At 53.4% G+C, this 258,751-nt stretch overlaps 17 protein-coding genes and 1 long non-coding RNA gene across 34 annotated transcripts; 14 read left to right on the top strand and 4 right to left on the bottom strand.

Moving 5' to 3' along the window:
• Positions 1–665: 665 nt before the first annotated feature.
• TBL2 (transducin beta like 2) lies at positions 666–6,415 on the top strand. Of its 2 annotated transcripts, none has more exons than XM_061470630.1 (7): positions 666–841; positions 936–1,066; positions 1,160–1,344; positions 2,351–2,502; positions 4,552–4,678; positions 5,385–5,537; positions 5,864–6,415. In XM_061470630.1, the coding sequence occupies exons 1-7, from the start codon at positions 715–717 to the stop codon at positions 6,318–6,320; spliced, it is 1,332 nt and encodes a 443-aa protein (XP_061326614.1). In that variant the 5' UTR covers positions 666–714; the 3' UTR covers positions 6,321–6,415. The 2 variants fall into 2 exon arrangements, with proteins under 2 accessions (XP_061326614.1, XP_061326613.1); XM_061470629.1 differs by having other exon boundaries at positions 669–841; positions 1,198–1,344.
• Positions 6,416–6,888: 473 nt separating this feature from the next.
• BCL7B (BAF chromatin remodeling complex subunit BCL7B) lies at positions 6,889–10,578 on the top strand. 3 transcript variants are annotated; one of them, XM_061470592.1, is made up of 6 exons: positions 6,889–7,045; positions 7,428–7,503; positions 8,131–8,227; positions 8,896–9,066; positions 9,263–9,342; positions 9,786–10,578. In XM_061470592.1, exons 1-6 carry the CDS (start codon positions 6,954–6,956, stop codon positions 9,876–9,878), a joined length of 609 nt encoding a protein of 202 aa, XP_061326576.1. In that variant the 5' UTR covers positions 6,889–6,953; the 3' UTR covers positions 9,879–10,578. The 3 variants fall into 3 exon arrangements, with proteins under 3 accessions (XP_061326576.1, XP_061326574.1, XP_061326577.1); XM_061470590.1 differs by having other exon boundaries at positions 8,881–9,066; XM_061470593.1 differs by having other exon boundaries at positions 6,982–7,045; positions 8,817–9,066.
• Positions 10,579–16,505: 5,927 nt separating this feature from the next.
• On the top strand, positions 16,506–27,962 carry MKS1 (MKS transition zone complex subunit 1). 4 transcript variants are annotated; one of them, XR_009746455.1, is made up of 18 exons: positions 16,506–16,606; positions 16,682–16,931; positions 17,387–17,542; positions 17,956–18,053; positions 18,250–18,378; positions 18,696–18,800; positions 19,239–19,347; positions 20,648–20,704; positions 21,572–21,614; positions 22,127–22,189; positions 22,980–23,050; positions 23,916–23,985; positions 25,128–25,235; positions 25,790–25,923; positions 26,634–26,716; positions 26,794–26,891; positions 27,349–27,626; positions 27,715–27,962. XR_009746455.1 is itself a non-coding variant. In XM_061470589.1 (18 exons), the coding sequence occupies exons 1-18, from the start codon at positions 16,509–16,511 to the stop codon at positions 27,453–27,455; spliced, it is 1,707 nt and encodes a 568-aa protein (XP_061326573.1). In that variant the 5' UTR covers positions 16,506–16,508; the 3' UTR covers positions 27,456–27,962. The 4 variants fall into 4 exon arrangements, 2 of the variants coding, with proteins under 2 accessions (XP_061326573.1, XP_061326572.1); XM_061470589.1 differs by having other exon boundaries at positions 16,682–16,785; positions 16,858–16,931; positions 27,349–27,962; XM_061470588.1 differs by having other exon boundaries at positions 27,349–27,962.
• A 6,523-nt stretch (positions 27,963–34,485) lies between these two features.
• STX1A (syntaxin 1A) lies at positions 34,486–90,078 on the top strand. 2 transcript variants are annotated; one of them, XR_009746453.1, is made up of 10 exons: positions 34,486–34,593; positions 46,822–46,899; positions 48,089–48,188; positions 71,653–71,727; positions 75,230–75,303; positions 81,839–81,947; positions 87,108–87,181; positions 87,387–87,524; positions 89,059–89,272; positions 89,867–90,078. XR_009746453.1 is itself a non-coding variant. In XM_061470585.1 (10 exons), exons 1-10 carry the CDS (start codon positions 34,564–34,566, stop codon positions 89,942–89,944), a joined length of 867 nt encoding a protein of 288 aa, XP_061326569.1. In that variant the 5' UTR covers positions 34,486–34,563; the 3' UTR covers positions 89,945–90,078. The 2 variants fall into 2 exon arrangements, 1 of the variants encoding a protein (XP_061326569.1); XM_061470585.1 differs by having other exon boundaries at positions 89,162–89,272.
• A 3,246-nt stretch (positions 90,079–93,324) lies between these two features.
• BUD23 (BUD23 rRNA methyltransferase and ribosome maturation factor) lies at positions 93,325–98,129 on the bottom strand. Of its 2 annotated transcripts, XM_061470586.1 has the most exons (12): positions 98,041–98,129; positions 97,871–97,908; positions 97,594–97,689; positions 97,312–97,394; positions 97,139–97,235; positions 96,789–96,885; positions 96,403–96,453; positions 95,726–95,811; positions 95,358–95,403; positions 94,998–95,059; positions 93,843–93,932; positions 93,325–93,706 (listed from the first exon to the last, which is right to left on the bottom strand). In XM_061470586.1, the coding sequence occupies exons 1-12, from the start codon at positions 98,086–98,088 to the stop codon at positions 93,652–93,654; spliced, it is 849 nt and encodes a 282-aa protein (XP_061326570.1). In that variant the 5' UTR covers positions 98,089–98,129; the 3' UTR covers positions 93,325–93,651. The 2 variants fall into 2 exon arrangements, 1 of the variants encoding a protein (XP_061326570.1); XR_009746454.1 differs by lacking the exon at positions 95,358–95,403.
• A 52-nt stretch (positions 98,130–98,181) lies between these two features.
• DNAJC30 (DnaJ heat shock protein family (Hsp40) member C30) lies at positions 98,182–99,405 on the top strand. The gene has a single exon (XM_061470587.1). The coding sequence runs from the start codon at positions 98,196–98,198 to the stop codon at positions 98,829–98,831; it is 636 nt and encodes a 211-aa protein (XP_061326571.1). The 5' UTR covers positions 98,182–98,195; the 3' UTR covers positions 98,832–99,405.
• A 3,420-nt stretch (positions 99,406–102,825) lies between these two features.
• VPS37D (VPS37D subunit of ESCRT-I) lies at positions 102,826–105,286 on the bottom strand. 3 transcript variants are annotated; one of them, XM_061470581.1, is made up of 4 exons: positions 105,075–105,286; positions 104,162–104,333; positions 103,795–103,898; positions 102,826–103,624 (listed from the first exon to the last, which is right to left on the bottom strand). In XM_061470581.1, exons 1-4 carry the CDS (start codon positions 105,207–105,209, stop codon positions 103,145–103,147), a joined length of 891 nt encoding a protein of 296 aa, XP_061326565.1. In that variant the 5' UTR covers positions 105,210–105,286; the 3' UTR covers positions 102,826–103,144. The 3 variants fall into 3 exon arrangements, with proteins under 3 accessions (XP_061326565.1, XP_061326564.1, XP_061326566.1); XM_061470580.1 differs by having other exon boundaries at positions 103,795–103,910; positions 105,075–105,285; XM_061470582.1 differs by having other exon boundaries at positions 103,795–103,877; positions 105,075–105,282.
• A 1,907-nt stretch (positions 105,287–107,193) lies between these two features.
• On the bottom strand, positions 107,194–112,357 carry LOC133278110 (fibrinogen-like protein 1-like protein). The gene is made up of 4 exons (XM_061470583.1): positions 112,204–112,357; positions 110,611–110,754; positions 109,175–109,237; positions 107,194–108,059 (listed from the first exon to the last, which is right to left on the bottom strand). Exons 1-4 carry the CDS (start codon positions 112,205–112,207, stop codon positions 107,431–107,433), a joined length of 840 nt encoding a protein of 279 aa, XP_061326567.1. The 5' UTR covers positions 112,208–112,357; the 3' UTR covers positions 107,194–107,430.
• Positions 112,358–115,814: 3,457 nt separating this feature from the next.
• LOC133278107 (fibrinogen-like protein 1-like protein) lies at positions 115,815–119,087 on the top strand. The gene is made up of 3 exons (XM_061470579.1): positions 115,815–115,970; positions 116,880–116,999; positions 118,039–119,087. Exons 1-3 carry the CDS (start codon positions 115,967–115,969, stop codon positions 118,671–118,673), a joined length of 759 nt encoding a protein of 252 aa, XP_061326563.1. The 5' UTR covers positions 115,815–115,966; the 3' UTR covers positions 118,674–119,087.
• Positions 119,088–120,434: 1,347 nt separating this feature from the next.
• On the bottom strand, positions 120,435–123,346 carry LOC133278106 (fibrinogen-like protein 1-like protein). Of its 2 annotated transcripts, XM_061470577.1 has the most exons (3): positions 123,049–123,342; positions 122,418–122,549; positions 120,435–121,496 (listed from the first exon to the last, which is right to left on the bottom strand). In XM_061470577.1, exons 1-3 carry the CDS (start codon positions 123,050–123,052, stop codon positions 120,868–120,870), a joined length of 765 nt encoding a protein of 254 aa, XP_061326561.1. In that variant the 5' UTR covers positions 123,053–123,342; the 3' UTR covers positions 120,435–120,867. The 2 variants fall into 2 exon arrangements, with proteins under 2 accessions (XP_061326561.1, XP_061326562.1); XM_061470578.1 differs by lacking the exon at positions 122,418–122,549 and having other exon boundaries at positions 123,049–123,346.
• Positions 123,347–125,468: 2,122 nt separating this feature from the next.
• LOC133277768 (uncharacterized) lies at positions 125,469–127,444 on the top strand. The gene is made up of 2 exons (XR_009746327.1): positions 125,469–125,968; positions 127,267–127,444. It is a non-coding gene; the product is annotated as an uncharacterized LOC133277768 (long non-coding RNA).
• Positions 127,445–136,658: 9,214 nt separating this feature from the next.
• Positions 136,659–185,121, top strand: LOC133278105 (S-adenosyl-L-methionine-dependent tRNA 4-demethylwyosine synthase TYW1-like). 6 transcript variants are annotated; one of them, XM_061470576.1, is made up of 16 exons: positions 137,671–137,811; positions 138,512–138,652; positions 139,266–139,367; positions 140,114–140,308; positions 141,435–141,716; positions 142,515–142,517; positions 142,954–143,073; positions 156,379–156,505; positions 161,901–161,953; positions 163,436–163,554; positions 166,631–166,740; positions 170,570–170,747; positions 173,281–173,416; positions 176,390–176,500; positions 181,809–181,976; positions 183,265–184,657. In XM_061470576.1, the coding sequence occupies exons 1-16, from the start codon at positions 137,677–137,679 to the stop codon at positions 183,484–183,486; spliced, it is 2,202 nt and encodes a 733-aa protein (XP_061326560.1). In that variant the 5' UTR covers positions 137,671–137,676; the 3' UTR covers positions 183,487–184,657. The 6 variants fall into 6 exon arrangements, 5 of the variants coding, with proteins under 5 accessions (XP_061326557.1, XP_061326556.1, XP_061326560.1 ...); XR_009746451.1 differs by lacking the exons at positions 137,671–137,811; positions 138,512–138,652; positions 139,266–139,367; positions 140,114–140,308; positions 141,435–141,716 and adding an exon at positions 184,694–185,121 and having other exon boundaries at positions 142,517–143,073; positions 183,265–184,543; XM_061470573.1 differs by lacking the exons at positions 138,512–138,652; positions 139,266–139,367; positions 140,114–140,308; ... (2 more) ...; positions 142,954–143,073; positions 156,379–156,505 and adding an exon at positions 136,659–136,737 and having other exon boundaries at positions 137,663–137,811; positions 183,265–184,656.
• An 11,027-nt stretch (positions 185,122–196,148) lies between these two features.
• Positions 196,149–200,362, top strand: LOC133278188 (coiled-coil domain-containing protein 183-like). The gene is made up of 12 exons (XM_061470715.1): positions 196,149–196,253; positions 196,628–196,789; positions 196,913–197,017; positions 197,197–197,319; positions 197,705–197,833; positions 197,974–198,034; positions 198,115–198,215; positions 198,502–198,731; positions 199,053–199,212; positions 199,353–199,472; positions 199,721–199,817; positions 200,253–200,362. The coding sequence occupies exons 1-12, from the start codon at positions 196,149–196,151 to the stop codon at positions 200,360–200,362; spliced, it is 1,503 nt and encodes a 500-aa protein (XP_061326699.1).
• A 5,360-nt stretch (positions 200,363–205,722) lies between these two features.
• On the top strand, positions 205,723–209,936 carry LOC133278187 (coiled-coil domain-containing protein 183-like). Its single transcript, XM_061470714.1, has 12 exons — positions 205,723–205,827; positions 206,202–206,363; positions 206,487–206,591; positions 206,771–206,893; positions 207,279–207,407; positions 207,548–207,608; positions 207,689–207,789; positions 208,076–208,305; positions 208,627–208,786; positions 208,927–209,046; positions 209,295–209,391; positions 209,827–209,936. Exons 1-12 carry the CDS (start codon positions 205,723–205,725, stop codon positions 209,934–209,936), a joined length of 1,503 nt encoding a protein of 500 aa, XP_061326698.1.
• A 5,355-nt stretch (positions 209,937–215,291) lies between these two features.
• Positions 215,292–219,505, top strand: LOC133278186 (coiled-coil domain-containing protein 183-like). Its single transcript, XM_061470713.1, has 12 exons — positions 215,292–215,396; positions 215,771–215,932; positions 216,056–216,160; positions 216,340–216,462; positions 216,848–216,976; positions 217,117–217,177; positions 217,258–217,358; positions 217,645–217,874; positions 218,196–218,355; positions 218,496–218,615; positions 218,864–218,960; positions 219,396–219,505. Exons 1-12 carry the CDS (start codon positions 215,292–215,294, stop codon positions 219,503–219,505), a joined length of 1,503 nt encoding a protein of 500 aa, XP_061326697.1.
• A 5,360-nt stretch (positions 219,506–224,865) lies between these two features.
• LOC133278185 (coiled-coil domain-containing protein 183-like) lies at positions 224,866–229,079 on the top strand. Its single transcript, XM_061470712.1, has 12 exons — positions 224,866–224,970; positions 225,345–225,506; positions 225,630–225,734; positions 225,914–226,036; positions 226,422–226,550; positions 226,691–226,751; positions 226,832–226,932; positions 227,219–227,448; positions 227,770–227,929; positions 228,070–228,189; positions 228,438–228,534; positions 228,970–229,079. Exons 1-12 carry the CDS (start codon positions 224,866–224,868, stop codon positions 229,077–229,079), a joined length of 1,503 nt encoding a protein of 500 aa, XP_061326696.1.
• Positions 229,080–234,434: 5,355 nt separating this feature from the next.
• On the top strand, positions 234,435–238,648 carry LOC133278184 (coiled-coil domain-containing protein 183-like). Its single transcript, XM_061470711.1, has 12 exons — positions 234,435–234,539; positions 234,914–235,075; positions 235,199–235,303; positions 235,483–235,605; positions 235,991–236,119; positions 236,260–236,320; positions 236,401–236,501; positions 236,788–237,017; positions 237,339–237,498; positions 237,639–237,758; positions 238,007–238,103; positions 238,539–238,648. The coding sequence occupies exons 1-12, from the start codon at positions 234,435–234,437 to the stop codon at positions 238,646–238,648; spliced, it is 1,503 nt and encodes a 500-aa protein (XP_061326695.1).
• A 14,935-nt stretch (positions 238,649–253,583) lies between these two features.
• Positions 253,584–257,797, top strand: LOC133278183 (coiled-coil domain-containing protein 183-like). Its single transcript, XM_061470710.1, has 12 exons — positions 253,584–253,688; positions 254,063–254,224; positions 254,348–254,452; positions 254,632–254,754; positions 255,140–255,268; positions 255,409–255,469; positions 255,550–255,650; positions 255,937–256,166; positions 256,488–256,647; positions 256,788–256,907; positions 257,156–257,252; positions 257,688–257,797. The coding sequence occupies exons 1-12, from the start codon at positions 253,584–253,586 to the stop codon at positions 257,795–257,797; spliced, it is 1,503 nt and encodes a 500-aa protein (XP_061326694.1).
• The last annotated feature ends 954 nt before the right edge of the window (positions 257,798–258,751 follow it).

The following is a 258,751-nucleotide window of genomic DNA, read 5'->3' as shown; positions in this document are numbered from 1 at the left end:
GGCTGAGCACGGGCAGGGGCAGGGGCACGGGCAGGGGCAGGGGCACGGGCAGAGGCACGGACAGGGGCAGGGGCAGGGGCTGAGCACGGGCAGAGGCACGGGCAGAGGCACGGGCAGGGGCAGGGGCTGAGCACGGGCAGGGGCACGGGCAGGGGCAGGGGCACGGGCAGGGGCAGGGGCACGGGCAGAGGCAGGGGCACGGGCAGAGGCACGGGCAGGGGCTGAGCACGGGCAGAGGCACGGGCAGAGGCAGGGGCAGGGGCAGGGGCACGGGCAGAGGCACGGGCAGGGGCAGGGGCAGGGGCTGAGCACGGGCAGAGGCACGGGCAGGGGCTGAGCACGGGCAGAGGCACGGGCAGGGGCAGGGGCAGGGGCTGAGCACGGGCAGGGGCACGGGCAGAGGCAGGGGCACGGGCAGAGGCACGGGCAGGGGCTGAGCACGGGCAGAGGCACGGGCAGAGGCAGGGGCAGGGGCAGGGGCACGGGCAGAGGCACGGGCAGGGGCAGGGGCAGGGGCTGAGCACGGGCAGAGGCACGGGCAGGGGCAGGGGCAGGGGCTGAGCACGGGCAGGGGCTGAGCACGGGCAGGGGCGGGGGCTGGTCCGGAGCGGGACGTTCCCACGCAGCCACCGCCAGGGGTCGCTCGCAGGGAGGGCGTGGCGCTGTGCGCATGCGCGTAGTGTCCCACCCCGCTGAGGTGGCGGTGGCGGGAAGATGGAGGCGGTGGCTGGGGGTGTGTTGGGGCTGCCCGGTGCTCTCGCTCTGCTCCTCATCCTCATCCCGCTCGCGGCCGTGCTGCGCCGCGCCGGCCCGCGGGGGCTGCCCGCCGCGTCCCCCCTCGGTGAGTACCGCAGGGACGGCGGGGGAAGCGGGGCTGGGCTGGCCGGGCCGGGCGGCGCTGACCCGGGCCCCGCCGGACCCTCTGCGCCCCACAGATTCCAAAGCGAACGGCGCGGCCGCCGCCCGGGCTGGGGAGCACCGGAAGGCGAAGCCGGCGGCGCGGGCCCGGCGGGACAAAGCACAGCAGCACAGTTTCACCCACCGGCTGCTGGTCGCCGCCCTCAAGGTACCGTGTATGCCCGGTGCCGGTGCCCCGCCGGGCCCGGCGCCTCCTGCCCCGCAGGGCCTCTGCCCTGCGGTCACTGAGCCTTCTCTGTAGGGCCACAGTGGCAATGTTTCCTGCCTGGACTTCAGCAGCAACGGGAAGTACCTGGCGTCGTGCGCCGATGACCGCACGGTCCGGCTGTGGAGCACCCGCGACTTTGCGGCGCGTGAGCACCACTGCCTGCGTGCCAACATGGGGCTGGACCACGCCGAGCTCGTCCGCTTCAGCCCCGACTCACGGTATGGCCACACCTCATCCAGCCCTGGCACAGCAACCTCCTGGGGCATAGCGGCACCGGGACGTTATGGAATCGTAGCATAGGCACAGACTGGTTTGGGTTGGAAGGGACCTTAAAGCTCATCCAGTCCCAACCCCCTGCCACAGGCAGGGACACCTTCCACTAGAGCAGCTTGCTCCAAGCCCCTGTGTCCAACCTGGCCTTGAACACTGCCAGGGATGGGGCAGCCACAGCTTCTCTGGGCACCTTGTGCCAGCGCCTCAGCACCCTCACAGGGAAGAGCTTCTGCCTAAGAGCTCATCTCAGTCTCCCCTCTGGCAGGTTAAAGCCATTCCCCTTGGCATGTCCAAAGGTCCTCTCCTGCTTTCTTGTTGGTCTCTTTTGGTAATGGTAAGACGCTCTTAAGGTCTCCCTGGAGCTATGGCCATATCCTGTGTCTCCATGTCCTGTGGACAGAGGTGCCAGTCAGACAGCACAAACCTTGCTTACCATCAGTGATGTGTCCTCTGGGCTGCATGGAAGTGACCTCCCTCACAAGGACTCAGTGGTACTGCTGATTCGTGGCCCTCTCATGAAAGCAGCTATCACTTTAATGTTGTTCTCCAGGCAAATATCCTAGTGCCCAGCTTGCTGCACCCATGGAAGGGGCTTGTCAAAGTCCTTTCCAGCATCCTGCAGCTGGGCTAGGCTGCTGAGCCTCGCTTGGGCTCAGGAGAGAGCTGACTGGGATCACCAGTGGAAAAGCATACCTTGGCATTTTGCAAGTGGCATTTCTTAGAGGAAGAGATCTCATTTCCAGATGTGGAGTAACAAGTCCTATTTTCCATTTAGTGTTGTAGTTTTGCTCACACAGAGAGAGAACTTGGTGCCCTTGTGAAGCACACAGCCTTTTATCTGCCAGTGCATCCTTTTCCTCAGGTGCCAGTGAGTGATCTGGTAGCTTCCCTGCTGTAGCCAAGGTGAACTGAGGCATCTCTAAATGGTTCAGAGTGTCTGTCCTTCCACAGGGCATTTGTCGTCTGGCTGGCGAGCAACGAGACAATTCGTGTCTATAAAATGACCAAGAAGGATGACGGCAACTTCACCTTCACTGCAGCTGCTGGGGACTTCCCAAAGAAGCACAAAGCTCCCATCATCAACATAGGAGTTGCAGAGACAGGTACAGGAATGATCTGCTCACTTTTGGGGCTTGAGGTAGTATCATAAAACCATAGAATAGTTAGGGTTGGAAAGGACCTTAAGACCATCTAGTTCCACACCCCCTGCCATGGGCAGGGACACCTCACACTAAACCAGGGCACCCAAGGCTCTGTCCAACCTGGCCTTGAACACTGACAGGGATGGAGCATTCACAACCTCCCTGGGCAACCCATTCCAGTGCCTCACCACCCTAACAGGAAAGAATTTCCTCCTTATATGCAGTCTAAACTTCCCCTGTTTAAGTTTGAACCCATTACCCCTTGTCCTATCACTGCAGTCCCTAATGAAGAGTTCCTCCCCAGCATCCTTATAGGCCCCCTTCAGAGACTGGAAGGCTGCTATGAGGTCTCCATGCAGCCTTCTGCAGGCTGAGCAGCCCCAACTTCCTCAGCCTGTCTTCATACGGGAGGTGCTCCAGTCCCCTGATCATCCTTGTGGTCCTCCTCTGGACTTGTTCCAACAGTTCCATGTCCTTTTTATGTTGAGGACACCAGAACTGCACACAATGCTCCAGGTCCACAAGAGCAGAGCAGAGGGGCAGGATCACCTCCTTCGACCTGCGGGTCACGCTCCTTTTGATGCAGCCCAGGATACGGTTGCTTTCTGGGCTGCAAGCGCACACTGAAGCTGGCTCATGTTCATTTTCTCATCAGCCAACACCCCCAAGTCCTTCTCCACAGGGCTGCTCTGAATCTCTTCTCTGCCCAACCTGTAGCTGTGCCTGGGATTGCTCTGACCCAGGTGTAGGACCTTGCACTTGTCATGGTTAATCTTCATGAGGCTGGCATCAGCCCACTTCAGAGGCGTGTCAAGGTCCCTCTGGATGGCATTCCTTCCCTCCAGCGTATCAACCGAACCACACAGCTCAGTGTCATTGTCAAACTTGGTGAGGGTGCACTCAATCCCACTGTCCACGTCAGCGACAAAGATGTTGAACAAGACCAGTCCCAATACCGATCCCTGAGCAACACCACTTGTTACTGGTCTCCAGCTGGACATTGAGCCATTGACCATAACTCAGCTTTTATGTCTCATGTACAGCAAGAGGTGTTGGGTTGGAAGTGTTGGAGTTTTTGGCATTCTCAAGGCTCATTTCTTCACCAGTACTTCATTCTCTGCAGTCTCTTAGGTGTCACTTTTTAGCCTTTATTTACTACCAGTTGACCTGAAAGATGTCCTTCTTGGACAAATTGTATTCCTGGAAGCACAAAACTACTCCAGTTTGCCCAGTCTCCTCATTTGCATTTTCAGGCACGCTGTTGCAGAGAGGTCTGGTCTCACTATTGAGAGGCTCACTGTTCTCTGGCCCACCAGTCTGTCTTTAACCAGTCAAAAAGCTCTCTAGTGAGTTCGTATGGTCTATGTGAAACTTTTGGGATCTTCTAGAATGGGGTGGGAGGGAGTATGTGTTAATGGTGAGGGCTTGATGAGACAGTGGACAGTTGGAAGTGGATGGATGTGAGTTCACCTCTGTAATAGCAGAGCAGAGAACAGGTTAACTGAGACCTTTGTTCAGCTGTGACAGTGAAAACTGCATCTGCAAAAATAGCTGAAAGGTGAATCGGCAGCTCCCCCTCCGGGAGAGGGAAAAGTGGAGGCAAACAGAGGTCTAACTGCTGACCTGGCCAGTAAATTTGGACAAAGCAGTGTGGTTGTAGTCACCTACCTGCTGCAACCCACAACTTGAAAGTTGCATTTTAGCCACCTGGGGAAGACCAAGCAGCACGTTCCTGCTGCGGAACCAGTGAAGTGCCAAGCCCTGTGGGTGCAGGGTGAGGAGCATGCAGGGTCTCTGCATGCTCAAGGTGCTCCAAGGCATGACTGGGAGCCAAGGCTCTTTGCCTTGGCCTAGGGGATTGCCACTCCTTGACTTTTGGTGCTGATTTTGGTTTTCTTGACTGGGTGCAGGGAGGGGTCGCCCTGCTTGGGGACTGTCCTGAGCCTTTGGTGAGTCTGTGGTAGCATCACAGCTGGGAGCTCTCCTGATGTTTGCCTTTTCTTCCCCCAGGAAAGTTCATCATGACAGCTTCCAATGACACTACCATCATGATCTGGAGCCCAAAGGGTGAAGTCCTGGCCAGCATTAACACTAACCAGATGAGCAATGCTTACGCTGCAGTGTCACCCTGTGGGAGGTGAGGGGCAGGAGGTGTTCCAGGGTGGGAACAGGAGGATGCGTGTTCAGCTCATTGGCACTTGGCTGCTATTTTAGTGTGATTTTCTGAGGGCTCCATATTTTTCAAAGGGATTCCAGCCCCTGGTAGCAGCCCTGCCGGAGCGCTGCCTCTCACCTGCCTAGCTCAGATGCTCAGTTGCCATTGTGCTTTGGTACTGCTGTCCTGCTGACGATCTCCTGGGGAGCCAGGAGAGCAGCACTCTCCTCAGAGAGTGGAGGTGGGACAACGCAAATGGCGTGCACAAAGCAAACAGCATTTCCAACTTGTGTTTGTAACCTTTTAAAGGTTAATTATAAAATTAAGATTTTTATTACTGGGAGATGTGTTTACTGGGAAGATCTTGTTCTTCACTCTGCCTCTAACTTGGTGCTGCAGGAGGACTTGTGTTCTGAGCTCAGTGCATTTGGAGATCAGAACCATTTAGGTTTTTTAATTTGGCCTAATTCTGAAGTTGCTCTGGTTCCTGGGGGCATTCCCTTTCCCAGCCTGCTGTCACTGGGAAGCGTAAGCGTTTTTAGCTGATTCAAGCCATGTTTTGACTGTGGGCTCTTGATGGTTTTGCCTCCATGGAGCCTCGACTGCTCACCTTGATGCAGGGCCTACCCCTCAAGCCTGCGTTGCCTGGTAATGGATCCTCTGTGTCTCCACTTGTTTGTTCATGCAGGTTTGTGGCCTCCTGCGGCTTTACCCCTGACGTGAAGGTGTGGGAGGTGTGTTTTAGTAAGAACGGAGACTTCCGGGAGGTTGCCAGGGCTTTTGAGCTCAAAGGCCATGCTGCTGGCATACATTCCTTCTCCTTCTCCAATGACTCAAGGAGGTAAGGGCCTGTCACTGCTGCCTGAAGCAGCACGCTCTGCCCTTGGGACACATGAGCTCGCTGCTTCCACAACCTGTTAAGGGGGAGCAAGGCCCTGGGCACAGAGCCCCATAGGGCTTGTGCTGTCTGCCTCTTCCCCATGGATTTTCTCCTGGACATGTCTGCTCTCTCTGCTCTGGACAGAGGGCGAGAGCTGTGTGTCTGCACAGACTCACACTTCCCAAAAGAGCCCTCTCTCCACCGAGGATTCCTGCTGGGCAGGCATGGCTGGTGCAGGGATGCTGCCAGACTTCCTGGTGCTCACTGCATTCCTCTCCTGGCTGCAGGATGGCAACTCTTTCCAAGGATGGGACGTGGAAGTTCTGGGACACAGATGTGGAATATAAGAAGCAACAGGATCCCTACCTGCTGCTGACAGGGAAGTGTGAAGTGGCAGAGCCCTGCCGCATTGCCCTGTCCCCCAATGCTCATGTTGTCGCCATCTCCAGTGGCGCAGACATCGTGGTGTATAACACACGGAGAGGTGAGGAGGAGGAGCGCTTCACCGGTGTGCACGGGCAGTGCATCACAGACTTGGCTTTTGACACCAGCAGCCGCTACCTGGTGTCGTGCGGGGACCGGGCCATCCGTGTCTTCCACAACACAGCTGGGCACAGAGCAGTGGTGGAAGAGATGGAGGCAATCCTGAAAAAAACTGGGAACAAAGCCACGCGGGAGCGCCTGGAGCAGCAGATCTCCAGTGCCCGACAGGCCCTGGCTGCCATCTATGGCAGGAAGCACTGAAAGCGTGCCCATGGGCATCTGGCACTGCGTGCTGCCTGCGGGGACTGGGGTTTTTGATAACGCTGAACAGGCTGTAATAAAGGAGTTTGGTCAGAGCCGGTTTGCCCCTCGCCTGCTTCCTTGCTGTACTGACGGGATGGGGAGCGAGGGCGAGGACCTTGGGGTGCCGCGTGTGCTCCCTCTGCCACAGGCTTCTCCCGGTGCACCGCAGTGAGGGGTCAGAGGGGGCCGGGGGGGTTCTGGGCTTAGAAAAGAGGGTTTGGAGTTTATTTTGCTGCCCAAGCTCAAACGCTGATGCTAGCAGGGGGTTTCTGCTGCTGCCTGCATGCAGGCAGGGCTCCTGCAGCCGCGCCCTGCTGGGGGGATGCCCGGCCCCGGTACCCCCGGTCCCGGTACCCCCGGTCCCGCGCTGGGCGGGACGCGCCGCAAACGGAGCCACCGGCACAGGCTCAGCCCGCAAAGGGGTGGGGCGAACCGCGCATGCGCGCCTTACGTCACCGCGGTCCCTCCCCACCCGTCCTCGGGGCGTGGCGAGCGCGGTGACGCAGCACGCACGGTGCGGGGCGGGATCGCGCATGCGCGGCTGTCGGCGGCGGGCGCGGCGGAGCCGGGGCTGCCGGGGCTGCGGGCGCCATGTCGGGCCGGTCGGTGCGCGCCGAGACCCGCAGCCGCGCCAAGGATGACATCAAGAAAGTGATGGCGGCCATCGAGCGCGTCCGCAGATGGTGAGAGGCGGGGCCGTGGGGGTGGGGCCTTCCCCGCGCGCAGCCAATCACCGCGCCACACGGCTGCCGGCGGAGGCGCCCCGGCAGCAAGTGTCCAATCTCCGTGCTGCGTGGGTGAGCGGGCGGGGATAGCGAGGCGGCAGCCAATTAGTTCGCCCGGTTTGCTCGGGAGCTGGGGGGGGACCGGAAGCGCCGGTGATGGACGGGCAGCAGGGCCAATCACAACGTGGTGTGGGGGGGAAAGGGGGGCGGGGGCGGTACTGCTCTGGATTGGCGTTCCCCTGGGCCAATCGGAGAGCGGTGAGGGGGGGCGTGGGAGGGGCTAGTGAGAGCTTGTGGCCGGGCGCCGCGGAGCCGCTGCCATTGCCGGCTTGTCCCGCAGGGAGAAGAAGTGGGTGACGGTGGGAGATACCTCGCTGCGGATATTCAAGTGGGTGCCGGTGGCGGACAGCAAGGAGGTGGGTACCGCGGGACCTCCTCTGGGGAGACCTCAGAGCAGCCCCGGTGCCTGAAGGGGCTGCAGGAAACCTGGAGAGGGGCTTGGGGCAAGGGCCTGTAGGGACAGGCCAAGGGGAATGGCTTTAACCTGCCCGAGGGGAGACTGAGACGAGCTCTTAGGCAGAAGCTCTTCCCTGGGAGGGTGCTGAGGCGCTGGCACAGGGTGCCCAGAGAAGCTGTGGCTGCCCCATCCCTGGCAGTGCTCAAGGCCAGGTTGGACACAGGGGCTTGGAGCAAGCTGCTCCAGTGGAAGGTGTCCCTGCCCGTGGCAGGGGTTGGAGGTGAATGAGCTTTAAGGTCCCTTCCAACCTAAACCATTCCACGGTTCTATGACTTATTTTCATTCAGCAGTACTCTTGTGTCAGCTTCTTCTTTCGTTACTGACTGTGAACCTTCATAGCTGCAGTTTTGCTGCTCAGTTACGAAAGTGTGTAAAACGGAATAGCTTGCACAGGCACATCCCTGCAGGTTGCTGGGAGAGAGATGGGGAAGCAGCCTCTTCGGAGCAGTTTATGCACCTCTGCATCCTCCTGCCAGCAATGGGCTCCTCTAACTTTGTGTTTCTACTTTTCTTCTTTCTTCTCAAGAAAGAGAAATCCAAGTCAAGTAGCAGCAATGCCCGAGAACCCAATGGCTTCCCAGCTGACACCTCTGCCAACTCCTCTCTTCTCCTGGAGTTCCAAGGTGAGTGTGGCAGTGCCCCACTGCAGCTGGGGACAGAGTTTAAGGCCTTGGAGAAGCTGAGGTTGTGCTGATCCCCTTCTGTCCCTGCTGAGAAACTGTTAATTTTTGTTGTAAGAGGAAACTTTAACCAGCCTAGCCTTGCCCTCAGCAGTTCATGTGACCAAGGAGAACTGCAGAGTGTGTTGGCACTTCCATTACATGGGCTGAGGGGGTTGGTGCTGGAGGTCTGCAGTTTGAGAACACTTGGCCTGGCAAAGGTGTGTGCCAGGACTGCCTGCCTGCCTGCTGGGAGGTGGGCGCTGCACATTGCTCCTGGCCTTAGTTTGCACCTTGCAGACAGAAGTGGTACAAAGCCCTGGTGGGTAGGCAAGGGTTTCCTGCCATCAACTGCCTGAGGCCCTCGCAAGCTGCAGGTGTGAGATTGGGCAGTGCCCCTGGCAGAGGCAATCCCTGTGCCATTGGTTTGTTGTGTATCTGGTGCCGGCTGTGTCCTGGTGAGAGTCCTATGCTAGGCAGTTCTTCAGTGCTGGGTTGCAGCGAATCCTCTGTGTTCAAACTGCCTCTGACCGTGCCCTTCCTTCTCCCCAAGACCCGGCTCTCGGTGCCATCCTCAGCTGCCTGTGTCCCTGGGTCAAGGTGCTCTTCTTCACTAGGTGCTGTTTCTGCAGATGAGAACAGCAACCAGAGCTCGCTGTCAGATGTCTACCAGCTCAAGGTGGATAGCAGCCCCAACTCCAGCCCCAGCCCCCAGCAGAGCGAGTCCATGAGTCCTGCCCACACGTCCGACTTCCGCACGGATGACTCACAGCCACCTACACTGGGGCAGGAGACGCTGGAAGGTGGGTGCTGGCCTGGGAAAGGGGAAGAAAGGCAGCTGGGCCCTATCCTGCAGGAGCCATTGCTTGTCCAGTGGGCAGCTGAGACGTGGCTGGATGTGGGCAGGAAAATGGGGACGGAGGTCTCCTCTCCTGGCTTATTACATAGCTGGATCTGCTGTGCTCCTGGGCAATGGCATTAACCCCCTGTTTTCTCCAGAGCCCTCCCTGCCTTCCTCGGAAGTTGCAGATGAGCCCCCCACTCTCACAAAGGAAGAGCCGGTCCCTCTTGAGACTCAGGTAAGGAAAGGGGCATTGTAGCCATGTCTGAATACACACAGACCTGGTTTTGCCCTTTCACTGTCATGAGCAGAAACATCTCGATGGATTTGCTCTGCAGTGTCCAGTGTCCTATGGGAGCTCCCCAAATCTCGTGGTGTTCTGAGCCATCTCCTGGCTTGGGTCATAGAATCCTAGAATGGTTTGGTTTGGAAAGGAACTTAAAGCTCACCCAGTTTCAACCCCCTGCCATGGGCAGCAGCACCTTCCACTAGAGCAGGTTGGGTCAGGTGATAAAGCATGAAGAAAGGATGCAGTGGGGATGGTAAAACACTGGCTCCAGGGCTGAAGTGGGTTCACACTCCTGGTGTCCAAAAGCTTCCTGATGGATGAGTCTGGGGTGTCCCCGCCGCATGATGCAGCACGATGGGCAGCCGAGCCCCTGTGACCTCTGTCTCTTGCAGGTAACTGAAGAGGAGGAGGATTCCGGTGCGCCGCCCTTGAAGAGATTTTGTGCTGATCAGAACTCTGTGTGCCACACGGCCTCGGAGAGCTAGCCTGCCTGGCCGGGAGAGCGCCTTCGCCAGCCCCTCGCAGAGCCGCCCGGCCCCGCCTGCCCTGCCCTCGCCTGCGCTCCCGGGGCCCTGCCAGCACCCGCAGATTTGCCTCTATTTATTGGCTCCCTCTCCCTGCACCGAGCTGCCCCGGAGCCGGGGGGCCTCGGCGGGTGGCTGCATGCAGGGCTGTCCTGGGGCTCCCCGCAGCCCTGCCGCACCGGTGGGTGCTCTTTACCTGCTTGTGCCTCCCCCCTGCCCGCCCTCCCCGGGGACGGGGGAGCCACCTCCCACCCACCCGGAGCGATCTGGGGGGCCGGCCCCGCTGGGACGCTGTGCAATAACCCGCTCGTTTAAGCCATTGGTGTCAGGGGAGGCGGGGGCGCTCCCCCCCATGGGGTAGGGACAGGGATGTTGCCACTCTGCCCTGCCCCCGTGGGACCACCTCTCCCCGGTGGGGCCTCCAGCCGCTCTCTGGTGCCCAGGGGACCCCGGTCCCGGTATTCACGTCCCGGGCGACGAAGGATGCCCAAGGTGCCCCGTGCCCCCGCCACCTCCTGTCCGTCCCCCCCTCCTGCCGCCACTGCATGTCCCGCCGAGTCTGTGATCGAGCCTGGCGAAGCCGAAGCGCGGCTGCGCGCGGAGTGAAACTTATTTTAGCACTGAATAGAATATTTTTAAAATTAAACTATTTGAAATAACAGTGCCCGGTGTCGGGGGGGGCAGGGCCTGGGGGGCCGTGCTGAGCTGATGTGTTCCCTCCAGGAGGGCAGCGCTGAGCACGGTGCTGTTGTCCCACTGGGCACGGCCGAGAGCCCTGCACAGGGCAGAGGTGGTTCTGCAGGTCTCAGCAGGCGCCCATCGTTAAATCAGCAGCAGGCACGAAGGCAGGATCACATCACAGAACCAGGGAGGGAAGTGGGTTCCCATCCCACGCTGCCAGTGCCTGTGATATCTTGTTTTCTGCTGCCGGTATCTTTGTGAGCACTGTGGTGCTCTTACGGCTCTGGAGGTGGTAGCGGGAGTCTGAGAGATGAGACAAACTGTAACCCAAATGAGCGGCCACTTCTCTTGCTGCTGGGAACACGGAGCCCAGCTTGCTCTTCAACACTTCACCTGCAATGCCCAGTGTTTCCACTGCAGTTGTGCGTGCAAGGCCTGGATTCCCTCCTTCTTCCCCTTGGTCACCTTTCCTTCTCCAGCCTTTCCCCTCTCCTGTCCCATTTTGATTTTTGATTCTTTTTGTGCATGTCATGGAATCACAGAATCCCAGCCTGGTTTGGGTTGGAAGGGACCTTAAAGCTCATCCAGCCCCAACCCCTGCCACGGGCAGGGACACCTTCCACTAGAGCAGCTTGCTCCAAGCCCCTGTGTCCAACTTGGCCTTGAACACTGCCAGGGATGGGGCAGCCACAGCTTCTCTGGGCACCCTGTGCCAGCGCCTCAGCACCCTCACAGGGAAGAGCTTCTGCCTAAGAGTTCATCTCAGTCTCCCCTCTGGCAGGTTAAAGCCATTCCCCTTGGCCTGTCCCTACAGGCCCTTGTCCAAGCCCCTCTCCAGCTTTCCTGCAGCCCCTTTAGGCACTGGAGCTGCTCTCAGGTCTCCCCTTGAGGAGCCTTCTCCTGTCCACGCTGACCCAGCCCAGCTCTCTCAGCCTGGCTCCAGAGCAGAGCTGCTCCAGCATTTTGCATGATGGGCTTCAATAGTTATCTAATGATAACTATTAAATGAAAACAACATGCAAAAAATCCAAATAAATCAGCTGAATTAAGATGACTTTTGTGGGTGTCTGCAGCAGTCCCAATTGCTTGTGTGTTGTAGATGATTTTTATGTTCTGGTTGGTTAAATTGAGCATGGAAGCCTCAGCACGAGGTGTTTTGGTTTTCTTTCTCACACTGCCATGTGTAATGGTAAAGTGTTTCTAATCATGTATTGATTGCTTCAGGATCATGATGCACAGGTGAGAAGGGCAAGTGAGAGTTAATCTGAACACAAACTGGTCTGAGGTGGTGGTAGATAGTGGGAAAATAGTTTTAGGAGAGAGATCTGGAAAAAAGATCTCTTGTGATGCAGAAAAGATAACAAAAGATGCTACTTTTGTGTTTTTTCAAGAGGGACAAACTGATGGGTGGGAAGGTCCTGGATTTCAAAGAGACAATACATATTGAAGTTAAGAACTCTGCAAGGAATATCAGTCATCATAGAATCAAAGACTGGTTTGAGATGAAAGGGACCTTAAATTTCATCTAGGTTCACTTCCCTGCAATGGGCAGGGACACCTTCCACTAGAGCAGGTTGCTCCAAGTCCCGTCCAACCTGGCCTTGAAATAAGTCTAAGTAGTCTAACCAAAGAGTTATTATTAGTCAAGATCTAGTTAGTACAAGTAAAGAACAAGACACAGAATGAACACCACTGTGAAAAATTGATGAGCATCATACCAGTTACTTGCACATTCCTTGTATCCCCACCAGTCAGGGTCCTGCTGTTTGGTGGCTCCACATCACGGTTAAGCACTGAACCCAGGACGCTCCAGTCTGCTGGGGGTTGTTAGGGCGAGTCATCAGCCTCCCTGACTCTTTTCTTGGCAGTACGTAGCTGGCCCCTGCAGGGCTACACACTGAGGATGCGTGTGTCAGAGTCTGACCGGCGCATTGATCTCCCCCAGGAAGTTAATGCTTGCACCCTGCTCAGGATGATGGGAGCTTCAGGCTGGGACATGGGACAAAGGGAAGTTCAGCCCTGGCTGTGCAGGAGGGGAGAGCCTGGCCTGGAGGTTATGGTTAGGTGGAAGACTTCGGTCCTTTCAGAACCTCTTGAGCTGTGAAAGCCACAATGGTTGCTGAACAACAGATACTCCCACCTGCGAGACCAGGGAACAGCAGCAGCCAAGGGCAGTGGGAATCCTACAGTGTTCCTGTGGAGCTGGGCTGTGGCTGTAGGTCAAGCTCTGGCACACATGGGAGAGACATGGAATTCCAGGTCCCTGTACAGTACCAGGACCACTCCCATCTGTAGCAAACAGATGGTTTCTTATTAAACACAGCCCATGGATTATTTGTTTCCAAGTTCTGTCTTATGGGTGTCTGTGGGAATTGCTGATTTTTCTGTTTATTTTTATAATTTTGCTCTCTTTTCACATGTGTTTTCAGGGTCACCCCGAGATGATGGATTTCCTGATCGTGTTTGGTGCAGGATATCTGACTGCTTGATGAGAATGTAGTTTTCAAAAGGAAGGCTGTGGCACAGTCACTGTAAGAGATGCACTAGGGTTTGTGTGTGTGTTGGGCATGGGCAGAGCTGTCATCTGAAACTGCACATTTGAGAGATGATTTGTGTTAATTTTTTTAATTGCTGTTATTTGTTATTTTGGAGCAGCACCAGGTTTAGCTTTGGGATGAGGTGTTATCCCACACATAGGCATCTATACATCACAAGACTGATGATGCTCCTAGGTGCCTTTTCCCTTGCTATATACACTGTGCTTTACCAGTCAGGGGTGTAGGAGATGCTGCAAGTGGGCTTCTCCATCTGGTCCAACCACTGGTCTCCCATTGCGGCAGCAACATACCTGTCATAGGAACACATAAATAATGAGCTTGTACCCAGTTCCCAGAGAATTCCATCCTCTTTACATACAGCACAAGCCCTGCCCATTTTGCATGTTTGCAAAGTATATAACAAATGCACAATAATCATCTCATGAAAGTTGTTAATATTGAAGGTACCACTGAGCTGAGCTCAGGACCAGATCCAGCATTCACTGTCTGCAGTGAGACTCCCACGGTCAGTGACTGCTGGATTGTGTTAGACCTTCAAGAGACAATGGCCTTAGTTTATCAGTCTATTAGGGCTGGTGCTGACGCCAAAACTACCCACCAGCCTTTCTCTGTTGCTGCCTCAGTATTGCGTGCACTGAGCCTGATGCAATCTGTGCTGGGAACCAGACCTTGGACTGGGGCCATCGAGACGAGGAGAACAGAAGCTAACATTTTTGGGGTAGAGGATTTCAGGCAGAGCAGATCTCCAGCCCTGCTCCTGCCATATTCCCGCTTGTGTCAGCATGCAAGAGTCAGCCAGCCACCACAGGGACAGGGCACCTTGCATGGGGGAATCACAGCCCAGCACAGCACCCACGGAGCAGGTCCTGGCTGTGGCAGGCAGATGGACTGGCAGAAGTGCTGCTCACTGGGGAGAAAAGGGAACCTGTCCTTCCCATGGGAGATCAGCCCCTTCCCTGGTGGCAGGACACCCCTGGGAACCTTGTGAGGGTGTCCCCTGCATAAGAAGGGTGGGTCTGAGTCTCCTCTTAGGCTAGAGCCTCCTCCAAAGGGTGGCGGGGGCTGCGCAGCAATGCCTGTGCCCAGCCAGTCATCGGAATCGATGGTTCCGCCAGGAAATCCTACAGCTGCACTGAGATAGGGGGGCTTGCAGGTTTAGCCAGTAGGCAGCAACGGCCTCCAAGCAAGAAACAGAGAAACAGAAGGCAGCCAAACAGATCTGTCTGCTCACATCTTCTTTTTATTTCCCATGTGCTTTCGGGGGGGCTGCTTTGGGTTGGTGGTTTGGTTCAGACATGGGAGCTGCCGGTCTGTGACACGTGCTGCTTCTAAAGTGGGAGCTTCCCAGAAGTGAAACACTGGGGTTGAGGAAACTCAGAATTTTCACCCTGAACAAAACTGGCCCTGTTGTGCCTGGAGCGAGTCAGGAGAACTGGAGCATGTCCTGGGTCTTCCTGCGTTTCCTCCAGTCCACTCACCCGAAGGATTGTAGTCTCAAGTTTTCAGAACCAAACCCTCAGGAAGTGTTGACCAGCATGGTCTGTGATGCCGAGCAAATAGAGGATGTCATATTCTATCTAATGGAGAAAATCCTCAGAGAGCATCGCACAGGTCACCTGTGAGGTGCTGGAAGAGTTTGAACAGGCTGAGTGTGCCCATTCCGTGTCAGATAACTGCATGATAAAAGAAGCTACAGGAACACTTGCAATGGCAGAGTACCTGACCAGGCAGTACAACAGCTACATCGAGCAAAGCACTGATGTCTGCGCAGCACAAAGCAGGCATCCCGGGTGTTGGAACTGGGGCTAAAGAGACAAGCAAGGAGAGGTTGGTTATAGTGTAATGGAGAAAACATCATTGCTCTTGACAGCATCCGATGCACAAGTGCTAGTGCTGGCATGAGGGCTGGCAGGAATGTGCTTCCCACACAGAGACAGTGTGGGATTTCAGAGTGGCTGGAGGTCATCTCATCCAACCCCTGCCCAGGCTGTCCAGGACCATGTCCAGTTGGCTTTGGAATATCTCCATGGGTGGAGACCCCACAACCTCCCTGGGCAATCCATGCCAGTGCTCGGTCACCCTCACAGGAAAATCTGCTTCCACGTGCTGAGGGAACCTCCTGTGTTTCAGTTGTGCCCATTGCCTCTGGTCCTGCACTGGGGACCACTGGAAAGAGCCTGTCTCCATTCTCTTCGCATGCCTCTTTTGGGTATTGATACACACCAGTCAGGCCCCCCTGTGCCTTCTCCATGCTGAGCAGTCCCAGTGTTCTCAGCCTTTCCTTATAGGACAGATGCTCCAGTCCCTTCATCTTCATAGCCCTTTGATGGACTCTCTAGTACGTCTTGTCTGTCTTGTACTGTGGAGCCCAGAACTGGTTGGTGGTCACCAGTGCTGAGTGCAGAGGAATGAGCACCTCCCTTCACCTGCTGGCAATGCTCCTCTTAATGCAGCCCATGATGTCGGTAGTCTTCTTTGCTGCAAGGGCACATGGTTGGTTCAAGTTCACCTTGGTGTCCACTCGGTTGCTGCATAGCAGATACTGGTGCCTGGGGCTGTTCCTCCCCAGGGGCAGGACTTTGCAGTTTTCCTTTTGGAACTTCCTGATGTGCCTGGCAACCCATTTCTCCATCCTGTCCAGGTCCCTTATTGATGCCTCTCACCTGTGCTCCTCTTTTTTGGTAGCTGTTCCCATTTGTATCCACTCAAGCTGTGGGTCAGTGACATTTTCTCACTCTAACTGGGACTATTGAAGTCAACAAACTGCTGCAATAGTGTGTGTGCGACAGCCCGATCCTTACTGTCGTGTCAAATTTGACATAAGCAGTATGGGCTGTTCAAGCTCTGATTGTGCAAAAACCCTGATGAGAACGTACCGCATAATTACACCTTTTCTTTCTGTCTCAGATGCCAGAGGTGTGCCACATTTGTCTAATAACATAGGTCCCATTACCACTTACTGATACTACAGTTTAGAACTGAACAGTGCTGTTATGCTGTTGTACTTGCCCAGGAGATACAGATGCAGATGTTTCTGTGTGACTGTTGTACAGCTGTGTCAGCTCCCTGCCTTTCTGTCAGAAACGGCTTTTCCCGTCTTTGGGATCTCCAGTGGTGGCAGCTGATGCTCGGACCTGGGCATGCCTCGCGATACCGCCCGGGGAATGCCCACCGTACCGACTGAGATCTGACCCGCAGGGTTTGTACCGCGGCTCTCGCGTGCCAGGTTAAGGCTGCCCCAGCACCCACCGTCAGCTTGCCTCCCGCAGCGTTCCAACCGGAACGGACCGTAACGCCCCCGGGGGAGCGGCGGGGAGGCCGTTCCTCCGGACCGCAGGGGGGCGCCGTCTCCATGGCGAGGCGGCGGCTCCGGGCCATGGCGGCGGTGTCGAGCGGCGCGGGCGGGGCCGTGTATCGGTCCCGCGACCCCGTGCGCAACCTGCGCCTCCGGTGAGCGGCCGTTCCCGGCCCCACGCCGGCCCCGGGCCCGCATCGGTCTCCGCCACCCTCCCTCCTTCCCCGCAGGGTCCGCCTCTGGCGGGGCACCGCGTCCGGGCCCTTCCTGCCGCAGGCCCCGCCGCCGCTCGCCGGCCCCGCGCTTCCGGGCCTGGCCGACCGCGCCGCGACCGGTACGTGGGGCCCGAACAGGGGACGGGGAGGAAGGGGGAGCGGGCGGGCGGTAACCGAGCCGTGTTCCGCAGGTGCCCGGCGGCCCCCGCAGGAGGAGGAGGAGGAGGAGGCCGAGGTGCGGTGGCAGGAGAAACTCTTCAGCAAGGTGGGCCTGCGGCTGACGCGGGCGGTGCTCCTGTGATGGCCCCCCGGGGTCCTGCTGCGGGGGGCTCCTGCTGCGGGGGGTCCTGTGCTGCGGGGGAGTCCTGTGCTGCGGGGGGCTCCTGCTGCGGGGGGTCCTGTGCTGCGGGGGGCTCCTGCTGCGGGGGGTCCTGCTGCGAGGAGTCCTGCTGCGAGGAGTCCTGCTGCGAGGAGTCCTGCTGCGGGGGGGTCCTGCTGCGGGGGGGTCCTGCTGCGGGGGGCTCCTGCTGCGGGGTGACCCGCGATGCCCAAGCGCTCCAGGTGGGCATCCGGACAATGCCGGAGCTGGTCCTCGGGCTGCCTGCCGGTATTCCCAAAGGATCTTGTGCAGTGGGTTTGGGAATCTCGGCTGGAAAGTGTGGCTGTGCTGTGCTGTGCTGCTGAAGGGCAGCGTTGGTGCTCAACCTGCTGTGCTCTCAGTTTGAGGTGGATCTGTACCAGGATGAGTCTGCCTGCCAGACACCCCTGGACCGGCAGTACTGGGAGGAGATCCTCAAACTGGAGAGGGCCGGAGGCCGGAAAAACTGTCGCATCTTCACCTACACGGATCACGACCGGTTCACCAACCTGGAGGAGGTACCGGTCTGAGTTACACATAATTTATACAGCAGGGTCTGTCAGAATCACTGGACCTGCCACAGAGGGAACATTTGTCAGGTCCTGGCCATGCAGCAGCAAGCCAGATTTCCTGTATGCAGGAGAGCATACTGCTTCTGCAGAGCAGCTTCACATAGTGCCTCAAACCTGGGATGAGATCTTCCTATTTCAGAATGATAGTCCCTCAGCTTGGAGGGACTTGGCTTCGTAACATTGCTTTGTAGGTAACTTGCTGGGTGGAGTTAAGCTGTAGTTTACTATAAAAACAGCAAATAAAATCTTCTAGCAGTTTGTCTTGGCATGTGGGTATGCTGTTCTCTCCTCCAGAAGCGAAGCTGTGGGAAGGATGCCTGTTACAATGAAGCTACTGCCCATCTGTTTCTCTCCTCCAGCACTGCCAGAAGGTAACCGACTCAGAACATGAGGTGCCATCCTATCTGGCAGAGAGGATGGCCAATGTGAGGAGGAGAAGACAAGACTGCAGGCCAATGTGAGTCCAGACAGGGGCTTGGAGCTTGCTAATGCAGGTTTCCTGGAGCTGGTGCCCCATCTACAGAGCAGCCTGGTCTTTGAAAGTTGAGCTGTGTCAAACTTGGAATCCAGCAGTTCCTTGTTATGGGGGAGTGGTGCTGCTTGTGCCAGGTTGCTGAAGTGAGCTGTGACTGGTGCTGTTCTGTTGTTGACAGAGAAGCAAGTTCTCTGAAGTCGAAAATCATCACCTGGGAACCCTCAGATGAATTTATAAGGAACAATCATGTGATTAACACTCCTGTCCAGACCATGTACATCATGGGGGACTTGGGACCTTATGGGAAGTAAGTAAAATCCTGAAGTGACCTTAATTCCCCAGAAGAAAAACTTGTCTTCCCTCCTTACTCAAATCCTTGTTTCTTTCATTAGTTAAGGGGAGAGAATTCGAAGAGTTCGGTAACTCTGACTGCTATGTCTTTCTGCCTCTTCCCTCATTTGGGAGGTAACTGAGTGTATCCCTCCAAAAGGCTTTTTAAGCTAATATAGGAAAGTATGGGTGTGTTTGTTTTTTTCTGTACCCCCATGGGCCTTTACCAGCTTGCTGTTCCAGAGCAAGAGAGTAGACTCTCTTTAGACTGTGTTTCCTGATGTCTTCCATTAGGCTTGGTCGCAGGGAGTATGAACATGTTCTTTGCACAATCAAGGTGGACGACAATGGAGTGATCACAGTGAAGCCGGACTTTACTGGCACCAAAGGAGCCTACCAGTGAGTGGGGCAGGGCTGGTACCTCCATGGGCTGATAGAGAGGGCTGAAATGGCTGTTTCCTGGTCCTGCTTCAGGCAATAGATCACACTTAAATTGAGGGATGTTTTTAAACTTTATTCTGTGTTATTTAACTTTATTATTAACTTATTCTAAGACAAGATTATTCTGTACTAGTGCTTGGCGTCACTGCATGTGGGATGTGTGGGTCTTTGGTGCCAGTCCCTAGGGATGGAGTTTATGCATATGCTGGACACAGGCAAGTCTCCCTTTTTGAGTCATTGATGCTAGCAGGCACTTGGGAATGAGGAGAGGGCCATTAGTGCCCTTGGTTGCTACACGGGCCTGGTGGAGGGAGGTCTGCTGGCACAGTTGATGCTGTTGCTGCCTATTCTCTGCTTAATGGGGGAATTTTGCCCATGTGTTTTGGGGCTCTGCAGGATTGAGGTGGATGGAGAGAAGCGGGAGGTGTGGAAATACACCATTGAGAATGCATCTGTCCAAATGCAGCCAGAGGAGGAGGAACGTGAGCAGCGTGTGTTCAGAGACGTAAGGACCAGCCTCCACTGATCGTACTGACTAGTCCTCCTGATTTGACAACGGGAGATGTAATTGTGCTGTGACCCTTATAGAGATGTAGTTGTGCTGTAGACACCTAAAGGTGACAAAACGAGTATCACCCACAGACAGCCCCAGCAACTTGAAAACTCCAGCAAATATTCCAACTTCTTCATTCCTTACTGTACGTAGAGGCCTTGCCTGATATTAGTTGTGTTGGCCTCTGCAGTGATGCAGTGAGAAGTGATGCAGAAAACCACCTGAATTCGTGCCTTTCTCCTGTCAGCTGCCAGTGGTTTTCCTTTGCTTTTGAGCAGCTGGCAGACACTTTCCTCAGTCTCCTTCTTTCTTCCTATATACTCATTGAATGATTTCTTGTTATCCGGAATGTCCCCGGATATTTGGATCTCATGTACTGATCTTTCTGAATTGCCTTTTTGGCTGTGGCAGTTCATAAGGGTACTTAGAATCATCGAATGGTTAGGTTTGGAAAAGACCTAACTTTTGCTTCAAGCCCCCTGCCATGGGCAGGGACACCACACATTAGACCATTGTCACGCAAGGCTCTGTCCACCCTGGCCTTGAACACTGCCAGGGATGGAGCATTAACAGCTTCCATGGGCAACCCATTCCAGTGCCTCACCACCCTCGCAGTAAAGAACTTCCTCCTTATATCCAGCCTGAACTTCCCCTGTTTCAGTTTGAACCCATCACCCCTTGTCCCATCCCTGTAGTCCCCAGTGAAGAGTCCCTCCCCACCATCCTTGTAGCCCCCTTCAGACACTAGAAGCTGCTCTGATGTCTCCACGCAGCCTTCTCCAGGCTGAACAGCCCCAACTTTCTCAGCCTGTCTTCATACGGGAGGTGCTCCAGCCCCTGTGACCTCCTCTGGACGTGCTCCAACAGCTCCGTGTCCTTCTTAAGTTGAGGACACCAGAACTGCACACAGTGCTGCAAGTGGGGTCTCATGAGAGCAGAGTAGAGGGGCAGGATCACCTTTGACTGCTGGTCACGCTGCTTTTGATGCAGCTCAGCACATGGATGGCTTCTTTTTCCCTTAGAGTGAGCTTTGGTGAAGTGTTCTCTGAAGCTGAAGTTCCCAGCAGTGTTAGCAGTTACCTGTCTATTCTTGTAGATTCCTATTTCCCTACTTCTGCTATAACAGTTAAACCCCCTGTATTCTAAGCCTGTTGACAACTTAGATTGGGGTTAAGTTACATCCATTACAAACTTTGCAATAGGTAAAAATGTAATCAGACACTTTTCTGATGCGTTTGTTCTGTGGTTGCAGCTGTACAGGCGGTACAAGGAATACCTCAGTGGTCTTGTAGGTTCAGAGTTTGAAATGGTGAGTACCTGAAGCCCTCATGCCTTTGCAGACTCTTGACCTGGTTAGCATGGCTGCTGTTTGTACCACAGTCTCCAAAGACTGTTTCATTCTAGGGTGTTGGCAGCCTTTACCTTGCAGTAAAGGTCAAAAGGGATGGGTTACAATGGATATGAGCCCTGCAGAGATCCAGCCTGTGTGTGTCAGGCCAGCAGCAGCACGTGCTGAGCACTGCAGTCTTTGTGAGACCACATGCTTGTGTGAAGGCCTTTGACTGTAACACTTCAAGAGGAAAAGATGTATATCTCTTGGGGTAGTGATTAACTTCTTGAATGTCAAACATGTCCTTGTGCCACTTTGTTAAGTGAACAGCCCTTCCCACCCCCAAACTCTTTTAGTTTCCCTTCTCACTGAATTACCCAGACTACAGTCTTTTTTTTTTTTCCCCTCAAATCTTGTTTGTCAAAATGTGAAAGTTCTACTTTCTTGTACTTCAGTAGAGTGTCTCAGCTTGTCCTGTGCCTTCTCCTGCTTCCCCCACTTTGGGCAAGTGCAGGAACACCTCAGGAGAAACAGGACTATGATTTCTGCAGGTGGCTTCTCAGTACATTTTATATCCGTTTTGAAGTCTGTAAGAGACTGATTTACAGAACAGTAAACTCCTGCAGCCAAGGAATTTGGTCTCTCTAAAGAGCCTCTCTCCAGAGGTACTGTTCACTTCCGGAAAGTGATATAAGAAGCCATGACTCCTGCCTGGCCAGCAGTCTGGATCATTCATGTACAAACATCTGTGACATACCTGTATGAGGACCTGCTGGGAGGGGATTGTTTGAGGTTCCACCAGTGGTCACTGAGCATTTTATCTTGTTTGTCTGCTCATTCTTACAGACCCTTCCTGGTACACTGCGGCTGTTTGTGAATGGAGAAATAGGTGAGTCTTTATTCTAAACTGTAACTACAGGGCCAGATGTGGATCTGCTGGGATGGCTGAGGCTTTGAAGGGTCCAAGGATTCTTGGATCACAGGCTGGTCCAGAGAAGGTGATTCTAGCCCTAGAATCCTTTACTTCTCCTTCTCTGCTGTTTTTGCAGACTAAGGCCGTGAGTGGCATTTCCAGACTGGAGGTTACAAATACTGCAGCTGTTCTAGGAAGACAGATCTGAAAAAAGAGAGCAAATTGGGACGTTAATAGAGATCATAGCAAAGAAAGCAATTAAGTGTGTGACGTCCCTAATCTGATTAGTGATATGAGGACAGGACTAGTGTAGAGAAGTCTTCTCTGAGGGTCATATTTTGTTACTTTGAAGGCCCTGGCTTTGCCCAGCTTCCAGCAGTAACTAAGGAAACCTGAGGTTATTGGTGCTGGCTCTCCCAAAAGTCTGCTGTGAGTTCTGGAGGAGTTTGTGTGCAAGTGAGCAGCTGACATTCATTCTCTCTTCTCAGTTTCAGCTCAAGGCTATGAGTATGACAACCTTTATGTTCATTTCTTCGTGGAGCTGCCAAATCGTAAGTGTTTGCATTTCCAGCCATATCACAGCAGTTTAAGGAATGAAATGTGCTTCCGCTGGTCCCTCCGATCAGCTCTGCTAAAAGTCAGTAAAAGTTAATGTTTGGGCTGGGATCTAGTCAGAGGTCTTCAGAGCTAAAATTGCATAACTTAAAAACTTTGGACTAAATTCATGTTTGGGAGAAAGTAGCATCTTCCTCTCTCATCTCTTCCAAATTAGGCTGGGACATAGAGGTCCATTGGCTTCTCAACCAGTGGTGATGGTGTCCAGCAGCCTGCCCAAAGTTCATTCCTTATCCTGCAGAGAATAGTCTTACTATCTTCTCCATCTCAGCAGTGACCTCGCCTGATTTCAGTGCTTGCTGTCATGTTCCATGTTTTGTGCTGACGCACAAAATTGACTGATAAATAAGAATTTTGGCTTACAAATAAAGCTTCAGCACTAACAGGCACATCCTGCTGCATGTTTAATTTCCCTGGCTCTGGCTTCCCTCTCTGTTTATACCCTGTCATTTGTCCAGAGAGGTACTACTTTTGCTACTCAGTGCATTTAGAGAAGGTTGTACTTTTTTCTTAAGAAAGGGTTGGTGCTTTTCATCAACTGTTCCAGGAGGCTGTGGGGAGCAGCCATTGCCTGGAACAGGACAGGGCAGGACACAGCAAGGGGATGTTCAGTGTGGGCGATGTTATCTGTTAGCTGGGGCTGACATTCTCCTTTGAGCTGCTCTGGTTCGTGAGTCCTCCCTGTCACCCAAAGTGTTCACTGCTGTGCTCATGTTCTCCTCCCAGAGTGGTCGAGCCCAGCGTCCCAGCAGCTATCGGGAGTGACGCAGACCTGTGCCACCAAGGCATTGGGCTGGGTAAGGACACTTTCAGACGTGCAGAGCAGTTTGAACAGGCAGTCTTTGAAGTGGAACAGGTGTAACAAGTTACAAATATATTTAGCAAAGGTCTTGACTTGAGAACTCCTTTCAAGGGCCAAGCATGTTTGGGATTCTCCTCATTATAGTTCTATTTGCCATTTTTTATAGTGCCACTGGTTCCAAATAAAGCTAGATCAAATGAAACTGCTTCAGAGCAGTTTCTGGAACCTCACTTTTTTCTTCCTTCTAGCTGATCGATTGCCTTTGGAGCTTTGATTTTTGTGCTTCAGATTTGGAGTTTTGATTTTGTGTCTCAAATGTTCAGTTAACAAAGCATTGTTTTGGCTGGCCTGGGGCAGGAATGCACAAAGTCAAAACTGATTTCTCAAAATGAACCTCTCCTTCTGTGTGGGAAGTTACTTCCATTGCTGTCTCCAGCTCTTCTCTTAGAATATTTGAATTTTATCAACTTCTAAACTGCTTTTATGTGAGCTAGTTTGCATATTACAAAAAATAATTACCACATTTCTATCGTACATTGTTTGAAGTATTTTGCTTGGCTCATGGAAAGATTGTGGCACTGTAGTACTTCCACAGTTGGCTGAATTGTCATTTGTGGGTGCTACTCTTTCCTCTTTTTCATTTTTTTTAACAGCCCATTCCATCCTCGTGGCACTCAGGAGTGTACTCAGTAGGTGCACTGTGCAATCTGGTGTTTGTTAGTGTGATGTAACTGATACTGTTTGGACATCATTACCTGTTTTATACCAGTAGTTTTTTTCTCTCTTCTCTCTGTGCGCCCTGCAGTGCTGGTGGTGTATTCTCTTGTCCAGGCACTTGATCTGTTTTATTCCCTCTCTAGGAGAATGTGGCATACTTCAGCTACCCCTTCACTTTGGAGATGTTTTTCACCCAAGGAGCTGAATCAGAAGGTGGGTTTTTCGGTTTTGCTCATTTCCACATGAATTTCCTCATTGCTCTGACATGTAAAACTGAAATCTTTGGATGCAGTGTAGACCTGGTGCTGTCTGGCACTTTGCTGGCCCCTCACCAAGATGAAAGGACAGATTTAAATAGAGGGAGTTGTTGATTTTCAGCAATTGTTTACCCTGTCACCACGCAGCCTCTGGACACATACTGTATTTGCCCTGCCCAGCAGTGCATTAGCATTTGTATGTATGCATTGATGTTACTCTGCTTCCAGGCTGTAGTCAGCTATGTCCAGTTGAAAAACATCTTGGATCCCTTTTCTGTTTCGGGATACCTGGCATGCTGGGCAGTATTGCCATGCCCCACATACTGCACAGAGCCCTGGCAGAAAAAACAGGCAGATTTTTTGTGCACGACTGAAGCTCTGTGCTAAGCCTTACATTTGTAGACACACTCAGTGACCTGTGTAATCTTTGTGTAGTTTATGTCACTCTGAAACTTCCAGCTCTGTTAAGCTGGGCTTTGCTGCCTGTTCCTGCTGCTTCACTGCGCAGCTGCTGCTTCCTCACCAACCCCAGTTGCTCTTTGGATTGCAATTGCTAGGGGCAGCTGTATGGCATGCCTTGCCACTTGAATCCAGCGCACATGTTGGATTTGTGTCTTCAAGCAGCACTAATGAATTTTCAGCCTAGTTATTGTATGAGTTGTTTCACTGTGGAAAAAAACAAATGCTTGGAGACCCATAGGAGAATCCAACATACTAATCCCCTGATAATGGTGGGAAGGGTCAGAGATAAAGTTTTCTCTGTTTGGCATCAGATCAGTTACAAATTTTGTCTTGTCTGCTCAAAGATAACCGAGGAACCAGCTTGGACTTGCTGTCAGAGCAAAGGATGTTCCCAAATTTGGAACATCAGTAAATCTGTTTTCATCTGCTGTTGTAGTTTAAATGCCAAAAGCAGGACATCCTCAAGCCTGAGGGTTCAACTTTTCTGGGGGAAAATAATGACCAACATGTCTCAGCTAGTGGTTGTAGAAGAAATAAGGATGTCCTGGTGGTGGAGTTTGGCATTTAGTCTTTTGTCTTTTTTTCTCTATGATAGTTTTCCCTCACAAAGCTGTGATCTGCTTCCCTTCCTTGCAGAGAGTCTCCCTCAGTGGCCTGTTCTCTACTTTGAGGTCCTGTCCCTGGATTTCTGGCAGAGATACCGTGTGGAAGGGTATGGTTCTTTGGTGCTGCCAGCATTTCCAGGTAAAACATACTTGGGCAGAATGAATCTAGAAGAGGGGCAGAATGAGGGCAGAAGAGTGGCTCTCTTGGGGATGGATTCAGCTGGTCCTGGGGAGGCTTTGCAGGGTATAGTTAGCTGTCTGTGGGGCAGCAAAGAAGGATTTGTTGCATCCTGCACCATTCTGCCTCGTGGAGACACATCAGGTGTTGATGTTCTTGCTACTTTGGTGGTTCTGTCACCAAACCTTTTGTGATAAAGCTCCTGGGTGGTGCTGCATATCCATATTTACCACAGCAGTAGAACTCTCTGTCCCATATGGAGTCTGAAGGTTGCAACTGGTTTGACACCCATGTGTAGTACGGAGATGCTCTTCATGGGCAGGCGGTTCTTTCCACGCTACTGTGTGACTGATGGGGCTGACTCATTGGGAAAATGTTCTAGAGATACAGTGGTGTTTCTATTTTCAGCCTCCTGTGGTTTGAGTCAGCAGGTATCCATCTACCATGGTGCCCTTAGTGACTCTGTGTAGGCTGCTGGTCATAGCTGCTAAGGCTGTCCTGTTGTCCTGGGTTAGGTGTCCATAACTTCACCATCCCTACCTGGCGCCCTGTGGAGCTGGGAACAGTTGCTGAGCTGAGGAGATTTTTCATTGGAGGATCTCCTGAGCTGGAGGATATAACCTACGTCAGGACACCGTCAACCTTCAAGGTGGGCTCAGTTGCCAGGGCATTGCTCTGTCTTGGAGATGATAGTTTATGCTCTCGGCTTCAAGTGTCTGTGGCTGTCCAGACAGCCTAGATTGGGTTTAAACAAGGATGAGGTGGTGGCCCAGTCCTGAGTAAAGAAATGTCTCCTCTGTGGGACTTGTGGCCATGAACAGAGGATTGGGCAAATGCTGAGGCAGAGCCTTCTGCCTTCTCAGGTGTGTACAGCTTAGAGAAGTGGGTGAACATGGACCAAAGCCTTGACTTACCCTGCCTGTGCTGGCCCTGTCTGAAAAGTGTCTTGTCAGGTCAGCATTTGTTACCAGCTATAGACTTCTTCCTGTGTTTTGGTAAGGAATCTGAGCTGTATTGTGCCTGGAAGAGTTTCCTGAAGCAAGCCACTGATGGGTGTACAGCAGGCAGAGATCTCATGTTCTTAAGAAAGCTGCAGAAGTGCTTGCTGGTGTAATGAGCAAGTTGGCCTTGGCAGCTTTGTATGGAACAAACCCTGGTGCAGTTGTTGAAACCTTCCTCCACTACACTTGTGTTTAGGACCTGCCCCAGCACAGCCCTTCTTTCTAGCCTCTCTCTCCATGTGCAGCAGGGAAAGGGGAGACTGTCCCCACAGGAGTGCATGCTGCTGGTGGGCAGTGCTCCTGGGCTCAGCCTGCTGCTGCAGGCTGCAGTTTCTCTTAACTTGTGCTGCCTTTGCAGGGAGAGCGTCTGAGCCGCTTTGGTTTTCGCACAGAGACAACCGGGAGCGTCACATTCCGGCTTTACTGCCTGCAGCAGTCTAAGTAAGTGCAGCAGGGTACCAGCTCCATCTTGTGTGCTGTATTTTGGAAGCCCTGACCTAACCTGTACCTCTGTGCAGGGCCTTTCTGGAAACCAGTGCCAAGAGGCAGCGCATGCAGAGTGTTCTGGACCAACTTGGAGGCTTCAGCCAGCAGAGCTCTGTCTACAGTGTTTTGGGTAGGGCTTTCAGTGTCATTCTCCCTGGTGAGCCTTTGGTTCACATTTGCCCCTTTTTTACAGAGAGGGTAGGATGTTTTAGGAGACTCTGTTACTGTGAGGATAATTGGTCCCTGCATCGTGAGCTCTCTGTCTCCATAGCAGAAATTAAATCTGAGCTGGAAACTGCAGGAGGCATGAGGGATAACCACTCTGTGAGGACAGAGCCTAGGCTGGGCACTGAGCATAGCTTGTAGCACAGATGCAAAGGCTCTGCCTCCGATTCCATTATGCATGGAGCAAAGACAGTGCTAGAAATAAGTGAAGAGGGCTGCCAGGGCCAGGTGCTTTTTGGTAGCACCTAGAAATAGGAAGTGAGGCTCCAGGGACAGGAGAGATGATGTTCACTAGAGAGAGTCACCCTTCACCCTGGGACTGTCTGATGCATTCTGGCTTGCTGTTACCTGCTGTGTTATAGAGGCTTTCCAGAGAGCACGACGCCGGATGCAGGAAGCACGTGAGAGCCTTCCTCAGGACCTCATCAGCACCTCTGCCTCCACTGTGCACCAGTCGCAGGAACCTTGATCGACCACCTCTGCTGCAGGGGGGTGTTTAACATCGCTCCAACACAAGCTCCCTTTGTTCAGCAGGAGTCACAGTGCTGGTGCTGGGAAGCTTCTGAAGCCCTTCCTTTGTCATTTTCCCTGGGCGAGGGTAGGAGTCTGTAGCAGATCCTGAATAGCTGCACTTCCACAGGTAGCTATGGAATGAGCTCCATTTTCTCAAGGCATTTTGTTCTCAGGCCCTAACAATACAGCCAATTGTTCACTTTTCTGCTGAGCAGGCTAAAATAATGACATGGGACCTGTGAAGCCTTGAATGCCTTTTCAGGAATTAAGTAGTAAATGATAAGAATCAAGTCTGCATGATGTGGTATATTTATTTTTCTTCTTCAAGAAGAGAAAGTGTTGAAGGTCAGGGTGTAAATGCTGCTTGAGAGTTATTGAAATGAGGAGAGAACTTCAGAAGTTCTGATAATTGTTGTCAGTATTTGTAGCTATAAGTCAGTCAATAGTAAAATGAGTATGTCCACTTGTGCCTTAAGATTGATTCATTCCTCTAGAGAGCTTTCTGACACATGTAATATATGAAATCAAACTAAAGGAATTATGTTTGGCAGATGGAGAACTGCCACAGAGGCTTACATTCAGTGGTTCCTTGTATGTGCACGTTTCTGACTCTGCAGTGATGATCAGGAGGATTCTTTCTGTTCAAAAATCCAGCTGAAAACATGCATTCCCATTAGTTCCCAGTAGAACTCTGGCTGGGTTGGACGGGTTGCAGATAAGAGCAGATTCGAACATTTGCACAGCAGCTGAACTTTGAACTGTTGGCGCTGTTCATTTGAGTTGTGGTTCATTGTTCCATCTCTGGTTGCAGGATGCTGCATTGCTTCCTGGGAAGCATGTGTGTACCCAGTCTCTACCCACTTTCTTCTTTTCTCAGACTGGTTTCCCCCTGCTGCCATTTTTGTTCCTGTCTCAAGGCTACCTGCAGACTGACAGTGCTGTGTTGATCTGTGCACAAGTCACAATTCCATGTGTTCTCTGCTCCCAACACAAAGGATAGGAAGAAAAACCTCAGGCTGAGACTATGCAGGTCTGAATGTTTCTGTTAAGTTAGAATTCACAGGCAGAATATAGAATAGGAATTGGCCTTCCTCCTTGTGCTCTGCATGTTCTTCCTTTGCAGGGAACATGAAGGTCATGGTTGCAGCTGTGTGCGACTGTTAAAGCATTCTGTTCCCTGGTACCCTGTTGTCTTCTGTCTTCCTTGCTCCCTTCTTGCTGTTTTGATCTTGTCCTAGCCTTCACTGGGAAAACCAGACTCCTGGGTTTGTTCCTCCTTGACCTTTGTTGTAAGTTCCACATCTGTCAGCTTGGAGGTCTGGCAATTTCAATTACAACAGGGTTTTTGCACTCCCTGCTCGCCTGCTGCCCCTCCGTTTTGATGGCAGAGGCTGCCAGCATGTATTAGATAGCATGGCCTGTTAAGGAGAGCACAGTCTCCTTGGCCTCGAGCTGGATGATGTGTCTTGCGCATGAGTCAGGCCTCCACTTTTGATGTGGTGGTTGTGAAGGCACATGCCCAGTTTGGAGGAGCAGAATTGAGGTGTGTGCTCATGATGGTCTTGAACAGTCACATTTTGCAGAGCTTGACCCACTCAGTGCCCAGGGGTGAAGCACTCAGGGAGAATGCAGCACTTGCTGTCTCTTGTTTTTTGATCCTCATTCATGTCATGGCCCTGTGTGTTTATTGCAGGCTATCTAAGCAATACTTGATTTCCCTCTGGTTGTTTCTGTTGTGCTTATATAGCTTATAAAAATAATTCAGCTTATAATAGCTGAATTGCACATCTCAGAGACCCTTTTCAGGACTGAGTTACAAGGTTAAGAGAATATTCTTTTTATCAATAATGTAACAGAACACCTTTCTGACGGAGATCATGCCAACGGCATAGCCTCTCACAGAGTGGACTGTACTGTTAGAAGGTCATGTTCCTGACACATGCTTGTTGCTCAGTGCTTTTATGAGGCAGGATTTGGTGTATTGAGTGTATTAGCTGTTAAGGTCACACAGAGATGCAGTAAGGTTTACATCATGGTAGGACTTTTGCCAGTTAAATAGTTAATTTTACACTTAAGAGTGTGAAATCTTACAGGAACTCAGGAGAGCAAAATTTAACCAAACAGGCAATTCTTCCAAAGTAAAGCATTGTTAGCAGATTTTCACCTTCATACTTGCAGCCTCCTTGACCTGACAGAACAAAAGGGTGCTCATAAATGATGTTTTGGAGAAATCCTCCAGCAAATATTGTTTGAATATGCTTTTTCATAAATATAAACAGCAGGTACATATACATGTGTGGAAATGTCACTGATCTTTAAGTCAAAGCTGGTTTTTGGTGCAGGGCTTGTGCTTTGAGCTTGCCAAAGAGCCCAGCCAACTGGAACGGGCTGTGCATCCACCAGGTAATGCACAGGTGAAGTAAGAGATGGCCCATGGGGGCAGCAGAGGCCTGTGACCTCCCTTACAGCCCTGACAATTTTCCCTGTACAGAGCCTTTGCAGTGAAACTCAATGGGAGAAGGGAGAGGAAGAGACAGTTTTGGGTGCACCAGACCTTGGGACAGGAGAGCACTAGTTGATAGGATGGGAGCCTGGCAGGCTGGGGGATGCCGTGAACTGAGGCTGGATCCTGCAGCCTTAACCCCTGGTGTGGTCTGCATGGGGGCAGGAACCAGCTCAGTCCCTAGGGACCTTCTGGGCATCTCATTAAATAAACTGAGGAAACAAAGGGTAATGTTGGCAGAAATGGTGGCTTGGTGGACGAAAAGGCTGTGGGCAGTTGGCAGGGCTTGTGCCATGTAGATCAGCAGCTATTAGAAGTTCCAGTGTAAATGTAACAAGTAGGAAATGGAGAAATGAGTCGTTGAGGTGACGGAGGAGTCGCTTTCCACTGATGAAGGCAGACCAAAGGAATGGTGTTTGCTCTCAGCTAAGGAAGAATTGGGCTATGATAACTTCAGACTACAGCCTTGCCAGCAAACCTCAGCCACTCCTTTGGCTTGGTCCCATCCCAGGGCTTGTGAGGGCCCCGGCCACAGTACTCCTCCCCTTATGGGACTGCCCTGGGGCAGAAGGAGCTGCAGCAGGCATGTGTCCTGCAGAGATTCATTGCTGTGTAGCATATGGGGAGGGAGAGGAGTGCTTCATCTGCACTGTGGGCTTTCAGTGCTTGTTATTAAACAATTACTGGTGCCTGCTTGTTGTCTCAGTGTGTTTTAACCTTAGCCCCTGGGTTGGAGTGTCAGAGGAGAGCTCCCTGCAGGCGCTCTCCTGGCAGTGAAGGACTGGATTGCTTTGCCTTTCACCCCCAGCTGCCTTTTTATTACGCTTACTGTCTTCTCAGGGTGCAGCCTGTGTTCCTGAAGCTGATGTCAGTATTTCAGTGCAAGGCAGAGTACAACTGACCCGAGCAAAATCACACTCCATTGAATCAGTCAAAGAATAAAGTGTCTGTGGGGCCTTTTTCCTGCACCAGAATGATTGCTTTAGTTTGATTGAATTTTCCTCACTGCTTTGGTTTGCGCAGGTTTTGAAAGTGAACCCTAGTGCTGTGTAGACTGGAGGTGATTCCCTTTCTCATCAGTTCTAGAGTAATGCAAAATCAGAAAGAACTGATGGAACCCGGCTTCTCTGTAATTTATTCACAAGTTCTTAAAAAAAATCTGACTTTCAAAACAGTTGCTGGAATGTGTGAGAGAAAAACTTGTCTTGGAGATGTGATTCCAGGTTGTTTCAAGCTTTCCAGATCTGAGAAGGAGAGGACTGGTCCTTTGGGCAGGTGTGAACGGTGGCCTTCCTGCGACTTCACTTGCCCTTGGAAAACCTCAAAAGCCAAGCTCGATACCAAGATCTAGTCCACTGCTTTCCTTCAGGCAACATAAGCTTGATTTAAAGCCCAAGAGATGTTTGTTCAACCTGTTCTTTACATGAAGATGGAGACTACAGATCACCCCTTCCAGATGGGGTTTGGTTTGTTTTTTATATAGCAAATTTTCTTGTACGGAGCAATTGACAGTGGCAGCTTGTGCCTGAGCTGAGCAAAGCCTGTGCTTGGGCTGCTGCTGGAGGCGTGAAGAGGAGGGAGTGTGTGATTCCTGCCAGGTGGTTATTGTTCCTCTGGGGGTTTCCCATCCCACGCTGCCAGTGCCTGTGATATCTTGTTTTCTGCTGCCGGTATCTTTGTGAGCACTGTGGTGCTCTTACGGCTCTGGAGGTGGTATCGGGAGTCTGAGAGATCAGACAAACTGTAACCCAAATGAGCGGCCACTTCTCTTGCTGCTGGGAACACGGAGCCCAGCTTGCTCTTCAACACTTCACCTGCAATGCCCAGTGTTTCCACTGCAGTTGTGCGTGCAAGGCCTGGATTCCCTCCTTCTTCCCCTTGGTCACCTTTCCTTCTCCAGCCTTTCCCCTCTCCTGTCCCATTTTGATTTTTGATTCTTTTTGTGCATGTCATGGAATCATAGAATCCCAGCCTGGTTTGGGTTGGAAGGGACCTTAAAGCTCATCCAGCCCCAACCCCTGCCACAGGTAGGGACACCTTCCACTAGAGCAGCTTGCTCCAAGCCCCTGTGTCCAACCTGGCCTTGAACACTGCCAGGGATGGGGCAGCCACAGCTTCTCTGGGCACCCTGTGCCAGCGCCTCAGCACCCTCACAGGGAAGAGCTTCTGCCTAAAAGCTCATATAACAGTCTCTGTCAGTTTAAAGCCATTCCCCTTGTCCTGTCCTTTCACACACAGACCTCTGTATATGTATAGATCTATCTGTTCCTTTCTGTAGTTTGATCCTGGATGCAGTTTTGGCCCTGCTTTTGCTATGCTACTCACTCCTCTCTTAGCACCCAAAGCCCCGGTGTGCCTCTGCAGCTCTTCACCCCATGGCAGCAGAGCTGAGCTGTGATACTGTGGCACCCGCCTGTGCCATCACCACCTTCCCAGGGTTCCCGGAACCCAGGGCTGAGCAAAACCACTTTGAGAATGGTACAAGGTGTGCAGGACAGGATGGGCTGGAAGTGGTAGGACACACCAATGTGGGCCATCCAAAACTGCAGCCAGCGGAGAGGCCCCCCGTGCACAGGGCACAGTGCTTCCCTTTTCCCACAGCAGTCAGGTGCCTTTCTGGTTGCATTGCCTCAAGCACTAGCATGCTGGACATGGGCAGTGTGGAGACAGGAGTCCTGTCCTTGGAAAAGCAATGGTGAAGCATCCTCTTGTTGTTTGGGCAGGTGAGATTGTAGATAATACTGGCTTTTCAAGGCAACTTTTTAATGACTGCTGACAGGGAGAGAAGCATTTGAATTTATGTCTGTTGGCATCATCTCTGCTCCCTGAGCATGGGGAGGAGGAACATGCGGCTTGTGACTGTCAGACATGCCACAGTCCTCCCCTTGCCAGCGTCTCCTGATGGGCATGGGCAGCATGGGCCATGAGTGCTGCGCTGAGGCTCCCGCACAGGGAGCTGGGGCAGAGGAGCCCATCTTAACCAGCTCATCCCTGCCTTGCCTCCAAGATCCTGCCTCTCTCATGGCACAGGACTTAGCCTGTGTTCTTGGCACTGAGGAAGGCTCCCTCAGCACTGCTGCACTCATTGCCTCCAGTCTTGGCTTTCCAGTCTATTCCTTGACATACTACTTCTGACAGCTGCTTCAGGATCTCTGTCCTATGCTTCCAAAGGGAACAGTATCCCTGAAGTGGCAGCAGTGGATGCAGAATGAATTAACAACTCCAGGTGGTTTCTGAGCTGCAGCTAAGCTGCAGGTCTTGCTGCTCCACTCCCATGTCATGGGGAGCCTGGCCAAGCTCTGGGTTTCAGTTGTGTCCATGCTGTCAGCCTTGCTCAGGGCCAAGGGCTTGCTTTTCTCTGCATTGCTGGTGAGGATTAATGCTGGATCTCCTCACTGTGCATTGCTTGAGCTCTCCCAGCAGCAGTTGCTGTCCAGTCTCTCCTGATGGAGGCAAGCCCTCAGGAACAGCAGGGCTGATCTTAGACCAGCCGCAGCACCCACCAGCATCCTGCAACCTCTGCTCAAAATCCCGTGGTAATCTTTCCTGTGTAAGTGGAGCACGTGCGACTCCTCCGGCTGCTCTGCTGCATTTGTGGTTGCTGTCAGCTCTTCACTCACCTGAAAGCTCGGCAGAACATCAGGTGCTGCAGGCACAGGCGCTGCTCAAACCAGGTATGCCTCTGAGTTTTGTTTCTTTGCAGTCCCTGCGGCTTACAGCAAGAAGGAAGAGCAGCCTGAGCCTCCTCCGCTTGGTCCCTCCATCTCCAGGGCTTGTCCGGGGCTGTTCTCCCAAGAGCCCCGGAGATGCCCATGTCTCAGTTCTTAGGATCAGAGGCGGCTCTGCCCATTGTGTCAGCTCTTGCCATACTTGCAGTCTCTTGCCGTTTTCATTCTCTAAGATGTCAGGGCCCCAGGCATCCTGGCTTTCCCACAGAGACATTTAAACCCGCTTAGGGTTTGCTGAGGCCGTTTCTCATTGAGATACAGGCTTCTGGTTCCAGGGATTATGTTCACAGAGGACCATGGGAAGAGGTCTTTCTGAAGGCACTTGTGTTTGGATGGCTGGATGTTTTGCAGAGAGCATGAGTAAGGTTTTCCTGGGACATCCCTGGCAGTGTTCAAGGCCAGGTTGGACACAGGGACTTGGAGCAAGCTGCTCTAGTGGAAGGTGTCCCTGCCCGTGGCAGGGGTTGGGGCTGGATGAGCTTTAAGGTCCCTTCCAACCCAACCCAGTCTGATCCTACGCTGCCATTTCTGCTTGATTCTCACCTGGTTTAGGACACAAGGGCTGCTCCTGTGCAAATCCACCCCCTCAACTGCTGGCTGCGGAGCCTGTGCCAGGAGCGTTGGGAGGAGGACGAGGCCCGACTCCCGCACCGGGAGCACCCCAGCAGCGGCCACCCCGTTGATGCTGGGCCCATCCAGGGCTCGCTCTCAGCGGCGGCCCAGGGGAGGCCCGGGTGGATTCTCCTCCCCCGCCCCGGTCCCGGTGGCGGCCCCGGCTCCGCGCACGCGCGGCTCCCGCCCCTCCCTCGCGCACGGCCGGGCGCAGCGGCAGCATGAAGGACCGGACCGGGGAGCTGCGCGCCGTGAGTGGGGGGGCGCGGGCCGCGGGGGGGACCGGGGCCGGGGCTGGGGCTGGCACCCCTGAGCCTCGCGGCGACGTCGGGGCCAGAGCGGGGTTTCCCCGGGCATCCCCCGGGCTCCTCCCGCTCCGGTTCTCCCCCGGGGCCGGGCGGCTCGGGCGGCAGGCGCTGGCCCGGGGGCACCGGGGGGCTGAGGGCCATACCCGGGATGTTTATGATTGCAGGCGGCGGGAGGGCGGCGCCCGGCGGGGGGGTGCGGGGCTGCGGCGGGAGCTCCCGCGGGCAGCGGGGCCGAGCAGTGCCGGAGGCCCCCGATACCCCCCTTTAGCCCCCGTTACCCCCCGGGGCCGCTTCACGCCCCGGCCGCCTCCGTTTGCTTTTTCATTCTCCGGGCTCCGCTGATGTCATCCGGGCTGGGCAGAGCCGGGGCCGCGGCGCCCCCGGGGGGGCACCCGCCTCGCTCGGATCGCCCTCCGCAGCCCCCCGCTGCCGGCGTCCGCTCGGCTCCCGGTGCGGTGCCCGCGGGGTGCGCTGGGAGGCTGCCGCGCGTCCCGGGGGAGCGCCGGGTCCCGGTGTAACCGCGCAGTGTCCCGGGGGCGCGGGGCCGAGCGCTGCAGCGTGTGCGGGCAGCGGGGATGCGCGGGGGGGGGGGGGGGGGGGGGTGGCCGAGCTCGGAGGGCCAGGGCGCTGCTCCAGCATCCCCCCGCCCGGTGCCATCGCCCCGCGCTCACTCTGCTGCTTTCCGTGGTTGGTTTGGATGACTTCACGGTCTGCCCGGGGAGGAAGCAGGGTCTGCCATCGCCGGGGGGGTGTCCGTGTCGAGCCACGGGTGGGGAGATATCGATGGATGCCCGGGTCGGTCCCCACAGAGACCCTCATCAGGGAGTTGCTTCAGCCGGGAATTTGGCTCCATCTGGAAAACCCCAGGAGGATGGAGCTGGGATGATGCCAGCACAGGGCTCAGCGGTGGCTGTTGGGGTGAGGGGTGGTTGTTGGTGCTGAGGGATGGCTGTCGGGGCTGGGGAAGGAAGGGGCTATATAAAGAACTGCAACCCCCCCCCCCCCCGCTCAGCCTGGAAAGCATCCAGACAGGGGGCTCTTTCTCCACCAACAGCACAGGCTGTGTAATAGGATTGGAAAATAGGCTTTTTAATAATAATAATAGTAAAGATGAGCCCCACGAATGTCCTCTTGGCAGCCAGCGCTGGCTGGGAAGTGATGCTGTGGGGTATTCTAAAATCTCTTCATTCCTTTAAATACATCTTGAGAAAAATAAGACACGTTCTTGCCTCACTCCTGCTGCTGATCCGTATTCGTCAGCCTAATGCTGGAGGGTGCAGCATCCTCCTGAGGGCTCCCTGCTGCATCCGGGGGCTCCTGGGGATGAATGGGTGGAGTCCAGTTTGGAGCATCCGGATGCCCCAGAGCTGAGCGGGTGCCCATGCTGGGGCAAAGCCTGTGGGAAACGTGGGTTTCCAGCCTTGGTGGTGGCAGTCAGCTGAGAAGAGCCGGATGCTGCAGTGGACAGAGTATGGGGCATATTGGGGCAGGTTTGGTTCATGCTGCCAGCAGCCAGCCTCACCCACAGGCTGGGCCAGTTTCTTCCTGTTTTAATACAGCTTCTAAAATATGGCAGGAATGATCAAAAGCAGATTAAAGCCATTGCTGGAGCTGAGGAGGGGGCGCAGGGTCTCACTGATGTGCAGAGCAAGAGCTAATGGGATGTTTAAAATGGTACTTGAAATTCAAAGCTCTCATCCTGTGTCTTTTCTGAACCTTGGGGCTCTGGTTGTGTTCAAACTCGCTTAAGCTTATCTCGTGCCCTGTGGGGATGAGGGTTGTGGTAGTGCCCCCAGCCCTGCACCAAGCTGGGGACAGGAAATTCAGCTTATGGCTGAAAACCGTGCTCCTCATGTGGAGGCAGCACAGCAATGCCTGGCTGGGGAGGGTGCCTGGAAGGAGAGCAGCAGAGCTTCGATGTCAGCTGCATGTGGGTAGGTGCCACAGCTTTGGCCATGGGTGGTGGTTTCTGCCCATCTGGAGTGGGGCTGGAGCTGGTCCCCTTCCCTGGAACCCGCAAAAGCAGCCCTGCTGCTGCAGGTGTTGGTGGCAGAGCAGGGATGGGACAAAAATTACCCGTAAAAGAGTTCATTTTACTTTTGGGACAGTCTCTAAGCTGCTTGTCCCTGTGCTCTGGGCACCTGAAATGTCTTTATTTAGGCTCTGCTTGTGTTATGTGCTTGGAAGCTTGAGGAGTGTGGTGCTGAGGCTGCTGCATGTAAAAAGCTGTCAGCAGCTGCAGATGGGGGAAGATCCAGAGCTCTGCTGCCTGGGCTCAGACGGGCATCCCAGCTGGGTGCTTCAGGGCTGTGAGTGGCCTGTGCAGCTCCATCCTGCCTGGGCAGTGTCAGAACAGTCTGGGTGAGATGTCAGGATTTCAGGGTGTGAGACGGGTCCAACTGGTGAAATAACGATGAATTATGTTTTGAGAGAGAGTGGGAGGAGGTGACATGTGCGAGTGTCATAGGATCACAGAGTGGTTTGTGTTGGAAGGGACCTAAAAGCTCACCCAGCTCCAACCTCCTGCCACAGGCAGGGACACCTTACACTGGAGAAGGTTGCTCCAAGCCCCTGTGTCCAAGCTGGCCTTGAACACTGCCAGGGATGGGGCAGCCACAGCTTCTCTGGGCACCCTGTGCCAGTGCCTCAGCACCCTCATGGTACCACATTTCTCCCCTATGTCCAACCTCCCGCCACCCTTGTCCAGTTTAAGCCCATCGCCCCTTGTCCTGTCCCTGCAGGCCCTGCTCAAAAGTCTCCATCTTTCCTCTAAGCCCCCTTGAAGTCCTGAGCAGCCACAGGAAGGTCTCCCTGGAGCCGTCTCTTCCCTGGGCTGCACAGCCCCAACTCCCTCCCCTTTCTCCACAGCAGAGCTGTCCCAGCCCTCGGGCCGTTTTGGAGGCTCCTCTGGACCCACCAGGTCCATGCATGTCTTGTGCTGGACGCAGAGCTCCAGGGGGTCTCAGGAGAGCAGAGCAGAGGAGGAGCATCCCCTGCCTCGACCTGCTGGTCACGCTTGTGGTGATGAGCCCAGGAGACACTTGGCTTTCTGGGCTGCAAGCGCACACTGCTGGACCATGTCCTGGTTGTCACCCAACAGTATCCCTGAGTCCTTCACAGGGCTTCTCTCCATCCAACCAACCATCCATGCATCCATCCATGCATCCATCCATGCATCCATGCATCCATGCATCCATGCATGCATCCATCCATCCATCCATCCACCCACCCACCCACCCACCCACCCATCCACCCACCCACCCATCCACCCATCCACCCATCCACCCATCCATCCATCCATCCATCCATCCATCCATCCATCCATCCATCCATCCATCCATCCTTCCCTGCAGTCTGTGCTGGTACTGGGGATTGCCCTGACCCAGGCACTGGACCTTGCCCTTGGCCTGGTTGAACTTCATGAGGGTCACACAGACCCACTCCTCCACCAGCCTGCCCAGGTCCCTCTCATGCCACGCTTCCCTCCAGCCCATCGACTGCACCACTGCGCAAGGGCCGGCTGCAAAGGTGCTGAGGGTGCTCCTTATCTTTCTCTGTCAGTGCTGAAGGTGTCAGGCCGGCTGTGGAAGTGGCATTTGGCAGTTGTTGGTTCCAGAGTGCCCTGTTTCCAGCAACACTCAACTCCTTGTGCTTGCTCCGCAGTGCTGAAGGGAGAGGATGCCAAAGTGTTGCAGGCTGCTGCGAGATGCCTGCTTGGGCCAGGACCGGGGGTTTCGAGGGGACACAGGAGCTGCAGGGTTATGGGGCTCGGTGGCTGGGTGGACCTGGATGGTTTGGGTCAGGGTTGCTGTCGCTCGGGGAGCTCCACACACTTGGTGTTGCTGGTTGTTAGAAACACGTGGCTGGTGATTTCGGGAGAATGGACTCTGCTGTCAGCAGTTCACACAGCCAGTGAGCAGAATTACCAATAGTTCTCCAGTTCTGCTGACTGCAGCAGTCACTGGGCTCTACTTGGGTGGGGAAAGACCATTTATCAGCTGGCAGATCCTCTCCCCATTCTCTACCAGACAGTGCTCACCTGATGTTTTATCTTGCAATTGCATGGTGGAAGTGTTCCTGGAGATGGACACTGCCCACATCATGGGTTTGGGTGCTGCAGGGAGAGGTTTGGCAAGGCCAGTGTCCAGGCCTGGTGGGTTTCAGTGGTGGTGGAAGCTCCCCCAGCGTGAGAATGACCTTCCCCACAGAGGTGACAGGAGAACAAGGACAGTTTGGCCTGGAGGCCCCCCTTGGGTCCCCAGCACAGACCTTGTGTGATGGGACCAGTCGTCTGCCTAAGACTGGATGGCTGCAGAAGTATTTGTAGGACTGAAGCCTTAGCAGTTGCTTGCCACAAAGCAAGCGTAGCAAGTGATGGGCACATTCCTGGTCACCGTCCAGTTGGGTCTGAGGACTTGCCTTGCTCAAATGAGTGTTGACTGAGAACAATGCCTCTGGGATTTGAAGAGTTGCTCTTTATTTCATGTCTACCTTCTGTTTCTCATCATACCTAGCTTTTGAGTAGGGAGGTGGTTCCCTGCCCACGCCAACAGGAGAGGCATGAGCACAAACCCAGACCCACTGTTGCACGTCTCCAGCTTCCGAATGATTTCCTGGGCCCCTTTCCTCCTGCGCCCGTTCTCCTCTCTGCTGGCCGTTTCCAAGGGCCTCTCTCCAGCAGCGTCCATGTCCGTGTGCTGTGCTGTTCTGCCCAGTGACTGACCCCATCCCCACTCCTGCCTCCACGTTCCAGATTCAAGCACTGCCTCCTGCCCACGGGAGCCGTGGGGAGGTGTGTGTTAAAAACAGGAGGGTGCAGGAAGCAAGGTTGGCTCCGGGTCCAGTTCTGTGGATCCCCGCTCTTCCCTCCTGCAGAAGCTGAGATCTGCAGCGCGGGCATTGAGGACTTGCAGCCGGAGCTTGCTCCATCCCCTGCTGTCAATAATCCTCGCTGATGATGCCTCTCTTGGGGGCACAGATGTGAAGTGGAGCACGGTTGCTGTTCGCAGCAGGAGTCGAGTCTCCTTGGTCTCCATCTGGGCAGTGGGGCTTTGCCAGAGCCACCCTCCGGTGCACAAGTCCCTGCTGACCTCCAGAGACAGATACATTTGCGTATTTAGCTGCTGTCTTCTTTCCTCTTTTAACCCTCTTGGTTTCCTGGTGTGTTCTCAAGCTCTTCTGTTCAACTAAAAGGGTCACATAAGTTGTTCAGCTGGTGCGTGGTGGCCGGTGGCTCCGTGTCGTGTGTCTGCAGCCCGCACAGCCGCCCGGACCAGCTCTGCCTTGACATCACTATGATGCCGAAGAGCTGATTTTCTGGGGGCTGAAAAGAACAAAGCTGCTGGGGAAGGCTCTGACCACTGAACCGAGCCTGGCCCGACCGTGTCTGTGCCATGAGCATGCTTCTCTGGGACAGGGGAGCCGCTTCACTGGCTCCCATATGCTCATGGATAGCGGGATGGGGTGAGGTACAGTGAGACCTTGCTCCTGGGGTCTGTAGGGCCTGTCAGCTGGGCATGGATGAGGGACCTGGGGGGTTCAGTCTGGAGAAGAGAAGGCTCAGGGGGGACCTGATGGCTGCCTACAACTGCCTGACAGGAGGATGGAGCCAGGAGGGGCTGGGCTCTGCTCCCAAGGAACAAGGGATGGGACAAGCGGAAACGGCCTCAGGCTGCCCCAGGGCAGGTTTAGATGGAGCTGAGGAACAATTCCTGCCCCAGAGGGTGCTCAGGCATTGGAACAGGCTGCCCAGGGCAGGGCTGCAGTCACCGTCCCTGCAAGTGCTCACACACCATGGAGATGAGGCCTCAGTGCCATGGGTTAGTGGTGGCCTTGCCAGGGCTGTGATAAAGGTTGGATTGATGAGCTTGAAAGTCTTTTCCAGCCTGGCTGATTCCATGATCCTGTGGTGGGAGGTTACAGAGGTGATGTGCAGTGAGTCTGCAACAGCTGCCTTGATGCTTTTTGTCTGAGATGCTTCTCTGCTCCCCAGCAGTTGTGGGGTCCCCGGTGTCTGCTGGGGAGCAGCTCCAGGTCTAGTGTGGGTGGGGCTTGGTGCTCACACTGAAGTCAACCTGACTGCAGAAACACTCCTTGCCTCCCGAAACCTGGTGCCGTGCTGGGGATGCCAGAGAGTAATTGAGAGGTTGGGTTCACAAGCCATGTGTTTTGGCTGGGCGCTGGCTGTCTGAAAGCGCTCGAGCCAAAGGGGTTCAGGCCAGTGCCCGTTGGTTTAATTGCAGGTGTCTTTGTGCAGGCTGCTCGGGAGCTGTACAAATGTTTGTTTTGCTGTTTATCTCCCCGTTAACAAGATTTCTCAGGAAATATGCAAAGCGATCACTACAGGCAGAACATGTACAGTCAGGCTCATTAGGCTAAGTACTGTGATAAATTACTACTTCCAGAAAATTACGTGGATTAGCAAAGAGGAGGAGAGTGAGCCCGAGTGGAAGATCCGGGAGGATGGAGTGTGCAGCAGTGTCCTGGCTCCAGGCGGCCGCGGGGTGACCTGAACAAACTTGCAGCAGGGGATGGCTGGATGTCCTTGGACCGCAGCACCTGCGGGGTTATCCTTGGAGGAGATCGTGGACGGGGAGGCAGGCAGGAAAGGACGCTGCAGGAAACCGGTGCTGTGTCAGGAGCAGAGCAGGCACAGAGCCAGCGGGACCGTCGGGGCGAAATTTAAAAGGAGGCAACTTTGGAAGCACAGGGAGCAGAAAGTTTTGCTGAGCTGGAAGGCAGGGGAAGAGGGCAGGCCTGGTGTGCCACAGGGCTGTGCCTCTGCCTTTGGGGGCTAATGGCAGGGCTGGTGTCTGAAATAAGGGTGCTGCCTTGGCCCCCAAATGGGGGAGCAGATGATGGGTGTGAACAGAGGATAGGCTGTGGCATGTGGTGTGTCAGGGGCTCAAAGGATGGTTTGTGTTGGAAGGAACCTTCAAAGATGACCAGTTCCACCTCCTGCCACGGGCAGGGACACCTTCCACTAGAGCAGCTTGCTCCAAGCCCTTGTGTCCAGCCTGGCCTTGAGCACTGCCAGGGATGGGGCAGCCACAGCTTCTCTGGGCACCCTGTGCCAGCGCCTCAGCACCCTCATGGTACCACATTTCTCCCCTATGTCCAACCTCATCCCACCCTTGTCCAGTTTAAACCCATCGCCCCTTGTCCTGTCCCTGCAGGCCCTGCTCAAAAGTCTCCCTCTTTCCTCTAAGCTCCCTTGAAGTCCTGAGTGGCCACAGGAAGGTCTCCATATGCAGTACTTCTGCTGTGATGTTTACTGCGGATTTTCTTGTTTTAAGTGTTCCTTTTTACCTGCCATTGCTATCAGGTTTTCCATCAAGTCCCGTCAGACTTTCAGTTTGTGAATGACTGTTCATTTCGTTTTTCTAGCAGATGTGCCTTCTGGGAGGATTGGTATCTCACCTGATGGTGCTGAGGTTCCTTTCTATGGCCTAGGCAAGAGCACCAGGGAAATGTCATTCCCACTGAAGCATACATAGCCATTTGAGCAGCTTGGTCTAGTGGAAGATGTCCCTGCCGATGGCAGGAGGGTTGAAATGGTGGATCTCTGCAGATCCCTTCAAAGCCAACACGTCCCGTAAGTGTCTGTGTGCAGTGCAGCCTGGTTTGAAGGAGAACCGTTTTGTGAACTATGATTTTCATGTGTTGATCCTCTCCTGGTGACAAGGGCCGTGTGATCTCTGGTGCCCCCTGTGCTGCCTCCTCTGCCCAGGGCTTCCCTTCTCCTTTTGCCAGCAGCTTGCAGTTAGTGGGAAGTATGGTACGGACATCGTGGTCACCGCTGGGCATCATCGGGGCTTGACAGTCAATTATAGCGTGCTTGGTAGATACAAAAGCATGGTGGTGATCGTGGCAAAAACCTCTCTTGAGTGCTGACCCTTGTGAATACGTGACAGAGGGGAGAGGAGAGTGTTGTGGCTGCCACTGCTCCTGCTGCCCACGTGGAGCTCTGCTCTGCGCAGAAGCCGTGACAGGGATGGTGCCACTGTCAGAAGGGTGTTGGGGTGAGTTTCAGGTGAGTTAAAAGCCTGTGTGCTGGTGTTCACCCCGATTGTCCTTTAGCCACGGTTGCAAATCTGTAAAGTGTTGGCTGTAAAGTAATGGTGTCTTTCTGGTAGATCATAGTCCGTGTTCTAGAGCTATGGGAGGAGGTCAGTGAGCTCAGCCTTGCCCTCTGCAGGGCTGGTGGCGCGTCTTTCACCTCTGTCATTTGTTCTTAATAGTTCAGTGGAATTTTACCTGCCTGCTTCTGAAACTGAGCTTAGGAGTTGACCATGGCTCTGACAAAAGGCTTGGGCTTCGAGCCAGAGGGCGGGAACGTAATTCTGCAGCAGTGAAAGCCAACACCTAAGGACAAAACTCTTGGAAATCTTGCTCTCCCTTGCACTGCTGGTGTTGGGAATTGGAAATGCCTGCTGGCTCATGCAGGTGTTGCTGAATGCTAAAGTCATTTGTGCCTTGAACTTCCATTCATCAGGAAGTTGTTAGTGGGAGGTATGGGCTGCTTTGGTGACTATTAGGATCATAGAATCATAGAATTATTCAGTTTGGAAAAGACCTTTAGGATCATAGAGTCCAGCTGCTAACCCAGCACTGCCAAGTCCACAGAATTGCTGCTCAGTGGCTGAGCCCATTGCTCCTCTGCCCTGGTGCAGCTCTGCTGTCTGCACCCGCTCCGCAGGTGGGTCTGGACACGGTCACATTCATCTGCAGCGCTGACAGAAGAGGGCAGGAGCTAAAGCCTGCACAGCCATTGCTGAGCTAACAGAGAGCTCACTGCGCCCTGCTGCAGCTCGCCCTGCCTGTCGCCTCCTGCTTTTTGGAAGAGAGCAGGCTCTGAGTCTGTTCAGTTGGTTTGTGTTCTCTGCTGTCTTCCTGAAAGCGCCTGCAGAGGGAACAGGGCTGTTTGAACCAGAGGGATGGAATCTGCTCAATAAGTAATTTATTAGCAGTGTGCTTGTTACAAAACCCACAGGAAACCCCTGCACCATCTTCCCATTCACTGGCCTGTTCTGCAGGGCGGGTAGAGGAGGGTACGGCACTTCTGCTCAGCCTCCTCTTGGGGTTTCAGCCCTTGTGGAAGAACACCTTTAACCCCGCGAGGCCCTGGCAGAGGCTGGAGCAGCTCTGGCTGACCTGCCCTCCCCATCCTGCTCCCTGTGCTCTGCAGCACCGGGGGCACCAGGGAGGCAGTGGCTCCCCGAGCCTGGCGTGCTGCCTGTGCTGCCTGCTGCTGCCTGGCCCCTGCGGCCTCGAGAAGTAAACCCTGCAAAAGAAGGGTTATCCTCACCTACGCTGTGTGGGGGGTGAAAGCCCAGAGACCCTGAGTCCCTGGTGCTGGCTGAGAGTGCCTGAGGCAGGAGTGGGTGTCATAGAATCACAGCCTAGTTTGGGCTGGAAGGCACCTTAAAGCTCATCCAGTTCCAAACCCCTGCCACGGGCAGGGACACCTTCCACTAGGGCAGGGTTGCTTTGGGCCCTGTTGATCAAACCCCTCTTGCTCTTCTGCACTGGACATGCTGGTGGCAGAGCACCCGTCCCCAGTACCAGTGAAGTGGGGGTGATCAGCACTGCCATGCGGTACCTATATCAAAGTGGGCAACACCAGTGACCCACCAGAGCTGCAGGGCTTGTTACCTGCTGTAAGCTGGTTTTAGAGGCAGGCTCTAGAAAGGTGCTTAGACTTGCAGCTTTTTGCTGTGGCTGTTTCCTCTCTCCCTTTAAGGAGTCTTGGTGCAGCCTTTGCTGCCTGAGGTTGCAGCGTGTGTGCCTGGTGGATGCAGAGATGGGGTATGCAGAGATGGAGGATGGCCATTTCGGCAGCTGGGAGCACTGGGAGTATGATGCGCTTTGTTTGCTTATGTGGCATTGGGACTGCATGCTGCTTGCCTGTCACTGGCAAGCAAGCCCAGGCTTTTGAAGGCTGTGAATTATTTGCTGTTTGTGTTAAGCAGCACCAGAGGGTAGCTTTGACCTAGATCGGAGCTTTCCATGTGGCTTTGAAAACCTGGGATGCTCACAGCTGGGATGCAGGAAGCCAAAACGCTGTCGGCTGAGTGGACATTTTAGGTGTCCTTAGGAAGGGTATTTTGGTTTTGTTTCTGCTTTGGCAGCAGTGTTTGTGAAAACACTTCAAGCCAGGGTGAGAATGCCTGTGAGGGCTGGCAGTGTGCCTGGGCTGAGCTGCGGGATGGACAGAGATGCTGGGAGCATCCTTCAGTGCCTGCAGCCTGGTGGCATCTCCTCCCCCTCGAGTCCTGCTCAGCCCCTCAGCCAGTGCTGCTGCTCTCCTGCGCAGGGTATGGTGTCGGGGGTGGTGGAGCCCCACGACCAGCCTGACGCTGTGTGTTGGAGGCGGCCGTGGCAGGGAGGGTGTTCCCAGTGAGGTGGGTTGGACAGATGGTGCCCGGAGTGACACGTGCCCTCCAAAGCAGCCGGCTCCATCTCTGTCATTTCCTCTTTGCAGGGCTCCCAGCTGGGCTTTTGTGCTCCTCGTGCTGTGCACTGTGGGGCAGTGCCACGTCCTGCCCTACATAGCCGTCGCCCCACCGGTGCATCAGCACGCTGCTGTGCCCCAGGGGCCAGCTGCCTTCACATGAGCAGAGCGCTTAGACAAGGTGTGCTGTCATCCTGGCAATGCCAGAGATGGACAACTCGCTGCCGTGTCTTGGGGTTTGGCCCATGCCTACAGGGCCCTGCTCTGTGAGGAGCAGGAGAAAGATGTCTGTGGATCTGATGGCAAAGCAACAGACAACACAGCTACTCAAACCCCGACAACAGGCACTGCAGCCACTCCAACCACAGTGAAAGACACTGCAGCTGCTCCAACCCCAGTGACAGACACTGTGGGTGTCCTTCACTCAGTTGAAATTGTCTTTCACTCAAGACCTCAGGTTAATGTTGCTGAGGTCCATCAAAATCTAAATGCACCAACCCTTTTCTGGGCTGGTGGCTTCTGCTGTGTCCCTGCTGTACTGGGCAGGCAGCTCCTGCCTGCTGACCCCGGTGCGGGGGCCTGGTTGTGGTCAAAATGGACAAACTCTGGACTCCTGGTTTCTTTGTGTTCACAGAGCGGTGGGGTGAGGACAGCACCGCTCCTGCTAATGCTTGTCAGGGTGAAGTTTTCACTGGAATCATGGTAGCTCTCCAGTCTTGGTATCTTTGGTTAAGTATTTCACTTAGTGGTTACCAAAGGGTGCCATGAGCAGTGGTAAGGCCGAAAGCTGAGGTCTCCCCTGGGTGACTCCCCAGATCAGTCACCCTAAGTTGAAACGACAATTTAAGGGGGAAGGATAGATATTTCATCTGACTTATCTCAAGGTGAGCGCCATCTCTCTGGAGACCACACTGACAAGCTCTCTGCAAAGTGTGGAGGGGCTACAGGGTGACGTGTAACCAGCTGCAAAACGTGGTACGGTTACGAGATGAGCAGAGACAGTTCTCTCTTAAATCCTCTCCATTCCACTGGTTCCTTCTCCAGTGAAGGTGGAGTAAAGGGAAACTTTTCCACCCCATTAATTTTCCCCTTTCTCTCCATTATGTATCTGTTTTGGATAATACTCTTTTAAATGTCACCTTATACAGAGGACTGTAATTTTTCTTTCTCCTGTGATCTTGTGTCCTCTGCCTTGCTGGGACAGGAGGTGTTTTCATTTCTGGTGACAATGACACACATGCTTCAGCAGACAACCCCTCATTTGCCTGCTGTGGCTTTACTAGTTCTGTTGTGTTCTCTGTTCTCTCCCACCTCTTCTGCACTCTGCAGCATCCCTTGTGCTTTCTCCTTGCAGCATCCTTCACATTCTTCCATTGCAGCGTTCCTTGTGTTTCCCAGCATTGCTGTTTGCAGAGGCCTTGTGCTCACGCACAGCCGAGGATAGCTCATAATGTTACCCAGCTGTGTAAACACATGGGTGTCACTAGCAGTGGTGTTTTGCATTGTGCCTTTATTGATGGAGCTGGCTGTCCGCTGCTCTCTTGGTGTCTGTAAGTGCTCTGGTGCCTGAGGTGTCCCATGCCGTGGCTGGCATTTGCCCCAGCTCCTGGGAGCAAGGGAGCAGAGGAGAAGGGGAAGGTGCCCCTGAGGGGCTCCTGAAGTGGAGTTGCAAACTTGGCAGGAAGCACTTGTTGATGCCTCTCTTCGTGTCGTTGCAGGCGAAGGACAGTGATGATGATGATGAAGTCACCGTCAGCGTGGACCGGGACCGCTTCATGGACGAGTTCTTCGAGCAGGTGAGAGGGTTTATTTTTTCTCCAGTGTAGCTCTAAAGTGAGCTCAGATCTTTCTGTTAGCACTGGAGGAGGCTGTGGGGCTGTGGTCCAGGCTCCCACTGCCAGCAGGGAGCAGCAGTAGAGGTGGGGAGGGGTCCCTGCCCTGGCTGATGCTGCTCAGCTGATGCTGGTGGTCCTTGGGGGTTGCACTCAGTGTGCCAGTTAGCAGGAACCAGGCTTCCGCGCAGACCTGAGGCTGTCTTGGGCTTACCTGGCCCTATGGATGCTTTGCTGCTCTGTGTGCTCTTCCAGACACCAGTGGGGCAGTGGAGCCCAGGTGCCTTGAGCTGCCCAGCCTCCAGCCTGCTGCTAAAGCTGACCAGCTCCCAGACTGCTCCTGGAGGCATCTCTGCAGAGTAGCAGTGTCTGCATGGGATTGGGTTAATTTTGTACTCTCGTTACCAAACAAGAGGTTGTCTTCTGGCATGTGGGTGGCTGTAAGATCTGCATGCGGATTTTTAGCACGCCCTTAGCATGGCATGTGTGTAGGGGGTGTTAAAATGTATCTGTGCAGGCAATGAAGTGGGGAATGAAAAATCTCATATGCAGATGGAGGAAAATGAGCAAAGTTGTGGTGTGAGTCGAAGGAGAAGACAGAGCTGGAAGGTGGGCAGCCCAGCAGGCAGAGGGCACAAGTAGATGTTCCCCTTTCAGCAATACGGGCATGTCTCCTGGTTGAGAAGTGCAGGGAAGATGCCGGCATGGATTTGCTGGCAGTCGTGGCCTCCCTGGCCTGTGGGATGAGGGTCAAACTGGGCTTCTCAACCCCTGGAGCAGAGAGCCATGGGGGACTGAGCCTGTCTTGTGCAGCCTCAGTAGTGCTCTCCATGCAGAGGTGCAGTGTCTGGGCATCCGTAGTTCTGATGCTAATTTAAACAAACCCTGAATGTTTCTCACTGCATCACAAAGAATATAGGACACAGCCTGTATGACATTGTTGTGACTGCAGAGCTGCTGCTGTGATGTGGAAGGGCTGTTTTCACAGTGGTCCTACAGTTTGAGAATCCAACTGGAAAATACTTGTTCAGGAGGATGTTTGCTGTGGTTCAGATGTGTCATGGTTGCTTTGGGATAGAGGTTAATAATCCCTCCCCTTCCCAAAGGCGCTGGTATCTCACAGGAGACCTCTCTGGTTTTCCCATCTCCACAGGTGGAAGAAATTCGAGGGTTCATTGATAAGATTTCAGAGAATGTGGAGGAAGTGAAGAGGAAGCACAGTGCCATCCTTGCCTCGCCTAACCCCGATGAGAGTGAGTGAGCTGTGAGCTCTGTGTCCCCGTGGGCACATGGCTGCATGGGGATGGGCCACTTGTGGGGTGGATGGAGTCAGGCAGAAGTCCTCGTCTTCAGTGGCCATAGCTGGAAAGCCACCAGCTGCCAAGGTGGCTGATGGCCGGGGTGGGGAAGGGCTCGGACCTGTGTGGGGAGTTGGAGGGATGGCTGGTGACTCTGGTGTTGAGAGGTGGTGAGGGTCCGGAGAGGCTGCTGGAGGGAATTCCTGAAGGGTGGAGGATGAAAAGAGCAAACGGCTGGTTTTGTGCTGTTGGCCATTGTCTTGCCCCAGGTTGCCTGGGGAGGGGATGGGGAAGAGGCAGCAGTTAGGGAACAGGCTGAGCATTGCCTGCTTGGCCCAGGAATGGTGCAGCTCACCTTTGAGTGTGCGCTTGTGACCCGACCTTCCTTGTCTTGAAGGACATTTTGCTACTGGCTGGCCAGAGTCTGTCCCTTCCAGGGCACTTGTCTCTAACTGTGAGTTGTTTCTGAAGCTCCCAGGAGGTTGCTGTGCACACATTTTCTTGTGTCCAGCCCTGGGACAAATCAATAGATATTGAAAATTGCTTGGAAGAACTCGGTGCTTGCAAAATTGTCTCATCCTCCCCTCTCCTGGCAGCTGCTCCTCAGCTAAAATGTACTTGGCCAAGCCTGGAAATGAGGGATCTTCTCAAGGAAATTCACGTGTCTCAGACTGCTGACAGTGATCCTTCAGGCTCTGTTAAACTGCACTCGCACTGTAAGGTTTTGCAGTGTCTGTTTGGGTGTTTTCAGAGAAGAGCTGTCACTGCTTTGCCTCTGGCTGTTGGGCTCATACGGCGTGCACTGGCATAGGGACTGCTCAGGGCTGAGCCCCAGCTCAGGCTGCAAAGGGCATTTGTGGCCTAAAAGCATAATAATCTATTTAAAAGTCTGAGATCTGCAGTGAACAGGATACAGTGACATTGGCATGACTTGCAGAAGCATCCAGGACGTTGGAAGTCCTCATGGTTTTGTTTTATGGTGTTACCTTGCCTTGATATCATAGAAAATTAAGTTTATAATGCCAAAACCTGTTTGGGCAGTGAAATAAGAGCCCACACCTTGTTTAAAAATGAGTGTTTTGTACTATTGTGGTGTGTCCAGGAGGTGCTGGGTCTGATGTATCAGGTGGGTCTGATCAGGTGCTCAGTGGTAGGTACGCTTGTGGAACTGCAAAAACACAGCACTGCACCAGCTACTAAGAAGGAGAAAAGTAACTGTTAGAGCTGAACCCAGCGCGTAAGTGGATGATACCTGTGATGACAGTCAAGGCAAGACATTGCTCTCTGCAGGGGGAAGGTTTGTGCAGGATTTGGGGTGCTGCTTCTCCCCCCTGGAGCACCTCAGATACTTATTAGTGATCTTTGTGCACTGTAGCGTCATGTGAAACTTTCACTACAAGATGATGGCTAGTCACCCTCCAGGGTATCAAAAGAAAGGCACAGACTTCTCATTCTTGTCTGGAAGCAGATGTGCTCTGTGTGGTGCAGCTGAGTTTGGTGTGAGGTTGTAGCTTCTCCTTAAGCACCACTGGCAAGTCCCTGCTGCAGCTGGAGGACCTTGGAGTGGGGCTTCAGAAGATCAGGGCAGAGCTGGGCTGGTAATTTGAGAAGCAGATAAACAGTGGTTGGAGTTGCTCTTGGCGCACTGAGTGGAGAGAGGGAGGGAGGGAAGAAGGGAGGGAGAAGGGGGAGGAGAGAAGGATGTACAATGTCTGCTGGCTGAATTCATTGCTGCTTTTTCAGGGTCACTGCTAGGCTGCAGAGGTACAATCCTCCTGGAATCTGTTTCTTAAATGCTAAGGCAGATGTAAGCTCTTGATGCTCTCCTGCACGTGTTCTTGCATAAGAAGGTGAGGTCCAGGTGTCTGTGTGAGGCCACCCTGTGTCTACCTACCTGCCTGACACAGGGTGAAGGTGCTGGGCTGGATCCATGTCACACAGAGAGCTCATCCCTCCTCTCCCATCCCCTCCCTTCCTGCTGATCCCTGTTGTGGCTGCACAGACTGTTCCTGGATCCATGCTGCCACTGCTGCCTAGGCTTATTTTGGTGCCTGGTGGGTGGGCAGCTGACTGGCTTTGCCATCATGCCGGTGAGGTGACAGCCCCTGCCTGCCTGCCTGTGCTTGCAGCTCCAAGTTGGGCAGCATCATGTCAGGACTTGGATGGGCTCAGAGTGGCCAAGGGGCTGTATTCCTCCTTGGCTGCTGCTACTTCTGAGTTGTATTCTTGGTAAACCTGTTCCTAAAGTCCTTCCTGGTGAGCTGCTGCATCTGTTGTTGCTCCTGGCACTTGCGGCAGGCTGTTCATCCTCAGTCCTTCGTCTGAGCCACTTCCCAGGGGAGGTGGCTTTGAGTGGCAAGTCACCAGCTGGAGAGGAATGAAGTAATGGTTTTGTTGGGGTGTTTTTCTGGGGTGGTTGGGAAGGACTTCTCTGCCATTTGCCTCCTCTCTGTGTTGCATCCTCCCTGTGCCCTCGTCGCTGTGTTACGTGATGGATGCTGTTCGCTGAATAAATTGCCCCTGGGAATGTAAATCTTCAAATCAAAGTCGTGTCTTTCAGCCTGTCAGCTCAGCCCATCTCCACAGGCTTCAGAAGACCCAATAAATATTTCAGATCTGGAAGCAGTCCTATTATGGCTCTGCACCAGGATGGATGGGGGGCTCAGTTCCACGTACACTTGACCTCCGGTTTCGTATTTTAAGCTGTGCAGACTGAAGGTGGTGGCTTTAGGCCCAGGTCCTGGGTGACTTTGTTCAGGCTCTCCATCTGCTGGAGAAGGTTTGAGTTATTTAGAGAGTGGTTTCTGTAATTCCTAGCAGAGAGATGTGCCCTCACCTTGGGGCTGGTACACCATGAGAGACTGGGGGTGCTGCTTGCACAGGCAGGAGAAGAGTATCTTGAAACTGGTCTTGTCATCATAAAACCTCTCTCCCAGCACTGGATACCCTGGCTGCCAGCCCTCTTCCACTTTCTCCTCCACATCTTTATCAGCTGGGGTACATCGTTCTCAAATGTGGACACCCAGACTGGCTGCAGCACTCAAATCTGTTCGCTCCAGAGGACAATATGGCAGAACCTGGAATTCTCCATTCTGACCTGCTCCCGGGGGTGCAGCACGATGCTTTCCAGCAGACCTCATGCAATCCCAGCTTTGCAGCTAGATCTCAGCCTTCTCGTGCTAAATCTCCATTGTCTCGGTGTTGATGCGGGGGGATAATCTGTTATTTGCAGAAATGAGTTTAGGAGGGCTGATATGAGCAAGCCATAAATCCTGTTACTGTGCTTTGCAGGATTACTTTGGCACTGCTGCATGCTGTGGCATGGGGAAGGCTTTCTAGGGATGCCAAGAGCAGGGGAACAGCCAGGAGAGAAGGGCCGGGATGCAGGCAGGACGTAGAGGAGGGTGACCAGGGGTCCTGTCATTTCCTGGGTCCCCAGCATCATTCTGAGGGCACTGCTATAACAGGGGGCTCCTGCTGTGGTGGGGGAGGAGTGTCCAGATCTATAGCTAACTTACTGGTAGTTGAAGATGTCAGGGGTGGTGTGCACAGCTGTGTTCCAGGTGGAAGGAAGGGGAGGAGAAGGATTTGATTAAAGTGCAGATTTTAGGCAAGTGGTGGGAGCAAGCAGGAGGATGCAGCAGGAAATCCAAGTGCTGAAGGACCCTGGGAGGTTTTACAGTGTGGAGAAACAGGAGCACAGCAAGAAGTGAGGTGAGCTGGGTCTGCTGGAGGAGGAAGGAGAGGTGCCTGGCATGGGTGCTGTTGACAGGGCTTGTTTGGTAAGCAGTCACGGGCCGAGGAGTAGAGGCTGTGGCTTCAGCACAGGAGACTTTATGCTAGACCAGGCTGGAGTTTGTTAGAAGTGGCTGCTCTTACCCATTGGGTTGTGTCATGTCCAGGCTGTGATAGTCGGAAACGCAGAGTCCCTGGTTCTGCTCTGTTGTCCTCTGGAGTGAACAGATGCTAGTGCTGCGGTCAGTTGGGGTGTCCACAGTTTGAGAATGATGTGCCTCAACTGATAAAGACGTGGAGGAGAACCTGGATGAGCGACTGAAGGGCTGACGGCCAGGGTACCCAGTGCTGGGAGAGCAGGTGCAGGGAGCAAAGCCCTGATGGTGTCAGCAGCACCAGGCTGGGCAAGCCCAGCAGGAGAGTGGGTTTGATGTCAGTGTAGGTGGCTCGCCGCTGGGATGGGGTGCCTGTTGCATCCCTGACAACTTCAGTGGAGTCACCGTCCATGGAAGTGTTCACAAACTGTGCAGATGCCCTCAGTGCCATGGGTTAGTGGTAGACTTGGCAGTGCTGGGGAACAGTTGGACTGGATGAGCTTAAAGGGCTTTTCCAACCTGGCTGATTCTGTGATTCTATGACAGTGTGGCTGGAAGTCTGTGAGATACCTACAAACTTTTTACTTCTGCATAATGACCAAATAAAGACACCTAGAATCAGACTGTAGGATAGTGCAGGCCAGTTGTGCTGGCCCAGTGCACAGCAGTGGGTCTGTGGGGCTTGTGTGTTTGCACCGAGAGGGGCAGAAACCACTACGCTCAAAGAGTGGCAGATCAAGGAGAATGCTGAAAGTAGAGAGAATCTCCACTCTTGGCTTAGAGACCCAAACTGATATCTTACCCTGTACTCAAAAATAGTGTACAGGAGCGTGGCCTAATATTGCAATGCAGTAAGGCAAAAAATATTCTTGGGGGAAGGTTTGGAACAGAATCCTGCTCCTTTTTTAAAAGGCAGTTAGCAGCGTGCTGCTGTACATTTAGATTGCTGCAATAATCAAGTGTTTGAATCATAGAATGCTGCTCCAAAACTTCTCAACGCTCGTTTTAGGAGAAAATACTCAGACGGAAAGTATCTCCTGTTTTCCTGCAAGCTCCCCCCCCAAAATCCCAGTGTTTTATGCCTCACAACACCGCCCACCATCACCATGTAGCTCCTGCCTACTCTCCTGACAGGACACGTCGTGCCAGCCCCCTCTGCCTGGTCCCTGCCCACCACACTCCTACTGCTCCCCTGGTTTGCTCCCAGGGGCTGCTGCCCGCCTGCCTGCCCCTCGGCACTGCATGTCCTGCTCGGTGCGTGGGTGCAGCACCAGCTGCATGCGGGTAGATGCCAATAGCGGTTTCTCCGCAGCCAGGGAGATGATGGATCCCCGCAGGGGGTGCTGCTGCCCATTTGCCCTTACCTGGGAGCCCCGCAGAGAGCGGGGTGGCCGGGGTCTGCCTCCTAGCAAGTGCCTGGGAGCTGCCAGCTCCAGCCTGTGCAGGCAGAGCCGCGCTGCCTGCCCAGAGCTGGCTGCCTGCCTGGCAAGGGCTGATCAGCTCCATTGGCAGTCATGAGGAACACAAACATATATACTTCACCAAATACACTTTGACAAAAACATATACTTTGTTATGTCTCTCAGTCATGAGAGAGAATCAACTGTCAGCTAGGTTCCCATCCGTTACACTCAGTCCTTTGATTCCTGATCGTGACAGAGACACGCGAGACACGATGTCTCATGGTTGGACCATAGACAGCAGTTCCATATTGTTAATAAAATAGTAACTGTTATGCACATTGAGGGATGCTAGAGTTTTATTCTCACTACTACTACTCATGTTGTATACATTCTCAGTGCAATTAGCACACAGATTATAAGCACTAAAAGGGTTACATTTGATAGCAGTAGTAGCATTGGCTATAGTTACTACATCTTATTCCATTTGACAGACAATCGTTTATAGCTTTTTCCTGACAAACTGGTTGTCCACAGATGTACTCCTGGGGAAAACGTTGAATTAACTATGAAGGCAAGGTTCATTCAGTTCCTTCATGTCTCAGGTGTAGTTATCTTGTCTGCAAGGTCTGGTGCTGCTTTTCCACCGGCAGCGCACAGGCAAGATGTCAGTCCTTTTCAGATACCTTCCTGGGGTAATGGCATCACCCAAAGTGGCCATAAGACATATGAGGATGGCTAGGATCTGTAGTGTCTGAAAAACACAAAACTAAAGCATAATAATAGCATTCTCTCAAATAGCATTTATTTGCAGGGACATAGTCCCATTTTTCTTGTCTGGATTTAATCACTGATACTGCATTGTCTTTTCCAGTGGCAACAGTTTCAGCCACTTAGGGTGGGCTGTTGGGTGTTTGGACCCAAACTTTAGCTCCACTATTCAATTGGTCAGTGGATCCAAATCCACAGTTCCCTTGAGCCATACTTTTCTGTGGGGCTTCCCCCTTGCTCACTTGCGTTTTCAACGCAGGCAAAATCGACATTTGGGCAACATGGTTTCATGGCTGCATGAAGATATCTTGATCTCCACTAGTCAATAAAATCACTTTGATCTCCCCTTGATAATCTGAATCGGTGATGCCCCCAAGTATCTGAATACCTTTGATGGCTAAAGCGGACTTTGGGGCTATCAAACCAAAGTAACCTGATGGAATATATACTCCCATACTAGTATCAATTACACAGATGCCTCAGGTATTCAGTCTATGCATTTGTAAAACTTGCAAATCTCATCTGGAGTTGCTTAATAAGGTGCCAAAGCTCTCTCCTTTATTTTCCAGTATGTGAAGGTCTCTGCTGCTGTTAATGGCTTTATTTGTAAATTAGGAGTAGTGACCCTCATTCAAGGGTTTCCATTTCCCCAGTGGGTCTGTTGTTCAATATATGTAGAGCTTCACACAAATGGTCTCTCCACGTGTTTGATTTGCCTCCCCCCTGTAGCAGCTTGGCTTTCGCCACAGAATCATGGACTCACAGAGTGGTTTGGGTTGGAAAGGACCTTCAGAGATCATCCAGTCCAGACCCCTGCCATGGGGGCAGGTTACTCAAAGCCCTGTCCAACATTACACTGAACACTTCCAGTGATGGGGATCCAGTGAGTGGGAGCCAGATGTGTGGGACCAACAGGGGCTTCAGTTTGATGTTGAAATCATCCCCTATATGGTCCTGGGTGTTGAAATTATGCTTCTCACAGGAGTCCCCATTAGAATCTGGGGGGTGCTGGAAGTATTGGCTTCATGCCCCACTTCCTGAGTGGGCTCATGGTGCTCGCTATTCAATGAGGACTTTGGGTACATTGTGAGATCTCTTTGCCAATGATTTTGTCCCCAGGAGAGGGGTGCTGGATGGCAGTGCTCCAGGAGAGCAGGGGGTGACGGCAGGTGCATTTGGGATGGAAGCGTGGCTGTACCGTGTGAGGAAAGCTGTCATGTGTCCAGGGCTCACCCTGTGTAGGGCTTGGCTGGGGGCTTGACTGGAAGCTTCTCTTCAAGCAACTGCAGAACCTGCAAGCATGTGAAGGGACTGCTGTGGCAGATGGTGATGGCCAGATGACGTCCCCATCTCTTTTGGCTCTTATTTCTTACAATCCCAGTGTTAGGAGGTCAGACCATGGGTTCTCCCAGCACAGCCTCGAATTAAGCATAAATGAGAATTTCTCTGACAAAAGAGGGGTTTCAGAGTGTCTGCAAGTACCAGTGGAGTTAAACAGCAGTGGAGAACCTCCACATTGCTTATGAATGCTGATGGGAAGCAAAGTGGTGACGAGCTACAGTGTTGCAGCAGAAACACCCTAACCTGAGACCTTTGGGGTTTGAGAGGTTTTTAGTTTGCATTTGGCTGTGGGAATGGGGAGAACTATTGTGGTTTCAGGCAGGATGGCTGCAGAGGCTCCAGCCGGGCAGCGCTGGGTTTGGAGGCTTTCAGAGGAGAGTACACGGCCCTGGTGCTTCCCTTGTGGTGATATTTCTGTACCCATGGCCTTGCTGACCTGCCCACTGGTCCTGCTTCAGTTCCTGTGGGTCCACTGGGGAGAAATGCCATCTGGTGACAGGCAGCGTACACCTTGAGCTTGCTTTGAATGCCATCAGAGCCTGCTTAATAGGTTTAAGCTTCTTGCAGTCTCTTAGCACTGTTACTGAGCTCCCAGGCCCCACAGAGGTGGAGCATAACTGTATTTCCCTAACTGAGTTATCAGATTATTAGCAAAAAAATGCAAATAGAATAGTTGCTTTGATTGCAAGTAAGAAAACATGTGTCTGGGGAAGCATTCTGCTGTGAGCACCATGGGAAGCATTCTGCTGTGAGCACCCTGTGGCAGAAAATGAAGGGGCAGGCAAGGCCAAATAATTGTCAGGGAAAGAAGATAAAATGCAGCTGGGATGTGGCCTCCTCTGATTTCTGGCCTGGGGCTCTCCCGTGAATGATTTTTCTTCTTAATCGTGTGAAGTTGTAGCTGTTAGAAGCATTCACTGAGTCACTTCATGAGGGTACCTTCTTGTAGAAGAGCTCACAGTTAATGGATGATTAATTAGTTTTAAGGTAAATAATTAATAACTGGTGTAGGATCTAACTTGGCTTCTGATCTGTAAATACTGATGTCTGCACAGCTGAAGCGTGTGGGTCTGGGTAACTGAAGACCATCTTGTGTAGATACTATTTATTACTTGCCTCCAGCTCTTTGCAAACCATTTCTTTTACAGTTCTAATAAGAAGAGTAATCCATCATTCCTGGCTCAGATAACTGCCAGAGGTTGTCATGGCTGGTAATAGCACTTAGCTAGTAGTGGTTTTGACCTGGAAATCTACCGTAACTCTGCATGGGAAGGGAAGTACAGCTCATGTGCCACATACAAGCTTGGCACTGAGGAACAGAGGAGATGAAGACCTTCCTGGTGTCCCCGTACTGGTGGCAGTGCCCAGGGGCAGGCTATGGAAATAGGAGCAAGATGTGTGTGGTGCTGATGGTTGAACACTTGGTCATCAGCAAGAGAAGTCGTACAGCACAGAGGGGAGATGCAAAATGGCACCGAGATGTTGCGCCTTGTGTTGGAAGGGGGGTAAGCATCTCTGCTCTTGTTTTTTGAGCTCTCTCATGCTCCTGTTAGTGGGGCTGAACGGGGTTGCTTGGTTCTGAGTACAGCCATGTTGTGACAATATGGATGAGAAGACTCTTCCCCAGGATGAGGTGAAACCATTTATCCATGCCAAAGTGAAACCTCATATCCTGGAAAAGGTGAAAGCTGCGAGGAGAAGCGTGGGATGAGTGAGAATTCTGCTCATTTGTTAACTAGCATTATTCCACTTTTTCTCTGTGGTGAGGGATCTCTGTACCAGGTTCACTCTCTGCCTTAGAGAAGAGCACTGGTATTCTGTCTCTGTGGTAAAGCATGGTGGTCCCTAATTCAAACAGCCTGCTTCTGGAGGGCTTTGTATGTACCCAGTTGTCCTTAGAGCCCTCCATAGAGCCCTCTGTTTTCTCCCCAGTTAGAGGTGGAGGCCGTTAGGAGAGATGCACTGACCTGATAATCCCCTATAGCAGTTGCTACCCAGACCCAGGTGGGTAGTGTCTCTTCTCTCTGCCACTAAGTGCACTGGTGAGTCAGAGAGCTAGAAGGTTGTCCCATGGTGGATCCCATGGCAGTGTTCTGGGCGGTTGTTGGCAATATGTGCTACTGTCCCCACATAGGGGACCCACCCTGTGGACACCCTACCCATTTCCTGATCCTGTGTGAGACTGGTCAGATCAGAGATGTTCGTTTCAATGCCCTTGATGTTGTTTTAGTCTTGTTTTGATGGAAGCTATCTCCAAAGCAGCTGTTGAGCGGGAGTCTGAGGGCATGCACAACACTTCCTACAGCAAGGCGTCTTTGCTGGCATTCTCATAGCTGTCACCTCCTTGCTCCCAGTCTGAGCCTGTGGGAAGCCTTTTCCTCTTGGGTCTGCTCAGAAGTGGTGGGTACAAGTGTTGAAACTTCTTCCTGTGTCCCTGGAAGCAGAGCCATGAACAGGAACAGCTCCTGAGGAAAGTTTTAGTGGGAAGTTATCAAACGCTGACATGCCCACGTGCAGAGCCTGTGTGATTTCCAGCCTTTCCCATGTGTCACGACATCACTCATTCCATGCCTGTGGTTGATGCTTTTAATATTGCTCAGCTTTTCCTGCAGAATTGAAAGGTTTAGAGCTGGTTTAGTTTTTAAGAATGCTACTGAGCAGTTGGTCTGCGGCACTGGATGGGTTGTGTTGGGGGTTTCACGTTCACTGGTTTTATCTCCAGGTCTTACTTCCCACTTCAAAAAATGACTGCTCTTTAATGTCTCAGACTAAGTGCTGCCTGAACAGGTGTAATCATGAAAAAACTCAGCAGAAAGACCTCTACCTTGGATAAAAAACACCTGGGCGCAAGAAGGAGCCGACCCCTGGAGTCTCTGGAGCCCTGAGCTGCCCCTGTCAGCTCAGTGCACATTAGTGCTTGTTTAGAGCCAAGCAGCAGAGCTGGGCAGACAGTGCAGTTTGTTTCTGTGGTTACTTCAATTAATCAGGGGATAGGAAACCACAAGTTTCTCCTAAGAAGTTTCTGGGTCAAAAGCAGAGCAGGGGCAGACATGCTGGAAGTATTTTTCTGTGCTCCCTTTGCCTTTGGCTCGTTGGAAGAGCTCTGATGCTGCCTTGCTCTTCCCAGCTGCAGGTGCTGCTCTTCCCAGGTGGCCATTCTCTTTGAGTATTTTCCATTGAAGAAGCAAGGTTCTTTTCTAGCAGAAAGGTTCTGGGGAGACGTGGCAATGGTGAGACTTTGGAGGCAGCCTTTTTTTAAAGGAGGAACAGTGGAGAGACCCCAACCCTGAATCTGCTCTCTGAATGCAGGCAGTAAAGCCCTTTCATTGTGTGCTGGAGAACATCTTCCCTGTTGTACCTCAGCTTGGAGGGAGCTCTGGAGTGTCTGTGTCAGTTCTTTTCACCCCATATACTGTTTTTTTTGAGGAAAGACAATTCAAACCTCATGCTGAGTCCTAAATTTTGCTTAGGCCCTCCTGAGCAAAAGCATGTGGTGATGGTAGGAGATGACACTATGTGTGTGGCATCCTAAGCTGAGGGGTACTCTTTGCAAAGTGTTTGGAAATGATGGGTGTAGTAATGTTTTGTCCATTGAGAGCTTAAAGGTTTTGAATAATGAAGAAAAACCTGTCATGTCTATGTCTTTGTAATGCCCTTTTTGCTAAGCAGGTTGGGTGTGTGACAGAGAAGTTGGGAATTTTCTGTACAGGTCAAGGCTTTTAGAAGAATGCAGCTGAGTGACTCATATGTGTTCAATCCAAGTCAAAAATCAGGACACTTTTATGCAAGGCATGTTAACTTCTGTTGCAAATGCTACAGCTATAAGAAGTGCCTTATTCTTGGCATCCATCTGGATTCTTGCAGAGATGGTGCTTAGAGTGGGTAATGTGTGGATTATCTATCTCACCATGACCAAAAGGAATCTGGAGCTCCCAATCTGGAAGATAATTCTGTGCCTTGACAGTACTGCAAGGGCTTTTAATAGCTTATGGTGCTACAGGAAGGCAGCCTGGTGGGAAAGTGATTTGAAGAATGTAAGCAGAACATCACCCACCTTATTTTCCTCTGAGTTTTAAGAATATCCTGTTTAGCAGTTCCACTTCTGCAGTGGTGGAGCCACATCAAATGCAGCAGCTCTCCAGAATTAGCTGTGAAAGGATGTGTAATTTTGTCCTGGGTTCAGCAGTAGCAGTCATTTTTCTCCTTCTTGGTAGCTGGTGCAGTGCTGTGGTTTTGACTTTCGGCCTGGTAGCAGCGCTGATAACACCGATGGTTTTAGTTACTGCTCAGTAATGTTTAATCTGACCAAGGACTTTCTGAGTCTCCTGCTTTGCCAGGGAGGAGGGGAAGCCAGGAGGAAGCAGAGGCAGGACACCTGACCCAAACTAGGCAAAGAGGTATTCCATACCACAGCATGTCATGCCCACTATAGAAACTGGGGGCAGCTACCCAGAAGGGTTAAATCACTGCTTGGCCAGGCTGTGTATTGGTTGACAGGTGGTGAGCAGTTGTATTCTCTTCCCTTGTTATTTCCCTTATCATTATTATTGTTGGAAAAAAGCCTACAGCACCTGGGATTCCCAGGCGGTCTCCCATCCCAATTTTTGCTCTTAATTGCAAATAAAATGATTCATAGAATTATGGGATCCCAGATTGGTTTGGGTTGGAAGGGACCTTAAAGCTCCTCCAGCCCCAACCCCTGCCACTGCCACAGCCAGGGACACCTTCCACTGGAGCAGCTTGCTCCAAGCCCCTGTGTCCAACCTGCCCTTGAACACTGCCAGGGATGGGGCAGCCACAGCTTCTCTGAGCACCCTGTGCCAGCGCCTCAGCACCCTCACAGGGAAGAGCTTCTGCCTAAGAGCTCATCTCAGTCTCACCTCTGGCAGGTTAAAGCCATTCCCCTTGGCTTGTTCCTACAGGCCCTTGTCCCTACAGGCCCTTGTCCCAAGCCCCTCTCCAGCTTTCCTGCAGCCCCTTCAGGCACTGGAGCTGCTCTAAGGTCTCCCCTTGAGGAGCCTTCTCTTGTCCAGGCTGACCCAGCCCAGCTCTCTCAGCCTGGCTCTAGAGCAGAGCTGCTCCTGCCCTTTGATGAAATACTGCTTTCGAGCCTCTGCTTCATTTAATTTTCTCTTGTACATCCCCATCTGGGAAATGTGGAAGTGCTGTTGGGACACAGAGTCAGTGCAGTGTTTGGAGGTGGAATCACAGCCCCCTTTTGTCTGCCCTGCCCATACTCAGCAAGGTGCTGTGTTGAGCTTAGGGAGGCAGTTGTCTGCCCGATTCTTGCTCAGATTTGCCTTTCCCAAGAAGAAAATGCCTTTGTTCCCTGCATGAACTGTCTGGCTGTCGACTGCTGCCTTACTTGCTAGCTGTCCTCCCAAGTGTGCAAGTGGATACAAGGACCTGGAGGTGTATTTGGCTGTTGGCTTATTGCTGTCCGTAGGAACCAGCTGAGATTTGTCCTTTTTCAGTATCTCTGTAGTTGCTTTTTAGGCTGGTTTTGTCATTAATCAAGTGTGCCTTTAAATCAGAGAGGTGAAGCAAGCACAGTTCTCTGTGCTGCCTCTGCAGGCTGGTGAATGGATTTCCCTCCAGCCTGCAAGCTCTTATTGAAACTACTGAATTGATGAGTGACCCCTGCATGAGACTCATTCATCCTTTTCCCCCAGTCTGACTCTGCTTCTTTAATCATCTGGTCCCTGTGTCCAGCTTGATGGCATGTGTGTGATACACCTGTACGTCCCTGCTTAATCCCTGCCTGCTCCATACTGCAGGCAATGCCAAGATACCCTCCTTGCTGCTTTTCCTTTATTGCACGTTTTGCTTTAGTTAAGACCTTCACCTCTCTTGACCCCAGCTTTACGTCGGAGCTGTGCTGGACCACCCCTCTGAAGCATGCTCAGCAGCAGTGCCCTTTGCACATCTGCAACAGCTGGAGTTTTCTGCTGTCTTTCCTGAGCCTCCCCTGCATTTGGTAAAGCTGGTGTACACTGAGAGTTAGAGTTAGGGTTTGGGCTTGGAGGGAAACACTGCTGTCCCTGCAAGAGCTGCAGTGGAACTGCAGTGTATGTTTTGATGCAAGTGCAGGACCTGTCTATGTGTTTGTGTGAAGCAGCCCCTGCCTGTGAATAATTTGGGTTCAGAGCCATGGGCCAGAAACGTAGGAAAGGATAACTTAGGAAGAAGGCAGTTAATGAGGAAAAGCCTCTGTTTATTAGGGTTTGGTGAGGAGGAGCAGGGTGCACCATGACTGTAGTGTACAGGGTGGGGGACACAGCTGTGTTTTGTGACCCAGCATACCCTGGCCATGGCCACAGACATTTAGAAGACACCCCAGTATGAGGTGTCTGTGCCCCTGTAACAGGGGAGACTGAGATGAGCTCTTAGGCAGAAGCTCTTCCCTGTGAGGGTGCTGAGGCGCTGGCACAGGGTGCCCAGAGAAGCTGTGGCTGCCCCATCCCTGGCAGTGTTCAAGGGCAGGTTGGACACAGGGGCTTGGAGCAAGCTGCTCCAGTGGAAGGTGTCCGTGCCCGTGGCAGTGGCAGGGGTTGGGGCTGGAGGAGCTTTAAGGTCCCTTCCAGCCCAAACCAATCTGTGAGTCTGTGATTTCCCTGAGGATTCCCCCTGGGAATATAAAACATGCTGTCTAAAAGGCAGAAATACCACCCTGCAGGGACAGGGATGTCTTTTCCTGGGCAAGCTGGGGAGGAGAAGGGCTCCTGTGGCCACATCGGGGTTGCTGAGGTCCCGGGGAGAATAAGTTCTGAGCTATGCTCTGGCATGAGGGCCTGCTCCTGCCAGTGGTGTGGCAGCAGGGACTGCCTGCGGATGCCTTCACTTGCACAGGAGTTAAATTTTAAAGAGGTTTTGTTTTAAGTATGCAAAGGGTTTGACAGGTAACAGTGCTTGGGCAGGGAGGTGCCGACAGCAGATGCTTGGGGCAAAGCATGTGAGCTGGCAGGGCGGAGCCCGCTGTCTTGCTGGGCAATTAGCTAAGAGCTAATAAGGGCAGTGCTGCGAATGCTGAAGGCAAATCCTGGCAAAGAAAGGAGTCTGGAGAGTGAAGTGGGAGGGGAGGGTGGAATCCAGCGTGGGGAGGGAGGGAACGTGCAAGGGAATCCGTAATTAAGTGAGACAGCCGAGGCCAGGGTAGTGAGGGGAGGCTGCAGAGATGAGGGGCCGGGAGGGAACGGGTGAGCTAAGGAGGAAATGTGCAGACCACTGCCAGACAGTGCACAGAACTGTCCCTATTTCCTGTGTGAGACCCGAGGAGGGTGAATGGGTACTTGGCAGTTGGTCCGTGCAATCCCAAACCTGCATCCATTCTATTTCCCCCTTCCTTTCTGAGCAGCCCGAATGCATCCTTGCGCTGTTTTGAGGTAATTTTGTAGGGTCTCTGTTGTTTTTTGTTCATTCAAACCGTGTCGTTTCATCTTTTTTGTTAAGTTGGTTTTCCTCCCTTCCTCCCACCGTTCCTAGTTTCTCAGGCTTTATTTCAAGCAGTCAGAGGTAACCTGCCCTTATCTGAGGAGCACGGAGCAAGGACAACGAGGGAAGGTGAGAGTGGTGAAGCAGGGAACAAGCACGGTTTGCTTTTAGGATTCCCTCTTCCTTCTCCATCAGAGGTTTCCCTCCAATGAATGAATGAGAGCCATGGAGAAGGCAGCTGGTGACAGGCGGGTGACGCCGTGCTGGGGAGGAGCGGGCGGCTGCAGTGAGCGTGCCGGGGAGCACGTCGGCACTGCCTGGCACGACGCAGCTCCCAGCCCTGAGCACGGCTCGGGCAGTGGGAGGCAGGAGGGGCTCACAGGCAGCGGTGCCTGCAGGGGCACAGGGGCCGTGGATGGGTTGGTGCTGGAGTGAGTGGGGTGGTGGTGGCAGGACGACTGGTCCCTTCCGACCCAAACCGTGCTGAGTCCGTGGCTCTATGAAAAGGATGCTTGAGAGAGCGCCCGTAGCTGTGAGGTGTTGTTTTCCCCTTTTTGACATTTTCCATACCTTTCCTGCTGCCCCTCCTGATGCTCTGTGACCTGGGCTGCTGCTAAAGCCTTCCAGTGACCAAAGCCCTTTGTTGATGAAATGCATTGTGATTACTGCTTGTGAGTTGCTGTTTACGGAGATGCAGCGGGCTGCTGTGCAGTGGGTAGCTCTTAGGGACCTTCCTGGTCTCCTTATGCCCAAAGGCATTTGCTCTGACACCTGACAGCTGCAGGTTGCAACAACTGCTTGACCTGGTCAGGGTGTTGCCCTGCCAAATCTTCTGGTGGAAGCTCCATCTGATGTTGGGAGCTATCAGGTGGCCACTGCCCTGCTCGGGGTCCAGGGTGAGGAGAATGGGGAAAGTCAGGGGTGAGGGGGACTGAGACCCACAACAGTGGAATAACCAGGCAGCCAGCCTGGGGATGGGCCGTGGGCAGCACATGTCATAGAACCATAGAATCCCCATTTTGTCTCAGCAGATAATGGGGAACTGAAGACAAGACAAAAAGTGAGAACCTTTGGTTCATGATGATCGAGATGACCATGACTTGCTCCTTTATATCATGTGTGCACACAATAAATTTAAAGCATTATATCCTCAATGCGTCCTTATGCATTTCTTACAACTTTTCTGTAACTCCTCCTTTTGGAGTTTTACTTGCCATTGGTATACATTCGTCTCCCGTTTTCCCATAGGTAGTGGGAAGGAAAAGAATATTTTCCCACTTTCTCCCAGTGGCACAGAAGCTAGAGATGGAAGTGGCAGGCAGCTGGAAAACCCAGCAAGCAGCAGCCCAAAGTATGGGCTGAATTGGTGTGAAACGCCTGCAAATGAAGGAGAATGGGAGAATAATGCAGAAAGGACAGAAACATAGGGGAAAGCACATGATGTATCTTATGATGGTTTAAATTCTTACATTCCAACAGTAATTCTGGTTGTTGCTAAACAGTCAGTACCAAAAATAGACACTGCTGGGTCCAGTCTGAAGTTATCAATCAGGAAGTTTTCCAAGAGCTGAGTAAGATGGTGCCTCAGTGTTCATTTCCAGCAAGTCTCCACATACTTTATGAGCATCAGGAGCTTGGGAGGTAGCACAGTGTTGGATTTTGAAAGGAGGAGATGGGGAATGAGCTGAGTAATTACTGATTAACCCAACGTTCCTTCTGGGGAAAATAATGGAGTATTTGAAGTGGAATTCAATTGAGAGAATGAAAGGAGGGTAATACAATTAATGCAGCCTGGTGGTGTAAAAATATCTTTACTTGGGACCTCTGCCTGCTGCGTGCCTGCAGGAGAGCCAGGTCAGCTTTGCTGCCTGTGAGCCCTGGCCCTGTCATCCCACTGCACCCTGCATCCCTCCTGCAGCTCCCCAGGGAGGTGCATGTGGCCCCAGGTGGGGTGGGAGCAGCCAGTTAAGGGGCAAGGTGTTGATGCAGGAAAGGTCCTGAGGGCATGGAGTGCCACCCTGGAGCTAACTGGGGTGGGTGGAGAGGCTTGAGGAGAGCCATGGGGGGGACAGGGAGGAAAGCAAGCTGTTCGCTCATCAGCCAGGTAAGTATTGCTCTTGGAGAGGTGGGGGCCCCGAAACCTTGTGAAAGATGCTGTGAGAGACCCGGGGCTGGAGGTCTCTGATGGAGATGGGCACATCTGCAGCGGGTGGGGACAGCCACTCAAAGCTGCTCATTCACGTACATTTTGAGGTCTCAGTTGGGTGCCCCTCGTGGAGGCAGCTCGCTGGTGGGCCATGGGGAGTTCCCAGGGCTGCTGGCTGCAGCCCAGCCGCTGCCCTCACCCACCCCACACCTACCAGGTCAGTTGTGTGGGAAGCTATGTGCCTTCATCAGGCCTATTGTTTGCTTTAAGCTGTGTTTTAGTAGGACCTTATTGCTGTGCAAAGAGAACTATGCTCTTCAGCTGGCGTTGTAAGTCAGGGTACATCATTATTGTTGAGAAATTAATTAAAAGGGATCCTCACCACCCCCCCCACCCCCCCCCCGCCCCGCTTTGAGCTATCACTGCTTGCTGTTTCCTGACAGCTTAGCAACCTCCTGCTGTAAGCTGGAGCACCAGCATGGCTGGGGATGCTGGAGGCAAGCTGCAGGTCCCACAAGGTTTGCTGCTGCATACGAACTGTTCCGTCTGTGGCTGTGATGGCAGGTGGTTCTGGGAGCCTGCTGCAGGCAGGACGGGCAGCAGATCTTGGGAGCTGTGTGGTTGCACAAGTTGGATTTGAGCTCACGTGAATGTGTCCAGGCAGGGTTACATGGCTCCCCTTCATCCCTAGCTCTTCCTGACCAACACTTGCTCTGAAAGGGAGGAACCGGGAGCAGGCACTGTGCTGCACCCTCTGTCTCCTCCGCCTTTTGCACAGGTTCATCACCAAAATGCTTTGTTACGAGTGAACTTTGATCCCCTCATTTGTGCCGATGTATGGCTGCAGGAGAAGCCGTTAGTGCACAGCACAGCTCTCCCTTCATCCTGAGGTTTGTTTCCCAGGAGGGTTTCTGGCTCTGGGGCCAGCCTGGAGCAGCAGGAGCAGCCAGAGGAGGACGGCTGTGGGATGAGAACACCCGAGGGGGAAGCTCAGCTGCTGCCCAGCTCAGCAACTGGCTGTGAAAGGGTTACTCCATTGCTGCAGAGCTCTCAGTGTCCAGCCACTGGACTTGTTCTCCATGTTTCTTGGTGACCACAGCAGCTCAGCACCTTTGCCCAACTGAACTGGCAGCTGTGAGGAGCACACTGGGTTCACAGGGTGTGTGAAACAGGATCCGTCACTGCTACTACAGAATGGTGTTTTGTAAGTGCAGTCCCACTGATGTTATCACCTTTTAATTACCTAAAAAGGTGTCACCTGCCTTCTTTAGGGACCTGAAAAGTCAAGAGGTACAATTTTAGTCTGATGCAAGTCACCTCCAAACGCAGCCGGGTGGTGCAGATGGTGTGTTTTAGTGAGCACTTTTAGTCCCAGAGGGTCTGTAAGAGCTTCTTAGACCCTTCCAGGCATCATCTCTGTTCTGCACCTGTGTAAAAACCTTGTAATGTCTTACGCTGGCATTGATCCCTGGCAGTGCCTCTCCTTGCTGCAGCTCCGGCAGGATTTGTCCCTCTTGCCACGCTGGAAGTTACAAATCCCAGGGCTGCTAGCACTCCATGATGGCATCGGATGTCTCTGTGCCCTCTCTTCTGGCAAAGGCAGATGGACAGCATCAGTGTGTCCTATTTCTGCAGCTCAGCAAGCAGCTGCAGCTCCTTGTGTTGCTTCTGTGTGGAAGAGACAATCCTGGCTCTGCTCATGGTTGCTCAGCTCTCTCCTGCCCACCCCTCTGTGTGCCCCCCTGTTCTGTCCCATTTTACCAAGCTTGAATAAATAAGTTGCAATGTCAGACTCTGAGCTCCATTTCCAGGAAGGTTCATCAGCCTTTGGGAACTGAAGGACTGCACAGAGGTCATTGATATCCCAAATCTGTTTTGGCAAATGGGACTTCAGCTGGAAAGTCCTCTGCAGGGCTGCTCTCCATCTATCCATCCGTCCCTCCCTTCGTCTCTCCTTTTGTCCCTCCCTCCGTCTATCCATCTGCTGATACGGGGGATTGTCCTGATCCAGGCGCAGGACCTTGCCCTTGGGCTGGTTGAACTTCACAAGGGTCACACAGACCCACTCCTCCAGCCTGCCCAGGTCCCTCTGATGCCACCCTTCCCTCCAGTGTCACCCACAGATTTGCTGAGGGTGCCCTCAGTTGTGCTGTCTGTGTTTTTGATGAAGATGCAAAATAGTATTGGTCAGAGTACGGACACCACTTGTTACTGGTTTTCACTTGCATATTGAGCCATTGACTGCAACAGTTTGGATGTGGCCATGCCACCAATTCCTTATCCATCTATAGATTATCCATGAAATCTGTATATCTCCAAATAAAAAGCAAGAGGATTGTGGAGGACCATATGAAGGGCCTTATAGAAGTCCAGGTAAATGGCATCAGTAGCTCTTCCCTTGTCCACTGTTGCAGTCACTCCATTATAGAAGAGCACCAGCTAAGGCATGACTTGCCCTTGGTGAAGTTATGTTGGCTGTCTCCCATCACCTCCCTGCCATCCATATATTTCAACATGTCTTCCAGGAGGAGATCATGCTCCATTATCTTACTGGGCTTGGAGGTGAGGCTGCCTGATCAGTAGTTCCCATCTTGGGGATGCAGCAGCCCTTCTAGCCAATCTCTTCCCTGATGATTTTAAGAAGAAGTTTGATTTTTAGTACTTTAAGGCCATAGAACACCATGGAAGATATTTCAATCCACACTGTATATTCCTAGGAAGGATTCCTTATGGTTTATTCCCAGAGACCAGATAGCTCGTGGGGCTGCCAGGTCTGTGCTTCCTCTTCGCATTCGCCTTCAGAAGGTAGCCTACATTGTGTAAACAGCCCCATCCATGGCAACCTGCGAGAGACGGAAGACAAGTTGTAAGGTTTATTTGTGTTACATTTCCTTTGAGGAGCTGTGGTCAGGACTTTCTTTCATTTTGAATTCAACGAGGTAACTTTGCCAAAAAGATCCCTCTTCCAGCTTTGCCAGGTAACTCAGTTATGAATGAGGTTGAAATAGTACTTCTCTGGAATATGTAGGTTGGTTGTTGGCAGTAAAGAATTGCAGGTCACGAATGGGTGGAAGTTCATTAATGTGAACAATAAGTGAGTGAGGAAGCTTTGACAGCCGAGAACTGTATTGAGCATGCAGAATCACTGTCACTGGGATGCTCAGACATGTTGCGGCAGGGGTGCATCTGTTGCTTCCCATTAACTGTGAAGGGTGAAGGTCTGATGCCTGCTGCTGCTGCCCTCCTGCTCTCTGCTGGGCAGTTTGGAGGCTTTTTCCTTCCTTCTTTATGGATAATGGTGAACATCAGTGATGAGCATTGGGCTGCAGGCGGGATTCTCCTCCCTGCCCTGAGGAGCATCCTGCATGGCAGCTCTGGGTGCCAGTTCCTTGTATTTGCCTCTTTTCTTGTTGCTTGAGAGAAACTTTTGGGAACTTGGAGAGATGTGGGAAGGTGACACAGGGGAGTTGGGTTTTCCTCCTTCCCAAGTAGCTGAGGCTGCGATGGAGCCGAGAGGTGTTACAAGCTTGGGCTGGGCGTTTGCAGGTGCCCATTTGCTGTTGGCGGGAGGAGGAGAAAGAGCTTCCACTGCTGCCTGTTCCCCTGTGTGCACCCCACCTCCCCTGTGCTTCCTGAGCTCCCCTCCAGGGCAGGTCACAGCCCAGGTCTCAGTCCCAGACCAAAACCTCCTCCCCACTCCCAGGAACCCCTGGGATGTGGCCACAGGCTCTGGTGACCATGGGAACATCCCTGCTCCTCTGCTGTGCTCGGTGCCAGCAGGAGTGGAGCAGACATCCCTTGTGGGCTGTGGGATATGGGGGCCTGGCCTCTTGACCATCACATCTTGCCCTTCAGCGCTGCTCTGCTCGCCGGGGTGACCGTAGCTGTGGTGATGTTGTGGTACTTGAGCTTCCTGTTGCTGAATGTTACTCGCCATGAACAGTTAAATAGATTTGAATGAGTCACTTAAACAGACGCTATGGAAGTGAAAATAATTGTCTGGGCAATCTGTGCTGCCAGGTCGCCAAGTAATCCTCGCACATCCCGTGACTCAAAGCCAGCCAGCAGTGTTTTCTCCTTGCTGCTCAGTTGGAAATATTTTGAGGAAAGGCAGCCGAGCTCCCTGTCCCGTGTCCCCTCCATCTGTCCACGTGGTCCTGTCCCCTTCCTGAGCAGCCAGCTTGGGGAGATTCTCACCTGTGCTCACCGCTTGCCCTGTGCATCCTCTGTGATGGTATCACTGAAGCAAATCCCTCAGCCCACATTGACAGGAAGAAGGGAAATGACATTGCAGTGAATTATGTGAAATTGTTTCTTAGGACCAAAGGTGGATATGGGTGGGAAGGGACCCTGGTGGTCCCTGGTCCAGTACCCTCCAGCAAGTCAGGTTACTCAGGCCTTCACCCCAGCCACATGCTAAGATGTCCCTAAGGATGGACAGCTCACATACTCCCTGGGTCCAGTATTTGACCTCGTTCATGATGACATTTTCTTTTCCTAACGTCTAATTTGAATTTTCCTTATCCCAGCTTGGCCCTTTGCTGGTTGTCCTGTCCCTATGCTCCTCCAGGCTTCGGCAAGGAGCTGAATCCTCCAAGGATTCCAGGAAGCTCCAGCTTCTCTCCATCCTCCTGCTGGGTAGTCATAGGCTGCAGTAGGAGCCCCTCTGGCTTTCCCCTTTGCCGGTGAACAAGCCTGGCTCTTGGCCTGACCCTGTGTTCATGGCAGCCTGTTGTCCCCCAGCACTCTTGGGTCTTTGCTTCCTTGTGAGCTGGCCCCAGCCTGTCTGGGTGCAGGCAGTTACTCAGCCTGGGCTGGTTTATTTCTTCATCAAACACAAGTTTTCCCAGGAATGGGGGGAAAAAATAAATAATTAGTCAAATGAGAACTCCAGCTGGGGATGAGCTCTTCCTTCCCTGCCTTTGTGCTTATTCTCTGGCTCATACGTAATTGTACCGCTTTCCCTGGAAAGGTGCTGTGTTGGCTTGCTCAGAATACCTGGAGCCTGGGGTGAAGGTATTGGCAGACGTGTTCCCTTTTTCCTTTTCACAATAGCATCGAAGCTCTTAGCTCTGAGTCAGAGATGAATGCAGCCATCCATCGGATGTGACCTTCACCCAGCACGTTCCCATCATCATGATTTTCTCATTATGCCTGTGACTGGCAGGTGGGAGTGTATGGCACAGAGCTACCACAGCCACTGGTATGACTCAGATAATGTGCCTAGAGTCTATTAAACAAAGTCTATTTAATTAAGTAAGTGTTGATCTCATCAAAATCAAGAGGGAGCATTGGGGTAGCAGCTTCTCTAGAAATCACATTTGAATGACAGGTGGTTTGTATGTTCTTTTGTATATGGATCTTGAGATATTGCAGCCTGCTGGTGTCAAGGTTGAGTTTTGGGATTAGCTGGTACCATGGTTGGGGCACAGTTACATCCCTGGCAGGCCAGTTACAAGCCCATGGGTGAGTGCAGGGCATTTGGTGCCACCACCCAGGCTTTCTGCAGTGCACAGCATCACAGGCTGCACAGGCAGGGCACAGTTTGGTACCAGTGTGCTGAGCCATCTTCCAGTAGAGCAGGTTGCTCCAAGCCCCTGTGTCCAAGCTGGCCTTGAACACTGCCAGGGATGGGGCAGCCACAGCTTCTCTGGGCACCCTGTGCCAGTGCCTCAGCACCCTCATGATACCACATTTCTCCCCTATGTCCAACCTCCCGCCACCCTTGTCCAGTTTAAGCCCATCGCCCCTTGTCCTGTCCCTGCAGGCCCTGCTCAAAAGTCTCCATCTTTCCTCTAAGCCCCCTTGAAGTCCTGAGCAGCCACAGGAAGGTCTCCCTGGAGCCGTCTCTTCTCTGGGCTGCACAACCCCAACTCCCTCCCCTTTCTCCACAGCAGAGCTGTCCCAGCCCTCGGGCCGTTTTGGAGGCTCCTCTGGACCCACCAGGTCCATGCATGTCTTGTGCTGGGGGCCCCTGAGCTGGATGCAGAGGAGGAGCATCCCCTGCCTCGACCTGCTGGTCATGCTGGTGGTGATGAGCCCAGGAGACACTTGGCTTTCTGGGCTGCAAGCGCACACTGCTGGACCATGTCCTGGTTGTCACCCAACAGTATCCCTGAGTCCTTCTCCACAGGGCAGAATGCCTCGCTGAGCAGAAGGTTTTTGGTCACTAGCAGTGGTTTTCATTTCACTGCAGGAACCATCACTGTGGGTTGTGTATCCATTCTCTTCCCCTTTCTGCAGCACACTGGGTACAGGGCAGGTTAGGGCTGTGCAGGCAGGTGGTCCTCCAGGAGGGCTTCCTGCCTCTCTCGTTGCCCAACCAGTCTGGTTATTTCCAGGCTCAGGACCATTAGGAGAGCCCAACAAGCGTGCTTGGGGTGGAAGTGCTCCCAGTCTGGAGCTGGGAGTGCTTGCAGTACTCGTCTCCAGATGTTAAGGGGCCAGGCAGCAGATTTTAGCAGTCTCCAAAACATCTGTGTTTCCTTTTTTCTCTTCAGAAACGAAGGAGGAGCTGGAAGAGCTGATGTCTGACATAAAGAAGACGGCAAACAAAGTACGCTCCAAGCTAAAGAGTGAGTATTTGTGACGCTGCTGTGGAGCTCTGCCCGCTGCCCTCCGCTGGGCAGGGGGTGCAGCAGGCAGGGAGCGCTGCTGCCCTGTGTCCTGCTCCATGCCTCCACTGCCCAGCACTCACCATTCATCCCCCGTGACCAGAAATGCCACGGGACCCTGGCTGTCATCTCAGCCCTGTACTAGCAGCACCTGGGGTGTGACACAGGTCAAGACCGTTTTGTGGTGGTTTGCTCTGGGTGGGAAAGGGCAGGTTACAGACCCACAGCCCTGCCCCATCTGTGTATTCTCTGGTGTCAGCTTGAGTTGGCGCTGGGAGCCGTTGCAGAGCGTGGGGAAGAGACATCTGCCATTACTTTGCCGGGATCTCCTGGGGATGGATGTCACTTTCTGTCCCCCTAGCATCCTCCAGCTGCTTTTATTTCCCTTTGTGATTTTGCCCCCTTGTGCCCCATTCACAAGATGGAGGTGAGGGAGTGGGGCTGTGAGCACTGGCAGGCGCTGGGCTCTTGCAGTGAGCAAACCCCCAGCATGGCCAAAGGTTGGTTTGCCAGGGCTGAGCTGTTGAAGAGGTGCCGCTGGAGAATGTGCAAGCCTCCCAGAAGAGCTGGCCCTTCCCTGGTGAGCCATGTTGGCACAGGCAGCCTAGGCAGGTGCAGCACCAAGGGGTCCTACGCAGAGAGCCATGGTCCCTCTTCCCGGTGCAGCTCTGGCCAGTGTGCTGGCATGGGGCATGCTGTCCTGATGCCTGGGATTCTCACTGCCCCCACCCTGCTTCCTCCAGACCAACGTGACTGTCAGGCTGCTGGCGGCTGGGGCTGTGCTGCAGCACTCGGCCGAGCCCAAAAGCTCAAGATTAGATCCCAGGGAATGCAGGTGGTCGGTGAGAATGGTAGCATCTTCATGTAGGAGGCAGGTCATCCCAGCATAGCTCAGATTTGCCTTGGACATCAGCATGGGATTTGGTTGAGACTGTTGTAGGAGACCTGGCTGTGTCTGAAGGATCAGAGAGGAGTTGGTACTTCCCCCATGGGAGCAACATTCTCCCTAATCCCAGGGTGTCATGGGAGCCCTGCCGTCATGAAGAACTTAGATATGGCTAGATCTGTTTGCTACGTTTGTCACCACTGGCTTGGCCATGTCCCATATATATGGCAGAAGGTGACTTGTACCTCCATTGTCCCCTTGCTACCCTCTGTCCTCCTGACACATGCTCTCACATAGACTCAGGAAGGAATGCTCAGGGTCAGCTTACCCATTTCATAGACCAGGGGACCCCTTCCCATGGCCCGCAGCTCCACCTATACTGGGATCTCTCCCTGGTGTCCAGATAGAGACAGGGTTTAGCCCATGCGAAACAAAAATCCTTTTCCGTAGGTGTCATCCCATAGGTGTTTGTTCCGTGTTTTTTAGGGTGCTTTGGCAGCCTGAAGGATTGCAGGACAGGCTCCAATTCCTGTTATCCTTCTTCCAGAAAAGATTCACTGGTACCATTTGTACCTGGAGCGACAGATATTAGTCCTTGTGCTTTGTCCCAGATCATGGCCAGCATGATCAATGAAAGAAAACAGTCAGAACTGATCAAAACCACCATCTGCTGACAACAAATGAACTTCTTTAGGACAGACGTTGCTCATGCAGTGGCTCATTCTAATTACCGGCTTCTTGGGAAAATGTGAATTTATTAATGATCATAAATGCACAATGTTTGCTAATACTGTTCCTTGGGAACAGGGAGCAGTTTGTGACAAACGCGGAGGGAGACCAGTTGCTGACGGAATATGTTGGGCAGGCAGCAGGCAGTGTGCTCACAGGCAGGAGCGTGCACAGAGAAGTTCTGTGGCCATCAGGCTGTGTGAGACAAGGCCTTTCACATAAGCTGGAGGTCAGATGCTAGTTCCAAGAGGGAATTAGGAGGGAGTGCAGAATTTGTGCTGATGTTCTCCAGCCCTTCCCCAGAGCAAGCTGTGCTGCTGGACACCCTCTTCCAGCACCACAAAGGGTTCCCCAGGCCCACAGTCCTCCTCACAGTGCTGATGCTCTCCACAGGGTGCTGCTGTGGGGCCACCCACGCTAACCGGCACACAGCAGAAACAGATGCCCGCCGTGTGGTGGTGTCCCAAGCTCTACCTTGCCACTCTGGGTGGTGATGGGGAGATACTGGGCAGCTCCAGGGAATGGGGAGTCCCTGCTTCAGGTGAAACCTGCCCCGTACTGGGCTCATGGGACCCTGCTCCAGGGTGGAAGGTGTTGGGGACAGAGGGCTGTGGGAACCTGTGTTGGGAAGGTGTCAGCAGCCAAACTCAAGGGACACCACCAGCTCACACCTGGTGGTCTACATGGCACCATGCATCTCTGCATGCTGGGCCAGCCTGCTGATGGGAGCTTGCTGACAGGCTTTTGAAGTCCCTGAATTTCAGTTTTTGAATGAGTGTGTCCCAAGCTGGCCTCAAGGAGCAGGTTGGCACTGCCTTGCTCTGTGCTGGACCTCCTGCCCTGCCTCCCCCACCCTCTCCCTGCCCAAACCATGATGGGATGCGGAGCAGGGCACTGCTGCTGCCTGCTGTCATTTATGGGTTTTGGACAAGAGAAGAATTCATCTCACTTAGTTGCATTACCGGGCATAAAAGGGCAAAGCTATGCTTTGCTGCAGAGGACTGCGCAGCAAGGTGAAGCACGTTCTCATCATCCTGCTAGGTCCTGCCTGTGCAGGAATGGGCAGCTGGGACATCTTTTTAGGGTCCTTGGAGAAGTCTTGAGCTTTGGTATTTTGCAGAGACATTTTAGCTGTGATTCCTCCTCACGCCTAGCAGGGGGAGAACAGCACTCTATGGAATCAGCCAGCTTGGAAAAGACCTTTAAGATCATCAATCCAACCTTTACCCCAGCACTGCCAAGGCCACCACTAACCTGTATCACTGAGTGCCTCGTCTCCACAGTGTGTGAACGCTTGCAGGGATGGTGACTCCAGCACTGCCCTGGGCAGCCTGTTCCAATGCCTGAGCGCCCTCTGGGGAGGAAATTTGTCCCAATCTCCAGTCTAAACCTGCCCTGGTGCAGCTTGAGGCCGGTTCCTCTTGTCCCATCCCTTGTTCCCTGGGAGCAGAGCCCAGCCCCCTCCTGGCTCTATCCTCCTGTCAGGCAGTTGTAGGCACCGATAAGGTCCCTCCAGTTGTTTGTATATTGTAAAGTGTGGAGATCAGACCCAAGCATTCCATCAGTTTTGCATTTAAATCCTCGCTTACCAGCCTGGGGGACGAAGGTGCTGCCCTCCACAGCACCAAGCCTCAGCTGGTGGCCAGGCACTGAGTGCTTTGCAGTAATGGAATGGGGCTTTGCTGCCAGTCCAGGCTAAATTGCTGGCTAGGGTCAGGAGCTGGGGACTGCTCAGTGCCAGGTGCTCCTTGGTTCACAGGTATCAGTCTTGTACAGTCCCTTTGCCAAACAATCCATTTTCCTTCTCCAAACAGCATGAAATAACCTATGCTCTTCTACCCTGACCAGGTATTGAGCAGAGCATTGAACAAGAGGAAGGACTGAACAGGTCATCTGCTGACTTGCGGATAAGGAAAACTCAGGTCAGTCTCTGCCCTGTGGCACTGGGATGGGGAGGACAGGAAGCGGCTGGAGGTAGTTGAGGGGTCTTCAATGTAAAAAACTTCTTTCCACTGAGGGTGGCAGAGCCCTGGAACAGGCTCCCCAGGAGGGGCTGGAGTCTCCCTCTCGAGACATTCAAACCCCACCTGGATCTGTTCCTGTGTGACCTGCTCTGGGTGGCAGGGGGGTTGGACCAGGTGATCTCAAGAGGTCCCTTCCAACCCTAACAGTTCTGGTATTCTGTGATCCCAGAGGTGATGGGAGAGGAGGGCTTGGCTTTAGAGCAGTCAAGTTATGGTGTGCAAATACTGGGCAAAGGAATGCAGCATGTTGCCAAACAGGTGAGTGCAAAAGCCAGCCTGAAGGACCTGTGACATAAGTATGCAGAAAGGCAGCTGCGGAGGGGAGAGCAGTGTGCTTTGTCCTTGTGTGCAAGTCTGGATGTCTGCGTGGATGAACACACGGGTGGACTTCTTCACATCCACATTAAGCATCTCACTGAAGGTGGTTTTGACTGGAGCACATACACCCTCTGAAGTTCCAGCTTTGGGGGGAGAATGTTTGCCCTCAGTGTGTTCAGAAACCTGAAGTGTCTGTGTTTCTGGAAGGATGCTTGAGCAGTTCTTAAGTGAGCCCAAGGCTCACTGGTGCAGCTGGGTAACTCACCAAAAATTTCACTCTAGCCTTAAAAGAGGGGTGGCCTTTCAGAGAGCACTGTGCAGGCCTGCTGGGCTGAAGTTTTGTCTTGTGCCTCACCATGGAGGGTTGATGTGTGTAGTTTTTACTGCGGGTTGGCCAACCTGCGGGTGATCCCTTGGTGAGAGAGCACCCAGCAAGACAAGAGAGACCTGGGAATTGCTCCATCAGTGGAATCTGGCTCTGCATCACTGCAGGGCAGGCTACAGTGTCTTGTCCTTGCTGGTTCTACTGGAGGATGTGGATGAAAGCAAGGTGTCTCAGAGCAGAGCAGCAAGTCATTGTTCTGCAGCAAAGTGTTTTAGCAAACCATTAAACTGCTAAAGGTGACAGGAGCTGCCAGTGTAGCTCTTCAGCACCCAGGGGTGCTGATCTGGGCATGGGGCTGCGCTCTCGCAGAGGGTTTGTGCACAAATAAAGCTCAGTAACAATCCTATCTTCTTCAGGCTCTCTGCAGTGAAGTCAGAGGGATTTTGGCTTTTCCCGTTTATCTCCTTTTCAGTGTGGGAAGCCACTTGTGTTACCTGCCCTGGGCTGCAGTAGGTGCTGGATCATTACCACAGTGATGGTAAATGCTCACCTCTGCAGAGGCAGCTTCCAGCTTGGAGCCCAGCATCTTCCTGGCCCTGCACCAGAGGCTGTCACAGCTGAGCCTAAGTCTGTGGAGAACCAGTCCTCAACCTGTGGGGCGAGAGAAAGGCTTGTCCCAAAAACAAATGGGAAGGAGAATTGCTGGGGCACAGCAAAAGCAAACCAAAGGATGGTGCAACAGCACACAGCGAAGCAGCATCTCTGCATCTACCACTCTGGAGACGCTGCGGTGTGCTGACAGCAGTGCTGTGAAACCCCCACTGGGCTTTCTGCTCTGCCGAGTTCTCCACTGTGCCCTTCAGGAGCTGTTTGCCATCTCAAATGAAGGTGTTGAATGGCAGTGGCAAGGAGGGGAGAGCAGGGAGGTGGCAGTGGACGGCGGCTGTCCCATGGTGTACCCATGTTTCCCAGGGAAAGGTGTTACTTCTGCAGTGTCCGAGGAAACCAGGGGTGGTCACAGACTGGTGCTGTGTAGCCTAGGGCCGTATTTGAGCAGGGTTTATACCTGCTCCATGTTGAAACGCTGCAGTTGGGACATCATCCTGGCACGTAGGAGAGTGGGGTTCAGGGCTCTGCTCCACAAAGAGTCCCAGAGTGGTTTGGGTTGGAAGGGACTTTCGGAGATGATCCAGTTCCAGCCCCCTGCCATAGTTTTAGGCAGGGACACCTTCCACTAGAGCAGCTTGCTCCAAGCTCCTGTGTCCAGCCTGGCCTTGAACGCTGCCGGGGATGGGGCAGCCACAGCTCCTCTGGGCATCCTCTGCCAGTGCCTCAGCCCCTCGTGGTACCACATTTCTTCCCTCTGTCCAACCTCAGTCAACCGTCATTCAGTTTAAAACCATCACCCCTTGTCTTGTCCCTGTAGGCCCTGGTCAGAAGTCTTTCTTCATCTTTCCTGTAAGCTGCCTATATATATGTATATATATTGAACAGCTGCAGTGAGGTCCCCCAGAGCTGTCTCTTCTGACAGATGAACAGCCCAAGCCATGCACTATTCAGTCAAGGAAGTGGGAGATTTTCTTGTAATTTGGCTATTTCTGAGCATTTCTTTAGGCTCTGCAGGTAATGAGGGAGAGGAGCTCCTCTGCGCAGCAGTGGGAGCCACTGTGTTGGGAGGCTGAGGTGGGTTATTGAGAAAAATGACTGCTACTGCTGAACCCAGGACAGTGATGAAGCACACTGCTCCGCTTTGGGGCTTTGGCTTCCAGCCTGGGTGGTTTGGCTCTGGGCTCCTGCAGCTGCTCGTTCTCTCAGGAATGCTGACCCCTTGCTGGGACCCCATGACCAGTGGTTTGTGTGCCTGGTTTGCACACTCGTGCGCGGGATGGGATGGAGGCTGATGCTGAGCTGGGCACAAGAGCCGTGTTGTCTCAGGGTTCTGTTGCTGGCTTTGCCTGTCACCGCGCAGCGTGGGTTAGAGGGGCTGACAGCACTGTTCTGTGGGTCACCTGGACCCATGCACCGGCTGTAGCAAAACAGTGTGGAGTGAGGGAAACAGGGAAACAGTGTGGAGTGAGTTTGCATTAAGAAACAGTATATGGTACTGAATTGCCAGAGGTCCTATCTACTTTTAGGCGTGGAACTTGTCCATCATTCCCCAAAGTACACCCAAACAGGTAGATAGTACTTGCTGTCCAGTTTCTGCCAGGGCACAGCAAGGGCTGGTTGTTATTATGTTCTTAATTCATTACATTTAAACTACTCTGTTTGTCCCCATTTCACAGCAGCAGTTTGAATAAAGCACCCTGTCTTGTTCAGCTCACCAGCAGCAAAAGCGGGGGGAGGCAGGGGCTTTGGGGACACAGCTCTCAAGGGCATCCCCAGCCCAGAAACATTGCCAATGACGCAGGTTCCCAGGCGTCTCAGCAGTATTTACCATGTTTCTAGAATTCTCAAATCTTGAGTTCATAACAGAGCAAATAGCAGGAGGTTGGGTCCTTGTTACTTAGAACAGCTTTTGCTCTAGCTGCTGTTGTGCTTGGTTTATCTGACTGGTGTGGGGCTCAACCCTGAAACAGACACAAGTGTGGGAGCTCAGCGGTAGGATCTCTGCTGCTGCTGTGACCCGCAGTGGGCTCAGGAGGGAGGCTGGCATCCCCCGGCACACCCACACGATGAGCACTTTAGAGATGTCTTTCTCTTCATTTGAAACCTTGAAGGCCAAGGTTCCGGGTTTCATTGGATGCTTTGTGGGGGTGTCAAAGCCCTGTGAGGGTATCCAGAGCTGTGTGAGCTCACTGGAAATCCAGCAATGGGCTGCTTTTCCCATGCTTGGGAAGTGAAGAGTTGCTGGACCCAGGTGCAACAACCCCATTTCCTAACTTCAGTTAACATTTTCTGTTTAGTGAGTTTCTTTCAAATGCAAGGTACGTTTTGGTATGCTTTTTATTTACCCTGACTATCCAGGTAGTTTTATTTAATGACTGAAAGCCATTTAAAATGCTTTTTCCTGCCCATTTTGCATGAAACTCTGTGTTCCTTCAGAAATCAAATGTATTTTTCAGACATGTGGGATGCCTGTGGGAGCATCAAATAACAATCTGACAAGAGAAACCCTAAATTAAATAACTTCTTAAGTAAAAGAGGCACGGTGGGGTATACTGATCAGCAGAAAGGGCTGTCATGTAACACCCAGGCTATATTTGGCTGCAGATAAACAATATGTTGATTCTCTTTAGCTTAATAAGAATGAACTGGATTTTAGGAAGACGATGTGGAGAAGGCAGAAGAAGAGTCGCTTGGGTGGCACCTCACGTGTTTGCTGGATTTCAAGCCATGATGCACAGGAGCTGTTTTAACCCTGCTTTGGGCCAGGCACCTCTTGAGCAGAGGCTGCCTGTGGAAGCTGGAGCTGCTGGGGGCTTTGTGTGAGGTTTGCCAGCATGGGAGCAATGCGATGAGCTGACTTTGAGTCTCTGCCGTAAAAACCAAGCTGCTGCTGGCTCAGAGTAACTGCAAAGCAAACACAAGGATATCTTCAAGAAGTCTCCAGTGCTGTCTCATGGAGAAGGGGCTGCTCTGGGTGTACTGACACCGGAATGCTCGTGTGCCCTGGGCATGTCTGGCGCTACAGAGATGCTGCACTGCACTGGTCTCCCTGATCCAGAGCTCTGCTGTGGAGAAAGGGGAGGGAGTTGGGGCTGTGCAGCCCAGAGAAGAGACGGCTCCAAGGAGACCTTCCTGTGGCTGCTCAGGACTTCAAGGGGGCTTAGAGGAAAGATGGAGACTTTTGAGCAGGGCCTACAGGGACAAGACAAGGGGCAATGGGTTTAAACTGTATGAGGGTGGGGTGAGGTTGGACACAGGGGAGAAACGTGGTACCATGAGGGTGCTGAGGCGCTGGCACAGGGTGCCCAGAGAAGCTGTGGCTGCCCCATCCCTGGCAGTGTTCAAGGCCAGCTTGGACACAGGGGCTTGGAGCAAGCTGCTCTAGTGGAAGGTGTCCCTGCCCGTGGCAGGGGGTTGGGACGGTCATCTCTGAAGGTCCCTTCCAATCCAAATGATTCTGTGAGTCCATGATCCTGTCATGAACACCCCTCATGCCCTGAGGAGCTGCTGCTTTGCAGCAGGAGAGCAGCCTGAGCCCTGTCTGTGCCCTGTGTGAGCTCACAGCTGCCGGTGAGGGCTGAGCTCTGCCATCTGTGCACTCACAGCTCTAATGAGCTGCACAGTGCCGGCATCCCCTTGGGTCATCACCCTCTCCACTCTCCCCCAGCAGTGGGAAGGGTCCACAGCCCGTTTCCAGCTACCATTACATGTTTTAGGATGACAGAACATCAGTGTCACAAAGGGTGGCTTTTGACACCCCCTTGCCAGCCCTTCCCGCTGGGACACCTGAGGGGACAGGAGCATGGTGCTTGGAATGCTGCTACCAGCAGCCATGGGGAGCAAGGAGCTTGGCATGATGTGAGGGCAGCCAGCACCAGCAGAGCTGCATGGCTGAGCCCCGTGTCCTACTGCTGGTGGTTCTTTGTGTTGTGCAAGTGTCATTGGTCAGAATGCAGCCCCCAGTGGTGGGATGGGTTTTTTTGCATCTTTGTAAACAGCCCAACCACTATCAAGAACAAGAAATGCATCCCTTTTTTGATTGCAAGGAAAACTACCTCCAAACAAAGCCTTCCACAGCCCTGAGGAGCAGTCCAAAGGCTTTAATGTTCCCACAAGCTGATCTAGTGGAAGATGCCCCTGCTTACTTGGGGGGAAGAGGGAACGTTGGACTGAATCTTTGAAGATCCCTTCCAACCTCAACTGTTCTGAGTCCATGGTACTGTGAAACTCAATTTCTGGCATATCAGGGAAAGGGCTAATTCAAGAGATGTGTTTGGATGAAGGATGCATGTGATGCTCTGTCCTGCCCTTCCTGACCATCCGCAGGGCTGTTTGTAGAGCTCATCCTGACAGCTGGGTCAGGCAGCAAGGTGGGCCCCAGCGTGGGTGCTCCCCAGGCGCAGCAGCCAGCTCGGGGGGGTGTCAGTGCTCAGCAGCACCCTGGTCAAGTGTAATTCTAAGGTTGTCTGGTGCATTTCCTGGAGAGGGAAAAGCAGCCTCCCGAGATGAGTGTGCTCTGCATGCAGGGCTGGCAGCTCACTCAGCCTGGGGCAGGCAGGCATCTCCTGTGTCCCTGTGGGGCTGGTGCCTGGGGGAGCCCTCCAGTGTGAGGAGGAAAAGTGGGACCACGCTTCCGGAGTGAGGACAGCTGCCCCTGGCCAAGCCCCAGCCCTGGGCTTCCCCCACCAGCCGCGTGCAGACAGGTCGGGGGTTTGATGCTCAGGGCACTGGGTTCCCCCAGCACCACAGAGTGACTGCTGCGTGCCCGTCCTGCGCCTGTGCCGGGTCCAGCACATCCTGGCAGTGTGGCAGGGCCAGCAGGGCTGGACCCAGGGCACCGCTGTGGCCTCAGCTCCGGGCTGCTTGGCCGCAAGCTGTGGTATGGGTGAGGAGGATGGTGCCAGCCATGACTCTCAGGTCTGCCGCCACCACAGGTTGTCTTCTGGGGGCTTGGATTGGGCTTGGGTGAGGAGTGCATCTGGTGCATGCCCCTGGGGCCTCATCACCTGCTGCCCCCTTGCACTTCATCACACTCCTTGGACCAGCTTTTGGGCTCCAAATGCTTTTTGGGCTGCTAGAGGTGCAGGGGTGCTCAGGGCTGAGCCTGCCCCAGCTCGGGGGTGGCAGGACTCTCCTCCTGCAGGACCCTCACCCCACTCTCCCTTCCTCTCCTCTCTGCAGCACTCAACGCTGTCACGCAAGTTCGTGGAGGTGATGTCCGAGTACAATGCCACGCAGACTGACTACCGGGAGCGCTGCAAGGGCAGGATCCAGAGGCAGCTGGAGATCAGTGAGTAAACCTGGAGGGGGAACGCAGCCAAGCTCTGGGGTCGTGTCGCTCCCACATATCCAAGCAGCTCCTGCCACTGTGCAGAGCTCCCCCTTGGAAACCACAGTGCACAGGGGCAGTGTTCTCACCCATGGGAGCAACCAGGACACAGCTCCTGCTGGAAGATATTCACAGAATCATAGAATGGTTTGGGTTGGAAGGGACCTTAAAAGGTCATCTATTTCAGCCCCCCTGCAATGAGCAGGGACTTCATGTGGCGGTATTTGCATTTCAATGTCAGACTGCATCCAGCAAAGCACAAAAAACCTCCCCTCAGGTTTTCCTGACTGCTGGGTAGAGAGCGCAAAGAGCACAGGGAGGATGATTTCTGCCTTGGTTACAGCTAATTTTGAATTCAGAGAAGCTGGCGGGGATTCCTGACTCCCATGTCTTGCCTTGCCTTTCCTCTGGGTGATTGTCATTGCCAGTGAACTGAACTAAACAGAAAACTAGAGAACAGACCTCTCGAAAAGGGGGCACTCAGTGCTCCCAGCACTTTCCCTTGCTGGACAAGGAGCACAAGCCTCAACGTCTGTTCCAGGCATCTCCCAGGACCCTGGTGGCTTCTGGCAGCAGTAATGGTGTCTTCCAGTGTCCAAAGGTGGATGCCAGGTGACACCTCCAAGGATGTCACCAGCATGCACTGAGATCAGAAGCCTGGTCCTCCCTGTCCACAAAACCTGCTGTCCTGGTGGTTCTCCGTGGCCATCAGTAACACTGAGTTCAGTTTTAATTATCTCCCAGCAAAGAAGAACCACATCACCGCTGTAATTAGGGGAATAAGCAAGGGAGAAGTCAGGGCATGCAGAGATTAAAAGAGATTTTTGCAAATAATCTCATTTTCAGATATGTTCATGGTTTTGGGGGCTCAAATGAAAGGGTCTGAATCCTAGTCCAGGGTTGGGTTTTTTCTCGCAAGCAAATGTGTGGTTTTCTTCCCTTTCACAGCTCACAGTGAATAATAAGGTAGGAGATTTTTGAGTCAGAATGGTGTCCTTGGTAGTCACCTGTGGGAATGTCCGTCAGGAGCTGCAGATGCCCAGGAATCTGCGTGCTCATAGTAGTTTCTTTGAAGGAGATTTGGTTTGGTTGTGCAAGCCTGTTAAGATTAGTCTTTATGAACTATAATAATAAGAGAAATGATTCACACTGGCTGAATGGAAAGTTTGGCTGACACAAAGCTCAGCAATGCCTTCATGTAAAGCAGGATGATGCGTGTGTCACTGGTCCAGCTGATCAGCTCACTCGTCAGCTAATGCCAGGCTGTCACCCCTCCAGTGAGAGGGATGGATGGCTTGGGATGGAAACAGGAATTGAGGTATCCCTGTACCTCCCTTCTAAGAGAGAAAGTTTGAAAGGGCTTAGTGAGGTCCTTATTGTCTGCAGACCTCAAAAAGCCTTCCTCTTGTTTTTCTGGATTTTGGAAGGACTCTGATGCTTTGCTTAAATAATGGAGCTATATTAAATGATCCCTTTCTTTGCTCTGTTTATCCTGTGGGGCTGTCAGTGCCTGGCAGAGTCTGAGGAGGTGCAAGGAAAAGGCTGTTCAGGACACACTATGGTGTAGTGACTGGGTGCAGAGGAGGTGTCCTAGTTAGTGATGATGAGGTACCAGCTTCCCCTTTGCGGGGAGGTGTGGAGCAGATGCAGAGGCAGGATGATGTTGTGAAGGTACACAGTCCTGTGCACAGTCCTTTGCAAGAGCTGGATTCCTCTGTCGGGACACTGGGAAATCCCTTCTGACAAAAAGGCTCCTCAAAAGCCAAAGATTATTGAGGTTTTATCAGGAGTGCTTCCTGGGCAGAGGGCTCTGTTTGTCCTGGTGTGTCCCAGTGGGGACCTTCAGTCCCTGCTGCTCTGGGGGCTCTTGAACATGTTATTTGGAATGGAGCTCAGCTGGAAAGTGATGACTGCAGGAAGCTCTATGAAATCCTCAGCTCTCTTTTCAGCTGATGAATCCAAAGATAGGAGCCAGGAGTTCTGACATTGAAGCCAGCAAATCACTCAGGCTTTGAAAGTGTGAGAGCAGGGACTTCTCAGCTGCCCAGGGGAGGCTTCCCCACACCTGGTGAGCTTCTCCAGCCTGCCGGGATCTGCTTCTTGCTTGGAATTAGGACAGTCACACAAGAAGGGGTGGTGCAGAGTCACTGCCCCAGGCCATAGCCACCCCCTGGGGCACCCCACAGCCCTCCCAGGCTCTGCCCTGAAGATGCCATGGGGGGATCCCAGGCTGTGCTGTGTCGCAGGTTGGTGATGGCAGCACAACAGCTCTCTGGCTGTCCTTTGCCTGGACCCTGCCTCTCTCAGTGGTGTCCCCACTGCGGTGTCTGCTGCTGGGAGCCGTGCTCTGCCAGCACAAGCCTCTGGGCTGCCTGTGGTGGGAAGTGTTGCTGCTTTGCTTTTTCCCTCACTGTTTTGTCCATTATGACAAATCTGATGAGGTGTTGCTCTGGGGAAACTGGATTTGAAGCTTAGAGGAGCTTTCTCTGGTGGGCATGGAGGTGCTGCGCAGACACTACTTGTTTTTATGAACAGTTTTCTTAAATGCGAGACCAAGGAGCCAAAAATAAGGCATCTGCTGTCGCCAAAGGCCCTGTGAGAATTAATGAGCCTCTGCCTCACTCTGCAAGACCAGGTTAACTGATGTGCAGAGAGGCAAGCTGTGCATGTATCCCCGGCTGCCCTTCAGCCAGGATGGTCTGGGGGCTGCTCTGGCCCTGGCAGCTCAGCAGGGCAGCTCACGTGGTGCCGAGATGGGCGATTTAGGATTCCTGTGACACTTTCCTTCAGGAATGACCAGTGTTTGTCTGGGCTGGAAGTGTCTCACTGGATGGAAATGCCAGCACAGCGCTGGAGTTGGCCCCTGCAGCCAACTGAGCAGGTGGGTCCGAAGAGGCAGGGAGGCTAGTGGCAGTCTGTGACAGGCTGGGCTGGTACAGATGAAGTCAGCTCATCCCAACCCCCCTGCAGGCAGTGTCAACCTGTCCAAGCTGCACTGGATAACACTGCCCCGGCCACCCATGCGTGTAGAGCTGCATCTTCTTACAGCTTTGGGGGCACTAACAGGTCTTCACTGTTTAGACCAGCATCACACAGGACATTCACCTCTGTCCATGGGTCCAAGAGCTGTATAAGATTAGGCTTGGGCCACCCAGCCCATATCTGAGCCATGCCGCAGAGGTATGTCTTCAGCCCTGACTCTTGCCTTGTTCCTGAGGTAGACTCAGGTCTGCGTTCAAGATAACTTGTTTCCAGCCCTTTCTACTGAGACTTTGGATCTTTGTTGTATTCATGTCATAGGATCATGGATTCACAGAGTGGTTTGGGTTGAAAAGGACCTTAAAACTCATCCAGCTCCAACCCCTGCCACAGGCAGGGACCCCTTCCACCAGAGCAGCTTGCTCCAAGCCCCTGTGTCCAACCTGGCCTTGAGCACTGCCAGGGATGGGGCAGCCACAGCTTCTCTGGGCACCCTGTGCCAGCGCCTCAGCACCCTCATGGTACCACATTTCTTCCCTATGTCCAACCTCACCCTACCCTTAATCAGTTTAAAACCATTGTCTTGTGCCAGGGACCCCTGAGCTGGATGCAGAGCTCCAGGGGGTCTCAGGAGAGCAGAGCAGAGGAGGAGCATCCCCTGCCTCGACCTGCTGGTCACGCTGGTGGTGATGAGCCCAGGAGACACTTGGCTTTCTGGGCTGCAAGCGCACACTGCTGGGCCATGTCCTGGTTGTCACCCAGCAGTATCCCTGAGTCCTTCACAGGGCTGCTCTCCATCCATCCATCCATCCATCCATCCATCCATCCATCCATCCATCCATCCATCCATCTATCCCTTTCTCTCTTCCTCCCTCCCTCCCTCCCTCCCTTCCTCTTTCTCTCCCCCAGTCTGTGCTGGTACTGGAGATTGCTCTGCCTCAGGTGCGGGACCTTGCATAGAAAGAGACATGTAGTGAAGTGTGAAGGTGTCCTTGTTTAAGGAACTCCCCATGCAAGGGGGCAGCGTGTGCCATGCCTGTGGGATGGCGGCCAGGCACAGCAGGGCAGGCAGGTCCCTCCACCGTGCTCCCTGGGTACTGACACATTTGTGGTGAAGGTTCGGACCAGGGTCAAGGTTTCTGGTGTCTCCCCGAGTCCCTGGTGCAGCAGCACTGGAAGCAGGAGCACTGTCCTGTGGGCTGTCCCTGCACTCTGCCACATCTCCTCCATCTCCCTTTCAGAGGTGCCCTGAACTCATCCTGGAGGATGACACCGCTGACAGAGCCTGCAGGCAGTGTGTTGCAGGGGACCTGCTCCTGCCTGTCTTCCCCCATCTGCTCCTCCTCACACCAGTGGGATGTCTCCTGCCCTCTCTGCTCACCCTTCCCACCCCACTGGGCAGCCCCAGCAGAAGCCTGCCCAGCGCTGGCATCTCTGCAGAGCACTGTGATTTCACAGGTCCTACCTGGCTGTTAGCCTGAAGAACGTGTTGAAATTCATGCTGGAGGATCAGTGTAACCCACAGAGCGAGTAATCTCCCTGTGCCCTGTAGGAGTGTGGAGTGTGTCCATGAGGAAGGGAAGGCAACAATGCACAATGGATGAATTGCTCCCAAAGGAGGAGGGCTGTGTTGCAGGGGGAAGGACAGAGCCTGGTTTCTGCAGCTGCAGCACTAAAACTCAGGCAGCCCAGCAATTGCAGCAGTACCCGCCCACCCAGCAAGCCCTGCTGAGCCCGGTGTCCTCCTCATCTTCAGCTAGCCCAGGATCTGCAACTTCCCTGCTCTTGGCTTGCTGCTCTCACTCCCTCCTTCTTCCCAGCCCCCCAACTGGGTCCTGGTGGCTACTGATCCATTGGCACCACTCCCTGCCCTGCAGGAACAGGTAGTGGCAGACGGGCTTTCTGGGTGAGCTGGGCCAAGCTGACTGCTTGGCCCCCCTAAAAAGAGGGTCTCAGGGCTGGTACAGAGCCAGGCTGTGGGATGGCAGCTCCCTGAACCACCTGGTGCACTCTCCAGGCTGGAAGCTTTGCTGCTCCCATGCCATGGGAGATGCCATGGAGACAGGAGCACCCTGCAGGAAGGCTGCAGGACTTGTGGCTGTATCAAGGGCTCATGGCTGACCTGTGTTGTGTCACTTGCAGCTGGGAGGACCACCACCAGCGAGGAGCTGGAGGACATGCTGGAGAGCGGCAACCCAGCCATCTTCTCCTCTGGGGTAAGCACTGGCTCGTCCTGGGGAGGGGCTGGGTGGATGTGCTGCCACAGTGGAGAGTTGAGCACACCCTGTGCAGCAGGGTTCTTGGGTCTTGCCTGAGGATGCTGTCTGAGGAGGGGCCAGAGGGTGGAGTGGGGTGCCCCTCTCTTGATGCCCAGCATCTGAGGGGCTAAGCACACTGCTCAGTGGCCCTGTCTTCTTGCAGATCATCATGGATTCAAACATCACCAAGCAGGCACTGAATGAGATTGAGACACGGCACAGTGAAATCATCAAACTGGAGAACAGCATCCGAGAGCTGCACGACATGTTCATGGACATGGCCATGCTGGTGGAGAGCCAGGTAGGGAGACACTGCGGCCCTGTGGCTGGCTCGCCTGGAGAGGTTGAAGGATGATGGGGCTGCCTGGGTGGGTGCTGAGAGGAAAAACTGCATCTGGGACTGGTGTGGGTACCACTGGGGCTGAGCTGGGCTCCTCAGGGCTGAGCCACCCAGAGTTGGGGGCTGCGGCATGCCCAGGGCGAGAGGTTCGGTGGTGGGCTCAGGAGGAGGGTAGCGGGTGACTGCCATGCAGATGGAGAGTCTCCATCTCCTCTGGAGCCCTGGGTCCTGCTGGGTGAGCTTGGGGTGCCGCCAGATGTGGTGGTCCTGCCAGGCTGCCCCTGCCCTGGCGCCGGCCTGCAGTGCTCAGCCCCTGAGCTGGGCACGTGTTCGGTGTCTCTGCTCACCCCACTTCTTGCCTGCCACGCTGCCATGGCCTGAGGAGACATCAGTGGCAGGTAAAGCCCCGCTGAGCCCCTGCCGGTGCTGCATGCTCTGCTGTGCATGGCCATGCCCTGCATGCCTGCGGCTCTCGTGTTTTGCTAGGGACTGCCTGTGGTGGGCAGGCAGGGGTGGTTGTGGTGAGGCGACGTTGGTGCCTGTTCTGTCTGCCCTGGGGGACAGATGGGGGGTTTGCAGTTCCCTGACCCGTTTGAAGGGCTACACTGTGCCAGCACCCTGCACTGCCCTGTGGGGAGGGAGGCTGGCACCAGGAGCAGAAGGGTGCTGGGCTGGCAGCGGGGCTGGCAGCTCCCTGCTCTGCTCAGGCATGGCACAGGTGGGAAGGAGAAGGAGCAGCTTTAGGCAAGGCAGGGAGGAGCAGAAGCCTGGTGGGGGTCAGTGCCTTGGGGGTAACACCCAATGCTCTCCTGCATTAGGCCAAGGAACGAGCATTGCAGAGCTGCTGGCCAGGACCTGCTGGCTCTGCAGCCCCTTTGTGCCATGCAGGAGGGCACTGGGCTTCAAGCCACACACCCCCTGTCAACCCTGTCAGTGACATGAACTGTCAGGCTCTGTCTCCAGCTGCCACAGGACCTGGCTGCTTCCCTGTGTATTCAGGATGGGGAGCTCACACCAGCCTGTGTCCCCATGTCCACAGCAGTCCGCATTCCCTGCCCAGCCCTGCAGCCGGTGGGGCAGAGCAGGGCAGGAGCTCTGGCAGGGCCCTGCAATCCTTGCCAGCCTCACTGCGGGGCCCTGCACTCTCAGCAGGGTGCTGGTGCAGGTGAGAGCAGTTGGTTGTCCCTGCATGTGCATGGTTTTGTGAGCATCCCACATGGCACTGCTGATGCGGTCCCTGCTCCCCTGCCGTGCCTCTGGTTTCAGCAGTGTGGTGTCAGTGTAGATCCTGTTGTGGTTTTGATGTCACCTGAGATACCGGATAGGGCAGCTACCAGGCCAAGACCTGGCTGGAGACCCTTGACCCTCACCCTTTCTTGCCTCCCTGCTAGGATGTGCACAGAGGTCCCAGCCCTTCTGGGACAGAGCCCACAGTCCAGGGCACCGTGGGGCACCCACTACCTGCTTCAACTGAGGGTCCCTCTCTCGCTCACAGGGCTGCTGGGCAGGGCAACGTGCACACGGTGCTGGGGAGCAGAGCAGGAAGGAGCTCACGTCTGCGTGCGTGTGGGCACGTGGGCTCTGTCCCCGTTCTGCAGGGCGAGATGATTGACCGCATCGAGTACAACGTGGAGCACTCAGTGGACTACGTGGAGCGAGCTGTGTCTGACACCAAAAAAGCAGTGAAGTACCAGAGCAAAGCCAGACGGGTGAGTCACGGCACTGGCTGGCTCCTGCCCCAGGACAGGCCCCTGCCTGCCCCACTGCCTGCCCTGAGGATTGGGCAGCATGGTATGGCTGCACAGGTGCCTGGACTCTGCTTTACCCAACACCACTGGGTGCAGCACAGGTCCCACGGGTGTCACCAACTGAGGCAGAGCTCCCTGGCACAAGCTGTGTGATCAATGCCAATGAGCCATGGGCAGAGGTGCTGTCTTGGGGGGGGAGGAAGGGGGACAGGGTGGATGGATCCTGTGGGCCAGGCCTGCTGTGAGAGCCACATCCCTTGACAAAAAATAGAGTGAACAGGCATGGTCCAGCTCTGACCCTGAGTGCAGAGGCAGCTGCCTGGGCCTGTATCAGCTCAGGGGCCTAGGAGCCAGCAGCTCAACTCTGCCACCTCAGGGCTGAAGGGAGAGCTGGGGTGCCCATCCCTGCCCCTCTGGCTCCCAGGGTGCTGCTCATAGCCTGCCACAAGGAAACAGGAATGGGGCAGAGCGCAGCCCTGAGCTCTCAGTTTGCAGACCCCCAAACTCACAGTCCCCTCTCCCTCTCTCCCTGCCGGTGCCGGGACACCTGAGCAGAAGAAGATCATGATCATTATCTGCTGCGTGATCCTGGGCATCGTCATCGCCTCCACCTTCGGTGGCATTTTCGGCTAGACTCACCCCGCGGGACTGTTTGTGTGTGATGGACGGAGCTGCTGTGCCGCGGGGCCGCAGCCGCACCGGAGCAAACCACGCAGCCCCGGAGCCTCCCAGCAGCATTTCAGTTTCTAATGCATGGTTGTTTGTGACGCTGTGTGTGCGGTGCGGTGCGTCTGTATGGAGGGAGCGCCAGCCCCGGGGCGTAGGCAGGGTGCAGGGGATGGTGATGGGCAGGAGGGGGACCCTGGGAGGGAACCCGAGTTCTCATCACTGCTCCAGCCTGCATGGCTGGCTGGGGACAGGGGTGCCCTTGGGCACTGCTGCTCCTCCTGTGCTGGGCAGTCTGCAGTAGTGACAACCAAGGATGCAGGGTGTCAGGGCTCCTCAGGAGCACAGTGCCCAGTCAGCCTCTCCCAGCTTCCCCATTACCTCCAGCCAGAGCTCTCATGTCAGCTGTGTCTGTGCTTACAAACACCTTTCCTTGGGCTGCTTCTCTCACGGGACCCTTCCCCAGGGGTGTGCTCAGACAGGCCCTGCCTGTTCCTGTCCCTGCCTGTCCTGTGGCCGTGCCTGGCTGCTGGGCTCTATCGCTCCTGCCCCTCCAAGGCAAGCCCTCACCCCAGTGTGGGTGCCAGGGGCTGGATGTTCCGCTGCTGACAGTGGGTGCCTGATGGAGCAGTGTAGGATAAGCGGCTGCTGCTTTGGGGCCACATGGGGACATGCTGCATGCTGGTGCTGGCCTGGTAGGTACTTGAAGGCCAGCACATTTTGCTGGTTGCTCTGCCTGCACCAAAGCTTCATTATTCTCTGTCAGCCGTGGCACACAGTGGCCCTAGCTCCTTCTGCCCGAGGGCTGGGCTCTGCTGGGGTTTGGGGCTGGCTCTGATGCTCACAGTCCCTGGCAGCACTTGCCTGGGATCAGGGTTGCATCCAGCCTCACTTCTCCACATAGGCACCTATAGCTGGGGCTGGAGGCAGCCAAGCTTTCTCCTGTTGTGGTCCCTGGAGCACCCCTTGTTGCATCCACACCCCTGCTAGCTAAGGAGCAGCCTTCCTCCTCCTTGGTCCTACCAGTTCCTGAGCAGGGCAGTGCCTGACTCCCCCTTCCATCTCTGCCAACTCTTGGCACCCGCCTGCTCCTTCCAGTCTTGGCACAAAGCCCTTGTGCCTGTTCATCCCCTGGGCCATCAGAGAGGACCCACACATGGAAGGATGCTGTGGAGGCACCTGGGTACCCTCTGCTGCACCCACTGTGTGGACACAGCCACTGTGGTGGCCTGAGCCTACCGGCAGCTCCGAAGAACCCTGTGATGCCACTGTCTGTTTTCCTCAGGCTGGGAGCAGGGCTCTGCCCTTACATTCCTCTGTAGATTCCAGGGCTGCAGCTGGCCCATGCACATGCCAAAGCACCACTGAGGAATCCAGAGCAGGGCAGGCACTTGGAGCCACACACTGGGACAGGGTCTGGATGTAAGCCCAGATGCTGGTAGCAGAAAAAGGGCAGCTGATGTCAATGAGTACTCCAGCTGCAGCTGCATTTCACCTCTCTGCTCCAACCAGGGTCCCTGTGCTCCTCCACCCTGGCTGGGTGCTGTAGCACAGGAGCTGGCCCTCTGCGTGGTGCCCATGGCTGTGGGGGCAATGAAGTGGGCTGTAGCCAAGACACAACGCTACCTTCCTCAGACACAGCCCTGCCCAGCAGCAACCCAGACGTGTCTCTTTCCCTGCCACTGTTACCCGAGGTCCCACTGTACAACCCCTGGTTGCATTCAGCTGCCCTTGGGAAGCGTGTCCAGCCCAGTCCTCTGCCGAGCACAGGGGTGCAACCATGGGAGCAGCCAACTCTGGAGTCCCCTTCTTTCACATTCCCACAACAACGGATGTGAGCTACAGCACTGCAGCCTGTGTGCACAAAAGGGCTTGGGGCACGGGGAGCCCCGCAAGAGGGAGCAGGCCAGCTCTGGAGCCCCTCCAGGGCAGGAGGCAGGCATGGTCAGGGTGCTTGATCTAAGGGAAGGGAGCTGGAAGTCATGTACGAGTACCTGCTGCTCCTGTCCCAGTACAGTTCCCTGTCACCATACTCTGCTGAGTTGAGCCACAAGAATGCTGGGCCCCCTCCTCTGGGAAGCAATAACACTGCTGGCAGGGCTGCTCCTGGGTGGGCAGGCAGAAAAGCTCCTCTCAGGCTCTCGCCCTGCAGCGATGCCCACTGCTAGCGCAAGGTGATCTTTTTATCTTCCAAGCAGCGGCTTTTGTGGCACAAGCTCACAAGACATCAGGGCTGTGGCCCACCCCCGTCAAGGCACAAGGCTAAGAACAGCACGAGGGGGCTCTGGCACTTGCTCCTTCCTTGTTGGTACCACCACCACCAGCAGCCCGCCAGCAGCAGGAGCTGGATGGGGCCACAGTCGGCAGCTCCGCCACTGGCACTTTGCTGGGATCCTGCAGGCAGTGGTGGTGCCAAGCTCCAGAACATGGGAGGCCGAGGAGCAGGCTGCCACTGCTGCCCCACAGGCAGGTTCACACTGTCCTCGCTGTGAGGGGAGGGTGTTTTGGTGCAATAATTACCCCTGCACTATGGGAAGCCCCACTCAGTTCCTTTTTACCTACCTGTTGTTGCATGTACAGACCAAATCACCAACAGTGTGGTTGTGCTTTGAGGAGACATTTCACTTTTTCTTTCCAGCCCCTGACCTCAGACTGCTTGTCCTTTGGGTTACCCCACCTCTGTTCCAAGTGCCACCTGCCCTCCCAGCACTGGGAGCGTGTCGATGCAGTATTCCACGAACAGTGTGGGGCACGCACAGCTTGCACTCGAACTGGGGATTATTTTGGGGTTTTTTTAGTAATTATATGTACTTGAAAGCTTTCCAAGTCCCCTCTCCCTGTGGAGTTGTACTGTTGCTGTACTGTGAGCTAAGTGTCCTTGTTTTCTATGTGGATCTTGACCCTGGCTTGCTCTGTCTCACTGGGCTGGATGACACTGTATGTTGCCTCTTTTCTCCTTCACCCTTTCCCTTCCTGCTAGCCTCCCCTTCTCCCAAAGCTTTGGGTGCAAACCAGCTTCCCATTTTGTGGAATTTTTATGTAGAATAAACATTTGTAACTGTAAAGCTGTGGCTGGCACCTCTGTTTCAGGGGAAGGGAGGAGATGATGGGGAACAAGGGCTGGAGTGCAGACAGCCCTGGGAGAACTAAAGCATACAAGCTGGGCCTGATGCAACGTGCTCACAGGACTTATTGCCACAGGAATAAAACTTCTGCCAGGAGGCAGACTTGCCCTCCTCGTAGGACACACCTTTATGGTGCCTGGGAAGCTGGCAAGGAACTAGGTGCTATGTTCGTACCCCAGGACTCCCCTGCAATGAGCACAAGATACAGGAGACCAGCGATAGTTCTGCCTCATTGACTGTTTAGTGGGGGGTGAGCATAATGTTCTGCCTCACCTGGAGCTGCAGATGGTTCAGTGCACTCTCAAGAACATAAACAATGGCATTGCAGACACCAAGGGGCCTGAGCACTGCCTGCCTTCACCAGGAAAACAGGGCTGGAAGTTTCACAGTCGGCTGCTGGACAGCACTGGAGCCAGTTTATACCTTCCAAGAGTCACAAAGATCTGTCCCAGCAAGTCCCAGGCCTGAAGTGTCTGCCTGTGCCATCCATGAGAGGCTTGCTGGAGACATCAACACACTATAATCCACGTCATCAGCGTCCAAAGGAATTCAGAAGCGAGGGCGGCGCTTTCGACCCGTGTATTTTGTGTCTGCTCGCACTTCCCTGGGGAGAAAATCAGAGAGCAGCTGAGCACAATCGTTCTGGGAGGGGAAGGAAAGCAGGTTTATGGCAGGAGTTTGACCAGGTGACAGCAGGCCAGACCAGCACAGTCAGCCTCAGCTGAAGCAGCTGAACTTACTTGCCCTGTCGTCGTCTACGTTCCTTCTTCTCAAGGATCCAGTCCCGGCTTTTTTTCACAGACTTGCCCCTGGCATTTCTGAACCGTGTCCTGCAGAGAGGGCACACAGCAGCTGGAGAGGAACTGACGTGCAGGGGCACAGTCTTCTGCTCTGGGAGATTGCCACCCAGAACTGGGCATGCCCTCTGCTTCATAAAACCAGCAAGTACCTCTCCTATGACCCTTGGGGTGAAGAGGGGTAGGTGATCAAACAGTCCAGCTCCAGACACACTGAGGAAGAGGCTGCTTCCAGCCCTGGCTCTGAACTGAGGGATACCCACCCTCCGTGGGCTGCACCAGGCCAGCACTCCCCTGTGCCATTTCTCACACATCAGCAATACGCTGGGCAGTGGGACCTTGAGGGAATACAGACTTAAGCACAAGCACCTTCCCCTTGTCTGCTCTACTCCAAAGAAAGCAGACAAAGCTCTGGCTTCCCAGCAAACTGCCAGTTCTGCTATTACCTTCCACCACGAGGTACCCTGTGGACTAAGCGAGCATAGAAGTGCAGTGTAAGAGGCAGGAAAACAAGCCAGCCACAAGCTCCTGGCAGCCATGACAACTTTCCTCTGTTTTCTGTTCTGTCTCTCCCACTGGCTGCAGGAGGAGCTTCTCCCTGCACCACTACCATGGGAGGAGACCTGCACAGCAGGAGAAACCCACCAGGCCACAGCTAAGCAGAGTTAAGCAAACAATTTGACATCAAAAGAAAGGCAACACCAGGCTTTAGGCACAGCAGGCTGCCTCCCCAACAGAAACCTCTATGCTTGCTATCAGCAGCACTGTAAATAGCCCCCCTCACATCACCACTGGCCTACACTACAGCACTGAGCTGGAGAGCCAAGAGATGGACAGAAAGCATCAACAACAGCAAAGCCCTCCAAACTAACCTGTTCTGTTCTTTGTGTCTGGACCCCTTCAAAAAGATAAAGTAGTGCCCACGTGGGTTGCCAAGGGTCTTCCCAGTTTCCTCTCTTCAGTCACTTCTCACACGGCAGCACTGTGGCCCTCAGTCAGCAAACCCCAGTCCTTATAAGCCACCCCACCTCTTCTTAGAAAACTCAGCCCTTATAAGCCCCCCCCTACTTGGGGAGAACTTCACCTCCTACACGATACCTCTCATTGGTGAACTTTGCCTGGTGCATCTCTTCTCCATCAGCACACTCAGTACCAAGGCCCTGAAAAGCAAATTTGGGAAGTTCTGCTCTCCTCCGGAACAAACAGAGCTAACAGTCGTGTCACCTAAACTCAGGGGAACCCAGGGCTCTCTAAGAGAAAGGACCAGAGGAGCAACAAACTGGTCTTCCAGAAACTGTGGCAAAGAAACCGTATTTCAGGGAGAGCAGGGGTTGGTGATACTGACAGCAAATGTATAAATGAAATCACACTGCATGTGCAGAGCTGCCTCGCTCCCATTCTTGCCCACATTACCCAGCACCCAGGAAGGCAACTCTGCTGTGCTGTGGAGCTGCTCACCTTTGGTAACGTGCCAGACACCCCAACAAAGAGACAAAGGAAGAACCTAAAAGAACAAGAATAAGGAGCATGAAGCTGGGATTCAGCATGCAATTCCCAGTCCCCAAGCAAGACAGATTTTTGTTTGTAACAGAGTCAGCTCTAATCTGTAACCTCTGTCCAGGACTATGACTGGAAGTGTTTAAGGCCAGGCTGGACACGACTTTGAGCAACCCTGCTGTGGCAGAGGCTTGGAACTGGATGAGCTTTAAGGTGTCTTCTAACTCCAACTGTTCTATGATTCTATGAATAGCTTGGGGAAAAGTAAATCACTGCTAAACCCAGGCCTCACCCCCAAACACCCACATACACAGATGCATAAGACTCACTTCTTAGCTTTGGTGCTGTTTGGGTAATCTACCACCATTCCCCCAGTAAAGCCAGCTCTCATGGCCTGGGCAGTAATGAGCTCCAGCTGGAAAAAGAAGCACATGCAAGAGTTATTTAGTAGTCATCCACCAGCAATGCCCAAGAGACCTCTTGGCTCGGCCACAGCTGTGTTTGCCAAAGATGGGTTGCTCCTGCTCCTGTTCAACTCTGCACCACACTCCCAGCTCTGCAGTACCATCAGGACACCAGTTCCACTGCCTTCGTTTGGTTCTCCCTGCTGCTCAGTCTAACCTGAGTTAATTGGCACAGCACACTTACTAGGAGAGGGATACTGGGCTGGATTTCCCAGCTCTAGGGAGTTATAGGACAGTGCTGATGACTGCAGGCCAGACTTCCATTCCAGTCACAGAGCAGAAAATCCAGGACAGCAGATTCAGATTCTGTCCTACCAATTTCTTTAATTTTAAGGCTCACCTCAAAACAACCTGTGAAGCGTGAAGCCACAGAAATGGCATTCTCCGTACAGGTTTCTTTTTAGGGCTCTTGAAGAGCTTTACAGAGGGTGGGAAGGACAGAGAAACAGATCTCATGTGGAGAAATTCAGAGCCCCAAAGAGCACACAGCTTCATTGCCTTGCTCTGCTTGTGCCTCCTTCCCACTGAGTGATGTCCTGTACCTGTTCTGAGTTCTCAGGGTACAACTGCAGGACAGCTCGGGATCCTCGCGCCTACAGGAAATAGTGTCAGTGAGTCAGTGCAGGCAACCCCTCTGGTCACTCAATTCCCAGCCTAGACATTAGCACTCTCCTCCCCAAAGCCTCCTGGAGAAGTCTCCCAGGAGAGCTGTTCAGACTGCAGAGCCTGCTCCTCCACAGCACAACAAGGCACAGGCTTAACAGCAGGGATCAGAGAAGCATGAGAGACCATACAGGCAGGCAAGCAGATAGGAAATGGGCACTCCTGCCAGTCCTCCAGAGCAGCATTTACTTAAATATCTTGCTAAAATGCACCAGTGAGGGTGTAAAAGTAGGCAGAGGCCTGACTGTGAAAGCAGCACACTTACCAAGGCAGTATAAAGAGTTGAGAAGAATCTATAAAGGCGTTTTGGAGGGCTGTGTGATTTCTTATCAGCATTACAAAGCCACTGCACTGCAGAAATACTGGGAAAGAAAACAAGACTCCTGGGACACTCAGCCACTGATTCTTTTGCAGAGCCTGTCACCTCCCTTAGTACTTCCAGCACTAATTCTCTCCATGTAGCTTTGCCTTCTGTTTTGCAGTTACACAAATCCCTCTGGAGACTCACTATGCCAAAACCCAGAAAGGTGCAGTAGTTATTCAAGCACAGAAGAATCGCCAAGCATCCTCTTTAGGCCAGGTATTCAAATAATTCACTCAAGTACACAAACTGACCTGATACAGCCGTCAAACATGCCAGGCCTGAAGGGAATGCCATCACCCATGTCTGCAAGGAGAAGGTCTCCTTCCACCTCCCTCTCCACGGCCACATCTGGACAGGACAGAGCACAGCTCAGGCAACCACCGTGAGGCAAGGCAAAGGTGGCAGGGGAGGAGAACCGGCTCACCGAGCATGGCAGGACTGATGTCCATGCCAATCCAGTAGTGGCCCTCCTCAGAGATGTAATCCCCGCTCAGCCCAGAGCCGCAGCTGAAGGGAGGAAGAGGGGCAGCGGGGCGGTTACGGGCCTGCTCTGAGGGCGATGCTGGCAGCCACACCGCTGCGGCAGCCCGGTTCTCTCCATCCCACAACCACAACCGACGGACGCCGGCGCCCTAGGGCCGGGGTGCCCCCACCCCGTGTCCAGGCCCAGCGCTGTCCCAGCCGCCCCACGTGCCGCCGCGCTCACCCGACGTCCAGGAGGAGGCACGGCCGGTCCTGCGGCAGTCCCAGCAGCTCCACGGCCCGCTCCGACATCTGCGACTGGATCTCCACCACCCGGGAGCTGTAAGGCACGGCCGAGGCGCGGGCAGCCGGGGGCAGCCGCCGCCTCCCCGCAGGGCTGCGCTCCCCAGCCGGGTCTCACGGCAGGACCCCCCCACCCCGGCGGGTCCCCCCACTGCCCCAAAGCAAGACACTGCCCCACGCTCCCCGCCACACGCTCCGCAGCCATCACCCCGCCGTACTTCTGCGTGTACTTCCGCGCCTCCGCCTCATCGTAGAACTGCAGGGAGAAAGAGACGGAGCCGATGAGAGCAGGCTCGGCCCGGCTCGGCAAGGCTCGGCTCGGCTCGGTTCGGCTCGGCTCGGTTCGGCCCGGCCCGCCCCCCCGCAGCCGGGTCTCCTCTCCGCTCACCAGCTCTGGGGGCCCCCGGTGCTCGGGCCGGCGCCCGCTGCCCGCCATGCTGCCGCGTGACGCCGCTGCCCTTGACGTCACTGCCCCGCGCCGGGCGCGGAGGGCGCCGTTCGGGCCGGGGTGGCGGCGGGCGGTGGCTGAGGCCGCTCTGCGGGATGGAGCCGGCAGCGCTCGGGCGCCTGCGGCTGCTGCTGCCCGCCGGCCCGGGAGTGCCGCGGCTCGGCCGCGGCCTGGCGCCGTCCCGCGGGGCGCAGGCGGGTGCCGGTGGATCTCCGCGGGCGCGCCACGACCTATACGAGGTGCTGGGAGTCCCGGCCACAGCGACGGCGGCTCAGATCAAGACGGCCTATTACGAACAGTCGTTCCGCTATCACCCCGACCGCAACGCCGGTAGCGCCGCCGCCGCCGCTCGCTTTGCCGCCGTCAGCGAGGCCTACCGGGTGCTGGGGAGCGCCACCCTGCGCCGCAAGTACGACCGCGGCCTTCTCAGCGCCGAGGACCTGCGCGGCGCCCCGCAGCCCTCGGGCCGCCCGACGGCAGCCCCAGCACCGCCGCCGCCCCGCGCCCCCGCCCGCCGCGGGCCCGTCCCGACGTCCTTCGACTTCGACGCCTTCTACCGGGCGCACTACGGGGAGCAGCTGGAGCGGGAGCGGGTGCTGCGGGCGCGGCGGGAGCAGCTGCGCCTCCGCCGGGAGGAGGTCGCTGCCCAAGGACGCTTTCGGCTCCTCTCTGACCTCTCAGTCGGACTCTTCTTACTTCTGGGTATTGCTCTCCTCTACGGCCTCAAGTGACAGCGGCGCCACGCCCGGCTGGATGGCTGCCAGGTGACACAGATTAGCTGGGGCATCCCCTGCGTTCTCACAATAGGCAGGCATCGTGTGCAGGGGCTGCTGCCCAGGCTGTGACACGTCCCCTCTGCTGGTGCAACCTTCAGACCCAGTACATGACCAGCAGGTTCCATGTGCAGGCCCTGCTCCATGCTCTGTGACCAGACCCCTCTGTCAGCCTGACCTTCAGACACAGCAGGCAACTGGCAGGCACAGTACACGCACGATGTGACCTCTGCAAGAGTGACCTGTCAATGGCATGTGACCACTGGATACCATCTGGGGGCTCTGCTCCACAGGCTGCAATGTGCCTCTGCTGGTAGCATGATCGTGCAGATGGGGTGTAGGGAACCAGCAGGCTGCAGTGTGCCCCCTCTGCTGATATGGCCTACACACAGTGCCTGACAAGTGAATGCGGTTCATGGACTCCGCTTTGTGGACTGTGATGTGTCCCCTCCACTGACACTGCTGTTTGACCTTGCTGGGAGCCACATGCCTTTCCTAAACCACAGCAGAGATTAAATGGCTGTTAGTGGTGTTTGCTTGTGGTGTGTGTTTATGGGGGTGCTCTCACTGGTGCTGATTTATGGCTTGCTGTGGTTCTGTTAATCCGAGAGTTAACTCTCTGTGCTGTCACACCTATACCTTTGGAGAATTTTAGGAGTGTTGGTTTCCACACTGCATCATTGCCCTTGTTTGTCCCTCTTCAGGGCTTGCCCTGAAAGGAAGTCTTGGTATTGGCAGCCTGGAAGAAGGAAAGCTGGGCTCGTGGCAGCTTGTGTCGTGGTCAGTGTGTGACATCACCTGGAGGTGCCGCTCAAAACACCTGTGTTCAGAAGAACCTGTCTTGTCTAGGGCTTGCCAGGAACTTTGCACAAACCCATCCCACATGGGCCTTTGTGGTTGGGAGCGGTACACTTCTGAGCACTGAGTGGCACTACTTGTGTTTTACATGTATCTAAGCATCATTTGCACACAAGAGTATTTACCTGTTTAAGTACTGGAGTGTTGTAAGAACTAAAGGTTTTGTCTCTCGGAGCTGCTGCCTTTCCTCGGGTGAAAGCTTCACCTGTGCTATGCTGGTACTACATGAAGTTAGTGAAGCTTCATGGTATTGAACTCCAAGTGTCCAAAGACTTCATCTGCATTACTTTGCACTGGATTTGCTGGGCCTGGCTAGCAGCAGTCTGCAGGAGCCAAGCCCTAGCCTGCCACCACAGTGCTCCTGGGTTATGTGTTCTCCCAACACAAAAATGTTAAAAGCAAATGCCCTGTGTTCTCCAGTTGCGGAGTTCTGTGGTGCGGAACTGAGCCTGCGGCAGTAGCATGACAGGGACTGTAATGTCTGATGGTACAGGGTATGGGCTGTACAGGAGAGCTTTCTGCCTTCTCTGGAAAGCATTGTACCACTTCCAGCTGCAGACTGTGGAGTCTGTTGTGTGTTTGGAGCAAATTCAGCCCAGGGAGAGAGTGGTTCCCAGGATCCTCTCTGGTTGTCAGAGCATTGGTTACAGAGTGAAGGTCTCCGGAGTTGTGGCTCTGTGTCACATGCTGGTGCATTTTCATGGTATAAACCAAGTCACTTGAAGGACCAGAGGCAGCTTCTCTGGTTGAGTTTGGCAGGAAACGTTCTTTTCCAGGCTGGATTGATCTTTCCTGAATCTGTGTAGTGCTGAAGCCTGGGGCTGTTCCTACAGGCAGAGTCTGAACCAGCTTCCTGGCAGAGAGAGGCTCTGGTATGGTACAGCGTGGAGCAGGAGGAGCAGGTTAGGTGATGTACTGCCTGAATTGTTCTGCCGCATTACACCAAGACAGAGAAGAGCTGCTCCAGTAAGCCAGCTGCATTGTGTCTGATGCTTGGGTCTGAAGTTGGGAGGTGAAGTACCAAGGCACCATGCTAATCCACGTGACTTTGGGAAGTTCATATTACTGGTTCTTCATTTCTCCATAAGTTCTCTTGAACATTAAAGATACCTAGCCATAAACTGGTGACAAAATGACGTATCTTTCTTTTGGTGGGCTTGGGTAATAAATATTCCTTGTACTTGCTGGAAAATCGGAGGGTATTGTTCAAGCTGGTGTTCCACATGGTGTCTGCAGCAGGCAGAGGAAGAGGGTGGGGAGAGGGGGTCCTGTTTCCCTGAGGTCATGCTGGGAGGGGTGGGTATGCTGCCTGCAGTCAGCAGTGAATGGGTAGGATGGCCTCCCTAAGCCACTGTGGACTTCAATCCTGCCTGCTGTAGCCCTGTTCTGTGCTGCCTCTGACACAGTACTTGTTGTGTACGTGTGATGTACCCTCTGGAGAGGATCCAGAGAAGGGCCACAAAAATGATTCAAGGGCTGAGCATGTGTGAGGAAAGCCTGAGAGAATGGGATTTGTTCAGCCTTGGAAGAGGGAAGGTCGGGGAGACCTTGTCATCATCTTCCATTATTTAAAGGGTAGCTACAAAGAAGGTGGAAACTCCTCCCTTTTTACAAGAGAAATGAAAAGATGAGAGGTAATGGGTACAGGTTACCCCTGGGAATATTCTGACTGGACACAAGAGGATGATTTTTCACAATAAAAACAACCAGCTGTTGGCATAATCTCCCCACGGAAGTGATGACTCCTGAGAGTTGGATGCTTACTTAAGATTGGGCTGGACAGGGTGCTGGGACATCTAGTCCGGGCCATGCGTTGCCTAGAAAGGTTGGACAGATGATCCTTGAGGTCCCTTCCAACCTGAGATTCTCTTGATTCTTTCCCCTCCATCTGGAGAAGCTGGGCTGCTCTTTGGAAAGGAAGGGGTTAAGCTGGGCTCCTGGCAGGTCTCTGTGGGTGCCAGGTGGACAGCGAGCTGCAGGCTGTGTGAGCAGGGTCCTGAGCAGCACTGGGGGGACAGTTCCCCCTCCTTTCCAAAGCATCCCCTGCAGGGACTTCTGTTAATGGAGTTAATGGTTAATAGAGTTTGTTAACTCTGGGTGCTGCCACAGCAGGGGCCCAGCCTGGGGGTTTACAGCCCTGGGGCTGTGGCTCAAAGGGTCTCCTGAGGCTGGCAGTGCTGGGACACCCCTTCTCCCCCAGGAGGCCTGTTCTTCCTGCGCTGGAGGCTGCTGCCAGGCCCAGCGAGGGGCTGGGGAGGCCAGGTCCCTGCTTGCCCTGCCCAGCCTCAGCTGTGCATTGGGGCTGAGCTGCCCCCAGGCTGCTGCCGGGGCTGTGCAGAAATGAATGCAGGTACACGCTTGAAGGCAACACTTCCTCCTCCTCGCCCAATGTGAGTGGAGGCACATTGACTCCTCTTGAGGTGGCCCTGCGGGACAGGCAGCACTTGGTGCAGGCAGGGAGAGCCACTGTACAAGCAAGGAGGGGCACAGGGGTCATCCTGTGCTGCTGCCAGCTCCTGCCTGTTATCCAGTGCTTCTGTCTGTGACTTGCAGAGCTTTGTCCACAGCCCAGGCCCTGATGAAGGGACTGTTGCTGCCATATGTAAGGTGCTGACTGCACACTCCAGGGATGAAGAGGCAGATGCCCGATGCTGCCAGGTTCCCCAGAGGCACTGGGTGCACTAATGCTGCACCTACACTCACTGCCAGGACCACTGCTCTGGGGCAGTACATGCTCCAAACTGGGTAAGGACCAACACCAGGGTTGGAGAAACTGTTTTCTAAGCAATCTACATACCAGTGCCAAGCTGCAGGGTGGGCAGGCATGTGGGAAATAGGAAAAAAATGCTACAACCAGATGGGCTGAAAGCATGAGAAGGACACAAAACCAAATCAGAAGCTAGAAACAGCATAAGGGACACTGCAGGGCATTGATGGCTGAGCCAAGTGCAGGTCCAGCACCTGGGGACTCCCCAGGCTGGAGGATCCTGCTAGATTTTCAGTCCCCTGCAAGCCTGGCAAGTGTCCCCCTGGAACCACTTCCCCCTGCCTGTCCCATCCCTCTGTTCATAGCCAGAGCCAGAGTAACACAGAGCATGGAAAAGAGCCTTTATTTAGAAAGCACATGGTGCCCAGTGCTCCTGGGTCCTCCTCCCTGCTACCTCCCACCTGACTGAGCCACTGACATCCCCACAAGCCACCAGCCCCCGCCTCCTGTCACTGCTCCTCTTGTGGATGTCGAGACCTCCCCCAGGCAGCTTCCCAAGTGCAGAACCCACTGCTCAGCCACAGCACCCACCCCATCCCACCCCCAGCCAAGCACTTCCATCCTTCTGTGAGCACCCACCCTGTGCCTGCCCAACAGGCTCCGCAGCCCCTCAGAACTGACAGGGACATCTCCCATCCCTGCCCCACTACCGGTGCGGAAGCTCCTGCTTCTGCTCTTGCTGTCTGCAGGAGGGCTGAGGGCTGAGCAGGGGGATGTGTCCGATGAGGTGCAGGGGTGAGCCAAGGCTGGGGCTTTTGGAGCAGGGAGATGCTGGCTGGTGTCCCAGGGCTGGGAGATGGTGTCTGGGAGGTGCAGTTGGCATGGCAAAGGGTACAGCGGCCTCCGAGGGGATGAGAAAAGTGGGGACAAAGCCGTAGGAGAGGTTGAAGGCTTTGGGGACTACTCCATTCTGCAATGGGGCTAGGCGGGCTGGCGCTAGGCTAGGTGGGGCCCCTCGGCACCCCGTGGGGCCCGCAGGGTCCCTGCCCACCCAGTCCTTCTGCAGCAGCTCCTGCAGTTTCTCCAGCTGCGTCCGGCAGATATGGGAGCGTGTGCGACTCTGGCAGAAGGACTCCAGGAAAGAATCAAGGGGCAGGTCCTGGGCCAGGAACTGCTCTACCTGTGCCTGTGGGACACCAAGCCAAGAGAGCTGTGGGACCACAGAAAGAGCCCAGATGACTGAGCACCCCCAGACTCTGGGCTCTTCTTCAGGGCCTGGCATGTTGGGAGGGCACAAAGAGTAACCAGGGCCCAGACAAGGAAGAGGCAGCAGCACAGGGGTCTTGCCTGACTCACCTCTGACTCTGCCTCGGAGGCATCGAGCTTGGCTTGGAGCTTGCCCAGGGCACTCTGCGGGCTCCAGTTCTCCAGGTATTCCTCTGTGTCAGGAAGAGATGGGGCTGCCAACAAACCTTCACCAGGACATCCCTATTTCTGGGGCTGAGGTCTTTCCCATCCCCAAGCGTCAGCTCCCTCCCCAAACTGAAATACCCCCAAACACATCCCTGGAGCCACCTGCATCCCACCATGGCATCCATCCCATTGCAAGCAGCATCACCCCCCACTGCTCCCAAGTAAGCTCTTTCCCTGGAGCAGGTTTGAGGATGCTGAGCCCACTCGGGCGGGATGCTCTGCCTCGTCCCATCAACTGCGCTCCACTCACCCAGGCGCTGCTGCTTGTCCCAACATGCCTCTCGTATCTCCTGCAGCTCCTGGTATTTGATGGCCAGGGCAGCCTTCCCGTCTTCCAGCTGCGGGCGCAGGGACAGGTTCACTTTGGCCTGGGTGCAGTTTGAAGCCAAACACATCTCCCGCTCCAACTGCAGGCTCTGGAACTGTGGGCATGGAAGCAGGGGTTGTGTGTCAGCATCGGGAGAAACGGGCAGGACCAGTGAGAGCCGCAGCCTGTGTCCGGGGGGATGCACGGCACCGGGCAGCTTGCCATGAATGGGGCAAACCACATGGCTGGCTACCGAGGACGTTAGGAGAGGGCTGTGCACCGCCCCGGCTGTGCACACCCCTTCATCCAGGGCAAGGGCAGGAGCGGAGCTGGGCTGCGCTTTGCCAGGATTTTCTGTTTTATTCCCTTTGCTTTTGCCCAGGAAAAGCTGCTGGAAGGGGGCTGAGGAGGATCCCGACAGCCCTGACCCTGCTCCCGCAGGGGGCTGCGGGCACCGAGGAGCAACTCGGGCGGGGAGGGCACAGCGAGGGGCCAGGGCCTCCGCCGCAGCTGGGCAGCGGTTCTGCTGGCCCGAGGCTGCCCGCCCGGCGATAGCCGCCGCCACCCCCCGAGGCAGCCGCCGCCCGGGACGCCCAAGCGGAGGTTTCCCGCAAGGCAGCCGATGGGTTCCGCTCCAGAGCCCCGGGCGGATTCCAGCGATCGAAGCAGGATCAGCGACCCCCAGGGCGCGGCGGGTGCTGCCCGGATCCGCAGCGCCCGGTGCCCGGGCTGCGGGCGGCTCCCCCCGCGCACTGGGAGCGCCCCCGCGGCAGCAGGGCACGGGTCCCCCGGCCGGGGCCGTGTGCTGCCCCCCTCCCACCCCGCCGTGCCTCCCCCGGCCTCCTCCACCCGTTACCTTCCTGCTGAGGCGGGCGGCGCGCTGCAGCCGGGGCTCGTCCTGCAGCAGGGCGCGGAGCTGCGCGGTGCTGAGCGCGCCGAGGCGGCGCGGGGAACCGGGCGGCACCGGGGGCCGGGACATGGGCCGGGACATGGGCCGGGGACCCCCCCCCCCCGCCAGCGGACCACCCCCCCGTCACCGTGAGCCAGGCGCGCCCCGAGTCTGCCGCGCGCCGCCGGTCTTAAAGGAGCCGTAGCTGAGACCAAGGTGTTGCGGTTCTGCACCACGCCGCCCCCGGCTGGGGAGGGAGGAAACTGGCACCGCACCCCCGTGTGTGCGTAGAGTTGTCATAGAGTCATCACAGAAACTTACAGTCCCAGACAGGTTTGGGTTGGAAGGGACCTTAAAGCTCATCCAGCTCCAACCCCTGCCACGGGCAGGGACACCTTCCACTGGAGCAGCTTGCTCCAAGCCCCTGTGTCCAACCTGGCCTTGAACACTGCCAGGGATGGGGCAGCCACAGCTTCTCTGGGCACCCTGCGCCAGCGCCTCAGCACCCTCCCAGGGAAGAGCTTCTGCCTAAGAGCTCATCTCAGTCTCCCCTCTTTCAGTTTAAAGCCATTCCCCTTGGCCTGTCCCTACAGGCCCTTGTCCCAAGCCTCTCTCCAGGTTTCCTGCAGCCCCTTTAGGCACTGGAGCTGCTCTAAGGTCTCCCCTTGAAGAGCCTTCTCTTGTCCAGGCTGACTCAGCCCAGCTCTCTCAGCCTGGCTCCAGAGCAGAGTTGCTCCAGCCCTCACAGCATCTCCGTGGCCTCTTCTGGCCTCGCTCCAGCAGCTCCACGTCCCTCTTGTGCTGTTGCCTCCAGAGCTGGATGCAGAAGTGCAAGGGGAGTCTCCCCAGAGCGGAGTAGAGTGGAAGAATCCTGCATTTCACCCAGCTCTGTGCATCCTTTGCCTGCACACTGCTGTGTGCATCCTGCATTGCACCACACTGTGTGCATCCTCTGCTGCACAATGCAGCATCCTGCACTGCACTGCATGTGCCCAGTGCTGCACCACACTGTGTGCATCCCACTTGTCACTTCAGTGCTGTCACCCCTTACACTGCACTTGAGCATCCTGTGGGCATCCTGACACTGTTGTGCCCAGCTGCTCAGGAGCCATGAGATGCCACCTCTGGGCAGGTCCCCTTCATCCGCTGGGGGATGGGAAATGTGGGGAGATGCTGCCCCACTCCTGATGGGGAGCTGCTTGCAGCAGAATATTGGGGTCCCTAAATGTTTGTAGGGATTCAGAGACCTTAAAAGATACACTCAAGGAGCAGAAACTTGCCTGAAGGCTCAGCTCTGTTACAGGACATCTCTGCTGGAAACTCACCTTGTATCTTTGCCCATCTAAATCAGTCTCGGAAACTTGGGTATGGTGAACCTATTCTTGCAGTGATCTCTTCCCTCTGTAGTGCCTCCTAATACCCAACCTACTTCTCTTTTGCTTTCATTTAAGTTCACTGCTTCTTGGTCACAGCAGACAGATCTACTGATGACTTTGAAGTCATGTTTCTGCAGCATCAAGGCATGACTATGCAAACAGGCAGCAAGGAACAAATCCTGACAGATGCAGCCTCATGGCAGGAGTGGAACCTTGGTACCAGGACAATGGCACAGCTCTTGCCCCTGGACTGTGACTGTGGTAATGATGTAGGAAGAGTTCTCTGCCATGCCACGTTCATTCTGAATAATCCTGCTGTGCAGATCACAGGTGTTTTAGATCAGGGTAACTAGATTTAACTTTCTTACATCCATTCTTGTGAGAACCACTCAAGGCTTTTTTCCCCTTCACAAGCTCCAAGACTTCAGTCCTAGCACCTGGCTTGGGTCCTAGCACCCTTGGGTCTCAGTGGGAGCACATCAGAGATACAGGACAGATGTTCATTAATGGTGAATGAGCTCAAGGAAGCACATTTATTGGGATGCTTTACCAGACAATGCAGAGAGGCACAGAGCATATGGAAAATTGTGGCATGTAGATTGTTTTGCTTGCTGTGAGTTATGAAGGCAGCTAAGAAACTCTGATGAAAAGTCACACAAGGGCTGAGTGTCTCCCTCCCGCAGGGAAGGTACGTGTGGAATCCACACATTTCACAAGTAAATGTTTATTCTTGATTATGAACGTACTAACAAGGAATCATTGACAAGCGTAGGGGAAAATAGCTGAGCAGAGGGGGAGCCTGCACTCAGAGAGGGCAATTGGAAAGTGACATTTCACTACAACCCCACTACCCTTGGGCTCCTCTCTCCACTCCAGAAAGGCTTGAACTGTTTGGCCATGCGGAGCCTTTGCAGAGTGTCCAGTACGGACAGGTGGGGGAGGAAGCACTAACAGTATGAGGCTGGTTTGATGAGGATAAGGGAGGATTTGCAGTTCCCTTTGCACAGACTGCCCCATGTCATGCCACCCTTGAAATTCAGCCGTACAGAATAACAGGCTGAGAACCACCACCCACCCTCATAGCTGTAGGCACAGTTCTTACTGTAAGTGTCCTGATCTCGATCCTTTGTGGAGAACTTCATGTTGTCGTGCATGGTCTTGGGATTGTCTGAGGTCATGGCATCCCCTGCTGTCCCTGCGTAGGAGCCCAGCCTCAGCCGGTAGCCGTGGGACTCATCTTCTACACTGAAGAGGTTGTAGTCTGCGAAATGGATGTTGTCTGAGGAGTCCTGGATGACAAATCTGACCTGGTAGACCTTCTGCTTGGCGATCTGATGGATGTACTCAGTGCCCAGCCAGTACTCGGTGCGCACGCTCCCAAAGCCATACTTGTAGGTGCTCCAGGACTCAGCCCAGGTGACTGGTGTGTCTTTCTGGTTCCTCTGGATGACCGTCCAGCCCCCATGGGTCACATTCATTTCGCAGTACACCACGATGTGGTGGAGCCCTTTCGGCTGGACGATGTAGACACCGCTGCGGCTGCCAGCGGGAATCTCACTGCAGTCTTTGGGCCAGCCTGGGGCAGGAAGCAGAGATGGTTATTAAATCCCACACAACGAGACACTGAAAGTGTCTGGTATTTCTTTTGTTCCTATGTCCTTTTGCACACACATTCTTGGGCTATATTCCTGCCATGTGCTTGCAGGAGTAAACTGAAATCTTGAAATGATCAACATAAGGCTTGGGCTTCATATCTCTCCAAGACAGAATTCAAACTGATGCGAACACACTGCCAAAATGTCTTGGCCTGGTGAGACCAAGGCAGACGTTGCCTTCACACAGCACACAATGCACTTAGGCCAGGTTGGATTCGGTCTTACAGTGCTGTGGGGATTTGTCTGTAGCATGCAGGTGACGTATCACTGCACAGACAAGTGCAAGCCTGGGTTATAAAGCCATTTGCTGTTACAGCATGGAGGCTTTAGAGCTTTATAATAGTCTCAGAACCCCTGGAGTGTGATCAAGACAACCATATTGCTAATGATTCAATCAGCCCTTGTGATGTCATTAGGGAAAATCCACCAGATTTCTGTGGGCTTACCTGATCAGCTCTTTAGGGACTTCCTGACTTTTGGTTTTATTATGGCCTTTCAATGCTCCAGAGTGTCAGTACCTTATGCAGCAAACAGCTGAATGCACCTACACACTTCTGGGAAGAGACCTGCTCTGCTCCCAGTACCCAGGGAAATACTGGGAGAATGCTGGTTATTCCTACCCAGAGAGGACCTTTCTTGTGGTCCTATGGGCTACTGTTGACTCAGTCAGTTCAGTAACACAGTCAGTCCCTGTCTTATCCAGTCTTCTATCGACTGTTTAGTGAAAAGAGAAAAATAACCAATCACAGCTTCCCAGAGGCCAGTAATGAATCATCACTTTCCATTTTGGATCTTTAGGTGGAAAATTCCCCCTGCTAAAGATCCTCACAGCTACTGAGTCCAGGACATGGTTAGTACTAGAGTCCCCCCCAAGGTGATGAGCTGTGGAGCTTCTGCAGCCTATCAGTAAAGCCACATTTTTCCTGGGAGAAGCCGGTGTGCACGTAGGACATGGGCTAAGGTGGCTGAGAGCTCGTCATGAGCCCAGCAATGGTGAAACCTGTTGAGCAGATGTGCTCCTTGAGAAGAGACTTACCATGACCTGCTGGTGGGCGGGGGGCGACGTCTCTGACCTGTCGAACATGTTGGGTATCGTTATCTGAGTTAACAAGAACAGAGGAGACAGGAGTGAGTGCTGAGAGTATGTATCTCAAATGCCTGCTGGGAGAGCATGTTATTCTCCAGATGATATTCCTGTTTTGCTGTTGTTCCTCCTAATTCCATAGGGACTTTACCACTTCTGATATCAGCCAGTCGGCAGTTAGCGGGATTTATGTGTTAGAATGGGGCAGATGCTTCCTTGGTGAGAAGGACTTGGACACACTCTGTTTGGGAAAGACTTAAGGGATCTGGAAAAAACTGGAAAGATGTTGTTAAAGTACAGTAGAAACACTCATGTAACGTGGTATTTACTTTGACTCACAATCATATGAAGGTAATCACTCCTGTTCATTTTGTAAGTGACAGTCTGCCCCTGCTGCTTTCTGCCTTCACTTCCCATCCATTTGGAAGTGCTCCCCCACAAGTCAAGCCTGTCTCCTCTGGCATGCCTCCCTCCTTACCCATCTCGAATTTATGCTGCTCACATTTTCGGAGTGGTCTGAGTGTGAAATGAGTGTGAAGCCCAGGGCACACCCCCTTTCCCTACTCAGACTTGCTGTTCTTGGTGAAGCCCAAGCTCTTGTCACAGCCATGGCTACTCCCTGTATTGGCAGCTCCCCTGACAGCTGACCTTTGCAACGAAGGCTGATGTGAAACCAGCATCAAACACGTGGACCTTGAGCTCTTCTGGAAGAATTCTTCCTCGTCTCTTGGAAAGGAACCAGCCATTTCTGTTGGGCCATGTCCCACCCACAGCCCTCAGTCTTATTGAATAACCATTTCTTGGAGGCTTCCTCATTGCTCCCGTATGACCTGGTATTTGTAGGTTACTTTGTGCCATCATCTGGCTGCTTGCTCTGTGTCGGTGTCACTGCTTAGACTCTTTGTATTAACTTCATTTAGTTCCTCTTTGTCTCCTGAATTCAGTCCTCCACTGGCCTTGTGTTTTCCAGAGGCAGCTACTGTTCTTCATGTCCTCAAAACACACTGTGATTATTTGCCTTATCATCTTCAATATTGCTTCTCCAAGGAAGAGCCCATGCCCACAACACCCTTGGCTTGGTATCGTTGCCAATGAGACCAAACCTGTCCCTTCTCCTGGGATCCTGAGAACTCTGGGCTTTGGGCTGTTGGACTCATGGACAGAAGAACTTCATGTCAGACAGGAGAAGAGACAAGCAGAAAGCAGAGGAGGATTCTGAGTTGTCTCTTGCTCCAGTAAGACTGTCTATATTACATTGGCGTTGCACACACATAGTATTTAGTCCTTCCTCCATGTTACAGGAGTCTGGTTAGGCTGGTGAGGAGGTCTGTGTAGGATCTGACTGAATGTGACCTTTTTTGCCCCTCCCTTCTAAGTGGTACACTTACCGAACTGGGAGGGCTCTGGGGGAACATTCATGATTTCATCCAGCGTGCCATTGAGGAGATGCAAGTTTCTTATGTCCAAGGCAGGCAGACATGCTGCCAGGGCCAGCAGGCAGGTGAAAATCAGGGGACAAAGGTGCTGGGAAGCTGAAATGGGAAGAGATTAGAAAAAGCAGAAAGTGATCATAACCTTTCCATTGGAGAGCCATGAACCCCATTTGACTCCCTGACTTGCGGAATAAAATAGGAAAATCAACTTCTTTATGTGTAGAGCTCCCTCTTGGAGCTCTAAGCCCCAATTCACTATTTAGGTGAGCTAACACACACTCATTGACAGGAGTCATCACCGATGGCATCTGCCACTGGTGGGTTTTGAGACAGAAGAAGGGTGAAAACCTTGTCCACACTCAAGGTGACTGTAATCAGAAATCCCTATAAACCCAAGTCTTGGGGCTGGAGGTAACAAGCAGGGTGAGCATGGAGTGAGGAATCCCCTTTCCTCCCAGCTCCCATCATGCACTCATAACACACTCGCATGGTGTAAGCTGGGACCATGCCTGCCTCCAGGCCAGGTTTGCGGGCAGTAAGAGCCCTGATGTGTGGGTGGCAACAAGCCCCAGGAACGGCTGTGTGCGTTTCCCTGCTCTGTGTGAAAGCATCATGACTGAGAGCAGCAGCATGAACTTTCATGAATTTCTGCCTGGCTGTTGCAAATTATGTCTTTTATATGGTTATAAGGCTGCTTCAGAATTTCCACATGTAGCCAGATGCTCTGGTTTGTTCTAGTTCAGAGGGATACGAGCGCACTTTCTAAAGTATTGCGTCTAAGCAAGATAACAGACAGTTCATACTGACCCACAGAGAGAGGGGCATTGTGGAGACAGCTGCCCATAGGAACATCTGTTCACAGTATAAGAGATGTAGAACCCTGGCAGATTATCAGTGTAAATCCCTCCACTGCTCAGAAAGCACCAGAGACAAACCTATTGCAGTGCAGTAGGTTTGGCAGTGATTTGCTTCTCAATTTCTACATAACATTTAGTGTCTTCATACACCTGTGTTTAGAGGCATGTTTAAAGGCATCTCTTCTTTAAGCCCTAGAGAAGTAATGGACACTCCACTGCTGGCCCATTCCCTCATGAATGGTCATGAAAGGTCTGAGTAGCAGGAAGATGCAGGGAAGAGTATCAGCCTCCCCTGGCTGTTCTTCTGGGGACAGTATGCTTTCAACCATCTAACCTCCAGATCTTGATACCTGTTCAATATTGCTTCTTAAGCAAGAATATCTAAAATCTTAGTTTTCTATTCTAGAGTATTCAATACTTTCCTTGGAGAACTGAAAGTTATGAAGAATGTTTGATAAATATGAGGCTTTTCAAATGGGCTGACAATCTAGATACACTGATACAGCCTGAAAGCATCAGAGCATGCAGACTCTGGCTCCAGTTCCCAGCCTGGGGCACAGTGAGCCCAAACAATGTAATGGATTTAGTGCTGGGGTGGCCAGGGGGTGGAGAGAAGGGAGCCCTGCAGAAGCCAAAGTGCAGGGATGCTGCGTGCAGCAGTGCTGCCCCTCCCATCCCATCCCACACTCACCCATGCCGTCACTGCACAGACCCTGCGGAGCGGGAAGCTGCGTGGCTTTGGCCTGGCTGGAGGGGTGTCCAGCCTGAAAGTTATAGGGCTCAGCAGGTGAGGGGGTGGAGGCACAAGACGCAAATCACTTGTCCTGTGGTTGGCAACAGAACTAATGGTTTAAAGGCTTATTTGCTCTGCATCATGAAGTGGTATGTCCTCAGTGAATGGAGGCTGTGTCTCACAAAGATGAAGAGCTTTCTTCAGAGGCAAAGCAAATAATTGGGTGCCCATAAGCAAATGCCTTAAACCAAACCTGGGATTTACAGTGCCCGGCTGCCCCCTCCACTGGCAGGGTTTCCCCAGGGAATGGCATCCTCTGGGCACCTCTGCACATAAGTAAGTACCCAAATGACATTCCCCCTCCTGGGTGGAAATCAAACATCAGGCGTAGATCACTCTCCAGAGCAGGCATGGGGCCACCGGGGACCCCGTTAGACTCTTCAGAGAAGAGGTACTCTAGTGTTCCTGGGAAACCGTGCACCTACCTTCAGAAAGTGCCACTCCATGTACTGCTGACGTGCCTGGCTGACCAACACCGTGCTGCCTCTTGCGCAATGCCCGGTGCAGTCTGCCCCGGCACATGGCCCTTGCGGCAATCACAAGGGAGTTTTGGGAATTGCAATGTGATGTAAAATGGTCTCACTTCAAGTCCCTCTCTGCTATAGGACTTTTCCACTTTGGTTGGAAAAGGCTTTTTCAGCTCATCAAGTCCAACCTTTATCACAGCCCTGGCAAGGCCACCACTACCCCATGGCACTGAGGCCTCGTCTCCACAGTGTGTGAACACTTGCAGGGACGGTGACTGCAGCCCTGCCCTGGGCAGCCTGTTCCAATGCCTGAGCACCCTTTGGGGAAGGAATTGTTCCTTAGCTCCATCTGAACCTGCCCTGGTGCAGCTTGAGGCCGTTTCCTCTTGTCCCATCCCTTGTTCCTTGGGAGCAGGCAGAGTGAAGCTTCCCAGAGCACTGTGTCTCATTTTAGACCCCTCATTTCAAGAAACATACTGACATACTGTAGGACATCCAGGGGAGTCCACCAGACTGGTCAAGGGCTTGGAGCTCAGGATGTGTCAGAATAATGTGGGAGAGCTGGGCTTGCTCCACCTGAAGAAGAGCAGGCAACAGGGAGGTTCTTATTGCTGACTGCCTCTCCCTCACGGGAGCACGCAGACAAGATGGAGCCAAACTGTTCAAGGATGTGCATGGTGATGGGATGAGAAGTGATGGGTCTAAACTGGAACATGGAAATTTCAGTTAGAATTAGGGACTTCTTTTTAACACGAAGTTGGTCAAATACTGGAACATGGTCCCAGAGAGAGGCTGTGGGAGTTTTACGCTTAGAGGTATTCAAGAGTTGGCTGGACAAGGACCTGGTTTTTTAGATCTCCTTCGAGCAGGGATTGAACTCTCAGAGATTTCTCCCAACCTAAATTCTTCTCTCACTCTGTGATTCCTGTAATTCCGTGGATCTCCTTGGAGATGCACAGGGATGGGATGGGAGGCAATGGACACAAAGGGAGAGGGAAATCAGAGAACAGAAAAAAATCAGCCTAAGGGTGTTCAAAGACTGGGGTATGTGGGGAGAGAGAGAAGTTGTGGGAACTCCATTCCTTGACAGTTTCACTCCTGAGGCAGACATGGCCCTAAGCAACCCATTCTAAGTTAGCACTGCTTTGGTCTTGAGATCAGCTCAGAGGCATTTGGCGGTCCTCCTGGTCTCTGTGCTTCTCTGGTTCTTTGAAAAGCTCCCTCCCCAGCCCTTATGCCTCTGTATATCTGCAGGAGCAAAGCCATGACACCGGGCCTTGTGCTAGATGCAGAGCTGCCTGCACCAGAATGTGCTTTGAGAAGCCACTTGGTAAGCCCAGAGAGCTACAGCAAAAGCCAGAGGGCCCATGGGGCAGGAGGTCAGACAGCCAGGCTGGTGGGATTTGCTCTTTCATGATTAACTGCTACTGTCATCACCCTGTGTGCACCAGCAGGACTTAATTGCTGGTGACCAGAACAAATTGGACCTTCACCTAAGCCCATAGTGCCTGCTCAGCACTGGGCTATCAGTACTGGTCTCCAGTTCCCTCTCTGGCCTTGTTTTTTGGATGGATCTTAGACATACACTGTAGATAGTTTATTTCCTGGATGGATAGATTCATGGTGTAGATTTATCTCCAGCCCTGCCTTTTGCACTGTGTCCTTTTGTCCAGGATCTCGGACCCAGTTTGCCGCTTGCCTTGCCTGGAGCTGTTGCCAACACCCAGCTCTGCTTGCTCTTCTCAGACCCGTTAGGGATGGAGCTCTGCCAATGCGGGCATTGCCTCTATGGGGTCCATCTTTGGCTTCTGACTTGCTTGCCTCTTGGGAGCAGCCAGCCTTTGCTGATCCCAGAGAGCTTGCTTGTACCTTCATCCTCCTCCCTTGAGCCCATGGTGCCCTTTGCTCTGCCTCTCAGGAGTGCAACCACTGGTAATTGGGCTTAGCTCTGCTTCCAACCTGTATCTTCTCAGAAGTCCTTTTGCAGCTGTCTTCTTAGAAAGAGGTCCAACGTTAGCCTGAATCAGCAAACCTGTGTCAATTCTGAAGACCATCCACTGGAATATGAGAAATAAATGAAGTTGAAGACAAGGGCTCCAACCTCTAACCTAGCAAGCAGGGGTGTCATGTAAGCATTCAGATGTAAGTTGATCCATGGATCCAGTACCTTGGAGAGGTCTGGATGCTGCTGCCCATCCAGACCTGCAAGTTGCATTGCTTGATGTGGGCTCATGCAGTACAGAGGTTTGGTGTGAGCCTCATCTGGAGACTGGCTTGCCATAAAGACATCTGATCAGCAAGCTACTGAAACCAACACAGGAGAAGAAAGTACATCTTTGTCCTCTTGAACAAACATCTTTATCCAAACATCTTTATCCTCTTGACATTGGTTTGACAAAGTGCTGGAGCTGTCTGTACGGTCTTCCCAGACAATCAGTCCTGACAGTGTTTTGTTCCTGCAAAGGGAGCAACCCCATGTCAACGTTTCTGGGGATCTGCAGGGTCTCACCAGGCCAAAGACAGAGATTGGAAAGGAGAGTGGTGAAGGGACCTACAGTCACCTGCTTGTTACCTGGAGCCCTTGCCCTCTACTCAAAGCATGCAGATTGGGGTGCCAGGGGACACTGACTTCTGGCTGCTGCACCCTGGTTCCAACCCAGTGACTTAACTCATTGATACTGAAACCTGCCAGTGGTTAGTTGGCACCAGTTAGCAAGCAGACATGTCTCTTGAGGACCTGTCCTCATCTTTCCAAGGTCACCTTTGGGACTGGGCACATAGGAGACCTAATCTTTCCGTCTTTGCTAATTACTGTGTGTATGTCCTTAAAAAAGCTGGGTCTCACCACTTCAGTTTGATCATGGCTCTCCAAAATTTGCTCCAAGTGAGCAATTCACGTGTAGTGTTTGTGTAACTGGGACAGTCCATAATTGAAACCCCTCATCAGGGAGGGTATTACTTTGCACTCTGGCTGGAAGGGCATGCCTCTCTCTCCTCAAGGGGTTTAGCTGTGTTGCTGTCATGAGATCTGAAAACTGGTCCAGTCACAGTCTGCAAGTGCCTCCTTGTGCCTTTACAAATAACAAGTGTGAACACAAGTGGGTGTGTGCAGTGCCTATAAAGCCACTGTGGATAGCTCAGCATGGGAGGGTGCACCACTGGGTTCCTGCTCTCCGCTCAGCTGTGCTGTTGTGATGGGTGAGTTATCTTCTCAGCAGCACACTTAATTCATGTGTGGTGCTGGGCTCAAACAAGGCATGACTGGGGTGAGTATACAGAGGCACAAGGTGGCAAGCAGGACAGGAGCCGTGATCTTGCCTGGGTGATGCATGCTGTGAGGCACTATGGTAGAAGAAGGGACACAAGGCAAAAGCACCAAATGGCACACATGCTTGGTGCCAGCCTATGCTTTCCCCAAGCTACCTATGCCTTGTATTCTCATGTCCTGTCAAGGGAAGTTAATGTGGAGACCTAGATTTCCACATGGTCCTTTCCCTTTCTGACCAATGCATGTGGCACATGTGGTTGCACAGGGCTCCTTCCCCAGGTGTGATGGCATCTGCCCCAGTAACTGAGCTAGTGCAAGCTGTAGCAGTGTGCTGGTGGCCAGCACAGAGGGTTTGGGCTTGTGTCACTGCAAGACTTCCTCCTGTCTGCTTGGGAGCCGGTATCTGTGCAACAGGACAGGACCCATCTGTTGGCTCTGGTTTCTCACTAACTGTCATGGGGCTGGAGTGGTTTGTATAACAGGCTTAAGCATGATTACTCCAGGTAGAACTTTTTCTTGCAGTCTTCCTCCCCAGCAAACTACTCTCCCCAGATCTAGCCGTGTCACTGTCCTCTTAGGTACTCCTGGGCTGTAGGTTTCAAGAACAGATCTGCAGGTTACTGTATAGTGCAGGGAAGGGATTGACTGGAAAAGTGACAAAGCCATTTCTCACCTTGCTTCAGCCCTGCAGGGGCAGAGCCTGCACTGAAGCTCCCTGCTCCTGCCTGTGCCCCATGCCTCTGCCTTCCCTCATCCCAGCTCCGTGGGGGCTGTTGGCAGGGGTGAAGGGGACTGCTCAGGGATCCTAACGGTGCTGGGCCCTTTCCTTCCCTTCCCAGGGCTCCAGGCTAGAACAACTTTGCTCCATGGGGGCCTTTTCCTCCTACCCACAGTGGTGGCGATGCTTCTCCTTGGTGCAAGTGCTGGCCCAGCAGCACCCACTGCCAGCTCCCGGAGTGGTGAGTATGGAGTGTGTGTGGGGAACACTGGCTGGGCACAAAGTGCGGAGCAGGACAGTGTCTCCTCAGCTCAGCGCTGACTCTCAGGTCTGTCAAATGCTAGGAAGGCCATTGTGCATGCAGGCTGATGCACACCTAGGCCATGGTTTGTAAGGTAAGCAGTGTGACACCATCCTCACCTCCTTGGTGGCTTCATGCTGAAACCAAGGGGTTTCTGTTCCAACACCATAACTTGGCAGGATTGCTCTGTGATGCTTGTGTCATTTTATACTTCAGTTCTAGGAGAGATCCTCCCAGCATCCTCTTTCAATTATTTATTTTAGCGGATCAGGAGTATTCCCTTCCTCCCCGCAAGGGGGGGGTACACTCCCTGCAAGACCTGTGTGCCCGAGGGAAACAGAAATTCCTGTGCTGAATTGGAGCTGCCCACAGCAAATTGTCCCTCATCAGATACAAACAAAGAAAATCAAATTAGACAGCAAATTAATTTGGCAAGTAAGTCATGACAGATCAGTCCTGCCAGCAGATAAACTGCAACAAGCTGATGGAAGAGGTCCCTGTGAAGGAGAAACTTGGCCTTCTTTTGCAATGCCATGATTCTAGAGAAAACATCAATTTTAATTACATACCCTCATCCAGTGGAGCATTTTGGGGCACTTATGGTCCTTGCAAGAACTACAGCTCAATATATCAAGGGCCTTGTGTGAGGGCTAGATATCCTTGGAGGACATCACTGGCATCAGGAAGACTTTTTTCCCCCTTTTCTTGGCTAAATGCATCAGAAGGCTCCAAATGAAATAGAAAGTCATGATAAATAGATCCTAGGTCTCTTACCAGGGGCGTTGTCTCAGAGACCTTTGGTTGCCCTATGGATAAGCCCGTGGAAACACCAATCTATGCTGTGGAATAGACCACGGATAAACCAGCCCTTTTTGTCCTGAGTCCTCATTCACTGCAGGCGCTTCTTGTTACACTGAAAGACTCATATGCCCCTTCTCTCTCCCACCCCAACCTGTGTTTGCTACTGCTGCCGCTGCAGGGTTCCCCGCAGACTGCAGCCATCTCCGCAAGAACAGCCCCAGCGGGGTGTATGTCATCCAGCCAGCACGGTCCCCACCACGTGTGGTGTGGTGTGACATGGACACCGAAGGCAAGGGCTGGACTGTTGTCCAGAGAAACTCTCACGACACTGAGCTCACGTGGAAGCAATCCTGGACCACCTACAAGTATGGCTTCGGGAATGTACAGGGCGATCACTGGATGGGCACCGAGTACCTGCACCTGCTGACACAGCAGGGCACCTACAAGGTCCGCTTCGTTGTGCGGAATAAAGCCAACGTCACCCACTTTGCTGAGTACGACATCTTCAGGGTGGAAAGTGAGGCCAGTGGGTACCCGCTGAGGCTGGGCCGGCATTCTGGTGAAGGGGATGACTATCTGACCCTCTATCACCCCAAGAAGGGGGGCATCCATGACAACATGAAGTTCAGCACAACTGACAAGGACCAGGACCAGTACAGTGGGAACTGCGCCAGCAGCTATGGGGGCTGGTGGTATGACAGATGCCAGAATGTCCTGCTCAATGCCAAAAACCGCATCCTTTGGCCAGGATTCTGTGATAATGGCGACTGCGCATCCTCCCTCATCCTGGTCAAACCCACAGACGTGTGCTGACCTTGCCGCCATGCCCAGCCTCCCGGGAGTTTGGGAGAGTGCCACCGTCCCCAGCTCAGCACCCCATTCCTGTCCTGCCAGCAGCTCTGTGCCAGTCCCGGTGTGTGTCCTGCTCTGCCCATAGCCTCTGCACCAGCACCAGCTGAAACACAGCGGCTCTGGGGCTCAAGAGCAATTACCTGGAGCAGCTTCGCTCAGTGCCGTGGTGTTGGCCTGTGCTGGGGTGCAGGCATTGGTTTGGGGTGGGTGCACCCGCTCCTATCCTGGGCAGAGGGAAACAGTGCAAGTTCCCTTCCTGTGCAATCGGTGTATCCCTGCTTTGCTCAGGCCCTGCTCCCTCCCTGGGCCTCCTACACCCCACAGCTCTGCTACCCGTGGTGGGAGACGTCAGCTGCAATAAACCCTGGAGCCAGACTTGGCTGCCTTGTGCCTACCTGCCACAGTGTCACTGCACACACACAGGAGCAGTCAGGGTCCTGGGGAAATGGAGGATGCTGAGGGGGCATCGTGTTCATTGTAGGGGGACACTATTTGCTGCATCCCTGTCGTGGTTTAAACCCAGTCAGGTAATTCGTTCGCTCACTTCCCCCCCCTTTCTTGCCCTCCCCCTGCTCTCGGAGGGACGGAGAGGAGAATCAAAAGAATGCAACTCCCACGGGTTGAGATAAGAACAGTTTAGTAACTAAGGTATAACACAAATCACTACTGCTACCACCAATGATAATAATGATAAAGGAAATAACAAGGGAACAGAATACAACTCCTCACCACCCGCTGACCGATAACTCACCCCCCAAGCCCGACCAAGCTCCGACCGATACCTCCTCCAACCCTGCAGTCTCCCAGCCCTTCCGGCTAACTCCCAGTTACATCCTGGGCATGACGTGCTGTGGGATGGAATACCTCTTTGGTCAGTTTGGGTCAGGTGTCCCGTCTCTGCCTCCTCCTGGCTTCCCCTCCTCCCTGGCAGAGCATGAGGCTCACAAAGTCCTTGGCCAAACCAAAACATCGCTATCAGCTCTGTTCCCCAGCTGAAAGTCAAAACACTGCACTGAACCAGCTACCAAGAAGGAGAAACATGACTGCTACTGCTGAACCCAGGACAATCCCCTCTCTGAGACTCACTGTCTCCTTGCATTGCTCCGTGCCATGGCTGGGGGAGCTGGAGTCCCAGCTCCATCCTGGAGCAAGGGGGTGGGGGGGGTCAGGGATGCCCCTGGGGGGTTTCAAGTCACCAGGAGGGGGGTTCCTGCCATGGGGTGGATGTAGTGCTTTGAGACCCCACAGGGTGGGGAGAGGGGTCTTAGGGCAGCCCCATGGAGCTCAGTCTGGGCTTCCTGTAGTGGGGGGCAAGGGGCTGTGGGGCTCCTGGGGGCAGCAGCACATTGATTGCTGCATGGCCAGAGCTTTCCCACCCTGGAGCCAGTGATGTTGGGTGGCCAGGACCCACCAAGGCCTGGCTGGCCATGGGTGATCCACGCCTGTGTTTTGGCCAGAGGCCAGGGAGCACACGGGCTTGGGGATGGCCCCTCTTTCCCAGTTAGCTAGACCCATGTTCACACAGCCTGCCCCGTGGCCATAGTGCAGGCCTGCTGCGGTGGGACTGTGCTGGGAAGGGCACGGAGGAGCGGCATGAGCCTCATGAAAAAAATTTCCTTTGGAAGTCTTATTGTAGCAGGAACCTCAGGTCTGCCCCTGGCATGAAACTGGCAGCACCTGCGAGAAGCTGCCAAACAGAGAAGGACACTTCTTACGTCTGCACGGGTTCTGAAAGCAGTTTTATTCTGCAGGATGAACAGAGACTACGGCAGGGATATGGTGTGTACATGGCCTGCCTGGGCTCAGAGCAACCTACAGCAGGTTAGCTAGTGATGACTGACAGTTTTCTGCTGAAGTTATCTATACCCACAAAGCAAAAAGAGAATAAGATCTGGCTGGATCAGGAGGGTTTTAGGTTTCAGAACACAGTTTTCTCCCGAGAAGGAACATGATTCGAAACCACAGCGTTTATAAAGACTTGCCCTAACAATGATCCCTACAAACCCACCACAGGCCAGAGACAAAACATGGAACTTTGGTACTTTTCAAGAGAAGAGGAAAACAGCTTTTTATGTACAGGAAAAAGCCTTTTCACCCCAAGCCAGCAAAATGGCCCCCCATGTCTGCCCAAAGCAGTCAGGAGGGGGAAAGGGTACTAATGGTACAGAGCTGGTTTGATGAGGATGGCAGAAGCTTTGCAGTTCCCTTTGCACAGGCTGCCCCATGTCATGCCCCCCTTGACGTTCAGCCGTACAGAATAACAGGCTGAATACCACCACCCACCCCCATAGCGGGAGGCACAGTTCCCTCTGTAAGTGTCCTGATCCCGATCTTTAGTGGAGAACTTCATGTTGTTGTGCACCTTCCTGGGATTGTCTGAGTCCATGGCATCCCCTGCTGTCCCTGCGTAGGAGCCCAGCCTCAGCCGGTAGCCGTGGGACTCATCTTCTACACTGAAGAGGTTGTAGTCTGCGAAATGGATGTTGTCTGAGGAGTCCTGGATGACAAATCTGACCTGGTAGACCTTCTGCTTGGCGATCTGATGGATGTACTCAGTGCCCAGCCAGTACTCGGTGTGCACATCCCCAAAGCCATACTTGTAGGTGCTCCAGGACTCAGCCCAGGTGATCTCCGTGCTCTGCCGGTTCCTCTGGATGACCGTCCAGCCCCTTTCTGTCGCATTCATTTCGCAGTACACCACGATGGGGTCCAGTCCTGTGGGCTGGATGATGTAGACACTACTGGGGCTGCCAGCAGAGACCTCACTGCAGTCCTTAGGCCAACCTGGGCAGGAGAGAGGGTGATTTAATAAGACTGTATGCAACAAAACAGGACCATGTTTCACCCTGTGGCAGGATATAGGGACATCTGGCCAGCGTACCTGGCAGATAATCAGCTGTCCCAGCCTAGAGAAGTCAATGTGCTTAACTGGAGGTGAGACTACGTTAGCCTCAGCCTCTGTTCCTCTTCCATCTGGGACACCTAACAGGAGGCAGCCCCACTGAAAGACCCCAGACACACATGGCTATGCTGCTGTCAGTCCAGGACACTAGCGGGCTCCTTTGGGTCCCCTGAAAATGGGGTTGTGCCACTAAAACAGGGTCATGTTGTGGGGAAGGTGAAGAGGACCTTGCCCCTGCCTGTGACCAAGGGAACAGGAGACAAGTAACCCCTCAAGCACACAGACACCCTTAACCAGTCTGCAAAGTGCACACACACACACATACACAGCGCTGCAGCCTGCATTGGGTACACCTCCTCATATCCACCATCCCGGAGCAGGGCCAGGGCTGGGGATGGGGGAGACCCCTTCGCCACCTGGAGCTGGCTGTATATGAGCACACAACACTGGGTTCCCCCATGTACTTGCAGGTGTGGTGTCCCCATGCCTTCAGCTTGCTGACTGCAGGACTTCCCACTGCAGTTAAGATCATCCTGCCAGATAGGCAGAGCTCCTCTTTCCACCTGAGCAAAGCCTGGGGTTGATGCCACATCTCTCCAGCCTTCCTGCTCGTATACATTATGGAGGTGCTTTTAGGATCTGAGGCATCATAGCACACCCTTTCCCAGACGGGAGTTCCACTTTATCAAGCCTCCACTGGCCCGAAGCATGGGCAGGGGCTTTTCACCAGCCAGGGCTGACTCAGACCAAGGCACTGAAAGGGGCTGGTGAGAGCACTGCTATGCCTACAGAATGCTACATACTGGTTTTCTTCAGAGCACTGGCCGAAGTGTTGGAGGGAGATTTCTTGAAGACGTTTAGGGTTTGTGCAAGCATGGAGTGGCCTGGGGCAGCCAAGACCAACACGCCAGCAAGGAGTAGAAGGCACTGGACTGCTAGAAGGTGAAAAGATAGAGACAAGATGAGATGTGACCCTCCCTCTAGAGAGGCAGGAAATCCCATGGCTTCAGCACCACACCATGTAACAGGACCAAGTGTACCAAGCACAGTGGGCAGCATCAGACTGGTCTGTGCAAGCTGGAAAGCTTGCTTAAAAGCCTCTACTCTTTAGCTCAAGGAGTAGACAACCTTGCCTCTCACCCTTGACCAGCTTTCAGAAGGTCCTGTGTGAGATAGTTTGGGGTGGAGCAAAGAACCCAGCAACTGGCAGAGTCAGGTTTCATTCCTGGCCCCTAAAGCAGGGGACTGGCTGGGGTGAGCCAGAAGGCAGGGCACAAGCTGCTAGTGTTTGAAGGGGTGGCAGGTCAGTATGCCCTCAGAGGGCACCAGTGCCGTTGCTCCCCATCTGTGTGTGAGTCCCTCTTGCTGAGCTGCCCAAACTGTGCTCCTCCCATTGCTATCAGGGAGCATCCTGCTTCCCAGCCCTCTACTCACCCATGGTGTCCAAGCAGGAATGCCGTCTGGAGCACAAAGCTGTGGAATGGCAGGGCTCACAGTGGCATTTGTAGTGCTCTCTGCGGTGGGTGGGGTGAATGGGTCCTACGCCCACTCCTGGCTTCCTTTGTCCTGAAGGAGGAAATCAGGCTGGGTTTCCTTTGTGCCCTTATAAAACACGAGCAGAGTCGAAGGTGCCTGTGGTTCTAGGTGCACGGCTTCCTGAGCTGTGAAGAAAATAAGCCCCTTGCCAGCAAGAGTCCTTGGAATGGTCTCTTCTGTGAGTGCTTAGCTCCTTGGATGGAATTTCCCCTGGGAACAGCATATCTGGGAGCTTTGAAGAGCGCAGCTTAGTCAATAAACACTTGAATGCCAATCACCAACCAGTGTGGAGAACAAATGGGTGCTGCCACGTCAATTGGTTCTTGTTTAATGTGCTTTTGACAATCTCAGCCTAGTTCTTGGTGGGTAAGTCAGAGCAACCCCAAAGCTCCCAGAGAGATTGACTGTTGTGGGGCAGTGTTTGGAGCAGCTGGTGGAGGGGAATTGAGGGTGCACAGAGGGAGTGGAAGGGATCCGACAGTGGAACCCATAGGAACTGAGCACCCACAGAAGGGATGTGGGATCTGGGTGTTGGTGGAGATCTGAGTGGTGCTTGTCATGGAAAAGAGTGATGTTAAGTATGCACAGAGGGGAGAAGTCAGCCCTATGCAGACACTGAAAGGAACAGAGGAGATCTGAGTATTTGAGGAGGGAACAGAGGAGATCTGGGCGCACACAGAGGGAAATGGAGGACACTTGAACATGTAAGAGGGAACTGAGGGGATCTATTTGTGCAGGGAGCACAACAGAGGAGTTCCAAGAGAGAACAACAAGGGGAACAGAGAGGATATCAAAGCAGCTGGATAGGACTGGAGAGCACCTGAGAGTGCTTTGAAATGAACAGAATGAGTTCAAGTTGATCTAGGAGCACCCAGAAGGGAATTTGAAAGCATGTAGCAGGGACATAGTTTGGATGTAAGGCACTCAGAAAGGATGGCAGGGACTGGGGGGTGCAGAAAGAGGGGTGGAGGAGATATGAGCATGCATACATGGGAACTGTGGGGTTCCAACTCACAGGTAGGGGAGCAGAGTGGATCTACACGCACTCACAAGGGAACGGAGAGTAATTGAGAGTCCACAGAAAGGAACAGAGGGATCCTGAGAATGCCTAGAGAAGAATGGAAGGGACTGCAGTGGCATGTGGGGGAATAGAGTACATGGAGGGGAATGGAAGGGCCAGAGGACATTCTCTGTGCCAACCAGAGCCCCCCATTTTGTTTGCAGTATACCCCAGTGTCTTACATTTGCTTTCATTTTCACGCCACAGCCCTCCAAAAGCCCTCAGGTGCTCCCCAAGCCCTCCATTGCCTTCTTGGGCACTCTTTGTTTCATATAGACCTCTGCCAAGCCTCTGCTGCTAGGACTGTGATTTCCACCCAAGCACCCTGCCAAGTCCACTCGTTCGCAGCAGAAGAAATAGGCGGAGATCACAAAACCACAGCATATTCCTAATGGGAAATGTTGTTATTACTTGGATCAGAAACATGAGCTGCAGCCTCCAGTGGGAGCCTGCAGTGGCTCTACTGTGCTAAGATGACTGCAGGTCCGGTCAGGACTGGTCTTTGTGGGATAGGGGTTACAGGATGGGGCTTCAGCCCAGAGGCTGCAGCTCAGGTTCCTCAGCCGTAACCAGCACTGGCAGCACTGCAGATTTAAACACAGCTGGAATGTCAACCCCGGGGAGAGAAGCGTTGGACCAATTGCTTGGGACTGGATGCGCTGATGTGTGTTTCCTGTGTGTTTGCAGCCTGGGTTTTCATACATATAGTTGGTTTTTTTCAACCCTAACTATTCTATGAGGGATTCTAGTTTAATCTAGGCACATTTAAAGGCAACATAGAGCACTGGAGATGATACAGTGGTGTCATAGTCAGGATGTTTTTTGTGTGTTTAGGGTTTCTTTTAAATCTATTCTTCAAGGAGCAGTACAGCATTCTTTCTCTGCTGTCCAGCCATTTCGTTACAGACATAATGGCTAAAACATCTGTAGAAATGTATGATAAAATGCTTTTAGGCGAACAACCAGACAAGAAAGTAGCTTGACATTTGTAGTGCTCACGACATATAAAAGTATATTACACACTAGTATAATTAGTACGTTAGTACATGTTATGCATTAGTATAATTAGTACCCAATTTTCTGTCTGCAAACCCACAGACACCTCTTTGCAAGGCCAAGAACCCCAGAACTTTATCTCCAACATAATCTGGATTTCTAGGACCAGATGATCTCCAGAGCTCCCTTCCTACACTGATGATTCTGTGCTTTTGTGACTGCAAGCAAACCAGGGCTGGTGGAGAGGCTGGAAAGAAGGGGGAGAGCTAAAATTCCCCCAGCCCTCTGCAGGGGAGACTGACAGTGCCCACTGCTGCATTGCCATGGCCCTGCAGGTGCCGGTCTCCGGGAGCGTGGAGGAGGAGGAGGAGGAAAAACGCAAGCTCTGGGACTCGTTGCGCAAGAAGTACCAGCAGAAGACGAGGGCGAAAGTGGCACCCCGGAAGGCTTGGAATGCAAAGCAAGAGCAATGGGAGGTCCAGGTACTGCCGCAGGGAAAAACAATTAGGAAAAGAGCATTCCTGTCCTCCAGGGAGCCAAGGTCCCTAAGGCATAGGAGCGTGGGGGCTGACTGTCCTCTGGGGACTGCACCAGCTCGAGGCACCTTCCCATTGCCCAGCGACAGCGCCGCTGCTCACCTCTCTCTGTTCAGGGTCCTGCATTCGTGGCATTCCCACGTGCTGGCAAGACACCAGGAGAGGATGAGGAGAGCCCAGAGCACAGTCTGAGTCTTTGCCCTTCGCAGTACTCATATGTGCAAAGGTGAGTGTGGACCAGCTTCAGGACAGACCTGGGCCAGCTGGGGGCTGATGGCCCAGCCAGGAGGGGGGGAAGTAAACCCCAGAGCGATGGGTCTGGACAAGGATAGGATCCTTTCTTTTCTCACGGGCTCAATCCCCGATGCCTGGTGCCTCTCTGCAGCCCCAAGCACAGTCAGCAGTGTGGGGTTGAGTGGGACCATAGGGTGGGTATGACTGGGAGAGGGGAGAGGCAGGAGGGTCTCGGTCAAGATGTGAGACTTCCTCCTCGTTGTGGTAGGAGACTTTCCCCAGGGACCCAGTGGGCTTTGCGAAGAGCAGTGACCCGCCTCCTCAGGAAAGTAGCGGAACAGCGTTTCTGTGCTGGTGATACGCGGATTGACTCCACAACTCGTTAGAGTTGTAAGGTAGGTATGCTTTATTCGGCGCTGAGGCGCATGGGGGTTTCTCCTCCAAAAGCATGCGCGCCCCTCTTTGTCACTCAGTTCGTTTATATTGCATATAAACATGAGATTGCTTCACACCTAATCCATATGCAAAACCTATTCCCGTCTAGTATTATGATCAGTTTTCTGGCATTTGTCCCATTGGTGCGCCTGCGCAGTGCCTCCTGGTGGTGGTCGTTAGGGGGTCGTGAGGATGAAGGCCTGTAGTTCCTCTTCATCACCGCGAGTAACCTCTTGCTTTTGCGCAGACTCAATAGCGTTTCGGCTCCTGTCCAAACCTCAGGTTCGGTACAAGCCGGTTTTGTGTATCTTAAAGCAGAAACTTGTCAAGTTTGTAAATTTTGTTACTCTGGCTATCTTTTGTCCCTTTTCTCTCTAAAGATACTATTTGAACAAGAATGTCTTAAATATTAAGCTATGAATCTTATCTACTACAATTCTGCCTAGCAGCTGTAACTTCTACAATTCTGCTTCATCATTCTAACAAATTTGACTTCTATGGTTCTGCTTTACCAAGCACAGCGACCGTTTAAGCAAGCAGGCACAATGTTAACCCTTTATTTCCCGGTATCAGTGGTGAGGAGGAATCCCTCATGTAAGGATGACCAAGCATGCCCCTTGCTCAGCACTGCCCTTTCTTCCTTTGACTTCCTGCAACTCCTCGGCCAAGAGGGGCTTCTCCGGACAGCTCTCATGGTGTGGAGCGCTGCAGGCTGGGATCGCATCCCAGGCACCATGGATCTGATCTCTCCAGCCAGAAGCGGATCTCACCACATGTGTCCTGACTAGAGCTGTCGTGTTGCTCTGCACCTCTCTCTGCACGCAGGCCTCCAGAGCTTTGTATTCAATTCCTCAGCTCTGGGGAGCAGATCCAGTGCACAACGGCGGGATCCAGGAAAGCCTCTGAGGCACAGAGGCTCCCAGGATTGAAGTCCAGCAAAAGCCTCCTCCAGGATCACAAGCAGCAGCAGTGCCGGCCAGCCAGGCTGTTAGCAGCAATGCTTCCATCTGATCAGTAAAGACCTCTATGCAAAGCACTGTCTCTGACACGGGGGGTCTTTCCTTGGTGGCTGTGAAATACGCACCCAGCAGGGGATGAGCTTTGGTGGGGCAGGGCAAGGCCACTGCAGGACAGAGGAGTTTCAGTCCTGCTGAAGGGCAGCCCTCTCGCAAGGCTTTGCTGTGGCAGCTCGGCTGCAGCCCTGCTCTCGGTGGTCCCTGCACCCTCTGGTCTCTGGCAGTGTGCCCTGCCATGGCTGCACAGCTCTGCTGGGGAGGGTGGAGAGGAGAGGAGGGAAGAGGAGAAGGAAGCTCAGTGCCGGGTGCCCAGGGCAACAGAGCTGCCAGGGCAGCACCCGGGGTCCTGTAGAGCCAGGGCCCTGGACCTGGAGGCCAGCTGTGTCAGAGGTGCATGGAGCAGTGCCCCGGGGACAATGAAAGCCTAGGCAGGAAGCGTGCCTGGGCAGAGGGAAGCTATGGGGGGCAGCTTTTCGGTTGGGTAGCTTGGCTCTGCCAAAGCTCTGCTCAGGTTCCTGAGCCTTTTCTTCGACCCTTGCTGGTCAGAACGGCAGCGGGGAGCTGACGGGACATGGGGACACTTGTGAAAGTCCTCTTCAGACACGGGGGGGGACAAAATGCCTGCCACTGGGGGCCTGAGAGCGGGCTGTGCAGGAGGAGGGAGGGAAGGAAGCCCGAAACTGCTGGCTCTTGGGCACCCACACCCTGCCCAGGCTCTGTGCGCCGATGGCAGCGATGCTTCCCGAGCAGAGGAAGGTTGAACCGCACCACCTGACATAGGGGCAGTCTGTTAATCCTCTGTGAATCCATTTGTTCCCGAAAAGCCCTGATCCTGTGGGGCTCTGACTTGGCCTACATAGAAGACACTCAAATGGCACGGCTTCCTTGAGGACAGTGTCCAGACAGAGCTCTCCCCTTCTGCAAACTGCAGACAAACAGCATCACACCACTGCTACAAGTCCTTGGGACAGGCAGAAGTGATTAAATCAACTCCAGGTGGGGAAAGTCCCAGAGAAAGGAAAAACCTTCCTGGGGGAGGACTGCAACTGCACAAGTCACAGCTTCCTCTCCCCTGTGAGAGGAGCAGCTTCATTTCTTTCTTTCTTTTTCCTCTCTTAAAGGACACAAAAGTCCTTCCAGTTGCTATGTCTGGAACTGAGGCACCAACAGAGGCACCTTCCAAGGGAAGGCCCTGTGTTGAAGCACCCTCAGGAAGGATGAAGTGTGTGGGAAGGGGGGGGCTGTATGGTAGGATGTTTACATCCCACCTTCTCAAACCTATTTCTCCTCCTATTTCTCCTGACCAGAGTGCTTCCCTCTTTACCAGCCAGGTGCCCTTGGAAATACCAGAGCCTTTGCCACGCTCTGCCCCCAGTTTGGCACAGGGCTAGCCCCCAGTACACACGCACCCCCTCTTCATTGTACAACAGCAGCTGCGCCAGGCTCAGTGCTCACAAGGAGGTGAAGGTGGGAGAAGGCTTCCCACGGCCCTGGAGAGGTCATTTTTCCCCAAGGACCCAGGACTTAGTGAATGGGCTCTCCTTCAGAGATGGGTCATGTTAGCACCAAGCTGAGCCCACAGGAGAGGGTGTGAGTGCAGAAGTGAAGTGGCACAGGAAGCGCCAGCAGGGGAAGTCAGGCTGATGGCACTCTGCTCTGCCTGCAGGGCCCTCACTCCTGCTGGGCAGCAGCCCAGAGTACTTCTCAGGCACCATCTCTGAGCTACTGTGCTTGCCCTGTCCTCACTGCAGCGCCTTGTAGCAGAGCCCAGCTTGCCCTAGGTTGCAGCTGAACGCGTGCTCAAGGCACAGAGGCGGGGCTGTGCCCTTGGCCACTGCTGGGATCTTGCTTTTGGGACTAGCAGCAACTTTGTGTGCCAATTCCCAAAGATCCTTTTTATCACTCCCAGCCTCCTGCTGGGGATGCTATGGGCCTGTAGCCAGTGGGATGGGTGCCCCACGGGGGTGCAGGGGTCTCTGGGAGTGCCAAGACACCTCGCTGCCTCTTCCTCAGTGTCCCCTCGCAGCCGATGTCAGCTGTGCCTCAAAATGTGCTGCAGGCTGGGAGCAGCGGCAGGAGTCCTGCAAGGGAGGAGCAGTGCTTGGTGGGCTCTGAGGAGCAGTCATGTCCCAAGCAGAAGAGGTGAGTGTTGAAAGTGGGTGAGGGAAAGGACCGTGAAAAGCTGAGGCTGGGTGACCAAGGATGGTGAGGCCACGATGTTCTCCAGGGCTAGTGTATCGGCTCCTGACCTTTCAGGCAGCTCCCAGTGCATAAAGGAAGAGTTTCTCTGGGACTTGCCTGAGTGCCCACTCCTCAGACACCTGCAGTAGCTGATGGAGGTGGATTACAAACTGCTCGTCCCAGTACATGAGCAATTTTGGGTTAGGGTTAGCATTAGGGGTAGGGGATAAGTTTAAGGTTAGTGTTAGAGTTATTGCTAAGGCTAGGGGGTTTAGAGTTAGGTTTAGGCTTAGGGTTTGGGTTAGGGGGTAGGGCTACAGTTCGGGGTAGCTTTAGCGTTAGGGTTAGGGGTAGTGTTTAGTGTTCGGGTTAAGGGCAGGGATTGGGTTAGTGTTAGGTTTACACTTAGGGGTTAGGGTTATGTTTAGTGTTCTGGTTAGGATGCACAGTTTAGGAGTTAGGGGCAGGTTTAGGGTTTTGGGTTAAGGTTAGACTTCGGGATTAGGTTTTCGTTTAGGCTGAGTTTTAGGGTTAGGTGTAGAGTTAGTTTTAGGATTACAGGTTTGGGTTAGCTTTAGCAGTGAGGTTTAAAAGTTTGGCTGCTCCATTGTACCCGGTTTTCACCCCCATGGTGGTGCTTGGTGATGGGGCAGCCGACCTGGCCCTGGCTGTTCACTGTCATCTGATCAGCCCCGGAGGTACCATGCTTTTAGTATTACTGTAGGGATGACCCAGAGCAGAGTTTCTGTCTCTCCGCTGTCCTTTCCAGCCCGTTTTTGCAGTCCTGCACTGAAATTGCCACTGCTCCAAGTGGAAGCAAAGTGGAGGAAAACCAGTGAAAATAATAAAGAGCAATAATAATAATAATAATAATAATAACACCTCTTGTTGGACCACACAGCTGTGTTGGAACAGGGGAAGCAAGTACCCACAAGCAGAGGGAGCTGGAAGGCGGCACCCTGCGCCCTTGCCCAGGAATCAAACGCGGGAAAGGCAGATGTGAACACAGACTGTTTATTCGAAGTGGGGACATAAAAAGGGATGGGGGGTGCAGTGGGGGGTGGGAATTACATATTGACAGTTAAGAAATAGTAAAATGATAGTGAAATTACGGTAAAAACTTAAGTTTAATTGTTACAACAACAAGGGTAGAACAAAAGTATAACAAGAATCCAGTAAATAGAAATAACAATAAAACAACAAAACAGCTACAGTTTAACAACAAGAGAACAACAGTAGAACAAGAATATTAGAACCTGCGAAGAACAAACATGGAACAATAAAATCTTCAAGGGATCTTCACAGCCGCTGCTGTTTGGCTGCAGATGGTCCAAAAGGCCAGTTGGTGTCGGAGCTGTCCTCCTCCTTGGGGAAGAACAAAAACCAAACTGGACAGGTTTAGTCACATCCACGTACATCACCGTTTAGAAGCAAGGAGCTGCTGTAACAGCTCAGCTATAAAACCAAAGTGTTATTGCATTAAAGAACATTTAAATGTTTGTGGGGTTTCTGTAATTTAGACTGCCCCCGACACACACACTCACACGGCTCAGAGAGTAAAAGAGCCGGCAGCAAAGCCCTCCTGGGGGTGGTGGGGACCCTGCGGGCAGGGGGGGCAGCTCCTGGGTGAGCCCTGGCTCTGGCAGCCTCTGCCCCTCTCCCACTGAACGGCCCCGAGGTAGACAGCACCGCAGCTCCTGAGAGCTGGTAAACCCCAAAGGGGTGGGGATGAGCCACAGACGGAAAACAATTTGGATTTGGGGAGGATCCCCATCCGCTCTGGACTCCCCAGCTGGCTCCAGAGCACCCAAACATGGGGAGGGGCACCAGCAGAGAGGGGAAGAGAAGGGAGCGGAGAGACTGCCAGGGCTGGAGCAAAGGTCTGCACCTTAGGAAAGAAGGCAAAATAAAGCCAGAAGGAAAGGCTGCAGAGACGCAGAGACGTTCATCCAGCCTCGGTGGGGAAATCTTCCAGTAGGAAGAGTTTGGTTCACTCCGTGCCACCCTGGGCGCTGCCACCCAGCACGGTTTCTTGCTGGCAGCAGAGAAGGGGCCTGGCCCCATCTCTCCAGTCCCATCTCGGGGCTGCTCTGGACCAGAGCCCCGCGGGTGGGGGGCCAGCAGCACTGGCTATTACTTATTATGGCAATGATGGTCCCGTGCCTTTAGCCGCTTGAGAGCTCCCTGGATCCTGGACCTTGCCTGGGTCGAAGAGGCAGGGCTGGACAAACCTGGAAGCACAAAGTTTGGCTCAGGTCTCTGCAGCTGCACTCTGAGCTGGAACCAGGGCTACCACAATCCCTGTCCCAGTGGGACATCCCCAGAGCCCAGCAGCCACCACCCAAGCCGGCTCCTACGCCACAGCCTGGCCCTTCCGCCATCCCACAGACCAAGGGGACGACACGACCCATCAGCTCATCGAGGCTGAAGCACCAGCTCGCTCACTACCAGGGGAAGTGGCGCCTTCTCCAAGGCCTGAGGGGCTCTGGCCAAAGAAGGATGCAGAAGTCCCTGGAAAGCAACACACCACTGTGAGCCGGGGTCAGCAAAGGAGGAAGAGCTTTAGGGAGCTGGCAGCACCCGCAGGAGCCGATGCATCCAGTGCATCCAGAGGGAGCAAGGAGCGGCATTTCAGATTCACCTGCACGCCCCGGGGCTAGGGATCGGGGCAGCCAGTGAGGGAAGCACCTTCCCTTCGCATGGCAAGGCTCTGCACAGCCCCAGCACCAGCCCTCAGGGCTGCTGAGCCCGGGCAGCTCAGCCAGGTCTGGCAGGAGAGCTGCTGCCTAAATCTAACCCTGCCCTTCACCCGTGCAGAAGCCCCGTCCGCCCCGACTCACCTCCCAGCACGGGTGCGCTCACACTTCTGGGCTGGCTGGTGTCAGTGAGGCCGTTGGTGCTGGAATCAGCTAGCCCAGAAACCACCGATGCCGTGCTCCCTGACGCTGCCCCTGTGCAGCTGGTGCCCAAGGAGCCCTGGGCGATGGCTGTGCCCAGGGACGTACCTTCCCCACTGGTGCTGGGGACCTCATCTGCTGGGAGGGAGCACGAAATCAGGACCCACAACTTGCTGTATGGGAATACCCCTTAGCAGAGCCTCCCAGCATGAACAGCTCACAGCTCCGGCCCTCGGGACCCTTGCCCATCACCCTGGGGACTGCAGGGCACGAGCTCTCCCGCCCAAGCCTTCACCAGGCTCTAAAAGTTTCAGACCCGAGGACCAGGGAGCACCGGCCCAGGAGCTTCCTCAGCTTGCGCTGCACGGACACCCCACTGCCCTGCCAGCCCGTGCCACGGCTCTCTCCTCCTTGCCGTGCCCTTCACATTCCCACTCTGCCCTTACCCGGCTTAGGTCGCAAGAGTCGGTGCAACCGCTGCTGCGCTGCCTTCCTCTCCTCCTCTATGATCTCCTCCGTGATGGGGTAGCCCGGGTCAAGTGCAGGGGGCTGCCAAGAGAGAGCAGTAGCTTAGTTCCTTCTCAGGGAAGCCGGCAGAGCCGCTCTGAAGGAGGTGTGGAAGCAGGCTGGCTCCAGAGCCGGGAAGCAGTGGTTCTGCCGCAGCCACCGCAGAGCTCTGGTCCCCATTCGTTTTGGCCCCCAGCTTGGCGCTGAGGGCACAGCACCCTTGCCCAGCCAGTACCTGCTCCAGCAGCGGGCAGCAGTCACGCACAGCCACCACGCACCGGGGCAGGGGAGAGCCTCACTTCCCACTCAGCCAAGGACGAGACCTCCTGCCCCAAGGCAGGCAGGTCAGCCTGCCCCCAGCCCTGCACAAATTGCACTGGGCACATTCTGTCCCCAGACGAGGCCAAAGAGGCTGCGAGACGGCGACGTATCAGCACCAGTGGTTCATTATCCCAGGGCACCAGCAGGCAGATGCTCCTCCTGCGCGGTCTTCCGTTTCCCGGCGATGGTGGTGGGCTCGGGGACTGCCGCCGCTTCTCCTCAGCCCTCTCGACAGCTACAGGAGGAGACAAGTCAGGAGCAGCTCCCAGCAGGGGCGTTTGGCCTATACCGAGGGGTTGTCCCTTCTCACTCCTCTCCGGATGCCCGTCTTGGAGGGCAGAGCCAGGGACACAGCCTTAAGCCGCGGACAAGGTTGCGATACCCTGGGGCAGCAGCTGGCCACAAGAGATCCACGGGGAAGCTGTCACAAGAGCCCGCTGGGGCTCCACGGGCCAGCAGCCCCATCCCACCTCCACAGACGTTCCTTGCCCGCTGCCCACCCGAACCACAAACCACACAAACTGCCAGACGTGGCCACATCTCGCACTGTGCCACAGGACCCTAGCCACAACGGGCACACAGGAGAAAACGCCACTGCCTCAGCACCAGCACGTTCCTCCTTTCCAGGGGACACTTCAAGCTTGTCCCACCTGCAGACCTGAGCTACCTCGTGTCCCACTGCTGTCCCGCACCAGTGGCCCACCCAACTGTGGCACAGAGCTGGGCCCCACCTGCACTCACCTTCCTCCATCTGCACAGCCCTGGTCGCTGTCACCGGCGCGCGGCTCCATCGTCGCACCTCCCGTTCCCTGTGCAAGCAGGAGAGAGCCAGTTAGGATCGGCCCCCTGACCTGGGAGCAGGACGAGACCCAACACGCCAAGGACTCCCACAGGCATCCCTGCTGTGTTTCTTTGCTGTCTTTGCCAAACAGCAGAGCTCAGGGCAACAGCCTTGAGTCACCACAGCAGCCTGAGTGTGGCCCCAGGCAGAGGAGCTGCTCCTCTCCCTCCACCAGGGCCCCGGCTCGGGCAGCCTCAAGGCAGCAGCCAGGGATCCCGGGTGGGAGCCGCTGCTCCTCACAGGGCCCTGGTCGGACCCACCCTGTCCTGCTGCTCCACAGCACCGCAGGGGAACAAGGCTGCAGGGACGCTGATCAGCACAACACCAGGGCTGCCCCACAGCTGGGTGACCCAGTAGCCAGGTCTCGGGCCTGGAGAGCAGCACTTGGGTACTGGGATGGCTGGGAAGGTGAACGCTTTCTTCCTGGCTGGCACCGACAAGCGGGCGCTCGCCGGATCAGCAGTACATTACCTTCCTGTCCACTTGGCCACCGCACAGCAGACTCCTCTGCAGGACTGTGGGGACAACCCCCCACACATCCACTTCTCCTGGAACACAGGAAGAGACCAGCAGTAACTAATTTAGTTCTGGGGAGCACAGCCTCCCGTCCTCCTCATCGCTGTAGAGTAAATCCCATCTCCCAGGCACTGGCTACCGAGCCCAGAGCCTCTCTTGCTTCAAAGCTGCTCAGCTCCCCTCCAGAACATCCATGGAGGGCAGCCTGAGCACCCCAAACGGGATCCACTCTGGGAGCAAGCAGCCTCCAGACTCTTTCTAAGCGAGGCAACGGGGAGGGAGGATGCTGCTGCCCCAGACACAGCAAACCCTTCCCTCTGACTCACCCTGGAGAAAACCTTTCCCTGCACAGCTGCAGAGCTCCATTAGCCACGACTACGTCCCCTTCTCACATCTGCAAGCCCAGCCCAGGACGTGAGCAGTGTTTTATTACAGCTCAGCAGGTGCCGAGGAGACCCGCGTCAAAGTGGCAACACCGGGCTCCCAGGCGTGCTGCTGCCTCCAGCTGAAAAGCTGTCAGCACAGCAAAGAGATTTCGTCTTCCCCTTTTCCCTGGATGTGCCCCCCCTGCAGAGTGGCCAGGGCAGAGTGGGGAGAAGGAAAGAGCTGCGCGCTGGGCTGCGGAGCGGGGCTGGGCGTCGGGCCCACGGCGAGACCCTGGGCATCTGACTGTCCCAGCGTACCGGCGGGGAAACGGTCCTAGGGCTCCAGTGCGGCAGCAGCGGGTACCGGTGGCGCACGGTCGGCAGTGGGGCTCTGCTGGGACACAACGGTCAGCGCCTCTGTTAGCGGCGGGAGGATCCGATCCCGTCCTCCCCCCGTGCTCCCTCAAGGCAGTAGTGGCCGGACTGGGTGCTCTCAGCACAGGCGGTGCCTGCGGCCAAGCCACCGTTAGAGTCCATGGGAGCAGGCGCCTGCGGGCCGGCAGGACCGTATCGCACACCAGGACCCCACTGCGCACAGCAGCGATCCCTGCACAAGAAGGCAGGGCAGCACCACAGGCAGAGCTATGGGACCAGCACCGCCATAGCTGTGCCACCCGTGTCCTTATCCTGCCCGTATCCCTGTGCCACCTGTGTCCCTGTGCCACCTGCAGCCCTGATAACCAGGGTCTCTGTGCCATGTATATCCCTGTGCCACCTGTGTCCCTGTGCCACCTGCAGCCCTGATAACCAGGGTCTCTGTGCCATGTATATCCCTGTGCCACCTGCAGCCCTGATAACCAGGGTCTCTGTGCCATGTATATCCCTGTGCCACCTGTGTCTCTGTGCCACCTGCAGCCCTGATAACCAGGGTCTCTGTGCCATGTATATCCCTGTGCCACCTGCAGCCCTGATAACCAGGGTCTCTGTGCCATGTATATCCCTGTGCCACCTGTGTCTCTGTGCCACCTGCAGCCCTGATAACCAGGGTCTCTGTGCCATGTATATCCCTGTGCCACCTGTGTCCCTGTTCCACCCGTGTCCTTATCCCACCTGTGTCCCTGTTCCGCACCCGGCCCTGACAGCGCCAGCCCAGGACTTGGCTGCCACTCGGCAGCGACGACCTCGCAGGCTTCCCGCCACGCCGCGCTCGCACCACGGCCCCAGCAGGGAGACGGAGCTAAAATGGCCGCGGCCGGGGCCGCCCAGCGCTGTTTCCCCATTGGCCGGGGCCGCCCAGCGCTGTGCTGTCATTGGCTGAATCCGCCCGGCCGTGACTCCTCTGTGGCCGCCCCTACGCTGTCCCCGCCTGCCTGTCGCTCCGCAAGCTCCCTCCGCAGGGAAGGGGTGCGCGGCGGCCGCAGGCGTCCGGAAGCGGCGTCCACTGGGCCGAGCGAGGCGGGAGCTCTCCGGCGGTGCGGGCCGCGGGAGCGGGTGTTGCGCTGTGGCCGGAGCGGAGGGGGGCGGGTGTCCGTGCGGGGGAGCGGGGCCGTGTCCGTGCGGGGGAGCGGGGCCGTGTCCGTGCGGGGGAGCGGGGCCGTGTCCGTGCGGGGGAGCGGGGCCGTGTCCGTGCGGGACTGGCGGAGCCGGAGTTGGCCGTGTAGGAGCTCGGGGGTGTGTGGAAGGTAAGTGCAGCGGGGAGGATGTTGTGGTGGGTGTTGGCCGGGTGTGGGGTAAGAGGCGTGAGGTGGTTTCGGGGCAAGGGGACGAGAGGTTTGTGTGAAGATGTGCCGTGGTTCCGTGGGTCGGGCGAGCTCCGAGCCGGAGTCAGTGGTGCGTGCGGAGGGGCAGGGGTAGGGCAGGCCCAGGGCTGAGGGGCGGCGGGGCCCGGGGGAGGTGGGGGTGTTCCATGGGGAATTGCAGGGGTTGCCCGGGGAGGCGGGGGCGGAGCGGGGTTCCCGGGGTGCTGCAGGTTCCCGGAGCCCCCCTGGAGGGGTTCGCTGGGGCTGCCGCAGAGCCGCAGCGCTCCCAGATCTGGTCTTTGGGAGCTTCGGTGTTGCTGGTGAAGGGCTTCCCGTCAAGGTTGTGACCTGAGTCGAGGTCTTGGTCTGGCCTGGAACCTGGCTCAAAGCTCCTGTAAGCAGAGTGGCGCCTCACGTGTACGAGCAAGGGTTGTGCTCAGCAGCAGGCGCTTGGAGGTGATTTCCCCCTTGCCGTGGAGCTTTGTAGCTCGAGAGATCTGCACGTGTTGGATCTGTGCAAAAGTAAGGCCGGTCCGATGCCCTGGGTGTTTCACAGGGACTGCTTCCTTTCAGACACTTGCACAGCTCGAGTGTTACCTGCCTTTGCCTGGAACAGAACCGGTGCTCTCTAAGGAAAACCCAGAGATTCCACAGGGCAGTGGAAATAGAGGTGGAGCTCAGCTGGTGCTCCTCTGAGGAGGTGAAGGCTCCTTGTAGCGTCTTGTTTGTAGGCAAAGGCTGTTTTCTGCAGAGCCTGGCATCAGGCTGCTGGCCTGAGCCTGCAGGTGCGGGATGGCTGGGTTTGTGGTGTTCATTCTCAGTTTGTGCTGTTGGAATCTGCTCTCGCTAAATCTGTGATCTGTTTTAGACTTGGATGTCTCAATGGACACGTGGAGCTTCTTCTCTACTTGCCTGGTGTCCTTATGGCTGCACAGGCTTTACGTCTATTCTGCAGTTGCTTTTGGGGTCAGCATTTGGATCGTCATTCAGTTCTCCACCTCCAAACCCCAAGAGAAAGTAACAGAGCATGTAAGTGCTTTGAGAAGAGCCCCAGAATCTGTGTGTGGAAGCAAGCAGTTGCTGGGGAAAGGAAGCCCCTGGTGCAGTGAAATGTGCTACTCCACTGTGGGCCCACCTGAGTTGTTGCATGTGCCAGCTGTAGTTCAGTGTGTCTGATGGTTGTAATCCTCGGTCTGGGTCGTCTTATGTTTGTGGGTAACTGAACGCGCTCTTTGCTCTGCTGTCACAGCAGAACTCATCTGAATGCTTTCCATTTGTTACTGAGGGAGTGTGTCAGCCTGGCTTGCTCTGTCACTTCAGGCAAATCATTCTGCTTCTGCAAGGTTTTCTCATTTTTCCTGTGATGTTAATGATAAGGTTGGGCTGGTTTGGGGACCAGAGTGGGATTAGGCCACTAGGGAATTTAAATCCTTGTTGTTCAGGTGAGTGAAGCTCTGCTTTAGGAGTTGGGAAGTTCTTGGTTTCAGCCTGAGCCTGTTATCTCAGCAGCATGCGAGATGAGCGTGTTGTAGCGTGGCCTAGTTTGGAGAAAGCTACTTGTGTGTTTCTGTAGGGTGAGAGACACTCAACTGCTTTGTTCTATTTGCATGGTGCTGAGAGTCTGATCACAGGACTGGGATTTTCAATGCTTTTGGGAAAAAGGGGGTTACCATCGCTTTGAAAAGGGATGGAACGCGAGACAGTGCTTGTTCCACAGGGTGAAAAACCCACTGGGAATCCCGCTTCTTCTGAAGGAATAGAAGACAAGGTAGTCAATGGGTGTGCCACCCTGCAGAGAAAGGAGGTCTACGTTGCTGGGGTAAAGATTTTCTATGGGTCTCAGACTGGCACAGCAAAGGTATGAGTTACTCTTTTTCCATGTGCATGATCTTGAGTTGAAATGTTGAGATTCGAGTATGTTGCTTGCCTTAGAAACACTACAGTGTGTAGAAATCAGAGTTCCTTCATGAGAAGTTGTTGCCCAACAGGAAAGATAAGTGAAAAGCATATAAAAATAAGAGCTTTACTACTGCCTTCATGTGGGGTATGCAGTAGAGACATTATTATGAAGCTTCAAGTTTACTCTTACAGTGTTATAGAACCCCAGCCTGGTTTGTGTTGAAAGGGACCTTAAAGCTCTTCCAGTTTTAACCCCCTGTTACAGGCAGGGACACCTTCCACTAGAGCAAGTTGCTCCAAGCCCCATCCAGCCTGGCCTTGAATATACTCTTAATTTGCTAGCTGATCTTCTTAGAGAGAAGTGCTCTTTCAGGTGCTTTTTCAAAAAGAAATGTCATTTGTGTGTGTAAATATAAAATCATTAATCATAAAATTCATGTGATTCTCTTTTTCCAGCCAGTATATCCTTGCTGTGCTGGGAGAAGTCCTGTCTCTGAGCACAGCAGGGCTCGTTTGACCTTTCAGGTACCTGTGTTGTAGCACCCAGTCGCTGTCTCTGTTTCTTTTCTCAGAGATTTGCCAGAGCTCTTGCTGAGGCAGTTATTTCCCTTAATGTGCCAGTGGAAGTCATTAGCATGGGAGACTGTGATCCAGATGATTGTTTATTAGAGGAGGTAGGTACGTTGTAAATGGGAATAATAAATCCAAGCTTTTCCTGGGGTTGTGAAGGCAAAGCTGTGTGTTGAAATTTGCTTTCCTTCCATGGAAGCAAGTGCAGTCCATCAGCCCTTGGCAACAAATAGCTAAATGCTGAAATTGCTGAGGAAAGGCTCGTGTAGGGCGTGTGATGCCGAGTGTGGCTTTGTCCAAGCCAGTTGTGTAGCTCGGCTGTGAGTAATGGACAGTGTCTGCACCAGGGCCCCTGTTGTGTCTATGAGAGTGTCCACCTGGGAAGGGTTCAAAACTGGAGTAAGAGGATGGTGATTCTTCTGCAGCTTTTAGACTTAGAAACTTCTCATGAGCAGTATTTCTGCTGGGGAATCCTTGTGGATTTTTCTTCTGTCAATATTGATAGTTGATTTTTTAATGTATGGGGGGCGTTATTGCTGCAAGAGCGTGTTTTGGAAGCTGTTGATTGGGGTGGGGAAGGTGGGTGTCCCGTTCTGTTTTCCCACTCCATTAAGCAGGGGAAAGAGAGCTTGTTCTCTTTTGGTTAATTTAAGATGGCTTTGCAGGGAGGATGGCCATCCACCACTGTTGGGGTTATCACCTGCAGCATCCCACACCAAAAACTATTCAGCCAGCCAGCCAAAATCTCATCTTTTGTCTTCTTTCAGGTGCCCACGTGTTCCAGCTCTCTTCCTGAAGTGGTCAGGAAACTTGAGTGATCTTTTCTCTTGTGTTCTGTTTCTGTTCTTAGACAACCAGCAGGAACATCTGTGTGTTCTTGGTGGCTACATACACAGATGGGCAGCCAACTGAGAGTGCAGCCTGGTTCTGTAGGTGGTTAGAAGAGGCTGCGCACGACTTCCGCTTTGGGAAAGCCTATCTGAAGGGCCTGAGATACGCTGTATTTGGCTTGGGAAACTCTGCGTATGTTGCTCATTACAACACAGTAAGTATCTCCTGTGCACATGTCTTTGACTCCTGCTCCTCTGGAAGGCTGAGCTATCTTAAATGTTACGTACCTGCCTGTTACTGGTAGTTTGTGTGAGAATTGGCCCAGAAAGCCGATGGCATTCTGGGCTGCACCAAAAAGAGTGTGGCCAGCAGGCTGAGGGAGGTGGTTCTCTTCCTCTACTCTGTTTTGGTGAGACCCTCCCTCTGTTGCATCCAGCTCTGGGGCAACAACACGTGGGATGTGGAGCTGCTGGATTGAGCCACAGAGATGCTGCCTGGGCTGGAGCAGCTCTGCTCTGGAGCCAGGCTGTGAGAGCTGGTCTGGTTCAGCCTGGAGAAGAGACGGCTCTGGGGAGACATTAGAGCAGCTCCCAGTGCCTGAAGGGGTCTGATGAGAAACCTGGAGAGGGGCTTTAGATAAGGGGCTGCAGGGACCGATCAAGGGGGAACGGCTTTAACCTGCCAGACGGGAGACTGAGAATGGCCATTAGGGAAAAAATTCTTCCCTGTGATTTTGGTGAGACACTGGCACAGGTTGCCCATAGAAGTGGGCATATGGCAGTACCTGAGCCTTGTAATGAGTTTCATCTTGGTCAGAAAAATGGCATGACTTGTCACCTGGTTGTTATGTTTGTGTAACTGGAGCCACAGGAAATGTGTTAGGCATGTGGCCATTTTGACCAAGCATAGGATAAAGGAGCTTGTTTCCAGAGCTCACCTCTTATCACATGGGTTTGATAGCAGAGGTGTTTTCCATCACAGAATGCTTTGGGTTGGAAGTGACCTTAGAGCTCTTGGAGTTCCAGCCTCCTGCCAGGGGCAGGGACACCTTCTTGTGCCTTGAGCACTGCCAGGGATGGGGCAGCCACAGCTTCTCTGGGCACCCTGTGCCAGCGCCTCAGCACCCTCACAGGGAAGCATTTTTCTCATAATGTCTAATCCAGGTGTGGTGGTGTTCAGACTGTGTGTGCTCTGAGCCGGCAGGTGAGGGAGAGTCCAGAAGTGCCTGTCCTGCAGTCCTGTGCAGCCCTCTTTCCAGGCTTGGTGCTTGCTTTCTTAGTTGCCTGCTTTGTTTAACTTGGCCTTCATTTAATTTCCCTCTAACTTTGATCTTATCCCAGGTTGGAAGAAATATTGACAGGTGGCTGTGGATGCTCAGCGCCAGCCGGATCATGACTCGTGCCGAGGGGGACTGTAACGTGGCCCAGAGCGAGCATGGCAGCATTGAGGCCGACTTTGAAGCCTGGAAAGCCAAGTTCCTCAGTCGGCTTCAGGCCCTCTGCAGAGGGGAAAAGAAGCCCTGTGGTGGGAAGTGCAAGAAAGGGAAGTGCAAATCTCCAGGGAAGCAGAGCAGGGAGAGTTCAGATCATGAACATGGGGTATCGGAATATGCAAATACTGAGGTAAAGCCCCAATCCGTGAGACCTTATTTCTGGTTTAGTACCCCTTGTAGCACTGGTTGACTTCTCTCCTTTCTCCTTCAGCCCAGAGGGGTGCCGTGGGAGCTTGATACCTCTTTTTTTTTTTTTTTTGGAGCAGAGGGGGAAGAGGGATGAGATCCCATGGCAGATAGCAAGTAGAATAAGCCACCCAGGAAGGACCAAAGAATTTAGTGATGGCTGATGGACCTAGGCTAGATGGCATGTGTATGATGAGTCTCCCTCTTGAGTAGGGGGAGGTATGTGTTGTGATACATGCTCCAGGGACCCAGTCTGGGTTCTCTTCAGAGCCTTTGCTTTGTCTCATGGCCAAGTTCACTTCACATTTAGTTGTCTGGGAGCAGTTAACCCGCTTCCATTTCAACTTGGGGAAATTCAGGTGCTTTGCCTGAATCCCAAGGTTTTTCCAAAGGCAGCTGGGGGAGTGTTCTCTGAGCAAGTCCTGTATTTGCTCTGAATGTGTGCCCGTAATCTTTTTTTGTGTCTTCTGGAGTGTTTGTTGATTGCAGGCTTAAATAAGGAATCCTCTCTCTTGCTCTAAAATGCAAGACCCAGAGGTGCTGTGGCACTTTAATCCTGCAGGCAAGGTGTTTGCTGTGAGTTGGAAATGACTACGATGGCCATGTTGAATTCTGTAGGAAAAGAAGGTCTCTTCTGTCTGAGTGGGTTTGAGGGTGCTGCCTGCTGCAGGAACAAGAGGAATAAGCATTGCTGTTCCGCCAGTGCTCTTCTGCTGTACCTTGCCTGTGTACAAAAAGGGAGACGGTGTTTCTGCTCCGTGAAGAATTTCACTGGGAAAGCAGATCTCTCACTCCCTGTTTATCAGACACCAAGGGGCACTCGGGGGAATTGAAGGGCTTTAGGCTTCCAGATGATCACAGTACAGAGTGGGAGTCTGACTTCTCTGATTGCCTGTCATGGGATCAGATGGGCATATGAGGGAAAGGGAATAATCTGGAGGCAAGAAAGCTGGGCTGAGCTTCAGGCAGTCTGCTACTGAACTCTTAAGTAGACACCAAAGAAAGCCCCAGGTTTAAATGCATCTTGTACACATTATACAGGTTATTGGTAGGCTGTTCCTTGTTTTTCAGTATCTTTGCCGAGTGTGAGAGCTGATTTCACTGGTTAGCATAGATGAAGATCTCATGCTTAACATTCAGATACATTTCTCACTTGGATTTTTGTCTGATCTCTTACACAGGCAGAGTTGTTTGAAAGCAGTAGTGAGGAGGAGGCTGACGCTGAGGAAGCTGGAGGGTCAAGTTCTGTCCTTGATGTTGAAGATCTTGGCAAGATCATGAGGCACGTGAAGGAAGCCAAGGTACCACTGTTACGAGGAGTGTGGAACTATCGGGTCTTTATCAGTGATCAGTTGAATCGATTAAAATACACTTGCTGGATTTGAATTGTTGGAGCTAGTTAAAGGGAGAGTAAAATAGAAGCTATTGGAGAACCTGTCCTCAAACAAGCCTATACTTGGAGGTGTGTTGGATATACTTCCTGGCTAACTGGGACTCGTTCGCTGAGCAAATAGTGCAGTGGTAACCTTTTATTGTGAGTCAGAGGGAAAATAACTTCCACTGTTCAGATCTGAATATCCATCTCTGTTGCTGTGATTCACAGTCCAGTGTCTAAACACAAATCTTGTTACTGGATCTGCCTGTGGGAGCTTGATCTGACCTGTGTTGAGCCTGGCAAAGACAACCATAATCCTGCTTTATGCCAGGGTGTTACTATCTCCCTTCCTGTGTGGGTCTGTTCAAGTTTCATTTTCTGTGTGCAGTCTTCCAACAGAATACATCAGACTCCTTTATCTGGTTAGCACACGGGAAGGAGTCAGAATACGCATAGGTACTAGGCTAAGCCTTCCTGTGTTCCCCACACTTCTTGCCGGCTGAGCAGTTGGCAGCTGGGATGGGAAGGGTGTGCCCAGGAGGGACCTGGGATGTCTGTGTTGCCACCTTCTGTTTCCCCCTTAGCAAGCTTTCTGTGGTGGGCTCTTTCCCTGTGCATCCTTGAGCTGCTCTCTACCCCATCCTCAACAAACCTACCTCTGTCTGTAACTGCACCATCCTTGTCTTGCATGGCTCTGCGCTGTGGACTTAGAATCATAGGATCGTTAGGGTTGGAAAGGACCTTAAGATCACCAAGTTCCAACCCCCCTGCCGTGGGCAGGGACACCTTATGCTAAATCATATCAGCCAAGGCCTCGTTCAACCTGGTCTTGAGCACTGCCAGAGATGAAGCATTCACAACCTCCCTGGGCAACCCATTCCAGTGCCTCACCACCCTCACAGGAAAGAATTTCCTTCTTATATCCAACTTGAACTTGCCCTGTTTTAACCCGTTACCCCTTGTCCTGTCACTACAGTCTCTAATGAAGAGTCCCTCTCCAGCATCCTTATAGGCCCCCTTCAGATACTGGAAGGTTGCTATGAGGTCTCCACGCAGCCTTCTCCAGGCTGAACAGCCCCAACTTCCTCAGCCCGTCTTCATACGGGAGGTGCTCCAGTCCCCTGATCATCCTCGAGGCCCTTCTCTGGACTTGTTCCAACAGTTCCATGTCCTTTTTATGTTGAGGACACCAGAACTGCACACAATGCTCCAGGTGAGGTCTCACAAGAGCAGAGTAGAGGGGCAGGATCACCTCCTTCGACCTGCTGGTCACGCTCCTTTTGATGCAGCCCAGGATACGGTTGGTTTCTGGGCTGCAAGCGCACACTGCCGGCCCATTTTCATTTTCTCATCGACCAACACCCCCAAGTCCTTCTCCACAGGGCTGCTCTGAATCTCTTCTCTGCCCAACCTGTAGCTGTGCCTGGGGTTGCTCCGACCCAGGTGTAGGACCTTGCACTTGGCATGGTTAACCTTCATGAGGTTGGCATCAGCCCACCTCACAAGCGTGTTGAGGTCCCTCTGGATGGCATTCCTTCCCTCCAGCGTATCTCAACCGAACCACACAGCTTGGTGTCATCGGCAAACTTGCTGAAGGCGCGCTCAATCCCACTGTCCATGTGAGCGACAAAGATGTTGAACAAGACCGGTCCCAACACCGACCCTGAGGGACGCCACTCGTTACTGGTCTCCAGCCGGACATTGAGCCATTGACCACAACTCTTTGCGTGCGGCCATCCAGCCAGTTCTTTATCCACCGAGTGGTCCATCCATCAAGTTGATGTTGCTCCGATTTAGAGACAAGGATGTCGTGTGGGACAGTGTCGAACGCTTTGCACAAGTCCAGGTAGATGACATCAACTGCATTACCCCTGTCCATCAGTTCTGTAGCCCCATCATAGAAGGCCACCAAATCGGTCAGGCAGGATTTCCCCTTAGTGAAGCCCTGCTGGCTGTCACCAAGCACCTTGTTGATTTTCATGTGCCTTAGCGTGCCTTAGCATGCCTTCCAGGAGAATCTGCTCCAAGATTTTGCCAGGCACAGAAGTGAGACTGACTCGTCTGTAATTTCCCGGGTCATCCATTTTCCCCTTCTTGAAAATGGGGGTTATATTTCCCTTTTTCCAGTCATGGGGAACTTCACCTGACTGCCATGATTTCTCAAATATGATGGCCAGCGGCTTCACAACTTCATTCACCAGCTCCTTCAGGACCAACGGGTGGGTCTCATCAGGACCCATGGACTTGTGCATGTTCAGATTTTTAAGATGGTCTCGAACCAGATCCTCTCCTACAGTGGGCACAAGGTCTTCAGTCTCACAGTCCCTGCATCTGCCTTCCAAGACTTGGGTGGTGTGGTCAGAGCCTTTGCCAGTAAAGATGGAGGCAAAGAAGTCATTCAGAACCTCAGCCTTCTCCAAATCCTGTGTAGCCAGTTCTCCCGAGAGCTTCCTGAGGGGGCCTACATTCTTCCTAGTCTGTTTTTTATTTGCTGTGTACCTGTAGAATCCCTTCCTGTTATCTTTAATACCTCTAGCTAAGTTTAATTCTAACTGGGCCTTAGCTTTCCTAACCTGGTCCCTAGCTTCTCGGACAACATCCCTGTACTCTTCTCATGCAACCTGTCCTTGCGTCCACTTATTATAAGCCTATTTTTTCAATTGAATTTTCCTCAGGAGCTCCTTATCCACCCAAGGAGGTCTCCTGGCCCTCCTGCTGCACTTCCTTCTGGTTGGGATGCAACACTCCTGAGCTTGCAGCAGGTGATTCTTGAATATCAACCAACAGTCTTGGGCCCCTCTGCCCTCTAGGGCAGTATCCCATGGAACCTTCCGAAGCAGGTTCCTGAAGAGGCCAAAGTCTGCTCTTTTGAAGTCCAGGGCAGTGAGCTTGCTGCACGCTCTTCTCACTGTCCTGAGGATCTCAAATTCAAGCATCTCATGATGGCTGCATTCAAGGCTGCCCTGGAGTGTCACATTTCCAACGAGCCCTTCCCTGTTAGTGAGCACGAGGTCAAGCATGGCACCTCTCCTTGTCGGCTCCTCTATTACTTGCAGAAGGAAGTTGTCTTCTACACAATCGAGGAACCTCCTGGATTGCTTGTGCTGGGCCATACCGTCCTTCCAACAGATGTCAGGGTGGTTGAAGTCACCCATGAGAACGAGGGCCTGCGAGCGTGAGGCTTTTCCTATCTGTCTATGGAGTGCTTCATCCGCAGGTTCTCCTTGATCAGGCAGTCTGTAACAGATCCCCACAGTAATGTCTCCCATAGCTATATTCCCTTTAACCCTGACCCACAAGCTCTCTGTGGACTGCTCACCTGTCCCCAGACAGAGTTCCATACTCTCCAGCCTATCCCTAACATAAAGGGCAACTCCCCCTCCCTGCCTGCCGGGCCTGTCTTTTCTAAAGAGCCTGTAACCTTCCATCCCAACACTCCAGTTGTAGGAGCCATCCCACCATGTTTCTGTGATGCCTATTATATCATACCCCCGTAGACGTGCACACATCTCTAATTCCTCTTGTTTGTTCCGCATGCATTGGGCATTTGTATAGAGGCATCTGGGCCGAGCTCCAACTGAAGCCGGCTCATTGGCTGGAGCGGCTGGGATATCTCTACAGTGCTCCGAGCTTTTATTATAGGTTCTGGCAACTGACTGGGTGTGTTGGGATGGAACGATGCCCCCCTCCCCCGACACATCTAGTTTAAAGCCTCCTTGACCAGTCTGGCAAGCCTCCTACCAAAACTGCTCTTTCCCTTCTTTATCATCAGGGCATCTCCACCAGCCCCCACTAGACCTGGCCTACAAGCTTGGGTGCCGTGTTCAAGACACCCAAACCCCTGACTATGACACCAGCCTTTTAACCAGTTACTAACCTGGCCAGTCCTCCTAGCTTTTTAGGTCCTCCCCTGTACCCTGGAGAATTGATGAAAAGACCACCTGAGCTCCAGAGCCCCTAACCACCTCCCCCAGGGCTCCGTAGTCCTTCTTTATGTTCCCCAGGCTACTACTATCTATATCCCTAGCAGCCACATCTATCACCAGGAGTGGGTAATAGTCCGTGGGACTTACTAGAGCAGGCAGCCTCTCTGCCACATCCCTGATCCGTGCCCCCGGTAGGCAACACACCTCCCTTGAGGCGGGGTCTGGACAGCAGACAAGTGCTTCTGTCCCTTTCAGTGTAGAGTCCCCTACTACTACGACCCGCCGCTTTTTCCTAGCAGCACCAGTAGAGATCTTCTTTACCAAGGCATCAGCCGGCTGTTTCTGGCTCGAGTGCGCTTCCTCATTAGCCCCCTGCAGGACAGCAGAGCGGTTCTGCGTGGGGACAGGGGATTTAGGGGGAAGCCCCTTGCTTTTGGTTGTCCTTTTCCTTCTTTTTTTTGTTGTTTTTTTTTTGTCGCTAATTCCCAGCTTCCCAGGTTAACGGCCTCTTTCTTTCCTTCATGAGGTAGAGGTGAAGCTCGAGGCCCCTGCACAGTTTGGGCCGGGAGCAAGCATTCCTGCTTCCTCTCAGCTTCCCTGACTCACAGTCTATTAACAGCATCCTGCAGCTCAGCCACCTGCTGCAGGAGGACCTCCACCAGGGAGCACCGAGTGCAGCCCTGCCCTTCTTCTCTCAGCTGTTTCCTGAAACTCCCTCCAGGCCTTGGATCACAGGAGGCTGCATGCGCAGGAGGAGAGCATGTGGTCTCTCTTGCTGACCTTAGGGAGGGGAAAGGAGATAAAATCCTCCCCACTGCTTGTAACAGGCTGTGTGAGGAGAGTAGCTCCAGTGACGTGGGGCAAGGCAGGCCGCTGTGCGAGAGCTCCTGCCCCTGAGCTTGTATGGACCTGGTGCACTGCAGCTTGCAGATGAACCAATTGGAGGGAGAAGGGCTCAATCTCTCCCTGTGTGGCTGTGCTGTGGTCCTTTCTCCTCTCTTCCTGTGTGTACTTGCCTCCAGTACTCCACTGCTCTAGTCCCGTCTAGGACTTTGGGTTAATTTTGAAGCTTTAAATGATGTAGTTCTCATTCCTGGCCCCTCTGTTCCTGTCCTGCATGGCTGATGAGCCTAGCTGTAATCTACATTTCTGGTTTCATGCTTCTGTAACCAGAGCATGTACAGGTGAAAGGGCTTCCAGCAATGACTTCATGTAAGTCCTCAGCTCTCTTGAGTGGGGCAATAGCAGGAAATAGATAGGTCTGTACGTGTATCCTGAGGAGCCTGAGCTGCTGGCTGTCCTTCATTAGCTGGAGGATGAATGACTGTGTCTGGATGTCGAATCTCCCGGGGAATGTGCGCGTTGACCCGCAGCAGGTTTATGCAAACACTTGAATTATAAAACGGTCCCTTTGGGGCAGTTATCTGCTATAATTAAAATAAATGCTGAAGACTTGACATGAAAGAGCAGGACGATCTACATTTATGAAAGGAATTTATCATGATCAGCCTCTCCCGCTCCCAGGCAGGGAGATTGAGTTGTTTAAATCTTGGTTTGAGTCACGTCCTCACTTTAGTGGCTGTGACTTTTTGCAACAAGAACTTTTCTTTTCCACGTGAGCTGCCTTGTCCCTTGAGCCGTTTTTCCTCTTGCAGAGTGCTGAACTATGTAAAATGAGTCTGACACCTGTTTTACACTGACATCATCTGTTGCCTTGCAGTAATCCCTTCCAGCGCAGGCAATGCTTTGGGTTTTTGTAGCTGAACTATCCACACACAAGCTAACAAGTTTAAAGAGAACTGGTGCACTTTAGGGTTGCATCGGGTGCTTCTTCATACACGAAGTTACTTGGGTTTGAAATGTTCCTGAACAGTTTTGAGCACAGATTTTGTGGATGTCAGTGTTGTTTGTTAGCTCCTCTGCAAATAGGAGATGGAATAGCAGGTGTTCTGCCTGTGCAATGTGGTTAGTTTGCAGCAATTTAGGGTCTAGCTTTGATGTCTTCTGCAGGCAAGTAGTGCCTCTAGTGAGAATCACTCGTGGATAAGACATATGAACGGTCACAGACAGTCAGAATTCCTTCTTGTCCTGCTTTTTATGGGCTGTCAGAGTGAAGCTGTGGAGTTTTACCTAATAAACATTTCCTCACATCTCTGCAGGTGATCTGAATTTAATTTTGCCTCCATCTTCTGTTGCCTGACCTGATGGAAGTCAAGGCTGAGTTCTGTTCTCCTGCTTTTTTCCCTATGCTTCACTGCACTTCGCAAAGTATCATCAAAGGGCTAGAGACAGATGCTGGGCTCTGGCAGCCGTTTGGGTCAGGTAGATGAATTCAGCAGTTGAAGGTGAATGCCAGCAGCTCCTTTCCTGTCAGTCGTAGCTATTCTACTTAGGAACTACTCTCAGGGAGCTACTGTCCCTTGGGAAAGAGGTGGAGTTTCAAAGAGCTTCTGAAGGTGTAGGTGCACAGTTGAAGGTGCTGGTGGCTTTTGCACACTGAGTCTGAGCACAAAACTTGGCATGAGGTTGCGTGGCAACAGGAAATCATTCAAATAATATAAAATGGTGGCTGATACAAAAGTAAATCCCACACTTGGTTTACCAAATCATGTACTGTGTGGTGGGGACTGCTTCAGAGCTGCTGTTTGCTGAGTAATTCAACTTTTGGAACTTGCTGTAGGGGATATAGTTGCAGATGGTGCATGTCAGGCTCGTGAGCTGGACTCAGACCTTGAAGTGAGTGCAGATAATGCCTGTGGTTTCATGAGGGGAATTGCTGGGGGTGGAAGTTCACCAGTGGTTAATAGGATTGTGGCCTAAAGGAGGTTTGGGGAGGTCTGAGGTTGCTTCTGTTGAGTGCCTGGTGATCCAAGGCTGTGGTGCCAGGCAGGGATGGATGATGCACAGGTAGGTGGGTAAAGGTCTGGGCTTTCTCTGCATTTACCACCCTTCCATCTGCTTGCTTCTAGGCCTAAAACCTGTTCTCCAAGTGGCTTTTATACACCAGGAGAAGGTAGTGGTGGTTCTTAGTGAATTTAGTAACTAAGTAGACTTCTACAGCTGTGGCACATTTTCCCTGTCCTCCAAAGTTACTCCCCTGAAATGTATTTATCAGATCACATGTGAAATCTAATGGGTGTGTTTGTGGCCTGCGGGGAGTGCTGTTAATCAGAGGGACACCATTTCTTCAGGTGGATTATCTCCCACAGCTGGGAGACTGTGATAGACTGGAAAGCCAAATCAATCTAGACTTGTTCCCAGGGAATGAAGTGGCTTTATGAACCTTTGTATTTATAAACTGCAGGTGTGAGTAATAGTGATGACGATACTGTTGATGGGCTGGGAAGCAATCAAATGGGCATATTCTCTTGACACAGTTTTGAGATTAATGTTCTTGATTTCCCAAACTTAAAGTTGAATGGTGCTGAGAGTCACATTTGCAATGTAAATAAAAAGGGGTGTGTACGTGAGAGAGTGAGAGCAAGAATGAGATGGGGTTTACAGGAAACAATATATGGTCAAGAAGTTTGTTTCCTTCTGTGTGCATTTGCCATGGGGGATGTTTCCTGATCCCCTTTGGCACTCTCCCCTGAAAAGCCATTCTATGGGAAGCTGTTCACAAGCACTGGGACTGTCCATCACCCCCTTTGTGAGCGTGTGAGGGCTGTGCAGGACCAAACCTTGCTGACACTGGATGAAGAAACTTCTGGTGAAGTTCTATTTGAAATGAAGCAGTGAGTGTTAAGAGATATGGTGCTTAAGGTATAAGGCTTACAGAAAAAGAGTTGTCTGCAACTCTGGAGTCTCCAGGAATTGTTAGCTGTATTTTCAGCTACCTGCCTGAGGCTGGGGTACTCTAACTGTCAGATTTAAAATCAACTAGAACTGCTGTACATGTTTAGAGCTCTCCAAAAACTTCCTGGAACTTTTAATGTGTGAAAGATTCCTATAAGAACACTGTGCTTTTATCTGCAGCGGCTCATTTGGCTGGGCTGGGCTTTGACCTCTGCTGCTGTGGCTCAGAATTCAGTGTGAGCCTACCTTTTAAAACAAGCTTTGATAAATATCCTTTAACTGCCTGGGGACTACTTCTAGCGTTAAAATCGGGATTTGTCACAGGGACGCTTCTCCCTTTCCTTCAATTCTTTCTTCTCTAAATCTTGTCTATTGAAAAGGATTATAATTGATAAATAACGTTACAAGAGCTCTTGAGGCTTGCCTTTTCTGTGCAGGACTTGGGAGTCCCTGATAAATAAGGGTGGAAAAAAAGACAAGTTACTTTAAAGGTAAGCTCAGGCTGGATGTTGGGTTTGGCATGTGGTGTGATGCTGGCTCCCTTGACAAGCCTGTAAAGGGCCATGAGCTCTGTGAACAAAGACTCTTCTTTTTGCCCTTGCTGGTAGCTGCCATAGCCCTTGCTGTTCCTGAGTCTACTGTAAATTAGTCAGAAACAGGGGAGTGAAGCAGAGCTGATGGCTATAAAAAAGCCTGGAAATCTGAAATTCACCCCCAGTGTTGTTTGCAGCCTTTTCTTGAGCACCTGTGGCTGGAGATAACCAGGGCTTGGTCTGCAGCAGCTCAGCCCATCTGCCTCCCGCTTCCCAGCAGCTTTGTGCTGCATTGCTCAGGTGATTTTTTTCCCTGGGCGTGTTTTAAGGTGCTTGTCAGCCAAATAACCCAGCTGAGAGATGCCCGCAAACCAATGCACACAGGAGTTATCTGCTGAGGGTAGTTCCTGGAAGAAGCATGGAGCAAGTGGCCTGTTGATTTCATTGCTGTATCCAAGGAGAGGAGCACAAGGATGTCTTGTGGGAGTGCAGTGTCTGTCATCAAATGAATCAGTTTGACTCGGGAGGTGCAGTGGCTGCAGTCATGTTCTGTGGGACAAGCTCTGCAGGCTGGGCCTGCAGCTGCAGCAGCTCTCCAGGTTCTTGCTTGCAGTGGTCAGTGCAGTTTGTAGGTGTCTCTGAAATGCAAACACATCCTCACCTTGTCCAGTGTCCCTGTGCTCTGTGTAAAGAGCAGCTTTGGAGAGTGGCAGCTGCTTTTTCTTTCCTGTTACAAGGTGAGCCACAATTTTGCTTCCTTTGCTGATACTTGTGTTGCCAAAGCAGGCAAAGTATTCACCTGTCCTTGTTCGTGTGTCAGAGGTGCTCTTGTGACATCCCTCTCTTGCTGTTGGGTTGCAGAGGCTTGGCATGAGATGGAGATTGAATTTTGGTAGGTGCTGTGGATGTGCAGATGAGATGCAATCTTTCCAAACAGCTTTCTCAACAGAAGAGAGTGGCACTGAGAGAACAGAAGTAGCATTCTCTCAGCTCTACAGAAGGAGGTGGATTCTATAGCATGACATTAAACTGTTTCTGTGCTGCATGGAGTACTGACATGTGCCAAAGCATCTGGATTTTTTCAATGTAATTGTGAAAACCATTTTCTTGTAATAATGCAGTGAAGCTTTTGCAGAAGGAAACGACATTCCTCTTTGCCACTGCCAGAGCCTTTGCCAGTGTCTGGTGGCAGCCTGGGGCTGGATCTGTGCTCCCTGTGTCGGGGTCAGTCTGACCCAGCTCAGTTGGGCTGGTCCCTGTGACCCATCAGCAGTGCCCAGACAAGGATGGGTTGGTAGGTTTTAAAGGAAGAGAACTGTTAGGTATAATCTGCTATGAACAAGCATGCAGGGGAACCCTAGGTGTGAAGCACAAGGCTTTGCTGGCAAAGCAGTTGGTGTGGTTGTGTGCATGGAGCTGGGCTGTGCCCCCTTCAGAAGGTGAAGTGCCGAATTATTCCAGACTTTCTGGGCTGTGATTTTGGCAAGTGGGGATTTGGGTTGCTGCTTAAATCACGTTTACCTGGATTTTAGTTGTGATTACCATAGCACAGAAGAAAGAAATAGAAGTGTGACTACATGGCCCAATTTTCAGCTCTAAGGGGGTGACTTTTCGGTGGAGACAGGCCATTGTTAGTTTTCTTTTGTTTCCTTTGGGAATCAATCTTTATGGTGCGTCCAAGCAAGTTTCCCAAATCAAACAAACGTTGGCAGAGCTGTGCAGCAGAGGGAGTTGTGGTTTCATGACCTGCTGCAAAGCTTCCCCTCCAGCACATCAGGGATGTTATAGCTCAGGGAAGCAACCTTCAAGCCCTCTGGAGCCCTGCAGATGTATTTTTAGAGTTGTGATCTGGGAATTGTTTTATCCATGAGGATTCTGGCTGATGTTGAACTACAGGAAAATGGGATGTTGGTAGGATCATTTACCCACTTGTATTTCACAGATGTGCAGTACCCTCACAGACTGATGTAGTTGCATAGCAGCAGAAGTCTTCCCTTATTACATGTCTGCATGAATTTGGGTTTTCAACTGCTGCTGTGTATGTCCAAAACCGTCAGCACTGACTTTTCCAAGGAAAGAAAGTGCAAAATTCCTCCTATGGAGGTTGAGCTGCAGGTCTGCTTGAATAGCATCCTTCCTTTGGCTGGCAGCTAGTACCTGCTGCCTCAGCATAACTTGAGGGACCTTCTGTTACTCTGCTGAGGAGATATGTGTGGATGGAGACTTCCTTCCAGCTGGTTATGGAATGGTCACAAAGGTATCTGTTCCAGGAGTAAAAGTCTCGCTTCCAAGCTAGCTTCTCAGGGGCCTTCCCCATTTCAGGGGAGCAGAGCTTCTGCCTAAGAGCTCATCTCAATCTCCCTTCTGGCAGGTTAAAGCCATTCCCCTTGTCCTGTCCCTACAGGCCCTTGTCCCAAGCCCCTCTCCAGGTTTCCTGTAGCCTCTTTAGGCATTGGAGCTGCTCTAAGGTCTCCCCTTAAGGAGCCTTCTCTTCTCCAGACTGAACCAGCCTGCCTCCAGAGCAGAGCTGCTCCAGGCCTCGCAGCATTTCCATGGCCTCCTCCGGCCTCTCTCCAGCATCTCCAAGTCCCTCTTGTGCTGTTGCCCCAGAGCTGGATCAGGACTACTGGGGGGGGGGGTGGGGTGGGGGGGTGGTGTCTCCCCAGAGCACAGCATAGGGGAGACTCCCCTCTCTTGACTTGTTGCTCACGCTCTGGGGGTGCAGCCCAGCACACGGGGGGGTTCTGGGCTCAAGCGCCCACTGGAGCTTCTTGTAGACCAAGAGCCCCATGTGCTTCTTCTCAGGGCTACTTTCAATCCATTCTCCCCCAGTCTGTGTTTGTGCCTGGAATTGCCCCAACCCACGTGCACATCCTTGCCCTTGGCCTTGCTGAGCTTCATACGGTTCTCACAGAATGCTGAGGTCCTTGCTGTGTCTGTGCCCTGTGTCAGACATCCTCTGCTCTTGACCCATCCAAAATGGGCTTCTGCTTTCACTATGTGCTGCTGCTGCTGCCTGTTGCTCTGCCTGTATGGCAGTGAAAGGGAAGAGGTGGGATTTTTGCCTTCACGTGTAGAGGAGGTGATCATAAGTCCTTAGACTTGAGGCTCAGTTGCTTTTACTGAGGTCTGCTTCTATGGCAGTAGGAAAGCCCCTTCCTGCAGCCTGTAGCAGGAGCTGTGCTGAGCCTGGAGGTACCATTGGAGCGTATCCCCAGGTTTTCTCATCTTTTGTCAGTGTAGACCAGAGGATGACTCCTGAGTTTTTTGGTTTTGTGGGATTTCCAGGGCCTGAGAAGCTGGCTTTTATCACTGCTTGCTTGATTTGTTGTGGAAAGACTGTCATTTGTTTTGGATTTGCTGCAGGACTTCCTGCTAAATCCCCAGGACTTGAGAAATTTGCTCTGTGGAAAATTAACTCTGCTCTCACCACTCAAACCCTAAATGATAGCTATGAAAGGTTTATTGAGCAAGTAAGTAAATCTCCCAGGGTGTGACTTCTATTTCCCACAAGAAATACCTGAAGCCAGTCACTTGCCAAACTGAACAAGTGAGGTGGTGCAGCTCAGAGAAAAACAGCTGGTTATTTTCCTTACAGGCTTTCCATTGGGCCTGGGGAGGGGAATTGTCATCCCTGTGAGGAAAAATGAGTATTGAAAAGTGTTTCTGCCCCGCCAGAAAGGCAGTTTTCCTTGTTGTTCTTCCGTTCAGATGCTTTCCTCAGACACTGCTGTAAGAGGCACTAGAGGCAAATCCTTGATATTCAGACAGACCTTTCCTGTATCGGAAGGCTGTCTTGGGCAGTATGTTTCTTTTGTACTTAAGTCAATCCCTGCCTTTTTAATACTCTGATGGCAGGGGGTTGGAACCAGATGTAACGCTCTTTAAGGTCCCTTCCAACAGAAACAATCGTATGATATGATTCTGTGTGCTCCGTAACGCAGCTTTGGTTCTTCGGGGAGAACTAACCTGGCATGAGATTGTAGATCAGACAGGCCAGGATGTGTCCACTTCTAAATCCTGCATAGCATTTTGCTCAGAGTAGCTCACAAATTTGTGCTCAGATGGTGCCTGTCTTTTCCTGTTGAATGGCTGGGCCTAGTTCTGGGTTGAATGGTAGCCTGTGGGAGGAGAAGCTCTTTGTTTGATACTTAATAGTAAAAAGATGAAGATTTTATCTCCTTGCTCCCTTCCTTATGTGTGGGCCCAGTGCAAGCCTCATGAGGTTGGGCAAGGGCAAGGTCCTGCATCTGGGACAGCTCAATCCCAAGCACAAACACAGGCTGGGCAGAATGGATGGAGCAGCCCTGAAGAGAAGCACTTTGAGGGTTTGGGTGACAAGAAGCTCCCCATGATCCAGCTTCAGTGTGCTCTTGAGCCCAGATCCCCCCTCTGTCCTGGGCTGCACCCCTAGACCCTTGTCACTCCAGGCAATGTTTTGCTCCCTCTGGTTTGTGCTCTGTGGAGAGATGAGGTTATTGTGCAGCCATGTAACACCTGGGCTTCAACCCTGGGGGTCCCACTCAATCTCACATGAGATTCAAACAGCTTGTTTCTTAAAATGCCCTAGAGAATGTTATTAAATCACAGAATCGCACACTGGTTTGGGTCGAAAAGGACTTTAAAGCTCATCTAGTTCCACCCCACCTACCTTCCACTAGCCCAGCTTGCTTGAAGCTGGTTGCTGTGTTAGTAGAACAAGTCCACCTGGTTTCTGGTGTGGTGATTGATTTATTTATTTATTTATTTATTTATTTATTTATTTATTTGTTAGTATATTTTCTGTCTTAAATCTTAAACTGAAAGGTGAGAGTCCAATGGGAAGAGGGGTAAAAAGCAGAATGACAGGAATGCAAGAATTAATGCATGGACACTTGTGTCAGTTTTAAGCTCAGCAGGTCTGTGGCTGAACTGTGCCCCAGCATTTAAACTGTGATGCTTGGATCTAAATGGTTGTAATTCCTTGTCTTTAAACAGAGAGAACGTGAGCTCGAGGAAGGAGGTGTTGGAATGAGGTTGACTCAAGAGAACGCTGGGAGGAAGGAGGAGGGTGGGAAGCAAGAGATGATAACCCCAGCTCTGAGAGAAGCGCTCACAAAACAAGGTGAGGTTCTGCAAAGAGCAGATGGTGGCCCAGGCTTTGAAGTCTTAGTGGTGGACTTTAGCAACCTAAGTGACAGACGGTGTTCTTTGTTAGAGGTACTGCTGTGGACCCTCAGTCATGGCAGGCTCTGAGCAGGGGCAGGACAGGGCTTAGGCAGGGGCTGTTGGTACCTTATCCTTGCAGGGAAGGAACCTGAAGCTGGGTAACGCATCTGAGTGTGATGCACTCTGAATGTGGTGAGTGTTTCAGAGTTCAAAGGGTTTAATGTAGCTGCTAAGCAGCTTGGGGGAGAAGATGATAGTCCACATGCCTTCAGCTCCAAGAGTGTGTGTTCCTCAAAAAATACTTAAAGATCAGCTGTGCCCCTGCTTTTACTTCTGTTTCAAACTCTGATTTTGTTACTGAAACTTTATTTGCAGAGAAGAAGGTAGTTCAAATGAGCTTTATCGATCCACTGCTGATCAGATCAGTGGCCTTTGAACAAGCTGTAGAGAATTCAATGGCCTTTTCAAAACAAAGGAGGACAAGCTTGAGAAGAGCTGGACTGAGGGCCCTGCAGTTCAGAAGCCTCAGTTCTGAGTGTCAGATCCAGGCGAAGGGTGATGGGAGCTTTTGTTCAGCTGGAGACTGAAGGCAGTTTAGTTTAATTTCTTTTCTTTCTTTTCTTAGGATGAGAATGCGTTCAGTTTTTATGCTTGCTAAATCAGTAGAATGTCTCCTGATGCTTCTGAGAACACAGTTCTGTTATTGCTGTGGAGGCACCTTGCTTCAGAGCTGGGCTCTGATTTTCCACGTCCTGTATGAGTCCAGCAGCTGTGGGATCCTTTGCTCCCCAAGATTGGAGCCTGAGCTTTTGTAGGTGACTGGTGATGTGTTTGCCCATGGTCATTGGAGTGGGCTGCTGGAGACATGGCTGTCTAGAACTGGGCAGTGGGGAGGGAAGTTCTCTTGTCTGCAGCAAGTCCCCTGCTTCAGAAGCTGGAGCGGCACCAAGTCCCCCAGGCAGCTCAGGTGTTGCTTTGACACACAGGGACCCGAGATGGGCTGGGGAGACTGCCCTGGCTGTTCTGTGGTGCAGGGTCTGTGCTGGCTCTTTGTGCCGTGGCAGTCACAGGGGTGTTTCACACTGGTTCACTTTCTGATCCCGTCTGTGTTGGTTTGGTTTTGGGCAGTGAATGAAACTGTGCTTTTCTTATGGTCTGTAGAAGTGGCCACTTGGAGAATGAAATGCTGTAATGTTTTTGACTGCAGTCTTGTCTCATGTCTTCTGGCCCGCTTTGAGTTCATGGAAGCAAGTCCTTCCGCAAATCACAATGCTTTTGTGCTTTTTAAAAGCACTTTCTTGAAGTCTGAGCAGAGCTAGGAATGAAGCTGGGTGTTTCTCCATCATGCTTGGGCCATCTGAAAAATTCCACTGCCCAGATTCCACTTCTTTCTATATTTGTATAAAATAGTGATATAGTTTGAACGGGTTCCTTTCAACAACAGTATTTCTTGTTTTCTTTTCCTTACTAATTTTCTAGCTTTAGCAGAACACTGTCTTTTGGGTGGTGGTTCTAGTGTAGGAGTTGTGTTACCACTTGCAAAATGCACCTTAAATCAGTGGTGATGGGTTACTGCTGTGTGTCAGTGACTTCAGCTCAGGCCCTTTTAAACTGCACTCTTGCAGAAAACTGGGATCTTTTTTGCCCGTAAAGAGTCTCCTAGTGTGAAGTTCCCCTTTCTGCACCGAGTTTCAGCTTCCACAAATAATCAGTGCTTCAAACAAGGCAGCTTTTATTTAAGGAGATGGCTTGATAGAACCACACTGATTTGCCAGCTCTGTGTTACTTGGAAGAAAAGCCTTCTGAAAATCATTTGAGTTTGTGAAGACAATGTGACACCAGACTGGCTTTCACCAAGCTAATGGTGACTGCACTCTTAGAGGAGGATGGGTAAGTCTCTTTTCTTGTACTCTTTGAGGATTTATTTTAACCACTCCTCTACTTCATTCTTTTATAATTAAATCTTTTGCTCTGTGCTTTCAAAGGCTTGCCTGTAAAGCAGCTTTTGGTGGTGTGGAGATCTGAACTGGAAAGTGTCTCTGGATTTCTTTCTGGATATTTTGCCGCAATCAAATAGTCAGCGGTCCTCAAAAGCAGTTCACAAGTTGTACTTGCAGAAATTTGACTTATCTGTTTGGCTTGAAAAACTAAAATAGCATAATAGCTCGCATATGCACCAAATTCATACGTATTCAGGAGCTTAGAAGGACATGCTATGGGTATGGTACTGGTAAGCAATCAAAACCAGAATACCTTGGATAGCCTGGAACACGACACAGGTATGTAGTTGGCAGTATCCTGCCTCTGTGGCTGAGAGTACTGCAGGGTCCCTCAATGAATTCTTTGAATTTCAGTGAAAGGACTTTTAAAGGGCTGGTTTTTAGGGACTGTTATTTCCAATACAGAGTTGAAATGCTGCGATGCAGTTTCAATGGTCACAGAAATGTTTTGCCCCATACAAGGGAGCAGTCAGCATCTGTGGTGCTGGAAGTCTCTTCAGTTCAAAATCTGCCCATGGCTTATTAAAGTCCAGTTGGATTGTCAGGGCCAGCAATCACCAAATGTTTATCAGCTCAGTGTTACTGCATGATAACACTCCCTTCACCCAAAATCTTAATTCATGTCTTCCTGTAGTAAATAAAATAACAACTTTGAAGCTTGGCAGACTTGTAAGTCATTCAGAGTTTATCATCTAGAGCAGGATCAACTAATATGCAGACTTAGATAGGACTTTAGTCAGGAGTTGAGCTGATTCCTATCAGCCTGCTTATGATTTAAGTATTCCTTTGAATATTGGGCTTTAGAAACAATAAGTGGATTGTGTTTGTTCAGCCTTAATATCTGAAGGTGCATCAGGACGGTGAGCAGAGTCCCATGGAGACAGCAGTCTGTATTGTTTGGAGGGTATTGTATCCAAATATTCAGTTAGAGTGATTGCTTATGAGTAATGTTTGTAAGACGGTTTTGATATTGAATGGGTCCAATTTTCTTGGCCTTCAGAGGAAGCTGTGGGCTCTCCACATGGTGGAAGTTGATTTAAGTAACTAAAGAGCTTGGCACCTTGCTCAGTTTAGGTGCTTCATCTCTTCCCTCATACAACTGGGTAGCAGATCTGGGTGAGCATGTCCTGTTTCCAATTTAATTTTAACCTAAACCCCATTTTAAAGCAGTCATCTTACTTCTACTGACAAGAGATCTGTGAGAGAATGATCTTACATGAACGCTGTTGCTGATTCTGAAAAGTGAACAAATAAGGCTGGGGCTGTGCTGGTTGCCATCAGCAAGGAGCCTGCCTTGGGCAGCTGTAGTAGAGGGAGCAGGAATGCAGCATCCTTTTCACATTTGGCAAAGTTTTCTTGTCAAGAAATCCTGCAAGGACACAAACCTGAGGTGCACAGGGAGGTCTCAGCTGAGATTAGACCTTGCTGGACAAGCCTGTTTGCAAAGATAGGCTGAAGGAGTAAGCAGGACAGACTGCGGGTGGGAGAGATGATGTGATGCAGCCAAATGCAGTTATGTGTTTGGCTGTCCCTCCAAGTGTAGTGTCGGTCAGAAGTTGCCACAGGGTCTTCTGGGTCTCATGCAGTCATAGATAAAGGTGTCCCCAGTATTGCATTTGGCTTTTGAGACTATAAATTCCCTATTAGAAGTGCTGATGTCTTTCTCCAGGAGAGGACTGAATGATGGGCCATATGGAATACCAAGGCTGGTTTTGGCTTGCAGTAGTTCTTTCTTCCATGATGTATAGGGCTTTATTCATTTAGGGAGGAAAAGGCTGGAATATTGTCTATTCCCGCAGAGCTGGATGGGGAGAGGGATCTCAAGACATAGGAGCAGCCTGACGCTGATGTCCCCAAAGCCCTGCTTAATGTGGCAGTTGGCCCCTTTGCCATGTAACAGGGGAGCCCCACTGCTTGCTCCTGCAGCCACTCCCCCTGTGCTGTCCATACAGTCTCCTGGAGAGTTGCTTCAGGGGACTGGTCAGGCTAAAATTGCCTCTGTCCTAACCCCTACAAGGATAGAACCAGTGTGAGGAGGCAGGAGTGTCCTCAGCCATGCAGACATCTTCGTCTTCACACAGTTTAATTTTGAGCTGGTGCAGCTCTCACTGTAGTTCATGGCTTAGTGTCCTCGGAGGTGTGGGGGACTTTGGGGCGCAGTCACGCTCCCCTGGGACCTCACCATGGAAGAGACACATGGTGACACATGAGCAGGCTCACTGTGCTACTTGCTGTAGGAGATGATGGGCAGTTCTGGTGAGCAGAAGGCTTTTTTCCCCTGTTAATTTCATGCTGATTGGCAGGAAGGAGACTTGATACCTAGAAGTCGATTTTTCTCTTGAAAGTGTTAATATAAATGTCAGCCTAAAGCAGTCAGTTGAGATGTGCTGGTTTGGGGACAGCCAGGCCATGGATGTGTAAGTGCTGCAGTGGGAATGACACAGTTGGGCTGCTCAAATCCCTCTTATTTTTATGCTGGTTTTTGAAGTGACTTTTAATCCTTCAGACATATTGGTCCCTAGGCACGTTTTCCAAAGAGAAAAAGAACCCAACTCAAGCAGTTTGGGTAGTAATAGTGGTTAGTGCTTAACAAATGCTGTGGAATTAGTCTTCCTGGGCTAATAAATTGAAATGAAATTGTATTGGTCTCGGTTGAGGAGCAGGGAAGTGATGCGAAATCAGCTTTCCTCTGGGCATAACGCAGCGGCTCCCTCTCTGCAGCTCCTTCATGGGCAGTGAAGGTGGAAGTGGTGAACCTGTGAAGTCTGGGTTCAAGCTGAGCCCTGCATTGTGGTTCATTGCCTCTGCCCTCCCTGCTGAATCAGATGTCCTCCAGGCTGGTCAGACCTACCGAGAAGCAGTGGGAATTAGGTCTCTGTGGTTCTGGGGAGCAGTCTGTTCTGGGATGATGGCTTAGGGATGGGAGGAGATGCTTCTGTTTCCCTGTCCTGGTCCTTCCCATATCCTAACCCCCTGGGGTCAGCGAGGTGTTCCATGTTCCACTAAGAGGCTAGACCTGTTAGTCTGCCTTCCTGTCACATGGAGAAGTCTTCTGGCCACCCTCTGTTGATTCAAACAGGACAGAGCAATATAACTAAATATCCGGTGAGGAGAAAGTGTTCCAAGTTGTCTGAAGCCCTTTGGGCAGCCATGGCCTTTGCTCCCCTGTGCTCCCAGAAGGAAATGGAGAATACTGTGAGTGGGCACTGGGTAGCATCAGCTTGGGCCAATGGGAAAGAGCGGTGCTGAGACCGTGATGCTGAATGATTTGGTGTGCCAATTGGCATGTTTTGTGTTTGAGTTATTGCAGGTTCCAGTCAATAGTTTGATTATTGTTTTGTTGGTTTCCAGGTTACAAGCTGATTGGGAGCCATTCTGGGGTGAAGCTCTGCCGATGGACAAAGGTAAATGCTCTCTTTCCTTCTCTCATTTTCTAAATTGAAATTAAAAAGCTAGACACTTAGTCAGGTAGTACGATTTCCAAATGAAATATTGTTTAAAAAAGCAATATTACATTAATGAAACCAAATTTAATCTTCCAAGCTGTAGTTTTACATTTCAAGCTATTAAAATCCTGCTGCGAAGTGTGAGCATGTGGCTGTGGCCAAGAGCTGGGGATGTAATTTTCTGTTGTTTTTTCCTGTTATTCTGCTGTCTGCTAAAGTAACTCCTGCCTCGTGAGGTACACAGCAGGAGCAGAACGCCACACAGAAGTGGGAAGGTTTCATCACCACTGTGAGGTCCCTGAAACAAAGATGCTGGAGTCTGTCATTCCCCTGGAATGGGCACACAAGGGCATTTGAACCTGTTGTTGTGGGACTGTGACCACAGCCTAGTGGGGATGGGATGGAGCAGCCCTGAGGAGAAGGACTTGGGTATTTTGGTGACGAGAAGCTCCCCATGACCTGGCTTCAGCGTGCGCTTGAGCCCAGAACCCTCCTGTGTGCTGGGCTGCATCCCCAGGGCGTGAGGAGCTAAAGCAGGAATTGAATGTAAAGTGCTCTAGACACGGACATTGGTTACAGGCAGTGGCTTTGACTCAGATTCACACCAATATGTGAGTATCTTCAGGAGGTTTGTTTGAGGTTTGTATCGGGTGAAAGCAGGAGCGGGGCTGGAAACGTTAGTTTTGAGTTTCACAGTGGTGTAGCTCAGATTAAAAAGATTGTGTTCTGTCATATGCTGGGAAACAGCCTAAAAGCTGCAAATTTTAGGGAGAGTGTTGATTTGCCTGTTTTACGAAATCCAGAATATCATAGAATCATAGAGTGGTTTGGGTTGGAAGGGACCTTAAGGCTCATCCAGCTGCAACTCCCCGCTATGGGCAGGGACACCTTCCACTAGAGCAGGTTGCTCCAAGCCCTGTCCAACCTGACCTTGGTCTCCTAGAATTTGTGAATCTCCTGAAGTCGCTGTTGTTTGAGGAATGGGTGGAATAACCAGCATTTCCCATCTTGTTTAATTTTCCAACTGCATAGCAAGGCTGTGCATCTGTCAGGGGTCACCTGCGTGTTCTTTCCCCACTGCTCAGTGAAGACTTCCCTTTGCATCAGCAGGACTCCTCAGGTGGAGGAAGGTAGATTGAAAGGTACCATTGTCACATTGTGGCAGGGGCTTGGAACTGGATGAGCTTTAAGGTCCCTTTCAACCCAAAGCAGTCTGTGATTCCATGATCTGTGTGTTGTGGACTTCTTCCCCCAGGGTGCATCTGTCATCATTCTGAGCTGCTCTGCGATGTGCTCTTGCTTGCACTGTGTGTCCCAGGTGACTTTGGACACCCAGGTTTTTAGTGACTGAAAACTGCAAATGTGCCTGGGGAGCAGATTTAAAGCTCTGCACTCATCTTAATGTTCTTGGAATTTGTTTGTGTCTTTCTCTGCTGTTAGTCGATGCTCCGAGGCCGAGGAGGCTGCTACAAGCACACATTTTATGGAATTGAGAGCCATCGCTGCATGGAGGCCACACCGAGCCTGGCCTGCGCCAACAAATGTGTCTTTTGCTGGAGGTAAACTCTGATGCAGTTTTACTGTGGCACAGGGGCTCTGTTCCACTCTGTCCCTGTGCTGTTCCTGAAGCCTAGGGCAGTGTTACCTGTGTGCCCCTTGATTGGAAGTTGGTGGAGGATGAGTTTGAAAGGGAGCACGTCGCTCCCCCCTCCTGCTTGTATTCCTCCTCTTCCAAGAGCTGCTGGAGCCCGTGGGTGTGGGATGGTCAGATGTGAGCTGGGTGGCTGGGCTCCACATCTGGGAGGCTGAGGAGGTGCTACCTTCCCTAGAGCTGTGTCCTCTGTCAGGCTGGCTGAGAACCAGTGAAGGAGGAATTGGGGATGCAGGAGACACACACCTCTCCGTGTACTGCTCTGCAATTCCCACTTGGTAGAGGTTTGGTTCCCTCTGGAGATCATTGTCTGAGATTGCGTGTGGCTCCTGGTGCTCTAGAGAACATGGGCTGGCTCATCTTGTGCAAAGCCACCGAGGTGCGAAGCAACATGAGTATCTTTGGTTTGAAATTGGACCGTTTTTCTTACTTCAGGTACCTTCATCCCCACCAATTCAGCTGCAGTCTCAGTGCGTGAAAAGTGATGACTTGGTAACTGTTGCCTTCCTAAAGCAGTCTCTCCTAGATGACTTTCCATTCTAGTCAGTAAAGTGACCCCTCTTCTTAGGGGAATGACTTTGTTAGTTCTCTAAAGGCAATGAGCTCTGCCTGGATGGGAACGGTGAGCAGCTCCAGCGGTGCTCACTCACTGGGCTGCCAAGGGAGGGTTTTGCCAGGCTGGGAGCGCAGGATGGGGTTGGTGAGAGACACTCAGCAAAACCAAAAGCACTGAGGTGAAAGTGCACTGAGTGGGAGGATGTGGAGGTTATTCTTTGAGCTCTTTTGTCTTGCCAGCTAACTCATACGATGGGGCTTGTGCTTCCTCTGGTATTCACGCCTTCCCCAGGGACCTGGTTGCCAGAAATACCCATTCCATCCCAAAGAATGAGCGTGCATGCAAACCCAGGCAAATTCCTCCTGAACCCCACTTTTTCTGTTTCATAGTCTTCAAGTTTTAACCATGGAAATACTTCATGAGGATATTGAAATGGCAGCATTAGTGCAGAAGGACTGCTAGAATTTTGGAGACAATTTTGGAGAAGCTGTGTCCCATGTTAGTGTTAGGTATAAGCATTAGTAAGCATTAGACACTGGTCATCCTGTGAAGTTTGTATTCTGAAATGTTAATTAGGGCTTTTGATGGGCTTTCATCGTATCCTGGTTTGAACAAACACAGCAAATAGCAAGTTTAATGTGCAACTTTTGCTGCTTTTCTTCAGAGCAATTTAATGGCTGGGAAGGAAAATGTACTGCTTGTGTCTTTTGTCTTCCTTTTTTTTCATGTATCAGCTAGCAGTGGTGCATTTAATTCTGCAGCGGTGACTGGACTGGTAGGGAGAGGATTGCCATGCATTTTGTCCCTCTGTCCCTCCAGAGCAGGTACATCATAAACAGCAAATAGAAAGCAATAGCGTTGTCAGAGCAAGGAATTTTGCTCCTGATGTTGCACTGCAGGCCATTTAACACTGTTCCCCTCAAAATGACTGGAGAGAGTCCAGTGCAGGGCAACTAAGATGATTAAGGGAGTGGAGCATCTCCCTTATGAGGAAAGACTGAGGGAGCTGGGTCTCTATAGTTTAGAGGAGACTGAGGGGTGACCTTATTAGTGTATATAAATATATAAAGGGGGAGTGTCACGAGGATGGAGCCAGGCTCTACTCAGTGGCAAACAATGATAGGACAAGGGGTAATGGGTACAAACTGGAACACAAGAGGTTCCACTTAAACTGGAGAAGAAACTTCTTCTCAGTGAGGGTGACGGAACACTGGAACAGGCTGCCCAGGGAGTTTGTGGAGTCTCCTTCCCTGGAGACATTCAAAACCCGCCTGGACACATATTCCTGTGTAACCTTATCTAGGTGTTCCTGCTCCGGCAGGGGGATTGGACTAGATGATCTTTTGAGGTCCCTTCCAATCTCTAGCATACTGTGTTACTGTGATGACCCACTTGGTATTACTTGGCAGCAGCAGCAGCCTGTGTCTGGAGTATGGGGCTGAACCAAGGAAGTCAGACAAGTGTCAATTGAACAGTGCCGTAGCTGGGATAAATCTCCATGCATGATACATTCCAGGTGCCTCTGCCTCGTCATCCCCTAACTGTCATTGGTCACTTTTAAGAGGAAATGTGGAAACAGTAGCCCTAATGATAATGAAAGCTGGAATGCTTCTTTTACTAATGGCAACAACCTGTATGAGTGAAACAGCTTTGCAGGGGACTGAGCTGAAATATATTCTCATTTATTTACCTCCTGTGAAACGGGTTGCAATTGTTTTTCTTCCATATGGACTGCAGCTGTTTGCTCTTCTCGGACCTCTGTTGAGTTGGAAGACTTAAGGCTCAGTTTGAGACACATCCCAAGGTTCGCTTTATGTACACCTTAGGCTTGACATAAATTGTAAACCCATAGATGGTTTGTCTTGGAAGGAACCTTAAAGCTCGTCCAGTTCCAGCGCCCTGCCACAGGCAGAGACACCTTCCGCTAGAGGAGATTGCTCCAAGCCCTTCCAGCCTGGCCTTGAGCACTGCCAGGGATGGGGCAGCCACAGCTTCTCTGGGCAGCCTGTGCCAGTGCCTCACCACCCTCACAGGGAAGAACTGCTTAACATCTGGGCTCAGTGCCTTAGGACCTTTCTTTTCTAGTGATATGTATAGCTGTGGTCTCAAATGGAGGTAGAACCTTTTCTTTCTTTGCAGAGGTCTTTCTTGCTGTAGAGCATCATTTTGGCTTAAAGACCTTTTACCTGTGATTCAAGATAGGTATATCAAGTTTCATATAAACTGTGAGGTCCATTCTTCCTTCTGGGGGAACCAGAGCCAAGGTGTTCAGAGATGACATATGAAAGCTGTGTCAGAAGCAGGATATTACTGAGAATTTCTTGTTGCCTTTAATATGATTAAACTGTGTCTAAGTCCCTAAGGTGTCAGATGGGTCCTTCCCACATGTGTTACAAATGGCAGTGCATAACTTTGTCTTTTCCTTCAGACATCATACAAATCCAGTGGGCACAGAGTGGCAATGGAAGATGGACCAACCTGAAATGATCTTGCAGGAGGCTATTGAGAACCATCAGAATATGATCAAGCAGTTCAAAGGTAACTTTTCCCCTTTCTTCCCTGTGAGTGATGCTTTTGGAAGATAAGCAGCATCAGCATCTTCAAAGCAAATCCCTGGAGGTATTTAAAAAGGTGACACTCGGGGATGTGGTTTAGTGGTGGACTTGGCAGTGTGGAATTGATGGTCAGGATTGATGAGCTTTTCTAACCTAAATAATTCTGTAATTCTATGAAATGCTGGGAAGGAGGCATGAGATTCGTAACACGAGAAAGAGGTGAGAAGAAACTGTTGTGGCACACCTTGTTTTCTGAGATGTTCTGCCTTGGTTTTGACACTAGAACATGAGTCAGCCATTGGGTGTCTACTGCTGCCTTAAGGGATTAGTGTGGAGTTGCTTCTTGTGCGTCTTGGTAATTGTCATATCACTTTATTTGGAGTGCACAGAGGCTTCCACAGTGCTTGAGGCTAGCCTGGGTGGTGAGGAATGTGGATTCTTATGGAAAAGTGTGGGCAGGCAGAAGGCAAAAGGAATCACCCTGTAACCTGATAGGAAATACACTGCCCAAGCTTAATCCACTGAGAGCTTTGTGTTCGCTCTGAAACTTGGGGATTGTGTTTTCATCATTAATGGATGAGCACTTTTATTTTCAGGAATTATAGAGGAGATCTGTTTGTGACCGAAGCAGCAGTTACACAGCACCAAGTCCTGCACTTTGCTTCCCATAGGAACTCTTTGTGAGTTTGTTATTTCTTCTAGATTGAGATTAGCGATTAGGCACAAATTCTTCCCTGTGAGGGTGCTGAGGCGCTGGCACAGGGTGCCCAGAGAAGCTGTGGCTGCCCCATCCCTGGCAGTGTTCAAGGCCAGGTTGGACACAGGGGCTTGGAGCAAGCTGCTCTAGTGGAAGGTGTCTCTGCCTGTGGCAGGGCGTTGGAACTGAATGAGCTTTAACCAAATCAGTCTGGGATTCCAAGATTAATTCAATGCAGTGCAGTAAAATTGAGGTCTTCTTTGAAGGAATAGAAATCTCGGGGACCATGTGTCCTGTAGGATATCCTCGAGAGTAGCCTTCTGTCCTGGAAGAACTTCTGTGCGTGCTTTTAGAGTTGTCATCTTCTCCTTTATTGTTGCCAAAGCGTGCACTGGTTTTGAAGATGGTGGTTAACGTCACATCATTCTTTTAGGCTAATGGCTGGGGAGACATCTTGCTGATAGGGAGCTAAGGTGGAAGAGTGGGAAGCAGTTTATATGATGGATGCATTTTGTAGGTAGTGGCTGGTAAATCTGTTCCCTTGTGAAGGGCACACGCAGAATGGAAACGTAATTCAAAGTTATGAGATGGGCAGTGTCTGATAATACAGCCCTGGTTCCACTTGGGAAAAGTGAAAACCCAAACAAAAATGCATGACCTGAACTAGGAAATCCTAAGGCTACCTGTGTGTGTTGGTGTAAGAGTGGGTAAAACCAGTTCCTTGTCTCCCCAGTCACTTGGGATGGCTGGTACCCGAAGTCACCAACCAGCCTCTCTAGGCAGATGTGCCAGATGCTGCTTTTTTTCCCCCCAAATGAAAGCACACCAGTAGGAAAGCAGCTGGGATCAGCTCTTCAGAGGAGCTGTGCTGATCAAAGGAGGCATGGCTGCATGCTCTGCTGAGAACTGAGCTTGGGCAGCAGCTGAAAGCTGTACACCATGGCCTCTTGTAGATGGTACTCATGTTCCTATGGCTCCAGGTTCCTGCACTGTCTTGGGCCTGCTTCATGCCCTCCAAAATCTGCCCAGGCTCTGACTTTGCTGAAGTGCATTGACTGAAGACAGGAGGACGCTCATCTGCAGGAGCAGAGGTTGACAGCTGTAGTGGTATGGCAGCCCAAAGTGCAGGGGAGTTCACACACTCCCTGGAATACACACTAATCCTTTTTTAGTTTATGCCTGTCTATCTTGTGATTTGTGTAGTCAGATGATTCCTACAAAACCTCTGCCCTCTCTGCAGTGTATGTCCCCTATGCTACATTTGATGTCAACTGCTCTGAGAAAGTGACTCAAACTTTACATGTTGTTGGCATTACTTTCTGTCTGCTTCTAAAGCTGGCACAGGGTGATTGTCATCATCCAGTGGCAAGGTGCTGAGGGAGAGAAATTAATTAAATTCAAAGCCACCTTCAAGTAGCTTTGGGAAAAGGAAAGTTATCCTTTAATCTCAGTGTGTGGTTGAGATGCTGCTTTCTTTTCAGATGAAGGTCTCATTTAGTACTGTCAGGTTTGTGCAGCATTAACCATTAGTCCTGTCACTTCTTCAGGGCTGAGTGTGGCTGCTTTATCATGCACCAAGTTCTGCTCTTATCACAGACCAGCTTTTCTACGTGAGGCTGAAGCAATATCCACCAACACCTCTTTTTATCTGGGCTTTGGAGCATAGCCTATAGTTTTCTGTACTGCCTGAGCTCCAGCTTCTAGGCAACACAAGGTGAGCTGAGGACCTGGTTTGAAACTCAAGGCTTTGGTTTCTTTAAAACAGACCAATCTCCCATCTAAACCCTCTGATATTATCTGAATACATTGAGGCATGTCAAAGGAACATGCAGGGACATATTTAGAGCAAAAGCTTATTTGTAGGCAGCTGATTTCACATCTGAACACGTGGTCTGGTATAGAATCACAAAATGGTTTGGGTTTGAAGGGACCTTCACAACTCGTCTTGTCCAATCCCCCTGCAATGAGCAGGGGCATCTTCAACTAGATCAGGCTGGCAGAACCACATCCCGCCTGGCTTTGAATGTCTCCAGGGATGGAGCATCCAGCACCTCTCTGGGCAACCCGTGCCAGGGTTTTACCACCCTCATTGTACAAAATTTCTTCCTCGCATCCAGCCTGAATCTCCCTGTTGAGTTTAAACCCATCACCCCTCATCCTATCGCAGCAGGCCCTGCTAAAGAGTCTCTCCCCGTCTTTCTTATAGGCCCCTTTTAAGAACTGAAAGGCTGCAATAAGGTCTCCCTGGAGCCTTCTCCAGGTTGAACAAGCCCAACTCTCTCAGCCTGTCTCCAGAGCAGAGCTGCTCCAGCCCTCTGATAATTTTGGGGGCTCTCTTCTGGAGCTTCTCCAACAGGTTCATGTCTTTCCTGTACTGAGGACTCCAGGAGGAGCATTTGCCTCTCCCCTGCCCTCTGATGGGCGCAACACACGTGGCTCAGGTTGGTTAAGCCTGCAGACAGCATTTTCACATGGATGCTGCAGTTGAGCTCCTGGTGTTTTCCTCTTTTTGTTCTTGGAACGTCTCTTGCTGTTCAGGACGGTGTCATGTGGCGGGTTTTCTTTTTGAATACATCCTCTGTGGAGTTGCATTTCATGTGGTTGCCAGTATGGATTTGGACCTGGTTGTTGGTGCTTTGTGTGGGGAGTGTGGCCAGCTTCTTGGGGAGCTGTTCCCTCTGGGGCTGTGGGACCATGTGGGTCAGCAGCAGACGCAGGCATACCCTGCTTTTCCTTTTCAAGACACTTATGTCAAGTGGCATTAAACTTTCTCCTGTGTTTCCGTCTCAGCATCCAGGCAGCTTCACTGAGGTGATAGCAATGGAAAGCTTGACTCAAACATTACTAGAAGATTACTTGCAGTAGTTCACAGGACGCACAAAATCCCAAGCTCCGTGTATCTGGGCGTACTCTGTGCTGTGGGTAGATGGACACTGGCTGTGCCCTGATGTCCCCTCCCCTTGAGGAGGGCTCCAGCTGGTTTTGCTCTGTCTTCCTTGTGCCAGGGTTTATTTTCGATACAGATGCATGGTTTGGGTGGGGGTGGTAGGTGATTTAAGCCTGGTTTTCTCCAGTTCGAGCCATAACAGAACCCTGGTTTTCCCTCTATTTGCAGGCGTCTCAGGAGTACAAGCAGCTCGCTTTGAGGAAGCGATGACCGCAAAGCACTGCGCACTGTCACTGGTGGGAGAGCCCATCATGTACCCGGAGATCAACCGGTTTGTGAGGCTCCTGCACCAGCACAGCATCTCTACCTTCCTGGTTACAAATGCACAGTTCCCAGATGAGATTAGGTAAGAGATGGACAAAATGCCTACTAAAACATTTGAGTGCAGACTTGTGTTTTAATTCCACTTTATTGCTCATCAGTCAGCTCTGTGCTGACAGTGAAAAAGCCCACTGAGTATCGCATCTATTTGATTTTAACCTTTGTCTCCCCATGCTCTTCCTCATCCCTTTTTCTACCAGTTTGATTTTTCCTTTCTGTATCTCTTAAAGTGGGATTACTTCTGAAAAGGAAGAGGATATAATATAGTACCTCCTGGACGTACAGCGGAAGAAGAGCGAGTGAGCTGCATAATTGGGCTTGGGGACATGGATGATAACTAGTGCAAGTGTTTCTGAGAGCCAGAGCAGGAGACTCAGCTTGTAAATTGCCTTTTTCATTTGTGAGCTTCTCTTGCAGTCTGATCTTTGTTCTAACTGCAGAAGACAGTTTGGACGGGGCTTGAAGCAACCTGGTCTTTTAGTGGAAAATGTCCCTGCCCATGGCAGGGGGTTGGAAGTGGATGAGCTTTAAGGTCCCTTCCAGCCCAAACCAGTCTGTGATTCTGTGATTCTATGAGTGCAGCTTCATCTGTCTCCAGGCACACACAGGAGGTTTTATAGCCCATGAGCATGTATTGAGCAGTTACTGGCTTGAGTCCTCTTCCTTTGTTTCTGTTCTTTATCTCCTTGACCAGGCTGTCTCCTGACTGGCCGGGGAATCCCCCTCATGGCTGGAGGCCTGAGAGCAATTTATTGCTCTTGAGTTGTGCTGTGCTACTCAGTCAGAAATCACTGCCCAAGTTCAGATGTGGTAATGCAGTGAATTTGATCTCGGGTAGATTGGAAATGACAACCGATAAAGTAGGAGGAACGCTGGAAAATCCATCCTAGTACTATGCAACAGTATTTCCTGCTGAGTATGAAACGTAGCTGTGTTCCAGGAGCATCAGTTTGTGCCCTTTCTCCTCGTTCCCCTATGGCAGAACATGCACAAGGTCAGCGTCACTCCAGTTCGAGCCATAACAGAACCCTGTGGACCGTTCCATTTTGGAGCAATGTGGGGCAGAAATCCCTCCCTGGGATCTCTTCCAATTCCTTAATTTTCTCCAGTACAACAGTGAGTCTGGCTCTTGCCTGTCCTGAGGATTGAGATCCTCAGAGAAGAGGTGACTTTTCTCAGCTCATGTTTTGAAAACACTCACTCCATCTTCCCTGGAGCCCCTTTTGATTAGGCAAATGCAGCATTAAGTGAAGAAAAGAGTGTTTTGGCCACGTACTTTGAAACTGAATACTTCAATCCGCTCACTCCTAGAACACTTGATCATTTTTGAGGTTGTGGCTTTGGGCTGCAAGGCCAGACAAGCTTCTATGCAAAACAGTTGGTTTTATTTTTTAAAACCTAAAATGTTGTGTTTGTTCTGGGCTATTTCATGCTTCTAAATACAGGCAGAATGTGTTCAGAGAGGTTGTTTGAGTGTCCATGTTAAGTGGCTTTTCCTGGATGCTTGGTCTCATTCTGGACAATTTCTTGTCCCTTTCTCACCTCTGGGGAGGGCAGAGGGTGGTGTCTTTTTAGGTGTCACTGTTGGCAGCTGAACAATAGTTTCTAATTTCTTCTTGTCTAAAGAGCCAAATGTAGCTGGGACAGCAGCCTGTTCATTAAGAGACTTCCCAAATAACGCTTGCAAAATGTCCTGAAAAGCGTGGAGAGCTGAAGAGATACGTGGTACAGTTAGGATGCATCATTCCATGGAAGATGCCATGAAGGGTGGACATGTGTTACATTCACTGGCTTGATCAGATTTGTCTGTGACAAGGGAGCTTGTTTTAGGTTGTTCCTTTTAATGTCCTTCGTTATCTGTTTGCCAATGGTCTGCAGTGGTGCTGCTTCTCCTTTATACCCTTGGAGTTTACAGAAGGGATTAGACCCCAGCCAGGCTCTTCACACTCTCAGAGGAGGTTCTGCTGTTGGGCTCACAGATGCTGTGCTCACTGGTGTTGTGTGACCAGAAAGACTGGAGTGCGGGATTTATACAAGATAAGAGCCTTGGAAGTGGAAGGAGAACATGCTGGGGAATTGTGTTTGGTTTCATTTTCTAAACAGCTTTGATTTCCCTTCCAAAAAGTACTTTACTGATGGCAGCTGCAGGCCAGGTGAGTTCAGTGTGTCCAGCAGTAGAAAGCAGCTGAATGATGGCTGCATTTCTCTCGAATGGGATTATGTCTCCATTAGCCAGAGCAAATAGAATGTGGGGAAGGGGCTGAGCTTTATGGTTTGTAACCATGGGGAGAAGCAGAGCCTTTCAGTGCCTCGTAGTAACCCCTGGCAGCCTGCTTTGGGAAGCCTTTCTGCATGTGCTACAGTTAACCCTGGAGTGAAATATGTTTTAGTTGAGTAAGGAAAAGATAATTGAACCATCTGCCAAGGCTCTCTGTGTGATATTCTTAGCTTTGGGGTGTATTTGTTGAAAGTTAAGTTATAATGTCTTGCTATTAAGATGATAGTCACTTGATGGAGATGAACCTCTGGACAATTGCCTTCTCGTTTTTATTTCCAAGGAACCTTGAGCCAGTAACGCAGCTGTATGTCAGCGTGGATGCCAGCACCAAGGAAAGCCTGAAGAGAATTGATCGGCCCCTCTTCAAGGATTTCTGGCAGAGGTTTCTGGACAGTTTAAAGGCCTTGTCTGAAAAGGTACCCAGTAAAGAGTGTGCTCTGAAATATTCTTTCTTCTTGGCTGTATCCACTCAGTACAAAAGGAGAAGACTTGAGAGGCTTAAGCTGGACCGTGGAGTTGGTTCTGGGTGTATTCGGAGCATATTTACATGTTTTTTACATTGAAGTTTATAAAGTCCAGCACGTTTGATCAGTTTTCCATATGGGGAGAAATGTAAGGACAAAAAGAGAGCAGAATATGTGTCAAATGGGACAGTAAACTCTGCTGTGAATATAAGATGCTATGAGAGATGAAGAGATTATAAAAGAATAGAACATTTCCTAATGGAGCATTTACACTGCAAGCAGGCTGCTGAAGGAAAACTGGAAATCCAGGGAAGCTTAGGAAGAGTCATAAATTGCCATGTGACTCTTAGCACTGGTTCTCAAAGGATGCAGTAGATAAAGGGCTTTACAGTATGGAGTTCAGTAGCTCCTGCTCCATAGAAATCCAATTTATAATAGTAGATCTGAGTGTAACAGCAAGGGTGACCCTTTCCACTGTCAGTGGTTTGTAGTAGTTGGTATCTGTTGGAGAGAGCTGAGCATGATCTGAGGGCCCACGGGATCACGGCTGCTGCTGTCAGCTCAGAACGTAGTCTACCATTTAACAAGTTTTGTAGTAATTAATGAAGCACTCGTGGTCCCAGCATCACATTATTTGCTAAGTGCTTCCATGTCTGTCTTACTGAGACTGAGCTCTGATGGAAGCAAGTACTTCTGTTTACTGATTTGGCAGAAGGTGACATGTTACCTGCTGAGATGAGCATCCAAGAGAGACTGTTTCATTTGAATACTGAGATTTTCTGCCTTCTGAGATGACAGTGGTGGACCATTTTCTGCCAGATCCGTGTTAGTAGACCTGGGAGGCTCGGTGTAATTGTGGGACACTTTCTCCTAAAAATGCTGTGAGTAGCTTCATCAAGCTGCCTGCGTGCAAGTGCTGGCTGATCTTGTTAAGCAGCATCTCAGGGCAAACTGTGAGCTTACTGAAATCAGGTACAGGCTTTCTAAGTTCTCTGTGCTGTTGCCCCAGAGCTGGATGCAGGACTGTGGCGGGGGGTGGGGGGGATGTCTCCTCAGAGTGCAGCAGAGAGGGAGGAATTCCCTGTTTATTTACAAGACCTATTTTCTTCTTTTATTTCCGCTCTCTCATTTTGTTTTTGCACCCGATGGGCACTTGCGGTGCCGCCAGGCCCAGCCATGGCCGCTTTTCCTGGCTGCAGGATGAGCTTCTTCGCATAAAATAGATGTGGTTCCACACTCTTAACTTTCACCCATTCAGAGAGTCATTATCACATTAATTTTTCTGCTAATGTTATTCTGATGGGTGTCTGAAGGGAAATAGTGGTTACTTTTCTGGAATCCTGGGGTAAAGCACTGAAGCCTGGTTTTCTATCCTGATGCTTTAAATCATTAAAATCTCCGGTCTTAAGCTCTTACTTCTTGTTCTTCAGTGCTTACAAGAGGATTTCTGGGGCCCTATTGTACAAGCAATTACAAATAATACATGAATGAAATGGGATTGTGCATTTGTACTGCCCGCAGACTGTAAGGATTATTTATATCTAACACTTTGTGGTATTAGGTCCTTACTGCTTTTGATGTGTCCCTTCTACCAGCTTTTCTCTCTTCCCAGACAACACTTGAGAGATGTTGCTCTCTGGAAAGATGTTTTTTCAGTCACAATATGAATTTCTGATTTTTGTAGCTGTTTTTCTGCTGTTTTTCCCTTTGGCAGTGTTTTACTTTCTCTACCCACTTCTTTCACCACCGGTTATGATCGCTTAATACAGCTTTTATGCTAATTCAGTTACTGAAGTGATGGATACACACAGGCGGCTGATACTGCTTGTCAGTGCTAGCCTATGAGGGGAAAAAGCTGTTAATGCATTTGTAGCAGTTTTAGTTTTATGGAAACTGCTTGAACTTTAAAGTTAGTCTTCTAAAATTATCTAGGGTGTATATTGGAGGGTTTAAGAAATGAGATTTAAATGGGAGAAGACAACCAACCCTTCTTGGCTGTAGGAGGAAACGCTGAAGTGCTGTGCATAGTTTACCCTGGAAAACGTGATACAAGTAGACTGAGACTGTTTGAGCCTCTCCACAAAACTGTTCCTGCAGTACCACGTTCACTTGGCGCTGGCACCGTTCCTCCTGTGTTCAGGCTGTTGGCCTGAGCCTTGAACCATTGTTTGGTGGCACTTCGATTTAGTCCCTCTGCAGTATGTGTGTAACATCGTAGAATCACGGAGTGGATTGGGTTGGAAGGGACCTTAAAGCTCATCCAGTCCCAACCCCTGCCATGGGCAGGGACACCTTCCACTGGAGCAGCTTGCTCCAAGCCCCTGTGTCCAACCTGGCCTTGAACACTGCCAGGGATGGGGCAGCCACGGCTTCTCTGGGCACCCTGTGCCAACGCCTCAGCACCCTCCCAGGGAAGAGCTTCTGCCTAAGAGCTCGTCTCAGTCTCCCCTCTGGCAGGTTAAAGCCATTCCCCTGGCTTTATGATCATGGGAGAGCCTTTTCTTAGCGATGTTGTGCCTGATCTGCTGAAAGAGTTGGTGGGTAGGGGCACACAAGGGTCTGTCCCTTCCTGTTCATGCTGTCTGAAAGTTACCAGTACCAGCCGGTGCAGTTGGAAGAAATAAAACATCTGTATGGCAACTAATAGTTAGATTTTATGTGTGGGGAAGCAAATGAAAGCGAGAAACTTCCTGGTTGTTTTCCTGTTAAGTTGAAGCAGCTGTTGTCAAAAGCAAGTGCTTAGATATATAGAAGATAAGTATGGCAAAAGGCAACTCAGCTCACACACGCTGAGCAGCAGCTTTCCTGGCAGAACAAGTGAGGTGGCTCCTGGTTTGGGTTTGCTTCGGTTTAACCCATGGATGCTTGGAATGGATGAATAATTATTTTTTTTGTGGTGTTAATGTTATTTTCCCTCTATTTCAGCAACAGCGCACCGTTTACAGACTGACACTGGTGAAAGCCTGGAATGTGGATGAACTCAAAGCCTATGCTGACCTGATATCCCTTGGTAAACCAGACTTCATCGAGGTCAAAGTGAGCTTCGTGGAGCCATCTTATGGTTTTTCCATCAGTATTTTACTCTTTTTCCTCTTTCCTCCCCTTTTCATCCCCCTAGTCTTAAACTGATACGAGTAAATGCAGTTCTGCCAAGGATTTCAGTGATGCACATGAAACCTCATGAAAACCCAAGCTAAAATGGATCATTGTGATCCGTTTTCTGTGTTTCAATAAAAGTCAGTATCCACGATAAGTGGGAACTACAGGGCATGAAAATTGCATTAAGCTTGGAAGGCTTTTAGATATGAGCAAGGGAAGCTGTAGAAAATAAAAAGCCTGTGGAGACTGGTTGGATGTGAAGTCCCAGTGATGCTGTGCTGTGATAATGAAGTTCCATGGCTCCAAGTGTTTGCTTGCAGAAGAAGGACTAGCAGTATAGACTGTGCTTTGCAGATGGGGAAACTGAGGCAGGGTAGGAGTGGGCTGAGGCAAAGCAGGTCACTGGTGGAAAATCCACCTCCTCTCTTCCAGTCTGTCTTTCTGCTCCTCCCACCTCCCTCAGTGTTACTGCTCTTTACCAGGGCATAAGGGGAAGAGGATAAGTGTTTTCACCATGTCAGTTTCTTTCTCAACATCTACATGGCTCCCTTTGAAGAGCTGGAATGAAAGGCTGCGTCCAGTATTTCAGAGTGGAGCTTTTACAGAAGGAGTTCCTTTGACTTCTAGTCACTGAAGATTTATAGTTGTCCATGTGGTGCATCTGGAAAGCTGGTGTTAAATACTGGATTGGGCTGCATCACTACCATTTCCATTCTTGCTTCTTAGATTTAACTGACATGAATAAACCCATGTCCATCGTTAAATCAACTTGAAAGCAATTATTAAAGACAACCAAGAAGCCTGAATCCAGTCCAGTGGGGAGCAAATGTGCACGAGAGCTTGTGTATATAATTTGGACAATGCTGATGCTTGAATCGTGAGCATTTTTATTGCAGAGAGTGCTATCTATCAACGTCATTTAAGGCTTTTTCTATTTGTCTTGGGCCAGGGCTGCCCCAGTTTTTGAGCAGAGGCTCTGTCACCCAGCAGCTTGGCCAACATTTAGTTCTTCTGTTAATTCACACGAGTCTCAATTGAACAAATTTATCACTTATGGACTAGGGGTTAAGGGAATTCTCTTGCTTGGTAATGAAGTTGGGAAGCCTGGAGTTACAGAGTTGAGAAACAAAGCCCTGTCATATTTAGCTCCCCAGTAGTTGTTCCTTCACCATGGATTAAGAGGATTGCTGGCTGTCAAGATCTCCAGCAAGGAGCCAGATCCTGGTGGAATAAATGTGCTCCTCACTGCACAGTGATAATCATCTTGGCACAAGGCATTGCACAACCACAGCTGTGCACAGTCAGCTCTGACACAGCACCATGGGAATCCAGAGCCCACCCAGTGCTCTGGATTCACACCAGTGTAACCCAGAATAGCTGAGCTGCTTCGCAACAGACTTCTGTGTTTCAAGGCCAAAAGCTCTGTGGCATGATGAAGCTGCTAAAAGCACCCCTATTAATGACTAATGAAGGGGCAGCATCCTTGGTGGTGTTGCTGCAGGGAAGTTGGTGGAAGAGCTTAGGGTACGCAACGGAAAGGTTTCCTTTTCTAATACCTTGATGTCTTAATAACTGTCTTTGTGCATTACTGACAAATACAACATGACCACCCGAATCAACTGCTCCCATCTGAAGTGGTACCAGCACTGTTAATGAACTCAAGTTTTCAGAAGGTGGAGAAGTTGAAAGCTGCTGTGCTTTCATTTGGTGGGCTGCTAAGCCGATTTTCATTGATCTGTGCTTGTGAATGAATCAGCCATCTGAGCACTTAGTTATTCCATCTGCTCGGTGCTTTCTTTGCTTGTAAATGATATCTTTGAAGTTTACCAAAAGAATGAGTCGCCTTGTAACTTCCTAAGAATTTTCCCCCTCTGTAGTTATACATTTTTCATGCTGCTCAAAATAGAATCTATATAATGAATGCAGGGAAAACACTGCTGTATGGAGCCATGTTTCTGCAGCTGAACTTTGGAGGTACATATCCTATTCTTGACATGGCTGGCTGCCCTAATAAAAGAATGTTTAAAATCCTTTTCAGACTTGTAGAGGCAGGCTAAAACAGTAATGTCCATCTCTGTTTAATGCACCCCGACTTGTCTGAGATTGTGCACAGTCAACCTGTTTCCATGCTGGATCTGAGTTAGAGTGCATGGCTCTAATATCCTTTGCTCGGGCAGATGAATACAGGAGATGTCTCATAAATTTACTAGCAAGAAACTAATTGGTTCCAAAACATGCAGAGTTTTTAATTAGCATGAGCCTGTTTCCTTTCTTATGCATGGTTTGCCTTGCACTAATTTTAAGTGTTTGTAAAGGATCTGTCTCTGTTTATTGCTGGACATGACATGTGCAGCTTCAGTGGGGGAAAACTAGATCTTGGGAATGCAGCATTAGCTGGGACCACGTGCCGTAAACATTGCCTGGATGCAAATGCCATTTTAAAACAAGTAAAGTGTTCTTCACAGATAAAAATCATAATCGTAGAATCACCGACTAGTTTGGGTTGGAAGAGACCTGAAATCTCCGGTTCTAACCCCTGCCATGGGCAGGGACCCCTTCCACTGGAGCAGCTTGCTCCAAGCCCCCGTGTCCAACGTGGCCTTGAACACTGCCAGGGATGGGGCAGCCACAGCTTCTCTGGGCACCCTGTGCCAGCGCCTCAGCACCCTCACAGGGAAGAGCTTCTGCCTAAGAGCTCATCTCAGTCTCCCCTCTGGCAGGTTAAAGCCATTCCCCTTGGCCTGTCCGTACAGGCCCTTGTCCAAAGCCCCTCTCCAGGTTTCCTGTAGCCCCTTTAGGCACCTGAGCTGCTCTAAGGTCTCCCCTTAAGGAGCCTTCTCCAGGCTGAACAAGACCAATAATCATACATAAAGTTGTGTGTGCTCTGTTTTAAAGGCTGGTGCTTAATGGGGTTTTGTAACTGGAATAAAATAGTGCAGCCAGAGAGCGAAGGTGGTAAAACCTCCTGGAGAGGTACAGAGTAGGTGGACTTTTATCTAGAAGACAAGCTCGCTCTTGTCAGTTTGCTCTTTCAGGTACTGGTGGGTTTGTGACCTTTGTTGGGATACCACAGGTTGAATTAGTTGAACAAGCCTTTAGTGGATCTTATCTGGAAAGAAAGTAATTAGCAAAATTACATCTCAGCAAGCCACATACCGCTGAACTAATTTGTGAGAATTTTACTAACCAAATTAAAGATGGAGCAAGGCTGTAGTGAACTTGAGGTCATGCCTAAGACCAAATCAGTAATTCAGGAGGTTGAAGTATTCAAATCTCCAAATTAGGAGCAGCTGATCTCAGAATGATGGGCTGAAGTTGAGAGGAGTGCGGTGTAGGAGAACTTGAGGGGTTGCATCCACTGACCAGGGATCACTGCAGGGCATGGAGGTAGTTGCTGCAGGGGATGCTACTGACCAAGAAGACCTCAGCTTCTCTTGCAAGTATATCACTGAAATCATCGCTGCTCACCTCTTGGTTTCGTGTATGGCATGGCAGGAGCACTTTTCCTGCTCCAACTGGCTCTCCTTTGGTCCATTTGCTTATCAGTTGCTTGGGAAGGGGCCTGGAGCAAAAACCCAGTATCTCTGCTGACTTAATGCAGTTCAGTCTGAGATGAAAGTGTCTTTTGAGAAATGCCACTACTAAATTAGTGACTAGTTCTGAGTGTGCTTCTAGGAAACCATCAGAAAAGCTGTTTCCTCAAAGCCTCATGTTCCTGCCTGTTCATACTAGTGATTTGCAGATCTTTGCAGACCAGTGTGTGATGGGAAGCTTCTCTCCATGCTTTCTCCAAGGGACGCTTGTGGTGCTCATTCAATCCACCCGTGTGTGCTGGGTACTTCCCACCCCATAGACTAGCTGTCTTTAGGTACGGATAGAACATGCCAGCACTGCCAAGCCAGGGGAAATGATGAACCCTGGGGCCTTTGGGACACATTGAGCAATGGTGCCTTTCGTTGGGTATCCGCAATCGGTGCAAATCAATCATATAACAAACCCTCTCAATGTTCCCTGTGGTTATTGGTGATTCCTTCAGCTATTAGTGTTTCACAGGCTCTTTGTGGAGTGGTGGTGTTGTAGAAAATCCTCAGTTGTTCTGGTGGCCTTTGACCAAAACGACCCAAGCTGCTTTATAATGATATCAATTCAGTTCTACTCAGCACTAAGCAATAAGAGATTCTCTAGAGCACCATCCTATGCCTGGATTTCCAACCTCCCTGGATGTGTCCAGGAGGTGCAGGCACACATGGACTTTTTTCCAAGCAGTTCTCAGTATTTATTGAATTAATTTAAGCCAAAGATGATAAGACTGAAGTGAGCCAGAGGGAGTTTTTCGAAGTGCCTTTTTGGGCGTTTGTGCATATACTCAGCCCTGAAAAATAATCTGTGTGTTTACTGACTGTGTTTGCATTGTCTCTACTGTGCCAGTATTTTCTTTGTATCTAGGTCATGGCCCTCGATAGCCAGGGTGGGTATTGAGCAGTTTGGATGAGTGCCCCCAGTCTCTATTTATTTGTGTTTTAACAAGGGTCTGCAATGCTGAACTCTGAGCAGTCACTGTAGCATCATCTTATGTGAGATCTGGGACAGGGAGCAGAGAGGAGCACACTCAATGTCTTCCTTAAAGCTGCTACCCCCAAGCAAGCATTTGGTGAGCAGCCTGCCGACTCCCATGTGAACAGAGCTGCTGATGCCAAGCCAGAGAATTAAAGACTAATCTTGGAAACTTTGCCCCATCCCTGGCAGTGCTCAGGGGTCCAACGTGGCCTTGAACACTGCCAAGGGTGAGACAGCCACAGCTTCTCTGGGCAGCCTGTGCCAGTGCCTCACCACCCTCATAGTGAAGATGCATCATAGTGACTTGTTGCATTGGTTGTTCATGAGACTTTCTTCCAGGCATCTCACGTTTTAAAATCAAGGGATCTTCTTGAAGGTCCTTTGGTAGCTCAGGAGCACGAGCATCCTCCATTTGAATGCATTCAAATGCATTATCCTACTTTTGCAGGGTAAACACTCACCTGTGTTTTGCTGCTGGGGAAGACTGGGCACACACGGTTTGGTGACGCGTCACTCAGGGGGAGACCAAGTTTTGATGCCATCTCCAAATTTCTACCTTTCCATAGATACAGAGTGAAGGGGGGACAAGCCAGGTTGTTCTCAGGGTTTGTTGCGGCTGATGTGGCTGCACTGCCCTGAGCTTGTGAAAGGTCGAGCTGATGACGATGATTTCCATGTTTCTTCTCAGGGTGTGACTTACTGCGGTAAAAGCTCGGCCAGCAATCTCACCATGGCCAATGTCCCCTGGCACGAGGAGGTGGTGCACTTCGTCCAGGAGCTCGCCAACCTTATCCCCGACTATGAAATTGCCTGTGAGCATGAGCACTCAAACTGTCTCCTCATTGCTCACAAAAAGGTGAGGCTGTGCCAGGGTGTGATGCCAGGCACCGTGCATCTCCTTGGAAATGCTGGACAAGTGCCTTTTTCTAACACACTTATCTCTAGAGTTAGCTTGGTACTATTCTGGGGGAGAAAAAAAGGCATAGTGTATGTATTTTGGAAAAAGCTGAAGATGCACCACGTTGCTGCTGGTCATAACAACTCAGTGCTACCAGAGCAACGCAGGCAGGAGGCATTTAACAGCTCCAGGAGGAGCTCAGTGCAGTATAGAATCACAGAATGGTGTGGGTTGGAAGAGACCTTAAAGCTCATCCAGTTCCAACGCCTGCCACAGGCAGGGACACCTTCCACTAGAGCAGCTTGCTCCAAGCTGCTTCTAAGCTGGCCTTGAACACTGCCAGGGATGGGGCAGCCACAGCTTCTCTGGGCACCCTGTGCCAGCTCCTCAGCACCCTCACAGGGAAGAGCTTCTGCCTAAGAGCTCATCTCGGTCTCCCCTCTGGCAGGTTAGCCATTCCCCTTGGCCTGTCCATACAGGCCCTTGTCCAAAGCCCCTCTCCAGATTTCCTGTAGCCCCTTCAGGCACTGGAGCTGCTCTCAGGTCTCCCCTTGAGGAGCCTTCTCTTGTCCAGGCTGACCCAGCCCAGCTCTCTCAGCCTGGCTCCAGAGCAGAGCTGCTCCAGCCCTCGCAGCATTATCGTTGGTGCCATGCCCTCTGAGCAGGTGTTTCTGTTGACTTGACAGGGTCGCTTCATCAAGGGGTACCTGGGCATCATCTCAAATTGATGCATTTCCTTCAGCGCTCTTCCCCAAACCAGAGTCTTTCAGGTATAAGTGACACCTGGCAAGGGCAGACAGACTTGGGAAGACTTTGTGATGCACACTGTGAAAGTGGGGCTGTAGTGGTGGTGGGTAGTGGTGGGACCGTGAAGGGTCCAGTAAAGCACCCAACAGTCAGCCATTCATGGAGATTATCTGCTGGTAGACAGTACTAAATGACTAAAGCTGTAAGAAAAACAGCCACCCTGTATCTGTGTGTTTTCAAACCCTGTGGATGAATGTAGCTGAGAAACCGTAAGTTCTGGGTGGTTTTCACCTGAATTTTTGTTTTTTTTCCTATCAAAGCAGTTACCCTGCAGTAGCTTCTGGATGGCTTTACCATGGGCATTGTGGTGGCTAAAAAATTAAAAACTGCTACATCTGGGAAACCAGTTTAACGTTCACCCAGCTTGTCTTAGCACACGTGTGGTGTTTGGTATTTCTCATTGCTCCCTGGCTCAGCAACGTGCTTCTTTTCCTTCCAGTTCAAGATCAATGGCGAGTGGTGCACATGGATCAACTACGACCGCTTCCAGGAGCTGGTGCGAGCACAGGAGCAAAGCGGCGGCTCCCAGACTTTCACAGCGGCTGATTACGCAGCCAGAACTCCTCACTGGGCACTCTTTGGGTCCAGAGAGAGGGGATTCGATCCCTTGGATGTGAGACACCAGCGGAAGAACAAAGCAAGGGACATCTCTGGGTGCTGAGGCTGGGGCCCACTGAACTCTGGGCTGGCTGGCTGCTGAGGTTTGGTCTCCATTTCTAGGCTACCACTGATTCTGACCCTATTCACTTAGACTTTTCTGATGTTTGACAGGAGAAGGAGAGTAAAGTCTTTATTTAAGTCTTTCTTCCCGTTTTTAGGGCTTCTTGGATGAAAGTATTTATATTGCTTTCTATCTTGAGGTTCATCGCAAACGGTGTATGCTGGCAGTTTATCTTAACTGGCAGCACAGTGAGGGAGGTAGTGGCTGCGGTCTCCACAGCAGAGGGCGCTGGGAGCTGGATGTGAAGGGAACGTTCATTTGACTTCTGTGCCCTGGTGGAAGGAGAGCCCAGCATGTGCTGGCACCAGCTTGGCTGCAGAACATTCCACATCTATAAGGATAAGTGCCAGGGGGACTTCAACTCCACAAGTTGGTTGGATCTGTGCAGGTGAGACTGCAGATGGATCTGGATCTAAAAGCCTGAGCCCTGCTAAAGTATCATTGTGCAGACAGTAACAGATTTATACATTTCAAACACTGGTGCCAATTCCTATAAAGACCTTCTCCCATCCTCCTGGGAATGCTGTAAGTAACAGCACCCCTGTTAATGTCGTCTGCAACTTCTGGTATCTCTCCAAATGTCTTCCAGCTTCATGGGCTTGACAATGAATATTTTCCAAGTAGTTTTATCCCACCCAGCAGCCCTAAGCAGTGAATATAACTTCAAATCCCTGTTAGGCTCCAGCTGTGTGTGTCCAGTGTCCTGCTCATGGTGCGGATGTGCTGTGGGGAGCCAGCAAGCTTGGCCATTGGCTTCCTGTGTGCCACGCAGGCAGGTCAACAGCATTGCTGCTGGCTTGGGTAATCTGATGTAAATGAAAACTGAATCCAGCTGCAGAAACAGGCACAGGTTGCGGGAAGAAACTGTGGTCATGCTCAAGTGTTCTTGTTTTCCTGTTGAGCTCCAGGAGCAGAGATCAGAGGTGTTCACCATGCTCCCGCCTTAACGGTGAGGTCCATAAGCCTGCAATTCCTAGTGCCTGTGGTGATGTAGGTGGTGAGTGTTCCTGAGATTGTGATTCTATTTCTTTTTCTTTAAGAACCTAATTTCTTAATGTGCAAAAAGTGTTTCTAAAGAAGAAAGAAAAATAAAATAATTTTCCTTTGAGCACCTTTGGTGTGTCACTGCATTTGTTTCTTTAAACAGATAAGCTACAAACATCATGGAGAAACAGCAGTGAGAAAGCAAGGCCACAGAAATTGAAGTTATTATCCAGCCTTTCTGCTTCAAGCCTCACTTGGAAGAATGGGGGATGGAGCCGGTGATCTCCAGTCCTGGTGAGGTCTCCAAGCCTGGGAACGCTTGTGACATTGCAGGGTAGTGACATGCAGCTCCATGCTTGGCCCCGTGTAGTGGCCAGGCAGAGCCCTTGGAGACAGGGGGCCACAAAAGTCACTGTCCTTCAGGAGCTGTCTCCAGTGCTGAGCTGCCTCCTGTCCTTGTGCCATGGGGAGCACAGGGTTCCTAGAAGGAAACCATGAATGCCAGAGAAGGACTTTGGATGCCAGAGGGGGACTCTTCATCAGGGACTGTTGCAACAGGACAAGGGGTGATGGGTTTAAACTTCAACAGGGGAGGGTCAGGTTAGATAAAAGGCAGAAGCTCTTCCCTGTGAGGGTGCTGAGGCGCTGGCACAGGGTGCCCAGAGAAGCTGTGGCTGCCCCATCCCTGGCAGTGTTCAAGGCCACGTTGGACACGGGCTTGGAGCAAGCTGCTCTAGTGGAAGGTGTCCCTACCCATGGCAGGGGGTTGGAACTGGATGAGCTTTAAGGTCTCTTCCAACCCAAACCATTCTGTGATTCTATAAGGTTTGCAAAGGCCCATTTGGAAAAGAAGCAGAAGTGTATGGATGTGTGTCGTGGGTTGGCCTTGGTTGGCTGCCAGGCACCCACCCAGCTCACCCTCCCTCTTTAGGAGGATGGGGAGAAAATAAGATTAAAAAGGTCATGGGTTGGCAGAATGGCATTAAAGCTGTTCCCAGTGAAGCACCAAAACATGCTTTCTGGTTTGAGGAAGCGATGAGGAACGTTTTGTGGCCACAATGAATACTGCTGGAGCAGAGACCACCTGGGGAGCAGCGTAGCTCAGTGTGCTGCTGTGTAATGCTGACAAGGAGCTAAAATCACTGTTGTTGCTTCCTTTGCTGCAGGCACCATATATCACTCAGTGGATTGTGCCAAGGTAATTGCCACCCTCCCTTGAAGATGTTTATGGCTACTTATAAAATGTCAGGATCAAAGCTAGTTGCTCCAATTCCCTGTAACTAAACCAACTCATTCATCTCACAGAGGTGTCTCCTCCATGATTAAGTCTGCAGCAATTTTGGGGCTCATATTTTAAAGAGGGACCGTGCCTGGGGCAAAGCCCTCCTTGGGGATGGGAATGACCTTGTCCCTGAGTCTCCTCTGGTCCTGGAGCTCTCTGCAGAGGGGGTTACAGATGGAGAGTGGATGGGGACACCATGTTTTTCCCCTTCACTCACTTTGGGGCTGCCCTTGCCCTTGGGAAGAGGATGGGACGGGTCCCACCAGCCCCAGTGGGGTGGTTAATGTAAGCTGAAAGACAAGGAGTGGACACAATGTGGTTTTTCAACACAAGAAATGAGCAAGTTTCACTGGACAGAATGAGGGATAACGTCTGGCCGGGGTCTCACTGGGGATGGAGCATCCTCGGGCTGCCAGCCTGCCATACTGTGCTCGTCCTGGGGTATCTGAAGAGAGTGAGGTCTTCTCCCTGCTATTTTAAAAGAGAACATGTGAGAACAGCAAACGGGAGCTGGGTCTCATAGTCCTTGCTGGGATTGCTGGTGTTTGTTGATTGCACTGCTGCAGGCAGGACCTCCTCAGGTGAGCAGGGCTTCCCAGCACTCTGCTGCATTCTGTGATGCTGTGCTAAAGCTTAAGAGTATGTTTTCCCCACATTTTTCCTTCTTTACACATTTTTTCCCCTTCTTTATATTTTACTAAAGATTCTGGGAAACTCACAGCAAGGATGGTGTGTGCCTGGCTGGAAGCATCATGCTTGGTGCTCCCACAGTGCTTGCTGGGTATAGGAGATCCCATGCTTAGCCCAAGTGGAGTTTGGGCTCCCCTAGAAATCTGTAGGGAGGAGATGTGGATATCTGTGGTATTAAGCTGTTTGCTGCTTCCCCAGCAGCCCACCATGGCTCCTCGAGAGTTCTTCTGGAGTGCAGTAGCGAGCATCCACCTGTACCCTTGTTTACCCCAATAAAGGTAGACATGGCCAATAGCAAAACTCATTTGGTCCCTGTAGTTGGTTCCCTAAAACCCCCACTTTATGCAATTTGTGCTCTCCCGGGCCAGCGTTCCAGGGTGTTTCCCATAGCCATGAGGCCCCTACTGCTGTGTGGAAGCAGCAACATGGCTGGCAAAGGGCTCTGGAAGAGGAAATTCAGCAGTAGGTCCTCTTGTACAGGTGGATCTGGTAGATGCTTGAGGATGGGGGAAGTTGGTGCTTAAGGATGCCTCTGCTTGTGGATGGTGCTCAAGGTGAGTTTTGCAGCCTGGTGGGACCAGGGATGGGGATATGCTGCCCAATGCACAAACTGTGCTGGTGGGGTTAGTGGTGACTCTGCCCTGCCAGACCAGGCTCTGTGTGAGCAGGTGAGGAGGATGCACCTCACATCCCCTAAGTCTGTGCCCCGTCGTAGCAGGGATAAAAATGGTAAATAAATCCTAGTAAGTGATAGGTGGGAAACCTGCTGGGAGACGGCCAAGAAATAGAGCAGCAATTGCTCCTGTACTTTACTGCATTAGTTAAATTAACCTCAAAATTTCAAGAACAAAAGAAAAAAGAGACCACTGGGATCCTTTTGAGATCTGCTCTGGCCTCTTAGAGGCTGAAAAATCACATCCATTGGGAGCCTGGCACAGACAAGTGTCCTGAGGGCTGTGGTGCTGCCAAAGAGAGGAACAGTGGGTTACTTATCCTGTATCTCCTTTTTCCAGAATCCTTCATTTTCCTCCCATATATGATGGGAGGTGCGTTGTGCAGGGCTGGATGATCTTGTCACTCAGGAGTGGGTTGGGCAGGAGCTGCCAGAAGCCCACTCTGACTTCCCAGAAAATGCAAAGTATCAGAATCATCACAGATTGGTTTGGGTTGGAAAGAACCTTAAAACTCATCCAGTTCCAACCCCTGCCACGGGCAGGGACACCTTCCACTGGAGCAGCTTGCTCCAAGCCCCTGTGTCCAGCCTGGCCTTGAACACTGCCAGGGATGGGGCAGCCACAGCTTCTCTGGGCACCCTGTGCCAGCGCCTCAGCACCCTCCCAGGGAAGAGCTTCTGCCTAAGAGCTCATCTCAGTCTCCCCTCTGGCAGGTTCAAGCCATTCCCCTTGGCCTGTCCCTACAGGCCCTTGTCCCAAGCCCCTCTCCAGCTTTCCTGCAGCCCCTTCAGGCACTGGAGCTGCTCTCAGGTCTCCCCTTCAGGAGCCTTCTCTTGTCCAGGCTGACCCAGCCCAGCTCTCTCAGCCTGGCTCCAGAGCAGAGCTGCTCCAGCCCTCACAGCATCTCCGTGGCCTCCTCTGTCCCTGCTCCAACAGCTCCACGTCCCTCCCGTGCTGCTGCCCCAGAGCTGGATCAGGGCTGCAGAGGGGGGCTCCTCAGCGTGCAGCAGAGCGGGAGAATCCCCTCCCTGAGCTGCTGCTCAAGCTCTGGGGGTGCAGCCCAGCACACGGGAGGGTTCTGGGCTCAAGTGCACATGGCAAGGACATGGGGAACTTCTCATCAATGTGACCGTTGGCGTACGTGTGCTCGTGTGCTCTGCCTGTGCATCCGTGTGTGAAGACACACAAGGCATGGCAAGCACATGTGGAACGTGAGTTGCGTGCACACGCACGCACAAAGAGTACCAGAAGCGTGAAGGGGACATGACAAGCGGGACAGGAGTGCCTTTTCATGCACGTTTATGCCATTTCATGTACCTGGTGGACCAGGCTGTGCTGACATGTTCCCCCATGCCTCAGCTGCACACACAGGATCTGGCACTGTTTGAGGAGCTGGAGGTGGCTGTGGAGGGACTTTACATGCTGACCGTCCAGGACCCCGCTCCAGGAACCATCGCCTGTCACCTGGGAGTCCCTTCTGAGCCCTTGGCCCGCAAGTACTTCTACCTCAACGGTGCGCCCAGACACCTGAGTGCCCTGGTGACAGTGAGCGGTGTGGGGTGGAGTGGGGCCCCGGAGAGCCCAATCCCATGGGGGGGGAGTGCGTGGGGAGCATGAGCGGGGTGGATCCATGGTGGAGTGGGTGTTCCCTGATGCCTGGCTCCTCTGGGGGCAGTGGGACACGTGGGGTGGAGCGGACACCCCTGATGCCTGGGTCTGTGGGGGGCAGTGAGGTCTGTGGCTGCGGGGACACGTGGGCCCTGGGGGGTAGTGCCCCATGACCCAAGGTACGTGGGTCCCTGCAGTATCAGGGGGAAGCGTGGAGGCAGAGGAGGGACTCCAGGCTCAGTTCAGAGCTGTGCTGCACTGGCCCCACGGCAGGACCTCTGGGAGCCACATGGCGTTCCTGGGACTGGGGCTAGCACTTGGTTCCACGGTGCTTGTGCTGCTGCTGGTGCGACTCCTCCTGACTCGGTAAACCTTACCCTCCAAATACCCCTGCTTTTGAGGCTGTCCACGGACCACCGTGGGACTCCCAAACCCTGTGGGACCCTCAGTCCCTTGGAATTCCCTACCAATCGGAGGGGACGGACACGACACACAACACCTGGGTGTCCAAGGGGGACCATAGCCTGCCAGGACTCCTGAACTCACAGGTCCCCCTGTTTCCCCCAGGACTCCCATTGTCTTCTGGCCCATGCCAGGACCACTCCTTTGCCCCAGCACCAGGCTGCCTTGCTTCCCCCCGATTTCCTAATTGCCCCTGAGACCCTGCCACTTTCCCCCATTTTCCCTATAACCTCCAATGGTCCTTTGGGAGCCCCAGTTACAGTCAGCTGACCCAGTTGCCTGCCCCCATACCCATACCTTCACCCTTCACTCCCAGGACCCCCCACTTTCCCCTTGCCCCCCCCCCCCCCCGATACTCTTCCCGCCCCGGATGGGAATATTCTCCCCCTTCCTTTCTCCATTCCTCCTTCTGCCTTCCAGGGGTGCCCATCGATGCTGGAGCCCCCCCGACGTCAGTGACCACCAAACATCCCACAGACCTGGACAACAGGGACCCCCAGGGGCTTCTGGATACCTGGATTCACCCTAGGGGAGCTTGACACATGGATCCCCCCCGAGGACCAAACTCTGCTCTTGCTCTTCTTGCACTGGGGCTGGCATGTGCAAATTGGAACAGTCTAAGCCCAGAAACACAGAGTCCTAAAACTCCGGATTATGTTGGAGATAAGAAATGAAGCTGCTCCTCTCTCAGGGGAGAGGAAGCTGTGACTTGTGCAGTTGCAGTCCTCCCCCAGGAAGGTTTTTCCTTTCTCTGGGACTTTCCCCACCTGGAGTTGATTTAATCACTTCTGCCTGTCCCAAGGACTTGTAGCAGTGGTGTGATGCTGTTTGTCTGCAGTCTGCAGAAGGGGAGAGCTCTGTCTGGACACTGTCCTCAAGGAAGCCGTGCCATTTGAGTGTCTTCTATTCTTCTGTTCCAATGCCTGATCACCTTTTGGTGAAGAAATCTTTCCTAATACCCAGACTAAACCTCCCCATGCCCAGCTTGAGGGATGTCATTATGAGAGTAAAATGTGGTTTTTTCAATCTCTCTCCTACAAAAAAGCAGCTTTTTACAGTCATAATGTTTTTACAGATACAATTCATACACAGATAGGAACATCACAGCCTTGATAAAAAGATGCACACAAGACCTGGTATTCCACACGTACGCATCAAGCACTCAACTTTATCCAGAGAAGTTTCCTATCAAATTTTACAAATTAAAATAACAGGGGTGTACATCATGCAAAATTACAGGAGTGGAGAATTGTCACTTTTAAGCTGGCAACGGTCTATCTAAAAGCAGACATTGGTTACAATATTTTATCAGCGTTTTCTTGTTTATCGACCCCCCAGAAGACCCTCCCCCTTCTTTCCAATGTGCCAAAATGTAACCCAATGGGCTTTTCTTCAGAATTCCCTTGTTTTGACCGGCTCCCATTCCAAACAATCTTTTACAAATCTCCGTGGCTTCTCTTTCCCAGTGCTCTGCAAATGCACTTAAAAACATGAGAGCACCAACCTCTAACCCCCTTGTACAACCCCCTTGTACATTGGTTAACCCTGTATCACCTCTCTCCCAGCACTGGGACTTGATGGATTTCCCTTTTCCTTGCACACCTCTTGGCATTGGGGCTTTGTTGCATGACTCAAAGAAGGGGAAGCAGGAAGCACCAGTGCTGGGTTTCATTCACCCACAGTGATGTGCGAGGGGGTGGTTGGCGTTTCAGCGGCCACTCAGAGCAGGCTGTTGGGGTTTTACCTATTCCAGCCTTTTTTGGCCCCCAAATAGCCCCACAGATCCATGGTGAATGCACAGCTCCATCCTTCTCTGGTGAAAACCACTTGTTGGAGCAAAATCCCAACAGCCCCTTGGTCCTTCACCCCATTAAAGGGGGAATTTGGCCTCAAAACGGAGCCTTTGCAGCTGCCTGGGGACCGCCAGCAGCATCAGCAAGTTATTTCCTATATAGCTTGGAAGGAAATGGAAAGGAGACAGGATGCATCACTGCAGAGCAGCGTTGTTCCCAGCTACTGAAATAAGGGGCATGAAGGGAAAGAAAGGGAATTTGTAATCTTGGAGGCAAAGAAAGCCTTTCCCTCCAGCTGATGCAGGTGAGATCGCAGGAGGGAGGCAGCAGATGGGACAATTTGCTACTGCTTTTCAAATGCCTTTCAGCTCCTCACCAGCCTGCTGTGCCCCGAGGCGACCTCATGTAGGTTGTAAGGATAAAGAAAGCCAAATTCCTTCTGGGAGGTGATGCTGAATCCCAACATGGTCCAGCTAAAGCCTCAAATGGGGCGGGGGGACACAGACCCACTTTGCTATAAACTCGGCAGAAACAGGAGCTTTTGCATTTGCTGTTTAAGACAATTTAATAAGGAACAAAAGATGTTAGGAAGATTCAAGCTTAGGTTTGAGACAAGCCTTTATTAAATCTCCTGAGCATTCACACCCGTGTTTCCTCGGCTGCAGCAGTCGGATTCTGGGTGTAACAAGTGATATCTTAAGATTAAAGATATGTACAGTGCTTGGACAGAGCTAAGTGGAGACGGCAGGACAAGCACATTGGTCCTCCAAGCACACGTAGATGGTCTCTGTGCTGGGGCAGTGCAGGGCGGCACATACAGGGCTGCCTTGATGGAGGGTGTGGATGGAGGGAAGGATTCAGGTCTGTGCGTGTCCAGACCTTGTGTCTGGCCCCAGCCATAAGCATGGGACAGGAGGTGACCGGGTGGGTGAGAACGCTGCCCAGTGGCACAACCATGTAGCAGACCCCAGAGAATCCACAAGGGGAGAGCAATGGTGTGATGTCCCACAAGGGGAAGAGCTGTCTCTGCCAGGCTGGCCCCAGCAGACCCCAGTGTACTGAGACAAGGAGGCACAGAAGTACAAAATGTAATCAGTTCTAAGTAATGTTAAGGTTGATGGCTTTGTAATGGAAAATAACTGCGGTGCTTGAAGGTAGTTGACATAGGTTCAGGTCCTCAGGACCTTAGCACAAAAGGTGTGAGAAAAGCAGAATAGAAAAGCAGGAGCTGGGGATGGGGAGCATCTGGGACTATCAGATGTCCAGGGTGGGCACAGGTAAGCTAACTGCTAAGGAAAAGGACAGGATGATTGCTCTGTTTGTGGTGTTAATAAACCCATTAAGCTGGTGAATCCACAAAGGGAGAGCAATGGTGTGATGTCCCACAAGGGGAAGAGCTGGCTCTGCCAGGCTGGCCCCAGCAGACCCCAGTGTACCCACTGCAAGCTGGGGTTTCCTTACCTGGGGCTTCCCTGATGCTTAATGCAAAAGCTTTTCCCTTGGGGACTGCTCTTAAATGCCTGTGGAGTCTCTGATGTCTAGTAAGGAAAACACCCCCAAGGTGGCCTTTTCCTCAGCAGAGTCATTACTTATGTCTCTCACTCCTCTGCCAGGCTGAGGATTCTCATCACGCCTGTCAGGACATAATTCTCTTCCGATTCCTCTTATTATGTCAAGTTTGGTTCAGCTCGCCTACGAAGGTATAAAATGACAAGGGAAGACACGCTGCTTGTGTCGGGCACGGGGGGTGCAATTGCAGGAAAACCAGGCTTACAGAAGTCAAAATACCCTTTTCCTAGTGTTTCTGGGGAGCTGCGCTCCCTCAGCCCATCGCTGCTGAGCGAGGGCAGCTCTCCAGCAGCATCCCCTCTGGGGACGCTTGCCCATGCTCTTGGAACCTCAGAACCCCTCCCAGGAGAAGCCTGCGATGAATGACCCATCCTTGAGTCACCAAGAAGTCTATTGAGTCACAATGATCAAAGCCAGCCCTAAACTTCTCACCATGTGCTGGAGATGCCCTCACACCAGGGGGTTAAATGGGTTTTAGCAACAGGATAATTCTTCCTCTCCTCCCCTGCCAAATAACCTCTGTGGGGTGCAGAGCTCAGGGCTTTCAGGGCTTGGCAGCATCTCTCTTTTGAGGGCTCACCAGTTCACGGGTATCTCCGTCCCTTCCCGGGATGCACCGATGTCCCTGCTCATGTCCACCTTGGCACTTGCCACCTGCCAGGCAAGAAGGAAAGGCAGAAAAAGAACTGCTTTAGAGGGTAAACCCCAGGGGAGCAGCGTCCATCCTTTGTCACCCTCCTGTCTCTGTAAGCAAGTGCTGGGGCTGGAGGAGGGATCCTGAGCGCCTGGATCCTTCTTAACTCTGCAACAAACTAGAATGAAATATTAAATGCTTTCTCTCCTTTTTATGCCTTATTTATGGCTCTCATTGAAGGCAGGGAGCCAGGGCAGGGATGTGGGCAGAACAATGCACTGGCTAAAGGTGAGGCAGGGAAATGATGGGTGAGGATAACTTCCTGTAGCAAAGCCAGGGCCGTGCTGGGGGGAGCAGGACAGGGGCCTGTCCTGGATGGGGAGCATCATGGCTCAGGGCAAAGCGCACCTTGGGAGTTATAATAGAGAAGGCTTGAAGAAAAAGCAGGGATCTGGTGCTAAGTGAGAGCTGGGAGCTGAGAGCAGGACCCTGGTCAGGCTGTGCCTGGGCATGAGAGCATGAGCGGCAGTGTCCTGCAGGGTACCAGGGCACCGAGTGGAAGGTGATGGATGAGGACTGATGTGTGGAGGACAGCTCCTATGGGCTGCTTGGCCACTGTGGAGGGGTTGACAAAGCAACTGCAAGGAAAACTCTCTCCTTGAGCACTTGGAGGCTTTTCTTTTCTCACCCCATCCTCGCTGTCTGGGTTGCAGGGCTGAAGTTGAGCAAATGGAGGAGGGTGATGGTTGGGGTGAAGGTGTTGAGCTCCTCTGCTGCCTGAGGATCCACCCCTGAACCCAGTGTGCAGCTCATCTAAAGCCTACAGGCTATGTGGGGAGAAAAAACAAGTATCTCTTCTGGAGCACTTAGCAGCTTGCAATCGCATGTGCTGCTTCCGCCTTACACAGAAAGGCAAGCACACAAATAGCCCTCGCTTCCTCTGGTGTAAAGCAGCCTCCTCTCCCAGGGAAGGAAAGCAATGAAACTACATCAGCATCCTCCACAAAACACCCGAATGCCCAAAGCAGCCAAGATCCAGCTCAGAAATAGAGCTCTAGTGTGTGAGGTGCTTTGATACCGCAGTGTGTGCGTGTGCTTGTGCACGGGAGCTCTGAGCGCGGAGTGGTTGTGTGCACCCTTTATAACTGCAGGTGAGCGCTGGGCTTCCCCTAAAGGCATGGAAAGGGACCACACTTCTCCTTAGCATGCCAAGAGGTTGGAAAGCTAGAAATGGGAATTTCCCCCAATGGGAATGGTGCTCCACAGTGCAGGTCGTGCAGATGCTCTGTGCAGAAACCCTACTGGCTGAGCTCAGTGCCTCCGAGCAGATGCGGCGCATGCTACCACACCAGCACTCGCCCGCCTCACAGATGTCTTTGCTTAATAAGCAGCTTTTAGCCTTGTGCTGTGGGTCATCCCAGGTCTGAGTGCTTCAAAAATGGAATGGACCATGTAGGCCCGCACAAGCCAAAGGGATTTGCTGGCACTGGGGAGCTCCAGTCCAGTGCTTGACTGGGAGGTGGGTTTGGGGGGCCTTTTAAAGTCAAAAGTGAAACGGAGATTCATGAACCACTTTATCCGATTTAAAATGCTTTCTCTTGCCCCCAATGTAATCTACGTGTTTAAATTTTGCCTCGGAAAGGTTAGGGGCGTAATTCCTGTATTTGGCACGTGGACGTGGCCTCCGTGTGGAGATCTCTACATGCATGGCCAGACTGGGGAGATTCCTTGGGTGTACAAACCCTTCCCTGCTTGTCTTTCAAGCGACCACTTCTTCATGCAGGCTTGATGAAGCACTAGAGATAATCGTGTCGGAATTTAGCTTGTCACTGGCTATTAGCGCTAACATGCCATTTATAAATCTGCAAAGGAGATGCTGAGTAAGAGCCTCAGAGGGTATTTCTTAACCCCCTTAGCACAACAGGATGGCTGTAGGTAAAAGACCCCGCATTACAGAAGCTTGATCTCGGCTGAAGTACAAGCTTAGTGCTGGGAAGGCCATTTCCTCCAAAGTCTTTTTCTGCAGCTCTCTGGTAGTGGGATCTTGATGGTATTGACCAACAAACAAGTGTACGTGCTTGCATTTCGTGTCCCGTTTGTAGGTGAGCAAGAGCATACGGTGAGCATCCGAATAAATAATCAGTATTGAGAGCTGGTTGGTTCTTGCCCGTGTCAACAGGAGCGTAACTCCCTGCGCGGCTGTTTCCTGACCAATGAGCTGACCTTTCCAAAGGGACATGTCCAGGCAGCAAGAGGCTGCTCTTGCTCCGTTGCTGTGGTTACGGCCCGGCAACAGTTCCCAGGGCGTAGGGAGCTCAGCTCCATGTTGTGGTTACAGCCCTGCGACAATTATGAGGACGTAGGTTGCTCAGCTCCGTTGGCTTGGCCACAGCTCTGTGACCCTTGCAGCGGGCAGTAGAACTGCAGTGGCTGCTGCGTACACAGCGGGGCTGGAGAGCCGAGGCAGGAGCAGCGGCATCATGCTGGGCCAGAAGACGAACCTCAGCAAGCGCATCCGTGAGATGCGTGCCAGCATAGCCTTGCAAGGTGCTGCCCCGTTGGCTTTGCGTTATGGGCTGGGCCAAGTAGGGGGCTTTTGGTCCCCGCATCATCCTGCATGGTACCAACAGCTCCTCAATGTCCTGCAGGGCAAGCAAGGAACTTGTACAGCAAGCCACAGGAAGAGAAGTTCACGCAGAACGTGGAGCGGCTGCCCCAGCTGCGAGAGGCGGTGCAGGAGGATATCTATGTCCTGGGCCTTGCCCGCAAGGTACCGGCAGGTCCCATTTGCTGCCTCCGTGACTGTGACTCTGCTGGACGTGCAGAGCTAGCTTCTCCACTGGTCCTGTCCAGGAGCAGGGAGTGCAGGGCAGCAGGAGGCTGGGACCATCCCCAGGCTGGCAGTGATGTGTTCTCTGCCCTTCTTCTGCCCACAGCATGAGCTCACCATCGCTGAGGCTTGCGGAGCGGAGCAGCCCTTGGGCATTGCTTTGGCCAGTAAGCCGTTGGAGGTAATAGCAGAGTCCAGCGGGGCCAGGCTGCTGGCAGTGGGCTGGGGTTCAGGGGATGCTCAGAAGGAGCGGTTGGAGGGAACAGGCAGCTGGTGCCAGCACCACGACAGCCCCGCAGGGCTGGTGCAGTGAGACACGGGGCGTCCATGAGCGGTCCCGTGGGACCCTTTGCACTGCAGGACCCATCAGTGTCCTCCCCTAGCACCCTGAGCAGGTCCTTTGCCCCAGCAGAGCTCCTGTCCCGCCAAGGGAGCGAGCAGGTCCCAGCATCCCCAGCTCTACCTTGGCAATGAGTTTTGCAGGCAGGACCCCTTCTCCCGTGGGCGCCCAGCGAGCCCTGCCTCCAGCCTGGCAAATGCTCACATCCCATGCAGGTGGCCCGGGAGAAGCTCCGGGCTGAAGTCTGTCGCCAGGTGAACACATGCAACATGCTGCTGTACCAGGTGGAGCAGCGGAGCCGGGCCAAGGAGCGGCTGCAGAGGCGGCTGCAGCAGCTGCAGGATGTCCAGAGGGCCGAAAAGCAGCAGCAGGCACAGGTGCCAGGGCCCCTCCCTGGGGTGGCAGCACCCGTGGGGGGTTTCAGTCAACCCTGCCCCCCTGGGTGGGCACTGGTCTCAGTAGATGGGCTCACCCCTTGTCTCCAACCTTCTCTGCCCCAGGTGGTTCGTACCCTGGAGGGCAACATAGAGAAGATGCAAACAAAAGTCCGCGCTGGGCAGAAGGTGACTGCCCTGTACGTGGCGGTGCGGGATGCCCTGAGGAAGGTGAGCTCATCCTCACCGTGCCGTTGTCTCACCCGCTCCCCCTGCAAAGGCACTGAAGGGCCCAAGGGGCTGTGCTGGTGGGACACCCTCCTGCAGGAGGTCCTCCTGCTCCCCTCCACCTTCTGTCCCAGCACAGGGCACCCCTGGGACTCAGTGGGCTCTGGCTCCCCGTGTCCCAGGAGCTGGCCCACCTGCCTCTGCACCTGGACCTCCTGAGTGAGACGGCCGAGCTGCAGCATAGGGAGGTGGAGGACATGGAGCTCATGGCCTCGCGTGGGCTCAGAGCTGCTCGTGGAGCCGAGGTGAGACCATCGTCCAGGGCACCTCAGGGTGCTTTCCTGCCCTCCAGAGCCCACACATGGCACCAGACGGCCGTGCTGCTGAGTCTTCCTTCCTTCAAGAAAAAGCAAGACTGAGCTTGGCTTCCCCGCAGCACCCAGATGCCTCCATAGCTCCTCCTGTGTCTGGCTCTTGGGCCGGGCTGCCCTGAGCTGGGGACAGCTGCCTGAAGCCCTGGCCACGGGGAAGGTGGCGTTCTCCATTCTCTAGCTGGCCTTGCTCACTTTCCTTCCCAGGCTGTTTACAGGGGGTAGGGGGTGGCATTTTTGATGCTGGCCATGCCAGGCTTAGAAGCTCACAGAGGTCCGCTGGAGCTTTGGGAGCCACTTCTCTTCTGCTCTGCTCCAGGAGCGCATGGTCAGGACGAAAACCCAGGTCCTTGCAGAGAGGGAGCTCAGGCTCCGCACCCAGGCTGCTCAGAAAGAGCCCAGAGACGGAGGCTGGCTCAAGGAAGCAAAAGAAAGGGCTCTGAAAACGGTGAGCTGGGGGACCCCGGCACATTCAGGGTTGCCGGCATAGGGCGGGCATCAGTGCCCAGCCTGCCATGGGTGAGGGGCTGCAGGGCCAGCTCCCCCAGGGTGCCAGCAGCTCAGGGGTGACGATGAACATCCTTGCAGCAAGCCAAGCATGACCTCAGCAGGGACTTCCTGAGCCTGCCCGCAGAGGACCCAGTGGTGGGTGAGTGCCTGTCAGGGTGCAGGGGGGGGATGCAGGCGCAGCCGCAGGCATCCTTCCCTGCCACAACCTTTCCACCGCAGCTGCCAAACTGGAGGCCACCAAGTACCAGCTGCAGCGGGAGGCCTACGTGAGGGAGAAGATAGAGGAGGCCAAGGATGTGGTGCAGTGCTCCCGCCTCTGGGTGAGGTGAAAAGCCATCTCTGGTAGAAGCTGGGGCTGCTCCAGCCCCAGGGAGCTGAGCCTTGTCTGCTCACCTTGTTCCATGGCAGGGTTATCTGCTCTCCTCTGTCCCCAGAGCCCCCCAGGGCCCCTCTTGTACAGGCAGGGCTGGAACTGCTTTGCTCCACGCCATGAACTTGCAGTGCTTCCTGTGGTTCCTGGTGCAGAAACCTCCCCAGGAGCACGGCCCAGATCCTGTACCCTGCAGGAGTGCCCTGGGCTGAGTCCCTGTGCTCTCCCCCGGCCAGGACATCCCCATCAGGCTCCAGGCACAGCAGAAGTCCCTGCTGGAAATGGAGCAGTACCTCACAAGGTGCAAGGAGAAGAAGCAGGAGCTGGAGAAGGCAGTGAAGGAGCTGGAGATGCAGCGCGATGAGCTGAAGTTTCGCCGGCCCCCAGACACAAGCAGGTGCTGCTGGCCTCCGGACACTCATGCCAAAGGGGCCGGCACCCTTAGGGGCAGGGGGACACGTGCATGGCAGGTGTCCCAAGAGGGCAGCCCTTCCTTTGTCACCCTGCGGCTGCCCACCCCTCCCGCACTGGGAGGCTTTCTGAGCAGAGTGCTGCCCCAGCTCTGGTGCTGGCAGAGCACGCAAAGCTCCTGCGCTGGCAGCAGGAGGAGCCTTGCTCCTTGCCTGGCATGGGAAGTGGGAGCAGCAGCAGCGTGGGGTTGAGTTGCAGGCAGCATCTCTGCTCTGCGCTTGGGGGCAGGGGAGAAGCTGGGCAGCAGCTTTTGCAACAGCTTTGGGGTGTCTGCACCCCTGTGCCGTTGTATGGATGTGACCGTGGTTGGCTCCAGGGGGCTGGTGGAGGAGCTGAGGACGAGGCTGCAGCGGGAAGAGGCTCGGCTGGAACAGGGGCGAGCCCAGCTGCTGAGGAGCCAGGAGACGCTGCTGGACTTTGAAAACGCACTTGACAACCTCTTCGTCCGGCTGCGGGGCATCACCGTGCCTGGCCAGGTACCCGCCCAACGCTGGGCTGAGCAGAGCCCAGGCTCTGCTTGGTGCTGCAACGGCACCGTGTGGTGACACTTGGTGCAGCGACCATCACCCCAAGGGGCTCGTTCTCCCCACCAAGGCTGTTCCCTCTCTGACTCCAGGAGCATCCTGTCAAGGCCATGGCAGTGGACGAGAAGCTCCGGCAGTGTGAGCAGAAGCTGCAGTACCTGGTGCAGCGGGTGGCTGACCTGCCCCCCTCCAGCCACAGCGAGGATGATGAGGTGCACGGCGGCTCCATCCCTGCTGCGCTCTTTGGGGACCCGCACAGGCTTTCCCGGGTGGCCCGTGCCAAGCCATCCTCCCAGCTGGAGGATGGAGGTGCTCGAGGGAAGAGCCACGGAGCAGCTCAGGCCCAGGTGGCCCCGGGCTCTGTGGGGTGTTCCCTACCAGGGGCACATGGAGCTTGGGCACCCCTTTGCTTGTAACACCCGCCTCCCCTTCAGCTATGAACACAGCCTCTCTTTCACAGACTTTTGTGAAGGTCAGGCAGCTGCTGGAGGAAACCCTCATGGCCGATCCACGGAACCGGAAGGTTTCCTTGGAGGACACGGGCGTGGGGCTCCAAGGTAGGAAAGGGGACACATCCCACGGCAACTGCCCCAGCCAGCCCCTGCCTCCTGGCATTTCTGGCTGTCCTTGCCCATCTCCCACTGTCCCAGCAGAGCCCAACCCAGGAGTTGCTGCAGGCGTTGGGGCTGACCGCGCTTGGCTCCAGGCCTTTGAGCATAGTGCTGGTTTTCTGTGTGCATGTGGGAGACTGGAGGCAGATGGTGGCTTGGGGAGCGTAGAAGCACCACAGGAGCAAGGGGGGATGCTGTGGTGCAAGCGGGGAGAGCCTCGTCTTCAGAACCACTTGGCTGTGAATCTTCTTCACAGCCAGGGCTTGGCTCTGCCAGTGGCCTCCTCCTATGGGAGCTGCCGGCTCCTCCTGGGGACACAGGCACAGCAGAGGCAGCCCCACAGACCCTCCCCAGCCCGCTCCTCTCCGCTCTCTCCTCCAGACGATTTTGATATCCCTGACAACCACAGTGGCCTTGTCCTCACCAGAGAAGCCATCAAGAAGCAAGGGCTGGACTTGATCGAAAGCAAGAAGAAAAGCAAGAGGAAGTAGCCGTTGCTCCCCGAGACCTGGGGATGCCCCAGAGCACCCGTTGTGCACTTTTGCCTCCTGTTAATAGAGGAGATGTTTTTCATTCCATCGGATGCGCTTGGTGGGCTTTGTGTGACTGCAGGTGTGGGGATTCTATTGCCAAAACGTAGCACAAGCTGTGGTTTTGAAAGGAAGCTCCAGAAGGAGCATGATGTGCCAGTGACCACGTGGAATGGAGCGTCCCAGAACCAAGAGCCCAACAGGTACTTTCTTCTGCAATCACACTGCAGAAGACAACCCACCCATCTCCTGCCCCTGTCCTGTTCTCATGTGCTTACCGCAGCCAGGGGGGTGAGCTGAACTTCTAGGAACTACATCATAGATAGCCTGCATAGAAGAGCCAAAATTAAAACACCCAATGCCTCCTCCCACAACAGTGTGCCAGGACAAAAAGCTCTTGCTGGGCATCACCTACACATGGTGAGCACCAGATAAGCCCCACCGACACGCCAACCTGCCCTTTCTTAGCCACCCAAAACTCCATCCCTCCACATGGAAGGGAACCAAGGAAAAGCTAGGGTGGAATGTGGGCATTGGCAGCAGCAGAATGGGAGGAAGCCCTGGGGTGGTGAGGCAGCAGGAGGCCTGTGCGAGAGGACCGCCGCTCCCCGGGGCTGAGGGACTGAGGAGCAGTGGGTCTGGACCCCAGCTGGGCACACTGTCCCCCCCACCACAGTGGGGCGGTCATTGGCATCCATGAGGAATGGCTCAGGGAGATCCGAGAGGAGCCCAGATGTAAGCGGCGAGGAGAAGCAGACAGGCCAACCCAATACGGGTGATAAGCAACTTCTAGTTTATTTGTGACGCAGTTCACACATATATAGGAGTGGTATTCAGCCACTCCTTCTTGGCATAACAGTATTGGTTAGCCCCCACAGCTTCCTCCACATTCTCCTCCCAGGTCCGGTCTCCGGCCACCTGTGGGGGCCACCCCCTGCCTTGCTTGCACGGTCCTCCAGAACTCTATGGTCCTGCTCTTAAGAGTCATTCTGCAACAATTCCCCCCTTTTTCTTTGTGCAAGCAAGGCATTATGGGTTATTCTGTTCACCTGTTTTATCACACAACTATAAACAAGCCTAATAGCTACGATGATTAACCTAACAAGGATACATAAGTGCAATACTTTTAAACAGTGTTTGACTCAACCTGTAATGCCCCGTGAAGACAACCATCTAGTTATTCTTAGGATATTGCTCATTTCCTATTGCTGGGTAAGCTGAGCCAGGGTTCTCAGCTGTGCGTACATCGAATTAGCATAATCAGAGACTCATACAACACATTCCATCAAACTCTTCACATCCATGTCCCTGTTCCAACAACAAAAGGTTCTGCAGTGTTGCATGTCTTACAGAGTCAACATTAAAACAAATCAGGAATTGCCTTCGATGTAGAATTGTCTGCTTAGCAACTCAGCAACCCAGTCTGCTTAGTTGAGCTGAAGCACTTACAGTGATTTGGCATATTATGATTGGATCCATGTTTTGAAGACCCTCAGTGACTAACATATAATCGGTTAAACACAGGTGTGAGAACTCAACCCTGAAAGCTTGCCAACAGTCCACAGTTCTCATTAGCTTGGTGAATTCCAGCCTCTTATCTTGCTTGCTTAAGCTTCCTCGGGCCTCCCACGGCCCCGCGGTATCTTTCAGGACCATTCAAAGTTTATGTACCAATTACCCATTCTCCTGTGAGAACACTGTCTCCACATCTTCCCCCTTTTGTTTTCTCCAGTAACGAGTCGCTACTACAGCAAGGCACACATAAATTTACATTAGCAGAGTAACTATTACAGGGTGCAGCAGCATGTCGAAGATGCTGATGGCAGTGAAGGACTAGCCAAAGAAATTTCTTACCAGTGGAATTCTCCCCCCCCTTAATTTGTTCCATCACCTCCTTTATAACACTACCATTGTATTAAAATTTTTCTAGCTTTTGCCTTAGCATTTTCTAGCAGCTACTGCAAATTTCCATACTCTAACATCTCTTTTACAAGTGACAAATCTATACAATACAAGGTGCAGTTTCTTATTAGCAACTAGCTAGTAAATACAGGTGGTTTTATACACAAAATCACAACCTCTAATAATAACTACTTTACAAGCACACATATTCAGGATGTTACTTTTCAGTTGCCCCCAAGTGATGTTTTGCAGTCATTCGTTTTTCTCTTCCTCTATCTCAGTCTGCTTGGGGTATTCACGGTCAGCTCCTGTAGCTGAGGCATCAGGTTTATCCATTCGTCTGTCCAGCTCATGGCAAGGCTTGACAAACTTTGCAGGCAGTCACCATGGACCTGTAGGCAGGAGGACACAAATATACCCCCTCCCCCAGGTTATCAGTTCTTCAGTTCTTGAGAAGTAGACAGGTTAGACAGGTTAAGTGCAGCATCATTACTCTCTCTCTCTCCCCCTCTTTTCTTTTCTTTTTTTTTTTTTTTTTTAGTCCCTGCAAAAGCCATCATTACTCCCACTACAGTCCCACGTACAGAACGTGGCACAAGGACCCTGTGGAGACTAACAGCAAACCAGCTCCGAGAAGGAGAAGCATCATTGCAGTGAGAGGTGGCAGGCTCAACCTTAGCGGGGGTCCCCGCAGAGGCTCCGCCTCCCCCACATCGTATGAGGCTTGGGCTTTTATACCGACCAAAATGCACACTCGTTCCGACACAGGTGGCCAGCCTGTGCTGGAACAAGTGGCTAGCAGTATCTACAGAGGTCTCCAAGGGTTGATAGAAACCTGGACATACTTATATTTACCAACTTCTAGTACATGAGTATCACAGAGAAACTGTATGGGCTCTCCCTGTCAATTGCAAGAAAAAATCATAACATATACAGCTTGAGTATAAGAGGATTTTAACGCATACGTGGTCACCGTTTGTCAGGCCTCCTTAACTATTTTGAGATCAAGAGCTTCCCACTCTTTAGCCCCCTGCTGTGTAGTAAACACAGGATATGCCAAGATGCCCATTGCAGAAAATTCCCCAGTAATGTTCACCTCTTTGGTTACCCATTGTTACAACAGAGCGTCTCCAGGGCCAGTAAGTCTGAGCAGACCGACCCGGGAGATGAAGAGTCAGGGTCTGGAAGCAGAGGATATAAATCTGGCTCGGATTCAGGGGATTCGGGGGCTGATCCTGCGCCGAACTCGGGGTCTCCGTTGCTCGCAGCTGTGTCTTTCTTATCAGATGTCTCTCGTTCGGTATGTGGCCATCTGCAGACCTGGCTCCTCCGTGACTGAGTTAAAAATCTTTTCACTCTGGGGCATAGTGGGCTGGAGAGGCTCGCGGTTCCTTTAAATCTCCCGCTCGCGCATGATCCCTATTTTCTACTGCGTGCTTCAAAATGGCGCCGCAATCGGTCCGGCGCCGAGGCACCGCCCTCTTTCTTTCGGATTCCTCGACTTTTATCATGCGTGTACCTTCTAATATACTTTCTCTGTCCTTTTCAAAGTCCCTGCTTTCGGAACTGGGGTGGTGGGGGAGCAGGGGGTTACACCTCCTCCGCGGCACCTTCTGATGGAGGGGGAGAAAAGGGGGGGGGGAAACCCTGTGCTCCCGCGAGTTGGGGTGGGGGGGAACGAGTTGTAATCTTCCCCCGGTTTCAGCCGACCGGGGACGTCTGTTCCTAGTTTCTCCGTTGCTACCGCAGCAGTTTTCTTTTCTGCCTTGTATCTTTTTATACAGTTCATTACTTCCCTCCGTGGTTTACCGAGTTTCTTTGCCTTTTTATAATCATTAAGCACTGAGTCAAATAGTTCATCACCAAACTTTTGCCACTCACTCTCCTCAAATATTGTATTAGGATCTGCAAAAAAAATCTCTTAGCCTTCCCTACAGCCACTAGACCTGCTAGCTGCTTTAGAGTCTCAGGCTCAATTCCCCGCTTTTCTAAAAAGCACTGTAAAAAGTTAAGGGCTCAGTTCCCCGCTGCCGTTGTCGAAGCCGAGTTTTGCTGAGGGACAGTGAAACGGAGATTCATGAACCACTTTATCCGATTTAAAATGCTTTCTCTTGCCCCCAATGTAATCTACGTGTTTAAATTTTGCCTCGGAAAGGTTAGGGGCGTAATTCCTGTATTTGGCACGTGGACGTGGCCTCCGTGTGGAGATCTCTACATGCATGGCCAGACTGGGGAGATTCCTTGGGTGTACAAACCCTTCCCTGCTTGTCTTTCAAGCGACCACTTCTTCATGCAGGCTTGATGAAGCACTAGAGATAATCGTGTCGGAATTTAGCTTGTCACTGGCTATTAGCGCTAACATGCCATTTATAAATCTGCAAAGGAGATGCTGAGTAAGAGCCTCAGAGGGTATTTCTTAACCCCCTTAGCACAACAGGATGGCTGTAGGTAAAAGACCCCGCATTACAGAAGCTTGATCTCGGCTGAAGTACAAGCTTAGTGCTGGGAAGGCCATTTCCTCCAAAGTCTTTTTCTGCAGCTCTCTGGTAGTGGGATCTTGATGGTATTGACCAACAAACAAGTGTACGTGCTTGCATTTCGTGTCCCGTTTGTAGGTGAGCAAGAGCATACGGTGAGCATCCGAATAAATAATCAGTATTGAGAGCTGGTTGGTTCTTGCCCGTGTCAACAGGAGCGTAACTCCCTGCGCGGCTGTTTCCTGACCAATGAGCTGACCTTTCCAAAGGGACATGTCCAGGCAGCAAGAGGCTGCTCTTGCTCCGTTGCTGTGGTTACGGCCCGGCAACAGTTCCCAGGGCGTAGGGAGCTCAGCTCCATGTTGTGGTTACAGCCCTGCGACAATTATGAGGACGTAGGTTGCTCAGCTCCGTTGGCTTGGCCACAGCTCTGTGACCCTTGCAGCGGGCAGTAGAACTGCAGTGGCTGCTGCGTACACAGCGGGGCTGGAGAGCCGAGGCAGGAGCAGCGGCATCATGCTGGGCCAGAAGACGAACCTCAGCAAGCGCATCCGTGAGATGCGTGCCAGCATAGCCTTGCAAGGTGCTGCCCCGTTGGCTTTGCGTTATGGGCTGGGCCAAGTAGGGGGCTTTTGGTCCCCGCATCATCCTGCATGGTACCAACAGCTCCTCAATGTCCTGCAGGGCAAGCAAGGAACTTGTACAGCAAGCCACAGGAAGAGAAGTTCACGCAGAACGTGGAGCGGCTGCCCCAGCTGCGAGAGGCGGTGCAGGAGGATATCTATGTCCTGGGCCTTGCCCGCAAGGTACCGGCAGGTCCCATTTGCTGCCTCCGTGACTGTGACTCTGCTGGACGTGCAGAGCTAGCTTCTCCACTGGTCCTGTCCAGGAGCAGGGAGTGCAGGGCAGCAGGAGGCTGGGACCATCCCCAGGCTGGCAGTGATGTGTTCTCTGCCCTTCTTCTGCCCACAGCATGAGCTCACCATCGCTGAGGCTTGCGGAGCGGAGCAGCCCTTGGGCATTGCTTTGGCCAGTAAGCCGTTGGAGGTAATAGCAGAGTCCAGCGGGGCCAGGCTGCTGGCAGTGGGCTGGGGTTCAGGGGATGCTCAGAAGGAGCGGTTGGAGGGAACAGGCAGCTGGTGCCAGCACCACGACAGCCCCGCAGGGCTGGTGCAGTGAGACACGGGGCGTCCATGAGCGGTCCCGTGGGACCCTTTGCACTGCAGGACCCATCAGTGTCCTCCCCTAGCTCCCTGAGCAGGTCCTTTGCCCCAGCAGAGCTCCTGTCCCGCCAAGGGAGCGAGCAGGTCCCAGCATCCCCAGCTCTACCTTGGCAATGAGTTTTGCAGGCAGGACCCCTTCTCCCGTGGGCGCCCAGCGAGCCCTGCCTCCAGCCTGGCAAATGCTCACATCCCATGCAGGTGGCCCGGGAGAAGCTCCGGGCTGAAGTCTGTCGCCAGGTGAACACATGCAACATGCTGCTGTACCAGGTGGAGCAGCGGAGCCGGGCCAAGGAGCGGCTGCAGAGGCGGCTGCAGCAGCTGCAGGATGTCCAGAGGGCCGAAAAGCAGCAGCAGGCACAGGTGCCAGGGCCCCTCCCTGGGGTGGCAGCACCCGTGGGGGGTTTCAGTCAACCCTGCCCCCCTGGGTGGGCACTGGTCTCAGTAGATGGGCTCACCCCTTGTCTCCAACCTTCTCTGCCCCAGGTGGTTCGTACCCTGGAGGGCAACATAGAGAAGATGCAAACAAAAGTCCGCGCTGGGCAGAAGGTGACTGCCCTGTACGTGGCGGTGCGGGATGCCCTGAGGAAGGTGAGCTCATCCTCACCGTGCCGTTGTCTCACCCGCTCCCCCTGCAAAGGCACTGAAGGGCCCAAGGGGCTGTGCTGGTGGGACACCCTCCTGCAGGAGGTCCTCCTGCTCCCCTCCACCTTCTGTCCCAGCACAGGGCACCCCTGGGACTCAGTGGGCTCTGGCTCCCCGTGTCCCAGGAGCTGGCCCACCTGCCTCTGCACCTGGACCTCCTGAGTGAGACGGCCGAGCTGCAGCATAGGGAGGTGGAGGACATGGAGCTCATGGCCTCGCGTGGGCTCAGAGCTGCTCGTGGAGCCGAGGTGAGACCATCGTCCAGGGCACCTCAGGGTGCTTTCCTGCCCTCCAGAGCCCACACATGGCACCAGACGGCCGTGCTGCTGAGTCTTCCTTCCTTCAAGAAAAAGCAAGACTGAGCTTGGCTTCCCCGCAGCACCCAGATGCCTCCATAGCTCCTCCTGTGTCTGGCTCTTGGGCCGGGCTGCCCTGAGCTGGGGACAGCTGCCTGAAGCCCTGGCCACGGGGAAGGTGGCGTTCTCCATTCTCTAGCTGGCCTTGCTCACTTTCCTTCCCAGGCTGTTTACAGGGGGTAGGGGGTGGCATTTTTGATGCTGGCCATGCCAGGCTTAGAAGCTCACAGAGGTCCGCTGGAGCTTTGGGAGCCACTTCTCTTCTGCTCTGCTCCAGGAGCGCATGGTCAGGACGAAAACCCAGGTCCTTGCAGAGAGGGAGCTCAGGCTCCGCACCCAGGCTGCTCAGAAAGAGCCCAGAGACGGAGGCTGGCTCAAGGAAGCAAAAGAAAGGGCTCTGAAAACGGTGAGCTGGGGGACCCCGGCACATTCAGGGTTGCCGGCATAGGGCGGGCATCAGTGCCCAGCCTGCCATGGGTGAGGGGCTGCAGGGCCAGCTCCCCCAGGGTGCCAGCAGCTCAGGGGTGACGATGAACATCCTTGCAGCAAGCCAAGCATGACCTCAGCAGGGACTTCCTGAGCCTGCCCGCAGAGGACCCAGTGGTGGGTGAGTGCCTGTCAGGGTGCAGGGGGGGGATGCAGGCGCAGCCGCAGGCATCCTTCCCTGCCACAACCTTTCCACCGCAGCTGCCAAACTGGAGGCCACCAAGTACCAGCTGCAGCGGGAGGCCTACGTGAGGGAGAAGATAGAGGAGGCCAAGGATGTGGTGCAGTGCTCCCGCCTCTGGGTGAGGTGAAAAGCCATCTCTGGTAGAAGCTGGGGCTGCTCCAGCCCCAGGGAGCTGAGCCTTGTCTGCTCACCTTGTTCCATGGCAGGGTTATCTGCTCTCCTCTGTCCCCAGAGCCCCCCAGGGCCCCTCTTGTACAGGCAGGGCTGGAACTGCTTTGCTCCACGCCATGAACTTGCAGTGCTTCCTGTGGTTCCTGGTGCAGAAACCTCCCCAGGAGCACGGCCCAGATCCTGTACCCTGCAGGAGTGCCCTGGGCTGAGTCCCTGTGCTCTCCCCCGGCCAGGACATCCCCATCAGGCTCCAGGCACAGCAGAAGTCCCTGCTGGAAATGGAGCAGTACCTCACAAGGTGCAAGGAGAAGAAGCAGGAGCTGGAGAAGGCAGTGAAGGAGCTGGAGATGCAGCGCGATGAGCTGAAGTTTCGCCGGCCCCCAGACACAAGCAGGTGCTGCTGGCCTCCGGACACTCATGCCAAAGGGGCCGGCACCCTTAGGGGCAGGGGGACACGTGCATGGCAGGTGTCCCAAGAGGGCAGCCCTTCCTTTGTCACCCTGCGGCTGCCCACCCCTCCCGCACTGGGAGGCTTTCTGAGCAGAGTGCTGCCCCAGCTCTGGTGCTGGCAGAGCACGCAAAGCTCCTGCGCTGGCAGCAGGAGGAGCCTTGCTCCTTGCCTGGCATGGGAAGTGGGAGCAGCAGCAGCGTGGGGTTGAGTTGCAGGCAGCATCTCTGCTCTGCGCTTGGGGGCAGGGGAGAAGCTGGGCAGCAGCTTTTGCAACAGCTTTGGGGTGTCTGCACCCCTGTGCCGTTGTATGGATGTGACCGTGGTTGGCTCCAGGGGGCTGGTGGAGGAGCTGAGGACGAGGCTGCAGCGGGAAGAGGCTCGGCTGGAACAGGGGCGAGCCCAGCTGCTGAGGAGCCAGGAGACGCTGCTGGACTTTGAAAACGCACTTGACAACCTCTTCGTCCGGCTGCGGGGCATCACCGTGCCTGGCCAGGTACCCGCCCAACGCTGGGCTGAGCAGAGCCCAGGCTCTGCTTGGTGCTGCAACGGCACCGTGTGGTGACACTTGGTGCAGCGACCATCACCCCAAGGGGCTCGTTCTCCCCACCAAGGCTGTTCCCTCTCTGACTCCAGGAGCATCCTGTCAAGGCCATGGCAGTGGACGAGAAGCTCCGGCAGTGTGAGCAGAAGCTGCAGTACCTGGTGCAGCGGGTGGCTGACCTGCCCCCCTCCAGCCACAGCGAGGATGATGAGGTGCACGGCGGCTCCATCCCTGCTGCGCTCTTTGGGGACCCGCACAGGCTTTCCCGGGTGGCCCGTGCCAAGCCATCCTCCCAGCTGGAGGATGGAGGTGCTCGAGGGAAGAGCCACGGAGCAGCTCAGGCCCAGGTGGCCCCGGGCTCTGTGGGGTGTTCCCTACCAGGGGCACATGGAGCTTGGGCACCCCTTTGCTTGTAACACCCGCCTCCCCTTCAGCTATGAACACAGCCTCTCTTTCACAGACTTTTGTGAAGGTCAGGCAGCTGCTGGAGGAAACCCTCATGGCCGATCCACGGAACCGGAAGGTTTCCTTGGAGGACACGGGCGTGGGGCTCCAAGGTAGGAAAGGGGACACATCCCACGGCAACTGCCCCAGCCAGCCCCTGCCTCCTGGCATTTCTGGCTGTCCTTGCCCATCTCCCACTGTCCCAGCAGAGCCCAACCCAGGAGTTGCTGCAGGCGTTGGGGCTGACCGCGCTTGGCTCCAGGCCTTTGAGCATAGTGCTGGTTTTCTGTGTGCATGTGGGAGACTGGAGGCAGATGGTGGCTTGGGGAGCGTAGAAGCACCACAGGAGCAAGGGGGGATGCTGTGGTGCAAGCGGGGAGAGCCTCGTCTTCAGAACCACTTGGCTGTGAATCTTCTTCACAGCCAGGGCTTGGCTCTGCCAGTGGCCTCCTCCTATGGGAGCTGCCGGCTCCTCCTGGGGACACAGGCACAGCAGAGGCAGCCCCACAGACCCTCCCCAGCCCGCTCCTCTCCGCTCTCTCCTCCAGACGATTTTGATATCCCTGACAACCACAGTGGCCTTGTCCTCACCAGAGAAGCCATCAAGAAGCAAGGGCTGGACTTGATCGAAAGCAAGAAGAAAAGCAAGAGGAAGTAGCCGTTGCTCCCCGAGACCTGGGGATGCCCCAGAGCACCCGTTGTGCACTTTTGCCTCCTGTTAATAGAGGAGATGTTTTTCATTCCATCGGATGCGCTTGGTGGGCTTTGTGTGACTGCAGGTGTGGGGATTCTATTGCCAAAACGTAGCACAAGCTGTGGTTTTGAAAGGAAGCTCCAGAAGGAGCATGATGTGCCAGTGACCACGTGGAATGGAGCGTCCCAGAACCAAGAGCCCAACAGGTACTTTCTTCTGCAATCACACTGCAGAAGACAACCCACCCATCTCCTGCCCCTGTCCTGTTCTCATGTGCTTACCGCAGCCAGGGGGGTGAGCTGAACTTCTAGGAACTACATCATAGATAGCCTGCATAGAAGAGCCAAAATTAAAACACCCAATGCCTCCTCCCACAACAGTGTGCCAGGACAAAAAGCTCTTGCTGGGCATCACCTACACATGGTGAGCACCAGATAAGCCCCACCGACACGCCAACCTGCCCTTTCTTAGCCACCCAAAACTCCATCCCTCCACATGGAAGGGAACCAAGGAAAAGCTAGGGTGGAATGTGGGCATTGGCAGCAGCAGAATGGGAGGAAGCCCTGGGGTGGTGAGGCAGCAGGAGGCCTGTGCGAGAGGACCGCCGCTCCCCGGGGCTGAGGGACTGAGGAGCAGCGGGTCTGGACCCCAGCTGGGCACACTGTCCCCCCCACCACAGTGGGGCGGTCATTGGCATCCATGAGGAATGGCTCAGGGAGATCCGAGAGGAGCCCAGATGTAAGCGGCGAGGAGAAGCAGACAGGCCAACCCAATACGGGTGATAAGCAACTTCTAGTTTATTTGTGACGCAGTTCACACATATATAGGAGTGGTATTCAGCCACTCCTTCTTGGCATAACAGTATTGGTTAGCCCCCACAGCTTCCTCCACATTCTCCTCCCAGGTCCGGTCTCCGGCCACCTGTGGGGGCCACCCCCTGCCTTGCTTGCACAGTCCTCCAGAACTCTATGGTCCTGCTCTTAAGAGTCATTCTGCAACAATTCCCCCCTTTTTCTTTGTGCAAGCAAGGCATTATGGGTTATTCTGTTCACCTGTTTTATCACACAACTATAAACAAGCCTAATAGCTACGATGATTAACCTAACAAGGATACATAAGTGCAATACTTTTAAACAGTGTTTGACTCAACCTGTAATGCCCCGTGAAGACAACCATCTAGTTATTCTTAGGATATTGCTCATTTCCTATTGCTGGGTAAGCTGAGCCAGGGTTCTCAGCTGTGCGTACATCGAATTAGCATAATCAGAGACTCATACAACACATTCCATCAAACTCTTCACATCCATGTCCCTGTTCCAACAACAAAAGGTTCTGCAGTGTTGCATGTCTTACAGAGTCAACATTAAAACAAATCAGGAATTGCCTTCGATGTAGAATTGTCTGCTTAGCAACTCAGCAACCCAGTCTGCTTAGTTGAGCTGAAGCACTTACAGTGATTTGGCATATTATGATTGGATCCATGTTTTGAAGACCCTCAGTGACTAACATATAATCGGTTAAACACAGGTGTGAGAACTCAACCCTGAAAGCTTGCCAACAGTCCACAGTTCTCATTAGCTTGGTGAATTCCAGCCTCTTATCTTGCTTGCTTAAGCTTCCTCGGGCCTCCCACGGCCCCGCGGTATCTTTCAGGACCATTCAAAGTTTATGTACCAATTACCCATTCTCCTGTGAGAACACTGTCTCCACATCTTCCCCCTTTTGTTTTCTCCAGTAACGAGTCGCTACTACAGCAAGGCACACATAAATTTACATTAGCAGAGTAACTATTACAGGGTGCAGCAGCATGTCGAAGATGCTGATGGCAGTGAAGGACTAGCCAAAGAAATTTCTTACCAGTGGAATTCTCCCCCCCCTTAATTTGTTCCATCACCTCCTTTATAACACTACCATTGTATTAAAATTTTTCTAGCTTTTGCCTTAGCATTTTCTAGCAGCTACTGCAAATTTCCATACTCTAACATCTCTTTTACAAGTGACAAATCTATACAATACAAGGTGCAGTTTCTTATTAGCAACTAGCTAGTAAATACAGGTGGTTTTATACACAAAATCACAACCTCTAATAATAACTACTTTACAAGCACACATATTCAGGATGTTACTTTTCAGTTGCCCCCAAGTGATGTTTTGCAGTCATTCGTTTTTCTCTTCCTCTATCTCAGTCTGCTTGGGGTATTCACGGTCAGCTCCTGTAGCTGAGGCATCAGGTTTATCCATTCGTCTGTCCAGCTCATGGCAAGGCTTGACAAACTTTGCAGGCAGTCACCATGGACCTGTAGGCAGGAGGACACAAATATACCCCCTCCCCCAGGTTATCAGTTCTTCAGTTCTTGAGAAGTAGACAGGTTAGACAGGTTAAGTGCAGCATCATTACTCTCTCTCTCTCCCCCTCTTTTCTTTTTTTTTTTTTTTTTTAGTCCCTGCAAAAGCCATCATTACTCCCACTACAGTCCCACGTACAGAACGTGGCACAAGGACCCTGTGGAGACTAACAGCAAACCAGCTCCGAGAAGGAGAAGCATCATTGCAGTGAGAGGTGGCAGGCTCAACCTTAGCGGGGGTCCCCGCAGAGGCTCCGCCTCCCCCACATCGTATGAGGCTTGGGCTTTTATACCGACCAAAATGCACACTCGTTCCGACACAGGTGGCCAGCCTGTGCTGGAACAAGTGGCTAGCAGTATCTACAGAGGTCTCCAAGGGTTGATAGAAACCTGGACATACTTATATTTACCAACTTCTAGTACATGAGTATCACAGAGAAACTGTATGGGCTCTCCCTGTCAATTGCAAGAAAAAATCATAACATATACAGCTTGAGTATAAGAGGATTTTAACGCATACGTGGTCACCGTTTGTCAGGCCTCCTTAACTATTTTGAGATCAAGAGCTTCCCACTCTTTAGCCCCCTGCTGTGTAGTAAACACAGGATATGCCAAGATGCCCATTGCAGAAAATTCCCCAGTAATGTTCACCTCTTTGGTTACCCATTGTTACAACAGAGCGTCTCCAGGGCCAGTAAGTCTGAGCAGACCGACCCGGGAGATGAAGAGTCAGGGTCTGGAAGCAGAGGATATAAATCTGGCTCGGATTCAGGGGATTCGGGGGCTGATCCTGCGCCGAACTCGGGGTCTCCGTTGCTCGCAGCTGTGTCTTTCTTATCAGATGTCTCTCGTTCGGTATGTGGCCATCTGCAGACCTGGCTCCTCCGTGACTGAGTTAAAAATCTTTTCACTCTGGGGCATAGTGGGCTGGAGAGGCTCGCGGTTCCTTTAAATCTCCCGCTCGCGCATGATCCCTATTTTCTACTGCGTGCTTCAAAATGGCGCCGCAATCGGTCCGGCGCCGAGGCACCGCCCTCTTTCTTTCGGATTCCTCGACTTTTATCATGCGTGTACCTTCTAATATACTTTCTCTGTCCTTTTCAAAGTCCCTGCTTTCGGAACTGGGGTGGTGGGGGAGCAGGGGGTTACACCTCCTCCGCGGCACCTTCTGATGGAGGGGGAGAAAAGGGGGGGGGGAAACCCTGTGCTCCCGCGAGTTGGGGTGGGGGGGAACGAGTTGTAATCTTCCCCCGGTTTCAGCCGACCGGGGACGTCTGTTCCTAGTTTCTCCGTTGCTACCGCAGCAGTTTTCTTTTCTGCCTTGTATCTTTTTATACAGTTCATTACTTCCCTCCGTGGTTTACCGAGTTTCTTTGCCTTTTTATAATCATTAAGCACTGAGTCAAATAGTTCATCACCAAACTTTTGCCACTCACTCTCCTCAAATATTGTATTAGGATCTGCAAACAAAATCTCTTAGCCTTCCCTACAGCCACTAGACCTGCTAGCTGCTTTAGAGTCTCAGGCTCAATTCCCCGCTTTTCTAAAAAGCACTGTAAAAAGTTAAGGGCTCAGTTCCCCGCTGCCGTTGTCGAAGCCGAGTTTTGCTGAGGGACAGTGAAACGGAGATTCATGAACCACTTTATCCGATTTAAAATGCTTTCTCTTGCCCCCAATGTAATCTACGTGTTTAAATTTTGCCTCGGAAAGGTTAGGGGCGTAATTCCTGTATTTGGCACGTGGACGTGGCCTCCGTGTGGAGATCTCTACATGCATGGCCAGACTGGGGAGATTCCTTGGGTGTACAAACCCTTCCCTGCTTGTCTTTCAAGCGACCACTTCTTCATGCAGGCTTGATGAAGCACTAGAGATAATCGTGTCGGAATTTAGCTTGTCACTGGCTATTAGCGCTAACATGCCATTTATAAATCTGCAAAGGAGATGCTGAGTAAGAGCCTCAGAGGGTATTTCTTAACCCCCTTAGCACAACAGGATGGCTGTAGGTAAAAGACCCCGCATTACAGAAGCTTGATCTCGGCTGAAGTACAAGCTTAGTGCTGGGAAGGCCATTTCCTCCAAAGTCTTTTTCTGCAGCTCTCTGGTAGTGGGATCTTGATGGTATTGACCAACAAACAAGTGTACGTGCTTGCATTTCGTGTCCCGTTTGTAGGTGAGCAAGAGCATACGGTGAGCATCCGAATAAATAATCAGTATTGAGAGCTGGTTGGTTCTTGCCCGTGTCAACAGGAGCGTAACTCCCTGCGCGGCTGTTTCCTGACCAATGAGCTGACCTTTCCAAAGGGACATGTCCAGGCAGCAAGAGGCTGCTCTTGCTCCGTTGCTGTGGTTACGGCCCGGCAACAGTTCCCAGGGCGTAGGGAGCTCAGCTCCATGTTGTGGTTACAGCCCTGCGACAATTATGAGGACGTAGGTTGCTCAGCTCCGTTGGCTTGGCCACAGCTCTGTGACCCTTGCAGCGGGCAGTAGAACTGCAGTGGCTGCTGCGTACACAGCGGGGCTGGAGAGCCGAGGCAGGAGCAGCGGCATCATGCTGGGCCAGAAGACGAACCTCAGCAAGCGCATCCGTGAGATGCGTGCCAGCATAGCCTTGCAAGGTGCTGCCCCGTTGGCTTTGCGTTATGGGCTGGGCCAAGTAGGGGGCTTTTGGTCCCCGCATCATCCTGCATGGTACCAACAGCTCCTCAATGTCCTGCAGGGCAAGCAAGGAACTTGTACAGCAAGCCACAGGAAGAGAAGTTCACGCAGAACGTGGAGCGGCTGCCCCAGCTGCGAGAGGCGGTGCAGGAGGATATCTATGTCCTGGGCCTTGCCCGCAAGGTACCGGCAGGTCCCATTTGCTGCCTCCGTGACTGTGACTCTGCTGGACGTGCAGAGCTAGCTTCTCCACTGGTCCTGTCCAGGAGCAGGGAGTGCAGGGCAGCAGGAGGCTGGGACCATCCCCAGGCTGGCAGTGATGTGTTCTCTGCCCTTCTTCTGCCCACAGCATGAGCTCACCATCGCTGAGGCTTGCGGAGCGGAGCAGCCCTTGGGCATTGCTTTGGCCAGTAAGCCGTTGGAGGTAATAGCAGAGTCCAGCGGGGCCAGGCTGCTGGCAGTGGGCTGGGGTTCAGGGGATGCTCAGAAGGAGCGGTTGGAGGGAACAGGCAGCTGGTGCCAGCACCACGACAGCCCCGCAGGGCTGGTGCAGTGAGACACGGGGCGTCCATGAGCGGTCCCGTGGGACCCTTTGCACTGCAGGACCCATCAGTGTCCTCCCCTAGCTCCCTGAGCAGGTCCTTTGCCCCAGCAGAGCTCCTGTCCCGCCAAGGGAGCGAGCAGGTCCCAGCATCCCCAGCTCTACCTTGGCAATGAGTTTTGCAGGCAGGACCCCTTCTCCCGTGGGCGCCCAGCGAGCCCTGCCTCCAGCCTGGCAAATGCTCACATCCCATGCAGGTGGCCCGGGAGAAGCTCCGGGCTGAAGTCTGTCGCCAGGTGAACACATGCAACATGCTGCTGTACCAGGTGGAGCAGCGGAGCCGGGCCAAGGAGCGGCTGCAGAGGCGGCTGCAGCAGCTGCAGGATGTCCAGAGGGCCGAAAAGCAGCAGCAGGCACAGGTGCCAGGGCCCCTCCCTGGGGTGGCAGCACCCGTGGGGGGTTTCAGTCAACCCTGCCCCCCTGGGTGGGCACTGGTCTCAGTAGATGGGCTCACCCCTTGTCTCCAACCTTCTCTGCCCCAGGTGGTTCGTACCCTGGAGGGCAACATAGAGAAGATGCAAACAAAAGTCCGCGCTGGGCAGAAGGTGACTGCCCTGTACGTGGCGGTGCGGGATGCCCTGAGGAAGGTGAGCTCATCCTCACCGTGCCGTTGTCTCACCCGCTCCCCCTGCAAAGGCACTGAAGGGCCCAAGGGGCTGTGCTGGTGGGACACCCTCCTGCAGGAGGTCCTCCTGCTCCCCTCCACCTTCTGTCCCAGCACAGGGCACCCCTGGGACTCAGTGGGCTCTGGCTCCCCGTGTCCCAGGAGCTGGCCCACCTGCCTCTGCACCTGGACCTCCTGAGTGAGACGGCCGAGCTGCAGCATAGGGAGGTGGAGGACATGGAGCTCATGGCCTCGCGTGGGCTCAGAGCTGCTCGTGGAGCCGAGGTGAGACCATCGTCCAGGGCACCTCAGGGTGCTTTCCTGCCCTCCAGAGCCCACACATGGCACCAGACGGCCGTGCTGCTGAGTCTTCCTTCCTTCAAGAAAAAGCAAGACTGAGCTTGGCTTCCCCGCAGCACCCAGATGCCTCCATAGCTCCTCCTGTGTCTGGCTCTTGGGCCGGGCTGCCCTGAGCTGGGGACAGCTGCCTGAAGCCCTGGCCACGGGGAAGGTGGCGTTCTCCATTCTCTAGCTGGCCTTGCTCACTTTCCTTCCCAGGCTGTTTACAGGGGGTAGGGGGTGGCATTTTTGATGCTGGCCATGCCAGGCTTAGAAGCTCACAGAGGTCCGCTGGAGCTTTGGGAGCCACTTCTCTTCTGCTCTGCTCCAGGAGCGCATGGTCAGGACGAAAACCCAGGTCCTTGCAGAGAGGGAGCTCAGGCTCCGCACCCAGGCTGCTCAGAAAGAGCCCACAGACGGAGGCTGGCTCAAGGAAGCAAAAGAAAGGGCTCTGAAAACGGTGAGCTGGGGGACCCCGGCACATTCAGGGTTGCCGGCATAGGGCGGGCATCAGTGCCCAGCCTGCCATGGGTGAGGGGCTGCAGGGCCAGCTCCCCCAGGGTGCCAGCAGCTCAGGGGTGACGATGAACATCCTTGCAGCAAGCCAAGCATGACCTCAGCAGGGACTTCCTGAGCCTGCCCGCAGAGGACCCAGTGGTGGGTGAGTGCCTGTCAGGGTGCAGGGGGGGGATGCAGGCGCAGCCGCAGGCATCCTTCCCTGCCACAACCTTTCCACCGCAGCTGCCAAACTGGAGGCCACCAAGTACCAGCTGCAGCGGGAGGCCTACGTGAGGGAGAAGATAGAGGAGGCCAAGGATGTGGTGCAGTGCTCCCGCCTCTGGGTGAGGTGAAAAGCCATCTCTGGTAGAAGCTGGGGCTGCTCCAGCCCCAGGGAGCTGAGCCTTGTCTGCTCACCTTGTTCCATGGCAGGGTTATCTGCTCTCCTCTGTCCCCAGAGCCCCCCAGGGCCCCTCTTGTACAGGCAGGGCTGGAACTGCTTTGCTCCACGCCATGAACTTGCAGTGCTTCCTGTGGTTCCTGGTGCAGAAACCTCCCCAGGAGCACGGCCCAGATCCTGTACCCTGCAGGAGTGCCCTGGGCTGAGTCCCTGTGCTCTCCCCCGGCCAGGACATCCCCATCAGGCTCCAGGCACAGCAGAAGTCCCTGCTGGAAATGGAGCAGTACCTCACAAGGTGCAAGGAGAAGAAGCAGGAGCTGGAGAAGGCAGTGAAGGAGCTGGAGATGCAGCGCGATGAGCTGAAGTTTCGCCGGCCCCCAGACACAAGCAGGTGCTGCTGGCCTCCGGACACTCATGCCAAAGGGGCCGGCACCCTTAGGGGCAGGGGGACACGTGCATGGCAGGTGTCCCAAGAGGGCAGCCCTTCCTTTGTCACCCTGCGGCTGCCCACCCCTCCCGCACTGGGAGGCTTTCTGAGCAGAGTGCTGCCCCAGCTCTGGTGCTGGCAGAGCACGCAAAGCTCCTGCGCTGGCAGCAGGAGGAGCCTTGCTCCTTGCCTGGCATGGGAAGTGGGAGCAGCAGCAGCGTGGGGTTGAGTTGCAGGCAGCATCTCTGCTCTGCGCTTGGGGGCAGGGGAGAAGCTGGGCAGCAGCTTTTGCAACAGCTTTGGGGTGTCTGCACCCCTGTGCCGTTGTATGGATGTGACCGTGGTTGGCTCCAGGGGGCTGGTGGAGGAGCTGAGGACGAGGCTGCAGCGGGAAGAGGCTCGGCTGGAACAGGGGCGAGCCCAGCTGCTGAGGAGCCAGGAGACGCTGCTGGACTTTGAAAACGCACTTGACAACCTCTTCGTCCGGCTGCGGGGCATCACCGTGCCTGGCCAGGTACCCGCCCAACGCTGGGCTGAGCAGAGCCCAGGCTCTGCTTGGTGCTGCAACGGCACCGTGTGGTGACACTTGGTGCAGCGACCATCACCCCAAGGGGCTCGTTCTCCCCACCAAGGCTGTTCCCTCTCTGACTCCAGGAGCATCCTGTCAAGGCCATGGCAGTGGACGAGAAGCTCCGGCAGTGTGAGCAGAAGCTGCAGTACCTGGTGCAGCGGGTGGCTGACCTGCCCCCCTCCAGCCACAGCGAGGATGATGAGGTGCACGGCGGCTCCATCCCTGCTGCGCTCTTTGGGGACCCGCACAGGCTTTCCCGGGTGGCCCGTGCCAAGCCATCCTCCCAGCTGGAGGATGGAGGTGCTCGAGGGAAGAGCCACGGAGCAGCTCAGGCCCAGGTGGCCCCGGGCTCTGTGGGGTGTTCCCTACCAGGGGCACATGGAGCTTGGGCACCCCTTTGCTTGTAACACCCGCCTCCCCTTCAGCTATGAACACAGCCTCTCTTTCACAGACTTTTGTGAAGGTCAGGCAGCTGCTGGAGGAAACCCTCATGGCCGATCCACGGAACCGGAAGGTTTCCTTGGAGGACACGGGCGTGGGGCTCCAAGGTAGGAAAGGGGACACATCCCACGGCAACTGCCCCAGCCAGCCCCTGCCTCCTGGCATTTCTGGCTGTCCTTGCCCATCTCCCACTGTCCCAGCAGAGCCCAACCCAGGAGTTGCTGCAGGCGTTGGGGCTGACCGCGCTTGGCTCCAGGCCTTTGAGCATAGTGCTGGTTTTCTGTGTGCATGTGGGAGACTGGAGGCAGATGGTGGCTTGGGGAGCGTAGAAGCACCACAGGAGCAAGGGGGGATGCTGTGGTGCAAGCGGGGAGAGCCTCGTCTTCAGAACCACTTGGCTGTGAATCTTCTTCACAGCCAGGGCTTGGCTCTGCCAGTGGCCTCCTCCTATGGGAGCTGCCGGCTCCTCCTGGGGACACAGGCACAGCAGAGGCAGCCCCACAGACCCTCCCCAGCCCGCTCCTCTCCGCTCTCTCCTCCAGACGATTTTGATATCCCTGACAACCACAGTGGCCTTGTCCTCACCAGAGAAGCCATCAAGAAGCAAGGGCTGGACTTGATCGAAAGCAAGAAGAAAAGCAAGAGGAAGTAGCCGTTGCTCCCCGAGACCTGGGGATGCCCCAGAGCACCCGTTGTGCACTTTTGCCTCCTGTTAATAGAGGAGATGTTTTTCATTCCATCGGATGCGCTTGGTGGGCTTTGTGTGACTGCAGGTGTGGGGATTCTATTGCCAAAACGTAGCACAAGCTGTGGTTTTGAAAGGAAGCTCCAGAAGGAGCATGATGTGCCAGTGACCACGTGGAATGGAGCGTCCCAGAACCAAGAGCCCAACAGGTACTTTCTTCTGCAATCACACTGCAGAAGACAACCCACCCATCTCCTGCCCCTGTCCTGTTCTCATGTGCTTACCGCAGCCAGGGGGGTGAGCTGAACTTCTAGGAACTACATCATAGATAGCCTGCATAGAAGAGCCAAAATTAAAACACCCAATGCCTCCTCCCACAACAGTGTGCCAGGACAAAAAGCTCTTGCTGGGCATCACCTACACATGGTGAGCACCAGATAAGCCCCACCGACACGCCAACCTGCCCTTTCTTAGCCACCCAAAACTCCATCCCTCCACATGGAAGGGAACCAAGGAAAAGCTAGGGTGGAATGTGGGCATTGGCAGCAGCAGAATGGGAGGAAGCCCTGGGGTGGTGAGGCAGCAGGAGGCCTGTGCGAGAGGACCGCCGCTCCCCGGGGCTGAGGGACTGAGGAGCAGTGGGTCTGGACCCCAGCTGGGCACACTGTCCCCCCCACCACAGTGGGGCGGTCATTGGCATCCATGAGGAATGGCTCAGGGAGATCCGAGAGGAGCCCAGATGTAAGCGGCGAGGAGAAGCAGACAGGCCAACCCAATACGGGTGATAAGCAACTTCTAGTTTATTTGTGACGCAGTTCACACATATATAGGAGTGGTATTCAGCCACTCCTTCTTGGCGTAACAGTATTGGTTAGCCCCCACAGCTTCCTCCACATTCTCCTCCCAGGTCCGGTCTCCGGCCACCTGTGGGGGCCACCCCCTGCCTTGCTTGCACGGTCCTCCAGAACTCTATGGTCCTGCTCTTAAGAGTCATTCTGCAACAATTCCCCCCTTTTTCTTTGTGCAAGCAAGGCATTATGGGTTATTCTGTTCACCTGTTTTATCACACAACTATAAACAAGCCTAATAGCTACGATGATTAACCTAACAAGGATACATAAGTGCAATACTTTTAAACAGTGTTTGACTCAACCTGTAATGCCCCGTGAAGACAACCATCTAGTTATTCTTAGGATATTGCTCATTTCCTATTGCTGGGTAAGCTGAGCCAGGGTTCTCAGCTGTGCGTACATCGAATTAGCATAATCAGAGACTCATACAACACATTCCATCAAACTCTTCACATCCATGTCCCTGTTCCAACAACAAAAGGTTCTGCAGTGTTGCATGTCTTACAGAGTCAACATTAAAACAAATCAGGAATTGCCTTCGATGTAGAATTGTCTGCTTAGCAACTCAGCAACCCAGTCTGCTTAGTTGAGCTGAAGCACTTACAGTGATTTGGCATATTATGATTGGATCCATGTTTTGAAGACCCTCAGTGACTAACATATAATCGGTTAAACACAGGTGTGAGAACTCAACCCTGAAAGCTTGCCAACAGTCCACAGTTCTCATTAGCTTGGTGAATTCCAGCCTCTTATCTTGCTTGCTTAAGCTTCCTCGGGCCTCCCACGGCCCCGCGGTATCTTTCAGGACCATTCAAAGTTTATGTACCAATTACCCATTCTCCTGTGAGAACACTGTCTCCACATCTTCCCCCTTTTGTTTTCTCCAGTAACGAGTCGCTACTACAGCAAGGCATACATAAATTTACATTAGCAGAGTAACTATTGCAGGGTGCAGCAGCATGTCGAAGATGCTGATGGCAGTGAAGGACTAGCCAAAGAAATTTCTTACCAGTGGAATTCTCCCCCCCCTTAATTTGTTCCATCACCTCCTTTATAACACTACCATTGTATTAAAATTTTTCTAGCTTTTGCCTTAGCATTTTCTAGCAGCTACTGCAAATTTCCATACTCTAACATCTCTTTTACAAGTGACAAATCTATACAATACAAGGTGCAGTTTCTTATTAGCAACTAGCTAGTAAATACAGGTGGTTTTATACACAAAATCACAACCTCTAATAATAACTACTTTACAAGCACACATATTCAGGATGTTACTTTTCAGTTGCCCCCAAGTGATGTTTTGCAGTCATTCGTTTTTCTCTTCCTCTATCTCAGTCTGCTTGGGGTATTCACGGTCAGCTCCTGTAGCTGAGGCATCAGGTTTATCCATTCGTCTGTCCAGCTCATGGCAAGGCTTGACAAACTTTGCAGGCAGTCACCATGGACCTGTAGGCAGGAGGACACAAATATACCCCCTCCCCCAGGTTATCAGTTCTTCAGTTCTTGAGAAGTAGACAGGTTAGACAGGTTAAGTGCAGCATCATTACTCTCTCTCTCTCCCCCTCTTTTCTTTTCTTTTTTTTTTTTTTTTTTAGTCCCTGCAAAAGCCATCATTACTCCCACTACAGTCCCACGTACAGAACGTGGCACAAGGACCCTGTGGAGACTAACAGCAAACCAGCTCCGAGAAGGAGAAGCATCATTGCAGTGAGAGGTGGCAGGCTCAACCTTAGCGGGGGTCCCCGCAGAGGCTCCGCCTCCCCCACATCGTATGAGGCTTGGGCTTTTATACTGACCAAAATGCACACTCGTTCCGACACAGGTGGCCAGCCTGTGCTGGAACAAGTGGCTAGCAGTATCTACAGAGGTCTCCAAGGGTTGATAGAAACCTGGACATACTTATATTTACCAACTTCTAGTACATGAGTATCACAGAGAAACTGTATGGGCTCTCCCTGTCAATTGCAAGAAAAAATCATAACATATACAGCTTGAGTATAAGAGGATTTTAACGCATACGTGGTCACCGTTTGTCAGGCCTCCTTAACTATTTTGAGATCAAGAGCTTCCCACTCTTTAGCCCCCTGCTGTGTAGTAAACACAGGATATGCCAAGATGCCCATTGCAGAAAATTCCCCAGTAATGTTCACCTCTTTGGTTACCCATTGTTACAACAGAGCGTCTCCAGGGCCAGTAAGTCTGAGCAGACCGACCCGGGAGATGAAGAGTCAGGGTCTGGAAGCAGAGGATATAAATCTGGCTCGGATTCAGGGGATTCGGGGGCTGATCCTGCGCCGAACTCGGGGTCTCCGTTGCTCGCAGCTGTGTCTTTCTTATCAGATGTCTCTCGTTCGGTATGTGGCCATCTGCAGACCTGGCTCCTCCGTGACTGAGTTAAAAATCTTTTCACTCTGGGGCATAGTGGGCTGGAGAGGCTCGCGGTTCCTTTAAATCTCCCGCTCGCGCATGATCCCTATTTTCTACTGCGTGCTTCAAAATGGCGCCGCAATCGGTCCGGCGCCGAGGCACCGCCCTCTTTCTTTCGGATTCCTCGACTTTTATCATGCGTGTACCTTCTAATATACTTTCTCTGTCCTTTTCAAAGTCCCTGCTTTCGGAACTGGGGTGGTGGGGGAGCAGGGGGTTACACCTCCTCCGCGGCACCTTCTGATGGAGGGGGAGAAAAGGGGGGGGGGAAACCCTGTGCTCCCGCGAGTTGGGGTGGGGGGGAACGAGTTGTAATCTTCCCCCGGTTTCAGCCGACCGGGGACGTCTGTTCCTAGTTTCTCCGTTGCTACCGCAGCAGTTTTCTTTTCTGCCTTGTATCTTTTTATACAGTTCATTACTTCCCTCCGTGGTTTACCGAGTTTCTTTGCCTTTTTATAATCATTAAGCACTGAGTCAAATAGTTCATCACCAAACTTTTGCCACTCACTCTCCTCAAATATTGTATTAGGATCTGCAAAAAAAATCTCTTAGCCTTCCCTACAGCCACTAGACCTGCTAGCTGCTTTAGAGTCTCAGGCTCAATTCCCCGCTTTTCTAAAAAGCACTGTAAAAAGTTAAGGGCTCAGTTCCCCGCTGCCGTTGTCGAAGCCGAGTTTTGCTGAGGGACAGTGAAACGGAGATTCATGAACCACTTTATCCGATTTAAAATGCTTTCTCTTGCCCCCAATGTAATCTACGTGTTTAAATTTTGCCTCGGAAAGGTTAGGGGCGTAATTCCTGTATTTGGCACGTGGACGTGGCCTCCGTGTGGAGATCTCTACATGCATGGCCAGACTGGGGAGATTCCTTGGGTGTACAAACCCTTCCCTGCTTGTCTTTCAAGCGACCACTTCTTCATGCAGGCTTGATGAAGCACTAGAGATAATCGTGTCGGAATTTAGCTTGTCACTGGCTATTAGCGCTAACATGCCATTTATAAATCTGCAAAGGAGATGCTGAGTAAGAGCCTCAGAGGGTATTTCTTAACCCCCTTAGCACAACAGGATGGCTGTAGGTAAAAGACCCCGCATTACAGAAGCTTGATCTCGGCTGAAGTACAAGCTTAGTGCTGGGAAGGCCATTTCCTCCAAAGTCTTTTTCTGCAGCTCTCTGGTAGTGGGATCTTGATGGTATTGACCAACAAACAAGTGTACGTGCTTGCATTTCGTGTCCCGTTTGTAGGTGAGCAAGAGCATACGGTGAGCATCCGAATAAATAATCAGTATTGAGAGCTGGTTGGTTCTTGCCCGTGTCAACAGGAGCGTAACTCCCTGCGCGGCTGTTTCCTGACCAATGAGCTGACCTTTCCAAAGGGACATGTCCAGGCAGCAAGAGGCTGCTCTTGCTCCGTTGCTGTGGTTACGGCCCGGCAACAGTTCCCAGGGCGTAGGGAGCTCAGCTCCATGTTGTGGTTACAGCCCTGCGACAATTATGAGGACGTAGGTTGCTCAGCTCCGTTGGCTTGGCCACAGCTCTGTGACCCTTGCAGCGGGCAGTAGAACTGCAGTGGCTGCTGCGTACACAGCGGGGCTGGAGAGCCGAGGCAGGAGCAGCGGCATCATGCTGGGCCAGAAGACAAACCTCAGCAAGCGCATTCGTGAGATGCGTGCCAGCATAGCCTTGCAAGGTGCTGCCCCGTTGGCTTTGCGTTATGGGCTGGGCCAAGTAGGGGGCTTTTGGTCCCCGCATCATCCTGCATGGTACCAACAGCTCCTCAATGTCCTGCAGGGCAAGCAAGGAACTTGTACAGCAAGCCACAGGAAGAGAAGTTCACGCAGAACGTGGAGCGGCTGCCCCAGCTGCGAGAGGCGGTGCAGGAGGATATCTATGTCCTGGGCCTTGCCCGCAAGGTACCGGCAGGTCCCATTTGCTGCCTCCGTGACTGTGACTCTGCTGGACGTGCAGAGCTAGCTTCTCCACTGGTCCTGTCCAGGAGCAGGGAGTGCAGGGCAGCAGGAGGCTGGGACCATCCCCAGGCTGGCAGTGATGTGTTCTCTGCCCTTCTTCTGCCCACAGCATGAGCTCACCATCGCTGAGGCTTGCGGAGCGGAGCAGCCCTTGGGCATTGCTTTGGCCAGTAAGCCGTTGGAGGTAATAGCAAAGTCCAGCGGGGCCAGGCTGCTGGCAGTGGGCTGGGGTTCAGGGGATGCTCAGAAGGAGCGGTTGGAGGGAACAGGCAGCTGGTGCCAGCACCAGGACAGCCCCGCAGGGCTGGTGCAGTGAGACACGGGGCGTCCATGAGCGGTCCCGTGGGACCCTTTGCACTGCAGGACCCATCAGTGTCCTCCCCTAGCTCCCTGAGCAGGTCCTTTGCCCCAGCAGAGCTCCTGTCCCGCCAAGGGAGCGAGCAGGTCCCAGCATCCCCAGCTCTACCTTGGCAATGAGTTTTGCAGGCAGGACCCCTTCTCCCGTGGGCGCCCAGCGAGCCCTGCCTCCAGCCTGGCAAATGCTCACATCCCATGCAGGTGGCCCGGGAGAAGCTCCGGGCTGAAGTCTGTCGCCAGGTGAACACATGCAACATGCTGCTGTACCAGGTGGAGCAGCGGAGCCGGGCCAAGGAGCGGCTGCAGAGGCGGCTGCAGCAGCTGCAGGATGTCCAGAGGGCCGAAAAGCAGCAGCAGGCACAGGTGCCAGGGCCCCTCCCTGGGGTGGCAGCACCCGTGGGGGGTTTCAGTCAACCCTGCCCCCCTGGGTGGGCACTGGTCTCAGTAGATGGGCTCACCCCTTGTCTCCAACCTTCTCTGCCCCAGGTGGTTCGTACCCTGGAGGGCAACATAGAGAAGATGCAAACAAAAGTCCGCGCTGGGCAGAAGGTGACTGCCCTGTACGTGGCGGTGCGGGATGCCCTGAGGAAGGTGAGCTCATCCTCACCGTGCCGTTGTCTCACCCGCTCCCCCTGCAAAGGCACTGAAGGGCCCAAGGGGCTGTGCTGGTGGGACACCCTCCTGCAGGAGGTCCTCCTGCTCCCCTCCACCTTCTGTCCCAGCACAGGGCACCCCTGGGACTCAGTGGGCTCTGGCTCCCCGTGTCCCAGGAGCTGGCCCACCTGCCTCTGCACCTGGACCTCCTGAGTGAGACGGCCGAGCTGCAGCATAGGGAGGTGGAGGACATGGAGCTCATGGCCTCGCGTGGGCTCAGAGCTGCTCGTGGAGCCGAGGTGAGACCATCGTCCAGGGCACCTCAGGGTGCTTTCCTGCCCTCCAGAGCCCACACATGGCACCAGACGGCCGTGCTGCTGAGTCTTCCTTCCTTCAAGAAAAAGCAAGACTGAGCTTGGCTTCCCCGCAGCACCCAGATGCCTCCATAGCTCCTCCTGTGTCTGGCTCTTGGGCCGGGCTGCCCTGAGCTGGGGACAGCTGCCTGAAGCCCTGGCCACGGGGAAGGTGGCGTTCTCCATTCTCTAGCTGGCCTTGCTCACTTTCCTTCCCAGGCTGTTTACAGGGGGTAGGGGGTGGCATTTTTGATGCTGGCCATGCCAGGCTTAGAAGCTCACAGAGGTCCGCTGGAGCTTTGGGAGCCACTTCTCTTCTGCTCTGCTCCAGGAGCGCATGGTCAGGACGAAAACCCAGGTCCTTGCAGAGAGGGAGCTCAGGCTCCGCACCCAGGCTGCTCAGAAAGAGCCCAGAGACGGAGGCTGGCTCAAGGAAGCAAAAGAAAGGGCTCTGAAAACGGTGAGCTGGGGGACCCCGGCACATTCAGGGTTGCCGGCATAGGGCGGGCATCAGTGCCCAGCCTGCCATGGGTGAGGGGCTGCAGGGCCAGCTCCCCCAGGGTGCCAGCAGCTCAGGGGTGACGATGAACATCCTTGCAGCAAGCCAAGCATGACCTCAGCAGGGACTTCCTGAGCCTGCCCGCAGAGGACCCAGTGGTGGGTGAGTGCCTGTCAGGGTGCAGGGGGGGGATGCAGGCGCAGCCGCAGGCATCCTTCCCTGCCACAACCTTTCCACCGCAGCTGCCAAACTGGAGGCCACCAAGTACCAGCTGCAGCGGGAGGCCTACGTGAGGGAGAAGATAGAGGAGGCCAAGGATGTGGTGCAGTGCTCCCGCCTCTGGGTGAGGTGAAAAGCCATCTCTGGTAGAAGCTGGGGCTGCTCCAGCCCCAGGGAGCTGAGCCTTGTCTGCTCACCTTGTTCCATGGCAGGGTTATCTGCTCTCCTCTGTCCCCAGAGCCCCCCAGGGCCCCTCTTGTACAGGCAGGGCTGGAACTGCTTTGCTCCACGCCATGAACTTGCAGTGCTTCCTGTGGTTCCTGGTGCAGAAACCTCCCCAGGAGCACGGCCCAGATCCTGTACCCTGCAGGAGTGCCCTGGGCTGAGTCCCTGTGCTCTCCCCCGGCCAGGACATCCCCATCAGGCTCCAGGCACAGCAGAAGTCCCTGCTGGAAATGGAGCAGTACCTCACAAGGTGCAAGGAGAAGAAGCAGGAGCTGGAGAAGGCAGTGAAGGAGCTGGAGATGCAGCGCGATGAGCTGAAGTTTCGCCGGCCCCCAGACACAAGCAGGTGCTGCTGGCCTCCGGACACTCATGCCAAAGGGGCCGGCACCCTTAGGGGCAGGGGGACACGTGCATGGCAGGTGTCCCAAGAGGGCAGCCCTTCCTTTGTCACCCTGCGGCTGCCCACCCCTCCCGCACTGGGAGGCTTTCTGAGCAGAGTGCTGCCCCAGCTCTGGTGCTGGCAGAGCACGCAAAGCTCCTGCGCTGGCAGCAGGAGGAGCCTTGCTCCTTGCCTGGCATGGGAAGTGGGAGCAGCAGCAGCGTGGGGTTGAGTTGCAGGCAGCATCTCTGCTCTGCGCTTGGGGGCAGGGGAGAAGCTGGGCAGCAGCTTTTGCAACAGCTTTGGGGTGTCTGCACCCCTGTGCCGTTGTATGGATGTGACCGTGGTTGGCTCCAGGGGGCTGGTGGAGGAGCTGAGGACGAGGCTGCAGCGGGAAGAGGCTCGGCTGGAACAGGGGCGAGCCCAGCTGCTGAGGAGCCAGGAGACGCTGCTGGACTTTGAAAACGCACTTGACAACCTCTTCGTCCGGCTGCGGGGCATCACCGTGCCTGGCCAGGTACCCGCCCAACGCTGGGCTGAGCAGAGCCCAGGCTCTGCTTGGTGCTGCAACGGCACCGTGTGGTGACACTTGGTGCAGCGACCATCACCCCAAGGGGCTCGTTCTCCCCACCAAGGCTGTTCCCTCTCTGACTCCAGGAGCATCCTGTCAAGGCCATGGCAGTGGACGAGAAGCTCCGGCAGTGTGAGCAGAAGCTGCAGTACCTGGTGCAGCGGGTGGCTGACCTGCCCCCCTCCAGCCACAGCGAGGATGATGAGGTGCACGGCGGCTCCATCCCTGCTGCGCTCTTTGGGGACCCGCACAGGCTTTCCCGGGTGGCCCGTGCCAAGCCATCCTCCCAGCTGGAGGATGGAGGTGCTCGAGGGAAGAGCCACGGAGCAGCTCAGGCCCAGGTGGCCCCGGGCTCTGTGGGGTGTTCCCTACCAGGGGCACATGGAGCTTGGGCACCCCTTTGCTTGTAACACCCGCCTCCCCTTCAGCTATGAACACAGCCTCTCTTTCACAGACTTTTGTGAAGGTCAGGCAGCTGCTGGAGGAAACCCTCATGGCCGATCCACGGAACCGGAAGGTTTCCTTGGAGGACACGGGCGTGGGGCTCCAAGGTAGGAAAGGGGACACATCCCACGGCAACTGCCCCAGCCAGCCCCTGCCTCCTGGCATTTCTGGCTGTCCTTGCCCATCTCCCACTGTCCCAGCAGAGCCCAACCCAGGAGTTGCTGCAGGCGTTGGGGCTGACCGCGCTTGGCTCCAGGCCTTTGAGCATAGTGCTGGTTTTCTGTGTGCATGTGGGAGACTGGAGGCAGATGGTGGCTTGGGGAGCGTAGAAGCACCACAGGAGCAAGGGGGGATGCTGTGGTGCAAGCGGGGAGAGCCTCGTCTTCAGAACCACTTGGCTGTGAATCTTCTTCACAGCCAGGGCTTGGCTCTGCCAGTGGCCTCCTCCTATGGGAGCTGCCGGCTCCTCCTGGGGACACAGGCACAGCAGAGGCAGCCCCACAGACCCTCCCCAGCCCGCTCCTCTCCGCTCTCTCCTCCAGACGATTTTGATATCCCTGACAACCACAGTGGCCTTGTCCTCACCAGAGAAGCCATCAAGAAGCAAGGGCTGGACTTGATCGAAAGCAAGAAGAAAAGCAAGAGGAAGTAGCCGTTGCTCCCCGAGACCTGGGGATGCCCCAGAGCACCCGTTGTGCACTTTTGCCTCCTGTTAATAGAGGAGATGTTTTTCATTCCATCGGATGCGCTTGGTGGGCTTTGTGTGACTGCAGGTGTGGGGATTCTATTGCCAAAACGTAGCACAAGCTGTGGTTTTGAAAGGAAGCTCCAGAAGGAGCATGATGTGCCAGTGACCACGTGGAATGGAGCGTCCCAGAACCAAGAGCCCAACAGGTACTTTCTTCTGCAATCACACTGCAGAAGACAACCCACCCATCTCCTGCCCCTGTCCTGTTCTCATGTGCTTACCGCAGCCAGGGGGGTGAGCTGAACTTCTAGGAACTACATCATAGATAGCCTGCATAGAAGAGCCAAAATTAAAACACCCAATGCCTCCTCCCACAACAGTGTGCCAGGACAAAAAGCTCTTGCTGGGCATCACCTACACATGGTGAGCACCAGATAAGCCCCACCGACACGCCAACCTGCCCTTTCTTAGCCACCCAAAACTCCATCCCTCCACATGGAAGGGAACCAAGGAAAAGCTAGGGTGGAATGTGGGCATTGGCAGCAGCAGAATGGGAGGAAGCCCTGGGGTGGTGAGGCAGCAGGAGGCCTGTGCGAGAGGACCGCCGCTCCCCGGGGCTGAGGGACTGAGGAGCAGCGGGTCTGGACCCCAGCTGGGCACACTGTCCCCCCCACCACAGTGGGGCGGTCATTGGCATCCATGAGGAATGGCTCAGGGAGATCCGAGAGGAGCCCAGATGTAAGCGGCGAGGAGAAGCAGACAGGCCAACCCAATACGGGTGATAAGCAACTTCTAGTTTATTTGTGACGCAGTTCACACATATATAGGAGTGGTATTCAGCCACTCCTTCTTGGCATAACAGTATTGGTTAGCCCCCACAGCTTCCTCCACATTCTCCTCCCAGGTCCGGTCTCCGGCCACCTGTGGGGGCCACCCCCTGCCTTGCTTGCACAGTCCTCCAGAACTCTATGGTCCTGCTCTTAAGAGTCATTCTGCAACAATTCCCCCCTTTTTCTTTGTGCAAGCAAGGCATTATGGGTTATTCTGTTCACCTGTTTTATCACACAACTATAAACAAGCCTAATAGCTACGATGATTAACCTAACAAGGATACATAAGTGCAATACTTTTAAACAGTGTTTGACTCAACCTGTAATGCCCCGTGAAGACAACCATCTAGTTATTCTTAGGATATTGCTCATTTCCTATTGCTGGGTAAGCTGAGCCAGGGTTCTCAGCTGTGCGTACATCGAATTAGCATAATCAGAGACTCATACAACACATTCCATCAAACTCTTCACATCCATGTCCCTGTTCCAACAACAAAAGGTTCTGCAGTGTTGCATGTCTTACAGAGTCAACATTAAAACAAATCAGGAATTGCCTTCGATGTAGAATTGTCTGCTTAGCAACTCAGCAACCCAGTCTGCTTAGTTGAGCTGAAGCACTTACAGTGATTTGGCATATTATGATTGGATCCATGTTTTGAAGACCCTCAGTGACTAACATATAATCGGTTAAACACAGGTGTGAGAACTCAACCCTGAAAGCTTGCCAACAGTCCACAGTTCTCATTAGCTTGGTGAATTCCAGCCTCTTATCTTGCTTGCTTAAGCTTCCTCGGGCCTCCCACGGCCCCGCGGTATCTTTCAGGACCATTCAAAGTTTATGTACCAATTACCCATTCTCCTGTGAGAACACTGTCTCCACATCTTCCCCCTTTTGTTTTCTCCAGTAACGAGTCGCTACTACAGCAAGGCACACATAAATTTACATTAGCAGAGTAACTATTACAGGGTGCAGCAGCATGTCGAAGATGCTGATGGCAGTGAAGGACTAGCCAAAGAAATTTCTTACCAGTGGAATTCTCCCCCCCCTTAATTTGTTCCATCACCTCCTTTATAACACTACCATTGTATTAAAATTTTTCTAGCTTTTGCCTTAGCATTTTCTAGCAGCTACTGCAAATTTCCATACTCTAACATCTCTTTTACAAGTGACAAATCTATACAATACAAGGTGCAGTTTCTTATTAGCAACTAGCTAGTAAATACAGGTGGTTTTATACACAAAATCACAACCTCTAATAATAACTACTTTACAAGCACACATATTCAGGATGTTACTTTTCAGTTGCCCCCAAGTGATGTTTTGCAGTCATTCGTTTTTCTCTTCCTCTATCTCAGTCTGCTTGGGGTATTCACGGTCAGCTCCTGTAGCTGAGGCATCAGGTTTATCCATTCGTCTGTCCAGCTCATGGCAAGGCTTGACAAACTTTGCAGGCAGTCACCATGGACCTGTAGGCAGGAGGACACAAATATACCCCCTCCCCCAGGTTATCAGTTCTTCAGTTCTTGAGAAGTAGACAGGTTAGACAGGTTAAGTGCAGCATCATTACTCTCTCTCTCTCCCCCTCTTTTCTTTTTTTTTTTTTTTTTTAGTCCCTGCAAAAGCCATCATTACTCCCACTACAGTCCCACGTACAGAACGTGGCACAAGGACCCTGTGGAGACTAACAGCAAACCAGCTCCGAGAAGGAGAAGCATCATTGCAGTGAGAGGTGGCAGGCTCAACCTTAGCGGGGGTCCCCGCAGAGGCTCCGCCTCCCCCACATCGTATGAGGCTTGGGCTTTTATACCGACCAAAATGCACACTCGTTCCGACACAGGTGGCCAGCCTGTGCTGGAACAAGTGGCTAGCAGTATCTACAGAGGTCTCCAAGGGTTGATAGAAACCTGGACATACTTATATTTACCAACTTCTAGTACATGAGTATCACAGAGAAACTGTATGGGCTCTCCCTGTCAATTGCAAGAAAAAATCATAACATATACAGCTTGAGTATAAGAGGATTTTAACGCATACGTGGTCACCGTTTGTCAGGCCTCCTTAACTATTTTGAGATCAAGAGCTTCCCACTCTTTAGCCCCCTGCTGTGTAGTAAACACAGGATATGCCAAGATGCCCATTGCAGAAAATTCCCCAGTAATGTTCACCTCTTTGGTTACCCATTGTTACAACAGAGCGTCTCCAGGGCCAGTAAGTCTGAGCAGACCGACCCGGGAGATGAAGAGTCAGGGTCTGGAAGCAGAGGATATAAATCTGGCTCGGATTCAGGGGATTCGGGGGCTGATCCTGCGCCGAACTCGGGGTCTCCGTTGCTCGCAGCTGTGTCTTTCTTATCAGATGTCTCTCGTTCGGTATGTGGCCATCTGCAGACCTGGCTCCTCCGTGACTGAGTTAAAAATCTTTTCACTCTGGGGCATAGTGGGCTGGAGAGGCTCGCGGTTCCTTTAAATCTCCCGCTCGCGCATGATCCCTATTTTCTACTGCGTGCTTCAAAATGGCGCCGCAATCGGTCCGGCGCCGAGGCACCGCCCTCTTTCTTTCGGATTCCTCGACTTTTATCATGCGTGTACCTTCTAATATACTTTCTCTGTCCTTTTCAAAGTCCCTGCTTTCGGAACTGGGGTGGTGGGGGAGCAGGGGGTTACACCTCCTCCGCGGCACCTTCTGATGGAGGGGGAGAAAAGGGGGGGGGGAAACCCTGTGCTCCCGCGAGTTGGGGTGGGGGGGAACGAGTTGTAATCTTCCCCCGGTTTCAGCCGACCGGGGACGTCTGTTCCTAGTTTCTCCGTTGCTACCGCAGCAGTTTTCTTTTCTGCCTTGTATCTTTTTATACAGTTCATTACTTCCCTCCGTGGTTTACCGAGTTTCTTTGCCTTTTTATAATCATTAAGCACTGAGTCAAATAGTTCATCACCAAACTTTTGCCACTCACTCTCCTCAAATATTGTATTAGGATCTGCAAACAAAATCTCTTAGCCTTCCCTACAGCCACTAGACCTGCTAGCTGCTTTAGAGTCTCAGGCTCAATTCCCCGCTTTTCTAAAAAGCACTGTAAAAAGTTAAGGGCTCAGTTCCCCGCTGCCGTTGTCGAAGCCGAGTTTTGCTGAGGGACAGTGAAACGGAGATTCATGAACCACTTTATCCGATTTAAAATGCTTTCTCTTGCCCCCAATGTAATCTACGTGTTTAAATTTTGCCTCGGAAAGGTTAGGGGCGTAATTCCTGTATTTGGCACGTGGACGTGGCCTCCGTGTGGAGATCTCTACATGCATGGCCAGACTGGGGAGATTCCTTGGGTGTACAAACCCTTCCCTGCTTGTCTTTCAAGCGACCACTTCTTCATGCAGGCTTGATGAAGCACTAGAGATAATCGTGTCGGAATTTAGCTTGTCACTGGCTATTAGCGCTAACATGCCATTTATAAATCTGCAAAGGAGATGCTGAGTAAGAGCCTCAGAGGGTATTTCTTAACCCCCTTAGCACAACAGGATGGCTGTAGGTAAAAGACCCCGCATTACAGAAGCTTGATCTCGGCTGAAGTACAAGCTTAGTGCTGGGAAGGCCATTTCCTCCAAAGTCTTTTTCTGCAGCTCTCTGGTAGTGGGATCTTGATGGTATTGACCAACAAACAAGTGTACGTGCTTGCATTTCGTGTCCCGTTTGTAGGTGAGCAAGAGCATACGGTGAGCATCCGAATAAATAATCAGTATTGAGAGCTGGTTGGTTCTTGCCCGTGTCAACAGGAGCGTAACTCCCTGCGCGGCTGTTTCCTGACCAATGAGCTGACCTTTCCAAAGGGACATGTCCAGGCAGCAAGAGGCTGCTCTTGCTCCGTTGCTGTGGTTACGGCCCGGCAACAGTTCCCAGGGCGTAGGGAGCTCAGCTCCATGTTGTGGTTACAGCCCTGCGACAATTATGAGGACGTAGGTTGCTCAGCTCCGTTGGCTTGGCCACAGCTCTGTGACCCTTGCAGCGGGCAGTAGAACTGCAGTGGCTGCTGCGTACACAGCGGGGCTGGAGAGCCGAGGCAGGAGCAGCGGCATCATGCTGGGCCAGAAGACGAACCTCAGCAAGCGCATCCGTGAGATGCGTGCCAGCATAGCCTTGCAAGGTGCTGCCCCGTTGGCTTTGCGTTATGGGCTGGGCCAAGTAGGGGGCTTTTGGTCCCCGCATCATCCTGCATGGTACCAACAGCTCCTCAATGTCCTGCAGGGCAAGCAAGGAACTTGTACAGCAAGCCACAGGAAGAGAAGTTCACGCAGAACGTGGAGCGGCTGCCCCAGCTGCGAGAGGCGGTGCAGGAGGATATCTATGTCCTGGGCCTTGCCCGCAAGGTACCGGCAGGTCCCATTTGCTGCCTCCGTGACTGTGACTCTGCTGGACGTGCAGAGCTAGCTTCTCCACTGGTCCTGTCCAGGAGCAGGGAGTGCAGGGCAGCAGGAGGCTGGGACCATCCCCAGGCTGGCAGTGATGTGTTCTCTGCCCTTCTTCTGCCCACAGCATGAGCTCACCATCGCTGAGGCTTGCGGAGCGGAGCAGCCCTTGGGCATTGCTTTGGCCAGTAAGCCGTTGGAGGTAATAGCAGAGTCCAGCGGGGCCAGGCTGCTGGCAGTGGGCTGGGGTTCAGGGGATGCTCAGAAGGAGCGGTTGGAGGGAACAGGCAGCTGGTGCCAGCACCACGACAGCCCCGCAGGGCTGGTGCAGTGAGACACGGGGCGTCCATGAGCGGTCCCGTGGGACCCTTTGCACTGCAGGACCCATCAGTGTCCTCCCCTAGCTCCCTGAGCAGGTCCTTTGCCCCAGCAGAGCTCCTGTCCCGCCAAGGGAGCGAGCAGGTCCCAGCATCCCCAGCTCTACCTTGGCAATGAGTTTTGCAGGCAGGACCCCTTCTCCCGTGGGCGCCCAGCGAGCCCTGCCTCCAGCCTGGCAAATGCTCACATCCCATGCAGGTGGCCCGGGAGAAGCTCCGGGCTGAAGTCTGTCGCCAGGTGAACACATGCAACATGCTGCTGTACCAGGTGGAGCAGCGGAGCCGGGCCAAGGAGCGGCTGCAGAGGCGGCTGCAGCAGCTGCAGGATGTCCAGAGGGCCGAAAAGCAGCAGCAGGCACAGGTGCCAGGGCCCCTCCCTGGGGTGGCAGCACCCGTGGGGGGTTTCAGTCAACCCTGCCCCCCTGGGTGGGCACTGGTCTCAGTAGATGGGCTCACCCCTTGTCTCCAACCTTCTCTGCCCCAGGTGGTTCGTACCCTGGAGGGCAACATAGAGAAGATGCAAACAAAAGTCCGCGCTGGGCAGAAGGTGACTGCCCTGTACGTGGCGGTGCGGGATGCCCTGAGGAAGGTGAGCTCATCCTCACCGTGCCGTTGTCTCACCCGCTCCCCCTGCAAAGGCACTGAAGGGCCCAAGGGGCTGTGCTGGTGGGACACCCTCCTGCAGGAGGTCCTCCTGCTCCCCTCCACCTTCTGTCCCAGCACAGGGCACCCCTGGGACTCAGTGGGCTCTGGCTCCCCGTGTCCCAGGAGCTGGCCCACCTGCCTCTGCACCTGGACCTCCTGAGTGAGACGGCCGAGCTGCAGCATAGGGAGGTGGAGGACATGGAGCTCATGGCCTCGCGTGGGCTCAGAGCTGCTCGTGGAGCCGAGGTGAGACCATCGTCCAGGGCACCTCAGGGTGCTTTCCTGCCCTCCAGAGCCCACACATGGCACCAGACGGCCGTGCTGCTGAGTCTTCCTTCCTTCAAGAAAAAGCAAGACTGAGCTTGGCTTCCCCGCAGCACCCAGATGCCTCCATAGCTCCTCCTGTGTCTGGCTCTTGGGCCGGGCTGCCCTGAGCTGGGGACAGCTGCCTGAAGCCCTGGCCACGGGGAAGGTGGCGTTCTCCATTCTCTAGCTGGCCTTGCTCACTTTCCTTCCCAGGCTGTTTACAGGGGGTAGGGGGTGGCATTTTTGATGCTGGCCATGCCAGGCTTAGAAGCTCACAGAGGTCCGCTGGAGCTTTGGGAGCCACTTCTCTTCTGCTCTGCTCCAGGAGCGCATGGTCAGGACGAAAACCCAGGTCCTTGCAGAGAGGGAGCTCAGGCTCCGCACCCAGGCTGCTCAGAAAGAGCCCACAGACGGAGGCTGGCTCAAGGAAGCAAAAGAAAGGGCTCTGAAAACGGTGAGCTGGGGGACCCCGGCACATTCAGGGTTGCCGGCATAGGGCGGGCATCAGTGCCCAGCCTGCCATGGGTGAGGGGCTGCAGGGCCAGCTCCCCCAGGGTGCCAGCAGCTCAGGGGTGACGATGAACATCCTTGCAGCAAGCCAAGCATGACCTCAGCAGGGACTTCCTGAGCCTGCCCGCAGAGGACCCAGTGGTGGGTGAGTGCCTGTCAGGGTGCAGGGGGGGGATGCAGGCGCAGCCGCAGGCATCCTTCCCTGCCACAACCTTTCCACCGCAGCTGCCAAACTGGAGGCCACCAAGTACCAGCTGCAGCGGGAGGCCTACGTGAGGGAGAAGATAGAGGAGGCCAAGGATGTGGTGCAGTGCTCCCGCCTCTGGGTGAGGTGAAAAGCCATCTCTGGTAGAAGCTGGGGCTGCTCCAGCCCCAGGGAGCTGAGCCTTGTCTGCTCACCTTGTTCCATGGCAGGGTTATCTGCTCTCCTCTGTCCCCAGAGCCCCCCAGGGCCCCTCTTGTACAGGCAGGGCTGGAACTGCTTTGCTCCACGCCATGAACTTGCAGTGCTTCCTGTGGTTCCTGGTGCAGAAACCTCCCCAGGAGCACGGCCCAGATCCTGTACCCTGCAGGAGTGCCCTGGGCTGAGTCCCTGTGCTCTCCCCCGGCCAGGACATCCCCATCAGGCTCCAGGCACAGCAGAAGTCCCTGCTGGAAATGGAGCAGTACCTCACAAGGTGCAAGGAGAAGAAGCAGGAGCTGGAGAAGGCAGTGAAGGAGCTGGAGATGCAGCGCGATGAGCTGAAGTTTCGCCGGCCCCCAGACACAAGCAGGTGCTGCTGGCCTCCGGACACTCATGCCAAAGGGGCCGGCACCCTTAGGGGCAGGGGGACACGTGCATGGCAGGTGTCCCAAGAGGGCAGCCCTTCCTTTGTCACCCTGCGGCTGCCCACCCCTCCCGCACTGGGAGGCTTTCTGAGCAGAGTGCTGCCCCAGCTCTGGTGCTGGCAGAGCACGCAAAGCTCCTGCGCTGGCAGCAGGAGGAGCCTTGCTCCTTGCCTGGCATGGGAAGTGGGAGCAGCAGCAGCGTGGGGTTGAGTTGCAGGCAGCATCTCTGCTCTGCGCTTGGGGGCAGGGGAGAAGCTGGGCAGCAGCTTTTGCAACAGCTTTGGGGTGTCTGCACCCCTGTGCCGTTGTATGGATGTGACCGTGGTTGGCTCCAGGGGGCTGGTGGAGGAGCTGAGGACGAGGCTGCAGCGGGAAGAGGCTCGGCTGGAACAGGGGCGAGCCCAGCTGCTGAGGAGCCAGGAGACGCTGCTGGACTTTGAAAACGCACTTGACAACCTCTTCGTCCGGCTGCGGGGCATCACCGTGCCTGGCCAGGTACCCGCCCAACGCTGGGCTGAGCAGAGCCCAGGCTCTGCTTGGTGCTGCAACGGCACCGTGTGGTGACACTTGGTGCAGCGACCATCACCCCAAGGGGCTCGTTCTCCCCACCAAGGCTGTTCCCTCTCTGACTCCAGGAGCATCCTGTCAAGGCCATGGCAGTGGACGAGAAGCTCCGGCAGTGTGAGCAGAAGCTGCAGTACCTGGTGCAGCGGGTGGCTGACCTGCCCCCCTCCAGCCACAGCGAGGATGATGAGGTGCACGGCGGCTCCATCCCTGCTGCGCTCTTTGGGGACCCGCACAGGCTTTCCCGGGTGGCCCGTGCCAAGCCATCCTCCCAGCTGGAGGATGGAGGTGCTCGAGGGAAGAGCCACGGAGCAGCTCAGGCCCAGGTGGCCCCGGGCTCTGTGGGGTGTTCCCTACCAGGGGCACATGGAGCTTGGGCACCCCTTTGCTTGTAACACCCGCCTCCCCTTCAGCTATGAACACAGCCTCTCTTTCACAGACTTTTGTGAAGGTCAGGCAGCTGCTGGAGGAAACCCTCATGGCCGATCCACGGAACCGGAAGGTTTCCTTGGAGGACACGGGCGTGGGGCTCCAAGGTAGGAAAGGGGACACATCCCACGGCAACTGCCCCAGCCAGCCCCTGCCTCCTGGCATTTCTGGCTGTCCTTGCCCATCTCCCACTGTCCCAGCAGAGCCCAACCCAGGAGTTGCTGCAGGCGTTGGGGCTGACCGCGCTTGGCTCCAGGCCTTTGAGCATAGTGCTGGTTTTCTGTGTGCATGTGGGAGACTGGAGGCAGATGGTGGCTTGGGGAGCGTAGAAGCACCACAGGAGCAAGGGGGGATGCTGTGGTGCAAGCGGGGAGAGCCTCGTCTTCAGAACCACTTGGCTGTGAATCTTCTTCACAGCCAGGGCTTGGCTCTGCCAGTGGCCTCCTCCTATGGGAGCTGCCGGCTCCTCCTGGGGACACAGGCACAGCAGAGGCAGCCCCACAGACCCTCCCCAGCCCGCTCCTCTCCGCTCTCTCCTCCAGACGATTTTGATATCCCTGACAACCACAGTGGCCTTGTCCTCACCAGAGAAGCCATCAAGAAGCAAGGGCTGGACTTGATCGAAAGCAAGAAGAAAAGCAAGAGGAAGTAGCCGTTGCTCCCCGAGACCTGGGGATGCCCCAGAGCACCCGTTGTGCACTTTTGCCTCCTGTTAATAGAGGAGATGTTTTTCATTCCATCGGATGCGCTTGGTGGGCTTTGTGTGACTGCAGGTGTGGGGATTCTATTGCCAAAACGTAGCACAAGCTGTGGTTTTGAAAGGAAGCTCCAGAAGGAGCATGATGTGCCAGTGACCACGTGGAATGGAGCGTCCCAGAACCAAGAGCCCAACAGGTACTTTCTTCTGCAATCACACTGCAGAAGACAACCCACCCATCTCCTGCCCCTGTCCTGTTCTCATGTGCTTACCGCAGCCAGGGGGGTGAGCTGAACTTCTAGGAACTACATCATAGATAGCCTGCATAGAAGAGCCAAAATTAAAACACCCAATGCCTCCTCCCACAACAGTGTGCCAGGACAAAAAGCTCTTGCTGGGCATCACCTACACATGGTGAGCACCAGATAAGCCCCACCGACACGCCAACCTGCCCTTTCTTAGCCACCCAAAACTCCATCCCTCCACATGGAAGGGAACCAAGGAAAAGCTAGGGTGGAATGTGGGCATTGGCAGCAGCAGAATGGGAGGAAGCCCTGGGGTGGTGAGGCAGCAGGAGGCCTGTGCGAGAGGACCGCCGCTCCCCGGGGCTGAGGGACTGAGGAGCAGTGGGTCTGGACCCCAGCTGGGCACACTGTCCCCCCCACCACAGTGGGGCGGTCATTGGCATCCATGAGGAATGGCTCAGGGAGATCCGAGAGGAGCCCAGATGTAAGCGGCGAGGAGAAGCAGACAGGCCAACCCAATACGGGTGATAAGCAACTTCTAGTTTATTTGTGACGCAGTTCACACATATATAGGAGTGGTATTCAGCCACTCCTTCTTGGCGTAACAGTATTGGTTAGCCCCCACAGCTTCCTCCACATTCTCCTCCCAGGTCCGGTCTCCGGCCACCTGTGGGGGCCACCCCCTGCCTTGCTTGCACGGTCCTCCAGAACTCTATGGTCCTGCTCTTAAGAGTCATTCTGCAACAATTCCCCCCTTTTTCTTTGTGCAAGCAAGGCATTATGGGTTATTCTGTTCACCTGTTTTATCACACAACTATAAACAAGCCTAATAGCTACGATGATTAACCTAACAAGGATACATAAGTGCAATACTTTTAAACAGTGTTTGACTCAACCTGTAATGCCCCGTGAAGACAACCATCTAGTTATTCTTAGGATATTGCTCATTTCCTATTGCTGGGTAAGCTGAGCCAGGGTTCTCAGCTGTGCGTACATCGAATTAGCATAATCAGAGACTCATACAACACATTCCATCAAACTCTTCACATCCATGTCCCTGTTCCAACAACAAAAGGTTCTGCAGTGTTGCATGTCTTACAGAGTCAACATTAAAACAAATCAGGAATTGCCTTCGATGTAGAATTGTCTGCTTAGCAACTCAGCAACCCAGTCTGCTTAGTTGAGCTGAAGCACTTACAGTGATTTGGCATATTATGATTGGATCCATGTTTTGAAGACCCTCAGTGACTAACATATAATCGGTTAAACACAGGTGTGAGAACTCAACCCTGAAAGCTTGCCAACAGTCCACAGTTCTCATTAGCTTGGTGAATTCCAGCCTCTTATCTTGCTTGCTTAAGCTTCCTCGGGCCTCCCACGGCCCCGCGGTATCTTTCAGGACCATTCAAAGTTTATGTACCAATTACCCATTCTCCTGTGAGAACACTGTCTCCACATCTTCCCCCTTTTGTTTTCTCCAGTAACGAGTCGCTACTACAGCAAGGCATACATAAATTTACATTAGCAGAGTAACTATTGCAGGGTGCAGCAGCATGTCGAAGATGCTGATGGCAGTGAAGGACTAGCCAAAGAAATTTCTTACCAGTGGAATTCTCCCCCCCCTTAATTTGTTCCATCACCTCCTTTATAACACTACCATTGTATTAAAATTTTTCTAGCTTTTGCCTTAGCATTTTCTAGCAGCTACTGCAAATTTCCATACTCTAACATCTCTTTTACAAGTGACAAATCTATACAATACAAGGTGCAGTTTCTTATTAGCAACTAGCTAGTAAATACAGGTGGTTTTATACACAAAATCACAACCTCTAATAATAACTACTTTACAAGCACACATATTCAGGATGTTACTTTTCAGTTGCCCCCAAGTGATGTTTTGCAGTCATTCGTTTTTCTCTTCCTCTATCTCAGTCTGCTTGGGGTATTCACGGTCAGCTCCTGTAGCTGAGGCATCAGGTTTATCCATTCGTCTGTCCAGCTCATGGCAAGGCTTGACAAACTTTGCAGGCAGTCACCATGGACCTGTAGGCAGGAGGACACAAATATACCCCCTCCCCCAGGTTATCAGTTCTTCAGTTCTTGAGAAGTAGACAGGTTAGACAGGTTAAGTGCAGCATCATTACTCTCTCTCTCTCCCCCTCTTTTCTTTTCTTTTTTTTTTTTTTTTTTAGTCCCTGCAAAAGCCATCATTACTCCCACTACAGTCCCACGTACAGAACGTGGCACAAGGACCCTGTGGAGACTAACAGCAAACCAGCTCCGAGAAGGAGAAGCATCATTGCAGTGAGAGGTGGCAGGCTCAACCTTAGCGGGGGTCCCCGCAGAGGCTCCGCCTCCCCCACATCGTATGAGGCTTGGGCTTTTATACTGACCAAAATGCACACTCGTTCCGACACAGGTGGCCAGCCTGTGCTGGAACAAGTGGCTAGCAGTATCTACAGAGGTCTCCAAGGGTTGATAGAAACCTGGACATACTTATATTTACCAACTTCTAGTACATGAGTATCACAGAGAAACTGTATGGGCTCTCCCTGTCAATTGCAAGAAAAAATCATAACATATACAGCTTGAGTATAAGAGGATTTTAACGCATACGTGGTCACCGTTTGTCAGGCCTCCTTAACTATTTTGAGATCAAGAGCTTCCCACTCTTTAGCCCCCTGCTGTGTAGTAAACACAGGATATGCCAAGATGCCCATTGCAGAAAATTCCCCAGTAATGTTCACCTCTTTGGTTACCCATTGTTACAACAGAGCGTCTCCAGGGCCAGTAAGTCTGAGCAGACCGACCCGGGAGATGAAGAGTCAGGGTCTGGAAGCAGAGGATATAAATCTGGCTCGGATTCAGGGGATTCGGGGGCTGATCCTGCGCCGAACTCGGGGTCTCCGTTGCTCGCAGCTGTGTCTTTCTTATCAGATGTCTCTCGTTCGGTATGTGGCCATCTGCAGACCTGGCTCCTCCGTGACTGAGTTAAAAATCTTTTCACTCTGGGGCATAGTGGGCTGGAGAGGCTCGCGGTTCCTTTAAATCTCCCGCTCGCGCATGATCCCTATTTTCTACTGCGTGCTTCAAAATGGCGCCGCAATCGGTCCGGCGCCGAGGCACCGCCCTCTTTCTTTCGGATTCCTCGACTTTTATCATGCGTGTACCTTCTAATATACTTTCTCTGTCCTTTTCAAAGTCCCTGCTTTCGGAACTGGGGTGGTGGGGGAGCAGGGGGTTACACCTCCTCCGCGGCACCTTCTGATGGAGGGGGAGAAAAGGGGGGGGGGAAACCCTGTGCTCCCGCGAGTTGGGGTGGGGGGGAACGAGTTGTAATCTTCCCCCGGTTTCAGCCGACCGGGGACGTCTGTTCCTAGTTTCTCCGTTGCTACCGCAGCAGTTTTCTTTTCTGCCTTGTATCTTTTTATACAGTTCATTACTTCCCTCCGTGGTTTACCGAGTTTCTTTGCCTTTTTATAATCATTAAGCACTGAGTCAAATAGTTCATCACCAAACTTTTGCCACTCACTCTCCTCAAATATTGTATTAGGATCTGCAAAAAAAATCTCTTAGCCTTCCCTACAGCCACTAGACCTGCTAGCTGCTTTAGAGTCTCAGGCTCAATTCCCCGCTTTTCTAAAAAGCACTGTAAAAAGTTAAGGGCTCAGTTCCCCGCTGCCGTTGTCGAAGCCGAGTTTTGCTGAGGGACAGTGAAACGGAGATTCATGAACCACTTTATCCGATTTAAAATGCTTTCTCTTGCCCCCAATGTAATCTACGTGTTTAAATTTTGCCTCGGAAAGGTTAGGGGCGTAATTCCTGTATTTGGCACGTGGACGTGGCCTCCGTGTGGAGATCTCTACATGCATGGCCAGACTGGGGAGATTCCTTGGGTGTACAAACCCTTCCCTGCTTGTCTTTCAAGCGACCACTTCTTCATGCAGGCTTGATGAAGCACTAGAGATAATCGTGTCGGAATTTAGCTTGTCACTGGCTATTAGCGCTAACATGCCATTTATAAATCTGCAAAGGAGATGCTGAGTAAGAGCCTCAGAGGGTATTTCTTAACCCCCTTAGCACAACAGGATGGCTGTAGGTAAAAGACCCCGCATTACAGAAGCTTGATCTCGGCTGAAGTACAAGCTTAGTGCTGGGAAGGCCATTTCCTCCAAAGTCTTTTTCTGCAGCTCTCTGGTAGTGGGATCTTGATGGTATTGACCAACAAACAAGTGTACGTGCTTGCATTTCGTGTCCCGTTTGTAGGTGAGCAAGAGCATACGGTGAGCATCCGAATAAATAATCAGTATTGAGAGCTGGTTGGTTCTTGCCCGTGTCAACAGGAGCGTAACTCCCTGCGCGGCTGTTTCCTGACCAATGAGCTGACCTTTCCAAAGGGACATGTCCAGGCAGCAAGAGGCTGCTCTTGCTCCGTTGCTGTGGTTACGGCCCGGCAACAGTTCCCAGGGCGTAGGGAGCTCAGCTCCATGTTGTGGTTACAGCCCTGCGACAATTATGAGGACGTAGGTTGCTCAGCTCCGTTGGCTTGGCCACAGCTCTGTGACCCTTGCAGCGGGCAGTAGAACTGCAGTGGCTGCTGCGTACACAGCGGGGCTGGAGAGCCGAGGCAGGAGCAGCGGCATCATGCTGGGCCAGAAGACAAACCTCAGCAAGCGCATTCGTGAGATGCGTGCCAGCATAGCCTTGCAAGGTGCTGCCCCGTTGGCTTTGCGTTATGGGCTGGGCCAAGTAGGGGGCTTTTGGTCCCCGCATCATCCTGCATGGTACCAACAGCTCCTCAATGTCCTGCAGGGCAAGCAAGGAACTTGTACAGCAAGCCACAGGAAGAGAAGTTCACGCAGAACGTGGAGCGGCTGCCCCAGCTGCGAGAGGCGGTGCAGGAGGATATCTATGTCCTGGGCCTTGCCCGCAAGGTACCGGCAGGTCCCATTTGCTGCCTCCGTGACTGTGACTCTGCTGGACGTGCAGAGCTAGCTTCTCCACTGGTCCTGTCCAGGAGCAGGGAGTGCAGGGCAGCAGGAGGCTGGGACCATCCCCAGGCTGGCAGTGATGTGTTCTCTGCCCTTCTTCTGCCCACAGCATGAGCTCACCATCGCTGAGGCTTGCGGAGCGGAGCAGCCCTTGGGCATTGCTTTGGCCAGTAAGCCGTTGGAGGTAATAGCAAAGTCCAGCGGGGCCAGGCTGCTGGCAGTGGGCTGGGGTTCAGGGGATGCTCAGAAGGAGCGGTTGGAGGGAACAGGCAGCTGGTGCCAGCACCAGGACAGCCCCGCAGGGCTGGTGCAGTGAGACACGGGGCGTCCATGAGCGGTCCCGTGGGACCCTTTGCACTGCAGGACCCATCAGTGTCCTCCCCTAGCTCCCTGAGCAGGTCCTTTGCCCCAGCAGAGCTCCTGTCCCGCCAAGGGAGCGAGCAGGTCCCAGCATCCCCAGCTCTACCTTGGCAATGAGTTTTGCAGGCAGGACCCCTTCTCCCGTGGGCGCCCAGCGAGCCCTGCCTCCAGCCTGGCAAATGCTCACATCCCATGCAGGTGGCCCGGGAGAAGCTCCGGGCTGAAGTCTGTCGCCAGGTGAACACATGCAACATGCTGCTGTACCAGGTGGAGCAGCGGAGCCGGGCCAAGGAGCGGCTGCAGAGGCGGCTGCAGCAGCTGCAGGATGTCCAGAGGGCCGAAAAGCAGCAGCAGGCACAGGTGCCAGGGCCCCTCCCTGGGGTGGCAGCACCCGTGGGGGGTTTCAGTCAACCCTGCCCCCCTGGGTGGGCACTGGTCTCAGTAGATGGGCTCACCCCTTGTCTCCAACCTTCTCTGCCCCAGGTGGTTCGTACCCTGGAGGGCAACATAGAGAAGATGCAAACAAAAGTCCGCGCTGGGCAGAAGGTGACTGCCCTGTACGTGGCGGTGCGGGATGCCCTGAGGAAGGTGAGCTCATCCTCACCGTGCCGTTGTCTCACCCGCTCCCCCTGCAAAGGCACTGAAGGGCCCAAGGGGCTGTGCTGGTGGGACACCCTCCTGCAGGAGGTCCTCCTGCTCCCCTCCACCTTCTGTCCCAGCACAGGGCACCCCTGGGACTCAGTGGGCTCTGGCTCCCCGTGTCCCAGGAGCTGGCCCACCTGCCTCTGCACCTGGACCTCCTGAGTGAGACGGCCGAGCTGCAGCATAGGGAGGTGGAGGACATGGAGCTCATGGCCTCGCGTGGGCTCAGAGCTGCTCGTGGAGCCGAGGTGAGACCATCGTCCAGGGCACCTCAGGGTGCTTTCCTGCCCTCCAGAGCCCACACATGGCACCAGATGGCCGTGCTGCTGAGTCTTCCTTCCTTCAAGAAAAAGCAAGACTGAGCTTGGCTTCCCCGCAGCACCCAGATGCCTCCATAGCTCCTCCTGTGTCTGGCTCTTGGGCCGGGCTGCCCTGAGCTGGGGACAGCTGCCTGAAGCCCTGGCCACGGGGAAGGTGGCGTTCTCCATTCTCTAGCTGGCCTTGCTCACTTTCCTTCCCAGGCTGTTTACAGGGGGTAGGGGGTGGCATTTTTGATGCTGGCCATGCCAGGCTTAGAAGCTCACAGTGGTCCGCTGGAGCTTTGGGAGCCACTTCTCTTCTGCTCTGCTCCAGGAGCGCATGGTCAGGACGAAAACCCAGGTCCTTGCAGAGAGGGAGCTCAGGCTCCGCACCCAGGCTGCTCAGAAAGAGCCCAGAGACGGAGGCTGGCTCAAGGAAGCAAAAGAAAGGGCTCTGAAAACGGTGAGCTGGGGGACCCCGGCACATTCAGGGTTGCCGGCATAGGGCGGGCATCAGTGCCCAGCCTGCCATGGGTGAGGGGCTGCAGGGCCAGCTCCCCCAGGGTGCCAGCAGCTCAGGGGTGACGATGAACATCCTTGCAGCAAGCCAAGCATGACCTCAGCAGGGACTTCCTGAGCCTGCCCGCAGAGGACCCAGTGGTGGGTGAGTGCCTGTCAGGGTGCAGGGGGGGGATGCAGGCGCAGCCGCAGGCATCCTTCCCTGCCACAACCTTTCCACCGCAGCTGCCAAACTGGAGGCCACCAAGTACCAGCTGCAGCGGGAGGCCTACGTGAGGGAGAAGATAGAGGAGGCCAAGGATGTGGTGCAGTGCTCCCGCCTCTGGGTGAGGTGAAAAGCCATCTCTGGTAGAAGCTGGGGCTGCTCCAGCCCCAGGGAGCTGAGCCTTGTCTGCTCACCTTGTTCCATGGCAGGGTTATCTGCTCTCCTCTGTCCCCAGAGCCCCCCAGGGCCCCTCTTGTACAGGCAGGGCTGGAACTGCTTTGCTCCACGCCATGAACTTGCAGTGCTTCCTGTGGTTCCTGGTGCAGAAACCTCCCCAGGAGCACGGCCCAGATCCTGTACCCTGCAGGAGTGCCCTGGGCTGAGTCCCTGTGCTCTCCCCCGGCCAGGACATCCCCATCAGGCTCCAGGCACAGCAGAAGTCCCTGCTGGAAATGGAGCAGTACCTCACAAGGTGCAAGGAGAAGAAGCAGGAGCTGGAGAAGGCAGTGAAGGAGCTGGAGATGCAGCGCGATGAGCTGAAGTTTCGCCGGCCCCCAGACACAAGCAGGTGCTGCTGGCCTCCGGACACTCATGCCAAAGGGGCCGGCACCCTTAGGGGCAGGGGGACACGTGCATGGCAGGTGTCCCAAGAGGGCAGCCCTTCCTTTGTCACCCTGCGGCTGCCCACCCCTCCCGCACTGGGAGGCTTTCTGAGCAGAGTGCTGCCCCAGCTCTGGTGCTGGCAGAGCACGCAAAGCTCCTGCGCTGGCAGCAGGAGGAGCCTTGCTCCTTGCCTGGCATGGGAAGTGGGAGCAGCAGCAGCGTGGGGTTGAGTTGCAGGCAGCATCTCTGCTCTGCGCTTGGGGGCAGGGGAGAAGCTGGGCAGCAGCTTTTGCAACAGCTTTGGGGTGTCTGCACCCCTGTGCCGTTGTATGGATGTGACCGTGGTTGGCTCCAGGGGGCTGGTGGAGGAGCTGAGGACGAGGCTGCAGCGGGAAGAGGCTCGGCTGGAACAGGGGCGAGCCCAGCTGCTGAGGAGCCAGGAGACGCTGCTGGACTTTGAAAACGCACTTGACAACCTCTTCGTCCGGCTGCGGGGCATCACCGTGCCTGGCCAGGTACCCGCCCAACGCTGGGCTGAGCAGAGCCCAGGCTCTGCTTGGTGCTGCAACGGCACCGTGTGGTGACACTTGGTGCAGCGACCATCACCCCAAGGGGCTCGTTCTCCCCACCAAGGCTGTTCCCTCTCTGACTCCAGGAGCATCCTGTCAAGGCCATGGCAGTGGTCGAGAAGCTCCGGCAGTGTGAGCAGAAGCTGCAGTACCTGGTGCAGCGGGTGGCTGACCTGCCCCCCTCCAGCCACAGCGAGGATGATGAGGTGCACGGCGGCTCCATCCCTGCTGCGCTCTTTGGGGACCCGCACAGGCTTTCCCGGGTGGCCCGTGCCAAGCCATCCTCCCAGCTGGAGGATGGAGGTGCTCGAGGGAAGAGCCACGGAGCAGCTCAGGCCCAGGTGGCCCCGGGCTCTGTGGGGTGTTCCCTACCAGGGGCACATGGAGCTTGGGCACCCCTTTGCTTGTAACACCCGCCTCCCCTTCAGCTATGAACACAGCCTCTCTTTCACAGACTTTTGTGAAGGTCAGGCAGCTGCTGGAGGAAACCCTCATGGCCGATCCACGGAACCGGAAGGTTTCCTTGGAGGACACGGGCGTGGGGCTCCAAGGTAGGAAAGGGGACACATCCCACGGCAACTGCCCCAGCCAGCCCCTGCCTCCTGGCATTTCTGGCTGTCCTTGCCCATCTCCCACTGTCCCAGCAGAGCCCAACCCAGGAGTTGCTGCAGGCGTTGGGGCTGACCGCGCTTGGCTCCAGGCCTTTGAGCATAGTGCTGGTTTTCTGTGTGCATGTGGGAGACTGGAGGCAGATGGTGGCTTGGGGAGCGTAGAAGCACCACAGGAGCAAGGGGGGATGCTGTGGTGCAAGCGGGGAGAGCCTCGTCTTCAGAACCACTTGGCTGTGAATCTTCTTCACAGCCAGGGCTTGGCTCTGCCAGTGGCCTCCTCCTATGGGAGCTGCCGGCTCCTCCTGGGGACACAGGCACAGCAGAGGCAGCCCCACAGACCCTCCCCAGCCCGCTCCTCTCCGCTCTCTCCTCCAGACGATTTTGATATCCCTGACAACCACAGTGGCCTTGTCCTCACCAGAGAAGCCATCAAGAAGCAAGGGCTGGACTTGATCGAAAGCAAGAAGAAAAGCAAGAGGAAGTAGCCGTTGCTCCCCGAGACCTGGGGATGCCCCAGAGCACCCGTTGTGCACTTTTGCCTCCTGTTAATAGAGGAGATGTTTTTCATTCCATCGGATGCGCTTGGTGGGCTTTGTGTGACTGCAGGTGTGGGGATTCTATTGCCAAAACGTAGCACAAGCTGTGGTTTTGAAAGGAAGCTCCAGAAGGAGCATGATGTGCCAGTGACCACGTGGAATGGAGCGTCCCAGAACCAAGAGCCCAACAGGTACTTTCTTCTGCAATCACACTGCAGAAGACAACCCACCCATCTCCTGCCCCTGTCCTGTTCTCATGTGCTTACCGCAGCCAGGGGGGTGAGCTGAACTTCTAGGAACTACATCATAGATAGCCTGCATAGAAGAGCCAAAATTAAAACACCCAATGCCTCCTCCCACAACAGTGTGCCAGGACAAAAAGCTCTTGCTGGGCATCACCTACACATGGTGAGCACCAGATAAGCCCCACCGACACGCCAACCTGCCCTTTCTTAGCCACCCAAAACTCCATCCCTCCACATGGAAGGGAACCAAGGAAAAGCTAGGGTGGAATGTGGGCATTGGCAGCAGCAGAATGGGAGGAAGCCCTGGGGTGGTGAGGCAGCAGGAGGCCTGTGCGAGAGGACCGCCGCTCCCCGGGGCTGAGGGACTGAGGAGCAGTGGGTCTGGACCCCAGCTGGGCACACTGTCCCCCCCACCACAGTGGGGCGGTCATTGGCATCCATGAGGAATGGCTCAGGGAGATCCGAGAGGAGCCCAGATGTAAGCGGCGAGGAGAAGCAGACAGGCCAACCCAATACGGGTGATAAGCAACTTCTAGTTTATTTGTGACGCAGTTCACACATATATAGGAGTGGTATTCAGCCACTCCTTCTTGGCATAACAGTATTGGTTAGCCCCCACAGCTTCCTCCACATTCTCCTCCCAGGTCCGGTCTCCGGCCACCTGTGGGGGCCACCCCCTGCCTTGCTTGCACGGTCCTCCAGAACTCTATGGTCCTGCTCTTAAGAGTCATTCTGCAACAATTCCCCCCTTTTTCTTTGTGCAAGCAAGGCATTATGGGTTATTCTGTTCACCTGTTTTATCACACAACTATAAACAAGCCTAATAGCTACGATGATTAACCTAACAAGGATACATAAGTGCAATACTTTTAAACAGTGTTTGACTCAACCTGTAATGCCCCGTGAAGACAACCATCTAGTTATTCTTAGGATATTGCTCATTTCCTATTGCTGGGTAAGCTGAGCCAGGGTTCTCAGCTGTGCGTACATCGAATTAGCATAATCAGAGACTCATACAACACATTCCATCAAACTCTTCACATCCATGTCCCTGTTCCAACAACAAAAGGTTCTGCAGTGTTGCATGTCTTACAGAGTCAACATTAAAACAAATCAGGAATTGCCTTCGATGTAGAATTGTCTGCTTAGCAACTCAGCAACCCAGTCTGCTTAGTTGAGCTGAAGCACTTACAGTGATTTGGCATATTATGATTGGATCCATGTTTTGAAGACCCTCAGTGACTAACATATAATCGGTTAAACACAGGTGTGAGAACTCAACCCTGAAAGCTTGCCAACAGTCCACAGTTCTCATTAGCTTGGTGAATTCCAGCCTCTTATCTTGCTTGCTTAAGCTTCCTCGGGCCTCCCACGGCCCCGCGGTATCTTTCAGGACCATTCAAAGTTTATGTACCAATTACCCATTCTCCTGTGAGAACACTGTCTCCACATCTTCCCCCTTTTGTTTTCTCCAGTAACGAGTCGCTACTACAGCAAGGCATACATAAATTTACATTAGCAGAGTAACTATTACAGGGTGCAGCAGCATGTCGAAGATGCTGATGGCAGTGAAGGACTAGCCAAAGAAATTTCTTACCAGTGGAATTCTCCCCCCCCTTAATTTGTTCCATCACCTCCTTTATAACACTACCATTGTATTAAAATTTTTCTAGCTTTTGCCTTAGCATTTTCTAGCAGCTACTGCAAATTTCCATACTCTAACATCTCTTTTACAAGTGACAAATCTATACAATACAAGGTGCAGTTTCTTATTAGCAACTAGCTAGTAAATACAGGTGGTTTTATACACAAAATCACAACCTCTAATAATAACTACTTTACAAGTACACATATTCAGGATGTTACTTTTCAGTTGCCCCCAAGTGATGTTTTGCAGTCATTCGTTTTTCTCTTCCTCTATCTCAGTCTGCTTGGGGTATTCACGGTCAGCTCCTGTAGCTGAGGCATCAGGTTTATCCATTCGTCTGTCCAGCTCATGGCAAGGCTTGACAAACTTTGCAGGCAGTCACCATGGACCTGTAGGCAGGAGGACACAAATATACCCCCTCCCCCAGGTTATCAGTTCTTCAGTTCTTGAGAAGTAGACAGGTTAGACAGGTTAAGTGCAGCATCATTACTCTCTCTCTCTCCCCCTCTTTTCTTTTCTTTTTTTTTTTTTTTTTTTAGTCCCTGCAAAAGCCATCATTACTCCCACTACAGTCCCACGTACAGAACGTGGCACAAGGACCCTGTGGAGACTAACAGCAAACCAGCTCCGAGAAGGAGAAGCATCATTGCAGTGAGAGGTGGCAGGCTCAACCTTAGCGGGGGTCCCCGCAGAGGCTCCGCCTCCCCCACATCGTATGAGGCTTGGGCTTTTATACCGACCAAAATGCACACTCGTTCCGACACAGGTGGCCAGCCTGTGCTGGAACAAGTGGCTAGCAGTATCTACAGAGGTCTCCAAGGGTTGATAGAAACCTGGACATACTTATATTTACCAACTTCTAGTACATGAGTATCACAGAGAAACTGTATGGGCTCTCCCTGTCAATTGCAAGAAAAAATCATAACATATACAGCTTGAGTATAAGAGGATTTTAACGCATACGTGGTCACCGTTTGTCAGGCCTCCTTAACTATTTTGAGATCAAGAGCTTCCCACTCTTTAGCCCCCTGCTGTGTAGTAAACACAGGATATGCCAAGATGCCCATTGCAGAAAATTCCCCAGTAATGTTCACCTCTTTGGTTACCCATTGTTACAACAGAGCGTCTCCAGGGCCAGTAAGTCTGAGCAGACCGACCCGGGAGATGAAGAGTCAGGGTCTGGAAGCAGAGGATATAAATCTGGCTCGGATTCAGGGGATTCGGGGGCTGATCCTGCGCCGAACTCGGGGTCTCCGTTGCTCGCAGCTGTGTCTTTCTTATCAGATGTCTCTCGTTCGGTATGTGGCCATCTGCAGACCTGGCTCCTCCGTGACTGAGTTAAAAATCTTTTCACTCTGGGGCATAGTGGGCTGGAGAGGCTCGCGGTTCCTTTAAATCTCCCGCTCGCGCATGATCCCTATTTTCTACTGCGTGCTTCAAAATGGCGCCGCAATCGGTCCGGCGCCGAGGCACCGCCCTCTTTCTTTCGGATTCCTCGACTTTTATCATGCGTGTACCTTCTAATATACTTTCTCTGTCCTTTTCAAAGTCCCTGCTTTCGGAACTGGGGTGGTGGGGGAGCAGGGGGTTACACCTCCTCCGCGGCACCTTCTGATGGAGGGGGAGAAAAGGGGGGGGGGAAACCCTGTGCTCCCGCGAGTTGGGGTGGGGGGGAACGAGTTGTAATCTTCCCCCGGTTTCAGCCGACCGGGGACGTCTGTTCCTAGTTTCTCCGTTGCTACCGCAGCAGTTTTCTTTTCTGCCTTGTATCTTTTTATACAGTTCATTACTTCCCTCCGTGGTTTACCGAGTTTCTTTGCCTTTTTATAATCATTAAGCACTGAGTCAAATAGTTCATCACCAAACTTTTGCCACTCACTCTCCTCAAATATTGTATTAGGATCTGCAAAAAAAATCTCTTAGCCTTCCCTACAGCCACTAGACCTGCTAGCTGCTTTAGAGTCTCAGGCTCAATTCCCCGCTTTTCTAAAAAGCACTGTAAAAAGTTAAGGGCTCAGTTCCCCGCTGCCGTTGTCGAAGCCGAGTTTTGCTGAGGGACAGTGAAACGGAGATTCATGAACCACTTTATCCGATTTAAAATGCTTTCTCTTGCCCCCAATGTAATCTACGTGTTTAAATTTTGCCTCGGAAAGGTTAGGGGCGTAATTCCTGTATTTGGCACGTGGACGTGGCCTCCGTGTGGAGATCTCTACATGCATGGCCAGACTGGGGAGATTCCTTGGGTGTACAAACCCTTCCCTGCTTGTCTTTCAAGCGACCACTTCTTCATGCAGGCTTGATGAAGCACTAGAGATAATCGTGTCGGAATTTAGCTTGTCACTGGCTATTAGCGCTAACATGCCATTTATAAATCTGCAAAGGAGATGCTGAGTAAGAGCCTCAGAGGGTATTTCTTAACCCCCTTAGCACAACAGGATGGCTGTAGGTAAAAGACCCCGCATTACAGAAGCTTGATCTCGGCTGAAGTACAAGCTTAGTGCTGGGAAGGCCATTTCCTCCAAAGTCTTTTTCTGCAGCTCTCTGGTAGTGGGATCTTGATGGTATTGACCAACAAACAAGTGTACGTGCTTGCATTTCGTGTCCCGTTTGTAGGTGAGCAAGAGCATACGGTGAGCATCCGAATAAATAATCAGTATTGAGAGCTGGTTGGTTCTTGCCCGTGTCAACAGGAGCGTAACTCCCTGCGCGGCTGTTTCCTGACCAATGAGCTGACCTTTCCAAAGGGACATGTCCAGGCAGCAAGAGGCTGCTCTTGCTCCGTTGCTGTGGTTACGGCCCGGCAACAGTTCCCAGGGCGTAGGGAGCTCAGCTCCATGTTGTGGTTACAGCCCTGCGACAATTATGAGGACGTAGGTTGCTCAGCTCCGTTGGCTTGGCCACAGCTCTGTGACCCTTGCAGCGGGCAGTAGAACTGCAGTGGCTGCTGCGTACACAGCGGGGCTGGAGAGCCGAGGCAGGAGCAGCGGCATCATGCTGGGCCAGAAGACGAACCTCAGCAAGCGCATCCGTGAGATGCGTGCCAGCATAGCCTTGCAAGGTGCTGCCCCGTTGGCTTTGCGTTATGGGCTGGGCCAAGTAGGGGGCTTTTGGTCCCCGCATCATCCTGCATGGTACCAACAGCTCCTCAATGTCCTGCAGGGCAAGCAAGGAACTTGTACAGCAAGCCACAGGAAGAGAAGTTCACGCAGAACGTGGAGCGGCTGCCCCAGCTGCGAGAGGCGGTGCAGGAGGATATCTATGTCCTGGGCCTTGCCCGCAAGGTACCGGCAGGTCCCATTTGCTGCCTCCGTGACTGTGACTCTGCTGGACGTGCAGAGCTAGCTTCTCCACTGGTCCTGTCCAGGAGCAGGGAGTGCAGGGCAGCAGGAGGCTGGGACCATCCCCAGGCTGGCAGTGATGTGTTCTCTGCCCTTCTTCTGCCCACAGCATGAGCTCACCATCGCTGAGGCTTGCGGAGCGGAGCAGCCCTTGGGCATTGCTTTGGCCAGTAAGCCGTTGGAGGTAATAGCAGAGTCCAGCGGGGCCAGGCTGCTGGCAGTGGGCTGGGGTTCAGGGGATGCTCAGAAGGAGCGGTTGGAGGGAACAGGCAGCTGGTGCCAGCACCAGGACAGCCCCGCAGGGCTGGTGCAGTGAGACACGGGGCGTCCATGAGCGGTCCCGTGGGACCCTTTGCACTGCAGGACCCATCAGTGTCCTCCCCTAGCTCCCTGAGCAGGTCCTTTGCCCCAGCAGAGCTCCTGTCCCGCCAAGGGAGCGAGCAGGTCCCAGCATCCCCAGCTCTACCTTGGCAATGAGTTTTGCAGGCAGGACCCCTTCTCCCGTGGGCGCCCAGCGAGCCCTGCCTCCAGCCTGGCAAATGCTCACATCCCATGCAGGTGGCCCGGGAGAAGCTCCGGGCTGAAGTCTGTCGCCAGGTGAACACATGCAACATGCTGCTGTACCAGGTGGAGCAGCGGAGCCGGGCCAAGGAGCGGCTGCAGAGGCGGCTGCAGCAGCTGCAGGATGTCCAGAGGGCCGAAAAGCAGCAGCAGGCACAGGTGCCAGGGCCCCTCCCTGGGGTGGCAGCACCCGTGGGGGGTTTCAGTCAACCCTGCCCCCCTGGGTGGGCACTGGTCTCAGTAGATGGGCTCACCCCTTGTCTCCAACCTTCTCTGCCCCAGGTGGTTCGTACCCTGGAGGGCAACATAGAGAAGATGCAAACAAAAGTCCGCGCTGGGCAGAAGGTGACTGCCCTGTACGTGGCGGTGCGGGATGCCCTGAGGAAGGTGAGCTCATCCTCACCGTGCCGTTGTCTCACCCGCTCCCCCTGCAAAGGCACTGAAGGGCCCAAGGGGCTGTGCTGGTGGGACACCCTCCTGCAGGAGGTCCTCCTGCTCCCCTCCACCTTCTGTCCCAGCACAGGGCACCCCTGGGACTCAGTGGGCTCTGGCTCCCCGTGTCCCAGGAGCTGGCCCACCTGCCTCTGCACCTGGACCTCCTGAGTGAGACGGCCGAGCTGCAGCATAGGGAGGTGGAGGACATGGAGCTCATGGCCTCGCGTGGGCTCAGAGCTGCTCGTGGAGCCGAGGTGAGACCATCGTCCAGGGCACCTCAGGGTGCTTTCCTGCCCTCCAGAGCCCACACATGGCACCAGACGGCCGTGCTGCTGAGTCTTCCTTCCTTCAAGAAAAAGCAAGACTGAGCTTGGCTTCCCCGCAGCACCCAGATGCCTCCATAGCTCCTCCTGTGTCTGGCTCTTGGGCCGGGCTGCCCTGAGCTGGGGACAGCTGCCTGAAGCCCTGGCCACGGGGAAGGTGGCGTTCTCCATTCTCTAGCTGGCCTTGCTCACTTTCCTTCCCAGGCTGTTTACAGGGGGTAGGGGGTGGCATTTTTGATGCTGGCCATGCCAGGCTTAGAAGCTCACAGAGGTCCGCTGGAGCTTTGGGAGCCACTTCTCTTCTGCTCTGCTCCAGGAGCGCATGGTCAGGACGAAAACCCAGGTCCTTGCAGAGAGGGAGCTCAGGCTCCGCACCCAGGCTGCTCAGAAAGAGCCCAGAGACGGAGGCTGGCTCAAGGAAGCAAAAGAAAGGGCTCTGAAAACGGTGAGCTGGGGGACCCCGGCACATTCAGGGTTGCCGGCATAGGGCGGGCATCAGTGCCCAGCCTGCCATGGGTGAGGGGCTGCAGGGCCAGCTCCCCCAGGGTGCCAGCAGCTCAGGGGTGACGATGAACATCCTTGCAGCAAGCCAAGCATGACCTCAGCAGGGACTTCCTGAGCCTGCCCGCAGAGGACCCAGTGGTGGGTGAGTGCCTGTCAGGGTGCAGGGGGGGGATGCAGGCGCAGCCGCAGGCATCCTTCCCTGCCACAACCTTTCCACCGCAGCTGCCAAACTGGAGGCCACCAAGTACCAGCTGCAGCGGGAGGCCTACGTGAGGGAGAAGATAGAGGAGGCCAAGGATGTGGTGCAGTGCTCCCGCCTCTGGGTGAGGTGAAAAGCCATCTCTGGTAGAAGCTGGGGCTGCTCCAGCCCCAGGGAGCTGAGCCTTGTCTGCTCACCTTGTTCCATGGCAGGGTTATCTGCTCTCCTCTGTCCCCAGAGCCCCCCAGGGCCCCTCTTGTACAGGCAGGGCTGGAACTGCTTTGCTCCACGCCATGAACTTGCAGTGCTTCCTGTGGTTCCTGGTGCAGAAACCTCCCCAGGAGCACGGCCCAGATCCTGTACCCTGCAGGAGTGCCCTGGGCTGAGTCCCTGTGCTCTCCCCCGGCCAGGACATCCCCATCAGGCTCCAGGCACAGCAGAAGTCCCTGCTGGAAATGGAGCAGTACCTCACAAGGTGCAAGGAGAAGAAGCAGGAGCTGGAGAAGGCAGTGAAGGAGCTGGAGATGCAGCGCGATGAGCTGAAGTTTCGCCGGCCCCCAGACACAAGCAGGTGCTGCTGGCCTCCGGACACTCATGCCAAAGGGGCCGGCACCCTTAGGGGCAGGGGGACACGTGCATGGCAGGTGTCCCAAGAGGGCAGCCCTTCCTTTGTCACCCTGCGGCTGCCCACCCCTCCCGCACTGGGAGGCTTTCTGAGCAGAGTGCTGCCCCAGCTCTGGTGCTGGCAGAGCACGCAAAGCTCCTGCGCTGGCAGCAGGAGGAGCCTTGCTCCTTGCCTGGCATGGGAAGTGGGAGCAGCAGCAGCGTGGGGTTGAGTTGCAGGCAGCATCTCTGCTCTGCGCTTGGGGGCAGGGGAGAAGCTGGGCAGCAGCTTTTGCAACAGCTTTGGGGTGTCTGCACCCCTGTGCCGTTGTATGGATGTGACCGTGGTTGGCTCCAGGGGGCTGGTGGAGGAGCTGAGGACGAGGCTGCAGCGGGAAGAGGCTCGGCTGGAACAGGGGCGAGCCCAGCTGCTGAGGAGCCAGGAGACGCTGCTGGACTTTGAAAACGCACTTGACAACCTCTTCGTCCGGCTGCGGGGCATCACCGTGCCTGGCCAGGTACCCGCCCAACGCTGGGCTGAGCAGAGCCCAGGCTCTGCTTGGTGCTGCAACGGCACCGTGTGGTGACACTTGGTGCAGCGACCATCACCCCAAGGGGCTCGTTCTCCCCACCAAGGCTGTTCCCTCTCTGACTCCAGGAGCATCCTGTCAAGGCCATGGCAGTGGACGAGAAGCTCCGGCAGTGTGAGCAGAAGCTGCAGTACCTGGTGCAGCGGGTGGCTGACCTGCCCCCCTCCAGCCACAGCGAGGATGATGAGGTGCACGGCGGCTCCATCCCTGCTGCGCTCTTTGGGGACCCGCACAGGCTTTCCCGGGTGGCCCGTGCCAAGCCATCCTCCCAGCTGGAGGATGGAGGTGCTCGAGGGAAGAGCCACGGAGCAGCTCAGGCCCAGGTGGCCCCGGGCTCTGTGGGGTGTTCCCTACCAGGGGCACATGGAGCTTGGGCACCCCTTTGCTTGTAACACCCGCCTCCCCTTCAGCTATGAACACAGCCTCTCTTTCACAGACTTTTGTGAAGGTCAGGCAGCTGCTGGAGGAAACCCTCATGGCCGATCCACGGAACCGGAAGGTTTCCTTGGAGGACACGGGCGTGGGGCTCCAAGGTAGGAAAGGGGACACATCCCACGGCAACTGCCCCAGCCAGCCCCTGCCTCCTGGCATTTCTGGCTGTCCTTGCCCATCTCCCACTGTCCCAGCAGAGCCCAACCCAGGAGTTGCTGCAGGCGTTGGGGCTGACCGCGCTTGGCTCCAGGCCTTTGAGCATAGTGCTGGTTTTCTGTGTGCATGTGGGAGACTGGAGGCAGATGGTGGCTTGGGGAGCGTAGAAGCACCACAGGAGCAAGGGGGGATGCTGTGGTGCAAGCGGGGAGAGCCTCGTCTTCAGAACCACTTGGCTGTGAATCTTCTTCACAGCCAGGGCTTGGCTCTGCCAGTGGCCTCCTCCTATGGGAGCTGCCGGCTCCTCCTGGGGACACAGGCACAGCAGAGGCAGCCCCACAGACCCTCCCCAGCCCGCTCCTCTCCGCTCTCTCCTCCAGACGATTTTGATATCCCTGACAACCACAGTGGCCTTGTCCTCACCAGAGAAGCCATCAAGAAGCAAGGGCTGGACTTGATCGAAAGCAAGAAGAAAAGCAAGAGGAAGTAGCCGTTGCTCCCCGAGACCTGGGGATGCCCCAGAGCACCCGTTGTGCACTTTTGCCTCCTGTTAATAGAGGAGATGTTTTTCATTCCATCGGATGCGCTTGGTGGGCTTTGTGTGACTGCAGGTGTGGGGATTCTATTGCCAAAACGTAGCACAAGCTGTGGTTTTGAAAGGAAGCTCCAGAAGGAGCATGATGTGCCAGTGACCACGTGGAATGGAGCGTCCCAGAACCAAGAGCCCAACAGGTACTTTCTTCTGCAATCACACTGCAGAAGACAACCCACCCATCTCCTGCCCCTGTCCTGTTCTCATGTGCTTACCGCAGCCAGGGGGGTGAGCTGAACTTCTAGGAACTACATCATAGATAGCCTGCATAGAAGAGCCAAAATTAAAACACCCAATGCCTCCTCCCACAACAGTGTGCCAGGACAAAAAGCTCTTGCTGGGCATCACCTACACATGGTGAGCACCAGATAAGCCCCACCGACACGCCAACCTGCCCTTTCTTAGCCACCCAAAACTCCATCCCTCCACATGGAAGGGAACCAAGGAAAAGCTAGGGTGGAATGTGGGCATTGGCAGCAGCAGAATGGGAGGAAGCCCTGGGGTGGTGAGGCAGCAGGAGGCCTGTGCGAGAGGACCGCCGCTCCCCGGGGCTGAGGGACTGAGGAGCAGTGGGTCTGGACCCCAGCTGGGCACACTGTCCCCCCCACCACAGTGGGGCGGTCATTGGCATCCATGAGGAATGGCTCAGGGAGATCCGAGAGGAGCCCAGATGTAAGCGGCGAGGAGAAGCAGACAGGCCAACCCAATACGGGTGATAAGCAACTTCTAGTTTATTTGTGACGCAGTTCACACATATATAGGAGTGGTATTCAGCCACTCCTTCTTGGCATAACAGTATTGGTTAGCCCCCACAGCTTCCTCCACATTCTCCTCCCAGGTCCGGTCTCCGGC

Source organism: Pezoporus flaviventris, unplaced genomic scaffold (genome assembly GCF_033815535.1).
Source record: "Pezoporus flaviventris isolate CSIRO_AGI_PZ_B2104156 unplaced genomic scaffold, CSIRO_AGI_Pfla_v1 ptg000063l, whole genome shotgun sequence".
Taxonomy (NCBI): Eukaryota; Metazoa; Chordata; class Aves; order Psittaciformes; family Psittacidae; genus Pezoporus; species Pezoporus flaviventris.
This window is presented reverse-complemented; position numbering and strand designations above follow the sequence as displayed.

Coding starts and splice junctions, on each gene's coding strand:
- TBL2 (XM_061470629.1), top strand. CDS start 671: ATGCGCGTAGTGTCCCACCCCGCTGAGGTGGCGGTGGCGGGAAGATGG. Junction 842..935: donor GCCCGCCGCGTCCCCCCTCG/GTGAGTACCGCA, acceptor TGCGCCCCACAG/ATTCCAAAGCGAACGGCGCG. Junction 1,067..1,197: donor TGCTGGTCGCCGCCCTCAAG/GTACCGTGTATG, acceptor GGACTTCAGCAG/CAACGGGAAGTACCTGGCGT.
- LOC133278184 (XM_061470711.1), top strand. CDS start 234,435: ATGTGTTCTCTGCCCTTCTTCTGCCCACAGCATGAGCTCACCATCGCT. Junction 235,304..235,482: donor TGCGGGATGCCCTGAGGAAG/GTGAGCTCATCC, acceptor CCCGTGTCCCAG/GAGCTGGCCCACCTGCCTCT. Junction 236,321..236,400: donor CGCAGAGGACCCAGTGGTGG/GTGAGTGCCTGT, acceptor TTTCCACCGCAG/CTGCCAAACTGGAGGCCACC.
- LOC133278105 (XM_061470576.1), top strand. CDS start 137,677: ATGGACACGTGGAGCTTCTTCTCTACTTGCCTGGTGTCCTTATGGCTG. Junction 140,309..141,434: donor ATGTTGCTCATTACAACACA/GTAAGTATCTCC, acceptor ATCTTATCCCAG/GTTGGAAGAAATATTGACAG. Junction 163,555..166,630: donor AAATGTGTCTTTTGCTGGAG/GTAAACTCTGAT, acceptor CTTTTCCTTCAG/ACATCATACAAATCCAGTGG.
- DNAJC30 (XM_061470587.1), top strand. CDS start 98,196: ATGGAGCCGGCAGCGCTCGGGCGCCTGCGGCTGCTGCTGCCCGCCGGC.
- BUD23 (XM_061470586.1), bottom strand. CDS start 98,088: ATGGCGGGCAGCGGGCGCCGGCCCGAGCACCGGGGGCCCCCAGAGCTG. Junction 97,395..97,593: donor TGCCTCCTCCTGGACGTCGG/GTGAGCGCGGCG, acceptor TCCTCCCTTCAG/CTGCGGCTCTGGGCTGAGCG. Junction 96,454..96,788: donor CAACTCTTTATACTGCCTTG/GTAAGTGTGCTG, acceptor TATTTCCTGTAG/GCGCGAGGATCCCGAGCTGT.
- STX1A (XM_061470585.1), top strand. CDS start 34,564: ATGAAGGACCGGACCGGGGAGCTGCGCGCC. Junction 75,304..81,838: donor TGCGGATAAGGAAAACTCAG/GTCAGTCTCTGC, acceptor TCCTCTCTGCAG/CACTCAACGCTGTCACGCAA. Junction 87,182..87,386: donor CAGCCATCTTCTCCTCTGGG/GTAAGCACTGGC, acceptor GTCTTCTTGCAG/ATCATCATGGATTCAAACAT.
- LOC133278187 (XM_061470714.1), top strand. CDS start 205,723: ATGTGTTCTCTGCCCTTCTTCTGCCCACAGCATGAGCTCACCATCGCT. Junction 205,828..206,201: donor TGGCCAGTAAGCCGTTGGAG/GTAATAGCAGAG, acceptor CATCCCATGCAG/GTGGCCCGGGAGAAGCTCCG. Junction 206,592..206,770: donor TGCGGGATGCCCTGAGGAAG/GTGAGCTCATCC, acceptor CCCGTGTCCCAG/GAGCTGGCCCACCTGCCTCT.
- LOC133278186 (XM_061470713.1), top strand. CDS start 215,292: ATGTGTTCTCTGCCCTTCTTCTGCCCACAGCATGAGCTCACCATCGCT. Junction 215,397..215,770: donor TGGCCAGTAAGCCGTTGGAG/GTAATAGCAGAG, acceptor CATCCCATGCAG/GTGGCCCGGGAGAAGCTCCG. Junction 218,356..218,495: donor GCATCACCGTGCCTGGCCAG/GTACCCGCCCAA, acceptor CTCTGACTCCAG/GAGCATCCTGTCAAGGCCAT.
- LOC133278188 (XM_061470715.1), top strand. CDS start 196,149: ATGTGTTCTCTGCCCTTCTTCTGCCCACAGCATGAGCTCACCATCGCT. Junction 196,790..196,912: donor AAAAGCAGCAGCAGGCACAG/GTGCCAGGGCCC, acceptor TCTCTGCCCCAG/GTGGTTCGTACCCTGGAGGG. Junction 198,732..199,052: donor GGCAGGGGGACACGTGCATG/GCAGGTGTCCCA, acceptor GGTTGGCTCCAG/GGGGCTGGTGGAGGAGCTGA.
- MKS1 (XM_061470588.1), top strand. CDS start 16,509: ATGGCGAGGCGGCGGCTCCGGGCCATGGCGGCGGTGTCGAGCGGCGCG. Junction 25,236..25,789: donor GGTGCTGCCAGCATTTCCAG/GTAAAACATACT, acceptor GTCCTGGGTTAG/GTGTCCATAACTTCACCATC. Junction 25,924..26,633: donor GGACACCGTCAACCTTCAAG/GTGGGCTCAGTT, acceptor CTGCCTTTGCAG/GGAGAGCGTCTGAGCCGCTT.
- LOC133278107 (XM_061470579.1), top strand. Junction 117,000..118,038: donor CACTGCCAGCTCCCGGAGTG/GTGAGTATGGAG, acceptor CTGCCGCTGCAG/GGTTCCCCGCAGACTGCAGC.
- VPS37D (XM_061470580.1), bottom strand. CDS start 105,209: ATGTCCCGGCCCATGTCCCGGCCCCCGGTGCCGCCCGGTTCCCCGCGC. Junction 104,334..105,074: donor CCGCCCGCCTCAGCAGGAAG/GTAACGGGTGGA, acceptor CCATGCCCACAG/TTCCAGAGCCTGCAGTTGGA. Junction 103,911..104,161: donor GGACAAGCAGCAGCGCCTGG/GTGAGTGGAGCG, acceptor GTCCTGGTGAAG/GTTTGTTGGCAGCCCCATCT.
- LOC133278185 (XM_061470712.1), top strand. CDS start 224,866: ATGTGTTCTCTGCCCTTCTTCTGCCCACAGCATGAGCTCACCATCGCT. Junction 225,507..225,629: donor AAAAGCAGCAGCAGGCACAG/GTGCCAGGGCCC, acceptor TCTCTGCCCCAG/GTGGTTCGTACCCTGGAGGG. Junction 226,551..226,690: donor AAGAAAGGGCTCTGAAAACG/GTGAGCTGGGGG, acceptor ACATCCTTGCAG/CAAGCCAAGCATGACCTCAG.
- LOC133278183 (XM_061470710.1), top strand. CDS start 253,584: ATGTGTTCTCTGCCCTTCTTCTGCCCACAGCATGAGCTCACCATCGCT. Junction 254,453..254,631: donor TGCGGGATGCCCTGAGGAAG/GTGAGCTCATCC, acceptor CCCGTGTCCCAG/GAGCTGGCCCACCTGCCTCT. Junction 255,269..255,408: donor AAGAAAGGGCTCTGAAAACG/GTGAGCTGGGGG, acceptor ACATCCTTGCAG/CAAGCCAAGCATGACCTCAG.
- LOC133278110 (XM_061470583.1), bottom strand. Junction 109,238..110,610: donor CCCAGAGCCCTCCCAGTTCG/GTAAGTGTACCA, acceptor TTGTTAACTCAG/ATAACGATACCCAACATGTT. Junction 108,060..109,174: donor CCGCCCACCAGCAGGTCATG/GTAAGTCTCTTC, acceptor TTCCTGCCCCAG/GCTGGCCCAAAGACTGCAGT.
- LOC133278106 (XM_061470577.1), bottom strand. Junction 121,497..122,417: donor CAGTGCTCTGAAGAAAACCA/GTATGTAGCATT, acceptor TCTCCTGCCCAG/GTTGGCCTAAGGACTGCAGT.
- BCL7B (XM_061470590.1), top strand. CDS start 6,954: ATGTCGGGCCGGTCGGTGCGCGCCGAGACCCGCAGCCGCGCCAAGGAT. Junction 7,504..8,130: donor CGGTGGCGGACAGCAAGGAG/GTGGGTACCGCG, acceptor TTTCTTCTCAAG/AAAGAGAAATCCAAGTCAAG. Junction 9,067..9,262: donor GGGGCAGGAGACGCTGGAAG/GTGGGTGCTGGC, acceptor TGTTTTCTCCAG/AGCCCTCCCTGCCTTCCTCG.